General features: G+C 44.3%; 1 protein-coding gene across 5 annotated transcripts; it reads right to left on the bottom strand.

The window, feature by feature from the left end:
• Positions 1–78,353: 78,353 nt before the first annotated feature.
• LOC114874727 (discoidin domain-containing receptor 2-like) lies at positions 78,354–240,168 on the bottom strand. Of its 5 annotated transcripts, none has more exons than XR_003789134.2 (12): positions 239,652–240,168; positions 215,006–215,139; positions 184,350–184,494; positions 111,362–111,494; positions 102,306–102,411; positions 97,761–97,992; positions 89,480–89,935; positions 86,327–86,534; positions 85,685–86,236; positions 85,329–85,426; positions 83,218–84,194; positions 78,354–83,130 (listed from the first exon to the last, which is right to left on the bottom strand). XR_003789134.2 is itself a non-coding variant. In XM_029184311.2 (12 exons), the coding sequence occupies exons 5-12, from the start codon at positions 111,435–111,437 to the stop codon at positions 84,027–84,029; spliced, it is 1,896 nt and encodes a 631-aa protein (XP_029040144.1). In that variant the 5' UTR covers positions 111,438–111,494; positions 122,810–122,874; positions 184,350–184,494; positions 215,006–215,139; positions 239,652–240,168; the 3' UTR covers positions 78,354–84,026. The 5 variants fall into 5 exon arrangements, 4 of the variants coding, with proteins under 4 accessions (XP_029040144.1, XP_029040135.1, XP_029040130.1 ...); XM_029184311.2 differs by adding an exon at positions 122,810–122,874 and having other exon boundaries at positions 78,354–84,194; XM_029184302.2 differs by having other exon boundaries at positions 78,354–84,194; positions 215,006–215,142.
• Positions 240,169–242,223: the final 2,055 nt, after the last annotated feature.

Here is a 242,223-nt window from a genome sequence, read left to right as displayed (position 1 = left end):
CGTTCTAATATCGCGCCTGAAACACTCGTCAAATATACAGGGTGTTAGCGGGGAACGTACGATAATCTCTTTCCTCCATACGTTCCGTCTGTTTACCGTGAAAACGCAAACAGCTCGTTGCCATAACGGCGTGCTTTCTCTTACGGTTAGGGTGACTTATCGGCTCGTAGCGTTTCGAATTGGAGAGCTGGAGAAAATCGAAAATTTTCATCGATACGAAAAATAGCTTTCCAACTTTGATGCTTTAGGTTCTGTCCAGCCAACCCCTCTATCTCTTGAAACGCTGCGCGACCACGGGGACACGGAAAAGGCGAACTTTCAGCTTTGGTCGTATCGCTTTATCATTTAATTAAACGAAAGCTTTGGAAAGCCTTTTGAAGGAGCGGTAACGTCTGTTCTCGGACTTTTGCCCGGGAACGTTTTCCACGGTGCACGGCAGTAAGTAGAATTTGCTCTCAAATAATTTCCACGGATCTCGTGCAAACATTTTCACCCGGCTCAGTCGGATAGCGCGAGGCTTATACCTACCTTTCTTCGAGTAGGCATTGTATTTTTAAATTTAACTTGTGAAAATCGCATCGTTTTATGCCGCCGTCTGCAGTCAGCAACATAACGTAAATATGAAATATTCATCGGCGCCGGAGCGCATACGTAACGCTGCCGGCGAGAAGAAGCGGGAAAAGTTACGATTGTTTTAGCCGGTCTACGGGAAATAAGGTCAAAGTAATGGCGGAGGATTAGAATAGCTTATAAGAAGGCGGTGGAAACTTTCCTATTACTTGTCTATGGAATAAGTAATAACGATATCAGGAATATTACGAGTCGCGAACTACGAGTTTGAATAGTTGATCCCTTTCCCTCCCTGCGATCAGCAGGAACGAAACTTTTTCATAACCTTTCCCGCTAAGTACTTTCGCGTTGTTCTACTTTAATGAATAATAAATCATCTTTTCGCTTGTTGCACCGCGCCGAGCGAAGCAGGGTCGTTCAATTTTCACCGGTGCTAAAGTTCGACGCGAGCATCGTTCGAAACGATTCCTGCCAATTTTTCGACCTATCGCGGTCCATTCTCATAGCAACGGATTTAAAATTCATAGCGGAAACGTTAAGATAACACGAACGTTCCTCTTCGTCGCACACGCCATACCAAACTCCGTGTTTGATGTTCCATAAACGTCGTCACTTCTCGTTTACCGCTCTTTCCAGAGTAAGTCCAGCAGTTCAGAGTACTTTCTGTCAAGTGGACATCTTGCCGGACCCTAAAAGCCGAATTCCCGAGGTTTCTTGCTACTTATCAACTAAATCCTGACGATCCGTTAAGACTGGCCGAAGTACGAAGCTTGACAGTTTTCGGCAAGAAGCAGCTAAGATGAATTACTTCGTTAGACTTCTTCCGAGTTGGTTCCCTTGCCCTTTCACGTGCTTCCCGAGTACCTACGACATCGTCAAGGATTACCGAACGTCGATATCTTGGCTGGCTACTCGTGATATCAGCTTGCAGCTTCGCTCGCTGAATTTATTCGCCGCGATAAGATCGTCGCATAAATGTTGGAGAACGTTGGAAAATCGCCAGATACTCGTGACTTTGTCCTCTGATCTATCCGTTGATTCGGGATGGAGATAATTTTTCACTTGTTTCGGCTGCCAGATTGGGAAAAATTGAAAAATGTATAAACAGATAAGAATCCCTGACTCTTTTTGATTCAAAATTTATTTTTCAATGTTCCCACCGATGCAAGCGTCACCGGTGATACGGGCACGGGTGTTAAATACGAGTAAAGTCGAGTTGCTCGGCAAAGTTCTGTAAAACGTGACGGTCGTTATCGATGCCGATGCGCGACGCGATGTCATACCCGGCTCATATTAAACGGAGCATTGTGGCCGTTCGGAGGAAATCGATCGTCCACGAAGTGGCAATCGCACAGAGTGTGAGACTCGATCACGTGATTTCCCGTGGGTGCCGTCAGCGACAAATGACCCAGCTGCCGCACCGTCGATGCTCCTCCACCTTGGATCACGCTATGCTTACTTGGATGTTTTGCGACCGCGACTCAATTCCCGGGTTACTTTTCCTTCGGTCGAAGGTCATCGGTAATGTCCGCTTTATCGAACAAAAATGATCGAAAGTCGAATGAAACGGAATCGTACGGGAAAATGACGATTCATCCCTAGACGCGCATTTCGCTTACTATGTTGATTAGCAATTCTTTCGATCTAATATCTACGAGTTCGAATAATCATCGACGCCACTTTGCTAAATTCTATTTTTCGTCATCATTTTTTCCACGAGGCTTTTCAACACCCTCGAACCCGTCGAAAGATATTCGACGCCGTTAAAACAAACGAAAGAAACAGCCCCGCGTAACCGGAGGGTTGGAGGGTGTCGCGGATCGGTTTCGTCGAAGACATTGTATCCCTTCGACAGTATCTGATCCATGGCAAATTAAACTTGAAGCGTAAGGATAAAGCGGTGAAATCCTGAACCGTTCGTATCTCCGTGCAGCTTACCATAGAGAGGGGTGGTTTTGAACTGGCGCGTAATAGACACATACCTTGTACAGGGAACACACGAGAGGCTGCACGCAAGCTACACACAAACGCGTCGGGTTTACCTAAGCATCCGAAACGTACAGCCCATCTGGGATATTACGCTCATTCCTTTCGATTCCCCACCCTTCGGCTGCCCACCCTTCTAGCAGACTCGTCGCGGCGGCAACATAGAAAGATATTGCATAATGTCGGTGTATCGACAGGGAACCACCCGGACTTTTACCGAGATTTATTTTTCAATGCACCGCGGAACGATTCTCTACGGGAACATATATACATATACAGGGTGTCTCCATAGTTGGGTCGAGTTGTAGTTCTAAAATAATAACAGATAGAAAATTATTTCATTAGACAACAATTTTATCAACACAGGAAGAAACATTTCAACCATTCTAACGTTAATTAATGAAAATTTATATTACACCCAATTATACAATTAGGTGCAATTTTACCTTAGGTTTTAAAAAACCCGTCACACCCTGTATATATATATATAGATATCTGTATACGAATGCAAGAAGAGAATACGGTTCGGTGGAGTTCGAAGGAAAAGGGAGGAGGGCAGGCTCAGGAGGGTGTCTCCGCGTAGTCGATGGCCGCAACGCGAGAACAAATTTCTCGCTCGATACCCATTACATTTTCCTGGATACCATGAGACAGGATACGGTGTTGCGTGTATACGTCACGTAGAAGTTGCTAGGAGAAAAGGATACTTCAACCATCTTTCATCCGCGGGAAATGTACTGTTTCGCGGCTCTATATAGATGTACCTGTATCCTGGAAGCTCGTTGCGTAACCGAGACTCAGCTGTTTCGATGCAGTCGATTTCGTTCGGCGAAGATTCAAGATCTCGATGTCGCGCTGATACGTTCTTCTTATTTGCTTTTTATGCCGATGGCTTGGCCTGGTTTGCCTGCCTCTTTGACGTTACACCCGGAATGTATTCGATTTTAAGTGATCAAAGACAAACTACGGGTATCAGACGGATGACGGGTCCCGTTTCTCGATGCTCTAAAAAGATTTTCACGAAATGATGTTTCTGATGTTTCTACCTTTCGCAGCAGCTTCTGTCACTTTTTTCCATTAGAAAGATTTCTACGAACGACGCGTAGGATCGTTGCATTTGGTTAGAAACGACTGTTGTTACTTTGTAAATACGAAAGTATTTTTCTAACTTGTCGAGTGAGAGAAAAAATAGTGGTGTTACGAATAGAAGCAGCGTTTCCGGTGTTCTTTCGAACGCGACGACGTCCGCGACGAGTTTCCTTCCCGATCAGACTCTTCCTCCAGCTGCTACTCGTCACGGTTTAAAAAACGCGTTTGCCCTCCGTCGTTTTCTTACCACGAAATTGCGAGATTGTTTGTACAACGTCGTCGCCGATACAAGTCTACCGACAATTTATTTTGACGGATCGCAGCTCTCCCGAGCCCTCGTTCCATTTCGAAAATTGTTTTTAAGAGAAAACGCTTTGCCAAAGATTTCATGGAAACCGGGAAAAGCATCGCGTTCGATACGTACAGTCGTATGCACAGAAGCTTTTTCAGGGCGCAATTAAAGTTTATACACGCGCAAAACGGCCACCGCGGTATCATTTATTACATTCGCGTCACGCGGGACGTTTATAGGACGTACAATAGAAGAACGATGATGAATGACTTCTCCGGTTACGTGGTTCGTGCTTTGTTTAAATTCTAATGATCCACACTATAAATAACAGCACGCGCCATCCGTCGACCATTGTCGAGGAAGACAATGATTCGCGGATGAAGGCATCGCCGAGGTGAGAGGTCAACGCGATCCGTCTCGTCTCGATCACCAAATACTCCAGCTGAAACAGATCTTCGTATCAGATTTAATCCGAGGTCGTACGTTGACTTGACAGTAGGTTCAATCGAAGATTGCTCGATGCATCGCTCGACCCCTGCATATTACACGCGCGTGCGACTCTGATCCGTCAACTTAAGACCGTATGATTGATGATGTCACAATCTATTATCAATCGGTCTTTGATTTCTCTCGTTAAATATTTAATTTTTGTTACTGCTTCGAATTCTTCCAACAGAATAGTACATTTCGAGTTTCTTCCAATTCGAATTGCAATCAGAGACATCATTAATTGAGCGAAATTTTGCATGCCGTGTTTCGCAATAATTCGCGATCGCATCCATTTACGCAAATTATTCGCGAACGTGGAATCTGATAGCGTATGTTGAATTTTTTACATATCGCCTCGTGTTCTACGATATTGGTGAAATTGACGCGGCCGGTGATACAGATATCAGGAGGAAAATGTATTTATATTCAACGCGCGCCATGGATAGGAATACGATCCGAAAATTGCTAATGGACTTTTCGTGTTTTGTGGCGATCAAATTTTCGATTCGATTCGATTCAATTGCGAACACCTATATCTCTTTCCCTGTGACGTATCGAAGGAAAAAAATTGAACGGGTTGGAGAGTGGGTATAATTTCGCAAAGTTTCCCCGTAGAGATAACACGAGCATGGATGTAGAATCGTTCGAATATTATATTGGCATCGCGTCCGATTCTAATTGACCGCGATCTCATAATTTCCCTGTCAAATCGCGAATATACGACAGGCAATATTTTAATCGATACTCGCTCGGTCCTCTCTAATGACTCTCGCGATTCCCCGGTTCGTTTGCCCGCTAATCCCGTTAGTACGATTGAATAATTTCATCGGAGCAAAAAGCGACTTATGAATGTTGCAAATCTTCCCGACGCGTATCAATCATGAAAATGCTTGCCTTTTAAAGATTCAATGGACAGAGGATACCACGGATGGGTAGATATCGGAGATGAACTGATATTTGAAAAATTCTACGTGGCTTTGAATAAAGTTTAATAATTCCAAGTATTTAAACGACAAAATAATGCACGAACGGTGAACGGTAGAATGAAAATGTATCTCGGTTCTCTTTTTGAATATAAAATGAAATATTTCATGATATTTCGTATTTTATGACCGTCACGGAACAAGCCAATGTTGTTTATTTAAAAAATATTCGATTTCATCTACTTTGAAAGAGCGCGTCGATATTAAATATCAGGTAGCCAGCCGCCCAATATGCTCTTGGACGTTGCCCACAGATTTTCGATATTTTTCGATATTTCCTTACGATTCAATTTGAACCGAAGAGCAAATACAGAGCATAAAGGGCGGGAAGGTGTTCTATCGTTTCGTCGTTAGCGAGGCTCGTTCCATCTTTCACGGTGAATTTCTGTCCCTGTTTAATGCCTCGAAGTAATAAACCGACGGAGTAATCCTCTTTAACTGAATTGTTAAAGCAAATGGACGGGCCAGATTTTACAGGCAACTTTCTGCTATTCACTGGACGATTTAATATCGTGCCAGAGAAACAAGTTTTTCCTTTGAATTTAACGCTCGACGAAAAACGCGTATCGGAAAAAGAATTCGCGGCTAGAAGTTCATTGGACGGTGGAGAAATTTTCGTTATTCATCGCGAACCGCCACGTAGTTTTGAGGGTGGCCGGACTACAGGAAATCAGTCCCGTTTACACCGCAACCGGATATATATATCCAACCGAGCCTGTCCGTCAGGCGTCCGCAGCGGACCCCGCAACGCGGTACCGTCCTAAATAATGAGTACGCTTCGGTATTTGTTTATTCAGGGAGCACTCAACGCTACCCCTCTTCCTCTTTCCGCCACCCTTCACCTTCCTCGACCAACTGCACCACCCTTTTCCACTGGTGATGGCGGTGGTGATGGTAGCGGTGGTGGTGGTGGTGGTGAGCTGCAACACGGTGGGTCGTCTCAATTATTTACGACACCACAATTAGCTAACCCGAAAGCATCTATCCTTCACACCTGACTGGCCTTAATAATTCAATTAACTGACGTGCGGCTAAAGCGGCAGGAATCTTCCGCGAACGTGTTGAGTTACGTTTTCACAGGTTAATTGAATAGTCGAGCTAAAAATGCGGGAACGGTTCGAGGATGGCCGACGGGTTGAAATTAAAGAAGATCCTGACAGGTCTGTCTCTTCCACGAGCTGATAGATTCAGATTGACGTTTTATACCGCTTGATTTCACGTGTCGTTAAAAGTATTTTATTTAAAAACTGCTCGAATTCTATCGCAGCGAAAGGTTATTGAAAATTTTGAAATATTGCTAGGAAAGCATTGATGAAACTAAATTTGGAAATACAAAGATTAAAAAGGAAAAATCGCAACTTCGATCAAGCTGCTCCATGAACGCACCGTTTTCGACGCTTCCGAACAGTTGAATACCGTTTCTTTTTCTTGTTCTTTTTTTAATACGTGACACCGAAGACCGATAGCTTTCAATGAAGGAAAATTGGAAAAGAATCCGCAGCGAGGAGTTGGAAAGAATAAGGGGCGTAAAGTCAGCCGAATTCCCGGGCAGGAATTTTCCGGTGCGAGTTTCCCGTTGCGGGAAGTTTCCGTCACGTGACGGCAGAAGTTTCTGCTGCAACTGGTGCACCGCAGAATAATTGGTTCCACTCGGACGGGGTAGGGAATCGACGGTGCGGACAATCGTAGATATAGATCGTCGATGAGCACGACGAATTCTCTCCTTGAACTGGTTTTTGGGTCATGGGGGAGCTGGTTGGAAGTAGCAGCAACGACACGCGTTAGCACTCGACCTCTTCTACAGCCACTTTTTCTTCTCCGCTTAATTAATCGGCCCCACGCCACGGTTGCATCTCGTTCCACTTACAACTTGTAGCACGTAACGAACGCGAGCGCACGTCCCTGAACGCGAATGTTTTCCACCGTGTCGGCCAGTAACTACCGCCATAACCCAGGTCCCCATAAAACTGTAACCCCATCTACCCTCTTGCATCCGTTGCACACTCGCGGAAAATGTCATCGCTGGAAATTGTAAACGTTAAAGCGGAACGCTCGCCACCGGGGGTAAAAGCAGCTCGTTTCATTTCGTTCCGTTGATTGTCGGATTAAAAAATATTACCGTAGACAATGTCGGTGGCGGATAAACGAGCCACGACTATTTCCTGTCCACTTACTCGACAAGGAACGGATCCACGTTCTCCGCAAGATGACTCGTTGCTTCTTTTATCCTTTCTCCTCTGCTTCTTGATTTTACTGGAACGAGTATAAATTGCAATTCTACATTTGGATTTATTAATTGCAGGCAAGATATTCGAGATCAAGCGCGATATTTTAAATCCAGGTGTACCTGTATAAAAATTCTGGAATTAGAATTTACCTCTTTACGCGTCAAGCTTAATTACTTGCGCGTCTTTGAGATGAAAATTTGGTGGAATATATGTAGAGGCATTAAAAAGAATTCTAGTTAAGACCTCTCAGTCGTCACGTACGTCACGAAAGAACCGAAATAGCATTGCCTTTGCGCGTGAAAATATAAAGATCAAAGGAATTGAGACTTTAGAGGATCAAACTGGAATTTATATTTCCAGCGTTGGAATATAGGAGACTCGTAACTTCGGATAACGCGTCGAGGACGATATACATAATTTCTATCTGGATGTTTAAGCACATGCTTTCTTTCGCGAGCGAGCGAGCAATTTACACCTGGCGGTATCGTTGTACTCTCGCTTCTCTCGGCCAGTTATAAATCCTCGTCATAACTTTACATTTGCGGCGATTTCAATCCCCAGACGCGGCTTTAGACCAACACGGTAATTCGTAATTATTATTAACGATCCGAGGGGACCCAGTTGCCCCGACCTTTGCTCCCTGGGTCCCGCTGCTTTTTGATTTTCGTCTTACCACAACCGGCTGGATTCGTTTCCTCGTGGTGCTTTCTGTTCGCCGAGTCACGTCACCGAACGATGAAATATGAAGCTGCGAATGGCAAAAACCGGGAAACGTGGAAAAACGCGACCCACGACACGGCATTATTTCACCGTATCCCGGCCTCGGGTGCAATTGAAATATTTATCAGGGACGTATGGGGTCCGAAACGCGATCGGAAAAGGCCAGGGATACATTCTCGAAGACAAATAGTTTTGTTGCTCGATACCTCTTGCTTCTCACTTGACGTATCTAATATTGATAGATGTTAGTCGAACGATAATGTAACGTAGAAGAACTCCAGAAAAATATTTTTTCCATTTCACTGTTTCAAAGTAGAATTTACAGAATAAATGTTGAATTTCCATACGAAGTGGATGAAAAATTCATGTATTACATCTCTCAGAGCTCTGTTAACCATTCCTATTAAAAACGACTAATTTTAAAACAAGAGATATCCTCCACGAAACGTTATGATAACTTCTGGCGTATAATAGAAAAAATTCGTTTCTCATGAATTTAGAGACATAATAATTTCACCGGGTTCGTTATCCTTTCAAGGTACTTACGTTTCTAACGTCCACTTTTATCGGAGCTTCCCTGGGAATTCATTAGCGACTCGTCTTCCGTGCTTTTCACGTCCAGGGTCCAGGATACTTTTTTGATTACGAGTATCCGTCCGATTTCAATGAGATCGTCGGACAGCGCGGAAAGTGGACACGCGGAAAAGAGTGGTTCAGCTTTCCTGACAACTTAATAATCCTTCTCTTCTCGTGTCATCCGCAGAATCTTTTCTCGTGGTTAAAGTAGATCGACCGTTCGATATCCGGTCGCGTGCTCTCTGAGACAATCGCGTTCGTCAATGAAAAGAAAAAAAAAAAGCAGCCACGAATAGAAACGAAAAGCAGATGGTATCGGAAATCTTCTCTTGTCACGTTAATTGCGTTCAACCGATTTTTCAAACGATCCGAGACGCGTTCGTTTCTGTCATCGATAATCGATCGATGTTGGTAGCTTGTCAGAAGCCGTAAGCGGACGATTTTTCACTCTGGCGGTCAGTCTGGTGGGCGGGCTGTTTCGTTTGGCACGCGCCGGAAGTAGGACGACTCTCGGGGACCCAAGCCGGCGTGTTACACCGGAAAAACTTTGACCTGCTCGTTGCGAGTAGCCAGTGGCTCGCCAAAATGAGATTATCCTCGGACCGATGGACAAAATGAAGCTTACGAGTTTCGGTTCGCTGCGGCAGAGTTATTCGTGCAGGATAGACAAGTGACGCTAAGTATATTAAATCGTTCCATGAACAATGCCATTTTTTTCAACTGAACAAATTTAAGATTTTTCTCCACGTTTCCATAGATAGGCAAAGTATTTGTAACAGGCGTTTCGCGTGAAATTCTTGTCTCTTCAGGTTCGATCGAATGAAATCTATCGAGAAGCTGTTTCAAGGCTGGTTGCACGAGCCGAAAAAGGTTTGTAATCTCTTCACCTTTGATCGAGCGGTGATCTTAACGAAACGGGATTATCTCCGGATCAGTTGTCGGGTCGGTTTAAAAGAGTACTCGATCGCGGTCGAGTTGTTCACGAAAGACGAGCGAGTATGGTCCGTGAAGTGGCGCGTGATTCACGGGAACCGTACTTCTCTTCATTCAGCCACTTTCCCCTATTACTTTGCCTCTCGTTTCCTCCGGTTCTCTCTCTTTCTCCTCCTGGTCGGACAGCACAATACCTCGCGGGGGATATCCCGTGTTTATAAAATAAATCCCTTCATTGTTGCTCGGCAAGGCGAGAGAGAGTTGGCCGGTCGGTACGTAGCTCGATGCATAACGCTTCAGCTGACATCGCAGAGAGAGAGAAAGAGATAGTAGGAAAGTAGGAAAAGAGAAGAAGGGGGTAGAAAGATAAGAGGAAACGGAGGGTAGGAGAAAGGGGGAGAACTTTTGTGAGGCCGTCAGCTGCCATGGCACGGGACGAGACGTGTAACGTTGGAAAAGGGCGAATTAGAATATTTCTGGGACCGAGGCTAAATGTTATCTTCTTCGTCGTAGCGGGGGCGAAACTCGCCCCCATGATCCATCCTGTTCTGGAATCAAGCAAGGAGAACGCCCCAACGGCGTTCACTCGGTTAATCTCGGGTGCTCGCGTTCTTTCGCTCTTTATCGAGAACACGTCGAGGATTCTATCGCGTTTGCGAACCGTGAACCGTCGAGGGGATCTCTCCAGACTACTGTTTCGGAATGCTTCCTCGTTTCTCTGTGTCTTCGCCGAGATTTCAGACACGACGAATATGCGAGAACTAGCTGGAGATTCTCGAAAGCAGACGAGACGAGACACGATGCGATGCGACCAGGTATCTTTATTAACCCTCAGAATGCTTTGGACATATGTATGCGATTACTGGAAACATATTGGCTTCCGCAAGTCATAGAACATTGATTAGCTTCGGATTCTTTTAAATTAATTTTTTTAATCGTAGCCCCATAGAGTGTGCGCAGGTCTAGTTATTCAATGGCGGTAGCACGTCGACGATCCCAGTCCTTCGAGCTGATTTTAATCCCAGATTTAATCAAATCGCATTTTCGAAAGATAATTTCACGGAAGTTTACGAATTCACCGGATCGACCTTTTCCATGCTTTTAGGCGAATGAAGGCAAAGGTCGAAGTCACCGTCAGCTCGTAATACGTGCCGGCGTTCCCTGAGCTCATCAGTAACGATAGCGCTACGCCATAACTGTTCCCATAATGGAATTCGTTAATACGAGATGTCGTTTGAGACACCTCGTTTCCGTAATCTTACCCCGGCCAGGTGCACCGTATTCCAGATACCAGGAGAAAAAGGCTGGCGACATTCGCGAACGGTAAACACCTCGTTGTCGATGCGAACGCAATTTTCATGGAACACCTTGCAACAGGATACTATCGTCACACTCTGTAAACTCCGTCTAAATAGACGAAAATAGAAATTTGTAAATGGAAACGAACGCTTTGAAACAACGTTCTCCCTTTAATCATTTACATTTTTTATTTACAAGGGAATTTATTTACAAAGCATTTTTCATTAATCAACTTTTCTTTCGTGGTACAGGCTGCTCCAAAAGATACTACAATAAACATTTTGAACAAAAACCAGCCATTTTCTATTGGAACTATTCATGGAACATTTATGTAGTCATTTTTGTCAGATTTCAATCTTCAAATTGATATGCCATAAGTGTCATTTTGCCATACTTTTATGTCATGAAATCATATTGGACCTTCTATGTAACCACCTAATGTAATCTGAAAACGTGATAGATCGATCGTTGTACGGTAATTGGTGTAATTGGTATTAATCGAACGATTATAGACAAGTAGACTCGGTCGAATCAATCGAAATGTACGGTCCCTAAATCTTGCGTCAAGATTCACCTTGTCAGGAACAGACTCAGACGACAGTTTACGATTTTCACGTCGGGGATAGGTGCAAACGTCGATGTCCGTTACGTTGCCACGTGTGTACTGTCAATCACGCGGGTTATATCGTACGTGTGTGTCGGTACAGGTACAAGCAAGAACGTTCCACGTACGGACATCGAGCGAAACCAATGCAACGTTTAGGATTGGCTCGGGCATGGCGAGGGCGGTTGGTCAGCCGGAGATTACCGCGGCATAATTACCTCGGCACTGTATACCTGCGACCTCTGTTTAATCTGCAATTAATGTTTCAAATTGCCATAAACCCGCGGAGTAACGGATGCCACTTATCAACGACGATAACCAACTCAGGGTGTGTATTGTTAGCGCGAGCTAAACAATGCATCGCGATGGCTATTGTTGCACCTCCCACCCCTCCCATGTCGTTCACCCCTCTGTCACAGAGGTTTGGATGATTTTATATCCGGCACCGTTTAATTGATTCCGATTTGTTGGCTTCGACGATCGTGCATTCATTTCACCCCTTATTTCATGGATTCCAGTTAATTTCCTCTTCGAGTATTCGGGAAGGTAATTCTGAAAGAGCATATAGATTTTAATGCTTCGTTGGTACAAAGCTAGTAATTGTAACTATTAAAGGCAAAAGGCAGCGATGATTCGATCATCCTATATTCGCTGTAATTAATTATTATCATCCTTTCCTTCTGCAACGGAAGGAAATTTTGAAACAGGGATTAGCAGGTGTAATAATTAATACACTTATAAAGGAGGATTATATTTGTTGCATCCTAGTTGAACGCTTTGTTAATACAAAATCAGCCGGTCGTAATAGTTTAAGGGTAAAAGGCAATGGTGTTTCAATGTTACTTGATCGATTGTAATTAATTGTTAATATAATTTTCTCTTACAATAGAGAATAGTGTTTATTACACGAAATGTGAACGCTTTGTCGCTACAAAGCCATCGAATCGTAACTGTTAAGGGTAAAAGGCAATGGTGTTTCACCCTCTGAAAATCTGTTCGTGGCGATGCATATGGAGGTGACTAGACGCGACGGAAGGAATCCAAATGGTGTACATATTTTCTTGGCTGTAGGAAAAGCATCGAGGGGTCGCGAAAGTAATTCGTGGTTATTATTCGTTTACACCGAACTCGAGGGGTCGAAGACACCCAAAACGATCCCCCTCTTTTATGTACCGACCAGCAGTATGTTATTTCGGTCCACTGTCTACTTAGGTACTTTTATATTCAATACACTGGCGAATAGTAGCTGGTAGGGAGAGGTCTAGTAATCCCTGAGGACACACAGTGCAGACCCATCTCAAGAACGAAGGTACTTTGCCATAACGTTCGGCCTCCATCGAAGGGTTACTACCGCTTCCAAGGGAGCAAATATATATTGGGTCCATTTTTCAGACGTTGAGAGGCACGACGGTGGTCGAACCCATAGGATTCAAAATGCTTTTATACACCCTGTTTTTCTACCCTCTCGAATTCAATCGCGCTCGACTTGCGGCCAATGCAGCACCCATACAGATTACCAGCGAACTATGAATTCTATTCAATTATCAGATTAAACGCGCATCCCTGTATTGTATTAAAAGAATCCTTAAAAAATAGAACTTCGCTTTCTATTTTATGCCATACAATGAGATTAGATGTGAATTATGAATTTCACAGTCTCGCTGTTCGCAATACCGTATCATCCGATTAACAGAATAAATCCTTCAATTGAGAGACAATTTTTTCTTCAATTTTTTGTTCAGAAAGAAAGATGTTTTTGTGATTAACTAAAATTCCTATGAATTCTTAAGGATTTAGGATTCGATCCAAGTCCTAAATCAACACCGACGTAGATAGTTCATAGTTCACTCGGGGTTCTTGAAAAGTTCAAGTAGACCAGGTGGTTGAAATTCTGTAAAATTCCAAGAGACTCGTAGTTTTCAGAGATTCTTCGAGGAAATTATTCCTCCGCGATTTACGTTCGAACGTGCGATGTGTGCCGGACGAAAGCAAGGGAAATATATCGTGGAAAAAACGACGTCCGTCAGAATCGAGAGCGAATTGACGGTGGCACCATTAGTCATCCGGTAATGCCGAAGCACGTCCAGCGTTCGCAAATTTAATTAGCCCGTTCTTGCACGTTTTCAGCCGTCGAACGTCAGTGTCGTATCCGGATAATTTATTCATTCACGGTGCCGATGGTATCTCGGGTCCCACGGCCGGGAATTGCATCTCATTTTCTCATCGGGACGCTTTCTCGTTGCGTTACGCTTATTTATATTTATAAGAAAAATTCCATCCTAATGGACGCGAGAGTTCTCCGCGAGTTCTTTCACGGGGTAACTCGATAGCCGAGAAAATGCACCCTTTCGAATTGTCTTCCTCTACAGGCTAGAAGAAAGCTCGCGTTACTTTCACGGCGCGCTCGCACGTTTTCATATCATTTTTCTTCCCGTCAGACATTTATTAGGGCAGTTATTCAAATTACATTGTTACCCGCGCCTTCTGGTAATGGAAATATCGAACGGGCGAGAAACGATACGGGAAGACTGATGCATCCATAAGCGTTTGGTAACGTTTAATGCTGTCGTTACAACGAGATATTTATTAACTCCTCCTAGGAGACGTTTGTTTCTCAATGATTTGTTTCGAAAGAAATAAAACTGTTTTATTGAATTTTAATGGATAATATTTCTTAAGATTTTAAGTTAAATAAAACTATTAACCTTCAAAGTTGGGGTTGTCGAAGTTATATTAGCCTTGGTACATTTACTTAATCAAAGAAACCGTTATAGTTTCTTTTCGATAAAATGCCACCCTCTTCGGAAGCCGACTGTTCTCCAACAAAGTACAGAAAATATTTTGATAGCTCGTTAACGGGCCAAACAAAACGCGAAAGGTTAACGTGGTAATGCAAGAATCGTGTCGAAATCTCGTTCCACTGCTGCGAAGAGTCACCCCCAGTCTACCCCCAGGGCTCCAGCTTCGCTTGAAACAGCCAGACGTAGATGGTTAGGGTGGTTGCTTTATGAAGGGTTACACGAGGCGTGCATATACGTCGGTTCATTCGCATGGACGCTCGCATTATGCACGCGTATCGTGCCTATTAATGCCTTCCCGTTGCAGCCGGGGCTGGTTTGACCCTGCTGCAGCGGCTCGTCGAAGTCGACGGGGGTGGAAGAGGGCCCGTCGGAGGTGGCATAGATCGACGCCAACCGGTTACACTGCAACGGAGTGCCGGCAAATTAGATTATGCGCGACCTCACCCTCGACGACCCTCTTTTGCCGACACTGACCCTCGGGACTCGAAGAAGAACATCGAACGAAGAAGTATCCCATGGCAGGGTTTACCCTTGCCGGATTTTATTTCGCTGATATTGCCGCGGGATATTCTTCTAGCCTGAAGCTTTTATGAAGAGCCTTAAAATATTAACCATTTTGCGCGGCGGGATATACAGCGGAATGTATAATGCACGGATGAAGAAGCACGTATTGTTTCCAGTGAAATACTACTGTATGCTGGGAATGGTATTGAACGTTCAATAATACACTCGTGACTTTTCGATTCTGTATAATAGTTTTTAGTTAGATTTGTATTTTGTCAGCGGAGGTTTTTATTGTATCTATAATCTAAGGTAATGGAATTTTGATAATCTTTATTTAAAGTTTTCTTTTTTTTTATTAAGCATTTCAAATTTCAAACGAAGTTTGCTTCTGTAAATCATTAAATTAGGAGGATACATGGGTTTATACGAACGTACATTAACATAACTCGAATGAGTAGACGATTGAACCATTACGATCGAGGCTTAAGCAACTAAATATACAATTTTTTAAAAACGAAAGATGCAAAGGCATTATACATCTATTGATAGTGACAATAAACTCTCGTGATAAACATCTTCTCGAGTATCTTTTTGTCAGAGTGATAGAGCTAGAAGTAAGTTTTACCCTTGAAAAGGCCCTGCTCTCGAAGAGTGTTAACACTTAGAGAAAAAGCTTTCGAATTGAACGTTTCATATAAGTTATTCAGAGTTTGTTTCTAATATTATATCCATGTAATATCCACGATAATTATTTCGCGCAATTTCGTCGGCAAAATATCGCGGGATCGAACGACACCCCGGTGAAAACAGGGCGCAATGGCGCAAGGGAGCGTATAATGACAAAATGATACGTTGATGTGAAACGAGCATATCGCAAGAACGGCCCCGTTATTCAGCCGTAATTATCGATGATTACACGATGCAAATACGGCAGGGCAGAGAAGGTTTGTGGCGGGGTTCAAAGGCATCGGAGTCACGTTTACGCGCTCACACCCCGTCGTATATGCGCATCGGTCCCGATATGCCCGTAAACCCTTCTGACGGTGGAAGCCTGTTCGCGTGCGGCACTCAAGATACACGTTCTACCTCCATTGAGTCGTTGGCTAACGAGTGGTTCCATCGCGTAAGTACTAACGTCGAGGGTGGCGTTCTCGTACCTGGCGGCGAAAGTTAGCCTTTAGGCGGAAAAGCTTTTTATTTCGAAAGGGTTGGGCGGCAAGAAACGGCTGGATACTGCGCCAGCCAGCCGATGCATTATGCAGCGACTGTTTGAAGTCCTTTCCTTTCTTTTCTTTCTTTCCTACTCCCCGTCCGCCTTTTCCCTTCGTTTCTGCTTTCTCTCCCACTTTCACGCTCTTTCGACGGGGCAGCGGCTGTAACGCGACGGAATTGTCGGTGAAACGCGCGTAAATTTCAGCGTCGCGACGAGAGAGAAAGGGAGAAGAGACCCCCTCGAGGGGTAGCGATGCCCGTTTGACGACACGAATGGAAACGTTTCATGGTGAAGTGGATTGATTACTTAGTTCAGTAGAGCCGCGAAGCAGGAACGTTTATACGGGCATCGTTGTGTGCCGGCGAATAACGTTGAATTAATAACGGGTTAGTAAATAGAATAATTTCATGGGATTACCGTGAATTGTGCACCGGGTACTGGCTTTGTTATTACGTGCGCCCTCGGGGGGCAACATTGTTTCTTTTAATGGAAGAAAAATCATTTCTCCTATTGTTCTCTCTACCGGGCTGATTACCCGGGCTGATTCTTGTTTTGTCGGGCGAAAGTATCGAATTAAAAGTAAGCACGGAGGAAAGCTTTTTAAACAGTTGAAATTTTATTAGTACGTATTTTCGCGAACGTTCCGGTACTATCTGTCCTTGACTCTCTTAAAATAAATCACCCCTCCTGTTTCGCCCCGGTGTTACGTACAAAATTGTTCCCTTTTCGCGGCAGGAATCGCGCGTCTGATATCCCAAAACGTTGCAACGCTCTTGTCCGAGCGTGGAACCGACGTTAACGTCATTAATCATGGGCCGGAGAAAAGGCACGATGAAAGGTCCTGTACACGCGTGAGATTACGAAACCCGATCCGAAAAGGCCGTGTCTGGAGAAGAATCACACGTACCGAGACACCCACCAACACGTATACAGTCGGAGAGTACCGTGGAGGTACCGTGGAGGTACCGTGGAGGTGACGATAATTTATCCACGCCAGTCCGAAGAAAGAACGTTTTCACGAAGATCCGTGTAATTCAGGGAATATGAAAGTATCGTTGCTAATGAGAGAACTCGGATAAATTCACGATCATCGCTTGGTCGGAGAGGGACCCTTTGTCACCGGTGATTTATGCCGGTTAATAATTTATGCCTTTTTCCTGGCGTAGAAAAAAGCAGGGACTACGTTGAAGAGGATAAAAATTAGCAAAGTCTCGATGTAGTCCTGGGAATTTTCACCTCTGACCGAACGATGCATCAAGATTAATTTTTACACGAGGGAGCGATGATGAGGGGCTGCGAAGATGTTCCGTAGGACGTTGACGAACTCGTATCAGACGGTCGTGTTTTACAGACACGCACGTCGTAATTACGACGATAATTTCGGGGATACAGAAAGCACGGTATCCTCGCGGGAACCGTAATACCCCACCATTATTTTGGGGGTTAAAAGAGGTAATGGCTTTCCCGGTCGCCATTGTACTTGCCTTGGCATGAAATGTTTAGCATATTAACCGGCGAGCCTGGAAATATTCGTCCGTTACTTTTGCGAGGTTAAGGTCGTGATTACGGGCCCGTGAAACGGGCGCCGGCTGAAGGCTCGATTTCCAGCTAAAAATGGCTAGAGAATGCTCGAAAGTCCGCGGCCCGTAATGAGAGCTTCCGTTGAGAGCGAACCCTTACGTAAATGGTTCATAACAGAACGAAATTGAGGGAAACTATGATCATTCGTGGGTGTAAATCACTCTTGTTTCGCGAATGGGATATGGAGTGTTGTTTCATCCGGAATTCATTGAATAGCCTCGCTGAAATTACCTCTTAACGTTTAATGAATAATAAAAGGAAATAGGTAAAAAGTGAATTTCGTGGTTCGATCTATAATTACAATGCACGGTTCGATGAGCAGTTTTCCTTTTCTCAATAATTAATTAACATAAAAATCTAAAAAAACCATACCTTTTAAATAATTTAATTAAACATCTCCAAGTCCCTGCAGACGTAGAACTAATTTAATTCATTAAAATATTCTAGTAGAATGTATCACAAATATGTAATTTTATTCCTATGGAAATTTTTTATTCAGGAGTGGTACGTTGTTTTTTAAACGAAAATATAGACCATTCCCTGTTGGATTTCTATTTTAATTGATAATTGGAGAGAAATGAGAATAAACTCGATACTCTTTGAATATTAATTAAGGAACGAAAAATAATATTTCTGCTAATTTGATAACTAACAGTATTTTATATTCAACGCTGTAAGAAAAATTTCATGATCCAAACTTATAATTATAAACGGAATACTTTTACGTTCAGTAATTAAAAATGACTTATACAATTTTGGGAATTGCTCCCCTACAAATGGGAGCATCTGCTATCAATTGAATTTACGTAATGTTATGGCAAAGTATTATCGATTGTGGAGTCTCGGTACCAATTTAGCACCCTATCGAGTGAAGTAGTCCCACCCCTTCTAACGATACGCGAGCGTGCAAGTGGATCAACCGTGACTCTTTAACGCGACGATCGGGCAATATCGCTTAAGCCACGGTGCATCGGTGATAGGATTAATGGGCACGAACGCAAGGACAATTTCCAAATGGCACTCGACGTCGGTGCACAATTGCAATTGCATCGAGTGCCGTGGCCACGGTCCGTTGCGCTTCTGCCTTCGACCAAAGGGGGAAGATGTCGTTCGCGTACCTCCGACCGGCGTTCAGAGTTAATCGCCTCTATAAAAACATTAAAGAGGCGGAGTTAATCTTTTCGACAGCGAGTTTGCATTACCCACCTCAAATGCTTTGTAAAAGCAAACCGCTACACACTTGGATGGCTGCGAAATCGATTTTATTCCCTTTCACGCTTCCGCCACGTTCTGGGAAAACGAACTCGAAAAGAAAAATGAATGAACTCGCTATGCCGTTCCATCGATGCCTTCGAATTTTATAAAATTAACTGTCGGTTTTTTTCTATAACTACTGTGTCATCCCACGAGTTCGAAAACGGAAATGGAAGATGAATCGAGGGCGAATTAAAACATTGAAATATTACGTTTCTTCGAAGAGAGATATCAGATATCGAATTATAGATTGATTGAAAATTGTGACAATATTATAAGACGAGCAAGGAAATTGAGAAAAATTCTATTTCATCAAGTATATATAATCAAGATTATTATGTTATTTGGTATATAATTGAATGAAAACTAAAAAACGTACACATAATTGTATCACAAGGGTTATACAATTTTATCAGGGTGTATTTTAAAAATCATCCCCTAAGGTTACCATTTTGTCTGCGTGTAAACCGGAACACTATAGACGAAAAAATAAGCAAGGAACAGAAGGGGAGGAAATGGGGTAAGAGAGAAAGTGTCGCGTGTCTCCATTCGATTTGGCTTTGCACGAGTGCCATCCGGCAGCTGGGCTTCGTCCATTTATAATTCCCTGTATGGAGTGCGTGGCGTATGCACGTGGGTATATTGCATTGGACACGGGAGCGCAACACACGTCATTTTGGATTACACGTTGCCAGATGAAAAGCGATCCTACGAAGAGGAATAGGACGACGCTGGCTTTGCAGCCAAGTCATTGCATTATCCTCGGTATTTCTGCTCTTATCATTAGGATACCCATCTTCTATCTTATAATTATTATTTCTTTTACCAAGAATAAAAATCAGCTTCGGGACCTTCTAAAAAATCTTAAAAATTTTGGAATAATTTCCCTCGAGTAAATAGATTCCACAGCACCGTTGTCAGAAAAATGATGAATCAAGCATTTTTGTGTAATTAAGTGCGCGTACATAAAAGAGGGCAGCAATTTTTCAAATTGTACTCTCTCTGCCGACAGAGCATTCATTAATTGACGTCAGGAGTGAATACTGGGTATCTATTCGTAGTCCCTGATCAAGCTCTCTGACGAAGAAGCAACTCGTGTCTCGGTGTTGTCGCATTATTCGCGGGCCAACCCTCGTCCGTAACGGCACGATCCGCTTTGCGAGCAAGCGTCGTTGCGCCGACTGCACAGCGGATTGGTGTAATTTCGTAAATGCGTTCAATGGCCGCCGCTTAAGGTTGACAGCGTTTGCGTGGTACGCGTACGCGAGCAACAGGAACGCGTCCAATATCATCTCCGTTCGTGTAATTCATCCCTAGCTTTCCAGGCATATGCCGCCGATTCTGACGCTTTCAGATTCATGGATGCAACGCGGTCGTACGCGTTCGCTGGAAAAAGGGGACTTTCCAGACTGACGGGACTTTTCCCTGGGAATTGAGTCGGAAGGGGATGGATGCTGTCGCAACACGGCCGAACGGGAGTTCACTTTCTTTGAGGCTCTCCCTTTGAAGAAATTTTTTCAATCAGTTAGATAGCATTATGGTCGAATATTCTACGCTCGATACATTAGGGTAATGGTATCTCCGAGAGTGTGCAAGAGAATCTATCTTTCAGACTTCTTCTTGAAAATTAACGTTGGATAAATGTGGCAAACGTCTGGTATCTTGAGTGCTTCGATTCTCTTTCGATCTTTGACAATTTTTGCTTTTATCTATTGTATCAAGTTAATGGCACGCGAGTGGTCTCGCAAGAATTTCCTGAAAACGAAAATGGATTGAACGAACGATACTTTGGAAGTTGGGCGATTTTTCATATTTATCGCGCTCCTGTTGCGCGCGGATCGATTCCAGCCAGCGTGCGCCAGCCTCCGGGAAAAGAATAATACGAAAGAACGGCCGGAATTAATTACCGGCTCGTCGTTGGGGCGAACCTTCCTACCCGCGAGCTCATAATTCGCAACGTGCATTTGTCTTTTTGAGGGAAACGCTCTTAACGCTTCTGCGAGCGCGATGGAGCAGCGTTTGCAGTGTGCAACAGCGACTACAGGTCAGCTCGCGGCTGCAGGGCCGCAAGAAAGCGCTGTAAGTGCAATGTCTTGTAAAAAGAGAAGCCGGTCTCTGGTTCAATTAACTTAATGCAAATTGCCTGTCGTATCCATTCCCGTATACGGACGCGCGCCGAAAAGAAGAAGGAAAGGTGGGCCAGAAAAAACGCCTCGAATCGCCTCGAAGGTGTTTCGAGCTGCGGTTGATTTTTTCCTTAGACGGTGAACGTGATTTCCAAACAGTCAGCTGTTGGATCTTCTGTATTCCAAGTGAAATTCCCCACTGTCGGAACGTAATTGTTTTCGAACTAACAGCATGATATTTTTGACGGAAGATTTATTCCAATCTTGTGAATAAGAAATTATCGCGAACTAGAGAGAATTCATTTTTTAAAATAATTATGCGGTTATTTTAAAACTAACCGCAAAAAGAGCTGTTTCTCTTTTTGCATCGAATAATAACAGTTAATTATTTTGTACGTTTTTTGAAATATTGTCTTGTTTCTAAATTTAATTGCCGCTCCATTCGATTTTGCAATATTTCTAACAATTTTTAATTGAAACCGTATAGAGAATGAATAAAGATGCAAATATCGATCGTTGCAAAATGAAACATGTGTAATACTATAGGAATGGGAAAGTTGGTGCTATAAAAGTTAGGTTCGTTCAACCGTTCAGCTATGTACATAGTTTGATTTAACGACTTCAGGACTGCACTAAAATATAAACAATTTTTGTTCGATTTTATTGGAAATTTATACATATTCAGAATCGGATACCTTCGCTAAAAATAACATAAAAAATTCAAACTCAGAAATAAACTCGCAGATATATTCGACGATAAATCACTTTTTAAAAATTATTTAGATAAGAAAAATAACATGTTTTCGATATATTTGAACTGATCAGTTCTACGAAGTCTCTTTTGTTATTCTTTCTAGAATTAATCCCGTTGCAGTAGGCAAAAAAACAATATCGACAAAGCGCAATGGCCGATTTATATGCAGGAGAGTATCGTAGAAAGCGCGAGTGGCGTCTCGACTACCCTTTAGTTAAATCGTTATCGTTGATCAAGCGACTCTATAATCTCCGGTGCATCCAGAACGAAAGCGAAAGGGAGAGGAGAGCGATCATCGACGGGCACCGTTAATTCATTTCACGAAGCAATTTAGATAATCCCTCGGAGGTTATGTTTGGCTTAATCAAGGGGCGGGATCTGTTGTCCATGAAATAGCGAAGGGGCTGCATATGCCCGTGCCCGTCTGCGTGGAAATACGCGTGTCAGACTCATGCTCTCTGCCAACCCCAAATCGAAAGCGTTTCCGAACTTTTCCAGCCTACGATGGGGCGTCAACGAGTATCGTGACTGGCCGTTTTGTCATTTCAACCCTTTCCCAATTCGCGTCTTATCTCGTTCGTCCCGCATCCTTGGGAAATCAAGCACACCGCTCTCTGTTAGCGCAATTTGCATAAACACAATTAGTTGTTCTCATTGAATTATTCAAAACGTCTGAAACTATCGTCGAGGATTCTCTTCGATAGGGGCTTCAACCCCTTCGCGCGCCTCCTTTTTCGGACAGCAGTCGTCGACTTTCGTCGAGTGTGAATTGAAAAATAACCAACGATCGACACCACTCCATTGTTATTCACCTGTATATTTAAAGGGAGGGATTTTATCAGAACAAAATATGGAACATATTTTTGTATAGATAGGTTTGATTCTGAAAATAATTTACGTAATGTAAATGAACAATTAGAATTCGTAGAAATATATGTATGGAGTAATGAAGAACATGCGACGAAACACAATATTCAGTCGCAATAAATTTAATTACCCTGGAAATTGTTGAAAATATTTCCCATTTTGTCGAGTAAACAATTCTGCTTTTCGCGTTTTATTTTAGCGAACTTTGAAACAATCTTTTCTTTTCATTGTTTGGTGCTTGCAATTTTATCAGAATACACACAATCGATTTAAGGTAATTAAAGCGTACGCTTAATCTAGTTAAGTGTATATGCATCAGATAAATATTTATAATTTCAACTTACTTTTATTCACATAAAATCATCCCCTTTTCACTCGATATCCAGTATATTGATGAACTTGGGATAATTAAAACAAGCCTTCGAGGTAACGATAAAGTGCCAGTCAATCTTCCATAAAACGTGATACAAGTTTATGCATAAAATACTTCGCAAAGTTAAGTTTATATCGGGTATTCGTTAATCCGTAAAAAGAGATACTACGAATAGAACGACCATTTTACACCTAACAGCGCAGTTAACAGAAAGCTTATATTTTAAGTGCATCTCGCGAAGAAGAACAGGACAGAGAACGGTTTTGATCGCGATGTAACGTGCCATCGAAATCGAACAAAAGTGAACAGAAAGTCCACCGGTATATCGTATTTTCCTCAGAAAATGTCACGGTTCAAAAATTCTTGATCTTCGTGTTTTATCGTCGACAAAAGCGAAACGCGATTTTCTTTTACCAACAAAAGTATCCAGAATCAAGAACACAAGTGAAGTAGCCGAGTGGAATTCAGTAGGATGCTACCGGGTTTACGATTCTTCTTTTTACTCGCCTTTCTTGCTTCAAGTGTTCACCTTTTCGTGCAAAAAGGCTTATTTACTCAGACACTTGTTCCGCTTCTTTTCAAAATTTGACAGCATAAAAAATGTATAACAAAATAAGATACAATGATGTTCGCATAAAATGATTTAAAAAGAACGAAACTAACATTCGTCGTGAAAACACAAAGAAATATTTTTCGAATTAAAAATTTCTCTGCATTGAATGCTGTTAGAACAAAAGAACATCGGTAAATCTTCCTTAAAAAATGACTTGATGAGTTTCTTCGAGCTGGATACAGAATAATCGATGATCCGTCGTAAGCCGAAGATTTAGGAAGGTTTCAGCGTGGCGGACAATAACGCGGCAGCAGGTGGATCCATTCACGAGACATATTCGTGCTCTCGTGAGATTACGTCGGTTTCCACGTGGAAGCCGATGCTGCGTCATGGGGGTAGACCACCCTATGCTCTGTGGCTGTCTACGAGCAGCAGAGCAGAGGCCACCGTCCAGGAAAGCGACGGTTCACACCCTGGCAACCCCTCGAAACATGTTTCTCTTGGCCGCCGCGTGAAATTTAATCGTCCCGACGCGGGAGTCGCCTTCGAATTGCCGAGGGTTAGATGATGTTGCACTACTCTTACCCTCCCGTGTTACGAGCGTGTATCGTGACCGTGAATAATGTTGACGAATGATGATGCGCGCGCTGCACGGCTCGCAACAGCTTCGGGAACTTCAACCCCCTCGATCGATTCAACGAGACTCAACGTCCACGTGAACGAGTAAAAGATTGCTTTTGGCAAAACGAACGCCCTTGACAAATAAAACCACCGATTCCGTCGATCCGTTTCAACGATCGAGCGATTTTTTACACCCTAACTGAGCGACCTGACGAATTGTTAGACGGATAACGTTGCGTGAAAATAACGAAGTTTCAAAGCGAATGCTGCTTTTCTGCAGCAAGAAAGTTCGTCGGTATGTATCGTGAAACTCGATGAAGTTTTACAGAATGTCCAGTTAACCGAACTTACTGTCGAGTTTCTAAACTGTGCAACGAATTAATGAAGTTTTATGCTCGAGTTCGCTTGTTATACTTTGTTTGCTGGAATACAACAGTCTTGTTTTACGCTATTTTGGAAACGAGATCATTGGATGATAAAAGTGTTCTATTTTCGAAGAAAATACTTGGAATAACGCTTCCCGAATTCATCTCTGCCTCTCACGTAACAAAACATACTCTGTATCGATGGGACAATGTTATCGAAGAGTTTGATTTTTCGATTTACCGTGCGAGTTTTCGAAAAAATACTATGGTACAAAAATGTTGAAAGTGCTCGATGGTACAACCGATCTTCAGTCATTCAGAATATCTCGAAGAATGGGAGAAATATAGATAGGATAAAGTGAGAAGATATTTACCCGACTTATCAACCTCTAATGAAATTTCTCGTTCAGAGTACAGGGTGGATGAAGTGACAAGTGGTACTGACAGATGGGAAAGCACACTGACAAGAGGCCACCTTACACGATTCAGGGTAGAAAAAACAGGGGAGGAGCGTACGAGTCAAGGGGGATGAAGCGTCGAAGGAACATCTTGTAGCGGTAACCTTAACCACCCTGCCAAATATTATTCCCCGGCAATCAAGGACACTTTAAAACTTTTTCTTTCGTTTTTAAGTTGTCACCCGTGAACCAGACCGGTGACAGTGACGGATACGTCAGTCGTGAATATTTTCCTAACCTTTACCGAACGCGACGAAATGCACCGCGCTTTGTTTTCACAGAAAATAAGGGTGAAAATTGACCAGCGCCCTCGGAGGAACTGCTACTTTTTCCGGGGTTATTTTTTTAACAATTTATCTGTTCGCGAACGGTGATCGGAAATTGCCATGTATGCACGCCGTTGGTGGGAAAAGATAAATACCGTGGACGGTATTCAAAACCCTTTCGGGGAGAAGTTCAGACGATCGATACATGGAAATCGTCTTCGGAATATCGAGACGCGATCGTTTCAATGAAATTGTTTCCGTTTCATGTGTCTATATTACTTTCCTCTCGGTGTTATGCGGCTGAAATTTATATTCATAAATCATCGCTTTCATTGCTACGGTTTATTGTTCGGGAAGTTCGTAAATAAATGATGTTCCATTGTGAAAACATTCATATAGAGATACGAGTATCGTCACGAATAGATGAAAGAATGAGAAAAATAAAGGGATACGATTTAATTGTTTCGTGGAAATTCAACGAGACATTAACATTCGCTCAGACTAGACGTCGCGACAGGTGAGCAACAAAGAGAATCTAAGGGAGGACAGAAATTTAATATTTCACTTATAATATCTTCGCTCCAATCTGGTCGCGACAGGTCTGCAACTTTGAAATGAAAATGCACGCGGCCTGCCCTCCCCACCCTTTGACGGACAGCCCTTATAAATATTCAGAACGGGACGTGAAGTAACGCGACACGCGAGACTAAAGGCATTTCTTATCGTTCCACGGCCGAACTCACCGACGTTGCTTATGTACACGCGTTATCGCACGCGTTCCTCTCTCGTATTGACCAGCCTCGTGCTTTTTCTAATTACGAGTTTTACTTTCCGCCATCTCGTCTCGTCGCGACTTCACCGAAGTCCTTCTATTTTTCGACGCGAACCATTATCGCGATCGTTCGCGAAGAAAATAAAACGGAACGACAGAGTCTAGTTTCCACGGTACGACTAATAACGTGTCTCGTTGAGTCGAAAATGGATTAATTTTACGAACAGTGGTATCGCGTGAAACGCGAGCGCGTATTTATACCCGTGGATGTTTCGTCGTTCTTCGTCCGGTGTGTTTATTAAAATTCGTACGCTTTTGTGACGTCGCCGGAGCTTTTTCGAGAGCGCGATATTAATTCAATGCGAACGGTTCGGTAGAAACGGTAATAGTATGCCAGAAACAGTGAACCGAACAATTAGAGCGTGGCTCCCGTGGGTTCTATAAACTCGTTTTTTCGTTCTTCGCCACGTTCCACGACCACCCTTATTTTTCCTATCTGCGCCGGCCGCTGTGCGCGACGATAACGAAAATATTCCATTAATTTCTCGTCCATATTCGATTGGATTTTTGACAGGGATTATCGGGAATTCGTAAAAATGACGGGAAAAAAAACAAAAAGAGGACGGAGAGAGGAAGAAGGAAGCAGACGCTACGCGGACGCAATGGTTTCAATGCTATCGGTGTTATTAATAACCAGCGAAACTATTGCTGTGTGATTTGGAAATATTCTGATAAACGAAACCGGCCGAAATCTGTACCGCAGATTTTAAACGTCCTGGATAACAGTTCGTGAAACGTACGTGATTATCAGTGAAATAAAAAGCGATCGAACGAATAGATTAAAAATAACACTGAAATTGCAACTCTATTTATAATATAACTCCATCTATTCGAAATTTTATTCGATATACGGTCCACTGATCTTGCCGTTTATATTTGTTAACAGAATTACTCGTTTGACGTGTAAACTATAGGAAGCAATAGTTCGGATCTATTTGTCCGAACGTAAGCTCCTGTTATTCAAACTAGAAATCTATTACTAAGCTTCTATTATCCGAACGTTCCAGTTACGTAAACGCTTGTGTCCTTCGTCGTATTCAAATAAATAAAGTTTCGTTGTAATTACAGCTGTACGTTGTATTTGACAAAAATATCAGTGGTCAGAATTGAACAATCATGGTCGATGGAGTTTCCGAGCAACGGTGATAAAGCGTCGGTGCCTCTAAAACGGTGGTGGAGCCATTAAAATCAGTACGAAGCTATTTGTACGGGTTAGGGCCTCAGTGAAATTTATTTTCAATCCAGACCCGGGTATCTTTCTCTCGGACGAGGTAACTCGGCTAAACCTGGCATGAATATACTGCTACCGCGGATTACGTGGCCATGGTACGTGCGAACTGCTGCTTCGGACCATGTAACTTCATGACGGCGAAACAAATGTTGCTGTTCCAAGCGTGCAACTATTAAGACAGATCACCGTGGATCCGATGTATCCCCGAAAATTTTCAACGACCATCGTAATCCACTTTCAAAACTTTATAAATACTCAAAAAAGTGTGCCAAGTCCTCTTTTATCCCCTATCGGTTGTCCTAAAATAATTTCAATCTCTCTGTCTCATTTAATTAAAAAATAAATGAGATTGCTATCCATTGTGAGAGTCTTTAGAGAAAATCCTTTGTGACACTTTATGTGACCCACTTTCTGTATAAAAATATCATCAATAACTATAATATTTTGAAGTAATTTTTTTCTTACCGTGTCCCCATTTTTACTCCCCACATCTTTGTAAGGATCTAAAGGTCCTATGCTTCAGCAGATATCTCCGTATTTATTGCATTCGGACGTTTCATTCGAATCGAATTTCGTTTCTGTACGCGAAAGAAGAACAAGTGGCGCGATTCATAGGAAACCGTGCAGCAGCTCTTCCTCGATATTTTATTCTTTATGGAATCGAACGTTTCGAGCATTTTCAGTGATCATCCCGTAAATACAATCGAAGATACCGAGTACGCAGTTTCTTTCGATATTCCTATGCAAACGCGAGTCTCAAAGGGCAACCTGCAGCTCCCGAGGGCACGCATCAATGGACAATAAGTAACTTGAATATCTTCGGCGTTACTCGAGACTGCTTCAGATATTCAGACTCATTTTATTAAAGCTGAAAGTTTTATATCTTGTGGAGAACAAAAAGTCGAAACTTTTCATTCGGTAATTATCTGTGCAAAGAAATTCTAAATTTCAGGATAGTGTACTTTTTAAAACTTTCATTTGCTACCTGAATTAGAATTTTTTTTCATTTGCTTGATTGAATTTGAATTGTGCTGCTGGTCATCGGTGACCCTCGCTATGTGTTCAGAAAATGAAAAATAAAACGCGACAGGAAAGAAGGGGATGACTTGAACTTATAAATCTTGAATCGCCATGTAAACGGATATTAGATATGTGCGATTCGCGTGCAACGTTGGCGTCGAGAGATACCCCCGTAACGATGCATCACACCGATGAACTCCCATGAGTTTATGGGAGCTGCAGGTGCGTCCGTGGGGTTCGTGCTATCGGCGTTGGAATTCGGCCGCACTTTTTCCTTTCGTATCACGCGATCTATGAAACATTGATAGGACGTTGGCCAGGGAAAAAATGTATGGACAGAAAAAGGACAGAGGTACTTTCGAGCGCATGCGGAACGACCATGCGTCATCGTTCACGCTTCATCCCTTGATGTGTATATAGGGTGAACCATCTAAGTTGTTCACTTTCATACGCCCCTTATTTTTCTTTAATAAATTGATAAAAATGATATTATCACGAGTTATACATCTTTCGTTTTTCTATTATTTTTTCTGCAAACCTACATATATTAAATGCAAGTAAATTGTGAGGTTGTATTATATAAAAAAATATCAGCGAAATAATTAAGAAAATTTAAGCTTATAAAAAAGAAATTTATAAAGGAATGATACACTTGCAGGTATCTCTTAAAAATGGTTCGATCGGCCCAGAAATGGAAAGAGTGATAAGGCTGGACAATCATAGTTCACCCAGTATGTACGTATCTATTGCATGCACGTATGTTACATATACGCGTACATGTACGTATATGCATCCGTACGGCAATGTACTGGCGCATAAATCGAACTTTTGCATTTCCGTCGACGACAGTTGTCCCCCTCTCTGTTCCCTCATTGCCCAGTGTCGCGTGTGTTGCATACAGGAAATATTTGCTGACCTAGCCTGTTTTTTTCGTTTCGCTCCTCCGGGTCTGTAGCAGATTTTACGTACGCCACGAATGTTTCTCGCGATATTCGGACACGATACCGAACATGATGTTCACCGATCGAGTGAAATCGCGTGAAACGAAATACGACGAAATAATTAATCAACTACTATAAATTACCGTAACAATAAATATTCAAATGAAATTTTAGTCAGTTTCAATGGTTTGAAAAATTCATGTCCACCAAATTCCATGTTTTTAGTATTTCTCGGCATTCCTCTAACAAACGGTGTGAAAAAAGGAAAAAAAAGGGAGGGTACACACACGGGAAGCTTACGTTTCCCCGATGAAGGAGATTAAACAGTGGAAAGCGTGAAAAGGTCGAGCAAAATGCAACCTTTCATCCACATCTCACTGCCGTTTCTTGCTTCCTATTCTCCGTTTGATCACGCGTTAAGCTTCTACGTTTTTCGAACTGGCAATGGCCGAACGGTCAAATAATTTATGCAAAGACCGTGGATAATTTGATTCTGAATTCAGACGAAAATAATCTGACTGGATCTGGCCGAGCGACCGGATGAGTTTTACCTTTTCGAATCATTTAGGCGGACGGGGAACGAAAGGGGTGCGGAGGGTGTTCGACCGGTGAGAAAGCCGGAGGCATGCGCGATGAGCTTTTCTCCGGCAACGCAGCGAACGAAATTAATATTTAATTTTCTATCCCTCATCCGCCGCGGAAGTTGCCACGGCCCTCTTGGCTTATACGCCACCGCGTTGCTGCTTTTATTGCCACGGTGGTCGAGCGTACATGCTACTCCATTGTTTCGCGGCTGTATTATATTGCCACTCGAAACACGCTACTTTCTTTCTTACCCTCGCCTCTCTAACCCCTTGATTGCGCCAACGAGCCACGTACGAGCGAGTAGAGCAGAACCGCTGCCGACCGGTACGTGCCAACACGGCGAATTAACAGCCGAGAAACCAATAATCCACTCTGCTATCTGGCGTCCTACGCGTGATCTCTGTCACCGCAATCATTACCGTTTAACCCAAACGGTGAATGCTTTAATTGCATCGATTGATTGGATCATGGAAGGCAATTCCATAGAAGCTACTCTGATTTCGACGAGATCGAAGCGCGTCTGAATACCGTGCGTCGCCGACTCTCCGAACGGATCCTTTGTATATCCACAGAGAAGTATTGGTTATGAAATCAATCGATTACCGAACAAAGCCAGGTGCGTGTATCGATAACGATCGATCACCGGTAAATCTGGCGATCGAATTCTCTCTGATTGTTGGTATTTACGAAAACGAGCAGGAAGAAAGAATGATGAAAGAATGAAAGTCTACCGCGTTGAACATCAGGTTGGTCAACGAGATAACGACGGTGAAATTAGATTCTTCCAGGCTCGAATACAAGCCCCAGGGCGTTGCCTTTGCACCTTCCTTCGCTGATCTCAGAAACAAGGATCAAGAAACCTAGCTATTTCTACTCGCAGCCTCTGCTTTACTCCTTCCCTTTGGCCGGGAACCTTGAGGTTAGCCACAACTAATACTGCCACTTCGGCTCTTCTGCGATGTAACCTCTCATTACCTTGCCGTGTCCGTGGCGGCTCTTTCGAGCGTCTTGCCCACCTTGATTTGATTAGCATAATTGCACTTACCCCGGCACAGCCGGTCGGCCGCAAATTTGACAGGGGAAGACTGAAGAAGAAGTGGCCGCGTACGGTGACGGTGTCTCGGTGTCTCGTGCCACCTAAAACCGATAATGATTACCATTATTTTAATAACGGTTGTAATAATGATCGTCTCGTGTAGTAATATAATCGGCCACCATAGTAGCGGAAGCATAACGGTAGCTCGTAGTTAGAAATAATTTATCGAGTCACCGTTGCTGCAGAAAATAATGCTACTTGCTAAATCATCATACTAACCGTACTACGTATACTCCAACAACATCTTAAAGAGTCTTTTGCTCTCGTTGCCAGAGCCGTTAAAACCCGACGTAACTTCCTCGAGCGCTAAATCCCTGTCCCCATTACCTTTACATCCGAGGAACGTTGTAAGATTTCCCGTTTAAAGTTCAATAAACGTTCGGCTAACGAACTGGCTGGTTTATTCCCGTGTAAGCCGGCGATACGTGGCACCATCATGGTGCAGTAGGAGCGTCTCCCATGAAGATCGTAAACCTATAACGTTCTTGCGGATCGATAAATAGAAAGGAGAAACAACGAGGGCGGGGGAATCGAAGAATGGCACAATGCCGAATATCATCTTACGGGAAAATAAAGGGACGTCAACGTTAACATTTTGCCTTTCAGCGAAGCCCATCTTAAAATTCTCTCGAAAGAGGACACCGAATAAATTGAATGTTTACAACGTTTGTTTCGACGAGGGTGAAACTGTCGTCCTTCGACAACGGATCGTCTCGAATGACGATCGAAGGTCTGAAAGACCTTTTCTTTTTTATTCCCCAAACGCAAACTGTCTTTCTTCTATCGTTTTTAATCCGTCATGGGTGCCGCATTGATCGTTGGTATTACTTAGCGTCACTTTTAGCGTGGTTGTTTCGAAACGGACGCGTTAGCCGGCCGATTGATGGCTGAGCACCCATCGATCCACGGCATCCTGTAATAACGAAATATCCTCGTTATACGAGTGTAACGGCTGTTACATAAATCTGACGGACGTCCGTTTTAATCCGCGCTATTCATTAGTGTCGGCAAGAATTTCCTATTGGCCGGGGAGGGTGCTGAAAATGCGATTTGTACGCGCTTCGATGACAATGGAAACATTAAACGCGCGAAAGAAGCGTCAAACGCGGTGCAGCGGTTTGTTTATCGTTTCGAAATAAACGAGCTGGTTAACGGGAGATTATTAATCGTGACAGAAACGAGTTCGGGATCGATCTGTGAATAAAACAGTAGATTTATACCCATTGATACGTGTAAATACTCGTTTACAGTTTGAGCTGATGTATTTCTGTCGTTTTTGTAAAACGCGTTTCAAATTAGCTTCAAATAAAATTCCATTTTGACAGAAATGAAATTTGAATATTTCCAGTTTAATTTTGATACAATTTGTATTTATTTGAACACAATTATTTATTTGTCAGGGTATATCCCCGAACTGAAAACCACTGTGGCGAAACGAGGGCGAGATTGAAGGGTGCTGCCACCCAACGAGCGACCCATAAACCCGTAGGATTCCGGGAATAGGGGTAGTTCGCTCTCATCCAGAGAGTTTTTCGCGAGAGAGCGTAACTTATCCTCTCGGCTGCATCTCTTTTATCACTTACTCGTCTGATATTGAATTTCATCGTCTTGACAATTTCGAGTCGAGCAAACGAATTTATCAACCCCGGTTACCTCCGTTTCCTTACCTCTCTACTTTCTACTCAAGAAAGAAAGGCTAGCTAATTAAGGAATGTCAAAATAATTTTGCAGGCGATTCGTTATCCCGTTCGGTAAAATTTCATTTCGAGGCCGTCGTCTAGCGCCAGTGTCGATACAAATTTTAATAAAACCTTGGCTCGCGGCAAAAATGCATGCGAGTCCCGATTGCGACTGGAGGGCAGCCTCGATTAAAGCTTGCCCCTCTCGTCGTTCTACCTTTTCCTTTTATTTTATTTTTTTCTATTTTTTCTGTCCATGGTGGTGCGCGATCTGGCCGCGTGCGTTTTGCTCGTGTTTCCCCGGGCCTGTGCTCATAATTGAAAATCACTGTAATCCAATATCCTTGCTCGAGGGTGCGATATAAAACCGAGCGGATCCCGCTTAAGGTCGTTCCATCCTAAACGACGCGGTTCGATACCGACCAATAAGGAGGTATCGAGCTAACCTAAGAGGAGGAATCTGAAAGTGTGTGGCTCCCCTTCGACCTTCGGAACAAAACCACACGTACACGTGTCTGTACACACATACAGGTAAGTCAGGTTACGCGTATTGTTTCCCGATGGGAATTCGGCTACCTTCCAGCGAACACATTGTCGACTCCTTACCAAGGATTATTACGACTTACGGGGGGATGTTCTCTGCGGCGAGGTATTTACACCTCGGCCGTTCGCATTGCAGCTCGCCTTTACGGCCTCCATCCGGAGGACACCGGTGACAAAGTGTGTAGGGAAAAATAAGAATTATCGCGGGTTCGAATGGTCCCGTTAAAAGGAGATCGTATTAATCTCTCGGGCATGACTAGGGGTGTATTATCGGTGATCTTAGCAGGTCCTTTCTGGTTAGTAGGTTAAATTTGTCTTTTTTCCTTTCTCAACCTCATTTTATTCTATTCCGTAAATAGGACACCCTTCGAAAATGTACCTCTTAGTGAAGATATAGTAACCTATCGACTGTTTTCCCATCGAAAAGCATTATGCGGCAGCGCATAATTCCCAAACTTTCATACCCTATCTACGATCTTCGAGACTTTCGAGACGTATTTTTCATCATTCCCCGTTTCGAAAATCCCTTCGTCGTTGATAACGTATACGGGCCAGTGTATCATACTTGAATCATGGTCCCGCGAGGTTAACGCGCGAAGAAATAGCTCGAAAGAGTCGGTCGAGCAGTTGGAACAGATGATTTCACGCTCGCACCTTCTCTCCCTTTTGTCTTTAAAGTTTTCAGTATAAATTGTCATTTGTCCCGGGTCGCTTTGTTGTTGCACGGCACTCTTGTTCATGGTCTCGTGTACGGTACCGTGTTGTGTAGATCCGTGGAAAGGACGATCCTTTTTCTTCTGTGACCCGGAGACGGGTTCCTCTTCCTCGAAGGTTCGCCCGTTGAACCGGAGTGGCTCTCCAGGGATGGCCGCATCTATTTTATAAGACTGAGAAATATCGGCGGCATCAATAACGGTTTATCTCGAATACAAATTGCCAAGCCAGAGAGGAGAGCGTTGCCTTAAGAAAACACTCGTAATCCGTGGAGAGTGAAACAGGGGCGTAGGGACAGGTCATCGGTACCCTCCTATCTATCGCCCTAGGGCCCTACCACCATCCAACCCTCGTGTTTATACGCGATCGACGATACTCGAAATTAATTCCACCTCCCTTCGCGGTGTTGCTCGACTTTTTGACGAAAGATCGTTCGTCGACTATTTTTCCGCGTGAAATTTCGCGTGCGTTGTTTACCAGAGGGTAGAAAATTTTATTCAACCCTCGCCTCGCCGCGTAATATATCCTCCTTTTATTTATGCCAGTTTGAAATACATATTTTACAGGACTTGCTCCATAAATCCTCCTTTTTTTATAGAGTAGATATTTTCTCTACCGCCGTTGCAATTTGTTTTATTCCATTTTCTAATGTGCTTATAATGCGATCGTAACGATCTATCAAGTATTGTACTATTGTTAGCCATTTATTTTGAACCCTTTCAGAATGGTACTTTGTAGCATCGAGTATCTTTCGCAAAACTGGTAATGGTCTTTGATTATGATGATTGTATTTCCTGTATCCATCGTTTCTTCTGTCGTTTTCTTGTCGCTCGGATGCCACGACCTCGGTCGACCCCATTGTCAAACCGCCAGACGATCGTTTGGCATGGTTTAATGGCGTGGCCGGTAGTCGCGATGATGAATGACGCGAGCGGAACGGGAGACATTCGGCGCGATCCGACGCTTCAAGAGCTTTTTTGTCAGGATAGCTCGTTACGTGCCGGCGCCAGCCTGGCCAGCAACTATGCGCCAGGAACAATGTTGACTAATCGCTTTCCAAAACTAGAATGAAAAACCGTACACATTAATGGCGGCCCGTTTTTGAGACCCGTCAGCTGTTTGAATTTCTTTCGCACCACGAATATTAATCGGTATCGAGATCTTTAGAAAAAGCTGAAAATCTTGATTCGATTATATGTACTCCTTTGAAACGTTCCTCGATTAAGGGATGAGAATTCTATTTCGTGATGAATTAAAAATGAAAAATTTTGAACGAAACAGAACGGAGAATAGCGTCCCTTTGATTTCTTTTTCCCTCGTTCATCGGTCGAGCGAATTAGTCTGCGGAATAATTCCATCGCAGTGGCAGAAAACAAACCTTATTATTCCAGTGGATGCGACTAATTTGATCGGCGAGAATTTGAAATGATAATGGGACCGAGTTTTTCTTGCCTCGGGTTCGTCGTTAAATTCGTCCACCCCTCTCCTTCCCGCTGTATACATTTTTTCAACGCTGAAGTCGTGAATTATGCACGCGGGAATATTCGCGTGTTAGAAGTTTTTTGAAACCTTTGAAATGATTCGTTCTGTATAATGCACCTTTCGAAAAAAAAAAATAGTAACATAGAGGGATTTTTGAAAGCGTGTTTGCAAGTGGACGCAAAGGGACCATCGGCCAATTGCCGGATGGCTCGTTGAAATTAACATAGACGAGAGTTTCTGTCTGCGATGCAAAGCCTGTAGCATCGTGCTTGTAAACCAAATTACCTGTATTAGTACGGGCGCACGTTTACAAGCATCTTGCACTTAGCCAACGATATTATGGTTGCTCTGAATTACTTGTTTGATTGCTGTACACGGGAAACTGTGCTCTATTGCGGATCGTTATTTGGCACGAGGCTACAATATTAAGGCACCGTTTACTTCCGTGTACCTACTTGCATTCATTGGAAGCATTTCGAATATTTGTATAATTGTTCTTTATAATAATGAAGCAGATGAAAATATATCTAAGCCGTTGTATAAACCTTCATCCTTCCTCCAACTCCTGTAACATGCTGCTAACGATGTAACATAAACATGATCGATACATTATTAACCATATCCATTAAAGGAAAGCACTGTGGTCGGATGAAATATACAAGCTTTCCTGAGGAAGGCTTTCGAAAGCTCACGCCATGCTAAAAAACGGTCGACTGAATACGAGAAAGGAGAAAGAGAGGTTCGACGTGGCCACGGGGGGTTTGAAAGGAATAAGGAAAAGAAAAAGGGAAATGTTACTGCGTAAATTTAGCCCAGGGGTGACGAGACTGCCATGTGCTACCGATCTCACGGTTCCAGGTTGCACTTGTGCGCTAAGGTCAAATGATACTATTGCAAATTCGAGTTTAATTAAATACTGTCCACAGTAGAGATCAATAATTCTTTCCAAAAAAATCAAATTTCACAGAAAATCGATTTGAAATTTTTGACGATAAAATATGATTAATTATTCGAATGTTCAGCAATCAGAACTTATTTAATATCCATTGAATTAATGCAAATTTTCCTGTTCCAACTATTTTAGTTACTTAAACTACGATCTTTGCTCTATAAGAATGAAAAGCACTGGAGAAGTAAGAAAAGAAACTTATTTGGAAAGAAAGAAAAGTATCTTGTGCGTCCCCCCGAGAAAGATTCTGCGAAAGACACGGGGGCGGGAAACGGAGTGGTTCACGGGTTACATCCGGCGGTAGCATTTAGAAAGCGAATTTAATATCAAGGAGAAGTCGTCGGGAAACGCATCGAAACGAACGATCCCGGCCGATGTTGAACAATTTAATATCCAGAGGACCCGCCGTGGGCGATTTCCTTTCGCGAAGGGTGAGAATCGTTGGAAAGTCGTTCGCCTCCGTTCGCTCGAGCAACCTTACTTATACGCCCTTTCTCCCTTAATCCCTGTGATTCCCGAACGATTCGCGAATCTGCCAAAATGGAATCGAAATGTTTACGGTTTCAAAGAACCGAACGACAAGCAACTTATATTGACATCCTCTACCCTTTTGTGTTCATCCAGGAATATACTCTTTATCCTCTGAGGTATTTAAAAAAAAAAAAAAGAAAAAATGAAAGGGAATAATTTTCAATTGTTCGAAACTGATAAACAAGAGTATCCCTTTAAAATCTTCTTGTCTGCACCGTTTGAGAACTTAAATATTCTGCGGTGCTTCTCCGTAAGACCGATTTCGAAGAAGATTTAGTTTCGCGGAAGGGTAAGACGGCTGCGAAAGAAGGGAAGAGCGATGTACGGGAAGGAAGAGTCGAGGTAGACAAAGGCTAAGAAAGAGAGGAAACGAAAAGGAAGCCCGTCCCAGCGTGTCAGCTTAATGGAACGGAATTGAAATCATTTGCCTTGCGACAGGCACGGCACGTCGTCGCCTCCTGAGCTTGGCAGTCCGGTCGTCCCTAGTCTCTCCTTACCCTGTTCCCCTTCTCTTCCATCTTGCCGTACTCCTTCTGTATAATTGAAATTCTCCATGGAAGAGAGGAAAAAACACAAGGCGACGGGTTTACACGGTGCCGAAAAACGAGGGAAACAGAAACAGAACAACCTTTCGAGACGGATAGCGCTACTAATGGACTCCTGGTTAAGCGTTGGTCCGAGGTACAACCTTCATTACATTTATCTCCCTGGGTTTGTGGTCCTCCCCAAATGTCGGCCGGAGGGTCTTCTCCCCCATCGAAACATAAGGCCGTTAAACGATTTAATTCAATTCGTACCGGTACGAGAGAGGGAGCAAAAGAGAAGGGGGTGAGATTCAACGAATTTAACGCCTCCGATAGTTTCGCGCTTCGGAATTCACTGTCGTCGACCTATACTACCTTACCTCAGCGTTTTAACACGTTCTACCCTTCCCTCTCTGCCTCCCAACTTTTCACCCCTTTTCGTTCGTTATCTTTTTACCTTCTTGCCTCCCCCTTGGAGCAGATATATTTGCATCTGGAGACGTGCACGGATTCGTTCGGTGATGCTTTTCATTCTCTTCAAAGAAATTTGTAAATGCTTATAATTTAATATTTGGACTGTCAACAGTAAGAGTGATGAAGTTTATCCCGAAAATTAGCAGCTTTCTATTATTATTCGTTCATTTTGAATCAAATATTTCGAGCTCAGTAAAATGCGCCTCCCTATTTTCCTTGGTTTTGACACAGGATAATGTACAGTTGGCACAATATTTGGAAAGTAGTTGTCAAGTTCTGCTTTACAATTATTGCGTAACCCTAACGCGAAGGATGATGGTCGGATTGGCGACGCAAGAAGCTAAGAGAGTTGGAGAGGTTCAAGGTACTCCCAAAGAGAGGAGAGAACAATGCGAACTTCGAGATAACTTTAGAGGAGCGGGAATCAACATGAAAGGGGAACTTTCCATCTCTAATTGGTATTTAGGAGATCCGAAACAGACCCAACTCGGCGCCGTCCTTACGTAGCCCGCCCACACCTACCTACCACACGCGCAAGCCCTCGAACCTCGTGTCAGATCTACTGTTTCGGGATTTAATCACGGAAAATGAAGTTGACGATCCGACGAGCTTTTCAACAAGAACTTACGATTAATCGAGTGACGTACAATTGTGTTTTGTTCGATTTCTGCGCTCCTTCTGTTCCAAGAAATACAGTAATCTTGGAAGAAAATAACGAGTACGCAGATTTTATTTTTGGAAGAAAATAAAGGCCTCTGCTTCCGTAATTCTGCTTTTTTATTTGTGAATATCTGATTAAATATAACATTTGCAACTGGAGTAATTTTTAATTCCGTTAGAGCAAACGGGGAGCTATTTTTTAAGATACAAATTATTAAAAAATATTAATATTTCGCGCCAAATTTTCTTCCGCGAAGGGGACGCGTGTCGAGGAGGAACACGTAAAATTCGGATCGATTCAGCGAGAGGACGACCACTTCAAAAGACCCCTCTGCTCGTAGACTTACTTTCTTTGTTCGTATCAGTCGTGTAGTTAATACTACAGGCAAAGTAACGTGTATATACGTAGATATATGCGTGCATCTTTGAAATATATAAAGATATATATATATGGAGTGGCTCGACGATGGAAGGGATTTTATTATTCACAAAGCAACGAGCCGCGATGCTCCTCGGACCCCTTCCGTTTCGCCGGAGCGAACGAAAGGAAGTCGAAAAGCCTGCTGATGCAAATATGCAAATTACGTTGTTTAAACGAATCGCTCGCTGGGCTCTATTTCGATCCCGTCTAGGTGAGGATGAGTCGGTGAAGATCGATAGAGGAGAAGGAAATTAAGTTAATGAAATTACCGACGATCTGATCTGCTCGTTAAAATAATTAATCGTTGGGAAACATTCGTGGTTGGCATTCGATAAATTTCGAGGAAGGTTAACGCGAGGGTAAACGAGTTATGACAGATGGCAGCAGCTGGTGAAAGACTCGAGCCACGAAATGGGGTAAATTTCAGGTAAACGACGTGTTTTAAACAACCCTGTTTCGCATCCCGCGAGGGTTGATATTCGTGGTTGAACGAGTTGCCGGGTTTCTTCATAGATGGCGATAAAATACGCTTCTCTCCACTCGTTTCATCCCTTACGATATTTCTTACCCTTAAATTCCGTTAACATCATCAATATCAAAGATATCGATATCCTTTTTCAAATAAAAATTGAATTTAATAAATTATCAGACAGAGGTATATGCACTCCAGATAAATTCTCGTGATTAATAAATAAAATAAAAGAAATAAACACGTTTATTGTCAATATGAAAATTTCATCGGGATACAAAAAATGGATGCAAAGAGAAGAAAAGCGAGGTCCTTCAGAGGAGAGCAGGAGGCCAATGAATAAGGCAGCACTTTCTTTCATCACTGCCCTCTCGAAATAACTCTTGGGCCGTGGCGCGTCTTGTCCAAGCAAAGAAATAAAGCGATGCCAGCCGAGGGTCGATCGAGTCCCATTAATGGGTGAACACTGAAAGGATCCACAGAATGGTTAGTGGCAACCGTAGTCTTTCTATAGGCGTGGCGAGAAAAAAAAGGGGCATGAAAGTAAGATTTCCTTTGAATTCGCCAAGAGGACACATTTCTCTTTTCCGTTGCACACAGATTACGGTCCATAAGAATTATAATTTTCTTTGATAAAATATCAAAAATTCCCAAAATTCAAAATAATGTTATAAGACACCAATTCAAATCCCAAAGAAGTATAACTCTTCGATAAAATGTCAAAAATGTTCAAAATTGAAAATAACGTAGCAAGGTCGATCCAAATCCCAGTGTTGACCCAATGTTCCATAAAAAGAAAATTGTTTCGTAAACTTGCCATTTAATCTAACGCAAATGATCGCCGTAATATTGTTCTCGATCGAGCATCTCATGAAAGTCAAAACGAGAGCAAAACGTAATCTTTCTCCCGATACGTATCGACCCTCGACCGGTTCGTTTCGAACTTATTTCCCGAATCCGTCTCCCTTGTACTCGTTCGATCCTTTTCCCAACGTCTTTTTCTCATTCCGACGCTCTATTAGCAGTTTCTTAGAGCAATCCCAAATGGCATTCCTATTGATGCTCTCTATGGGGTGTACCTTAACGCTCGAGGGAGAAAAGAGCGCCATTCTAAGGCAAGGAGAGAACTTTATGGACTGCGCAATGGCTACTGGATTCTGTTCGAAGCGGACACTAGGGTTCCACCGTTCCCCTTTTATATTCCCTTTACCTCCAACCACCACTCCACCTTCTTCTTCTTTGCTCTTCCTTCTTTCTTTTTGCTTCACGCAATTCCCAACGATTCCTTTATTACGATTTCGACGCGCGTTCTCGCGTCTCATGGCGATTACCGCTAAGCTGACGAGGTTCGACGAAGGATTTTCTCGCCTAGATGAAACGTGAAATTGTTTCCTCGGCTTGTGACAATTTGTTGCCTGTATTTTTTTTATTACTTGTCTACTTTCAACTGAGGGATGTTAGATTTCTTTCTCCAAAAAATTGAAAAGTGTATAATACTGTAGGATGGCGGCGGAAAAATGGCGTTTCCCTGCCCCAGTCGCCTGGAGTCTATATCCTCAGATCTTATGTATATATCGACAAGGCTCGTGATAGAGCACTTGCGAGAAAGGATGGAGTTACATGCGCGACACCTTGCGGACATCACAGAAAAGAGATGCCCAGGCGCCGGGGCGCCATGCCCCGCTCATTACCTCCATAATACTTTCTGTTGAAAGTATATAAAAACATGTGCGTCACTGTTGATTTTCTTCATACAAAGTCGGCCGAAATAAGATAAAATGTTCAGATGGCTGAACGTTTAACTAAATTCCCTGGAATGTTCAGGAGAGTCTGACCATTGAATAAGAGACGATCGAGAAAGACATTTGCACACTCGATATGTTCTCGTATTTTCGAGGGATGGGGATGGCGTTCTCGTTCCCGGAAGCGAACTCCATTGACCGTAAGGATCCAACAATTTTCCACCCACTCGTTCTCCAGAATCGATTCGCTCGCTACATCCATTCGGTCGGTTAAATTTTCGATACTTGCACAACGTGCCGTTGTAATCCGCTGTAATTCGATTTACTTATAGAAGCACGTAAATTGTGCAGTACAGAGGGATGTCGAGTGCAAAGCGTAAAGTGAAAATTTCTTGATAAATACTTAAAAATTTCAGCATCACGAATGAAAGGTGTTTAAAAATTAGGAAAGCTCTGGTAATCCTCTTTCCTCGAAAAGAAAGGTACGAATATTTGGAAATTTAGTTAGAATATACAAACGTAGGAGCGTAGAGAAAGGGTTAAACGATAGAAAATGAATAATTTTACATAAATTTTTTATCGCTTCCTTTTTGTCGCGATCGGGTAACGTTGTAAAAGTACGTGACGCTTTCTCGTCCCCCGTTACTGGAAGGGAGGAAAACAACGTTGTCGATTAATCGCAAAGTCGTCGCACGTCGGCCGATAGCGACGAGCATGGTTCTTCATTTGTTCCTCGCCAAGGAAGAAGGCAAATTGGATTATGCTCGAGCTCGAAGTTGGTTCGAAGGGCGAAGGGAAAAGGGAACTCGGGAGACCGATATGACTGTCGGTGTTGGCTCACCGGAAGCCACTTTTCTTACGGGTACCAACCCTCCCTGTGCTGACAGCCCCATGGACCTTATTTCTTCTTCGTGCTGTTTCGTCACAAACTCACCGTCTGATGGATTGATATTTATAATGCGAAAGACAGTCGATACGGTTCGCGAACGGACCGGTCCCTGTCGAAAGAAAAACCTTCTCTTCGGGCATTATTGTTCCTTGGGGGGCTAGCCAGCTCGTGGAAAAGGGGAGGAGAATCGAGAAACGTTGGTATTATTGCCTAAGATAATGAGTTTTCTTCCGGGAAAACCGAGGGAAGACCGATCGGCTGTTCAAATATTGCGAGCAACATAATAAGCAAAGTGCTCCCGTCTGGCATCTGGGGTTGTAATAGAAATTTGGATGAGTTTAAACGACCCTGCCGTTCTCCAACCTCGTCACACGAATTCGCGTTGCTTTGCACCGAATGATTAATAGCCCGTGGATTCCTGTTTGCTCCGCGATTCCTCGACTTTCAGAGTTTCGACGTCGTGAAGCGGAATCGAGGGAACAGGAACTTTAATGAGACTAACGTTAAATAGTCGAAGAATCAATCTTTTCTTTACCATTATTGTTTGAAATTCCTAAAATTACGAACTCTGAAAATATTTCATCTTTATTTCGTTTCAAAGCGACATAGTTATTGTTGAACGAAGAGAAGTGGCGATAAACCGAGTGCACGACAAACGGTTATCGATGAGCTTTACAAAATTTAAGAACTATCGATATTGGATTTTGATAGTGGTATCGGAGTCCGTTTAACTGCGAGGCCTTGCACGTTGACAGTTCGGCATCAATATCGCTACTGTGTTTCTGTCTGCCGCAGAATTGCACAATTTTTCTACTGGACCGGAAGCATGATACGTGTGTCGATAAAAGAATCGTTCACTATTCGACAACGTATAACGATAATGGTGCCGATCGCATATAACTTTGAATACTGTAGGATGCCGGCGGAAAAATTATGGCGTTTCGTTTTGGGAACCGTCCATTAGAACTCGTCGGTGACGGTGGACGGTCCCTGCACCAGACGCCTGGGTTCTATATTCTCAGATATAAGTACATATGTACAAGGCCCGCGATGGAGCACTTGCGAGAAAGGACGGAGTTACACGTGCGACACCTTGCGGCCATCACAGTAAAGAAAGGCCCAGGCGTCGCGTCGCGTCGAGGCGCCATGCTTCGCTCATAACCCCCACAATACGATAATGATTTAATAAATAAAATAATCTATCTAACTTCAAATTTCTTTAAAATATTCACAAATATTATATTCTAATCCTATTTTTTTTTTCTTAAAATTAAAATCGAAAGCGAGCCTCGATAGCACCTTCCTGATAACGAGATTCGAGGAACACGAATTATCAAAATACAGTTTGTCTGTTCCTCACCCTTTACCCGGGTCGAAACGGCGAATTAGCCATAGTTCCTGGATCGATAGTCGTCGCGACGAGCTCGCACGAACGTCGTAAACCACGGCCTATCGTTAATTCCCCGAGAAAGCAATTCGATGACAACGGCCACCGTACTCTGGCTACTATTATTTCCAGAATTTCCAATGATCCCGTCGCAAGGTACTCGTCGCATTGTAACCGGTTAGGCTGGACAATGGTTAGCAAAGTCCCGTGGCAAGAGAAGGTAGTCGGTAGCCGCAATATCGGCGTTGGCTAGACGCCAAGACGCTTCGAAATTGCTGGATAACAGGAGTATATAGATAAACGAACCGGCCACGTAGCCGTCGTTGCGCCTCGCGACATTGGTCAGATATTTATTCGCATTGTTTCACCCTCTGCGCTCGTTGTTCCTCGACCTCGTGCGATTCGATGCCGAACATTGGAATCAGCCGCCATCATCCCTCGCGTTTTCGATAGCAGAATTTCTGCCGGGTACTATGTTTCATCTTTAGCAAAAATATGTTTCGGTATCGGAGCGCATTTTCGAGAGGGATGGAAAATTTCCCGTTGCTAAGTGCGATTATATTCGTATATATTAATTTAATCGATACGAGTAATGATCACGCACCGATGAAATCATAACAGCCATTAATGGCATAGTGCGTGACTTTTGGTTCTTCAACTTTTCATCCCCTAAAAGCACGATAGTTAATTGAGAATAGAAATAATTAATTCCCCGAAATTAGGACACTAATGTCTATACTCGAAACAATTCACGTATCCCTCAGAGAATTTCAAATTACTAACGGCGGTAGATCTACGAATCCATTGAATGTATTTTCACGGTAAACCCAACCGTCTGGGTCGTGGATCGAAATGGAAAAGAAACAGGGGAATCCGCTTGTACACTTGAAACCCTCGTTGGCAGGGGTGTTTAAACGCGGCGATAATACGGTCCACGGATCGGTAATCATTTCCACTGCGAATCGATAACGGCTACAGCATCCGGTCGCGTTGTAACACAGAGTACCTACGTGTCGGAGAAAGAGAAAGGGTGGAATAAGCTGGACATGGTTGCATCTGTGCGTGACGGCTCGGTGACAGGTCGGACCGCCAAGCCAAAACGGAATCATTAGCGTGGCCCGTTAAGGGGGTTGCGAATTAACGGGCTTTTATCCGGCAGGACGGCGAAATTCGACAATACGCCGGACTAGAGTATTCCATTAGCGATTCCGCGATGCATCGTCGCTTCGACGTCGTCGGGATCGTCGATACCGACGCTTCGCTAATTTAATACGTCGATACGAGCGACGATCGACGTCTGTGCAAAGCTGATTCTTATTAGACGGTCGAGAGAATTCGCGAAATCGTTTGATGGATAATAGTGTAGCAGCCAGGATAAATTCTACCCACCTTCTGTTTTATGTACAGAATGTGTTAGAGGCAAATATTCTAGAATTTTTTACTTTTCTTATAAATATTATCTTTGTTAAAATGCTAAGATTTTGATAAATGAATACATTGTTCGTGAAACATTTCCATTGTTTCAATTCACAAAGGTTCGTTTACTTATCGAGGATCAGTTTTAATAATAGTTCTAAAATTTTCATCGAGTTTCAACCGCTAGCAGCAAAAACGGCAGGGGATGCCTCTAACCGCCTTTGTGTGTTCTAATAGTTTGTAAGCGGCTTACAGGTAGTTAGCTAAACTCATTTCGTTCCGGTGTTGGCGAACGGGAGTTAAATATCCTTCGTTGCCGGAATCTGTTGCGGTAGAATTGCTAGTTTCACTCACGAGGTAACGGTCATTAACGCGTGAAAAGTCGTGAATACCTCAGCTTGTTTGCGCGCCATCATGTATTTTCAATTGAATTTAATTCGCACGTTATTTCGCTCACTGTCCGAGAATATATATTCTCTGTTTCGAACAATACGTGTAACATCGTATCAAATTGAATTATCATTTCATTAAAATTGTTGAGATCAGATTATGTAATTAATATTGTTACAGAACTATCTCGATGAATGCGTTGCAAACACGCCTGAATAATTAAAAGAAAACAATAGAAAAACATTATTATAAATAATATTGCTATGGTACAAATAACGTGAAATGGCAAATAGAAAGCTTGAAATTTGAAAATTAATTATTACTATTCTTAGTAATTAGAGCTTTAATACGTCCCACAAAAAATACCTAATTTCATTGTGACGTTCAATACGATCTTAATAGAATCAATTTAATCCGTACGATTAACCTCGGATTAATCGAAGGCAAATCAATCAGAATAAATGAGTAGAGGAGGCAGGTCGATCAATTACCCTTCAAAATTGATCCCAGTCGTCGTAGATAATATCGCTGGCTCGAACTTTGCCCCTCTCTATCAGTCGCTTCCTTTTTCTTATCTCAATTACACTATCGTGTATCGGTGTATCGTGTTTTGGGGGTTGAGTAGCGGGGTCGCGTAAAGTCTGCTAACGACGGGCCAGAAACGGCGCTTTTGACGGAAGCGGACGAGCACCGGTTTAATAGCATTTCCATTTGCCTAATGATCGTGGCGGTCGTAGTATCGTGGCCCTATCCTTGCCTCTTATCGCATTTCCTCTCCGCTACACACGAGTTACCAGCCTGTACCCCCCTGTCTGCTCGTTTCTCATTGTTGTTGTTGTTGTTGTTCAGAGTGTATTGTCGTGGTTCGGTTACCCTCGCAGCCTCCCTCGATTCCGAGCATTCCACTTCGCGGATGCGTCGCCATTGTGCGGAAGCTACTCGGCAAATAAGATCGTTACCGCGTAAATAACTTTCTTACGCGTGCTAGGCTTATCCACCTAGCCCCTCAGCCTCGCCATTTTCCGCGTCGCTCGATCCGACAACGATCCGTACACTGTACAACGGAGACATTGTTCCCTCGCCTTCGAACCGATGTAACAACGCGTAAGTAAATATGTACGGAAGTGCCTAAACCGATCGTTCGAGTACCGCAGACGATGTTTGCGGTCGAACGGTACGCGAGTACCGAGATGGGTCTGAATAACGCATACTTGGCGCCCAGGTAAGAAAACGGAAATGCCCGGAAGCGTTCCTCGTCGCGATGTTTGCGTTCCCTAGCTGCAGACTGGAAGGGATCGATCGATTCGGTTGATCGGTTGCCAAAGTGTCTGGATGGATGTTTGCGGAGTTATCGAAGAGGGTAGAAAAGTTCGGAGATGATTTTTAATAACATCTATACGATCTTCTCTCTGTTATTCTGAAACTCTGTTTACCTATTTCTACGATAGCTATCGATTTTCCCAATGTAGGTCGGTCGTACGATTTTGCAGCAATTTTCCATTCGAAGCCGAGCGTCGGGGACACAATGGAGCCGTTAAGCGGAATTTCGAGGATGTCTTCGAGTATTCGTCGCGCGTCACAGTTTCCCCAGCACTCGTCGATTCGACGGAAAACTGGCAGCTCGTTGTCTCCGCTTTAATCGCCCTATTGTGCCAGCGGCGCGCACCAGCTATTGCGAACTGGCTGCTTTTCCCCGTGCATGGTTAATATCTCGTCGACGTGGCACGCCAGGCATAATCTCTGACTCATTGAAACTTGGCCGCGTAAAGGCGGCAGCGACCCTAATAAGGGAACGTCTAATCTACGAACGCGAACGACCGGGAACTCGGGCGTTCAGATGGGAACGCGATACCCGGCCGAAACTTCTCCGACCGGTGAACGCCGGAAACTCGGAGATTTTTCATTCTTCAATGACTCCTTTCGAGTTCCCAGCACGAGTTCCAGTAACGCGAACGTGTTATAAACACGGCCGAATCGCGTGATTCACAAGAAGCTTTTGTAAAACGTGGTGGAAATGGAAGGAACAATGACGATCGGAGATATTAAATGGGAGGTGTTTGAAAGTTTGCTGGCTACTGGAAAAAGAATAATCGAGGACAAAGCGATCCGATAAGAATAACCAAGCAGCCAACTGATCGCTAAGATTGCCCGAAATAAATCCGTGTCCCTGATGCAAAAATACTCGACGCGATAAGGAAAGATCCATTTTCATTAATTTATTAACACTTCGACGACCAGCATCGCGTACCTACTCGTGACTTTTTATTACGTTTCACCAGGTGAGCGTGTTAAATAATAAAATTTGACGATTTGTATCAAGAGCTACGTAACGATGGGAACGGATACCGAGAGGATGGTGGTGCAGTGGATGCGGTTAATGCGAAATGCTTTCGTTACGTATGCAGTGTGGCACGTTGCACACCTCCATTGGCCTGTAGGTGGAACCTAAAGATTCTATGCACACGTGTCTTGGTAATGCTTGTACCATGTAGCTCCCACATGACATAAGAGACATCAGCAAAGCTGGCAAGCATCGCGGTATAGACGTTCTATGCCATGCAAATCATATCGCTATCGTCTACTGTGTGTCTCGATTCAACCTGTGGGCGTGATACTGTAACGACACACTTAAGCAAATATGTTTCTATTATGAGACTGATCAAATATACGATTATTAATATCGTTTACACATCTCGGTTTATCGTCTTCTTTCTTGCCTTCCTTTTAGTGATGTGCAGCCCGACTAATGTGTCCGGTCCAGACTGGTCGGGTCGGTTCGGAAAACATCGGGCGTGCTCGGGCTCACTTACCATCTTTCATAAAAATTCGACATTTGTATTTCTATAAATGTAGAATTCAAAAGGTTTCTTCTCTGAGATCAAGACGTTTCTCATAGTTTTGTTACTTTTAATAAAACGAAAACGCGAACGATCGCGTCGTCGAGGGGGCTCCTTCGACTTGGCTGCTTCCATTCTTAAGAATCCACGGCATAAGACAGCTGTAACCGGCAAGTATAATGACCCGTATTAATGGACGTCGAGACGGCGGTCTTTTCGAAAACATTTCTCTCGAGGCATTCGATGCGTCGCCGTTTGCCATCTGAGCTACTCGATGAAGAGACACTTCTTCAGAATTCTTCTTCCTCGAATGTTAAGACGGACGATCCCCTTGTCTGATACCCGTCTGCATCGATATCACCGCTCGACGAGTTCTCCCGCGATGCGAGGGAAAAAGCTGCAGCAAGGAGATTTTTAAGTAATGGCACGTCTACCGGTGCCTCCTTTTATATTTGCGACAATAACCGATCCTTTCTCGAATATGCATGCTGAACTTGAAACGAACTCCGCTATGCTCGATGCGAGAAAAGCTTCGTTTGTGCGTAAAATTGCGGAACGAAACCGTGCAAATTGTTCCCTCTTGTATCTTCTCCATTTTTGCCTTTTACGCGGTGCATTTTTCTGATCTTTACAAGGTGCCAGGGTGTCACATAACAATCTCAATTTTTTCAATTCACACCTTGCATATTCCAAAATAATATTTTTCAAGCATCGGAACGTATATTCGCAATATTCCGCTTAAAAATTTCTCGAAGCTCGTTGTACGCGATTTGTATCAGTACTGTTATGCCTCGAAGAAAAACGCTGGAAAACGAAGCTGAACAGAGGACCGAACAGCTTCGTAATTCCTTGTCTGAAGGAATACTTGTTCCAACCGCGGGAGCAGAGACGTTTGTCATTGAAAGCGGCCGATTCGCCTCGGTAGACGGATAGGAAGCAAAGCGGACCGAGCCGGGTCGGCTGAGCCTGTTCGCGAGTGGGTGTATTTTTAAGTAATTGCGCATCAACTCGGCCGTCTTGCTCACAATGGCAAAGCGAGTGGCAGTCGATGGATTTGCTGGTAGAAAGGTAGAGAAAGAAAGTAGAGAGGCTCGTGGCGGGAAACGGTATGCAGCAACTGTTCGTCTCACCGTAGAGCCGGCCGATTATGTAAATGTTGCTCATGGAGGCGCAACAGATGCCACTCGGCTTTCTCTCCTTCGCCTTCCACCTTCTCCTTCGTCGTGCTCGTAGAGCACGCCTACACCCTAATCCCAATAACGTCTCCAACCGCGATGCTCCGCGGGATATTGTTTAGATTCCCGAACGAAATTCCTTACAAATTCCGAAAAGCAAGGGTACCGGCAGCCCTTTCGCGGCATCGGAGGGTGCGAATTGAAAGGGGAAACGATCGAACTACCCTACTTACCTTTCTCCGTTTCACTCGGCTACATCTTCCAACATCGCCCTCGGCTATCGTCGCGCACCGGCTGAAACTTAACAGAAGTTTCGGCGTGCCGATGGCGCGGGATAGAGCGTGGCACCGAATGCAACGATAACCGTATTACGTGCCGCGCACCGTGTTTCACGAGCGCGTGATTATCGAGCGGAGGGAGAGCTGTATGGGCTTTAATTGGCGAATCCGCGCTGTAATCTCGATTGTATCTCGGCACCGTGGTTGTCCCTGAAAGCGGCCGCATCCTACGGAACGTGGCGCGACCGATGTTCCCGCCTCGACCGCCCGCGAGAATGCATTGTGTCCGACACTTGCAACCAACGCCCCTTACCAGATCATCAACGCGACGATGTTAATGCCGACTGATGTGTTCCTTTCTGACTGATAAGCTTCGTTGTTTCTATCCTTTCTGGGTTAATTAATCAACACCATGCTGAGTTTCTTGATTGCGAGACGCTTAATCGCGACGGGAAGATGACAGGAATCGCGGGGAAGCCTGAATGTACTAATCTAAAATGAAGATTTAGGGTAAGATGGTATAGAAGTACGCACATATGTAAGCTTTAAAATATTGTAAAAAACAAATTAATGCGTTTCGTTAATCATAACTTGTTACATTTGAAAGAATATCGATTTAGATAATCAAACTTTAAGTAACAATAGAATATAGAATTTTAGTTTAGAATTATATAGAATTTTAGTTACTCAAAAAGAGACAAATTATCATTAAAAAAAAAAAAAAAAAATGGGAACCAAGGATTTGAACCGAGGACCTTTAGATTGCGAGTCATGTGTTTAACTACGGAGCGGATTCATGACTCGCAATCTAAAGGTCCTCGGTTCAAATCCTTAGTTCCCAACAATTTTTTTTTTTTTAATGATAATTTTTATGTAATAGTTATTCAAAACGAGACAAATTATCAAAAAAAAAAAGAAAAAAATGTTGGGGACCAAGGATTTGAACCGTGGATCTCTAGATTGCGAGTTGTATGTGTGAGTTTGTCATACTTCAGAATGTAAGTAGTAACTAACTTTAATTATTAATATCTTTTAAACAATTAACCGTCTGCCCCCAAAAGGGGGTATAGGCGTGTTCAGCTCGACGAGCTCTACAAGCTGGCAAAGTTTCATTAATAAGTGAGTGTAACACTTGGGTAGTTCTCCGTATAAGCTTATCGACTGCGTGTTCTTATACCAGCTTATCCTAATTTCAAATTATTAAAATGAAAGGCGGAACTCGTAAATTCTTCTCATAATACGCCATTTCCCTCTTGCCAACAGTCAGGTTAACGACTCTGATTAATATTCACGCAAATCCGTTGGCTAGAATTAATTATCAAGATGGTTTCGCGGAACGGGCAGAGCCCGTTTAAGATAAAATATAACGCGTCTTCTCGCTATCGACGATTTTTCCGCAATTAAGCGTGGATATATATCAGCTGTCCGTATAAACGGTTACCGATAACGGCATGTCCGGCGTCAACCGAGCTCGTCTCGTGTGCCGGACGAAAAATCGAGGCGTGTCAGCCGCAGCTACGAGGACAGAATTACTCGTGTTACCATACTGCATACCGTATATCTCGGCTAATGGATCCGGTCAGGATAAATAGCCCGGCGAGCGGGTCGAAGGGGCCATCGATCTGATCTGCGCATCGCAGGCCAGCGTCGAAGGTGCAACGTGTCGTTAATAACCGCTTCCTCGGCGAGGAATGCCAACTCGGTTTAATCATCGCGGACCGATAGGTGAGAGAACGGGCCGCGATAGGGGGCACGAGTAGTCCGGACCCCGCCAGCACGCTTCGTCGGACAGCGCTGATTTTCGCGATGATAGAACGAAAGGGGGACTCATAAATATTCATGGGCTAGCGTGTTACGATAATGCTGCAAATGCGCTCGCCCGGTTTCAGTTTTTTCCCCTACCCCTTCCGTCGTTCGTCGCCCCTCTGCGTTCCCGTGCCGTGAATTTTCCAGAATGAAACGTGGTTCGATCATCCGGTATCGTAATTCCGAAGTCGTTCAACGATCCTTCCAGCAGGTGTATCTCGCGCTATCTGTCCCGATACGCTTGATAACGCACCTTACGCGTTTTGCGATAGCATTATCATTTGATATGCAACAGTCTAATATGTATTTCGATTGTAAACCTTCAACTGCGTTTAACAAAATGATTTCTATAAGTTATATGACTGATACGTTTAATAATTCACACCTCGTCCCATGAATAACCTGACACTTAAAGTGTTGGATCAAAAAAGAGACTGCTTTCGGATGTGTTGAAAACTCGTTCACATTGATCAATGTGAATTCTTGCCTCTTCGTTTTTTTAATTTCGCGATCGTGCGTCTTAATAATTATATAGTGTCCCGGATAATTTTGTTTATTTTCGCACCCTCGACGCCCCATTAATAAACAACATCCCCGATTCAATGTAATCGCCGCGAGAAGTATCTGTTTTAGAGGTGCGCGTCCTCCTTACCGGTTTGCCGGCGCACGGTAGTTTGCTCGTAATGAAAGAACGCGTCAATATTCATGGTGCCGTGTACCATAATAATATGGTAAACGGGTCTCATCGCTTTTAGGTTTACGAGCCGTGAACTGGCAACACCAACGGCTGACGCGGATCGCGTTTCACGAGCGTCGATGATAGACTGCATTGCTGAAGGATTCTCATCGACCAGGGTATTAATTTCGATGCGAATCGATGCGACCAACCTTTCAGCAATATTATGAACCTCCATCGAGTTATTCGAGGCATTACGACCAGTTCGTTGTAATTTATATAGACGATGAAAAGCAGCTGGTAAAACCATCGTAATTATCATTTCGCCCCTGGCGAACGATTTTCAATGGGAAAAACTTCTCGGCAAAATGGTTGATTGCCATTCACAGTTTACCGTTTCGAGGCTCTCCTTCTTCTGGGAACTTCCTGTTTCTCGGTGGGACGTTTTTGTCCAGAAGGGAAACTTGGCCACGTTCAACTTTCCTCGGAAGTACATTAGACCGTTCGTTTTCGAAGGGTTTCGACGCGAAATGAAGGGTCCTTGCAACGACGTAGATTTAGGTGGATATCGTGGTGCGGTTAAACCAGTGATTATTTATCGCGTTGGGTTGGTTAGCGAGACTCCAGAGAGGGTACCCAGGTTGCTCACGATAATACTCCCAATGTGCTCGATGACTCATTCTGGGAGCCTCAGATGGTATCGTGGTCGTGTTCCGCGATTTGCTGATTATAGTCGACCATTTTACTGGCTTACCGGATCCGATAAAAAGTAAGGGCGAGCGCAATGAACGTCGCTGGAAAAATTCTCTTTATAACATTTCCGGCTGTTATAACTGCTTAATTACCGAAGCTCCTTTTAACGTACGATTAGCCATTAAGCTGATTATTAATTTTTCCCTATAAACGCAGCTTAAGCCGAGATTGAATTTCGTTTCTTCCAAAGCCAAAGAAAATATCCCCCGAGATTATTCAGAATAAATTACACGCGGTAGACTTCCGTTGTTTCTCTAACGGCGTTGAATCCAGTTTTAATACAGAGACAGAATCATAAAGTTCTCGAGTTGATTTTCTGAAAGGAACATCTTCTGTAACCCGGGAAACTTTCTCCGCTCCTTTACGCCGGTAATTAATGAACCGTCGTGTGTCGTAAAAAATCTCGAGCAGCTTGACCTCGACAATAGAATCCCCTGTGTAACGCCGCGAACCTTGGAAACGGGGCCGAGTGATTAATATGCTCCAACCTTTGTCGCGGTGTCTCAAAGACGAAAAAATAAAATGGAAGCGGCATGGATTCCGGTAGGCAAAAGTCCGACGATCATCCGGTCGACCTATAGAACGGGGCTAACTGGAATAAAGTATGAACCTTTGGCCGAGGTTCGTGCTGAGAGGAGAAAAAGGGACTACCTGTCGTGGCCCTGCTGAGAAACAAAAGCCGACGAAGAAATGTCTTTCGACGACGCAACGATTCCTCCACCTTTCTCTTCCTTCTGATCCGATCGTTTTAGTCCTGTTTCTCAACTTCGATGCTTTTAGGACTAAATGCCCTGCTGTTCTGATATTCATTCAATGTATGATGTTGAAAAGAGATGAGAAATGTTCTGTCAAATTAGCATAATTGGTAATTATTCAACGATTTCAATGACTTTGGTACCAAACGAAACGTACCAATTTTCCACTTTTCCTGGAAAAAAGGCAGCCGCACGAAGGCACGCAGGGAAGGAAGCGTGGGAGGAGCCGAATACCGACGGAAGAAGCGAAAGGGAAGGTGCCCCCATCGATATATTCTTTGACAAGACCGGCGATGATGAATTATTCAATGAAGTAATCGCGACCGTGTCGCGATTGCGAATCGTCGCACGGCTGCACCTTTCTTTCTTCGTACACAACTGTGCCCGGCTGGGTTTTAGCCATTTGTTCGGCCATTCGTTTGGTCATTCGTATGATCCACGCGCGCCTAATGATCGTCGTTTAGCGACTACTAATTCGACGTTGACCTTGGATAATTAGAGAACGTCATAACCTTGCGACGTCGCATTCTTCGAGTGCGATAAACATTCCTATTTCCTCGATTTTTCTGCTGTAATCAAACGAGAAACCGATCGATGCCGTAAAATATCACGAGCCGTCTCATTAGCATAGCATCGCTGGGTTGACAGCAATTTTACGAAGTCGTTCTGGTTGTATCGCGCCTTCGAAATGCTATCGCGTTACGTCGTAAATGGTCGATAGTTTCTGCTGGCCGTAAAATGGCCAACTGACACGAGGCAGAAAATATCGTGCGACTTAACGACGCGGGAGGGACCATTCTACTTTGTTCCTGATAAATGAACCGAGATTCTGGGGATGTATCTCAAATCCAATCGGTTCTTCGTACATAAATTTTGATTGACGAAAGTAATTGGGTAATAAAAATTCGCGTGGTGTAATGTAATTATCAGGTGACCAATTAAATTCAGGATTTTTCTACGGATTTTGCTTCCAAGATTCGAATGGCTTTTGTTTCATTAAAAATAAAATGATAAATAGCTGTGTCGCAATTTTTTCAACAACACCCTTATTCGTCCCTGGCCATCCACGAAACGGTACCCCTATTTTTGAAAAGAGCCAGGTGGACGCGTATAAATCGCGGCGAAGACCAACGTCCACCGCCTCGTTAATTACTCTAATTACCCGTGAACAAAGCAGCTCGACAGCAGTTCGGTCTGACTAGACGCGAGGAAAAGGGTGGACGGCCGTTGAAATTCGACGGTGGATGGCGGTCGAGGAGGAGACGTCGTCGGGAACGGTTGTACGTAGCCGAACGACAAACTCCCTCTCGTCGTTATCACGTTTTCTCATTCCGTCCAGTAGCCTCCTTTCCCCGGGGCCATTTCTATTTGTCCTCCTGAGAGCCAAACCATGTCGCAGCTTCCGACGGCACGCGTTCACGGAACACGGCCGGTCAACGGAGGGTGGATAGCCATTGCCAAGAGAAGGGAGAGAAAGAGAATCTTTGGTGGTGTATAACCACCCCGATTCGTTGCCAGCCGACTGTTTTATGGTCCTGCTGATACACGCCACTAACTAACGTTATCTGATAACGTTCGAGGGACGCGAAGGCGAGTGTTCAACGCTTGTTTGTGGCTCAATGAAATTTACATGACAAGAGGATCTTGTTTCGTCAGATGTTCTATGCGACTTTTGCATTCAGATTTGGAATTATTGATTTTACAGAATGTTGAGAGGATAAATGTCAATAGATAACTACATTACATACTGTTTTACAGCGTTGTTAGTCTTTTGTTATATTGTAATAAAGCGTGGTAATCAGCACACATGTGAAACCAGAGTGATCTTAAAATCACAATTAATAACACAGAAATTTCTAAGTTTCTGTTTCTTGCCATTTTGGTGAAATAAGAGTTGGAAATGTTGAATACCAATGCTGGACACGGTATTTCATCTTGTCTGTAAGGAATGATAATTGGCAAGATATGTTCTTCCAGAAGGCATTAGTCACCGACAAATCTTCCTCGGGTTCACCTTTTTAATGCACAGTGGCACAGAGATCGTTCCCGATAAAGTCGGTGACACACTGCGGAAAGCATAATCACTAAAGAGGGTAGAAAATGAAGAGGAGCACGAAGAGATGGAGCGATAACCGGAAGATTGTTATCGAAGCATCACTCCGCAACATGAATAACTCACTAAAATTTCACCACCTCTAACTCTACAATATTTTATCTCAGGGTGTCTCTGCTATTTAACCACCTAACCTTTTACTTAGTAAATTTTCTGAAAATGAATTTAAAAAATGAAGATAGAAATTGAATTCCGAAGAACGTACACAGTAGCGATATACGGTTTTACATATGCAATTCGTGCACCAAGTTGATGTTAATGAACACCCGGCGGAAACAGAGCCTCGCGGCTTTGAACCGGAAACGGATCCAGTCTTCCCCGACTAGCAACATTGCGTTCAACAAATGAACAATTGAAGAGTGGTGATTTGAAAGGGGGTGGCATAGGGTGACGATAAATCACGGGGTGCCTGGAGCGTCCGCTACACCTAGATTAACCGCTCCATAAATTAAGGTAATCAATTTTAAGTGGAACGTAGCGTCTGGACTGCCTGTGGCGAGCCCAATGGAAAGGAGCAGAAAGGGACCACAGGGCCGTATAGGTGCGAAGATCCGTTTCGTGTCCGAGATTCATGGCAAAAAAACCGTCGCGGCCTTAACCCTCGTTAGTCAGTCGGCACCCATGATGCCATATGGCGAATGAAAATCGAAAATATCCTTAAAAACCCCGAGTTTCCCAGGTAATCTTACAAGTGGTTCTCCAGGAGATTCGATAGAACGAAAACAAATATTTCGAACAAAGGTACAGGATCCTCTGTTCAACTGACCACTCGAAGAGATCGTTTAGGAAGGTAACTTTTATTCAGGTGGGTCGCTAATCCTATGAAAACAAGTTTTGAAGGGGGATTGACGTGAGATGAGATCGAAGAATAATGCAACGAAAGATAAACACGGGTACCCAATGGACGACTCCGAATTTGAAAGACTCGAAGAGTGCAGTTTCACGCGGACGATCCGAAGCTCGGTGATTTTTCTCTATCCACGATGGTTCCAAGGAAAAAGCACTCGTGACACTTTAAGTAACCGAGCGTACGTAGGTTCGAGCTTTCAGGCGACAGCTGGTAGTCGCTGAAACTTGGAGAACAGTTGTCCTGGAGGCTGTGTATCACGATGACGATGCAACGCGGAGCTCGGGCAAAGAAGCTTAACGACGTGTGAGTAGGCGCAGCTCGCTCGTCCGTGACGATAATAAATCGTTAAAGGAACGATGACGGGCTTGTTTGTAGAACGCCTTGATCGTGGCTGAATCGAAAATGTGAACGATGAAACTTGGCTACCGTGCATTGATAAAAGATGACTTGTTCCGACCGAAAGGACCGTAATTGCTTCTCCTGACAGGATATTTTATTGTTGCTTGACCTTAATCGAGCAGAAAGCATCTTTGTGAAAAAAAGAGACCGTCTATAATCGCAAATGTACATGTCATTTTAACCAGTTCCTTCGCGCAAATGTCATCGCACGGTTTGAACGTGACACTTTATTCTTTTGATGAATTCTGAAAAATTTTAGCCTGACCGATGTATCATCGGTTTATCGATCTTCTTATCCGATCGTCGACCTCGAAGTTAGACCAGATACGAGTTAACGTGTTCAGCTACTATCCAACGAAGCTTCGTTGAACTGGTATTCACAGTGTGACACAGCATCTTGTTTTACGGTCGCTGTTTACCCGATAAATTACTGTTTTGCCGGCGAGTAGAGCGTTGCTGCGGCTTCCTAAGCATATTAACGTGGCACCGTGCTTAGAAACGACGAGCTTAGACGCGGAAGGGCAGCCAGCCGGCTTGCTCGACACGAAAACACAGTTTGGGGGAGAATTCGTTAATGCGACCATCGAATTGTCTTAATCGTCTGCAATGGTTCGCTTGAAAGCACGATTCTCTAACCGACCGTCGTAAATCAGAGAACGATTCACGAAATTCAAGAATATAATTGAAATTATTTTATTCTAAAAATAAAATTCTAATTCTAAAGTTTAGTCTGTCGTTTCACGATTGTTACCAGCTGATTCATACATTTTTCAAACATCCCTTTAAAGTAACATGGTACATAACCAGCTCTAACTCGAACGTTTCGAATGCTCTGCACGTCTAAAACGTATTTCAAGCTCGCATTCGTAATACCAGCACCTTCTAAACGTTTCGATCGTTTCCGGCGCGTTTCTTCTACCTGGATTAAGCGATATTTTCACAGGTCACCCATTATAAATTCTTTTATAACGCAGAATCCGACGGGACGTGGCCGTATCTTTCATCGGGCGTAATCTAATTTCCCAACGGTGCCGCCGCGAGATGTTTATATCCGAGGATGTGAATTATACGGGCGATTTGGATTTATAATAAAGAGGTCCGTAGAGCAGTGGCGCGGCTCATTCGGAGGCGCAAGGGCGCATAAATTATGATAATCCACGGTGCCGCGCGAGCGTCCGTCGCCGTCGGGCCACCGACAATTTAAATTCAGTTAACGTAACACGTCTGATTTGATGCCGTCAGCCCACCTGCCGCTAAGTGGCCGCCGATTTTAAGAATGAATTTCTTAACGAGGCCCTCTAGGCTCCCGCTTTCTTCGTCCGCGCGGCAAAAACAGCCCCCTCGCTTTCTCGTGACCCTCGAATTAAGTAAAATATACGTTCCTACTCGGCCTTTTAAGCTTTCCGTTTCCGAACAATTTCTTGCTGCCCTAGTAGTGGTATTACGGGACATTAGCGGCCCATGGAAGCGAACGGTGCACGCTTAACGAGACTTATTATTACGAGTCTCTCTTATTAGAAATTTCCATAATCCGTGTCGACGTTTATCGTGCGAGATCGAATTCATTGGCCACGTCTCAATGTACAAAAGTTCGTCTTACGAAAATGATAAAAGGAAAGGAAAAGAAATTATTATATCGTTCATTAAAAAATGTGCGTCATTGCAAAAATTTGTAATACCTCATTAAGATGAGTTAATTTGACGAAGGGATTAAGCGGTCGACGAAAGTTGTCATTATTCTCGCTCTTGTAATTTACAATCATCGTTGCCTTCGATGGAAACGTAACGCAGTTGTAACGCAGTGCATCGGTGGAAAGACTTCCGCCGTGTAATCGAAGCTGAAGTTTAGTGCCACTAACCGGCTGCCGTCGAGCTGTAAGGAGCCAATTAATTTAACGAAGTGCGCCATTACCTTCCTCTCGGTGTCGGATAAGCAAAATCAAAGGCCCGAACTGCTCGAGAACCCGGCTTCTCTTTCTTTCTTCCTTTCGTTTTTTTTTCTCTTTTTTTCTTTTACCTTTTTTAATTTCTCTTACTCTCTGTTTCTCTGCTTCTTTCTCGACACGAGAGCAGCCTGTATCACGCGACAGTCGAACAGTCAGAAGCGGAATCAGCTTGAGTATTTTTCAGATCGACGAGTGCCTAACACACCTTTCCTGCACAATTTTTTCTCCTTCTTCTTCTTCTTTCTCTTACAGTTGATCGAACACGCGAGTCGAATTCTTCCTGTCCGTTTTATCGTCACAAGATGTCTGTGTATCCGGATGCCTAATTAGCCACGATATACAACGCAGAAGCTACTGAATTATATGTCTTTTCAGCCGTTTTTCTGCCCCCGACGTTACGATACAAGAATAATGTCCAGCAATAAAATGGACGTCGTTAGAGGTACGAAACGGGTTTGGATTAACCTTTTATTCGCACGATTTATGCGTGGGCATTTAGTTGGGCTTTGTGTACCATTGTATCGACTGGATGATTCATATTTTAGTACAGCTTTTTTCAATTTTAATGGTCGTATATTTTAAACAGACTGCTTTTATGCACATCCTTTTATGCACCAGTTAATTTTTATTCAGTTAGTACATATTAACCCGTTCAAAACTGTTATACGATTCATACGATGAAAATTAAAATCCTTTGGCAGAGAATATTAAATAAACAACTGCTAATATTTCTTCTGGACTTCAACATAAAATATCAACATACAAAATAAAATTAACAGTTGATTAGAATCATATTAGAAAAACTATTATGTGATTCCATCTATGAAAATTAAAGTCCTTTGTCAGAGAATATTAAATAAATAACTACTACTATTTCTTCTGTGCCTCAGGATAAAATATCAACAGACGAAAGTAAATTCAGAGTTGATTAGAATCACATTAGAAAAATTCAGTTCAACGTCTATAGACACTTTCAAAACATTTCTAATCTATCTCCATCATTTATCAATTCATTCTTTTTTGATATAAAAAGTCAGAATCTCAATAGGAGGATCAATATTGACCGTAAGAAGACATTTCGAACTCGATTAACGAGCTTCTAATCGGTCCAATGCTCAAGACGTACATCTGGGTCGTTTCAATCTAATACAACACTCGAGAGAATTTTATTAGGAGCCAACTCGTTGGAATTGGTTAGAATAACAGGGAGTGCATGGTACAGGCGTAACGACGAGAATAAAAGTAACTCGGCTAATGGCCGGAATGCACCCGGAACGAACGTTAATGGAATAAACATTTTACCGAAAAGCATCGACTTCGTCCCAAGAACGTTGCTACGCTTCTAGAAACAATATTTACGTAACCGGTCCGTTCCACACGCGGGAGAGACTGCTGCTTAAGGAAAGAAAATAACGTTGGAAATATCAGAGCATGGACGAAGCCGTTCGGATTACCCCGAGACACCCACACGGTCCACGTGAATCAAGCGATCGTGAAATCATGACGAGGAAGCGACCCTGTTCTCTCGGACTCCTTAAGGTGAACGTTCACGGTGAGTCGCCAGAGTTGAAAGCTTTAATGTACTTCCTCGTTCCATTGGGAGTGCCATAAACTCAACTGATAGGAAAATTTTTTAATTTTGCAAATTTTCTAATACCCTGATTGCCAAGCCACCTACGCGTAGATGATGCACGAACTTTCGCTGGAATTTTATAATTATAAATATTCAGTGAATTTCTAATAACAATCAACGTGTTTACAAAAGGGAAAAAATAACAGAGAAGTTAGAAAGTTAAAGTTGAAGACAAATCCAGTCCTCGACTCGGTCGTTCAGTTAAGGACTCCTCATCCGAATTCTTCTGAAACGCACTTTTCTTCACGATTCGTCTACCCAGGCAAAAACTAAAGGTACTTCGGAGGCGAACGAGGAGCTCGTTCTTCAGTGGAAAAGCAAAAGCGAACGGAAGAGAAAGGAGAATAAGGGAAGAGAGATCCGTTCGACGTACGAACGCAGATATTTTACTGCCGGCGACGAAACAATAAGGGCAAGTTCTGCGTGTACTTTCGAATGCCACGGCCACCGAACTTCGCGAATAACCATCGGCGTAATGGCAGTTTTATTGGAGATTTATTCGGAGGAGTACCAAGGCGCAATGATGCGCGACCCGTAAACAAGAATCAACCCGCCCCGCTCAGCTGCGTCGACAGGAACTCCTCGAAGAAGCTTTACGTGCTTCCCCGTTTTATATTCCTACCTAATTATCATCCGTTCCGCGAACTTTCTTCGTAGTTTCGCGGCTTGGTCTGCCGTCGAAACGACGCGTCTCGTTTCCTGCCTTGTTTCTTCCAGCTCCCGGGAATCGATCGGGAAGTATCGTGGTTTCGAACTTTCCCTCGAGCATGCTGAAAATCGTGTGCGTCTAAGTAACGATGATTTTTCTTAAGAATCAAATTTACAATTATATTTTGCAACGAAAGAAATGAAACGGTTTTTATTATGAATACTGTTCAGACGGAGACTATGTGAAACATGAAAGACATATTTCTTCAGGAAACATGGACCACCATGGCTTCCTGTGGCAGACGCTTTCAGACGTACCCTTTTATTCATACGACACCCTTTCCAGATCGCGTATCCTGCTCATTCGTCAGCAAGATCGATCGTTCGTGGACCACGAGCAGGACGGCTCGTTTTGTCTCTTTGCAGCAGCGATATCATCTTCCACGAGGTAGAGGATAGAAAGAGGGGGGACGGATATTAATATACCGGAATATGTAATGAACGATAGGGCAAAATGATACCCGATACGCTCTATCTGCGGTGTGTACGTTAAACGAGGCAGCGATACGCGGTGTTAACGAGCAACGTGATCGTAAGAGAGCTCGTTAGAAGCGTATCAATCGGAGATAATTGTTAATGAGCACGCGGGTTCGACTGAGGATTCGTTATCGAGGGTCTACCGTGGACGGCAATTATAAACGCGGGATCACGCGGCGAAGCGGTCGCTCCTTTAATTGCTTATAACTTTTACCAACTCCCGACACTTCGGCCTGCCATGCCGTGCAAATAAATTAGTTTTCGAAAGCGAGCGTCGACGCGAGCCGCGGAACTTTCGCGACGAATCGTCGTCGTTTGGCGAATTCAATTCTCGATTCTCGCCCACCCCCGGTTAGAAGCTACCGGCTAAAAGAATCTTCTCCTCTCGTGAAAAATTAACCCCGCTCAGGTATTCGATTAGCGAACTTGTTTTACTGTCAAACGTAAAAGTCCTTTCACCCTGTCGGAGTTTAATATTTCAACGCGTTCGCTGTCACGTTCGCGCCGTAAACTTTGTTCAACCGTATAATTACAAAACTATAATGGAAAAGGAATTCCGAACGCCGTGAACATTTTGTTAACAACACCAGGTGACAGAAACGTAGACGTAGAATATCTTACTTAAAAATAAAAATCGACTTTGAACGCCTCTTTCGCGATACGCGAGAAAATTTTCTTCGAGCCGGTCGATCGGAAAAACGAAGAGAAGGATGCGAGAGTTGCGGTGGAAAAGTAGCGTACACAGAGACGCGCCGGAATGTGGAATAAATGAGAGGGTGGAGGGCAAGGTAAGAAGGGAGGAGAGGAGGGAATATTCTAGACGAGTCTATCGTTACGCCATCGCGTCCGCAATCAATATTTCAGGAAAGGTGGACGTGGGCAGGGTCGAAAGGCACAGTGGCAAAAGTCCTGAGCCTGGCATTTACAATGAAACGAAGAAAGGACTTTTCCATCCTCTTCCACCTTGTCCTCTTCGTCTTCGCCTCGCTCCCTTCGTCCTTTCCCACCTCCTCGTCTCACCTCCACCTTGTGCCTCATGCTGCTGCTTGACTTGCCCGACGTCGAAGTTCACTTTATACCGACGTTCAACAAAGCCTCCTGGCCCCTTCAGGGCTTTATTAAAAATTGAGGATGCAATTTGCCTCGCGGCCCGCCGCGCCGTCCCAGCCAACGTGCTCTAAATAAGGGAGAGGATAGGCGAAGGTCTTGGCTTCGCCACGCGAGATTCTCCGGCCAAAGTTTCCGCGGCTTGGCATCGCGATAATCCCCGTGTCCTTCTTCGACAACGTGTCCAAGACCGAACCGGATTATTCGTATCGTGTAATAGCCCGCGTTTCTAACAGGCAACGAACGATATCCTGGCGCACGGCATCGGTGCTTAAGCAACAGGTTATGAGATTCGAAGTTTTTGGATTGCTTTAAGGAGAAGGGCTTCCACCGGGTACCTCGAGCATCGAATAATCTGCTAATTTAACGGGGACGTTGAATAACGACCTGCGACCTCCTGTTTCTATAGATTGCTTCGAGAGTTTCTACCGTACCGGGTGTACAAGTCTCCGTCTACTTTATATTTAAGAATTATTGGAAAAATAAGAACGCTCTAAGAGGATGTTATTAGAGAAACATTTGAAATCGGTTTATTCAATGCAATCGAGTCGAATGTTTGAAATAGCTAACTTTTATCGGGACATCTTTATTCTCTGTTTGGCTAAAGTAAAGGATCTGCGAGCCAATTGTGCGGCCGTTATCGCGTGTCATCACGTACGAGTCATCGGTAACCATCTCGAGGAAAGATATCGCTGGAACATCGGCGATAGTCGCGAGACTGGAGTTTACGGTACGTGATCTGGAAACGAAGTAATGCCTCCATGTCGAGATGTGCACGCGTCAGACGGTTAGATACGTTTCTTTCGTCGATCACCTAAGGTGAAGCCAATAATAGACCGTGCATTCATTGGTCTAACTTGGGCGATGCAATTGCTTGGTCGCACGTTGAATAGCGATCGCGACGATTCTTTACAATGTAAGTAGCGATAAATTGATACGACAGACAGAAGTTCAGGTTCGCTTAACCCTCAGCAGGTCGAAAGTCAAGTATATTCCCAACGTGACGTTCATTGTCATTTGTTGATACAATGTATTCTGATTAATTTTATTGCATTTGTATCAAGTCCATCGATTAGCAGTGATTTTTAATCATTCGAGCTGAGTTGCACGAAATCCTTGCCGTTGTAAAATAAATTTTCCCGGATTTGCGATCCAAGTACCGTTAAAGTAAAACCAGACGCGTTCCCCTCGTTTCACCGAAATCCCTTCCACGGTTTCAGCTCGTTAAATACGACCGCGTAATTAAAGGCTTTTCATAACATCTCACGCACAAGCTCGCGAGGCTGAAAAGCGAATCGCCCCGCGCCGTTTCTCTCGCTCGCCACTTCTGCGCCCCTTTTCTAAGTCGACGAACCTCGTCTTCGTCGTCTTGGTCGTCGTGGAATTAACACCGACGAACGTTAATTGTTGCCGCGAACGCGTAAGTCCACGACAAGTCCGCAGGATCGTTTAATTGCCGACGATGCATAAATCTTGGGACCCGATCGTCCTGCGGTGGAACGTCCCAACGCGGCCTCGTCCTTGTTTCAGCTTCGTTGCCTTCACCCTCCATCTGCATAGAAATTCCCCGTGGCGTTTCTAATTTATGACGAGTCTACAACGCGTCGCTTCTCCTCAATTGTTGTCCACCTCGGAACTGTTCGAAATGGATGATGCTTTGGTTATTTGATGACGGTTTACGAGATTCTATTCTTTTATCAAGGGTCGATTTACGGTGGTGCATAATTGTTGAAATTAATGCCGCTGATGTCGGTAGGTAATAGAATAAGGTAGTGACTGATAATTAGGGGTGAAATAATTAATCGCAGGGAAACAGGAGTTGCTAGACGTAATTAATAGTTTGGTTTAAGCATTCTGGAATAGCTGCATTTTTAAAATAATAATGAATATGTCAAAATGGCAGAGTGAAAAGTAAAATCTCTCTATTAACACATAAGTAACAATTTTCTGGAAAAATGCTTTCATTGCTTCGCTGTATATTCAAGGAAAGCTGATTCGAGGTAATTTTACAAAGCAGACGCTGCAAAAGGAACAGAGGGTGTATAAAAGAAGAGGAAAAAAAAGGACTTTTACTTTTTGTGTATCCAGTCTACTGTCGCTCAGGGAGCAAGTTTAACATTATTCTTTTCTTCTACGGTAGTTTCCGCGTCAATTGCGATTCCATTCGAAAGAGGGGAAAAAAAAGAGGTCTCCGTCCCACGGTCCAACCTGTTACATTTTCAACAAAGCTCGCAGGAGAATCGGCCCGGCCGAGTATAAAAGTTGCATTCTGCAATATACTCTTGCATGCAGCGCATTCGGCTTAATGTCCGCGGCTGAAAATGAAACTTCCACGAATGGTAGTTTCATGCCGTTGCTACGACGGCAATCTTTTCTGTTTTTACACGCCCGTCCGAATAACCCGTCTCGGATACATTTTAAAATCCTGATCCTTTAATGAAGACGACCTCGTTGAAATTTCATAATTATTCAATCTTCGCTTCTTATGCGCGCTAAAGAATTAAATTCAAACCTTTTCATTCGCGTGCTTGGAACTTTACAATCTTTGTAGAAATTTTTGTAAATTATTTTCTCTACCTGTTTCTCGACGAAATCATGAAATTTGATATCTATTATCATAGATAGACTAGTTACTAGGGTAACGAAACATCCGACGAATTTTTCCAACGGGCGATATTTTTTCCACAGAGAATGGCCGCGGGGTATAAACGTCGGCCCATCTGTTAGTAATTTGTAAGACAAGTTGGGTAATTAAAAGTTTGATGCGAGCATTAAACTCGTCGGGTTATAAAACGAGGGGATGCTGACCGGGGCCGGCAGTGTTCGCTACACACGTTGTCGGAGAAAAAGCGGGATGAAACGAGCGAGAAAACGGTGGAAGCACGGTGAACGTGGTACGGCAAGGGAGGAGAAAAAGTATAGAAAATAGAAGGAGGAATCTCCTGGCTGATATGCATACATCGTTCATAGGAGGTGCACTGCAACAGCCATAAAATGCTTTAGAGTGCATAATTTTTTAAATATCTTTATTACGACCGACGTACGTACATGCAATGGAGACAAGGTACGAGTTCGCGGCGGTCGAGCCGTGGTAATTGACCGAGCTAAATCTCGTCGTGGAGACACGATAAAGTGTAGAGTTGTAAAACTTTTAATGGTGTACCTATCGAGCCGCGAAAGGGTAACCGCAAAAATCGCACGTTTTCAAAGCCGTCTGCTAGAAATTAAATGTTCCATTTGGAATCAAATCCCTAACCTAAATCAACTATTAGATTGAGTAAAAACTCCGTTCGCTCTTACCAAATAACCAGACTATTAATTCTGAAAAGGAATAATCTTCCATCAAGACAACCCACGACCACACACATCTTTGATGATATAGTACCTCACCCACCATATTCACCGGACTTGGCATCATCTGATTTTTATTTATTTTGAACATTGCAAAATTCCTTTGGTGGAAAATCGTTTAAAAACATAGAAGTAAAAACACATGTATCTAAATTTTTGAATGAAAAAACAACAATTTTATGAAAAAGGAATATTCATGTTACCAAACAAATGGAAAAAGGTCATAGAACAAAATGATATTAAAGTAACAAAACTTTATATTCTTGTAAAGAAACGCGAACGGATTTTTTACTCAACCTAATAATTTGTATATCGCAAGGATATAGTTGACACTTCTCATGGGATATAAGCGAACGATCAAACGATCGTAGCACGAAATTCCTGGCTTTAGAATCTTTCGAACGATCCACGAACGGAAGGGTGCTACTTTAATCCGAGTTTGTGCGATTCAATTTCGTAAAGTTGCCCGATTACCATCGGCCTGCCTGTTTAATTACTCCGGTTTGCTTGTGCAGCCCTTTATCGCTGTAATTTGTCGGTCCGTTTCACGGACGAGACAATCCAGGGCCACGATCGACGGGCTGCCGTTGCGGTTTCCGGATTGCACGCCGAAAATTGACGGTAAGATGTCGGTGAAAATCGAATGAAAGGCGGTTAATTACGGCTCGTACCGGCACTTCCATAGTTCCACGTACTATCCGACTGTCCTCTGCTGTTACCACCTAGCCTCTCATTTCCTCGCCATTCCTTTCTCTCTATTTATCGGTTGTTCGCAGTAGAATGTAAACGCGAAGGGTAATACGCGAGCACGATTGATTTCGCCACTATCGGAGAAACGTCAATCTCGCGAGGCACGCAGCCGAGTGTGATCGCGTGTCGTTTATAAAGTTGCTGCTTAGACACGTGGAAAATAACGTTTACGTTTTCCTAGCTTTTCAGATCGAGGTAAGATAAAAATATGACGGTCTAAGGAAATTGTGCTATCGTTTCTCTTGCACGTTTTCACTAGAATCCCGAATGTCTGACTAATTTTAAGGTACTTCACTGTGTAACGCAAAGATCAAACTACACTTTCCGTCTCCACCTTTCAAATTCTGAAACATACCTACAAAATTTAAGTACCCGAAGGGAAAAATCACACGGCTTAAAAATACCGATCGTATTCCTCTAAATTCAATTTAGAAAGAAAAAAAAATGACCGAAAGTATCGGCTCGAGGATCTTTCATTCCAGCGGTAATGAATATTCATCCTCATCCGAGCTACCTTTATCCTTCTTAATGCTTAGACGCGAGCGTTCTAACGACGTCGTTAAAACGCAGCGACGCGGACGAATGAGAATGATACCGGGTCCATCCCCGTGGCGGGATGGTTTAAAACAATCATTTCCATGTCCCTCGTCGCGGTAGTCGACGGGGCGCTTTGTTTCGTCAACCAGAGCCAATTTGTTCGTTTGTCAGTCGCGGAAGGATCTCGTCGGTTCTCCGTTCGTTGCAGGGACGTCGGGTAAAGCCGACGTGTCGGCGGCGAGGCGATGAGGGAGAACATGGAGAAAGAGACAGAAACGCAGATGGAATATAAAGCATCTTCGAAAGATGAAGAGAGAGAGAGAGAGAGAGAGAGAGAAAGAGAGTGGTGTAGAGAGTCAAAGTCAAAGAGACTAAGAAAGACGCTTAGCAGAGGGATAGAGAAGAAGGATAGAGAGCAGAGAGGGTCTAGAGGCGCTTAGTTGTCGAAGTACAAATTAGATTATGCGCCGTGTCGCTGCGGGGGTGCTTGGTCCCCGTTTGTTCGTAGAAAAGTTACAGCCCTGTCTCGTTTCCTGACGCCGGCTGCTCGTGTGGTTGTCCCTTTCGTCGTGCCACCAGCCACGAGGACCCTCTATCTCCTCCCTTTTCCCTCGGTCCCGCGGGAAAAAAATATTTCAATATTTACTTAAAGGTGTCCAGGAAATGGAATTTTTCCAATCGGATTATGGAAATTCAAGGGGCCTACGATGATTCGTCGCGGTATCCATGTTTACGCGACAGTACGAGGAAAGAATCGAAATACGGATTGATGACGGGATCATGCTTGTTTCGATGCTAGGGAAAAAAAAGAATTTCATCGAGAATCTCTCGTGACTTATCAGAGAAGTTACGCGTTTGTACGATCTTCTCGCCAAGTTTCCAACAAACTTCGCGGCTGAAATTCGATCTCATTAACGGAGTTGGTCCACCGTGCGTTAGTTATAGGAGAGGAGGTTGACTTTAGGATGGATAAAGGAGCAGAGACGGGAAGGATCGATTTAAAGGGTGCTGCTTCCGAGGCACGAAATCCTATTACGTATTAATATCAGTCTTACGATGGTATTTTGTAACGTTTCCGTTCTTCCGGTTTCTAGCCTCTTTCATCTTGAATTATTTAGAAGGCCAGACCTACCGACGCGGCCAACTTTTATTCGAAACGGATGAGCGAAAGTATTTCTCCATCCACGAACGGAAAGTTTTTCCTTTCGCCGAGCGAAGCGGTTGTGGTATAGTTGTTTGTCGTGTCGCGTCTAACACCTACACTGTGCTGCAACCTGCTTAATTGACGGTATAATATTACCGGAGCTTGTCGGGGCATCGAGCCAGCTTATTTTCTATAGTCGACCTTATTAACCCAGAGACATTTAATCCTCCTATAACTTCCAGCGGAAAGTTTGCAAGGGTTGCGAGTGAAACGCATCCAACTTTCCTCGGTGAATATCCTCCCGCTCTGATACCTGCAAAAGAAAGGAGAAACGTCAGAAAAAAGAAATACAAAATATTACATAAATATTCAGAATCAATTAATAACATGAAACAGGAAGGCAAACAAGAATCTCCCTCGTTCATGGACATATTTTTCTTTCCAACCAACAACTGTCCCCTTTCCTCTTCTCTGTTTATGTTTCTCCAAGTAGCAGCGAAGGGGGTGACACCCTCGTTGGCAGTTCAAATAAATGCTAACCGCATTATACGCGTCGTGTAACGTTTTCATGGCGACAGTGGAATTATCCAACGACCCTTGACGATATTACCGCGGTGGCTGCCATTAGTTCGCATCAGCCATAAGCAATTACCAATCGTTCTGATGGATACCGTAATGTATCATTTGTCATTTAAATTGAATTAGAAGCCGAGGGATAGACGCTTGAAAACGATACCCGGTAACGGAGGGCTTTCTCCCGGCGCATCTGCGTGTATAAATTAAGTTTTCGAAATTCGTGCTCGTTCCGTATCGATCATTCGTCACCGAAGGGAGTCCATGAATTTTCCGGCGGGAAATTCTAATTTACAACGGGACGGTTCGCGTTACCATGAATATTAATCCCGGAACGGCCGATTTGCTTGTAGCATGTTCATCAGCCGTATTTATTGACCGCATTCATCAAGCATTGTTTCGTTTCGTAATGCCGATTATTTACGGAACGTTATGGCATCGATTCGAATTGCATGATGTTTTTGATTAACATAGTCAAAGCGGAATCGTGCTGATCAGTCGATTGATTAACAGGTATGATCATTTGGTTGGTAATTAATATTTGATTCTCCTGATTAATCATCAAAGACGTGTCTCGTGTATTTTTATTCATTCGTTGGAGTTTCATTATCTCCAATATTTAATTATTCATTTATTCATTCATATTACTTCTTCTATTCATATGTTATTTTACATACTCAAGTACATTCGTTTAAAGTTTAAAAGCAACGTTTCTATGAATACGAGATATTCGTAAATTGTTTGAATATGATATGGAGAAAAATGGAAATTATGCATAAAGTTAGGAATTGTTGATTTGACGGAAAAATAATGTGACATCCTCAAATGGAAAGCGAAGCCGGTATCGCTTACCTGGTAATTCTACTCTGGATGATACCGAGACGAGCGAGTAAGTAAACGTCAGCTCGAAGAGGTGCCGGGATCGATAATGCTCGCGTCGATTTTACAATTCATGAATTCATAATTCAAGCACCGTCTCCTATGAGAGAGAGTGGCACCCTCGTACAGTAGCTTCCGATCGAAGATGCACACGAGCAATCGAGACGTTGACTGGTTGGCAAAGTTATGTCGCGAGTAAACGGAGATTATAATTTTCTGAAAACTTTCGAACAGGTGCTTCGCAGTCTATCAAAAGAAGACCCCGGCTCAACAAGTATCCGGAAATCGAATGAATCTTAAAGAGATTCCAGGACACGACGAGTACTAATAATTCCGCCTTTTGTTTGCGAATAGAAATCATCGTGCCGGGACAAAATCGCCCGGTTTGTAGAATTTTCATCCACCATTCTCAACATCGGAAGCGTTAAATCCGCCGCATTTACGTATTCCCACGATTCATCCTCGTTTCCCCATAAAATTCGATGGCCCGTGAAACCTGCCGAACCCCTTAAGCACCCTTTGTCTTTACTTTTTTTATATATCTTCAAGCAACCGGAAGAAATGCAAGGGTTGATCTCGTGTATCTTCCGCCAAGATTAAATTAAGTATGCGAATATATCGTATAACTCGTGAAACAAGAGTAACTATGCTAATACGAATTTTTCTAGTTTATTTATAAAAGAAACAAGTCCTTAAAAACGAACCGCCAAAGCGGAACAAGAAAGGTTCACGAGATATTGTTTGAAAACCTTATTTAAACTCGAAGAATCACTGAAACTTTAATAAACTGTCATTTCTCCTTCCCATTCAACCTTCGTCGAACATTGTGTCGAAAGTTTTTCTAGAAGGACGTAAAGGTAACTCGCTCGGATAACAGTGGCGAAAAGATGTTTCTCTTGAAATCGAGAATTCGACTAGGTGAGACGCGTAAGAACGTCAGAATGTCACAGTTTGAGGGAGTCGCGAGTCGAGGTGACAACTTATTTCCTCCGACGAGTTACCCACTGTCCCAGCTCCTCCTTTGTCCGATGAATAATATATGGCGGCAAGCGTCTGCATTGTTTTGCGTGCAATCATACGCGCACGCACGCATGCACGCATGCACCCTTGCAACCGGATGCTGCGCTCGCCCCCTCCGCAGTCTACGCGATTTCCCGCTACGTGTCCGCGTGTTCCAAGACGTATCCGCCGCGAGAAACTTCGCTGAATTAACCAGTCAGAGGTATATCAAAAATGCCGATCAGATTTCCACGAAGATTTAAAGAGATTTGCGACGATGGGTCAACGAAGCCCAGACCTACCCTTAAAATTACACTGAAATTTTATAATTCAAGATTTTTGTACATTGACAAAATAATAAATAATACAAAGGTTCTTTAACTATATTTTAAAAGTAATTAATTTAATTTATCACGACGTACTGTTCAAATATTTCAGTCATAATTTTTCATAATTACACAAATGATAATTATGCCGAGAGAAGAATTCGTTTCTGTTGTAATTCATTAACGTCGTAATATGCAAATCACGGTGCAGTACGTACGATTGCGTTGAAATTCATTTGTGTTTTTTTTAGGCGGTTTCTCGGTAATTTGATTGCCAAGAATGGCGCGAAACGAGGATCGTTTCGCGTGCGATTCGCGTCTTCGTATATCTTTGTTAGTTTACACCGACGCGTACGTGACGCGACTGCTTGAATTAACTGAAACACGGGATTAAATTCGATACCTGGAGCAACGGTGAATTTTACAACGACGAGCCGACATAAACTCGAATAAACTTCGCCCCCATCTCACCTTTCTCTAGCTTTTCTAGATTGCTCCCGCCCTTACCGTTCCCATCGGCATCTAAAGAATTCATAAGATCCGCCGAGGCATCCCTTTCGCGGCGAACAATCGTAAAACCGAGACCCACGTTTCTCTTTATTTTTGGTTAAGCGAATATTTTAGGATTGCAATCTGTTTCCCGACGGTTACCAACAGACAGACCTTTCCGTCTCACGAAATTAAAAATGTTTTCGAAATGTTTCAAGAATACATTTCAGGAAACTCGAGGAACGTAGTGACACGTTCGCCGACAGAAATATGTCACTGTTAAAAAAGATTTCCAACTTTTCCTTCTATTTTTTCACCGATATTAAAGGAAGCAATTCTAAATTCTATCAACATAAATCGTTAAATGTAACGGATCGATAAAGTAGCAATCGTTCGCGGCAAGGAATTAAAAGGCGATGCTATTTTATATCGTTCGAACGCGTAAAGCTGATATTTAATCTGAAATTACTTTCCAGCATAAATACGATCGTTCCAATAACTATTTCCATGGTGGCGCGGCTGTAAACGCCATTGGAAACGATCCACGGGAAAGTCTTAATATCGACGAGTACTTTTAATCGAGTCGAGGGCCCCATTATCGCCGGTGCTGGTACGGGGATGATTACCAGTTAGCCACTGAGAGTATGACCGGTCGGTTTCGATGTTCCCGCAGCTGGCTTCGCAGCGGTTGGTCGGTTTGCGGTTATGGCGCAAAAGACCCGGCAAGAATTAACCGTACAATCAAACGGCAATTCTTTATCTCGTTTCTTTCAACAGCATCGCTGCGTACCCCATTCCTTCCTCTCTTTCCATGTGAAATCTCAATTTCAAGCACGACTGCTGCGTTTGCCATTTCGATTCGGTGCGGGCCCTCGAATTAAATTGACTCGCTGATTGAACGTTTTATGCATCGTTTCGATTAGGAAGTATCATTTGTCACGAGTGGCCGAGGCAAGTGGAGTGTTTACGAAACACGATTTTCATGGCTCCATAAATCATTTTAACTTTCTGCGATGATGATCGTTCGTTTAGTCATTCTTCGCTCGTGTTCACCGCTTACACGCTGTTGACGCGTGAGTAAACTTCGAAAGGAAATTCGCGTTCGAAAGTTTTCTTAACTCCTCTTCGGATTTGCGAATTTATTTGGCCTTTTGCCAAATTTATATTGCAACGTGAATTATCTGAATTTTGATCATTTTAATCGTTAGATGTAACCATTGCTACTTGATCAGCTTGATCAATGACTAACCCGGAAGCCTCGAGTGCTGTCTATCAAGGATCACCCTAATCATTGTTGTTTACAAAGAGGCAATCTGCTAACTGCGCGGTGATTCGCGCAAGAAGCCAAAGCAGGAACCGAGCAATCGAGGGAAAGGCTCGATGCCGACGAGTGGCCTTAATCAAATGAATGCTTATTATCACGACGGGGAGACAATTGATCAATTAGATAATCGTCCATACGGACGCTTACGCAGCGTTCCACCGTGCGCCCAGCAAATGCGAAACTTGGTTGCACATTTAAATGAACAGCCACTTCGTGAACGGTGAACGATGAAACGCGAGATCCCACGAATCATCCTGCTTGATCAGTCGATTAAAAAAGATCGTACCAGCTTGTCGAACATAGTTTGGCTAGCCAATTCGACAGACACCCCCAGCCGCATCATATTCGAGTACTAGTTCGGTGGTAAACTGCTTCGGCACCGAAGTGGCCTCGAGAGGACCAGCAGATCGGATCAATTTCATCGAAGCCACTCCTGCTATTGCTCTACCATCTAGAGTCTAGATGTCACTGACAGGGTATTCGAGAAGCAAACCACTTCGCCGTACACATATTCCCTATGCAAACGCTTCGAAAGGTTCTTCAGCTACCTCAAAGTTCTCCTCTACTTTTGGTAGGAACTACCTCAGGGCTTATTCCGCTGCATCCGATGCACTTGATTGAAAAATGAAGAATGCAGCTATGCAATTCGATTGATTCGATGCATAAATAGTTGGTAAATCGGTGTGTTTTTGATTTTCTTCTCTTCTACTATGCACCACGATGCTGGTAATACGAAATGCAGGTCCGAAAGTAGATATTTTCAGTTCCAAAAATAAAACGTCCCCGATGGCAAGTCGCGTCGCTCCAATTATAAAGGCTGTTACGAATTTGCCGAGCGATTTCGCTCCTTTTGAAAGGACTCTCAGTGTTCGCGATACGCCGTCCCGCTGAGTAGTGGCTTCCTGTTGGCAATTAGAGGAGAGAAAACAGGGGCAAAAATAATGCTGCGAAGCGAGGTTGGACGTTCTAACGAACCGTTGAGAGAGACAACGATGGACCAACGGTATCGTTTCCCGCTGGAGAGAATATTTGTCTTCCAGCAGAGCCATTTGACATCCGATACTCCTCGACGGCGTTGAAGAATCACTGGGACCCTCCTTCAGGATCCTCCTCGCTTCCTCTCGACACAATTCTGCGAAATATGTCACCGGTTCCCGTTTGCTAATTGCGTGAAATATTGGGACACGCTGGTGGTCGAATGGTTCGTTGAATTTTTAACTCTTCTCCTGGACACTTTTTGCGTTAAGCAAAGATGAAATACAGCAGAGGAAGAATAATTTTTATACACGGTTCGAAAATTTAATCTCTATATTATATATTATGAATATTAATGAAACATTAACTATGAAAGGAGAAAATTGTATTAGTCCGTAATTAAGGTTCCTAATGAAGTTTTGTTAAATGGCCATAGACTCGAAGCTGTTGCTTTACACTCACCGTTCGGATGAATGTATCATTAAAATTTCATTGTTGCAGTAAGAATACTCTTGCATTGTTCTTCACGTCTGTTTAGCTGACGTTGAATTTTCGCAGTAACATTGAATGGACGTTTAATTAAGTAACGAGCTCGTGTAGTTATTATTTCGCGAGCACACAGTGCGGCAGCCTCTTTGTGCCAGCCGTGCGAGAGTTCGTTTCTAATGTCGAGCACAGAAACGCCACTTAATGAAAAGGAGATTAAGGGATCGAGCGGTTCAGCCGAAGATTAATCTCTTGAAAGCTCGCGCCTTGTAATCCAACGGGTTCTCATTATTCATATTCTATATGGAAACCAAATACACGCCTTTCTAATCCGTCAAACAATTTTTCCTTCATTTTCAATGATTAAAGCGACGGGGAAGAAATTTTTCCTACATTCAATTTCATTAAATTATTATTACCGCTTCGGTAATGGCAAAATATACCATGATAAATATTTTCCCTCGCTTTTATTTGATCTTTCTCTTGAAAATTCACAATGGCAGACGGCAGGTTTCCTGTAACACAAGCTATTCACGAACTTTGGAGACCAAAATCGTATTCGGCTCGTAGGTCATGCATCGAATCCCGTGATTTCGTGGTTACCACGTATTCGTGCAGCCGCTAGGGCGCAGAATTCTACAGGCACGCGATTGTTAAACCCCATGCTTGGCATCCGGTTCGTAAAGTTCCACCGTGGCCAGCACCAGGCTCGGATTTACTTGTGGCTAATGTAGTTATCTCCTAGCATCGAGCAGTGACTACAGATACTAGAAGACTGGGCATGCTTTTGTTCCCGAGGGGACATCATTTTCGGGGGACCCAGACACCCCCAGGTGAGATTATATTTGCATGTACAGAGCACACTCGGTATGACAATCGTGCTTGTTTCACCAGTTTCTCTTTTACCACACCTTGTATTTACAATTGGAAAGGCTTTCTTTGATTCTATTTCTTTTTTTAATCAATCAAATACAGCTTAAAATGATAATTGTTGGACAAATTTGAATTCACTTCATGCGTTTTAACTGATTTATTATTTAATTTATCCGATTCCCTTTCGGATTTCCTTTCAGAGCTATTTATTTCATTCACTTAATTTCCTTTCCGAGTTATTTAGATAATTTACTTTGATCTTTAATAATTTGTAAAAATCTTAAATTAAATTAAAACACTATAGTCATTGCCTCGGGTTACAGCAAAGCTCGGCTTATCGTGCCAGAAATTACACGAATACCCTGTCATACTTCAAATAACTTGTGACCTCATTTCTGTCTTAACACTGCTTCTTTTTATCAAAAATGTATTGTCACCTTCGAGAGACTTCAGTCTATATAAAAATCACCTGAACGTATTATTTTCTCTCTACCTTTCTTTCGTCATCCCCAACCAACGTGACGTTCGCGAGTAACAATTACCAGAGACACGCCTAGATTTTTCAAGAGAAGAGGATTCACGCGAACGCCTAATCGGGAGACAAATTAGGACGCGCGATAACAGGCCCGTGGCACAAAGGGCGCTCGTCGCCAGCCCTGCTCGGCCCTGCCTAGAATTCGACCGTAATTTCGGATGTGATGCAGCAACATTTTCAGGGTGAGATATATTTGCCGTCGCAGCGTTCGTTCGCTCTCGAACCGCGTGATGGATGGGAAACAATAATGGCACTCGTTAGAGGGTTGCGCAGGAAGCGCATTAACGGGCCCACCTTTTCGTCGTTCTCAGGTGAAGGAGTCGATTGTGTCTGCCAGGCTATTCGTGAAAGCTTTGTGGAAACACCCCATCGGTCTAATTCCAGCGAATTGATCGCGTTAACGTGAACGTTCAAGTTATCGCTAAGCATCATTTCTTATTCTTTTGCAACAATGATTGTAACGATATTGAACGTATAGAAAATTTTGTTCGTAACGCGACGATTGTGTCTTAGAAGAACCAAGGAACAATTTCTAATGCGTCTAGCTAAAGCAGAGAAAAGGAAAGAACGAGCGTTCACAGACGGTATAATTATCTAGGCAGGCTGCTCGCTAAAATTTGTATCCGTCTCGGATAACGAATTAAAGAACGAAAGAAACGGGGTTGAAACAAAGAGGGAGCAAAGCGGCGGTTGCCGTGGTTTAAGGAAAGCAACGAGCACTAATAACCACGGGAATTAATTAACAGCGGGCCAGGGCAAAGGAGCAAGCGTAATTTCGAGAGAATACATCCCGCAGGATGGAAGAACGTGTTTTAAACACGTCTTCCAGCGCGTCTACGATTTAAGACCATCCCGCGTGGCTAGCTAGTTCTAAATGTTTGTTGAAAAGGATTTGTTGAAAAGAAGCTCGGTTCGAAAAAAAGATTTGAAAATAAAAGAATGAAAATAACGGAGTTTCGAAACGGGAAAAGAAGGGTAGCAGCGTTCGACTCGTCTTTGCATCGCAATGAAAGGAAATTGTACTTGAATGAAGAAGAGACGAGAGTAAAAGAGGAGCAAGAAACAGAGGGGAACGGACGATAGAGCGTAAAGCAGCGTGTCGAGGGCAAATTAAAGAGGAACTAGCGGGAAAGAAACGGTAGGAACAGCGAGGACGTGGATCGAGGAAGCGATCTTGTCGAGCAGTCATTAAAAACGTGCTGCCCGTCGTTCTGGCCATTAGAATGACAAATGGCGTGGTTGACAGTGCCAAATTAGCACGATGAAAGGACGACAGCCACCGCGAAAAGCCGTCGTCACGTGAGATGTAAACGGATGCATCAGTCTGCTTGTAAAATCTCCGCCGAACGACGTGTACCTTCTTCACGACTGATTATCACTTCGTTGTAATTATTTGTTACTACACTGTTAGCAACAAAATTTCTTGGCTGACCTAATAATTTCCATGAATTCGAGCACGATTGAGCTCGATTATTTTCTTAGGACAATCGATATCGGAGGTGGTCGCGTGGCAATAATCAAAGGGTTGGTGGTCGCTTTCAACGCGCATCCATTCATTAAGGTTAAGCAGCATTTACGGAAGCTCCATCAATTCCACGCCGAGCCAACTGATAGCCGGATTATCGTAGTATTACCTGGTAATTAGCTTCCAATGAATCTGTGCTCGATCGACGACGTTTCTCGCTCGATTTGTCGTCCATCGAAATCGGTGCACATCCTATAACGAATTTTCCAGCGCAATGAATCATTCTAAAAATATCAGAACACAGATTTACCATTGGGTGATCTTTATTAAAAATTGCGCGAAGGAACACCAATCCCACGTATCGATTCTTCGTACGTGTTTGACGTCAGTTGAAGTTCCAGCGAGGTTGGTAAACAGCAATCCAGAAATATCTTTCGGGATAAAATATTTGCACAAAGAACGTAACTTCGATGGTGTTCTTTTTCTCTTTTCCATTGTCTGTCGTTCCCTCCAGCCATCAGGCTAGTAAAACTGTCGAATTACATCACGATAATGGTGGAACGCAAGGAAAAGGGAGGATCTGGGAATCAGGGATAAAATGAATCGTCACGGGTTCCTTCGGATATTTATAGACTCGATTCCGCTTCGCTAAAAGTTTTATTTCGTCCACCCAGGACATATAGTCTGGTCTTGTGTCTGTGTGTACGCATGGAAAAGTATTCTGTACGCTTGTGTGTATGTATTTTTTCATGTCATCTTGTTGATCGTGTGCACGTTACACCTCGTTACTCGTAGTCTTTCACCTACGTCGCAATTGGTACAATATAATATGTATAGTTTTTATTTATTTTTTTTTTATCTATCTCGTTAGCATACAAAAGGATACAGGCACACAAATATCAAATATGCATCCGTTACTCGTTATGCTATTGATCGATATAATTACACTCACAGTGGTATCATTTATTTACTTATTCTTTTTTTTTTTGCATTTTTTACTTCATTGCTCGTACTTGCACCCAAACATTCCAGTACGTTATTTTCTTTCTTTCACGCTCACCTTTTATACTTTACGCTATATGTTACAGTTATATACAAAGAATGGTCGCTTCCCCGCGCGTCGACGGGCTTATTTATAATACGTTTACACATAATATATGTATAAATTACAATCGCTATATACATTGAGAGATAATGCGGCGCGTTTAATAGCTTCAGGGTGGTGAGAACGTTCTCCTAAGCTGCCATTATCCTTGCTAAACCTATGATATAAACCATTGTCGTTGTTTTCCGTCCTCGTGACTGCTCGTCGCGTTCTCGTTAACTGTTTGCGTGCAGCTGCAGCTGCATGTAATCACCGAGCATCGCTCGTATTCGTACGATCGATATCGGTGCACGAATTGGCCGTGATCAATGAGACGACTTTGCACCCTGCTACACCTACATATTTTACACAGATGCTGTTTGAAGGAATTCAGTGAATTAAAATTCTATCATTTTAATAAAGGAAATTATACTATGAAAGATTATGCTGTTATTTTAAAAAACGAAGTAGTCTATGATGAATGAATTTCCAATTGAATCCTAAATTAAACCCGTCTATTAAATTAAATAAATATAATAAATGAATAAAGGTCTTGCAATACGCATAAGATTGGTATATATGCGTGGATAATGGCCCTGAGGGTTAGTCGATCAAACAGCACCTCCTTTCATCTCTTTTTTTTAAATTCTCCCCTTTACGAGTCTCTCGTACGCACTCGTACGTCGTCGAATAAAAGATGGGCCAGTTTTCCTCGGTGCACCCCGTTCCCCGCCGCGCTATCGGCAAGCTTCTTCCCGCATTTCTCATGTCGGATTGAAAAAGGGTTGCAACGAGTGATTTATACAACATAGCTTCCTCGGTCGCCCCTCTCCGGTGTGTGTCTTCTCTGTGCGTACGTACCGATGCAGAACCGATCGTGTCGTATCTCGCCGATATCGGTCGACCGTGTTCGCGTATCTCCGCATCGACGACGCTCGACGTCGCGGGGGGGAATAAAAAATTACGGGCTCATAAAGGGCGCGCCAGGAAACAGCAGTCGCCGGGGCATGGTAATCGCTGTATTCGAATGCGCTGCGAACGTCCAACGGAACGAAAAACTCTGATATTTCTTGTTCTTTTGGAAGTTTCATGTTTACCCGCGACCCTTTCGTACATTCCTATAGGGGTTGGAAGTTACATTTAGAATGCTCGTTTTTAATCTTTGCAAACGTACCAGGGTGGAAATTCTTTATGCAACTTTAACTTGTAGTTATTTTAACGTTGACACGATCGGTCGTTATTTCTGAAAGAATTGAAAATCCTAGAAGGCCGTTATCGAACCGTGACACGGAACTTGAACGTGCAAAATTTAATAAAACAGCGGAGAATAAGCTCGGCCGTGTTACAGGGACGATTTAGAGCGGTCGTGCGATATCGCTACGATCTCGGTGCACACTCGGCGCCGTTGTCATTGACATGTCGGCAGCATGCAGCTACGCTGCACAAAGGAACCATAAAGTATCCAAAGAAGTACGCCGCGAGCAGACACACCGAAAGTGCTGTCCTTCGTCATCTTTATCTACCTTTCCGTCCAAGAGGATCGACTCCTTAACGATCATCTCTTCTTCTTTTTTTTCTCTTCTTCCTATATATATATATATATATTTTTTTTTTATTATCTAAAGTCCTCGATTCTCTCACACCCGTGCTTGGTTATTGATTTAATTCTTCCTTAACGTATAGTATGCGCGTGAACGTCGTCGTCCCCTTGCCGCTTTCTGCACGCTTAAGATAAATTGACGATTATTGCCAGGAGCGGACTGCTAGGTACTGGAAGTGCAGGAAGTTGAAGGTACTTAATGCTCGGTGCCGGGGTTATTGCAGAAGTTCGGTGAAAAATAGCAGGTCGCGCGATAAGGATCTCTCCTTCGTTCCCTCTGTTCGCGCGCTCGCGTAACATTGTCATACGGAAGCGCGAAACTTGGAACGAACACGACGAGCGTATAGACGCGCGATACGAACGCGTCCAAAAGTCGATCGTCGAGCGGGAAGAAGAACCTTCTTTTATCAGTCCGCTCGCTGAGTTATTAACGATAACGTGAATCCCTTGTACGTGATATTCCTCCCCTACCGTCGTGTCTTGAGAATTTTTTTATTTTTTTAATTTTTTTTCAAGGGGAGCAGAGAAAAGAAAACGACGATCATTATTGCGACAAAGTTATTTGCTCAGTGCCCTCCCCAACTTAAGGCGCTTGAAAGGTGTGTTTGTACGTGTATGTATAATTAGTGCATGTGTGTACGTGTAGTGTCACGAGGTCCCTAACGGTTATATTTACACTCGAAGCACTCGAAGCTGTCACCCTTACGAATTTACTTTAACATTCTACGCTGGCGACGATTTAGACGATTAAACACTAAATATACATAGGTAAGTTCCGATCGTTGTAGACGCTACGTGTGTTTTCCCTCTCTCCCTCACAGCTTTCCGATGAATTTCTTTAACAAATGTTACAAACTATGGATTAGATTGTTGACAAAGCAGTGATATGATTCTGTGAAAATAACATTTGCTTAGAGATAGCAATAATGATATGAAATAAAGTGATTTCTTATCTTCTAAAACCGACGGTTTTGGTTAAATCTAATAGAAAATAAAAAAAGAAATTCAGAGAAAAGCTTGTCGTCAACGCGATCAACCCGCGATTACCAATCTGATTCCTTTCAATTCACGTTCGTTCGATTTTATTAGTATTAGTTTCCTTAATATATCACAATGTGGTCGGTTTTCCTTTCCGTACACGTGCTATTTATTAAACCATACTCTTCGCGTCCTTTTCTTTTTACGTACACATGTATTTAGTTATTGTTGTCTCATCCCTGTATTGTCGATTCCTTACGTCAGTTAATCCCTCGATTTTCCTCGTTGCATGAAGGCGATGTCGGTAGTAATAGAGAAATAAAGTCGGGCTTATACAATATATTTATATTTATATATATCGTTATTATACGTTTAAAAATCGCCGTCGCACAATAATACGCATTACCTTTGTATATATATATATATCTATTTATATATATATGTATTTGTTCTTCCTCCGTATATTGTATATATACATCGCGTACATACGCGCGTGCGCGTGTGTGATTGTGTTTATGTGTGTACGTACATATGTCACAGTAAAAATATTCATTCAGTAAATGTCTTTACAAATAATGAAATACATTTTCATATTTGATATTGAATATTCGTAAATGTATTAAATGAAATTTTTCTATTTTCATTTTTTAAATATACATAAAAAGAGTAAATTTTTAATGTTATGTTTCTATCAATGCGTTGCAACAAATGTGTGCATTGCAGTCGACATTTTGTTAAAATCCTACGTAAATGCAATAAACGTTCCTACGTTCACTGAACTTTACGTTTTTACTGCGACATATAGACAGCGTATATAAATTAAAGATTCGTTTAAAGGTCGCTATAATGCAGCGACAATAAATAATACGACGAATACATGAGAGCACGCGCGCACGCGCCTCCGCACGTAGCGCATCCGAGATACTCAATTATTTATTTGACGTCAGTCTTGTGTGAGGCGGGATCGAAGCTCGCTAACGTTCTCCTTTTTCCCACAAATCTTCCGTCCCCCATGGTTTCTTTCTTTACCCCCGACGCGTTCGATACCATCGCGTCGATCTTCTTACTCGCGCGTTCGTTCCCCTTTTTCTTTTCCGCTCCGAGCCACAACTGACGTTCGCTTAATCACGCGACCGACTCGAGAATCGACCGTCGATTGTACTTGAGCCCGGCAATTAACGACGATTAATTATCAGTCGCGTGTCGATTCGACGCGGTCGCAAAAATATCTTATTTAAAAAGCTGTTACTCAACCACCGCGAATCGATAACGAGCTCGATCCGGTTGCACATGCGCGTCGAACAGACGAAACCATGAAACTCGCGCGACTCCTTCTGGAAATCCGCTCGCCGTTTAAATCGTCGTGCAAAGGTTTCCTCCTTACGAAGGTTGCATTTTTCCGCGCGGAAACGCGACGCCGCGAATTACAATTCCTTTATGAAACTCCGTTTCAACGAAGCTGCGTTCGCGGCTTACACGCGTGGAATAAATGCGGCAGCGAGCGGGAATACGTTCACGGAACGTGAACTCTGTGCGCACGATGTCGACGAAAAATACAACTCTGTGTTTTCAACTTGTAAAACACTTTTGAGACGTGTAATTCATTCAAAGGTTGAACTTTAAGAAACGGGATTAAAATAATTTTCTTACATACAAGAAACTGGAAAGATTTTTTGATGTTACTTAAAAGAAATGTTGTATGAATGTATAACATTTTTACGTTGGTAATGTGCGGCAGTGGCCCATGAAATCCACGTTCCTCGACTAAACTATAAAAATCCCTGGTGGATTATTGCAATTTCTGTTTTCTATACTTATGGAAAATTATTTTTTAAATTATTTCAACCCCTACTTACGTCTCGAAGAATCGTGTTCGACGTGCTTGGTTCGTGGTCATGCACACCCTGTACGAACTCGATAAAGCCGGTGATAAAATAAAAATTGTAGAGGCTCGTGAAGCGAGACGTTCGTTTCGGTAGCACGAGATTCAGCTGGCGAGCGTTTCAAGATCTCCAGAAGAGTCGACAGCAGGCGATAACGCTGTCGCTAAACTGATATGCCAATTGTAGTTACAACTCCGGTTATGCTCACTTCACCCACCAGGAAGCGGGTTGAGTCCTCTTAATCGCGGCACTCGAGGTACGGTTACTCGAAAGTGCGCCAATGGCAGTGTTCGTTGAGAGAGATACCGATGAGATCGATCGTGTCGAAGCTGCGTTCAATCTAATTGGACTTTTGAAATTTAATAGGAAAGAACGACGCCTCGGTACGGCGAAAAATTTCCTGCCTCGTCGCAGTCGATTCGATCTCTCCTGTCATCTTCTCCTCCTCCTCCTCTTCGTCCTCTTCAGCTTCGTTTCGACGCTAACAGCGTTCGAGTTTTCGCCCTGCCTTCAGCATCCATTGTCGAATGATTGCCTCTTTTTTTTTTTTAGTGTAAACCGTGCATTGAAAATGACATTTATGCAGAGAAAAAAAGATCAGACGAGATCATGAAACGTTAGCGTCTGATATAGAATGGAAGGAAAAGCGAGATGATTTATGAGAGACCGATGGATGCTGAAGGGTTTGATCAATCGTTTGATCTCTCTGTGTGAAGCACGAAATTCTGTCGTACCTTCGACCCAGCGGTGTGCCGCGTACATTCTGCAGGACACAGCAATCCTTACGCGTATCTGTGCAAAGAGTGTTCACGACGTTTGCTTCCTCTACGCTCGCGCTCGCAAACGGGTTCCGGGCTCGGTGGGTTCGAATATGTCAGGTTACTGGAGCCACGTGGGGGTGGCGCACTCATTGGGGGCGGAGGTGGGGGGAAAAAACTCTGCAAGCATGCCTGTTGCAACATTAGAAAAAAAAGAAATTATTAATTTGTTAATAATTTAACAATATCCTTTATATTTTAACAAGAGAAATTTTTAAAACACTCTCATGGGGTTTGGAAAATTTTTCAATTAATTATATTAATAAGACAAAGAAAAATATTACTTTAATACTGCATTTTATTGCAAGGCGATAGCTCAATTGGTTCCCAAGATACGAGACTTTAAAGCTTAACATGCATTGCAAATTTACAATGTTACATTTGTAACACTTGTAATAGGACCTATAATAGGTGTGTTAATAAGTAATCCCACCAAACTAATAGAATTTACGTATTTCTTTTAGTAGGAAAACTGTAGTGTTGTAATATTAATTATTAAAAACAATTACAGGGATTGCAAAATTTTATAATTAATTATGTTCAGAAGATAGAGGGGAACGTTATCTTGATAACGGTTTTTGTTGCAAGGCGATAGTTCAATTGGTTCCCGAGATATAGGAGTTTAAAGTTTAGCGCGTAAGATGCAGCGAGATTGATGAATGACAATCGAGATTCCAGGAATTGGCGTGACCTACATTTTTTCCTGGAAGTGCGTACGCACGGTAGTAGGAGTATAGTAATAGTAAAAATCACGTGACTTCATTGACAAGCAAGTGAGAGGTCCAGTGGAGCGAATGAGACACACGTAACGAAACACGGAAAATTACGATTATCTTCAAACGACGATATCTCGGTAACGGAAAATCATATCCATATGAAACAAAAACTGCTATAAAGTGCACGAACCACTGCTTCTAACGACATAATCATAATTTTTGTAAATATTATAATAAAAAAGTTACGTTAGTTTAAAGTTAACCTAATTTTAATCCAATAATTTTTCCCTTAAATGATGTTTTTTCTTAAAAAATAATGAATATTGTTAATGGGAAATAATTAATAATGTAATTTTATGAATATTAATGTTTATAAATAATGATTTTAGCATTATTATTAAAAAGGAAACTTTATTGTCAAAATAGATGCTGAGTTTACAGAGCGATCTCAAATCCGTGATTGAAATTGAATTTAAAGATATTGAAAGAGAAGTATTTTCTTAAATATTTATTATTTTATAACATGAATAAAAAAACAAAATTGACTTACCTTCGCGCTACCCCTTGATGAAGATTTTGAGAAAACGCTATCCTGATCGCTGCTTACACTAGGCACAGGCATTGGTACCGCGTAATCGTAGGTGGCATCTGTAAACAAATTAATAATTTACGTAATTTAACAGTTCAATTACTCATTTTTGATCATAATGTGAATAATTTAAAAAGAGATTGCTACTGTACTTTGTTATGTTAATCAGTATCCTCGTTCCATTAATTGAATCTTTTTCAATAAAATTAAATATCAAGTACTTCTCAGAAGATCAATTCAGAATTGACTAATCTAACAAGCGTGCCAACAAGTGTCTCACAAGTGTCAAGACAACACTGAACATCGATCGTGCTTACCAGACTGCTCAACGTTGTCGTGAAGGTCCTTGTTGTCTATAACAACGGTGCTGTATCCGTAATAAGCGGCATGAGGTGGTTCCCGATACTTGCTCTCGTGGAAGGGTTCCTGGTACTCGTCGAGCCTGACATCGCCCAGAAGACGATCGTTTAGATCGCGAGGCAGCGTCGTCAGCTTGGTACCGGCGTACCTGTCGTCTAGTTCTTCGACTCTGTAGGTCATCAACGACGGATCCTTCTCCGTGGTACCGTACGCGGATTCTGGCGACAGGTGTTGATGATTGCCCGAGGGTATCGCGCTCTTGGTGCTCAGAGGACTGGCGAAATTCTTGCGTTGCCTGTGTCGCGTGACGATCAAAAAGATCGCGACCGCCAGCAAGAGGATCACCGCGGTTAAAACACCGATAATCACGGCCATGTAAGTTGGATCATCTTGCTTGACGACCGGCACCTCGGCTTGAAGAGGATTGTCACGTGCCGAGATTCGATCTCTTTGCCTCGGTGCTTCGGTCGTGGGCGGTGATTCCGGAGTAAAGTTCCCGTGAGCCACGTCTGAAACGATAAAACAACCAAAATATGTAGAATACTATAAAATTGCGTGTCTTTGATCCACGTTACAGGGACTATAGAAATTATGCTCACCGGAGTCGAAGGTTATCTCGCTGATCATGATCCACCGCGAGGCGAAGCTGAATCGCAGCTTGACAAATTTGCCAATACGATGGTGCAGCTTGATGGAGATGTTCCTCGAGTGTTCGAAGATCCTGTCCTCCATGTAGGAATACACGATTGGATCGCCGGTGTAGTAGCGACCACCGACGCTGAACATTATGCTGGCCTCGGAGAACACCTGTTTACAGAGAAAAAAGGTTGTCTTCTGAGTGAGAAGAAAATTAAAATCAGTGATAATTTATTACCCGTTACTCTTCTTTAGAAAAACAGAAGAGCACATAACACAAATTCCTGTGAAATATTAACACAGCCTCTGCATTCTTTATTTTTCTGCAGTATTAATTCGCAGAATAATATCACTCGTGAACTATTAGCAGACTTTCCTAGGAACTAGCGCAAGAGATCGTATTCTAAACGAGGATGTACAGAACGCATGTACCCATAAACCAAGTTACAGGAGAAATATGTAAAACACGTCGCGACAAAGGTTATATCAGACAGTGGAATGAAGCTGCCCATTGTGTACGGCAAACATGATGCAGTGGCTAATATTCAGTATTAATTATTTGTATAAATCAGCGTCTCAAGGGGTTGCTGCATCGTTTCGCCGAGGAACAAGCATGGGATATTAATATATCCCGCAGTTTCTCATCCACAAATACAGACAGCTATTTATTACGGATATAACGAGCATCTTTATAGAGGCAACACTCGGTTGACATCGACGACTTCGATAATTGCGAGCCTCCTGTAGGCGATTGTGCGTTCGCCGGCAGGCGGGAGGCGCGTGGAATGCTAATTCCGCTCCAGGAAAGCGTAAGATAGTTGCGCGAGTAGAATGCCTGCCGGAAACTAAGAGCAGGACGACGCGAGAGAGAGAGATAGAGAGACAAGGAAAGGGTGGAACAGCGCGAGGGACGTGGAAACGGAGATTACAAAGCTGAGATTATCTAACTCTCTTAGCCCTGAAGAGGAACGCAACGGCGATGCGTATGGATTTTCAAGGCAGCTTCGTCGAAGCTTGCCATGGCACGTCGGCGGATAGACGAGATGAAGAGTATGGGGAAGTTGGAGAAGACGAAGACGTGGCCACGAAATCGCTCGCGAGACGACGAGTTTAGGAAGATAATAACTTCTGAATCCGATAGTTTTAATCCATAAGCACCTTAGTAATTTTTGCAATCTACTCAAAAATATATGGTTCTACAGTGGCGCGCAAAAGTATTCGGACACTGTTTAAAACAGAATACCTCATTTAAAAAGACTTGAGGTTTCCAAATTAATTTACTAAGATATGTGTTTCTGTCGTTTTAAAAAATTACAATTTTCCTATCCGATTTAAGCATGCGATGCCATATATTTTAAATAATGTTTGAAAAGTACCAAGGTTTGGGAAGAATATAGAGAGAGGGAAACGCGGAGCGCAAAACTGGCGATGCTTTGAAGTGCTGTCTTTCAGAAGACGTGTCCTATCCGCGCGAGCGGGCGCTTGTTAATAGAAGGGGACGTTTAGGGGCGGTTGCTACCATCTTTTACCCCTTGCACCGTCCTTCTACCTCAACCATAGACTGCCGACTTGCCAGACTGTCGGTATTGTATTTGAATACGTGGCGTATCTGCTCTTCGGCTCGTTGCTCGCTACCATTGTGCGTGCACGAGAGAGAAACACAGTTCCTCTTGCTCCTCCACGTTCCCTTCCTGTCTTCCGAGAACCGTTCCTCCGAGAATGAAGGAACGGTTCCCCTTCGAGAGCCGATACAGCGTCGTTTCTGCTGCCCTTGCCATCGCCACCTCTCGTTTTCCGCCTCTCCATCGGCCCTCGCCATCTTTGCCCGCTCGCGAGCACACAATCCAGCCTCGAGCTGGGTAATGAGGCGCTCCATTCAAATAAATCTTGATACCAGTGTGGAGAGTGTTTCGACGCCCTGTTCCATTGAGATCCGAGCGTGATCAGACGTCCTTCTGGATAACTTATATTTTAACCCTTTACGTTGGAACGGTGGATCATATTTGTGCTTAACGTAGAAATCATGTGCGATAGCAAATTAAGTAAACATATCAGAACGAAAGGAGAATAAAAAAAATCTCCAAAGTTATTTCCTTCTTCTGTCGTTGTTCGCTGTTTCAAGTCCTTTTCTCGTTTACGGAACAGTGGATTGTCCAGGGTAATGAGGGTTTCCATTGAAATAAATCTTGATACCGGGACGAGGATATTATATAGAAATTCGCGGCCGGAAGCACAGGGGACCGGAAAATTTTCGCAGAAACTAGCAACACCCAGCAGCGTTGTTCGCACCCTGTAAAGTCGGGCGCCTCTGACTCGTGGCTCGTTTCCTCTTTCTCTCTTTCCATCCGTTCCATCGCAAAGCCAGGGGCTAACCGTTGTTGCGCCTCGTTACCCATCCTACGTCTGACCTTGACTTCAACGTAGAACCTGGATTTCATAGTGTACACGCTCCTTTCTCCCTCTGGTTTCCTTTCGTTCTCCCATAGGGTGCGGATTAAAGGTTGGCACGAGATCTTCGCGTACATTTCGCCACCACCGTACGTTGCCCATTTCTCCTCCTCCTTCTCTATCCATTCTCTGCTTATCTCTCTTTATTTCGCTTAACGTGTAGTTTCGATTTTTTTCTTCTTTCTCTTTTTTTTTTTGTTTGTTTGCTCTTTCTCTGTATCGCAGTTCTGGCCACGTTGGCGAGTCACCGCCCCGGGCCCTTCCAATTTCCTCCCTGTCATACTCGCGTCTGGTCGGGCTCTTTTTTTCGCGCGTTTTCGCGGATGTTCGGTGAACGATCATAGAGGAAATTTGAAAATAACGTGGCCGGGGTTGCGTTCAAAGAGATTGCTGATAAAGGAGGACCCGCTGGAAATTCCATCGTCGACCGAATATCGATGGCGATACGGATAACGAATCAAAATATTAAAATTTAAAGTGGACGGCTCGAGGTGCGGTTCTTTTTGCCACGGAAATCGAGAACGAGTTTGTGCGGTTGATGGAATAAATTGGAGGTGAACATTATGAAACGGAAATGCTACTCATCTGGTTTATCAAACCGATATAAATTCTCCAGGATATTTCCTAGTTTCTATCGTAATCTTTTTATCGAAAAACAAAACACTCACCTGTACATCCTTGGTGAACTGATTGTTGCAATAAATGTGCACAGCCGAGAATTCCCTGACGTGGTCGAACTCGAACTTGATCTCTAGAGGATGACCGGATCTAGTGTCGTTCCTCCAGCCTACCCATCCCTGACCCCTGTCGTAATCGTAATAGCCCATCTTGAAGTTATCCGGCCCGATCTTGCCGTCTGTCAGTTGTCCCATGCCACGCAGAAGCTGACCGTCCCAGTAACCGTCGTAAGTTGCATCGAAGAGTTCCCAATTGCCGCGTTTGTCACCCTGCGGCATCGAGTACGACACGATACCGTCGTTCCACGGGCAACCGTACAATTCCACGCGCATGCAAACGGTACGACGATGGTAACTGTACGGTAGAAAACGAACTTTACTAGCCCACATCGGCGGCTCCAGCTCGTGCTTCGATTCCAGGTAGGTGTTCGTGTTCCCCTTGATCACCTGCGACACAAGCAATTCCCGACACGTTCCTATGAATCGTTCCATTTCGACACGGGATTGTATCGTGGATAGGTGATAAAAGTGAGGTACAAAGATACAGCGAAATGCAGGTAGAATAAAGATAAGCGAACAGAGTGTTTAGGACATTCGGAATTCTATATAGTTGAGAATATATTCTTTTTACGAAACTTTTTCAGGAAGCTTGTTACGTATCGTTAAAGAATTTCCTGGCTGCTGCGATTTCTCGTTTCACACATTCTCAGATGGAACAACGCGCGGAGTTGTTCCATTCTGTCGGCGGAGCGTGAGCCCGAAGGTCGAAACGGCTGTATCGCGTTCGAGGATCGAGAATTTCTCGGACGGCGTCGTCGAGGGTCGTCCCTTCGAAACAAAGGACCTCTTATTTTCCACTTACCAGCTTGACAGCACCTCTCGACTCCACGAGTACCAGATTCTCACGTATGGCCGCTTACGTGACCGTAGTTCATCGCGGTCGTGATCCCGACAGGTGTATACGCACACCGATCGAATCTTCATTATTATTGATACGATCGACGATAGTTTATGGTGTTTTAACGACAGGTTTCGAACAGTGAATTGTAATTTTTTCAAGCTACGCTAGATTCTACGTTGCTTCTACTTTACTATCAGCGAATGAATTATTCAGAAGATATTCTTAAATTATCCGTGCCAGGTGTTGCTAATGATTCTTCTTGACTATGGAAATATTTTATAAACACGATTAATAAATAACGTGCATGGATCTCGAACGGTTACACCGGATTACATTGTTGTAACAAAACATGTTCAAGCACCAGTTTTTATTATTCATTAAGAGCGTAACGAGCTTCGTTATTTCTGTTATTTGTATAATATTAAGATCGTAGTTATCGAGAAAATTATGCAAGCATAACGGGACAGTATTTAATTACTAAATAACATAAACGGATGGGTTGAAGTACTTTAATAAAAACTGAGCGTGATGAGCAATAACTTGTAGAGGAAATTGACCGTCGTTTGAGCAAACTTAACAAGTCGTAAGTAATGGAAGGCTGGACATCCAACAAGCGACTTCTAGCACTAAGCTGATGTTAATTTATGCAAGGAAGCAGTCTCTATGCACTTTAGAGCTATTTACATTCGAATTTTTATCAGCGTTTTAATCCTCGCGATTTATAACAATATTCTTTGAAGACTATTCTACGGCAACGGGATATTCTTTGTTTATAACATTCTTTTATTTGAAACATTTTCGTAACTTCAGGGTTAATAATTACAATTGTTCTTGCCAATAATATGATAACCTTTTAACCAGCACTTTTTTCACCAGGAGATCCGTCTCTTCTGTTTGCTCTTTTTTCCAAGCATCACGGCTCTGAGATTCGCGAACGGAGCCAAGAAAATACGATTAAAAGATGATGATCGTGGACGGGCAAGCGGATCGGGCACGTTTTGCGGCGGGGCGGTCCGGTAATTGGGACCAGTGGCTGACACCGTTTTATTTGCGCTCGTTATTCTCACCGCGACGCCGTACCTGATGTTTAGCACATCGAAACGAACGCGACACGGAGGGAGTGGCGACGGCGAACGGTGAAATACAATGAGCCGACACGTGTGAAATTTTACTGGCCGCCGTGTCCTGAACATCGTCTCGTTTCAACTTCGTTACAGGAGTTTAATGAGCGTCGACGATCCGTTCGGCGGCGCGAAACGCCTCGTTAAGAGGCCGAAATATGCGCCCGTAAACGGACTACTCTTGAAAGAAGTCGAATGAAACAGCGAAAAAGTCGTGGATGTTAAAATTTTCACGACCCTCACGGTTTCGTTGCACTTTGCTGACGAAACTAGCGGGTTTAGTTGGCAGTAAAAGAACGTACAAATGCATTAAGAGTATAATTGAAAGGAGTTTTATTTTATTTTGATGTCGGTGGAGTTTGAAAATGTTTGGTAAAGTTGCATTAAATTCTTGCAATAAATTATATTATATTATTTGAAACAACGTTCTCTATGATGGACGAACGTGTTAATTAAGAGTTTAAATAACCTGGTAATCAATTTCTTCTACTTCGCTTGTTCGAAATAATTGGAATAAAAATCACAGAAAAAATCGCTGATACTAGCAATAAATAGTTAAATTCTGCTTTCATTTTCAATTTAAAATAAGTCTCACCTAATTTTTTTATCCTACTATCAAAAATATCAAAGTAAAGTGCAAGACGGTTCAGAATGCAGAAAACGAATTAACACCCAACATAAATTACCATCTTCGCAGACAATTGAAGGCAATATCGAAGATCCCCGACGGCAGTCAGCTATTAATCGGGTCTGGACGAGCAGCGAAAAGGTTCCACAAATTTTCAGCTTATTCCAAGAAAATCCGAGGCGGTCGTCCCGTGTGATCGTCGCGCGAGGACGAGCCGAGCGGGTTGAAAATACGACGGCATTTACGAGCCGTCGACTCGTCCACCAAGAAAAATAAGTAATCTCGATATTTATCCGCTCGCCCACGCGTTTCGCTGCTCGCCCAGTCAAAGACTTTTCTCTGCCAACCGAACGATCCTCTCTTTTGAGGCGAAGGAAAAAAGCGAGTTTTTGGCGGTTGCGTTCGTCGCGCTTTTCGTCGCGGACAAATTCCAACCGCGGTTGAAAGAAGCAGCAAGGCGTGGCGGTGCCACCAACGCCCATTTTATGTTAATGTTTCCGCGCCTCTTGGTGCCGAATCGTACGTCGTCGGCCACCGAACAGAAGCCGCGTTGATGGCTTCGTGTCGTCGAGGAAGATCGTGACGGATAAGCTGTCCGACGGTTTAATTAGACGAATATACGCGACGGGTGGTCCGAGGTGGTAGTCCTACGAATTTCTCTTTGTGCGTCATGTGCTCGCGAGTCCAACGACCTTTCAAATCTTTAAGAGACGCTCGTCTGTCCTTGATTTCGAGGAAATGGAATTGCACGAAGGAAAATTAGAACGAAAATGTATGCTTAGACGTGGCGTGAATTCAACGCCCTGCAAATTACTGTTATTGTTGCACTGAAAGAAATCTTATCTATTAACGCTCTTCTTTATGTTGCCGAGTTCCACTCCTGTCACGGATTAATTATGGCTCTCTACAATTGTGTGATAATTAAATTGAAATTTAGATATTTTGAGAAACTTGAAGTCTGGTCTTTTTTCACTTTCATTTTATTAAACTGCAAATTGTCCTCTGGATATGATTTTTTTGTCCATTTTCAGGAAGTCGTGTCACAACTCCAAGTTAATCGATAATGTCTATTAACAAGCAGAAACCATCCTATTTATTTCTGTCAATAGACGTACTGTATTGGAAAATATTGACAAGCTGCGCGTAACGATATTCCAGGCAGCTAACAATCGACTGCCGCTACAAAAGCGTATTTTTTCAAGTGATATGGAGGCGATTAGCCTTTTTCAATATTTTCAGTAAAAATATCATCGCGTTTTTGTTTACCAGAGAAACACTGGTTAAAGCCTCGGCTTTCGACAAGAGTTTTCAGTGTTTTCGACGATTGCATCATTTAACAAGAAAAACACACTTTTTCAACGAGGACATTCCCAGAATTAGATCAGTATTTCTTCCTAACAATTCCAAATGTCATTCTATCTTAACTTCCTGGAATACTATAAACCCGCATTGATACTCTACCGATCTAAGGATCTCCAAAATTTTAATTCTCTTTAATCCTATTATTCTCTTAAACAGAGAACACGTTTCTCGCTTCGTTGAGAGGCAGAAATTAAACAATGACTCATCCAGAAAGACCATTTCCTTTCCCAGAGCTCCTCTTTATCTCTATTCTTCAAGAACCTAATCTTTCTTTTCTTCCCCATTGTCCATTAGACAAATTATAAAATTTTCATTAAAATATCATGCGTCACGGTTTACCCTGTTCCACCCAATAAGAGTTAGCGGTTTCGTTCTTGCATCGAGCTGGTCCCGAGAAATCTGCAAGATAATTTACGTCCCCTCGCGTATCTCTGTCATGCCAAATACGGTCGTCGAAAGATATTAGATGCTTCCTGGTGCTTATTTTTCTCTTCTTTCACGCGGTTTCGTTCGAGTGGACTGTAAACGTAGCCCGTTGACAAGCGCACGCCATAGCCCGTACCACCGACGTTGCTGCCCAGTCCTGGAACGAGCTGTTGCCGGAGATTATTCGTCGGATAAGCGGAGTGTCGTTGTGTAATTAAGCGGGGAACAGGCTGGCCCTCGCAGCGGGTGGAAAGAGACACGAATTTCTGCGGATTTATCCCCGTGGATGGAGGCGCGGACGAGGTTTTGTGGGTGGGCCGTTTCGTTCGAACTGGTACCTGTTTCCACGGGACAAAACTCTCGAAACGAATGTCGACCGAGTGAACGACATATATTTTTTTTTTTTCTCCACGAACCAGCACGGAACGATAGCCGCCATCGATTCATGGGAATCTCGATTTCCTTTCACTTTTTTCGACCGGTTTCTACATTTGCTCCGAGCCGCGTTTCGTGTACTTAATTAGTTTGCTTTACGGCCGAGATTAAACGAATCGACGCGACGGGAGGCTACGGCCACTCGGTGATGGTAATTTATAACTAATCCTGAGAGATTTAAATTATACTCGAGACACGATTAAAAGAACCCGGAGAAACGTAGAAACGGAGTGGGCGAGGACTCGTGTTCCCGTCAGTTTCCGTTCGAATCGAATCGATCGATATGTCAAAATATATTAATGCGGATCGTTTACGGATGTACATTCGGCTGGAATACAAATGTGAATTTAACATATTGAATTTGAAACACACTCATCATTCATAAACTCTTCTATACGCGGAATGATTTCAAAAGAAAAGAGTCTTGGAATTTTTAGGCTTGTCGAGACACCGTACCCAATACCAAATACAAAGAATTCAAGAAATTTTAAACAGCATTAATACTACATTAATTTTATAAATTTTCTACGTTTCTATCTTATTTTTAATGGCAACTTTCTCTGCAAACTCTTTTCAAAACTCTTCTACACGTTTGATATTATTCGCCCCAACGCTGTTAGTCTGGTACACGCTCACCCTTCCCACGAACAGGAAAGCTAGTATTCAGGAGAAAGTGCGTGCCAGAAAATTCTTTTCTCGAAGAAATATTCGCGGGTCGAAGGTTATTTCGTGGCGGCATGTAAATGGATCGCGAAGCCGGAATAGAAGGGGGTGGTTAAATTTCGTCAGGTTCGACCTTCGCGAAATGCGCGGGTTGGGTTTGCAACGACCTCGGCTATTCAGCCCCAGGTACGCCTATGTAGGTGAGTCGAAATCGTCTGACCCGCGAGCAGCACGCGACGACTTTCCCTTCCCTCGTTTTATTGATCCACCCGCCTATACAAATAAGCTCGAAGCACCCTCTCTACGTACTAACTTCCAAGGAAATCCACCTCGTCGACTGGACGTTCACCTCCTTCTTTCTCAATCTTTTTCCTCGTGTTTTCTCTTCTCGAGAATCAACGTTCGTTCTTTAGCGAAGACGGGAAAGAAAGGAAAAAAAAAATAGAATAAAGAACGTGCTACTCGAAAATAATGTTATTGTCCACGGAACGAAATGACTTATATTGGTTCCCGCGTCGTTCCTTTCCAACAAATATCGCGAAACAGCGGAAGTTCTTTGAGAGTCTACTTCCGTTGTTCTCTTTTCCTATTTATCCGTTCGCTCGCGAAGATAAGTGAACTGAAAACAACGTCGGTGAGACATTTTCCGTGAATTGTTCCAATATTCCTCTCTTTCTGCTAAGAATCTTCGGGACGAAACAACAGTTTGCTTAAAGTTTCAGGATATTTGATTTTGTTCAAAGACAAATTGAGTTATGGGACTTGAACCCAACAGCGTATTATTGTCGTAAATATATTTCTTGAGATTCATGGCGCGATAAAGTTCGAAACGGCCAAACTGCTATCCGACACGAAACTTTTCCCAAGACATACACGTGTTAAGAACACCTTCTGAATACAAATGTCCTTTTGGTTCATCAAGTTTGCTTTATCTAAATTTCATTTGAATATTTCAATCACGACCGAATATCGTAAAGTTGCAGAAAAATTGATTCGGCAAAGGGGACTGAGAGTATCTCATAAACGTGAACATATATTTCTCGGTATTCTTAGCGCGATAAAGTTTGTAACGACCAAACTGCTACCTGACACGAAACTTTTGAAGATATACACGTGTCAGGATACCTGGTGAATATAACCGTTGTCCCTTAGTTTAGCAAGTTAAACTTCGTAATAGAAAGCGAGATGACGAATGATACTCGAGAGAATCACCACTAGAGAGAAGTATTGACCCAGGGCCAGAGGGACGATACACGAGGGCAAGTTTTACTTGCTCAAACTTCGAACAATATGCAAAGTAATGTGTACCTTAGGAGCGCGGGTCACCAATTCTGATGCGCTTTTAACAGGTTCGCTGCAGAATGGTAGTCGTAAATATTTCCTGAAGGAATGAAATGAAATTATTTTAATTCTAAGTGGAAAAGATTGTATAATAAAATTGTTAATTGAGCTACGAACTGGTTACTCGTCTAAGAGACACTTGGCGAACGAGTACTCGCGCGAGTAGCAAGCGGAGAAGGGACAGTTCATTCATCGACGTCAGGGCTTGGTGGTTCTCTGTTATTCTGCCAACGAATTCGCGGCATTCTCGAGCGGGTAACACGGGTAGGAGGACATATATTTCCCGTGGAAATAAATGAACGGGTTGGCCCTATTGTTGCTAATTAAAGCGGTAGGTTCACGGTTACCGATCTATTCTAGTAAATTGCATCGAGCAGAGAGCCCCGTGCACCACTTTTGAGGCGAGCATATTGCGGTCGAGATTTACGTCTTGTTAACGTCACGGTTTAGTTAGCAGGCCCTAGCTCTGTCCGCGGACCCGTGGACACCGCTACAAATCATTCTCGATAATCCGTGTGCTCGCTCGTTTTACGCGTATCGCACGTGCGACTAAATTTAACCGCGCGATTCCGCTTACGCGCCCGCCTCGCCGCGCCGCTTCTCTTTGCTGAATCGTTCTGACCGGTTAATTGAATTGAATTATGCGCATCCGTGCTTCCGGTCTGGATTAGGTACCGACACTGCCGTACGAATGATAAATACCGGTATCGAACGTCCATTGATCTCTCGCTGCTTTTTCAATCCTTTCAATGCTACCGCCGCTTATAGACACTCTAGAAATTCCCCTCATTAACGATCAATTAATTTTCAATTTTAATATTTTCTCATCCCCCTCATTCCAATTTTCTACCCGTTAAGCTTTATATAAATTCGAAGTTATCAGCTAGGAATTTTGTTATTATTAATACAAAATTTTCGAAGAAGAAAAACATTGTCACTGCCGCATCATCGAACCCTACTTTCCTCGAATTCAGCGCAATTTTGCTCTCAATAAGGTCCCGTGTTTTCAGAAACAGCAAATACATCTCGGGACAGTTTCTCCTCGAACGATCTATTACTTCCTGCCTGTACTTCATCTCTTCTCTTTCCTTTCAGCCAATAAACGTTTCACCGCAAAGTTCGCCTAACTTAACGTCAATTCGCAAGATCGATCGGGCAGGTTACCTAGAAAGGATACCGAGCGCATAATTCTCGACTTCCTGCAACGAACGATAGTTTATCACAATTCACCTAAGAGGTGTATTTTATTATTTCTTTTGCTCGTTAACAAGTTGACAGCCAGTAGAGTACCATATATTTCGATTGATCGATTAAAAATGAAAAGGAAGAAAAGTTTTGAATTATTTATACCGAAGGAGATTAATTAACATCGAAAGGGTTATAATATGAAATTACCTCTTCGCCTCGAACGTCCCTGTAACGAACCCACTTGCCGAGCTTCGGTCTCCAATACTCCAGCATGTAAGCTTCGGAGTATTCGACACCTTGGCCGTTGCCAAAGCGACCTTGAGTGCCGGTGGCGGTGATCATGTGGACCGTGTGAAGATCGATTTCCAGCCACTCGCGTGGTTCCGTCGTGATCTGCTGCTTCGGGCACCAGGCACCTCCGTGGCTCTCTTGCCTCAGCCTGCAACAAGGGTAAATATTTACTCTGAGATTACCGACCCTTAGTTTTTTTTCTTTTCTTTCCTCTGCTGTTTCTATCTTCTTCCCCCCTCGAGAAAGCTGAGAAAGCTTTTTTTAACGCGTCGTCCGGGAAAACGAGAAGCCCGAATCATTTCTAGGGAACAGCGAACAGGGAAGGGTGATTGCTACGTTAACCCTCGCTTATTATATCTTAACGATTCTTCTTTTTTATGGTAAAAGAGATCCTAAGTTTTCTTTCTAAGAAAATTTTAGCATACCAGGTCTTTAAGTTACAATATTTATAATTTTTGTTGAAATATTAAGATCTTTAGTATGATAAATAGTGGAGTTATTTCGATTGTTCGTTTTATTTTTCGCACGAAATGGCAGGAAAGAGCCTTGAATCGTGTGTCAAGAAAATGCATTGAGCAGATGGTTTATCCTACACTTGACGATTGTATGCAGACGCTGCAATTGACGTGCCGATAAGAATCAGCCGATAAGAGGAAAGCAAAGAGGATGACGGTATAATCGGAAATGTTACGTCGTCGCAGAAAGGAAATCGTACAAATACGTGATCCTGCTGGTGGCTGACGGATAACCGTCACCTCGGTCGGGCCGATACGGGGTGAAATTATAATTTATCGATCGAGTCGAGCCACCGGATGGCATGAATTAAAGATGAGCTGGCGCCGCCACGAGAACGACGAACAGGGAAGCCACTTCGAGCCGGCTAATAATTGTATTCGCACATACCTTTCGCGGGCTCGTCTACCGCATTAAAAAGCTCCCCCCTCGGCCGTGATTACCCGCGGAAAAAAGCGTCTTGCAGAAGGAATGCTGGTGCGGATTCCACGAACACCGAAGGAAACCGACGATCATCTTCAATTCAATCGCTTCGACATTTTACTCCTCGCGTTTACTACCATTAACGTCTTACTCGAGAAAGTATACCAATTTGAAAACGATTTTTAGAATTGAAAATTAATAGACCAAAGAAGTTGGAATTCAAAAAGATGTAGCGAAATTTGTATGGAATAATTTTAGCTAATATAAAATATAATTGCATGAAAATGTCAATGTGTTTTCTTTGGTAATTCATATAACAATAAAACACATAGAATTCATCGAAATTAATTTGCAAAATAAAATATTGTCCAAATTAAACTATTATCAATTCAACTTTATATAAACGAACATAATACACTATGTTTTCAGTCTTCTTTTCCAATATAAAGCAAAGCCCGTAGTTCCACTCTATTCTCGTACGTCATTTATACACCTCACTATTCCCGGCGAAAATTAAAGTTTCCCCGGTTCCTTCAGAAATCCCTCTTAACGCAGCCACTTCGAAACTCAATTTCAACTATTAAAAAAAATAAAACAGAAAGGTATCAACGCGACTTTCTGCGGTTCTTTGCTCGAGATTACTTCTCGAACAGCCGAGCCCCGAAGGGGGTGCAAAGAAACGAAAGCTTTTGGCGAGCGAGCGTAAAGGGAAAACCTAAGAAAGGCAAGGAGGCTGAGTCGAACGAATTTCGTTCAAATTCAACTTATAAAAGTTCAACAACTTATCATCTAGAACGCTTGATTTCAAAATGAACTTCTCTTGGATGTGTCCATTTAAAGGTCCACGCTGCACGAACGAAAGCAAAAGTGTAACTTTTGCAATAAAGAAATACCCCTGTAAAAGTGTCATGATTTGAACCGTTCCTTTGACTCGACCGTCGGTTCAAGTGGCTTTCGAACGAAGAATGAAAAGAACGAAACGAGACAAAGTAAGAAGAAAGTCTGAATGGGGGTCGGTAAGTAAGGTGAACAGGAATACGTTGGGTAAACGCGACAGAGAAGGAGGTACAGCGAAAGACCATAACTCATAGCCCATTAAGAGAGCTGGAACTGGCTCACTTGGCTGCCACTTTGATACAGTCCAGGGCATCAAAGACATTCCGGGAGCACGATAAATCTCCGAGCGTACGATCGCACCGCGGGACTTGAGCTGCCACGTCGGCGAAATCGCCGAAAGCGCGAGCCCCGCGAGACGAACCGGCCGATTATCGGGAGGAATGGTTTGTCGAACGCGACTCAGCTCAGACTTACAGTCCGGGCGGAGATGATTTGTTGCCTCCGGCGAACGAGGAAACGGCTCTTTGTGACCCGTTCTGCACTCTTCAGTTCGTTTGATGAAAATGTTCTCTTCCGTGAACTAGAGAGTTTGCAGACAGAACGTCGACGATGAAGTTGAACGCGGACTTTTTGCTTCAGCCTGGATGCAGAATTTATTCTTATAACGACTTGAAATGTACTACTTAAGAAGCTGAGAATATATAAATAAATAAATGGAGAAAATGAAACGAATAGAATCCTTTCCTTTGAATTTCATTATTTTTCTCGATGCATAAATTCACACTTTGAAGCGGCGAAGTGTTTATTCGCGAAACGGATTGCAAATTCAATGGTAACATCGGTAATTGTTTCTAGGTAGCAGACAAAACACGGGAAAGTTCAAAGGGTAAATCGACTCGATGAATATGCAAATCAAATCGATCCCAAGAGTACAGTCTTTGGGTAACATATTCAAATACGATTGATTGAACATGGATAGAGAAGTTTAGCGATGGAATAAGGACAAATGGTGTCTAATAAAATATCATGAGATGTTTGTGTTTCGATGGAAAACGAACGGAACATAAGAAGTACACGTAATGCGAGTTAGATTCGCGTATTTTAGGGTAAACGGTAGTCGCATGGGGTAAATAGGGTATTCACCGGGAAGCCCGTAGTATCAGGAAGCCGTGGAAATGCCGTTGAAGAAGGTCTAGACGGGTAAGGGTAGTGTGTGAGCAGGCGACGATATCGGTATTGCATCGAAAAGGCTTTCCTTGCTTTATATCGCGGCCAAAAGGACAAGCCTCGACGTAGCTTCTTACACGTTCAACTACCAATTATCGCGGCGACATTGATGCAGCTTTTCGATGGAATTCCATAGACCATAAACATGTTCGCGCCTTCCTAAGACCCACGCTTGGGTACACGGATTACATTCAAAGCCTCCAGGACCACCCATCGCTATCAACGGAGTTCGTAAATGTCATCCGTGTTAATAAAATGATTTTTAAAATACGAGATACAAGAGACGAGTGTATCAACGAAAGAATAGCAAATTTGCATGCCGGTTTCAATGAATATTCATTCGCTCGTTCTATCTTGAACATCGTCTTTAACAATTTTATGATCGTAAAATTCTTCAAAAATTTCCATTCTATCCTTGGATGATTCTACAATCTTAATACTTAATGAGTGTCTATAAATTGTAACCAATAAACATCGTTGAGAAGAGATATTTTTTCGCGTTAAACGATTCGCGAGCGACGATTCATTAACGCCACGGGTGGTCCCTGTTTCGGTCCTCAATGTTTTGAAATTAACCCTTTCTATATTTATCAGTTCATCGTTTCTCTCTCTTTTGGAATAGTTAATTAGCTGGCACGTACTATGATCAAAGCAATACGCGTTAACGATGTCTAAGAGGTTCGAAATGTTCGATACAAATGGCTCCGTATGCGGGATAATATCTCACGTCATTAATCCTCATTGCGGCTTGAAGGCCGAATTAGACGTGCAGTTTAGTAGTCGGTGATTAATACGGTGACCTGGGACGAGTCCTGATCGTGAGCTATCTCGACCGCAGACAGAATGACGGACAGGAAGAGGATCGTCCGTTCGAGCCGTAGAAATCGTTCGTAGTCAGAAATGTTATCGTGCTGCACACCGACGAGTCCTCTCTTTTTTTTTTTTTTCTGTCGTCGAACTTTACCGTACAATCGGCCTGGCATCAATCTGCATCGCGTTTTAAACCGACCATCGTCTGTCTGACAAATCTCTCTTGTCCAGAAAAGAACCTGACATTATTTATCCGGTTGACGAATTCACGCGAACTTTTCGAGGCGATTTTTCTTCCGGAATAATTATAAAAAGATTAGAAATTGTTTTATTCGAAGGAAATTGGGAAAATAAATTTTAATATAATCTTCTGGCGAGTTTGAAAATTTGATCCGTCAGCGAACAATTGTATAAAATAATTGAAAAGTTCTTTCGTAAAGCATAACAAGAGTCTTTCCCCCTAGGAGATCGCTTCAATTTAGCCAACGAATAGGTCGCTTAACGAAGCGCACTGATTTCGGGAAATTGCATCGCTGTTCCCCGGGCGGTGCAACAAAGGGGTTAATTTTATCATATTTCCGAATGTGTATTGCATCGCATCTGCATAATGCGTTCTATAAACGAGACGGTAATACACGGTAATTCACTCACCGTCCGTGATGTGGCCCGACATTTCCGCTATCGAAACTCGAGCTCGCTGTGATGTCTGCATCGGGAATCACACCAGATTCCATCCCCAGGGGTGCGATGCATTGTGCTGCAAACAAAGGAAATTGCTTTCATTATACACGCGTTCGTACTCGTCTACTTTTCGCCGGCAGCAGAGCGATCGCTCTTCGAAAGTTCTAATTATTCGGAACAATTCTAATCTTAATCAGTACCATTACCGTCGCATCAATTATTATACCATTCGATACATCAAAAATGGAAATTCATTAAACGCGTAACATTAATAAGTCGAGGTGCTAACGTCCGTTTTCATCTTACGATCACATAACACCGAATTCCAGTAATCAACGTTATAATTAACCCTGGAACAATTAAATCGTTCGTACGGCGACGTTTCGGAGCGTGTTTACGGGTGCAGAGGTAGTTTGTGGACTTAAAGTCCGTCGAAGCAGCAAACGAGCCCGATAATCGCCGACGCTTTTGGAGCAGCTTCAGGAAGCAGCTGTCGTTGGTAGACATTTTCGGTGAGCAGGCAAATTCTCTGTGGATTTTATCGAGCTTTCGCCACGGCACCGTGGACAAGCTCGTTCGGCTCACGGTTTCTCGTTAAGCGATCGTATATTATCCCTCGCAATTCCCAAGAAGTCCACGATTCCACGCGTTCGAATAAACAGATACTCTCTTTGATGATATTTTCTCGAGGTATGGGGACGGTCGTTTTTATTCCATGCCGGTGCAGACGTTGCGTGTTCCGGCGTGGTAGCGAAACGACTTCAGACGTGTAATTTCGTACCGTTGAAAACGTTTCTCGCGCCTCGGATACGCGATTGAAAAGTGTTTCTCGGTATCGTTACCGAATTGCAATTATCGTATTTTCGATTGCGTTCGCAAGCAAATTGGCGTAGTTAAAAATGATGTTCGACAATCTGATCGAGACGATAGAGGCGCGTACCAGCGAGCCTCGCATTTTTACCGTCCGTGCTTTTTTCGCGAGATTAAAGCCCTAATCCGTGCGGTGAACTTTGCTCGTAAATAAATTTTTAACGAGATACACGTACGGTCGCGGGGCGCGGGTCGCGGCCTCGTACAAGTTTCACGGCTCGACGGCCGCTTATTTCTGGTAATTAACTTCTCTATACGGAGCCACTTGTTCCCGGGAGTTGAACCGACGCGAGTACAACACCGTTTTTGCCGTATGAAATTTCTTCGACGCCGCTTTTTTCCCTTCTTCCATGCGAAAACTCGTCGGCGGACTGCTAACACCCTGATTTTACAACGAAATCCTTTCACCGTAATTGCTCTTGTTTTACGAGCGAGCTGCTCGAACCGATAAATTCGATGAATTCACGGCTCGAAAGGAAGAATACTTGCAATATTCTACCATGAAGAATTGAAATATTGTCAGTGATGGACTAAATGAATAATTGTTTTCGAAATCTGAACCATTTGAAATGGATAATGGATAGAGTAGCCATTACGCAAATGGAGTAAGCGACAGGTTGAATGTCGTACGATGAGTTTAAGATTGATTGTTTAGAGAGTGACAGGGAAAACAGAAGGGGGAATACGTGGTAGCGAAGAAAGTATTTAAGAGAGCGATTAGAGGAAAGCCCTGTTGTGAAGGAGTGACAGGAGAAAGGAAAACACAGGCTCGAGATTACAAGACGCATTCGAACAAACACGCCAGCCTTCGTAATTCAAGTGTAGTTAGTAAAAATAAAGTATGAGATTGGACGGGCCACTTGTGTTTCGTGACTCAACCGAAAACCATAACACACTCTGCTTCTTTTCCACGAGACAAGAAGAACTACTCTTAAACACGAAAGTGATTTCGACTGAAAAATATGAAACTTTTCTTGAATCAAATAATAAAAGTTCCTCTAATAAATGAAACCAAATGTCCAGGACTTAAGGGGTTAGGCCATTCTAGAGCAAGAAAAAATAGGCATATTTTGGAATATGCCTTTATTTTACAACTAATAAAGTTTAAAAATTAATTTTTGTATAGTAACTCAAGTCAAAATATGGGCTCTTTTTTGTAGGGCTAAACGGCCGGACCAGCAGCTCCTGCAGGCCGGCAGTCTGCAGGAGCAGATATTAAAAATATCATTTTTAAGACATTAAGGCACCTTTTAAGCAAAAAAAATTTCGATCTTTTCAAAATTCTAGAATGGCCTAACCCCTTAACACAAACTCATTGGACAGCAAAAATTCTCCCTAAACCCCTCGTTGAAACGTAAGTGGTACGATCGAGCTTTCCGAACGATTACGATCATTTACACACCACTACTAGTTCCCATTTTCATCCGATCGACGGAAGGATCCCGCAGGAACAACGAAGGGACTCGTGTCGGCCGGTGACGCGGCAGGCAGGTTCGATCCCCGTATTTATAGACATCCTGGAAAAGAGCAGAGAAACGGGAGAAGAAGAAGAAGAAGAAGAAGTAAGTTATGCGACGTTTGGCCCGCCCCAGCCACTCATTCGGCGACCATAACTCTCGCAGAGTGACAGCTCCGAACGGAAGGGTGTGTGCCGCCCTCCATCCGCGAGAAGAGGGAAATTGAATGCCTTCGCAACCCCTCCTCGCGACTTCTTCTTCTCTCCTTTCTCCGCCATCTGGTCCTCGTGCATCCTCGCTTAACCGCGTCACTGTCAACTTGATAACCGCTTCTTTCTGTCGGGGATGTCTTCTGTAGGAAGCGTCTGTTGCCGGAAGTCGAGGAACGCTCGTCGAGTATAAAAAAAAAAATTATCATAACCGTGCCACCACTTGATTTCGACGATTTAAATAATTCATACGAAAATGGGGGAACGAGAGCGAGAAATTTGTTCCGGAGCTGTCATCAGGGGGTTGAAATGATTCAGAAAATAAATGTTCGAATAAAAATTTTGACACTGTACTAATCATCGACGCTCCCAATTTTAATAAGGATTTATAAAGATCATATATTTTGCTAGTTGGGAATAAAAATTCTTCAAGAATTAAAATTGATATCGTAACTGTTTTCATCCCTTATTTCTCAGGAAGGAAGCTAATGCTGACTCGTTACGGAGTTGTTATTTTTGCTTGATGGTATTAAGCGAATTAAGCCGGGGGTAGGTTTTCGTTGATTGGCGAAAGAAATAGAAAGGCAGGACCAACAACGAGATTCTCTATCTCGACGAATTTAATAATTCCACCTCGACCCGCCTTTGTTAACTCTACAATTATTATTAATGACGATGTACGAGGGTCGAGGTCTGGCCTGGCCGTTGTTGATCTCTTCTCTTTCTCTCTCTATTCTGGCTCGTTTCCCTCCTACGGCACGGGCGTGAATGTAAATTAATTACCCACCGGGTCTTTCGCGAAAAACATATTAAGCGCCCCACCTTATTACAGCACGATATTACGGCATAAATCATGACTCACTTACGGATTACTGTTTTTCGTAGGGACAGCCAGCCTGGCCCCTCGGCTAATCGAAATCCCGAAATCTCTAACCAAATCCGCCATCAAATAACCTTTAATGGATCTTGGAATGAAGAAACATTCGCCTTCTTCCCAAGCGTATCATTCACGATATTCTTTATCTAAATATTATCCTTTGTATCCTGTAATAACACTGCTTCGATTTTTCGTTTCCAAATTTTCCAATCTCTCCACTTAGATGAAATTCTTAAAAATTTCCAAGCTTAGTTTATAACTCAACTAAATTAACGTTTGAATATGAGAGGAAAAGGATAAAGGTGTGGCGTGATATCCAATAATTCGTAGGGAGGAAAGCGACCTGAGTACTCGACACCTCTGACCCCGGCCGTGTCGCGCGTAACGCGGCCAGGTTACAAAATAACGAAGTAAAATTAAAAGCAGAGGCGAAATAGCATGGAGAATGTGAAACAAGACGGAAAGAGGAACGGACAGCGCAGCGTCTCTGCTTAATTGCCGTATTATGACAACGCCCGGTGCGTTTTATTTACTCAACGGAATTAGCAGGTGGACACCTGACGCGGTTGTTTTTCCTGCTAATACCGAAACCCTTTTCCCTCACGAAATTAGAATAAATGTTTGTAAGAGCCGCGCGACCCCGATGAAGACGTTCGTGCACCCTTTCGAAAGAGCCAGCGAAACATGGTTTTTCCGTGGTATTGTTGGAACCACGGAGCCATTTTCGTCTCTTTCAGGGAAAACAAACAGTCGTTGTAGGCGGAAGATAACGGTGGTCTCGTTCGGCATAGCGCATGCCCGTCGTTCTGGCGCCGGGACGGCTGGAGAAACGGAAGTACTACTTTTACACGACCCTTTCATTCCCTTGGCCTGACTCTTCGCCCTCTTCGCCCCGCGGCCTTTTTGCACCCTTTCTCCGCCTTATAACCGACCCCTACGTTAAACCACCCCTTGGCCGCGACCCATCCCCGCTTGTCTTGAAATCACCGTCTCGAGTTGCGTGCACTGCTTACCGCTGCTCCGGCTCGAAACTGCAACCCCTTTTATAATACCGTACGTGCCTCGTGGCTAGCCTGTGTTACGCTCGCCTTCGTGGCCTGGATTTATCAAAAGGCAAGACTCCGTTGCCTCGGGCCCGAGACTCGTGTTTCTGACCCCGACTGCTTCGAATACGACAGCGATCTCTGGAAGCTCGTTAATCGTGCCAAGCTCTATGACTTTGATGTCGAACTTTATTTCTGATATAGTTTCGGACAGTTTCGTCAACTTACTTGTATATGCATTGACTGTACAAAACTTTGAATACATTTTCATACACTCCTCTTGAATCTAGTTTTCGTTATATCAGGTCATTTCATAGTTAATTATCTGTTTGTACTACTGCGAAAATATTTTTAATATTCAAGTAACAAAATAAAATGATTCTTGTATTTGAAATAATGCTTTCAATGATCCAGCATAAAACAAACTTATGAAAATTACCTCCATATTCAAATGGGAACGCAGCGATGCCATGGAAGAAAGGATTCTCTCAAGCGTCGCGTACCTTTACAATCACGATCGAGAGATAGAATCTCAAGAAGGGTTTCAACCCTTCGAAACTGGCACTCGACTCCTCTCGGGATATAGTGTTTGCTCTCGCGGCCTAGACTTATGAAAATACAGAACCGCGCGGCGGATTGACGGCCGCCCTTCGAGGCCGAAAGTCGAGGATTATTACACTCGACGTCGACGTCGACGTCGACGTCTGACAGTTGACGTCCTTTCACCGCGTCAGCCACGGCGCGTCTCTCTTGGAATCTGTTCGATTCATCCTCGTCTCTCGATACACCGAAACCTCGTCGAGCCATCCCTTAAGTCGATTGCTAATCACTCGAAATACGATTTCCTTTCAATTATTAACCCTTTTGTTATGATCAATATATACATACAAGCCAGTGACAAAAAAAAATTTATCAACCATGACGTTAAATCAATGTCAACGCAAAAGGAAAAATTTCTCAATCTCGCATACTCGTATATTATTTCTTCAAATTTTAACGAAAGGATTAAATGAGCTTTGGTGGATTCGCAGTTTCGTATAAACTCGCTCGCTTCTGGCACGTGATCAAACTCGCAAACGAGATCGGCTGCGAACGGGGTAAGAAACAGATGTCGGGACACTCGCTTGGGAATGTTTACGCGACGAGGGATTTTATATCCGAAAGACATACGACGCACACGTGCACCACGCGGCCCCTTTGTCGTGTCAACGATTCGACGTTTAAACAAACTCTGCGAAAGTAGAGTTGTACCGGAGTGTTAATGACACCGCTGCTCCGTACAAAGCCGTGACAAATTGCAACGATCGCCGTGCCCGTGTGTTGTGACGAACGTGTCGGAGCTGTCTCGAGGAGAGATCCGCGAATACTGGGGTCGTTTGAACTGTTGCTGGCTTGAGATCGATTTCGCTGCTCGGGAGTATTAACCTTCTTTGTTTAATCTCATTTTCGTGTCAATGACTCTGAGATCATTCTAACCTAGCGCCGGGAGAACCATAAAACCTAGGAATCTTCTACCGTTCCGTTTCCTTTATCACAGGATAGAGAGCATAAAAGAAAATATCAGAGTCCTGGACACTTAAAAACACCCTTTCGTTGTACATAGACACGCGTTGGAACGCGTTGAAGTAGCCATAAATTCAGAACATTTCAAGGTTCACGTGTGACGCGTTCAACGCCGTTGACTCATTGCAATTTAAAAATTGCTCCAAATTCCCGGGATTCCTAAGATGCTGTCCCCTGCATGGAATTCCAGCGAGCCAGCCGGAGAAATCGGCAAGGTATGCAGCCGGGTAGACCTCGTGGCGTGCTATAACGCTTTAATTGTCGCTCGGTTATGTTAATACGTCGACAATTTCATCAGTGGCATGCGAGGACCTAATGGATTTGCGGATAATTGGAAGGGAGTAAGGGTTGCGGAGGTTTGAGGGAGGGCAGCGGACCGATGACAATGCCATAACGCAAGAGGGCTCCTGCGTAACGATTCTACCAGCCTGGACACGCTCCGACTGCTTCCACTGTCGTCGACAATATGCGCGTACACATTGTTAACAGCATATTATTGTTAACAGCGGTCGATTCGGTTCGCGTGTCAATGTTTGCCCGACGCAAGGAATTGGAATCGATTTAATCGCGGGCAAATTTAATTTTGATAATTAATCCGAGTAAATAGTTTACCGATGGCCATGCCGGATCGAGGGACCGCGAGGGAAGAGCGAGTTTTTTCTTCCCTCGTTCCCACGAATGTGGCGCGTGATTCATGTTACAGGAACGAACTAAGTTCCTCTCTTGAGGAAGAGAAAAAATGATAGAAAAGAAGCTGATGTTGCTTAATGGCACACTTATTTATGAGTTGAAATTGCATCTTTTTTAAACTTCCTTCTTAGCGTCTTTCATTAAGCTTTTTATCGAAACGGTAAGAGGGTTGTATAAGAAGCACGTATGCTCTCTGTTGAAATAAGTTTGTTTAAAACAGCCTATCATTGAATCGTACCTCTACCTGTTTCGCATTATAAAAAAGCGCGCCACCGCAATAAGAAATAAAAATAATTGCAATCTTCTCGTACCCAGAAGCCGAACCTTGATCAATGTTCATACCGCGCTTATCACTCTTTGCTCCTTTTCGTCGGTCACGCACACGCGAGGTCGCGTGGCGAGTCCACCACCATGCTCGCAGGACCATGCACACGCGTGGTCCGCAATCGTCGAATCAAATACGCGAAAGCAAAGCAGATCGGCCTTCCCTGTACCCGACGAGTGCGTGCACGCGGACGTGTGCAAGCCGATGCTACGCGTGCAACACTAGGCAGAGAGCGAGCAGACCGCAATCGAACCGACGTACAACATGTTTATGTATCGCAGGCAACATTAACATTGCAATTTATGCGCGCTTTAACTGGCCCGCAACCCTTGCAGCCGGCCCTCGTCCTCTCCGCGAACGGCTGGCCCGCTTAACACGACCGCGAATTTACCAACGCGGTTCCACGTACAAGTTCACTCACCGCAGGAGGGCCTATATCTCCCTCGTCGCCTGCCACCGCTTCCTCCTCGTCTGCCAGCTTTCGTCGGTTATATTTATACTTACGTCGATCGTTACTTATTGTTCCCGGTGGTTGACTTACGATCCAGCCGCTTATTAAATTTCCAACCGATCGACCGGAGTGGTTGTCGCTTGAAAAGTGAACCACGCTTTTAGCGGCGCCATGCGAACATGCCCGATGAACGCGTTTCGTATGCAACCAACGATCCTCGTCGGCTTGGGTTTATGGGTACACGGATTTCGGGCTGACGGACAGACACGGGGATGGGATACTGTGGTCGAGATTTCAGGCTTCTACCGTGTGATGGAATTCAATGCCTTCGAACCCTTCTGAATTCGACCTAATCAGAACGATGTCCGTATTTGCTACACAGGTCACGATATTATATTCGGTTGTCGGAGATGAGGTTTATCGGAAGTTATAATGAGAAAATACGCGGACATTGGAAGGTTCGTGTTGTCTCTACGGATTCATAGAGAAACATCTACTATGTAGAAATGAAAATTTCCTTGCGATTCTCGAATACAATCAAAGGCAAAATTTTTAGTTACTATATTTTTAATTACCCTCTTACGGTATTAACTTTCCATACCCTTCATATTCCCATCGTTAGCCGGAACGTTGCGATAAATTTCAATCTCTAGCTTCGGCTCGCAAGAACGGCTCGCACCTTCCTTTCCCTCGGGATCGGAACAAAAACGCTTCCACGCGGTCCGCCCACTCCATTAAACATTCGGGCGTAGATTTATTTCTTTCTAAAACTGTTATATGTATCGCGGCTACGTAGAGAGGCCCGAAACGTGTAACCAGACCGAAACACCGACGACCCCATCCATCTTTGCGCTGGCCTCGGCTCGCGAGGGTGCGAAATACGTTTCGCAGACGCGTCGAGTCTCGAGCTCGATTTCACGAACGACTACCTAAAAGCCTCTCACGCTAGAACTCTTGCCGGATACTTTGCAAGTTTCTCGGCCTGTTTACCTGACTCAACGAGGGGTGACTTTGCTAGCCGAAAAAGTCAATGGGATGGAAAGCGAGCGGAGCGGAGAAACCGAGACGGTGCGTAAACGCTGCTACAACCGGGCCAACGCGATTTCACCGAGGTTCTGTGTTTTTATCGGACATACCGAACGTACAGGGCTAGAGAATTATGGTCTCGGATGTAAACACGCGTTGTTCACCACCTCTGAACGAGAAACGGGAAGCGAGCATTGATTTTCTGTCATCCAGACTTCCGCGCGAACTTTCAACCTCTGAATTTTATATTTGTCTTGAAATTTTCATTGATATTTCTTTCTTTGGAATATTAAAACCTGTCATATTTATAGCGATGGTCATCAGTGAACCTCGTTATAATAAACATATCAATTCTGACAAAGACAATTAACTGTGCCTCGTTAATTTTTACCGAACTGGTGTCTGTTCGTCGATTAAACTTAATTAAGAACCGTGAACGAGTAGTACAACTTCTGACTGCTTCAACATCTTGACGAATATTAATATCGAAGGGAGATACTTCAAAGTGTACTCACATATGTCTATAGATCGTCCTCCGGAGAGGCAGAGGATCAATAGGTAGAAGATGAGGCACGTCTGCAGGTAGTCCATGGTGGCGTCGATGGATGGTCTCGCTATCCAGTGGTCATCGAACTCTCATAACCGTATCTGCAAGAACACCAACAGGCAAATGAAAAACCCGTCCCATAACGAAATAAAAAAAAGGAAAAATCGCGTCAGGTCGTTGTTGTAGCTGGAAGAAAACGATTAAACGTAAGTTCCTGAGAAAGAGATCCGAGTCTGGGGTACATGGAACGAAGAGCCCTTGGCTACGGCGAAGCGCAGAAAAACAGGCTGGAAATGGCGGTCTCGGCCTCCCCGTGCTTTTCGCCGGGGTGAAATGGCGCGGTTCTCCTACCGGACAGATATACGACCGGTACAGCAGCCACGGACAAAGAGCTACATTCACGCCAGCAGCCATTACGCGTCATTATCGAGATTAGGATCGGGAGTTCGAACGATAGAAAGGGACGGGAAGAAGGCGTACAGAGGGAACGATAACCGGAGCAAAAGAGAACGGCGAACGCCGTGGGGCCCTTTGGCTGGTTGTTCTTCGGTTCAACGAGGGGGCGAACTCGTGTGCACCGGATGGCGATGGGGCTAGGAGGGTGAGCCACGCGGGAACAGGGCCGAGGAGGACTGTACTTTATTCACGTCGGTGCCGTCGTGGCGCGTACGGGAGGAAGATGAAAAAAAAAGAGGCAGATCCTGCCGGTGGAAAGATAGAAAGAATAAAGAGAGACGGCATAGGCGAACCCTTCACTTTTTGGCTAATTAACGGCAGTTTCTTCCACTACCGACTACTTCGCGATGCTTATCTCGCAAGTTTAGGGAGCCCTGGTTCCTGCGTAGCTCGTTATTCAACGGTTCCATGGAAAAAAGAGAAAGAATCTCGACCCGATGACGCGTTTCTTCTCGAATCTCCGCCTCGTATATCTGACCAGCCATCGCGAATAACGTCGCACGGATCAGGCTGAAGGTACGACACGAATTCCAGAAGCGATGTTGCGCGTCGATTCCTTTTGATATCCCCGGTAGGGAAGCTGGATTTTAACGAAGCTGTCGGAGATCGAGGGAACAGGGATCGTCAGCGGTTAATCGGTCCCCAGAATGCCAGCTCCTTCTGTGTTTCAGGCATTCTACTTAAACGGTGAATGGGGAATTCCATCGTGATTCGGGTGAACACGGCTGCGACAGCTTCATAGAGCCGCATAATCGATTAAGTGGCTGAATCGGATTATCCGACCGGCAATTAAGATACCATTCAGCATGAAGCGGTTACGTCGGTACCGGTGTCGGGGATAGCACGATCACAATGCGGACGGATCGATTGGTCGACACAGTAATTAAGGTCACAGGGTGCATCCAGGCTGGAGTTACTGGAGTTCGTGCAACGGAGCGTGCAAAGGAAACGTAGGTAACAGTCGTTCGTCGACTGTTTGAATTCACCGTAACTGCGTGATTAATCATTAGTCACAGCCACGGGATCTATCAACCTTAGAGAGAGACTCGAGCCGGCACGTGAAAGACTAAAGGGCAGACTCTGCGAGACCCCTAATATGGCTGTGCAATCTTTGATCGAAGTAACAATGAATGATTTTTTAGAAATTTTCTGAATAAGAAAAATAAATTATTTTCTAACTGGTGAACTCTCAACCCTTCTTACTCTCTATAGGATTAAGAAAGTCTTCTACTTAAAGTACCTATTGGATTCCTTCGCTAATCGATCTTGTCCGATTTTCGTGTTACCAACGAGCGCCGGGGGATCCAGAATCATTACGAGAGAATTGTTCAATTGGAGAGGAAAGTTTTCAATTTAGAAGCCACAATTTCGGGGGAAAATATCGCGGCTCTGGGAATTCTTGGCGATCCAACCTGGTCCGTATAAATTTCGATCCTGGTGGATCTAGTATATATCTATGGTGCGATCGGGTCCATCTAGGGGGGTGAGTTTATAGTTGCTAGCCGAAATGGCCCACGGTTCGCGCTATTTCCAGCATTGGCGCCGACGTAACGTCTCCTGTAAATCAAGAACGCGGTACGGCCTGGGAACGAAGAAATCACGTGGATTTAGTGGCCCGTTTGTTCTAGCTTCCTACGATACGCACACAGCCATCTTTCATACGCTGAAACGGCACCTTCGACCGGCGACTTTTACCGCGGGCTCCTACATAAAGTGGCCTTGTACGTACACTGGACGCTCGATTTCCATGGTATGCGCCTTTTCCCTCCCTTTGAATAACTCATCCTTCCTCACTTCGCTTCTTCTTTCTAACATATTCGACGTTCTTCCATAGGGCGTGGTGTAATTTACGATGCGAACCAGCAGACGTTGATTTTCTTCAACGATGATAGATTCTTTTTATGCTGCCTTCTTTTCTGATAGAAAATCTGGCTTCTCTTCTGTACTTGAAAATCTGTTGCATATACTCTGACCATACTGACTTTTGTACTCTTTCGTATATAAATAAATAACTAAAAATCTGATTTTTAAAACCTTCATTTTCCATATTCGAAGTCCGATCGCAACAAATTTTAACATAAATATGCTTCACATATCTGCGTTGGCAAATTCCAACGTAATTAAAACGAAACTGATTCTCGGGAACGTTTGCAGCTCGTTTTACAGAATTTCTGGGATTTTCTTGAAAAGACACGCTTCCGTAATGGCGGCAAAGGGAAAAAGAAAAAGTAGCAGAACTCGCGTACAGGCATATAAACGAGCTTACAGTTGCATCCCCCGGCGCCCAACCACGTTTCTGGATCGTTAAACAGGGCTCGTCGAGAAACTCTCGAGGCTCGGTGAAAAATTTGTATCCAAACTAGTTTTCTGCCACCCTCCAGCGCGAGTAGTTTCACCGGTGAAAAATATAACGCCCTCGTTGGCGTCGATAAATCCTGCGGAACGTTGGACGTTCAGTTGAAAAACTGAATTTTTAAAATTATTCCTAACCGCAGTATCAAAAGTCAGAAATTTTAGCGAAGGATAGAATTTTACTTCTGATAATACCCGGTGGTTGTAGGCTCGTTTTATTGGGGTGAAACTACCCTGTTCGAAGTTCGCGAAACTTTTACTTTTCTCGATGTGTCTCATTAACTACGGTGAATAGAGAAGGGCACACGGAACACGAACAAGGTAAATTTAACTCTGAATGGGAAAACTGGGCTTGGTATAAGTTGCATAGTTTCTGGTTGAAAGTTTACTTAAAATTCTACTTTCAGCGTGGCATTGAACGGTGACATATTAACCCTTTATACCATAATAACTTGAACTTTGGTATTAACCTGTTCGTGATCAAACTTGTCAAGTTCTCTTTGAATACATATTGTATACAATTATTTTATTTTCTATAATAATTATTCTATTTTCTATTATAATTATTCTTGTGCATAATTATTCTATTTTCTATTATAATTATTCTTGTGCATAATTATTCTAATTTTTCAATTAATAAACAAAATTGAAGGAACCGATAACTAGTAACCATCAAGGCAATTAAAGGACTTGTTACATTCCGCCCATATAACTTAAAAATCTCTAGAAAATGCAGCATTTACTAATTGAAAAGCATTCGTTGAACAAGGTAACAGAGGAAGAAATACCTTGAAACGTGCACGCTAGAATTAGCGTATTATTCTCGCCGGTTCTCCGGCGACTAATGGCTGACGGATCGTTAAGTGGTGGCTGAGCGAAACGAGATCCTCGAGTTCGGTCGAGAAAACTCGGGTCGAGCGGCGGGAAAACGTATGCTTTCCAGCCCAGAAGGGATTTACGACGCCTCTGGAAGGAAGTAGTCGCGTTTGGCGCTCTTTGAGCAACCGTTTCCATCGTGAGACCGCATAAATTTCCGCGCGAGAATTCGCGGAAACACGAGATTCGCGAGTCGCCTAGCACGCGCCTGCGTCCTCCTCAGAGTGGCCGGGTACAAATTAAAAAGTCGACCATGCCGTTCTCGCGTAATTGCCGGGGCGCGCCGCGACTTATTTTCGTACACCCTCTCGTGGCGACGCCGACACCGACGACGAGAACGAGAAAGAGAGAGAATCGCGACGCGGGTGGGTCTGGGCGACATCGTTTTAATAGGAAACGCCGAGGAAGGTGGAAACACGTGTGCAACCGAGATCTCTGCTCTTTTCTCTCGCTATTCTAACAAGGGGAACTATCCAAGTGTTACACTCACTTATTAATGAAACTTTGCTAGCTTGTAGAGCTCGTCGAGCTGAACACGCCTATACACCCTTTTGTGGGCAGACGGCTAATTGTTTAAAAGATATTAACAATTACAGTTAGTACTCCTTACATTCTGAAGTATGGCAAACTCACACACACAACTCGCAATCTAGAGATCCACGGTTCAAATCCTTGGTTCCCAACATTTTTCTTTTTTTTTAAATGATAATTTGTTCCTTTTTGAATAACTATTACATAAAAATTATCATAAAAAGAAAACAAAATTTTTGGAAACCAAGGATTTGAACCGAGGACTTTCAGATTGCGAGTCATGGATCCGCTCCGTGGTTAAACACATGACTCGCAATCTAAAGGTCCTCGGTTCAAATCCTTGGTTCACATTTTTTTTTTAAAATGGTAATTTGTCTCTTTTTGAATAACTAAAATTCTATATAATTCTATCATTATATTAATACAAATGTTTTAAAAAATTTTATAATTTTTTAACTTCAATAAATAAATTTATTCTCCATCTGAATTTTATTGTGATTTATAATCTAATGTTTCGAAAGTCCTGAACTTTCCACTCGGTTTCATTAGCGATTCGTTGCTCGAACCCACGAGCCCGACATCATTAACCAAACATTCAATTGCTTAATTCCATTATGGGATAGTGTAGCGGTGCTTCGAATGCATCCCTCTTAGAGACGGTCCGGTCTCTTTGAAGGCATCGTCAAAATTCAGATTGAACGAGCGTAGTACGAGGTAGGGAGGACAAAGTGGACTTGGATTTCCCTCGAACGCAAATAGCATTTCCACGGAGTGGAAGCGGCGGTCAACCGAGTCACTTACGCTTTGCAGTATCTTGCCGGAAACGCGACGTGCACAATCCGGTGTGTATCTGCACTACGGAGACGTACAAACAGGTTTTACGGCCAACCTTTCCGCGAAATCAGAAGTAACATCGTGCGTCCCGGACGTATGCCGTTTGAAGGAAACGGCAGGATCCATAAAATTTACAGAGGACCTACAATTCGACCTTCGGCTATCCGGCGATCTTCGTGCAATAGATAACTGGGAAAATCGTCGAACCGACGCGACAAAAGTCTGCAACTTCCTCGATACGGTTAGTCATAAACTATTTTACAATACAGAAATTGGAAAACGTCTCCTTCATCAGAAAATTTATTTCTTCTCAACAGCTGAAGCCTAGAGAAGCCTTATTGAAGAGAAAATCAAGTAGTTCGCCGCGAGAGCACGCGGCGTGTTGCTTTGATCGGTTCACGGACAGTTCACAAATGGCCGCGATCGAGCATTCTCGTGCTGGCATCGGCGTTTTCAACGCGCGAAAAAGAGAAGCTGCTCGGAGCATGGCTAATTACGAGGGCCCTGTTTGACTACCGTGCGCCGTTCCAGCGCTGGATGCTGCCGGCGCTGATGTTTATCTTCGAACGCGAGCGATGGGAGCCCAAGATGGCAGAGCATCTCCCATTTATTCAGTACGAGAACCGGTACGCTGCTGCGAGTTGCCAGCCGAGCCAGTGGCGAACTTGTAGCCGGTTTCGTATTAATTTTCACCAGGCAGATTTTGTCTTCCATCACCGGTAGAGGTTGAACAACTCGCACCCTGAGCGCGAGTTCGCCAACGGCGATGATAAGTCCACGGTGTAGAAGTTTAACGACGACGTCTTGCTGGAATCTAAATCAGACCCGTACGATGTTCTCTACTTGTTTATTTAACATCAACAGTCTTCTGACTTTGTCTCTTTTGTACCCTTTGGCGTTAAAATTGTTCGTCCTGAGAGGCGAACTTCGACGAAGGACATCGAGACGGGATGTAAAATGATCGAGTGAACGAAGTGAAGCAATTTATCCTGTCCCCAGGTGGATCGATGTTTAAAATATAAATTCGTGTGAAATAGGTGGTTAACCCTTGACGATGAATAATCTAAATTGAAGTTTAAAGTTTTTTCCGCTTTAGATATCATTTCTATTGTATAATATTTCGTAGGTCTGACTTATGATCGATTTGACTCCTTCGTGAGTTAAACAATTTCAGTGCGCCTTTTAGAATTCTTTTCTCAGGCACAAAGAAACATCCCTATCTAGATTGCAAAAAGCTGAAATACCTTTCCGGTGTTTCCAATACTTCAACCGCTCCAAACTTCCCCAATGGTACCGTTTTACCCATTTCAAATCCGAAAAGAATCCTTAAACAACGTTGTCTCGGAACTGACGCGATTCTACATCCTTACAAGATCCATCCTGCGGTTCCCTTCGCTCGAAACGCGCCTCACCCCTTCGGGCTGACAGGCTGAAATACAATCCGAAGGAGTACAATGCCGAATAAAAAGTGACACGGTCGCGTTACAATGGGCCACGTAGAGGAATCTCCTCTTTCCTAGAGCGGAATCGTTTCCCGAGGCCCGTGGACTCGTAAAAATCCATTACCCGGGCGTTCGAATCTTGTTCGCTGTCAGGGGAGGCATTCCAGCGAGGATCGAGAGCGGTCAAAGCGCCCGTGGCGTTCCTCTCGTTAGGTCGCCGCCACCTCGACGGGGGGTGCCGTTCATAACTCAGCCGAAATATTCGCCTACATTCTGCGCGTCCCCGTCGCGGCTTTAGATGCATGCACGTAGAAACGCTTTCGGCAAACTTTATCCCGTGCATACCGTCGCACACTGTTTCGTGAGATACGATAAGTTATGGAAGGTGATGCGTTTCTTTTTAAACCATTTCGCGTCGCTTAAAGACACGGTAAATTTTATATAAAATATAAAAATAAAAGTGTCCAGGATACGTACACACGAGGGGAGGTCCGCACGCGTCGACGTACAATAACGCGACCAAGCGAGTTGACCCTGGAAAGCCAGGTGGAGGATGAGGACTAGGGACAGAAGGTGGCGGTGCTGGTAGGGAACAGAAGGAAGGGGTTGGCTGGCGTCGGCCCTCTGGAAGAGGGTCCCCGATGGGGAGGCGGTCGGTGTAGCAGGGCCATGAATTATGCAGTTCGCCGGGGGCTAGGGCCTTGCACGGTAGAAAAGGAGAATGGCACGAGGTGGAAGACGATGAAACGGCGTTATTCGAGGTGGTAACGAGCGGGAGAAAGAGAGAAAGACTTCGAGGTGGGCGCACACCTATGCGCGGTACACAGCCACTTTACCCTTCCCGCACTTTGCCCTCCGCCATCTACCCCCTTGACTCCACATCAGCTTTACCTGAATTCTCTACGTCGCAACCCTCTTCCACCTCATAGTCGCTACACTTCAGCTCGACCGATTGAAATTTTCATACCGACACGTCTGCCGCTCCAGTTTATGTTCCGAACAAGCGAAACGCCGCGGCACGATGCCTTTCGTCTTTGCCACCCTTTCCTGCTCCCTATTTTCCATCGTTCTACCCCTGCTTCCGAGGTAGCCTGTAAGGTTTTCTCCTTTTTTTTCGTCGCTTTTATGCGTCGATCGACGATTTTGTGCTTCCTTTCTTACGCGTTTTTGATGTTTCAACAGAGGGGTAGTTCGTAACTATTTCATACTAAGAGAGTTCTTTGTTGCGACTTACGATAGAAAAGCGAGAATTAATTCAAATTTAAAATACGCGTGATCTTCGTCGAAATTTTACACTTCTGATCCTTTGCATCTCATTAAAAACTCATCAAGCTTAAAAGGCATTCGATTTCCAGCGGATCAAAGTTGACCAAGATCGCACGATCAATTCAAAGTACTTTTCTCGTATTCAGCCTCTCGATTCCCATCTGATTATACTTCTCGCGCATAAAATATGAGCGACGGACATGCCCGAAAGCAGGATTCCCATCTGCCGCCTTCGAATGCAGATTTCCTCGGCCAGAGACGAGGATGAAGCATTAACGGGTAGCCCGATTGGCCGAGGAGTCTGCAGCCGAGTAACGAGTGGCACAGACGAAATGGAGGGCCTCAGGAATTGGATGGAGATCCATTGGGAAATGGATATCGAGAACAATGCGTATTGCTGACAAGGCGGCGACGTCCAAGTGACGTTTCAAGGTAGAACGTCGGCCCGTTTTATTTCCCAGTTCCCTCGAGAAACGGCGGGAAAGCGAACGATGGCACATTAGCTTCTGACGCAAATTAATTATCGATTAACAGCTTGGCCGCTCCTCTTCGCTCAATTAATCAACGACTCGAGTGGCTCGATCGCTCTTTCAGAGGCTAATTAAATCTGCCGAGCAATTAACCTCGACGTTCCTTCGATTACGCGGACACGTGCGTGTATCTTCCTTCTAAAAACGAATAAAAACGTTCGCCGTTCATCTTGTCTCTTAACTTACACCGTAATAAAAGATTTCCTAGCCTTTGTTTCAACTCCCCGAAGATTTACGAACACTCGTTTGTGATAATTAGATCAGAAGAGACGGAGGGCATCGAAGTTTCAACGAAGGCGATAAACACCGAGGCGTCGCGACGACGTCTACGACCAGGCTGTTCGCGCTGTCACGTTTCTTGATGCGACTTTTTAATAGAGTTCGCCGGCACCGAAGACGGTGAAAAAAGTATGGACAAGAGACGGGACGAGTGCCGCAGGGGAAAAGGGAAATATTCTTTCGCGCTGCTCGTTTTAAACGGCCTCCTCTCCGCGCGAGGAACTCAGAATAGTCGCAGAAATACGCAGCTGACGCTCGCAAATTAGCTCACCGTGAATCGTCTGGCTAAGCAAACTTTCGGAACTCGCGAAACGATACTACCGAGAGAAATCTTCGATCGATCCGTGATAAAGGCGTCGCGGGAACGAATTATTCCCTCGTTATCCGCTCTAACATCGATAACACCTTGCTCCTGTTCGGAAACTACAGTTCCGCTGGAAGATGAACGAACTCGGATATCTTGATGGAATGGGGCGTATCGAGGAATTATTCGCATGAACTTCGCAACTTTCCCCTTCGTCGATGCGATTAAAAGAATTTTTAACGACACCCTGAATGCTCGTATTTCAACCCCTTCGTACTAAGATCGCCTATAATTCTCTAGTATGTCTTTTGATATTAATATCAGAAAATTGATTAATAATATTCAGAATCTCATCTTGAACTTGTCGCACAGGATAAAGGCGCAGTTATGATATTTTACGAGTAATCAAATCACGAAACATCAAAAGGATTTGATAAGCAGAATAACTCGATTGGTAATTTGCATTCTCGTGGTAAACGCATCCAGTCGATCGACGAGTACCCCCGTCGATCGTTCAAGAATTATTATTACTTGTGATGACAAAGAAGATAGGCTCCTCGAAAACGATTAATTATCGAGAAAGGACGCGAGCCTGGATCGCGTGCACGTAATCCCGATGGAGGAAGAGGATCGAAAAGAACTCGATGCTATCTGGTCGACCTCCTTTTATTTGGATGCCTCTTCGTCTCCGCCCCTCCGAAAACCCCCCCAGCCGTTTCGTCCTCATAAATCGTTTATTCATGTTTAATGCAATCCGCTATTCCGACCACCGCCAAAAGTTTTCCAAGTTCTCAGACGGAAATCGCGGATTCCGACGGGGGAACGGAGACGCGGGAACTTCGAACAAGGGAATGCTTTTGCATCGACGCGAGGCCTGTAACCGGCTGAAAAAAAAGTCCTCTGAAACCGAGGAGTCGAATCCTGGTATCGAGAGGAGTCTTTTCAACAAATCCCTTTTTTGCTTCCCGAAGCAAACGTCGGGTGGAAGCTGAGGCAGGGACATGATAATTTCTCATGAAGAAATTAATGAGATCATTAGGTACATTTTTCTTTAGACGAGAGATGAAATCATACGGAATGATCAATTTCTTTTGGAATTCTGTGCTTGCAAAATGCTAGAATGATGATTTATTATTTTTATATTTCATCATTTTAAATTGTAATTGGTAATTTAATTTAATTTTTATTTTAATAGACGGGACAAGTTCCAAATAAATTAGAATTCTCTCAAACTTGACTAACTTCGATTCTTATATTTTACCATTTAAAATACTCAGAATCGAACCACGCAAGTCTAACAAAATTCGCAGTCCGCTCAATAAATTGCTTCCTCCAAAATGTACGATTACGCGCAATTACGTGCAATTAGGTTCTTTCCCTATCTCAATCGATGAGAGTGTTTCGTGCTTTTCGCTATCACGAACTCGACGATCACTCTCGAAATTCCCTGCTCGGAAGTAGTCAACCGGCGATTACGTATTTGCTGGAAATACATTTGCTTTCGTGATCGAGCCTATCAACGACGCGTTACGATAATTAGTTTGACCCCCGAGGAAACGGGGTTGGCTAGAGACGGCTTTCGTGAAAGAGGACAAGGCCTGACGATTGAATAGGTCGCACGTGAAAAGGCGATATACACGACAAGAGAACGCTCCTTGTATAAATGATAGTAAAATTCTTGGAACATTAATATTCCAAGGTTCTCGGTCGTTTTATCTGTCGGTTTTAATGAAACGAAATAAACAGTCGGCTGCTAATGGGAACATTTACCTAACGCGAAGGAAAATTTCCGATTCTTACGAGCGATTTACCGCGTTCGATCGTTTCCCGATGCACCGTATCGGGCGGAGGCCGCGATTCAAAGAACGATCGCTCCCTTAGTGCAAATACTGCGCGCACGTGAGTCGTAGAAGCGGAAATTTGAGGCAAAAAGAGATCCACGACGAGAAGAGGAGCGAGCGGAAAGCCGACGGACAAAGAAAGAGGGAAAAAGAGAGGCTCGCACGAGTGGCTCTAATCCGTCCTTCAGCGAGCTTAAGCCCATCTTCGTGTACCGTGCCCGTGGAATACCGTTTAAGTGTCGTCCGTCTGGGGGTCCTTTGCTCGAGTAAATATTTAGGAATTTTTCAAGAGTCCCGAGTGCCTAAGAAAACAGTTTACTTCGTAGGAAAAAGAGGGATCCCTCCCGGGAGAGTCGGACTCACAGTCGAGAACCTGGAACAGTTTTCTAGAAAACCCCTGAAACTCTCCGTCGCGATCAAACACACCGTATACCGTATACGTATGCTCCGTAACAGAGACAGAGAGAAAAACGAAACGGTGGAAGAAGTTTTTGAAGCACAGGACACTAGCTTCATTTCGAAATTACCGGCCTGCGTTTGTTCCTTGGCTAAATGCTTTAAAGCTGCGACCGCTTTATTTGATTCTGGTCTCCGCGTGCCCTCCGTTACCAAGCTCGTATTATTTCCCGAATTGTACAGAAAAGCGGCTAGAAACAGTCCGGCAACTCGTGCTAACTGGGTTTAATAACCGCTAGACGGACTTACCGTTTCGACTATCGCGTTACGCTTCCCTCTGTACCCATCTGAATCCACGAAACTGATCCACTCACCTGTAATGGAAAAGGAAATGATATGGTTAGTATCGTAGATTCAAAATTTTCATTCAAAATGTTTCTAATTACTGAATATTCGGTTTTAAGCACTGGGTTGGTTAAAAATATTAATGCTGAAATGAACATAAACGATCGATACCAAAAATTCAATGTAAATTCAGTAATTAAAATTATAGAAAATTTTTGGCATTAATATAGAAATATAAAAAGTTGAAAATTCTTGGTCGTTACAGCGTTTTTGTGCAGTTTCGAGATAAAGTACAATTTATATGTAATGAAATTTCACAGACACGGATACTTAAATTATTCAATCAGTCCCTTTAGATTGCCTCGTGAAGATTCATCGACGTTGATCGACGCGACGATTATTACTAATACAATTTTCATTCTGGATGCGTTTCATGCGCTCCGTCGAGCTGCAACGTGGAACGATCCTCGCAACGATAATGACAATAATGCGACGTACAATAAGACGTCCTCTGGCGTTTTAATGAGAAAAGGAGCACGGAGGCCCGGAGCTCATTACAACGGTGCCAAGCAACCCCTTAAGAAACTACCAGGGGGAGGTGAAGAATGATGGGACGAGCACGATCGTTAAGCCAACGAAACGCTCGGCAGATTCGTGCGTAACTTTATTTCTAGGCCGCAACGACGTTTCGCGTTAACGCGACCCAATTGCACCTCGATGGACCCGGTCCTTAATGACGGAAATAAAAAAAAGATGATTGAAACGCTCGGTCGTAATCTTCTTTACGGTTCTCCATGATTGAAAGAATGAAACGAAACGTGTTATACGCGAACAGATTTGATTTAAGCGTTTCACCCTCTCATTTGGCTAATATTCAATCAAGACACGTATTAACTTTATCGCATCACGTTTTATTTGATTTTTTATCGTATGAGAAGTTAAATGAATTTACAGACCACCTATTTGCTCGTCAATGAAATATTAATATAACACAAGCTTCGCGTTTGCACTTGATTATTGAAATTAATTATTTAAAAACCTAATTAAACGTCATAACTTAAATTTTGCTCCGAATCTCGTTACACATTTGACGGGTTTTAATGTCAGCTGCAAGCAGAGAAAAACAAAAGGGGGTGAGAACCGGTCAAACGTTCGTCCCTCGAATTGGCTAATGAACGTTTAGATTGGACACGTGAAACGTATCGCGGACGCAAGAATAATTAAAATAGCGATAGCCAACGTCGCCTCGAAATAACGTTGACAATTAGTCTGGCTTTAATTTGGTAAAATTGCGATTCAAACTTTCATTAGGGGTCGAACCGACGTTGTCGGAGCATCGGTGAGCGGTGGAGGAGGAGGAGGAGGAGGAAGAGGTTGAGCGCATCAGCGAGCCAGAATCGCGTCGGATGCTCGGCGCGAGTAGCGACGGCAATAAACGCTTAATTACATGCAATAAGTAATTAAAGTGATTAAAGTTTATAATGTGATACGTGCAATTAGTAACGCCGCTCGTGCCGTCGGGGATTCAACCCTGTACGAGTGTATCTCGGAACGTTATCAAAACGCGTTTATAAAATTTATAATAATACTTAACAACTTCCTAGCGGGTGGCATATTTCATAAATTAATAAATCAACGAAAAATTTCGATGCTTCCAGAGATAAAGAATCTGTTGGCTGACCAATCTATCGACTTTTCTACTGACAAATACAACCAAGCGATAGTCATTCATAATTTCACTTTCTCTTCGTATAATTAATGATAATTGTGCATTTAAAACGCCCAAAATATGTAGAATATCGTACAAAACACGGTCCCACTGCTTTTTATCTGAAGTCCAAGAAAACGTAAGAGTAATATCGACGTGTGTTAGGTAGAAGGGAGAGAAAAGAATAAAGAAAGGGAAGAAAGAAGGGACAATTCTCGAAGCTCATTGCGATGCAGATATTCGAACCGTTTCGAGGGAGCTGGGCTCCCTGAGCGTAGAACCGGCTGTACAAGGCGAGACGTTTTTATCGCGGATTTCGAGCGACTGCAGGACGCGACAAGACGCGTCGCGTCGTTTCTGCTCGTCCTCGTCTTCGTTGTCGTCGCAGGTAGTCGGCTACGTGCGTGCATCTTCAATGAGAGACGTGCGCCCGTTGAATAATGCCGAGAATTCGGGGAAGAAGAAAATAAAGGTTAGACGACGACGTAGACGACGACGACGACGACGGCGAGTACGACGGTGGTAACGGCGAACGCGACGAGAGAACGTCCAGTAGAACGGAGTAAAGAGACGAATAATAAAAGGAACGAAGGAAACGAAGGCGAGCGACAAAACCGGGTGGACGAGCGGTTAGAGAAGATAAGTCACATGGTTACCAAACCACCGCAGCGTCTCAATGAACCCCCTCGAGCAACTTCGTTAAAGCGGATCCCTACGACACACAGCGACGTGGCTAAAACCGACTCCGTGGTCTCTGTTCTACGTCGCGGTGCATCGCGTAACCGCGGATACGGGCGACGCGGTGTCCTGTGACGGAAAGTTCGTCGTTTCGGTAACTGCGACGGGGTGGGTCGTTGCTCCGTGACGAATATCCAAATTCCATATCATTCTAATTATTTCTCTGCATCTATTAGGTGATTTTGTATAAAACGTCCGATTACCTAAAGTACCAACTTCGACGTTTGATATCTCTATCGAAATTTTTCTGGAACCTCTATAATGTTATAGGGCAACGCCATTTTATAACCAATATCCTGCACAGTCGTAAAAACAGCAGCTGTTCGAGAATCGCATGGACTCTTCGAAAAACCGTGCCACCAGCCACGTTACGAATGCCGGCACGAATGTTGCGGCTTTCATTCTCTCTCCTTTCCCTTCCAGCCTTTCTACAGCCTCTTCTCTTCGGCTTCGCGATCCTCCCACCGGTTATATTTACCGACATAATAAATTTGAAGCCAGATTCGAGACGGTAGCGAGGGAGCTAACCGCGAATCGCGTTGCTCCTCGTATCGAGGACCAGTAAACAAGTTAAACCAGATTAGAAGCTCTCGCCGGTGCCCGTAAACCGCTGCGCTTCTTGCGAGTTCCTGTCACGATGCACGCGCCCCGTCTTTCCCGTCTCGCCAAGTGAAAAGAAAGAGAAAAAAAGGCTGGCGCAAGGTTTGCGAACGGTGACAGAGTAGAAAAGGAGTAAACGACTCTTCATCTTGCCGAGTAGTGCACTCGGTTTCTTTCCTCTTCCTCGAATTTCCACCGGATTTGGAGCTTCTTGTAAACAAGCTCGCGAAGGAAAATGTTATCGCCTAGAATGGTCGACGCCGGATTCCCTTTTTCCTTCGTTCACCAGCGAAACGAAGTCTAGACACGTTTAATTGCGATTCCGAAGAACGGGCTGTTAGGACTCGAATTTCATCGCGACGATACGACGAACGATTTCGTAAATAACGTTTCCAGGTAATCGAACGTACGCGCGTTGCGATTAGGAAGACAATTTGCGGAGGGCCCCTGTAAAATTGGAAGATATCGGCGGGAACGCTCATTGCCATAACAATGAGCCAACGGCACGCAACGATTCCCGTCACGGGGGATCAGCGCGAGGAATCGTCGCGTCGCGTCGCGTCGGCGCGTTTCCACGTACCCGAACGATCCTTCCTTCATGCCCCGTCTAACGACCGTACAAATTGAACGGACGTAGCCGCGTACACGGCTCGGCTTAGCCAACTTCCGGAGCGCGCTGAAAACGGCCGCCTGTGAAATGAATCGATTTTCTCGGCCACCCTCGCAACAACCTTACTGCTGACCGTGTGTCACGAAAGAAAGGAAAACCTGTGCGATCGATATTCTCGTAGGGCTCGAAGCAGCCAACTTTCCCTTCGTCCGCTTCTTGGAATTTGAAAAAAAAAAAGAAAAATAATAGAAAAATCACTATCTCCGTCGGTCGCATACGAACGTAGCCAAATTTTCGGATTGGTGATATCAAAAGCGATAGGCGAATCGGGGGATGTCTATATGCGCCGTTACACACCTGCCTTGTACGTACCATTAAGGTACACGTACTCGCGTATGTACTCGCATACAGAATGCACACATGTCTGGCCGAACAATGGCTCGATCCAGAAGCATATAACAGCCGTCGATACGGTGCCTTACAGCGCGCTATATGCGCCATTGAATGACGAGCATTCGAGCGAATGGGACCAATCAGGCTGATTGGCCGACCGGTATTTACATTTCTGCGGGCAAGTCTGCCTCCAGCATCGCCGCCGGCAGCTTCGTCGAGAGAATACGAGGCTGGTTAGACTACTCTCCCCGGAATCGTGGAAACCGACTCGAAAGTCGTCGTCGCAAACGTACGATACGTTTCATCCTACAAAGGGAATCGATTCGCTGTTAAACGGGCCAACTTTCACGGAAATCTTTCGCCCGACGATTTCATTCTACCAGCATAGTACAGATTTCGCGGTTTATGATCGTCCAAAGAAGCTGTTGGTTTTGGTTAGCCGGCAAAGTTGGACAGCGAAACTTTGTCCGCGGCAAGTTTCCAGGCGACGAGAAAAGTTTCTCGCTACCTCCTCGTATAACGCTAAGCAGAAACGTCCGTCGGTCGTGTACCGGTATCGGATACCCGCAGAAATTCACGACACAAAGTGGTATCGTTGTTAAGGATCGTGTTTGTCGGAAAGCGTTCGATGTTCCGATAGAATTTAACGAATCCTCTCTAAACGAACGAAGCAAGCGGAAGCTGTTTAACGGTACGATCAGCGAGTCTCGTCTGTCGCTATTCGCAAACGCGGCGAACAATCACAACGGGGCTGCAAACAGATTCCAAAAAGCTGGATCACGCGAGAGTGGTCCCTTTGACAGTAGCGAGCCGTGAGCTAATAACAATCAGCCTGGAGCAAGCGTCTCGACGCGTTTTATCCAGAGGGCAGACGAACGCGAGCGGAAAGAACACGCGAGCGACGAGCGTTTAACTACACCCCTACCGCTGTGGAACGTTCCTCGAGATCCAGAGTTAATTGCGTTCTCGCCACCCTCCGACACCTTCTCACCCTGAAGCACTTCTTCCTGCTTCCTAAAATCCTACGTCTTTATCGAAATGTTCGTTGCAAGCGTGCGTGGATATCGCGTTTCAGGGACACGTTGTCGCGTCTGATCGCGCGACGCGCAGCTAATTAATAACCGCGGGTAACAAGGAGCAGATGGAACGACAGAAAGTTGGATAGCATAGCCCTTCTGGCCACGCTCGGTCGACCGGCTGGTTATGCAGACACACACACACACCCACCCACGCCACTCTAGACCATTATTACACGCGCACGTGTGGTCCGGATGGTCGCGTGCATGCTATTAGCGAAAAGGAGTGTCCCGAACAGCACACCGGTCCACACGGTGAAACAACTGTCCCCTTCTTTCGACCATCCTCCCCGACTAACCGTGAAAGGCGAGAATACCCTCGGCCCGGCACCGGTTTCCGGTCCTGACGCGCTACCTACTCCTCGAATGGGCCCGGTTTTATTTCGACCGGTCGTTCATTAGGCCGCTAATTAACGCTTAGCTGCGACGCGTTTGCATTTACGTACCACTACGGTCTTGGTCTCTTTTCATACGTTGAATCGACGATGAGCGCGTCCTGTTATGGAGATTTCAGTGAAAGGATGTGTTTTTAAACCATATTTACATTTTTTCTATATGTTACTTAACCGTGAAATTACCGTTTCAAATCATTAATAAAGATAGCGTTACACCAAACTCTTTCCTGATTATCAAACCAGCGTTACCACTCTTCACAATGGGTTAAAAAAAAAAAGAACGACGCGTGGATCTCCGCGATCCGAGAACCGCGATGTCGAGTAGCGAGTAAATTACTGAAATCTGAAAACAGAAGGTAGAACACGCGTTTCGGCCTGTTAACGGCCGTAATATCCCCGCGTCCGGTTTTAATAGCGACGTACAGAACACTGGCCGTTTCGCGAACTCGCTGAATATATTCAGGGACAATGTTATTCCAACCGGCCGCGTGGCCATATATCAGCAACGATTCTATGCGCGGTCGCGTGCGGAGTAATTACTTTTCGGTGCGCGCAGGCATCGCTCAAAAGGCAACATTTGCACGCGACGTGCAACGCAACGCACGCACCGCACGTATACGCACACGCAAGCGTTCCCGTTGGAAAGTATAAAAAGAAAAAAAAAAAACGAACTGAGAGAGAGCAAAGAGAGAGGAGAAAAAAAAAAGCAAACGGCTGCCACGTTTCGAGGATCGAGGGCGACAATGGCTTCCTGTTTCATCCCTGCGGGGCGTCCAGCTGTCTGTCTGGACTATGGTTGCGCGAATGAATCGTTCTCCGACTCCATTGTACTCGTTTTCCAGTTTTGCGTCACAATTGTTACCAACCATGACATCTTCACCGGCCGATCCTTCGTCATTTTAGCCGACTGTTTTCCCTGGCTTCGTTCATCCCCCTCGATTTTTTCTAGGAGTATCGTTTCTATTCGGCGTCATATTTTGCGCCTGATCGTTCGCTGGATCTATATTTTTGAGAAACTTTGGACTCTTGTACTGTCGAGAGATGGTAAGTACATTAGCGGGATGACACAGAGGTAAAGGGAGTACTTCGCACGCTCCACCCTGTCCCCACGTTTGATTCTCGCGTTCAAACTTCGTCGCAACGCTGACTTCGTACCATCATCGACAGTACTCTTAGCGTGAGACATTGGTAATAAACGAAAATCGAATTCTATAATCAGGACATTGTCAATTTGGGAGCCTTGTGGGGTTAAGAATCCACTTTGCCGTACCTGAGCTTTCGCTTATACCGGTGGCGTTAAAGGGCGCAATTGCGCTAGAAAAAATATCCATTCCCCAGCAGTCACCACCCTCCAAGTGGCGCCGGGTATGGATAAAGAAGTAAAGAATTTTGTTTTTAGGCTGCGCAAACTGATATAGGCAGTCAAAAATATCGCTAATTGTCTCAATTTCTCACCTATAAAATCCAGCCGATAAATCAACGCATTAAACGACCGCCCCCTCGTTTTCGGTCCCGCAAAGTTTCTTAAACAGATCACGTATCGTCCTGCGTTTTTACGACTACCCTCCGACTGGGTCGATAGTACCAGGACGATCCGGATAATCGAACGCGTACAGTCAGCGATATATACCGACGCGGCGCGCGTCTCGAAGTCATCTTTCAAAGGAGAGAACCCGCGACTCGATCGGGGGGGTCGGATCGTCCTCGTGTACGGGATGAGCTACGGCAAACGAGGTATTTTCGAAAGGTTGGCACGGGAAGAGGCGTAGGCCGTGTCGGTTCGCGGATACACCTATACGTAACGACCTTACGTGGCGCTTTTTTACGATGCTTATCAAATGCAAATCCTTCTTTATTGCGATTGGCATTCTTATTAGGTACCTCCTTTCTTCCCGGCGCCATCCAGCCGCTCCGTCGCAGTTTCTCCCTTTTTCTTTCTCTTCGTCTCGTCGTAACTAGACTTTTTTCCTGCCGTTTCTCGAATAAGAGGATTTCGAGTTCGCGTAGCACGCAACGGACCACCTTTTAACTTCCCATTTGGATTACGCGGTTTGTATTATTTTTTCGCGCTATTCCCAGCTCCTCCGGTAGAAAACAGCTCGCAAAGGAAGTAGAATGATCCCCAAGAGACGCTGAGAAAGGAACAGGAATGCGAGCAGCCAACACTACCTCTTCTTCTGCCACGAAATAAATATTACGTTGTCTGTGGTTCGCTCTACGCTCCAGAGAATACCTACTTCTTCGTGGAGTCTTCATTAAAAGAGACCGCGACCGCGGAACACGAAAGCCGTCTCTACCTGCCGTTATTACGTTCATCGTTCTCGTCTGCCAGCTATACAGTTACGTCTCGTTAATTCTGACCTCTCGTTCCGTCGAATGGAGAATGAAAAACGTCGACGAGAAGTCACACTTAACCCTGTTACACTTAACGCTGTACTTAACCCCTTCGCGTCTACGAGCGAGGTATTTCGCGACGTAACGTCATTCATGAGTCGCTTTGAAATTACTACGGAAAATAAAAGATTATTTGTTAGAGAGGAGAGAAAAAGGCGTTTCGTCTCGGGATCGTCTATCAGACTGGTCAATGGAGCTGAACTACAGACGATCCTTGCCCCAGACACCTATCGTACCGCAATTCGATCTGCCTGCCGGGCGACTGCCAGCGAGAACGTTCACTGGAATCATCTCGTCGCCACCTAGCGGTCCCCGGTCCGAAACCCTCTCCTACTCCTCTAAACGCCTACACATTATTGTTCGAGATCGTTTTCGCGATACCATCCACGCCGATTGATCCACGTCCAGCCGTGATAAGCAAGCTGAGGGTGGAGGGTGGAGGTGGTCAGATAGGTGTACACAGTCGAGTATTTCGCGGAGACAGACGCTTTTTGGGGGGGTTCGTATCCGGCTGGAATTTCAGCCGCGCCTCCTTCCACCGAGGGACAGGAGGGGTTGTTTTCGCGCAAAGGCATGGGGTATCTGCGGCGTGCGGGTTGGTCGGCATCAAGCTCCGCGTGCCTCGAATTCTCCCAGTAATTGCATCGCGTGGCGCCACGCCAACGATTGCATTTTTCCTTCGCATCGCCGCGTAAATAGGAAAACTCGTGTTTCCCGGCCGATTCCAACGTTCTCCGTGTCCTGCCCGTCTCCTTTATCTCTTTGAGCTTTCAACCCCCCGGCGCCGGGGAACACGGTGGGAACCACCGGCACCGGTACCAGCTTCCGCGGCGTTTCGTTTTCAACGTGTTAACGAGAACGCAGAACCGCGCGTTCGGATGTTCCGGCCGGAGACAAAGGCGAAGCCTGTTCCCCATTGTGCCGTGATTATACGGGTCGTGCAAAGTCGAAGCGTTAATTGAGGTTAAAAGGCCGATCCGACGGGAGAGGCTGGTTAGGAACGAGGTGCGAGTTCGAGCAGCAGCAGGAAACTTTCTTTCCAGCCCGATAGAACGCGGTTAACGCTCGGCTAATTGCGATTCACCCTTTCAACGTGTCTTTAGTTCTCGATAGATACGTCTGGTGGATATCGAATACCTTGCACTGCAGAGTAATTAATTATTGTAATACTGCAAGATCGTATTTATTGTAAAATCAATTGAATTTTACATTCTATACAGTCGATTTCATTTGGATCGTCGGTTACTCGAGTATCCCTTTGGGGGTGAAAATTCATCTCGTGTTAAGATCCGTTTGTTCAGTAGAATGGGAATGCGACAGGCGCGACGAGAACGCGAAACAACAATTCGATCGCACGTTCTCCGAGTACGTTCTCGGACGTGTACAGACACGTGTTCATTCGAAACGGAACGCAACATGAGATCCAACTGGATCGAGGGTAGAATGATGTGTCTCGAATTACTGGGGAAACAGACTCGATCGTCGCCAGGGTGATGACTCGAGGTGTCAATACGTTACCGCGATTTCGGGGAACAATAGCATCGAGTAGAGTGGGAAATTCAACGCCCCAACAGCGTGGCATAAAAGGAGCCAAAGTACTAATACGTCGAAAACCCATTCTTTTTTTTATTAGATCGTTCGGCTTGATCGCCCTTAAAACTGTTAGGGGTGGAACACATTGTACGGGTATCAAAATCAGGATGCTTTTCATGAAAATTCCGTTTCATTTCTGTAATGCTATTGTCACTTGTTTGGCCTCGAACGATGATAAACATTAAAGGGAGAAAAGAATCTGGAAATTTGTTCGAACGATCGAGGGTGCTTTTTAATTTCTCAGGCTGAAGGATATTTGCCGTACGAAAAATCCGGGAACCGAACGCGACGCGAGACGCCGTTGTTTAAGTAAAGCTAATCTTCTTGAAGAGGATCGATCCACGGTACGAGCGTTCTCTATTGAGGAAAGCCGGTAAAAGAAAGAAAGGAGTTTCGATCCCGAAGAATCGTCGAACCGATACTCGACTCTTCCTCCGACCCGAGTATCAGACTTGGAAACTGACGTCTTAAAAGTCCTTCGTTAGTTTCCCAGCCCACGAGACGAGAATAATCCGATCCGTTGCTCCTCGTCTTCTTCTTCTTTCTCTTTCCCATTCTTACTACTCTCGCTGCATTTCAGACAGAACGTTCTGATTGCTCGAGGGAAGAGCTCCACGCAAATGGAACTTGTCGAATGGGAAAAATCAATCGTGCATGAATGTTAACGTTAACGGAAACATTCCGACAGAAACGGTCGACGAAAACTGAAATCGATTTCCTTTCTTCGTCGTTTATCCAAAATTGTTTTAAAATATTCCTCTAGGACTATATAAAAAAACTGGCTCAATTATTGCTATCGCAATATAAAGAGAATGAAGTTTCAACGAAAAACTACCCCCAATTCTCACGACACCCTCAAAAGTTCCAAAAGGTTCCTCCTCTCTCGTTCCCAACGCGACTTCTCATTATCACGACAAAAGAGGAAGCACATTCTCCTGAAAAGAAAAAAAAATAAATCCCTCGAATCTCGATTGCGTGAACGCTTGATCGAGCGTGGAAACGAAGGGACGTACAGAGAACAAGGTAACCGATGGATATTTGCGAGGCTGTTTGGTCCGGTGTTACGCACGCGGAGGTCCGAAAGGGTGGAGGAGGCAATAAAAATGCCGCGGCCAGAGAAAAAGGGAGGCACAATGGAAACACAATAAGCAAGAGTGGATGACGGCCGAGGATATGGGGGAATGAGAGGAGAGGGTTGCAGATGGGGGTTGCCTCGCTCCAGCGCCGTTACAATTGGCGGCGGCGATGGTGGTGTACCAACCGCGGCGAGGCGCGCCGGTGCAATCTCATTCGCGCTCTCTCGCATGAGCGAGCAGAGAGCGTACTCCAACCGCCTGAATCCCTTGTGCTTTCTGCACCTATTCCCTTCCTCTCTCTCTCTCTCTCTCTCTCTCTCACCCTCTATCTCATCTATCCCTACGAACCCTGACTGCATCGAATTCTTCCGCTTCCAGCACTGTCTAATCCCGCTGTCTGCTTCTTCCCGACCTTCTAATCTAGCCTCTCGTTAATCATCCTGCCGCGCTGGTTCGTCGCCGAGTCACGGTATTCAATCGTGGATGCATTTCGTGCGAAGAAAATTTGGTATTTTTCTATTTCGTGAAATCGGGTGAAAACTTTTTGTAACGATAGGTGCAGTCACGAAAGTATAATTATTTAATAAAAATGATCTTTCTTAGATCGATCGACCAGTTCCCTCGATTTCCTGTTTCTTACCAGTCTAACTTTTTCTCTCCTTTCGGGGTCAGAGTGACTCAACGAAGCTGATCCTTCGCCACCCATTCGCGATTATCTCGGTGAGCGAAACTTTCTCGAGGTCAGAAACATCGCTGTACTTCCACGAATACAGCGTTGTACTCAGATACCGCACGGGGATCAAGCGTGAACATAAAACCGAGTTTCTCGTTCCAGATACCCAGAGAGCTCGGTAATTCCGTACAATTCCCTGGTTTCGCTTATCATTCCACGTAGAGTACAGGAGAGATCCTTACATCGTTTTCCATCCGACATCAGCCGGCACCCAACTTCTTTCCATTCTCCGTTGAAAGCGAGATAACGTCGGTACGTGTAACATGCATCTCCTCCAACGCCACCTCCTCGTTTATTCTCGATCAAAAAAACGTTCGCGAACAGGTGGGTGTCGGTCGAAGGAGATAAGAGGCAAACAAGTCAAAATGCCGATAAACCGTCATCGTTTCCACAGGCTGAACAACGCGTCGCGTTTCTATCTAGCGATCAGCTCGTAGGACGTCGTCGCCTTGCGACACGGCACCCGAACAGGTGGGCGTGGTACGAAGGCAAAAAAGAAGAGAAACGGAGACAAGGAGCGTACGGTAAGGTGCAGCTTACAAGGGAACGATTTTGATGAAACTTTGCATAAATATTTATTAGACCTATTTACGAAGATAGCTGTAATTCGTTCGTGCCCGTTTTTCACTTGTAGCGAGATCCGAACCGCCTTTTCTATATATGTGCTGTCAAAAAATGGTTAAAATAAAAGTTATACCGTTTCTTGAGTTCTATAAAGCTGCGTGTAAATTAAAAAAATTGAAAAAGTTTTTTGATCTGTCTGTATTGACTGCTAACTCGTCCTATACTTGCAACGTTGATATAAAATCGCAATTTTTTTTCTAGGCCAAGAACCATGGATATTTCCAAATAACCCAAATACTTAAATAACAAATGGTAACAGGTTCCTTCTTCTATTTTCTTTTTTATAACAGTCAAAGAAAGCGTACATTATTCGTGAGAGTACATACGGGACACGCGGGACTAGCGTTAGCTAAATCAGCCCGTGTGTCCTCTTGTTGTTGCAACCAGAAGAGAATGACACACGCGAGACGATGAGCAGCTCGTGAATGGCGTGCAGAACAGAGAGAAATCGGAGCATAGATAAGCTGCCGTCACCTCCAGCTCGTTCATGCCACTTGTGGCCAACAGTCTGGCCGTGAATGTTACGGTATGTAGAAGGGCTGCTGTGTCGTTTACACGGCCGGCAGTAAATTTAGATCACCGACACTCGACGTTACCCTCAAAGCACGACCGTAGGATTCATCCGTTCCGACGAATTTTTCCAAGGTAATTTTAGAACGACTCGAGGGAACCGCTATCCGCCACCGGTTTCGTTAATCGTTTCAGGCAAATGGTTCTTTCGTGCTTCGACGTACGGTACCGGTTAGCGGAAAAGCAGAACCAGAAGAAGAAAAGAAACGGGGTAAGGGTTGTAATTGGCAAACGGAGAACGAGAAGTCTCGCAAGCGGCGAAACGATATTCCTTAATCCGACAGCGGACAATTATCTGGCCCGTCAGAGCAGCACTCACGTACCAACAGACAAGCGTGTACACTTGAGAAACGACCGACGGGACGGCTTAAATTTAGTAACTCCCTTTACTGACCAGGCCCACCACCAGCAGACTCTGTAAACGCGGCTTCATCGCAACGTAACTCTTCCTCTCTATCTGGTCCGCGCAGGGGAACACTTTGTTACCGTACAAGATCACCGATGATTTTAGTTTATTTTATTCTTGAACAAGAAGAAATAATTTATAGCGTTTCGATTGAATATTGTAATTTTGTACCGACAAATTTTTTAATAAAATTCAACCAGCAATAATTGAAGTATATTTATCATAATCACCATCCTCGTCCAGAAATTGTTTCCTACCTAGCAATCATAATACCATCGTTTAACGAAAATTGAATCTGCGAACTAATGCCCGACCTCTTTGGCAACGTTTCGCAAGTGATAATTAAGAAAATTCTCCTCTAACTTCGCCGGCGATATCAACGCGAAGGGGAACAACATCGTTTAAAGGCGAACGCGTTGGAGACGAGAGCAAAGTTGGCGAAAACAGTGTCAGCGGCAGACTAATGTTCGCCTTTTGCAACAGCGTCTCGTACGCGTTGACATTCGAGAGCGTGGTGGCGGTCTAAGAGAAACTCGAACGTGGAGAGGCTTCTCGAGAAAGTTTTACGATTAAGGAATTAATTACAGCACGGAACCGACGGTTTCATTAATGGCCGATTAGAGAGATATCCTCGAGTGTTTGGAATAAAGGAGCGGTCCTCTTGGTAAAGCCGGTGCCGTTGAATTCCTTGATTTTCGACCGAACCAAGTCCCGTAATTTCGACCTCGTCGGGAACTTTCGCAGCCTAAAACTTTCTTTCCCCCCTTTATCTTCATTTTTTTTTTTCTCTCGCTCGTTGCCCGCCCCGACAGTTTACAATCTGAAACGATGCTGGTAGCAAAACGAGAAATTCCACGGGACCAGGCCGAGATGGTACGTCAATTGAATGTCTTCATGGTAACTAGTCCTTAATGAAGCAAACTTTTATTTTACTTTCCAGCCTTCTTATTCCCCGGCTTGCCAGCACAGTTTGCTATCTCATAGAGGAGAACTCTGTACCACGGAAATGCACGCTCTGCGAAAACTTTACTCTCAGACTTTTCATATACATACATTTTCTTCTATTTAATCCTTTTCCCTTTTTTTTCTCGGTTCAAATGCTCGAAGTTTAATTTATTCCTGTCTGCTTGCATGACAAGCGACGCACATCGTATTCTTCTTTTAATTTTATCAATTATATCGGTGAAGTTCCTGAAGGAAAGATAAACGGTATATTTTTATCGTTAATATCAACTGTCGAGAAGAAATTTTCGTTGAAATTCATGCAAGCAGCTAGCCGGTTCATTTCGTACTTCATTCCTGGTTTATATTCATTCGCGATTCCGTTCGTTTGTATTTGATTACCGCTGTTGCCTCGCGGCTCTAATAGGCTCCGAGAAGCCTGCATAATTAGAACCGAAACACATACATACAACGCACATTATGCCGGATTTTGGCAGGCACTGCCATAAACTTCTACCCTAGCGCAACCGTGTCTGTATGCGTTTCTCTCTCTGTACGAGTAACAGTCGCGATCGATTCTAGAATATACCTTCCACCGTTCCGCGAATTTACGACTGCTTGCTGGAAAAGGAATTTTCCACCGAGCAATCGGCTACCAGTGTGTTCTAATTAAATTTCAATTCCTTCTATAAACTCCCAATCTCAACGTCCAAATATTTGTTTCGAACCAACGCCATAAACTCACGGGCATCCGAACGATTTTCTAAAATAAGAATAAGACGATCGGTCCGGACCCAGTCAAATTACAAACCTAACAATCGTTACCCAGAGCTTCTCTATCTACGCTTGTCAAACATCCTGTCCCTCATTTTTTTTCCGTTCCGAACAGAGAGGATTAATCGACGCTGAACCGCAGCGTAACGTAAAAGACAAAACATCGGTCGCGATGTTATCGCGACCCGATTGATCCCCGTTTAAATAAGCCAACTTACAATATGTCAGTTCACTGACCTCCCGTCGATCGTCTGACGGATAACGTTCGTTCAGATGATCGGTGGTTAGACGTACGATTAATTAGTCTCTAGAGATGTTCGATAACCTCCATCGACGAGGATGCATCGAGTTCGGGGCACCGGTATCCTCCTCCTCCGTTGACCAACGAGACCCGGTTAAATCGTCCGGCGATGCTTTAGCGAAACAGACAAGATCGCACTCTCGAATCGATATATCACTCGCTACGTGCAGTTACACGAAGAAAGAAAGTTAGCCTTTTAGTAAGACGTCAGCCGTCACAGCTGGAACGATAACAGATACCGATGTGGCAGCTCGACTCCGCTTCTTCCTCTAACTCGACCGATCACTCTTCCCCGAGCAGTTGCCTCTACCGCTTAATTAATCCTTGTCGTGAATTAACCTGTCGCGTCCACTATTTTATTAAACGCCCTTTTTCGCGCCCATTAATTGACACGAGTTCTACACGATGCTGAACGATGTCGTTCGTGTTCGAAGCGTCTCGGGCGAACCGTTCGAGCATGTGTATTCAACGCGGACACCTAGCTTCCTTGATCCTCGTTCCCTGTTTCATGGACGTTTACGACGTCTTCATCAACCACGTGGAAGACTCTACTGTCGCCTTGTTAGTAAAGCAAATAACCGGGCCGAGACGCTTCGAGCTGTTTAGTGCATCTGCTTCTCGGGACAAAAGTGACACGTCAGCCGGGTACAACGCGGTACCCCCGGGGGGGTTAGGGCGAAAGATCCGGCCAATCGAACGTCAGGTTGCACCGGCCAGACAATTAGGCGACGATCTAAGCCCCGTGACCGTTTCCGATCCTAAACAAATAGGCTTACGATGATCCGTAATGGGATGACGGCGTGTCACGCGGTATCCTATAAATCCTTTTACGATGCGTGCTTCTATTTACAGCGGGGGGTGAAAGGGGTGACGGACAGCTTGAGTCAGACAGGGTTCTCCTACCGCTGGTCCCCTCTTGATCAATCCATGAATACAACTGCTATCGCAAATAAACCGATGATAAATAGAAAAATTCTGTTCAACGTGTCCCCGTGGAAAGTGGTATTACGCGGAGAGACACTGAATTCGTTGGGGAGCAAATCAATTTCGTTAGATTCAACCCCCGCGCGTTTAGCCTGGGGTGGATTGATCGAGGAGATTTTAATGTGCGACCTGGAAGCCGCGTTCAAATCGTCAGTTGGTTTTAATGGAGTATCTGGAACGGAATTGCGGTGAAGATAATTCTCGGAATTGCAAGTTCTAAAAGTTCTATTTTTAATTCTAACTTTGAAAGCTATTTTCATCTGTCCCTTACGGACGTGGCAAAACTACTAAAATTGCTAAAATTGCATCAAAGCTGGTATGTGTCAATTAAAAGATGTCCCCTATTGCGTTTCTCGAAATGAAGTAAAAAGACAGGATTCATCGTGACAACTGTCTGTTTCGTTTAGGAAAGTGACTTCAATTCCGGACGCCTGTCTCCCCCTTCGGCGTGCCCCTTTATTTAGGGTGTATAGCCGCGTCAGTTGGCTTATGTCACTCGGGATTAGCGCTGTTTGGACAGAGGAAATTAACTACTACAACCGGCCCGCGCCATCTGCGTGGGCGTGCTTGACATTGTGTCGCGGGCATCCCCCTTAAGATTTTCGGCCCGATGTAATTCGCTGTTCCTGAAACCGATCCTAAGGGGTCGTCCGGCGCGACTGACATCGCCATTTCCGTGATTAGAAACGACCCCGGGGTCAGTCCGTTTGACTCTGATCCGGGGACTAGGTTTCTTCCGTACCAACATTGGTCTGCAATGGGAAATCGATGCCGTTAACGCCCCCATTAATATCGACCATTCGATAGAAGTTCTGTAATCTCGCGTTCCCTGGAATGTCTATAATCCAGATACAATCCTAATCATCCAACTTGAAAAATAATGAATTCTATTTTGCCAATTATCAAATAAGAGTTCGGGTTACGCTATGATGTATAAAAAATGCATAAGCTCGCAATTACCTAAAGACTGCACCTGCAGCGGATCTCGAACTGATCATAAATAAAGATCGCGTCCGGTCGCGCTGATCGATTGTGTAAATAAAGATCGCCAGCTGGATCCTGTACGCGCGAGCAGCGGCGGTCCTGCTGCTTCGATTATCATCGTGCACGCAGGTAGGCGAGCAAAGAACCTCAACGAAGCAGGAGGAGGAGGAGGCGAAAGCTTGGTCAAGGTGACGCAGAAGAGGACGAAAATAAGGCAAGGGTCGGTGGTGCAGGTAAGATTTTCGCACCCGGCGGTAAGCTCGTTAGCGAGAGATTGCGATCAATGACCGAAGATGAACGCGTTCGCACGGTGAGGACGCGAAGTAACGCGTGTTGCGCGACAAAGATGACCAAACAGGGCTGTAAAAACACGGACGAGAGACGAAGAAGAAGATCAAGTGGAGAGAGCGAGAGGATATCGAGGTTGGTTTGCAAGCGTTACCTGGTGGTACCAAGGTATGCTCGTTAGTGCCGGTCCCTCGCATCGATGTCTCTCTTTCCTCTCGGCTCCTCTTCCAGCCCTCTTCTCTCAATACGCGTTATTCGATACCACCGTAGGTGGTTACGGTGGTAATTGCGTTCACACTCAACCACCTTGGTATACCTGGCGGATAAAGATTGGCTAAAGTTGCACCGGAACGAGTTACTTTCTTTTTTACCAGGACCACGAAACGCCGGTGTAAATATACTCGTAAAGACGACGGGAGGTGCAGCGTGTTGCCAATCTTGAATACAATCACGAGACGCTCACCGCAACTTCTTCGTCGATGTTAAACCTCGTCAGCTCAAGCGGAGCGTAATGAAGTCGCAAAAGTGCTTCGAAAGTGACCGCTAACGGACCCGCTGGAAAATGTCCGGGTATTCTACGTCTCATCGAGTGCTCGTCAATGTCGGCGGTTCGTTTGATAAAACCGGTGGAACATATCCGAGGAGATAATACGCTCCAATCAGGATCATCGATCTTTCTTTCCTGAATGTACAGTCCCTGACCATCGAATTAGAACCACTACAAATTTTCAGCATTTTTCACGTTTTATAAAATTAAAAGGCCTGTTAAAAACATCTTCTCGAAACAATAAATAAAATATAGGGATCGAAGTTGGTATAGGGCTGAAAAGCGTGAGGTCATTTCGGTGGTGGCTAGTATCCCGAATTCTATCGGCGACGCAGAGGGAACCATTGGGGTCCCTGAAGATCCATGCAAATAGAACGAGCAGGCCAGGAAAAATAAGTAAGAGTTTGCTGATCCGTTGCTACCAGCCGAACGCAAATATTTTTTGAAGTGGCCGCGGCTGCAGGGCACAAAGTTTCCGGGCTGGCGTGCGAGAGCGAATATAAACGAGAGGCCAAACGGTTCGAAATTAAAGACCGGCGATATTGATGCTTGAAACGGGGCAATTTGCGTTCCCAGCAATTTGCGAGCCGCCGAATCCGAACGGGACAGTGCTTCGTTTGTACGCTCTGTTCTCTTGTTTGCTCGCGGGCCACGTGTATTCTTTGCCTGTGCAAACGCTTTGACAGAGTGTATCGCGAGGGAATAAAAACATCTTCGTAGATCTCGTTTTACGCAACAAAATATCGCTTCATAGAATCCTTCAATCTATGAAGATGGTTATTGATATTAAATCCTCTGTAAAAGCGTTGAGAAGATTATCAAAGAAGACACGTATCATTTAGATGGTATTAACTTTCTTTTCATTATATTACCGTCGCAAAAATTCTCCGACTATTCTCTTGAATTCGTCCTTTTATTACAAAGTTTCTTTTACGCGTACCATAAAAGCCTTCAAGCTTCATGAACTTCAGTCCAAATGACCGGTACTTCTGAAAAGCTATTAAAGCCAGCAACAAACGTCCGAGTCATTGCAGAACGTAGGAGCATCTCGCGATCGCGAATGGCTCTATTCAATTTACTTTGTCGTACGATGATTGCGTTCAATCCTTCAACTTCTGACCATTGTGAAAAAAAGAAAAAGAATGAAAACAGAGAAGTCGGGGAGAATTCGATGTTGAAGAACGGGCAGAACGTAATCGAGTGCACGGAACACGTAGCAAGCATCACAGAAGAGGAAGCTTTCGTCGAATCAATAAAATTTAACTATCCCTGCTCGTATTTTATCCGCCCGAACGAGCATTTGGCTTCAAGCGTTTCATGCAGTCTGACTTCATTCAAGTCGACCGATTCTTTTCGGCTTCCGTTCTGTATACAGCTTATACCGAGGTCTACCCTTCGCGATTCCCTTCAAGTATCTACATAATCCAATGTATGCTGATGCCGAGGTTCGATCGGGGGTCGAAGGTCCGTGCGAATCGTTTGTTAGCTAGATCCGACCGTACGAACCCCTATTTTTATTATGTCTACCGGGAAATCTAACATCTCCATGGTTTTCGTCTACGAGCAACCATCTGTCGGGTGACGTCTGCATCGCAGGTAATCCGGTAAACATCGGTGGTTCAGCTCCAATTAGCGTCTGTTTGCTCTCCCTATTCCTTCCGCCCTTTTGACCATCGCTCGTTTCTTCCTACCTTCCCCTCCATTTTAATTAAAACTCGCGAGTCGCGTTCTTTTTCTCTCAACGACCGTGATGAGGTTCGATGCCGGTTCCTTTTGTGGCTCGGACTCGGTAACGAACGGGGGAACAGAGTTTTAAGGAGAGAACGAGATGTGTAGGCGTTTAGCGAAGGGGGAGAATGATTCGTCTCCCCGGACGCTTTTGGTTCCGGCCGGGACCGCTAGGTGGCGACGAGATGAACAGTGTTCTCGCTGGCGGTCGCTCGGCATGCAATCCAAATATAAAGAATTCCGAATTGCGGTATGATAGGTGTCTGGAGTAGGGATCGTCTGTTGTCAGCCCCACTGACGAGTCTGACAGAACGATCCCGAGTCGAGAAACGCCTTATTCTTCGCTTTTCTACAAATGTTCGAGTCACGAGGTGAGGGTTTTAAGTACAGACTAGGATCGGTATCGCGAATGATTTGAATTCGCGTTAAATTTAATAATCCGCACGATAGCTGACGCGGCACGGAAGAAAGATATTGAAATTGTTGCAAGAACTAAAGTAGCAAAGCACGGAAAGCTGAAGAATTCCAAGGATAGACGAATCAGTGGGAAACGTTCGGTCCCGTTTGCCTTGGACGCGTTCGTCGGAAGATGCTGGCGAACGATAATATTCTTCGTTGCATTCCGTCGTACGGAAGCACAGGGAATAATTGCGCTCACGAAGGGAACGGAATGCAGAACGAAAACCGGTAGAGATAGTGAACGAACGAACGAACGAACGACGTTTCTGTATTTCGAGTATGGCACGATTATTTCGGAATTCTCTGTGGCACGCTTCGTATTTACTCCAGTTCGCTTACGTTTCTTCCTTCCTTCCTTCCTTCCTTTCTATTTCCGTAACGACGTACGAGGATCAATTGTTCGGTAACGTTTGCAACGCTGCTGTGTCGCATGTGTTTCAGGTAACACAGGAATTTGAATGTAAATGCTTTGGTCGCCTCGGTTGCATGTTTTCCTAGAGTAAACTGATGGAACATGCAACGTCGAATGCAAATGATGCCGGCGGTCATTGCAGATTGCCACGGAAACATATAGGAAAGGGCTGTACTTCGCTGTACGCGAGCCCAGCAAGAAAGAAAAGTTTCACCGGGCCAGAGGGGGTGAAGGAAAAAAGGCGGAAGGAACGAAGAAAACGTAACGTAACGACTGCGACGGCTGTACGTAACGTTGAAGCTCATGCACGATTATAATAAATTGCTCTGATCCGCGGTACGGATAACCGAGCAGGGGGAGAACGATCGTCAGAATTGTAACCTTTAAGCCTCGACTCTTTCCGCGGAACCTTTCTCGCACGAAGACAATGCTCGATCGTTGACTGAAAAATCACGAACAAAAGGGAGCTCGAGTCGAAATATAAATTCTAGTTTGACGCTTTGAAGTCTCAATTCCTTTGATCTTAATATTTTACCCTGTCAAAGTAACGCTGTTCGGGTTCTTTCACGATATACCTCAAGATTAAGCACTTGCTGTTGAAATTCTATTTCAACGCTTTCAATTGTAAGACGAAACATATTCAATTTCTAGGCAAAGCATGGTTTTAAGAATTCATTTTAGATCCCAAATGTTTTATCAACAATAGGATATGAATTTCAAAGAGGGATCGTCTGATGACAATATCTATCGTGACCGATGCATATCCATCGCGGATAATTCGTTTTCGAGACGATAGAAACTTGAACGGTAATAATAAAAATGCAGACATCGTTGTTCTCTTAATTTCAAGCGAATCATCCTGCTTCTTCATCGTTCGTCACGCAAAGTGTCTCCCAGTTCGGTCGATGCGTGCGTCGAAATGATTATCGAAGCCTCAACGAGACGGTTTTCCCTCTCGTGATCGAATAATTCGAAGAACGAAAGCTCGAAGCAATTCCGCGTCATCAGAAAGTCCGGTCGATGTTTCAAGGCAATTCCGTGGCTGGTAAGGGCTTATCACCGGGTGGCACGGCATCCAACAGCCTCGACACGGGAGCCAGTCTCCTCCCATTGAAGTTCCACGAGGGTTGTTCGTTCCTCGCCTCGTCCCCGACCACCCTCTGTTACTCCACCTTCTTCTCTCCCACCTTCTCCTGACCCCCCAGCTTCGAGTCTACCCCGCTCCGTTCAGACTCGTTGCTTCAATTCCTCCGGCAAAGAAGGATCGATAATGGATCCAGCCGGCTTTCCAGTCTATTCTATACGCATCATTTGACACCCGGTAGACGCGGCAAGAAGAACCGCGAACGCTCGGAGCGGGCTAGCAAGGCGAGAAAGCGAGATACGAGGAATTCAATGGATAGAAAATCACTGGCATTGTCGGGAAGGTTATATGACGCTAGGAAATCGTGGAAAATGAGACGATCTCGAATCGCGAGAAAGAAAAATTATATCGACGCTGGAATCCCTTAAGATCCGTCCTTCTTTCTTCCATCCTTTTTTCTCTTTATCCCACCACTTCTTGCCTTTCCATGTGTGTTCCACGAGGGGTCAAACACTCCCCCGCGCGAGTAACGCTGTCCAAGATGCGTTCTGACAGCGTCGAAATCCTCGCGAAAATACCTTCGTTCATACTCATTTCCTCGTGTTTCCCGTTCGCCAACGTCCTTCGTAATCCTATCTATACGAAACCGGGGACGACTCGGCAGGATTCTCCCGGAGGACACTTCCATCATCCCCCGCATTGTCGAGCCTTTCTTCGGCTCCCCGTGGCTCCTTCGTCACCTTTCAACGTCCCAAAACGCTCCATTTATAAGGCTCCTCGCCCCTCGATCGTGACCACGATTTTTTTTTTTTTTTTCTTTTCTTCACAAAGGACGGATTTCTTGCCGCCTTCGTGTTCCCTCTTACGGTCACTTTGCTGATTGCACGGCTGATAGAAGGGCGATGCTCTCCTTTCGCTTGATTGCCGAGCAAACTGTTTTGTTTGGTGAATGGGAACATTTTTCGGACGATGAGCGTTTTGTGCTAGTCTTATTAACTCTTTGACTCCGAAGGATTTATACAGTCACTCTCATCAAATTATACGTCCATCAAAAATACCGAGGTTTCGATACTTTTAAACGTAATTGCAAATGCAATTTTAATTCAGCTGAAGCGAAAAGGTTCAAATGGTATTTGTTATCGGTCGAGGAAAATCAAATCAACCACGAGTGAAAATCAGAATTGAATTAATAAACCCGTGTGTTCCGTTCGGCGTTACGTTAACCACCGAGCGGGGAGTCTAAATGAATCGCTATTCAAGGGATGAAACCGCCAATTAGAGCGTCTTGGCCCGGAGTCAATAGCCCGACGGGAGTAAGAACTTTCTTTCGGCCGCAAAAAAGATTGTATGCAAATGCCGTGTACCGTGTTCCCGTAAAAATGGCTTAACCAAGCCGTCACTTGCCCTCAGCCGGCGCCAAGATTGTTTTTGCCTCAATAAGACACAGCGTAGCCCGTCTGGTTAACGGAAGCAATTCCTTCTTTCTCTCTGTTCTCCTCTGTTCCTTTTTTTTTCTCTTTCTCTCTCCCGCGAAGAACACCGAGAACGGGTCCAGAAACGGATGCCGAGCGAGGAAAGAGGAGCCGGTAGCCCGGGCCCGTGAACCACGAGTTTTCGAGACGGCCGAGGCGAGATTATAATTATGCAAATGCCTTGTTGCGGGGAAGAAGAGAGCGAGCAACAGATGTCTGGAACGGCATCTTCAAGAAAGAGCTGCTGCTTTGCGGTGCGAGCCACTGCCTTCAGCCCTGATGATAGAATATAAAGGTACGGCTGGAAATGAAGCGTCCTTAGTCGAAATTTAAATTCTTCTTTCGATCTATCAATCGCAGAGAAGATACAGAAGATCAAAAGTCGAATTTCAGAACGAAGATCCAGGTAGAAATGAATAGGTTCTTCAGAAGCATTCAGAAATTCCCTTATCATAAATCACTTTTTAAAAAATAAAGTAACGTGTCTTCAGATCAGTCGTATACGTACTCTAGCAGCAGAAGATATATAAATTCAAAGGAATTGAAATTTTAAAGAACCAGATCGAAATTTATGTCTCTGCACAAAATGGTCCAAGATGTCTCTTCGTATTCCCTGAGCCGTGCCTTTCGGTTTTCGTGCACAAGAGCTCAGGACACGCGGCGGAATTCTTTCGCTCGAGCGCAACTCGCGCCGACAGGTGCCGCAGATTGCGTCCCGCCACGGCCCTGAACACCTGTGTTTCTTTTTATGAAACCTGCCACAGCGTGGCTCTCGGGAATTGCCACTCGTAAAGCTCCGTCGATCGGTTCTCTTCCTTTTTATTTGTTACGTTCGAGAAACTAAACTGATCTCGTTGCGGACGGAATATGAAGAGATCGCGATAAAACGGATAGTTTTCAAATGATATGATCCTAACTTAAATAGAATTTTCATAGAATAAAGAGCACATTCATTTCGAATCGAAACGTTCTAGGCGGGTAAAATTGCGCGTGTCCCAGCGTGGGAGCGCGTTTAATCTTTGGTAGAAGCACGCGAGTTGCCGAACACGCTTCAAACCTCGGAGTCTAATTGAAAGTTACGAGCACCACGACGAGCCAGCGTGAAACCACTCACGGCATTTCCAGTTGTCCCGTTTATAAATCATCCCGGCCCTCGCGAGCCCTCGCGTAATATGGAAGACAATTCTTCGTCGATCGTGTCGATCCACCCTTCTGTCGCTGGCTCTAGCGTCTCTATTTTATCTCTGATAGCTGGCGAGCGTTTTTCTTCGAAAGCAGCTCGCTAAAAGAAGCCGGCAGCCCTTTTATTGTGAGCCACCGACTGACTGTTCGAGAAGAATTCTTATTACAGCTCGGCCGGCTGCGCGCTCGTGCCCGAAGAAATCTCATTACCTCGCGCGGGGATAGAATTGCGTTGACGAAAAGTTCGAAAGGAGGTGTTAACGGTCTCGTTCGCAAAGGGAGAATCGAAGGAGAAGGAGACAAAGTCCATCTGGTCGGATCTTCTCATCCTACTGTTCACCTTGTTGTCTTGCTCCTTTTCGTCTGCCCTGCCATGCTACTCCACCTCCTGTTCCTTCGTATTCGTCCGAGGGAACAGGAGAAAAGGGAAACTCAATTTTCCACGGATAATAAAAAACAGAGTATTACTTAGGGACGCGGAATGAACGGAAATGAAGTTTGCGTTCCGGGGAACGGGTCGCCGCCGCCTCGTTAGCCGCATTCTTTCGGGCAGCAATTATTCGCCACTGAATTCGGCCTTTTAACTCGAGATACGATTCTGTCGGCCATCGAATCCTTCGACATTCTGTCGCGATCGAGTTGCTTTTTAAGTAGCGATTGGCTATTCTAAATGTATTATCCACGCTATTCTGATAGCGTAAAATTATATCATAATATCCTAGTCCAGTGTTTCCCAATGTGGGGCAATTTGATTGTTAAGGGGAGCAATTCGAAAATGGACCCGTCCAGAGTTTAATTTAACCGTATAGCTATTGTAACCGCACTGTACACTAAAGGGATGTTCTTTCCCGTATAAAAAGTAATTTATTTATTTTTAATTTGAAAGTAGCTAGGTAAAAATATAGAAGCGTTTGGTGTTCCCTTGAAAGGCGTTTACGTATCACAAGGAATTGTGACACACGGGTGTATTAAAAGGGAAATCGATGCCCGGCAGGATGGTAAACGTTGTTCGGATACACAATGCTCAGAAGATGATTAATGACAGTGGTGCGGTATCATTGCGCTGGAATGCATCCTACTATTCATTCATCATCTCGTTCTTGAGTCGCCTTCATTCTGTCGTTGACTTATTATTTATTACGACGAATCTCGCGTCTTCCGCTTTACGAAAGTCGTCGTCCCACGCAAGAAACCTTTTCCACGGCTCGAGGTGCAACCAGATTCCCCATAAATAATCGTCGGCCAACAAAACGCTCTCGTCATGATTCTATCCAAACTTAAATATCGTTCAGTTTAGATAATTGATTGTTGAACGTACAATGAAATCGGGAGATGACACGATACCATGGGAGCTCGAAAAGTCAACGTGTGGGATACAATAAGAAGGAGCGAAGGGTGAAACGCGGGGTGCCGGAAAACGGATCAAGCGTAATTACGGTGAGCAAAGGCGTACCGTATATGCAGCCAACGAAACGATCCATTAAACTATCAACCGACCATTGATTTACGTTTCCTTGTTGGCTCCTTGCGCCTCCTTATTATAACAGCTAAATCGTGCCGTAAATCAAGCAGCATCGCACGAAAACTTCGCTGTACCAATCTATATTAAAGTACGATAGTTTCCTTCTGTTCCGTACATGGGAGCCCATCCTGGTTATTTATGGTAGTCGGTGAAAAAGAATTCGCAGTGAAAATCATAACGGAAACACGTCTTGTTTCTAAAAATTAATAATCGGTTCATGAAAAATTGAAATAAGAAATAAGAAAATCTTGAGTTCAAAAATCTTGAAACAAGATAAATTGAAACCAATCATTTCGACTGGTTCGGTAGTTCTAGTGTTAAAACAAAATTGCTTTGCGTAAAGAGCAACGTGACACGTGTCACGCTCCACATTAATTATTATAAAAATACTTTCACGCTCCTCCGCATATCGCCCACATTTCCATACAGACAATTCGCTCGGAAACGTTCAAACTATACCGAAGCCAACATCCACCCACGGGTCTCGTTCTCGGCGAGGCGCGACGATTCAAACCGCAGAGAGCCTCACGAAATTCCCGTCGTCGACGCGACTCGACGTGTCGACTTTGCGAGGGCAACGTCTTCGGCTGATTAATCCTCCGCGTCTCGTGCCCTCGGCATCCGTCTTGGTGCAAACTCGCGGCAGATAATACTCGCGCACGGGGGGCATTATCTGCACCTCGAGAGAAGACGGTGCATCGGTTGCATCTGGCTGAGAGACAGTACCGAGAGGCCGAGATGAGACGCGAACAGAGAGAGAGAGTGAAGAGAGTGAAATAGCAAGCGGAACGATTTAACGAGAACGAGAAAGACGAACTGTACAGAGAAGGAGGGTTAAAGAGAGAGGCCAGTACCGAAACTTGGATGTAATTACTGCCGTCTAGCCGTGTAAACTCTCGTCTATGTCATAGCTATACCGTCGGAGACTGGCGGGTTCAGCTGCGCCGTCCGGACTCGAAATTACTCTCGCTTCCTTCTGCCGACTAATCAGCCGTGGCTCGTTCTGATAAAGTAAGAATCCTGTTAGACCAACCCTTCTTGGATGTCGCCTGGCCGACCAGTATCATTCTCTAACGCGTGTTCATCGTTGCACGTTTGTTTGAACAAGTGCCACGAGGAGCGATCGTTGTTTCGCGTCTGTCTCACGTTCGAGAAAAAGCGATTCCAAGGAACATTGTGTGTCGCCGGTTCTTTCCTCGACGACGTTCTGTCGCTTGCGTAGGTGATCACGGTACCAGACCGGACACTCGTTGATCGCCGATTCTAAATAAACCGTGGAATTTATGCCGGTGTCGAGTTGCGCTCTTGAGCAACCGTACACGCATTGTAAGAAAGTGAAAGAATACTTCTCTCGGACCGGTAATCGTCGGATTCGTGCGTTACGACTTACGACCGCCGAGCGTATGTTAAATATACCGGACGAACAATAAATATCTCGTTTTATTCTACAGTATTTTCGTTCGCGAAAAGGCGCGCGTCTAGCGAACTGGCTTAACTAGAAATTAGAAGTGGAAACGGGTCGGTTTCGTTTCGGTGACAGAAATATGGAATACACGCGGCGAGAGGGTAATTTAAAAATAATTCTTTAGATTATTTTTCATTTTCTACTTGTTCAATCCGGAGGGAAGGCGAGAAAGCGGCGCTTACAAACGTCGAGCGGAGAGGAAACGATGGCGTACGCGTCTGGCGTGCAGATTGGATTGCATCGGTGTGCATTTCGCGACCGATCGACAACGGACCGTTTATACCTTTATATCATCAATCAAGCGGGCCAGGTAGCGCAGGTGTATAAACGCGCGGCATCATTCCGGATTGATCGATGAGCCCGGCGAGACGTAAAACGAAAGAGTATAGGTTGGAGTGGCAACGAGAGGAACGGTAGCCAGGACAGAAGCGAGACAGGGACAGAGAAAATGAGAGAAGAGGCTTCGCTGGGAACACAGTCGAAGCTTCGTCTATATTTTAACCAGGGAAGCTCGACAGAGCGTTAAAACGAGCCGTCAACGTATACCCTGGCGCGAGAGTATTAATTACGAAGCGATGGACGTGCAACGTGGTTCCTCTGATCCAGCAATACGCTTGGATCGACGACCGGGTAGTATATTACGTCGGTGAGATACACCGGTCGGAATTGTTGGGAAAAAAAAGGAATTCCTATCCGCCATTAGCGACGACTTGCCAGCTCGTCGAATTAGTTCGCTGCAACGGGCATCGATCGATCCTCTACGCGAGCTTGCTTTAACGCACCTTGATAAAGCTATTTAGTTCCACTCCGTTCTGTACACTAGTTAACCAGCTCGCCTTCGAGTCCATGGTTCATTATATCGACGTACCGCGTGAAATCCGACTCGTTCTTCACCGATTGCCTCGGTTCGATCGGAATCGCCTTCGCAGATGAGCTCGACTTAACGCGTACGACAAAAGCTACCATTCTCCGCTAAGTGGATATCATTACAGAAGTCTATCTCGATGTACCTACCGACGTAATTCTACCCAACTCCGCAAACATTCTGAAACCGTACTCCAATTATTCACTTTGAAAGTAGCCTTAGAAATTCACTCGAAGCATTGAAACTCTGCCAATTTCTCCAACTTGGCCCAATTTCTGAATTCGATTCGGATCTCACAGTTATTTCCCAGCTTCCGAGAGAGACAGAGAGACGAAAGTGTGCCCGTGACGATTGAAATCTCGAGGATTCTAGTCAGTCTGGTACGGGTATACGTCCAAGACTGGTGTGCGCACGGTATCGATCGACTGTTGGCGAGGTTTCATTTACCAGGACCACGGGTAAACAATTAAAAGGAACGAATATACAGTGAAACGAAGGAAGGAGAGTCCGGCGAATGGTTCTTCGAGTACCACCGGGGGTGGAAGTAATAACATCGGGAACCGATAAACGCGAGTTACGACGTCTGGTTAACATTCCGCGGCCAACTTACCTCTCTCGGAAGAACATTCTTCCTCGTCGATCTATTCTAGTACCAGATCAAGATCCTACATTAGGTAGCACGCGAACTACCTACGTGCCTAATGTTCCCGTTCAGTTAGTCGCGACAAGAAGGCTGCACCGCAGACCCCGGCTAATGATACCCACGATCCCCGGTTAGCTTGGAAACAGTTTACTCCTGCCCGAGCTCACGGGCGGTAATTTAACACGATGAAATTCGTGTCGGCGAATTTATAAGGGTTGTTAAACGGCTGACACGAAATGACTTTTGCATTGTACAAAACGTCTCGGCACTCTAATAAGACTCTTCGAATTCGTTGTTCAACATTTACGATCGACTTCTCAGCGCTTTTGAAACGTTAATAGTATTCCGAGTTTATTATCCTTTTATTATCCTGTAATCGTGTCTTTTAAATATCGGATTACCGATCTGAACCGAACATCCTCCATACGTCCACATCATGTTCACTTTTTTACGATGGAACGTTCACTTCGATGAGTGTATTACGAATCAGATTTACGACATTGTAACGAGATTCGAGGACGGTTCCTTCGACAAGGTTATCTGTTTTAGATTTCGGAGGTTCATCCATCGTATTGCTCGCTGGAAGTTGTTGGGTTACTAAGGAGGGTCCGAATGGATATCGGGAGCCACGTTCCTTGGTGACGAAATTACCGGCGGACTTGAGCACCGGTGTCGTTTATTTCCCCAGGGCGAGGAACAACTATATACATATACAGGGTGCTCCGGAGATATTTTCGAAACTTTATCAATTACGAGTTTGTAACAAATTCAGTTCTATTATATTGGGTTGATTTGTAATTAATGCGGCTTTTTTTTGCAACGTCGAGCGGTCGCTGTGCCCCCGAATTTAGATTGTTCGTTTTTGGAATATTTTGTAGAATATTAAAGCTGCATTAATTATGAATCAACCCAATATAATTACAGAGAAAAATACGATGTTGTTCGTAAAGGACTCTTTTTGGAACACCTTGTATATCCTACCTCTTAACGAGATTATTGTCGCGAAGGTGCTAGTCGATACGTATCGATGTACCCAATCATAGTGTCCCAAGTACGAATGCGTGCAAGCGTTTCTCGTTTTTCTCGACGCGCCTTAACGAGATACACTTTCTCGATCGCCGTCAACGGCACAATACAAACTCGAAAAATCCCGTTACGCGGCACAGAACCGCTTCTTATCCGTCGTAGATCAAAAATATTTTTCGTTATAAATGATCGCCGGCCGGCGAGCGACGCGAACGGACCTGGAAGTTTCACGTTTAATTAACGCCCGAGTTATGATTCGAAACCGGCGCTCGTTTCGTCTGGCTCTGATATCCACTGGCTCTGATAGCTGGTAGTAATAATTAACAACTTGCCTGGTTATGGACTGGTTCACCCCCTCTGTACAAGAGGGGTTCGTGTTTCGTGAACGACCGATGAGAATTTCTTCGACCAACAATTACTACAGTCTACAGTGAGAATTTCATTGTAAATTCAATAATATAATTTTAATTTTCTTTCCTAAAATCTATCATTCCCAAAATCGAAGCAAAAGTGATCAACCCATGGTACCACACGCAAACTCCCCAAGAAATATTCAATTACCCCGTAACGTTCCCTGATCTTCATCCAGATGAACGAAATTCCACCTTAACGCAGAGTTGAGTTAGGATAATTACGTGTATCGCTTAGAAGAGGAAGCAAAGTGCCGTGCAACTACCAGGCACCGTCGTATCCTCGCAATTCCACGCTGGTATAGAATCTCGCGATAGGACGAGCATCAGGCCGATAACGACAAGGAGAAACGAGCGTCGTGACGTCGAGAGATCGGGCATCGTTTCTATACCAGGAAGAACGGCGCCTCTTGCTCGTGTTCGCCACCGTGGTTGGACGTCCGAGCAACGCACACGGCACCGCTGGAGATGGCCTCGTCACATACAGACGCGACAATAAAGCTAATTGTGGCCCTAACGTGAGAAAGGCTGGCCGTGCGTTCGTATATACGAGAGATTTCAATTACGCCTCGTTATGCCGGCAGATGGGCATAATAGTCGTTCTAGCCGACACTTTAGGCGTTACGGAGAGCCGAGTGAAACGCCTACGAGAGGCAAGACAAGCGAGCCTTCGTCCAAGCTGCTGGTAATAACGGGGAAACACGGCTGACGGATAAAAATGGAATTTATCCGGGAAATCGGATTTACCCGGCTCGACTTTTCTTCCCTTCGCGCGATTCTATTAGACGATTCCTTCTAGCCACAGATCTGTTACGACTCAGTTACACGTCTGTATCCGAGTATTCGAATACCAGTTAAATTTGGATAAATTCGAATGAATAAAATTGAAAGGGTGAATCGCAGATGGTAGCGAATAAGCTTGACACGTCCCCCTGAAGTGGAGCGAGTGACGTCTCAGCGAGTGTACCGTGGGCAGACTAGTTGTGCCGCGTTAATAAAACAAGCAATTCAGCAATTCAGCTTCCATGCGTGTCGTATATGTAGGTTATCATTCGTAAAGACCGTGTATTGTCACCTGAGCCGGGGTACCGTTTCATAAGATAAATCTGAAACTTCTTATCAAAAACTACTTTCAATGGGAACTACAAATTTCAACACGAAATATCGGCCGATTAATTTTCTAATTTCACAGGTAATTAGGTAGGACGTAACACTTGTAACGAGCAAGCTGAGAAATAACCTTTCATTACCATAGTTATCCGCAATTTTTCTGCTCAATTACACAGGTATTTTTTCCTCTCTTAACAGGCCATCAACCTCCGCTAATTACAGCCACCGCGTGACGAATTATCGCTTATATATTTTCTCGAGCGGACGATTTTCGGTGCCTCGCGTACCACGTTAAAGGAGACAGTTAATTATGCAACGATACCGAGTAGGCGTACCGGACGGTAGTTAAAGTTAGCCGTGTTACACTAATCGCTCGTGTACCACTTACCACATGTACGATCGTTAAAACGATCAAGTTTGCGCGCTACCAATACCCGAAACGACTCGATTTCGATAGTCGAAGTGAATTTCATTTCCCAACGAAACACCGAAGGAGAAATTGATACGTTGTACCGGCGATATAATCAACGTATTTACTCGGCCAGAGAAAAACAAGTAGCATGCAACGAGCGTATTTATGCGCAACAGCGAAAGGTTTAATGAGCTGCCTCCGGCAATCGCGTACGCACGTAAAATCGTATGATTCAGGACACTCACGGTGGTACCGACTACCTCTCCGCTTGGATGAAATTAATTTTTCTCCGTTGCAGGCTCTCGATATGCCTGACTGCTTATTATGTGAGCTCGTGGAAAATGTGTGTCTAACTTGTATCGCGGAAGACCAGCGAAATAAGCACCTAACCGAAGTTATTACTTGAAAACTACCCGCGGGACGATCATCGTTGACATCGATTCACGATGATGCAATGTACTCGCGTGATTAACGATAATTCCTCTTCCTTATCGAAGAAACTCATTATAACGAACTTCGATAGAATAATAAAAATTTTCTCAAATCCTTATTTTATTTGTCCATATCTTAAACGCGTTGCATCGATATTTTCTCAAATAGACGAGTTTAGAATACTGTTGTATCTTCAAAGGATTGAAAACCCAATTCCAACTATTTCCAAGAAACAGTCTTCTCCTCGGAGCATCTGCTCACCGAAGGCAGTTTGAAGCCGCACGATCGAGCTTTCTCAGCGCGACACGATCTCGTTGCTCGCGGCTAGAAATACGGCCAGTTGTCGGCGAATAAATCGTCGAAGGAAAACGCTCCCCTATTCGAATCCCTCGGCGTGCCTCAAGAGATCGCCCGTGTCCCCGTTTTTCGCGGACACGTTAAATCTGTCGCGAAAGGGTTAACGGAGGATCGAGCGTTTCTTAACGGCGGTACAATGCGTCACGATTTCGGCGACAGTCACGTATCACGCCTTGATCGTTATTAATGGCCTCGGTCATTGTGCCACAGGGACTCGGATCCTCTTTGTCATTCCACCGGATGTACATAGCCGATCCTTCTCTTTCTCGCTGTTTCCAATCCGTTTTCGGCTGATTACGCACGCGAATGCGGCATGAGGTATTTATCGCGGCCACTCGTTAGCCGACGATTCTCTTCTCGTTCGTTCCGAACGTCGAAACTCGGAGGGAAAGCGCCTCGTAGTTTATGCCGCGTGCACAATTCAATTTTTGGAAGATATTTTTATGTCCTCGTGGAAGATAAACGGAGTCCAAAGCCTACATATAACGGTACAGCAGGAGATGTAAATCGTGAAGGAAGAATCGGAGCTACAGGTTGAAGAAATCACCGGAAACGAGGCAAAAATGAGAATATACTTCAGCGTGTCTCTGCATTATCGCTAGAACCCCTTTCGTTCTCAGCCTTTTTCCTTTCGACCAAGCTCCTTTTTATCGAACATCCCGCGGAGCACGTACCGAAAAACGTAGGTACGTTCAGCTCCATCCTTGGTTCCGACGCGGGTAGTTTCATACGAACCAACCCATTTTTATACACGCCTTCGAAACGACTTCGCCGTCTGCGAAACGTTACATCGGAATACGTATCCCGAACGCCTTTCACACGTGACACTGGAGTCGCAGTGAAAAGAAGGGAAGAGAAACGTATTCCCCCGACTGTGCTCGGTAAGTGGACTCGTTGGGCGTCGCGACGCGAACGTGCATTGAACGTTTTCGGGTTCTCCGCTCGTTTTCGGCGAACGCCTGAGAATTTTCCAAAGAGACACGCTCTTCATAAGCTTTTTCTATGCAAGAAGTTTACATCTTTTTAATGAAAATTTTATACTAGACCGCCATCCGCTTCGTGGCTGAGATACTGGAGCGAAGCGATTGATTTGCAGTAAAAGTAACTTTAACAGAGTTCGGGCACAATATAGTAATTAAAAGTAGTGTTTAAAGAACAACCCGAGTTTTAATTTACGATTTCTCTCTTTCTATGACCATTCCTCAAAGACACAACCGATCTCTGATTTTATTCTATATAAACACTTATAGTGACCACTGTGATGGGCTTGGAAAGAATGGTCAAAATTGATAATCTAGTTTTTGAGTTAAAAAGTCACAAAAAAATCCCTATCAGTCGTTTAATAAAGGAGCTTCGCTCCAATAATACTTTGGATTGAATATGCTATCATATCGGTTGACGTAAATGATAATATTTTCAGAGAAATAGCTTGATAATTTATAGAATTGCGAAGAAAGATTCCGAAATCCATCATCTTGACGGGTTCGGTTGTTTCAATGCTAAAACACTTCCACCGTTTCGAACGTCTGAAATACTTTAAAGTATCGATCTCCCAAGGATCGCCACTAATTTTGAGACGTCAGGTGAGTAACAAAGTTTCCTTCTATTTCCTGATCTCTCCTCCAGAGAGAAGGAACTCTGTTCTCCATTTTATCGGCCGAACGACTGCTCGATTTTCGAGGGTACGAATCGACAAATCGAATTCCGGCTGTTTGTTCGCCCAAGTCTCTCCCCGTTCCTTTCTACTTTCCCAACGTTCTTTGCACAGACCTGTTCTCCTGCTGCACGTATTTTTCGTGTACGTGCACGCCACCATGAACTGACGCGATTCAATTTGAAAAAAAACGGAACAACCAAGGAAATCGCCGTCAACCCCCTCGGCCCAGGGAAACAATATTTCAACCAGCTGGGAGAACAGTTACGAGGGAGCCCTTTGTAGGGTGGGCCGAGAGTTAAAAATAACAAATGAAATATTTTACAACTTGTAGTAATTAAAACTTGCATCTGTTTGTAAAAATGTCCGTCCGTTTGTCTATCTTTAATTAACACAGCCGATTCGCGTTAAGCAGTCACTCGACACAAAGCTTTCCCGTCATTTTCGATTGTTGAAGGGAGCAACGGGCTAACGAGCGAGTTGCTCATCGCGGATAGAGGCCAGCGACCCTTTTCGCTATTGATTTTCGAGATTTCGAACCGCGAAGGGCCACTCGCCTCCCGCGTGGGTAAATATTGGCTCGTTCAGTCTGACGTTGATTGCGTGGAAGGGAACAAATGTAATTTTAATCGCTGCTCGAGAGGGACAGGGCCTACAACGGAACTTTCAACGACTACCTACGGTGTCCTCGATACACCGGCCGGAAGTGGATGAAAGTATCGATTAGCCGGACGATCGAAGACAGCGGAGACAGGGTGGTTTAGTTTATTCAGTTCGTCTGCTGTATCGAGGTCAGTGGACACATCGCCGAGCTATGGAACAGAGATATCCTCGTAAAAATCAATGCAACCGGTTCCATTGTTGCGGTAACCTTCAAGAAAATACTCCGAGTCGCTTCCGTCTGATTTTTCGCCCGATCAGACCTGAAACGGTGGTCGTTTCTCAATTTTTCAATCACGATCGAATGCGTTCGCATTTTTAGTAGACGGTTTTACGCGATCGTTGCACATTTATATCGTTCGTTTCAGGTCGAGCGCGGGTGTACGGGTCCTCGTTTTTCGTCTGCTACTCGCGGAAGTTCTCGCGGAGTTGTTCACCGCGCTCGTAGTTTCCTGTTTCATTGTCCGAGCCGTGTGCAACGCGTTGTTAAGTATCGAACAAGACGTGTAGAACGTGCGCGATGAGCGGTATACAGGGAGACCGTGAAATTAGAGATTCAGAGAAAAGTAGGTCAAATTATCACAATTTAATAGACTCCTAACTTTATACTACTTGATTCATCTCTATAGAAAAATCCTTTTATTATTTCTACGTTTCGTGATTTTACTAATTGCAATTATTTCTACAATTCGTGATTTTACTAATTGCAATTATTTCTACATTTCGTGATTTTACTAATCGCAAGTTTTTCATTTTGATAATTTTTCAACTTTAACTCAGATATCTCTTAGGGTGTTTAAACTTGAGAAGCCTGGTATTTTCTTCGGGACGAAGACATAGAACGGTAACAAATAAGGGTGCGTAGGAGACGAAGGCGAAAGGAAAGCTCGAGAGACGAGAGAAGAGAAGCGTGGATCATTCGATATCGGTTCATCGTCATCGACGATGGATACAATAACCGAGCGATACTTGGCGAAAAGATTTAACGATCGCCGCCGTTGGTCGGCCGCGATGGGTGCAGTAACCTGCAGGGGCGTGACCGGGGCTTCTGGGCGCGACACGATATCGATTCTACTTAACGATAAGAGGGACGCGGTGGAACGTGTGTCATACGGAAAGGAAACGAACGGCAGGCCGATACTTTTGTTCGGCGAGGAACGGTCTCGCGATCTCCGTTGGCGAATTTTACGACGGCGTTTGGTGATAGGAGTTCTCTCTCCCGAACGAGAACTGCCCTCTCCTGCTAAGATACGACCATGGAAACGGCGCATAAATAGCGTGCTCACGCGTTTCCATGGCTGGTAATTGAAAAATGAAACTTTTCCACCGTGCTATCTCGACCGGGTAAGAGCTTCCTGCTCTCCAACATGGACGCTGCAAGTTCCGCGTACGAGCGGATCGGACGGTTTCCTTTATCGTCGAGTACCTTTCTTCCGTGTAGGGTAGATAGAACTCGAAAAAATCCCTGGACCATTTTTTCTAAATCGTTCTTAGGACGGTAATGAACCTTTGAAAATAACGGAGACAGCCAGGGGGTAGAAAGCAGTCTAAGCAATTAACAGATCACCATGCTGCCAGCTTATCGTCGCCTGTCACTTTTTTCCACGTACCCGTCGTCGCGTTCGCGCTTCTATTTTAAACGAACACCATCCCCATTTCTCAAGCGTAAGATGCACGGGCTTCACTAAAATTCTTTCCTTGTTATCCTCCCGGGACGCGGGTTCTTCGAAAACGGATCCAACAAAAGGTTCGTGGAGGATTTCGTTTAAACACCGATGACTCGACGTCCACGCGCGAAAGGAGGTGACGGTAGGAAAGAAGACAAGGCAATCGGGGACGAAGCAACGAAAGCGAAACCGGCAGTCACTCTAATTAATATTCGATGACGCGTCACGCTAAGGTGCGAGCTTCAGCCGAACCTGGTGACCGGATGTTACCTACGAACATACGGGACACGAGTTTACGAGTTACACGCGAACTCTTCCTGCCACGCATCCGATCCCTTTACCCTTCCACCCTATCCGTGCTCTTCTTCGTCAGCCCCTTTTCCCCTTCCTTTTCTTCGTTCGTGTCACGAAGAGTCAAACCACCTACCACGGCTTTCATCAACACCCGTACGCACGTACCGGCACGTGACGCGCATTTATCCGTCCGCTTTTTTGTCCGAGCCACGGCCAATTTTCCAAAGTCCACCGGGCATTAATCATTGCAGAGACAGGGCTAATAACCCGCTGGATCCCTGTGTACCGGCGCGCTCGTGAAAAACAGAGCCGGACCAAGGAAAACGTCGGCTATTGTCAGCGGGGCGAGGATACACCTCCAAGGAATTGCTGGGCGTGGAGATCGTGACGTCCGCGAGTCTCGTGTTAATCAAAAAGTCTCATAAAGGAGCGGGACCAGAGGTAACGAGCTTCGTTGCTGAAACGATGATCTATGGGGAGGGAGGGAATTCGCTCGATGAACTTTCTTTTTATTTATTCAAGGACCGTCGATGAATTATTACCGAATATAAAAATGACGATATATATACTAGGTCGCCATTCGCTTCGTGGCCGACATACTGGAGCGAAGCGATTGATATGCAGTAAAAGAGCCGAATTCAAAGCTCGTGCGACTCCCAGACTTAACTCAAGAACACCACCGATCTCTGATTTTATTCTATATAAACACTCACAGTGACCACTGCGATCGGCTTACAAAGAATGGTAAAAATTGATAATCTAGTTTTTGAGTTAAAAAGTCAGAAAAAAATCCTTATCAGTCGCTTAAAGGGTTAAGAAATGTTTACAAGGTATAAACAATCACGAACACCCATTGTGTTTTCTGTTCCCGGTTACATCTCATAGCCGCGTTTTTCAACCGGTTTCTCGCGGCTTCGGTACAAGTAGTCCGGTAGTCGAACACGAGCGACGGTATTATACGTCGTCCTTTGTTTTCCGGCCGGCACCCCGATACCAGATAACGATAAAACGCTTATCTGGCCGTTAATGAAATTTACGATCGCGGGATACGGCGATTTCGCGGTTGGCTCGTACAATATTTTTCTCGGCCGTAGAATTATGCGTTTGACTAACTAACGGGGCAGATTTACGAGCCCTCGAGATCCAGGACAGAATCGAACGGTTGCCGCTCGTCGAGGATAGACACACCAGAATCTCGTGTCACCGGGTGAATTTTTAAGATTCTCCCGCCAACGACCATTCGCGTTCAACGAGAATCAATCCGACTGTAAATAACGGCCACTCGTAAAATTCAGCTCGAACGGCGGGACGTAAAATCTTGCCGATCTCTTCGTGTATACGCTTTTGGCTTGATAAACCTCGCTCGACGTAAATAACAAAGGTAGAAAGAGAAGAGAGAGAGAAAAATACAATTAACGATAAATATTCGCAGACGTCGCGGTTAGGTATCTCGGCTGTAACGTCGGTCGCGATTCTGTCCGATCCGTGCCAGCCAGAGTTGCAATTATGACGCGGAAAGTTTTAATTAAACCGCCTTTCCTCCCCACCCTCCTGCAGCGAAGTCGACGCGGCCGAAAAACGAGCAGGAAGTCGTTGGGATCGAGGAACCACTTTGTTCGAGCTGGTCGAATCGTCTGCACGAGTCTCTCTTTCTACGTGTGTTCTTTCTACCCCGTGACTCTTCCCTCTGGTATTCTTCTTCCTCCAACCTACTCCGGTTGCAAGCAAGCTCGTCGATGGTGTTCGGTTTCTGATTATCGGAAATCGATCCCTGGCGGCCCGTTAAGGACACGCTTGACTAAGCGATAGGTGTGCCTCCGCTTCTCCGCTTTCACCAACAAAACGTACATACAATTGCCGGACCCTCGATGATGCTCTTTCGTTGTTTCCACCCGTGTATACGGTACGTTTGCTTATCGCCACCCCTCTACTTTTTACCAGCATATATTAACCCGCGACCAGATATCGAGCTGGGACCGCGAATTATTTGGCTATGCTCATTCAATCCTTTCATTGCTACTGGCGCTTATGGATCGAGAAATTTGTTTCTTTTTTCATAGTGTAAGATACTAGCGGAAAAATTATGAACTCGTCAGTGGGGTTGACGTGGACGCCTGGGTTCCATATTCTCAGATCTTATATATACATGTATCGACAAGGCCCGGAATGGAGCACTTGCGAGAAAGGATGGAGTTACACGCGCGACACCTTGCGGCCATCACTGGAAAGAGAGGCCCAAGCGCCGCGCCAGGGCGCCAACTACCACAATAGCCACCTTTGGACATCTTGTCTTTTATAGATCTCGAGTTTTAGACAGAAATCAATTTTCAATTTCATTGCGGTTGATTTTGGCTGGGGTTTCAGTAATCGTTAAGGCTCGCTCGATTTGACCGACACCAAAAGGAGGAGTTACAACATCGAGAATCGAACGTTTGCCAAATACAGAGCGCAACCGGTGCTCGCCAGACCGTAGATGCTTCTTTTCCCTCCTGCTTCTTTATCTTTCCTCGACGAGACGGTGGCGAGCTTCGATTCCTGATTATTGGAAATCGATCACCGGCCCCCTGTTAAGGACACGGTCTGGGAAATCGTTCGATACCAGCGTTCACATTTAAATACCAGCTCGCGCGTCGCGACGCTGTCTTACACGCGATCTGGGTGAACTTTCGAAATTCGTCGGCTACCGAAAAATTGACGGCGATTGACATTTCGCTAGGGGTTGCGTCGATTCGACGACGCGCGAAGAATGTATCTTAAAATTGCCCACCAATCTTTGCTATGGAATTTTCAATAAAATATTGCAACTCGTGTAACTTAAAATTCAAGATTTACCGGCTAACAAGAATGCGTTACGTGTTCATTTTCTCGAAGAAACGTCTTCTTTTTTTTTATCTCAGCGTATCACTCGATAAACTTGCTGGCACGCGGACAATCTGCAATGAGTCCGCTCGAATTCCTTTCCATCGCGCGAACTAGATTTCCCCGTTGGAAGAAGGCGCAGCAAGAAAAGCGGTCTCTGTAATTCGACGATTCGTATGCTCGCCCATGAACGCGTGCGAAGCAGAGAAAACACGAAATTAGGTTCCTTATGAGCCTCGGCTTTCTTCGGACAGAGAAATATAGACGGTACGAGGCTGGAAACGATGCAGGCCGTTCTCGGGAACGTGAAACGAGGGGAAGGGATGAAAATTGAGCGGCGAGGGAGGTCGTTGTAAATTAAATTTGGTTGCAGAGGAAGTCGTAACGACCGGCACGTGTCCCATACTAGATGCACTATGCACATGCCTCTGTGTCATGGAATTATGGAAAAATCTTTCACTCGTTGCTTTCTTTTATTTTATTTCTTTTTTCTTTGTTTCTTCCTTTGGTCAGGAAGCGTGGCCGCTACGTGATCCGAATGTGTCAAGTTTGTGCGGAGAGCACGGAGCGGAAGAGGATCTCTAATTATAAGCTGATTATAAACCGCGCACGGATTTATTTCCCATGTCCATTCATTCTACCTGACTTCCCTGGCGGGGGTGACTGTTCTTTCCTTGAAACGATTCGTCGTTAAAGCGAAGAAAATATCATTTCATACCGTGATAAATTAACGAAGGACGCAGCGATACAGCCGGATAGTATACTATACGGAATTCATTTTGTAAAGTATCTTACAATGAAGCGATTCTTCGTTTAAAATAAAAGCACCGAAAGCGGGGAAAAGAGGTGGTCCAATAAAGCCGCGATATTTCGTACACGAGCCACAAGGAGAAACACCATGAATCACGCGTGAAAGAGGGCCGCTGGCCAACGAAACCGTGGCAATATTTCAAAACCAGCCAACAAACATATCGCAAGGAAAGTAATTATTATAAAACGGTCAACGGATACACGATTTTTCATTCGGTTAAATTAAAAGTGATCCCTCCCGGTCATGGAGTGCATCATTTTTTGCCAGTCCCGTCCACTCGAAAAGCCCTGGCCCCGATACAGAACTTTAATTACTCGTATCGTTAATTAAATCCGTCTGCGTTCAACGTCCATTCGGTTGACCATTAGGAGGACGTTCTCCCCCTTACGCTCATATTTCACGAAAGCTCATAATACTCGAGTAAATAATAAGGGACAAGGGGAATATCCAATTGCCTCCTACGACGATAGAGTTTACACAATTTTCATCGTCGAAAGCGTGCAAACGTAGCGTAGGGTTCGATGGACGGGCAGAAACAGTTGGATGGTTTTTTCCTTCGTTTCCGTCCCCCCCTCCCCCCTGCAGGACTCCTGGAACCCTTTCGATTTCGATGCGTTTTCAACGAGGTTTACCCGGGATTGATGAATCGGAAAATGGTAGTAGTTTAAAGCGGCGGGAAAAACTCGGACGATTAACGCTTCGTAGCTGTGCTGACCCGCCTCTGACCGAGGGGTCGAACACGCTCGTCCGACCACCCCCCTGTTTGTAATCGACTGCAGCTGAGCAAACGAAACCTCGAAATTAACGGGCTATTACGAATTTAAACGCCGTAATAACCGTACGAGCTGCCAGCAGAGAACTATTCACCAATTTCTGTCCCTCGCCATCTTTCCCAACCATTGTAACGTTCAATTGAAATAAAATTGGTGGATCGTTCCACGCCATCGACCATAAATCTTGTCAATGGTATTTCTGTTTCTTTTTTTTTCTTTTTTTTTCTTCTCAACTGGTTGTGCGAACACGCACGAGTAATTTCGCATAAATAACCGAAGAGAAACACAGATAAATCTTGACACGGGGTTAGGTTTACGTGTTCCGTAGGTGGACCGGTCGTTGCTCGACGGAAACAGGTGGTTAAGATAAAATTATCAACGGTTGAACGCGATTTTTCCACGGGTATTTTAATCGTCCCGAACTGGCCCTAATCGCGCTTGTCGTGGATTAAGCTGAAGTTTAATTAGAAATCTTTCGTGTTATCCTTCTCTATCGTTGTTCGATTAACAGACGATTCCGAGGGAAACGAGGTGTAGCTATGGTACGAGTAAACGCGCCAGGAAAGTTGATCTTTTAATAAGAAATCGTCCTTGATATCCGGGTTGGTAGTTACTAAGATTTTAATAACGATAAGATTCTCTGTATTATGTACGTGTAGTTGAATTTCTTATCTTTCGATGGTTTTTCTAATCGGCTCGTTTAAGTGACCGCCAAGGAAATTACAATCACCTACGTGACCAGGAACGCGCTAATTCTCAGCTTACATTGCTACTAACATTTTTCTCTTGTCTTTTTCTTGGCTAGAAATAGAGGAAATTTTACACGATCTTTGATTTACTGTAATATTGCTCATAAATTATACGCTACGTTACTATTAAGACTGTAATAAACGAAAGGTATTTTAAATGATTCGGAAAGAACGAGAGAGAAATTGCTATTGACTGTTCTCTAAAAAAATAACAAAATGAAATTCCTTCTTTTAATTAATAATTTCACCATAAGACGTGCAAACCGAGATGCCACAAGATTTGAATTTTCAATGAAACTAATTTCCATTTACATCCTCTGCCGAACGGGAATGGTTTTTAATTAAGTACCTTAATGAATCATCAATGACTCCATAGTGTGCCGACAACAAACACAGTCTCCTTTATTTTCAGACCTACTCTATTCTATCCAGAATCGAGTCAATGTCCTCCGTTAACCACTTAACCCTTCCCCTTGAGAGAAGCCTCCCAGACACACGACTGCTCGCGACCTTTTTCGAGGAACCACCTCCCTCGAGTGGCCTCGCCGATCCTCCGCGCTCCATGGGATACCGATCTCCTTCCCCGTACATGGAAGAGGTCCACGAAAAAAGGGACTCTTTATTCGTCGGCCAGCTTTTATCGCCGTTATCGGGCGTACACTTGACCGCGAAGAGGAAGAGAACGGTGTCTCGATCATCGGAGTGGCGCCAGCATGCAAACGAGCCGAGACTGGAGCGGCGAAACGAGCGAAGGGTAACCGCAAAAGTCGATGCCCACGAAAGAAGACTCAGCGATTTTCTTTTTCCTCGATCAACAAAAATGTTTGTAAGTAAATTTCACGGCAGACGAGTCCGTAGTTTTGTTGATATCAGTGAAAACTTGGTTGTGAATTGAAAAAGTTTGATCGTGGTGCTACGAGGGTGGTCAGAAACTTCCATAAAGAAGCTCGTTCTTTTTCTTAAAAATAGTGTAGTGTTTCATTTTGAAACACGCTCCCTCCTTTGTGATTAAATGATCAAATTATCATTAAACAACGTCAGTTTACAGGGCCGTGCATCGTTTCCGGTGGCCAGCCACCACGTGGCGGTCGATATTTTTAGAATGTTAGCCCGATACGCAAGCTCAACGACACGACAGGTGGATCGTTAACCAGGAACGCCGTTGTTCCGCCACTTCTTCCCTCCCTAACCATTTTTTTCACGCTGCTTTCCTGCTTCACGGACGGTGACGAATGTCCTGGCACGCTGTCACCAACGTGGTATGCATTTTCAAGGAGCGACTTCTCCCTTTACTTTCGAACGGGCCGCGCAAAGTTTCCGCTTATTTACGAGCATGATCGTCTGGCCCGTCGTAACCGTGAAATCGCGCGAACTTGGCTATTTTGTGGCTCGTAAAGAACGAGTTTATGAAGCGAGGGGTCCGCGAGGCCCTTTCATCCATCGGAATCACGCGGAAGGGGAAGAAATCCTAGTGATCCTGGATCGACGAGGGTGAATTCGATGCCGAAAGCTGATCCGAAGACGAAGTATCGACGATACGGTCTCGCCCCGTGGCAGGATTGTTAATAATAGGAGAGGCATAAATCAAAGTCCCATTCGCGTCTTTATTGCTCTATTAAATGGGACAGCTGGTGCCTGGCGTCGGTTCTCGCTTCGACACGGAGGATGAAGCGGAAAGAAAGGGAGAGACAAGCTGGAAATCGGCCGGATGGCTTCCGCGAGGACACATTTGTCTCTGACTTCCGTAAAATACACACCGTTGTTCATAATCTCATCTTCCGAGGAATTTCATTCTATCTCGCGGATAAGAGCCTGAGATACTTTTATTATTTCTTAATTTAATAACGATATTTATTAAATAAAATTTTCTAGGATTTTGTGCCATTATAAAAAAGGAAAATACCATGTGTCTAAATACATATGAACAGTAGTGTAGAAATACATCCCACTGTTCATAATCTTATCTTCCGAGGAATTTCACTTTATTTCGTGGATAAGAGTCTCAGATAGTTTTATTATTTCTTAATTTAATAGCGATATTTATTAAACAAAATTTTCTGGGATTTTGGGTGATTGTAAGAAGGGAAAAGACCATGTGTTTGAATACATATGAATAACAGTGTAGGTTAATGTGGGAACGTGCGGTTTAGAAAGTTATGTCGATCCGCATTCGGCCCGCTGCTAGACGCATCGAGTTGATACCATTAATTTCCGTCAATGATTTCGCTGGTACGGTGTCCGCTCGCGTTTCGTTTCCATTATACGAGCTTCGCGGACCGATCGAAGCTTGTTTACATACAAATGCGTCCAGTTATACCGTGTCCCCCACCCGCTAACGCGATTTCAAAACTAATTCGCCGATGGTAATTTTCTATTCCAGCCGAATACCAAGTCAATTGCTTCGACGGAATTACCTTCCATGATTTGGGAATCTAAAGACGACCGAATCGCGAAGAATTCCTGTATCTCTATCATTACAGAAACGAACATCCATTATTCTTTGTCTGAAGTGAATTGATGAAGGTAAAACGACATCCGTCTGTCGATTTTATTACGAGCTTGGAAATACATTTAAAACAGAATTCGTGATTTGTATCTCTAAGATAAATTATGTTGGGAATTTATCTCTCGATGATAAATTATATAACTTTTCAAAGTTGCAACAGTTTCTTCAACGTTCGTGTTTTACCGGTGCAAGAAAATTTTATCTCTAATATTCAAGATTTTTCATACCGATAATTAGCGCAATGTAAGATTACGTACATACAAAAATCCTTATCGCGAGCATTATGGATAAAGTTCGTCACGAATTTGCCCGTCAAGTTTTACCGAAATTGCGACAGGGGTGAGCGTTGTTGCGCGAAAATTAACTTGGTGTCTAGTGCGGTGGGATTGCGACACGCAGCTGGTCTTTTACGGGGGCAAATTTGTATGTAAACAGGTTTCGATCGGTCGGTATCGGCAACTGGGGCCCGAGAATTGGAGTTCGAGAGACCGTTGACGGGAATTAATGTTATTAACCCGATACGACAGCACGGAGAAACACTAGCTAACTTCGCGGCTGCCACGTGTTACCAGCCCTCTGCTGGTTATGAATTCCAAACTGGGAATGCTGGCAAATCTTTCCTCCCCAGAGCTATACAAAATGTCGATTTACGATATGTCAGGGAAACACTGTGCAGCGTGTGCCGGCTGTCGATTCGAACTTGTCAGCACAGAGTCCACTGTGAGAGACATTAAAGTCCTGGCAAAGTTTAATATACGATATCTTGATCACTTGCTGTTACAACTTAACCCTTTCCCTCAGGGTACAATAGAGAAAACGGTGGAAATTAAAATTGCAATTGGTACCCAGAACTTAGAGATTGCGAAACGGAAATCCAGGTATCGCGTGCGAAAGCATGCGACAGGTGACGGAAGAAAATGTAAGAGGCACATTTATTAGAAATATCGCGTGGAATATCGCAATAGTGGAGCGTTCAGGACAACGTTGCCGATGGAATCGGCCACGATATATCGTGGAATGCTGTGCCACGTTGAAATTCCGAGCATCTGGAATCGGGCCAACGATTTTTATTGCTACGAGCCTGTGCGTTCGACGTTTCGCTCGGACCGAGTGTACGCTTAGCTAGCCGCGAGTCATGAATATCCCTGTTCTCGCCAATAAAACGCTTCGAATTCTTTCAGACTGACGATACGCTCGGGTCGGGTAAGGTCGCCGTCTAGAGGGACCTCCAACCGTGAATTACGTTCGCGTACGCCTTCTTCTCGACGATTTCTATGCGAGCAAGGATCAACGAAACGAGACAGGATCGCGACTTCCGTGCGTAACTGGAACGCAGCCTGTTCGTTTTTTTCTTCGATTGTAAGAGCGATTTGACCACATAAGGGAAAGGGAGAGATGAAATTCTATGAAGGGCAGATGTAGTCAGGACTATACTAGACTGGCAAGCACAGCCACGTGCACAAAGCTCCAAAATCCCCCACGGACCCGTCGATTTAGCGGGCCAGAGTCGACGTTAGACACGCTTCAGGAAGCATTAGCTGCCTGGAGAAACCGTCGAACGAGCATTTCGAAGCTGGCAGCCTCTCCTCGGGCAAACTTCCTATCCGCTTCTGCCCCCGTTACGCTCTAACGTTAATAATCTTCCTCGTGTTTCGCGTAACTGCGCGTCTCTCGCCACGATAACTTGCCAAGGTAACGCGCAAACCTTTGATCCACCGTCTCAAACGATACTCGAATCTTAGCTCGATGAAACTGAACGATCTTGATAAAAAGACGTTTGATATAGAAGAAAAAAGAGGATATAGCTCAGTGGCCGAGAAAGACGAATTTCCACGGACGATCCGCGCGGATTCAGGCAAGAAAGCGGAAGCGTGATGCCCCGTGGTGAACAGCGGAGCACATTTCACGAGAGCAGAGAATCCGGTGGATCGAATCAGCGCGAAATCCGCTCGATCACGAGCTTCTTCCATCTCCTCGTGATTCGCTCGATCTCGCATAAATCGAGTCACGGATCTGTATCGAGCTGGGCCCAGGATCGACTCGACGCGACTTCCATCGCGTCATGCTAGTCGGATAATCGAACCAGGACAAAGGGACCACGCTGCGAATTAATAAGCTGGCTTCTCTTAAACACGCCGGCGCGGAGAAATCCCCTTTTAGGAACCGTGTCGAACGAACGGGCAGCCGTTCGTAATGCGATGCAGCTGAAACCATCGAAGGGACGTCTATTGTCCGGAATAGGGACCTAGTTCCCTGCCGTCGAAGGGAGACGTTGACTTTTTCGGCCCTTTTGGGCCTCTTCAACAGAAAATAAAAAGAAGGAGCAGAGATCGGTCTCATTCCGCTCGGTCGATGCGAGCTCACGCTTGACTTGTTCAAGGCTGATTCAGACAGGTACGTATCGGATCAGCAACGTGTATTAATAAAAAATAACAAAATCGCTAAAATACTCTTATGAAAAAAAAAGAAATAAAAAATATATAGACAGGGTTATATACGATTATAAATTCGGCTGTTTCCAAATGCCTCCCCCCCAAATTGAAAGCTCAGGTTCGGTATATAACATAAATTGATTACGAGAAACCGATTAAAGTTGGTATCAGAGCTGGATGTCTTACCATTTTTGAGATATCGTGGTAAGGTTAGGTTAGGTTCCATGTATGCACAGAAGCGAATAACGCATACGTAGTCCCAAAATTGTACAAAAATTTCTTACCACGGTTTCTAAAAAACGGTAAGACATCCAGCTCTGAAAGCAACTTTAATCGATTTCTTGTAGTCAATTTAGATTATATATATCAATCCATAAATTCTTTATATAAAGCGGCAAATTCTCTTTTTCTTTGCTGTCGGTACAAATACGAATCGAATACGGTACGTACACGTTACGTATACTGTACGATGCCTAAATCAGTCTTTATTCGAAGAGACTGCGATTTGCGTCCGCCTCGTGTGTTCCTCTCCACGGGACGTCCTATTATCCATCTCCTTTCTATCCACCCTCGAGTTCACGTCTTTTTTCCTCCTCTTTTGCGACTCCCCGTCCCGGCTAAGTGGATTATCAGAGATATCCGTTTGATCTCCCGACCGGGAGGGGTGCTGCCGGATAAACTTCCGAACGTCTTCAGTGAGTTCGCGCAGGTGCATCCGGATAAGTCCTTTCGCGAGCGTGACACTCGAAACACGACGGGTCGGTATTGAATTTTTCATCGATGCTTCAAGGCTGTATCGCGAGACTCGAATTTCCAGAGCACCGACGCGACGGGAGATTGTGTTCGGAACTTATCGAGAAAATTCGAAGCACGCGAGTCTCATTACCGCGAAACAATCTCTTCCCATCCGTGAAATTTACCGCGAAGAATAGTCTGCGCTTATTTCTTCCCCCTCGACACAATTGTTCTCTCTAATTACTCGGCTCTCCGTGTTTCTCCCGACCCATGATGTTCACTGGATATCGATTTCACTCACCGCCCCTCTTTTTCCCTCCCTCTCGTGTCTCTTCCAGCTTTCCACTAGTGCAGAATCATTTTGATAAAGGTAGACATCAGTCGCGTTAAGTCGAAAAATGATAATATTCGGAATGGAATGATTCCATCTGCTGTGGTAAAATCTCAGTGTCAAAGGGTTGAAGCGACAATGCTTTGAACGGGCTCGTTTGGGTTCTCGAATATCATGTTCCTATCGTAATACCCATCTCTATCGTAGGGCAACTACCACACACGTCAACGACTTACGTAGTCGAGCGGGAAAAAAGAAGCTGGTAGGTCGTCGTTGGAACGATGACTTCCTTCGCGAGGGTTTCGATTCAATGGGGTCGCGATGATCCGACAATGGAGCCGAGTTTGGACGAGGGAAAAGTACTTCCATAAGGGGTTTTCTGGAGGGATCTCTCCAGCGAAATAACGAGTCACGCTCGCCCGGTGGCACGATCCACCGGTGGCAAACCTGGAAGGGTGAAAAACCCGCACATACACACGAGAACAGAGGTAAAAAGAAGCAAACGCGTTCGAGTAGAAAAGAGAGAAAGACGTAGAAGAGAGAAAAAAAAAAGGAAAAAGATGAGACGTGTGACAATCTTATTGTCGTTCGTAGATTCGCAGAAAGGTCGTTTCTCTACTGGCGCGTTCAACAATAAGAGATCTATCTCTTCCTCTATCGTATCCTTTCCTTCTTCGCCACCACTTTCGCTTCTTCTATTTTTCTATACCCTCTGTTCGACTCACCGTCCCGTCCGTCAGAGTCCCTCGACGCGCAAAAAGCAGTTAAAGCGATTAAAGTCTCCGAAAGCTCGGCGAGAGGCGAGGCGCGATAGAAAGCCTTGCGAGTTCTTTCCTGCCTTCTCCCTTTTTCAACCCTCTTCTGCCCTCTGCCACCATCTTCAACAACGAACGAAAAGGAGCGCGGTGGGAGAGGGGTCGGGATATTGCGACTCGTGCTGGAATTGCCCCGGGCAATTGCACCGGAATCTAACTTCCATTCGGACTTATTATTTGAACAGGGGTAGCGGACCGGCACTCCGATGGCTTAACGCTCCTCCGCTTCCGACCACCCTCTCCCTCCTTTCACCATTTTCGCTTTCTTCCGATCGAAGTCGCACGATCGATAGACCATAAAACGTCTTAACGATTCGAAATCCGTGCAAGAACGGATGGAAATGAAGTTAAAAGAGGTAGAATATGGTAATCAGGGTGGACTGTTGATTTTTTGGTTCTACGCCAATTGAAAATACAAATGGTACGCAGAGGAAACAGAGTAACGTTTAATTGGAAATACCGTATGTCCGTCCAAGTGCTCTCGAAACTCTTAAGCTCGACTACAAGATTAAAGCTGTTCCACGTTTCACAATGGGGTGGCAAGGATTTTAGTCCGAGGCTCTTCAGTCTACGCGGTAGGTCCTAGAACAGGATCCTCTTTTATTTATGCGCTTTCGAGGACCACGTAAACTCAAGTACCAATTGCTGAGGGTCTGTACAGTAGCACAAGCATGAACCAAAATCAAATTTCACAGAAAACGTTAAATTTTTCCAAACGCGACACGTGTCAGAAACTAAACACCAAACTGTATTTAAGGCGCCAGTGGCAATTAATCCCTTAACGATCACTGCTACAGTGTGCCGCACTAAATACAGCAATTACTACTGTGTCGGTCAACGAGTCGAGATACTCGAATTAGATAGAACACCTCGTAACAACTTAATTACCAACGCTACGGCAGAACTTTCCGAGCGATCAAGTATCAAGGTTCTCATAAAGAAATCATCAAGTGTAAAGGGTTAAAGCACCGAACGCGTCAAACGAAATAGCAGAGATTAAATCATTTCAGCGTATAATCGTTTAATCACCTCTCACCAAGCCGTTATCGCATGTCCATCCAGCACTTTATCAAAGTGTATCAGAGACCGCTCTATGAAATCTGAATGAACGTGCGGCAACGGAGCATGATCAAGGTCGTACAGCAACGATCCGCCAGCACCCTGATCGTTTAGTGGGTGAAAGGCAAGTACCGCGGGGAGGTAAGGGTCAAGGATTAAATCTCCGTGTCGCGGCTCACAGCGAGATCTCCGAACCGGAAGAGCAATTACTACTGATTGACCTGCTCGCAACGTGCTCGCCAGCCGAACCGTGTAACGGGATTAATAAAGGTCTCGAAACGTTTATAATCGAGTCGCAAGAGGGTGGCTCTTCTAAGGGTGAGGGGTAAATGGAGCGCGCGTGTTTCTCGAAACTCGCGCCTCGTTTCTTTTTTTTCTCTTTCTTTCTTTGAACGGTGCTAATTGCTCGTGCAACCGCGGTGCGGTAAATTAAGAAGCGCGAGTAATCGGGAATGCTTTCGTCGACTAATGCTCTCGACTTAGCGTTGGCTAATTGGCTGCGAAACAATGCCTCCGCCACGCTACGCCGGCGAAAAAACGAGCAGACCTTTTAACGAACCAACAGCAGCCGATTAATCGAGCGACGATCGAAGGGTAGCGACGAAACGCAAACCGTGCCCGCGGAATACGGGCGAGAGAGCGATTGTTAACACACCTGTGTCTAGGAATTTAATTTACAAAATAACATTAGGAGGATTTTTCTTTTCAACCATTCATTTATAATGAAATCAATGGGAAGAGTTATCAGAACACACAATTTAAGATATCAAGTTGGAACTACGATGAAGAGATTGATTTTCTGACTGTCGATAATTTAATCATCTATCTATTAATCTTCAAGAAAGGATCTTTCCTTCAGGATCGAGACATCGATCTATAATCATCGGACGCGAGAATACCTTTTTTATTCCCTTTCGTAACGACCCATTTTAATCGCTGTCGCGGCTCGCTCGCAGAACGACTGCCGGTAATTGGACTGGATCGTAGTCACAAAGTCGATAACCCGGCCGTAATTGAATCCGTAAGCAGACTGTCGATCAACCGAGTGCTCGAGAAAAGCCAGAAAAGCAGAGTCCCAGTTTACGCGATGACCGGAGAAAAGGGGTGCTGTTCGGTTTTTGCAGCTGGCAGCAAAGGAAAGATGGAAAAGTCGAGCATGGTGGCGGTGCAGCGGAAACCGAATCGTCGTTCACGGTGATTTTTTCGTTTAATCGCCTCCTCGCTACCGTTGCCCGGAAAATTTTCTACCATATGACGTGTATAAAATGTAGGGGGTTAAACACGGAAGGGGATCGAGCCGCGTGATCTCGCTGCGAGATAAAATTGTACGCTGCACAAAGGGAGCCAGCCTTTATGCGGCCACGCTTACAAACATCGAAAAAGATACGTCTTCGTTTTCCGGAACGAACGCGGACAGCCTTTGCTCGTTCTATCGAAACTCAGCCACGCTTTTTTGTCATTTTTATCGCCGAGCTTTCATCCCCCATGTTTCCCTGGAATTTCACGCGAACGCTCGTTGAAACCCTTTATCGTTGCTCATTCGACTTCTGTTACATCGGGTAGAAAAGCTAAAAATGAAGAAATTTGATATCTAATGTAACTAAAAAATTTGAAAAAAAAAATGGAAATACAGGGTGTCCCAGTTTCAGTGGTCCCAATTTTTTGATGGTTAAAAAGTTATTTCAATTTTACTGATTTGTGCATTAAGATTACCAAAATTTTACACGATTGAGTCTACGAATCAAGATAATTTTTCTAATAGAAAACACGCTTTTTGTGAAGACATTTTCTTTCATAATGATACTTTTAAAGTTAGACTAAATACCAAAATCAGTAATTATTCAAAATAAAGAGATATTTCCTAAACTTTTCTAGCAAACAGAAAACAATTTGTTTTTGTGTTTAATAGCCACATTAATCAAGTACATGTTAGCTGAATTTGAACCATCAAAAATCGAATATATTATTATAGGACCTTTTTTATCGGAAATGATGTCCTCTATCACCCACTTGCTTTTGGATCACTGAAACTGGGACACCCTGTATCCTCTTCGTTCAATTCGAAACTTCTCTAAACCGTTCGCCCATAAATTCTGAAATATTTAATAAACCAGAAATAAATTCAAATGCATTCAAAACCGTCCTATTTCCTGGATCAAAAAATCATTCTATCCAGACAAAACCCTCCGTAACGGATTCGTCCGCCCCTCGATTCGTATAATCCGTGCCGTGTCAGGCCGGAAATTTCTCTCCATATGACGCATAATGTGGGACACGGTTGGAAGAGGGATCGTGGTACAGGCTTTGTGGTCCCACAGCGAGATAAAACTGTCTCGCGATACAACGATTCCAACGTGACCTACCAGCCGTAGGAGAAGAGAATCCTCCCGGTCTCTCGGTGTAAAGGGGTTCCCTCTGAACAGAGAAAGCTATCTCTATTTCCCTTTCCCTTTCACGATTCTTCAGGCCGTTCTCCCTCGTCGTCGGTGAGCACACCGGCGGAGACGAATGAAAACGTTCGCCCGAACAGAATAATTCATTGTCCTGCTGAAACCGGGGCTGCTTCACGCTTGTTTGGGGACCGGATTCATCCTGGTTCGAGCGGTGATCCTCGACGGAGGCGGACCGAAGCGTCCGGATAATCCAACCGTGGCTACGTCTACGGTTTGCTTTTGAATTCTTAAAAACACTGCACCACGGCAGCCTTCATTGTTTCAGCCTAAATCGTCCCCGATTGCGGCCTGCCCGTTTCCCGGCGAAACTACTTGAAACTTATCCCGAGTTTACGCGAATAATGGAAAATCTGAACGGTGATTTTGCGAGAGAACGTGGGAATGGAAGGTACGCGTTTGCTACCGCGATCTCTCCGAAACTGTATCATCGAGCTGTTCATTTTCTCTTCGGAAAGAATCCATCAAACTCCAGCGATTGACGCGCGAAAGAGAGGCAAGCACGAAACGGGAGGCCACTGGTGTACGTACACGTCCACGGGAAAAGTAGACAATGAACGAGTAGCAGGGTAAAAAGGGAATATGAGAGTGAAATGGAATACGAAATGAGGGGAGGCTTCTTCTGTCCGTGTCCTACTATCCGTCAAGGTGGTGGTTACCACCTCGTTCCCGCTCTACAGCCTACCTCAGCTCGTGTATACCTTCCTTTTCGTTTCATCCACATCACACGCGCGCGGTACACCCTTGTCCTCTCCCTTCGACACCCTCCCGGCCGTTCACGGCACGCGTTGTACGCTGTATGTCCGGTCCGGTCCCTTTACTTTCGCGTTTTTGTATGCGGGGTGAGCAGCCCTGCCGCACAGTGGCCACTGCTTGAAACGGATAGACGAGGGGGGCTGCGAGGGAGACGAGGGAACCGAGAAATCCTCAAAAGGCACAAAGGACGCCCGCATGCATTAAAGGGTAACAATTCCTTCGCGACAGAGGCCGATTCTACCGTGGTCTGACGTTTGGAAATTCGTCTGCCTGCTAGCCACGCGACCCGTCGACGTTTTTTTTTTTTTTTCTTTTTGTTTCTCGACTTTCTCCCTCGAATGGATAATGTTTTATCCGACCCAAGCGCGTTTAGGCGTACACGAGCGCGTACCTGCATCCTAATTTCACGCTAGACCTCTTCGTTCCTTCCTTTCTTCGGGATGACGAATCGTGGTGTGCGAGGGAACGTAAAAATAGAGGATGTATCTCGTTAACGCATTCGGGGTCACCGGTAACCGACCTTTGAAATTTTGTATAATTAATAAAAAGGATGAAAAGATTTCTTCTTTCCTGTTTAACGAATCTGATGATAGCTTTTTTCTTTTCGTTTCTTTTAGATACATCGATTACAGCGTTTGCCAGGAGTCCAGGTAAAATAAGATCTTCGTGGAAGTTGGTAGTAAGTAAAACCGTGAGAGGAGAGAAGTTGAACGCGGAAAAAAGAGGCGAGCTGTAGCAGTAAATCGAGTCGAAGCTTCCCTTGACGATAAAACCGACTCAAAGCCCCGCAAAATCACCACGGGACGCTAATTGACGGTACGATGCTACGTGAGATACGTTCTTGAAGAACACTCCGAGACGATTAAATGCTCGTCCCGATCGGAAATTCGATTATAAAGGGCGAGGTTGTAATTTCTTCCACTGTATACGAGAGAATGATTTTTCCTAACATAATGAGCCAGGAGCTTGAAGTACTGTATCTTTCCAGAGATTGTTATTATAAAAAAGAATACATATCTTCAAATTAATAAATTGCAATATTTCCTAACTGAATTGTAATTCATTTTACTCCCTACACTTTTTAAATCCTATTTAGAGAAATTTAATACTCATTACCATAAAATTTGATAAATTGAAAACTCACTGACCGATCGTACAATAGAATTGATCACAGCTTACAGGTAATGTCCAGAGATTGCATCCGCGTCGAGTCGACCGGCTCTATAAAGTCGCCAGGCCGGAAATTATAACTCGGATACTGCGGCGGGCCACGTAAAACGTCCCCCCTTTTACAAAATAATTTACCAACCCGACTCGTTAGCGAGGCATTCAGAGTGAGACGCAAAGGAAGAGACTTGTTAGCCACGCGTACTCGTTCCGCCGTCTCCTCTCTTTCCCTCTCCTTTCATCCAACGAACGATCCACGATTTTTCGGCGAAACAGGAACTATTCCCTTTTACACCGTCTAATTGATGCATCGCGATTTGCATAAAATCTTAACAGGGCCCAGCAAGCCGTTGACACCTCGGAGAAATTTTAACGCGAGCCTCGATGTATCCCGTTGATAAAGTGTGCGATATCTTTGCAATTTTACTCGAGGCTAATAAACGGGTTGGTTTGTTCCTCGACTTTGGAACCCTCCGGCGAGCAAACACAGCGTGTCTCGGTCGACAGGAATACGGATCCTTTTTACGAATTTTTGTTTCTTTATTTACTACTATACCGTAGACAGAATCAATTAATTTCTTTACTTTCATTTTTCATTCACGAAAGGATTTATAGAAGTACCAGTGCTGACCAGAGAAAGAGGAAAACTATTTGAAAATATATAAAGAGATTAGACGATTCTCTGAATCGTCCGAGAAGCGAAGAGTTTATTCCGTGATCGTTCAAATTTTACGACGAGCAAAAGGTGGCAGCCGTTCTAAGCCCGGTCGAACACGAGCGGCCACTCTAACTTCGAAGTGGCAGCTTGGCTAAAAGCTTTCCGCAATTTTCGAAACGATTATGATTTCGCGAATGGTAATGAGGTCAGGACCGAACGCATTACGTTGGCCAAGCCCTGGCAATTTCCCGCTTCGAAGTCACGACAGTTTAATTAATTTATTGACCGGACTTTTCTCGTTACGGCGAGCCAGTCCCCGCGCTTGCCCCCGACTGTTTAGCAAACACGAAAGCGCACGTTCTCAAGTAATTACCCTGCACCGGTTGATTTACGATTATGCGCGCACCACGTTCGCGTTTCACCGAACGTCTTGCTCTTGAACGCGCGAAATGGACACCCGACACCCAACGCTTCCTCGATTCCTTCCCGACAGAATGGAACGTTTCCATTCTGATAGATGACCGGCCGAGATCGAGGCTCAGCCTGACTCCTCGACTCGCCAATGGTTTCTAATAATCTTATCGAGCACGGAATTGTCTATCGCGAGGAACGAACGGTGATTCAGCAGGGTCGTAAAGTCGACACAAAAGAAATGATCGACTAGAAGATCCTCTCGACTTTTACGTCCAGCCTGAATGTAAAGCGACAAAAATGCTGGGGATGGAAAAGAGAATTCTTAGAAAAGAATTTAAGTATGTCGTTCACTTGATTTAATCGCTTATAACACCTGCTCTTAATCCACTCATAAATATTTCACTCTCTGACACATTTCTGAAACCCGTTCCTTGGGTTCGTCAGATAAAATAAATTGAAATTAATTAAAGGGAAAATATATTGATTAAGTTGCTTTCGACGCAAATAGGATCAATTATCACAAAAGCCCAATTTCCTTCATTAATATTCATGAACTCGTAATAAAGTCAATTGACTTCTGAAATGTTATCCTTCTAAATTTAAATAAATATCACGACGGGAGCTCTCGAGAGAACGTATCGAAGACACTTCGGTAATTTCTGCACATTCGTTGCATCGTCGACGAGTACGTTTCTCGCGGGTCATTCGAGCCGAAGGATTTCAATTTCGTTCTCGCTTCGAGCGGTCGTAACATCGGGGTAAGGGATTCAATGAAAGAGCGAGAGAAACTCGGAGATAGGAGAAGCGATTCGAGAGCGACGAACGAACGAAGTGGAAAGAGGAGGTGTCGCGGATAAACGATCTAGATAGAGAACTTTATGGTTCCGCGGGATTACGGGCCAGTTGCATAAATTCTACCAACGGATATAATGTAAAGCTAATACGCCGGTTACTCGAGGTTCCAGTGGTGCCAGGGTGGTTGGAAATCGTGTAGGGTTGGCGATGGTTGGGGACAGCTCGGGTCCGCGCCATGAGAAAAGAACGAAATGGAAGCGCGAATGTTAGAGACGGCAGACGCCGAGAGGAGAAACGAGTGTGTACTGGATGGTGAACGCTTGGGAATAGTAAATTTTCGTTGCCACGCGGCTTCGTTATTAGCATACAAGTATTTAGAATGAGTTATTGGCCGGTCCGCTTATCCCTTGGGTGGATATATTCGGTACAGCCGCCACGGCGACTTTGCTACGTCAGGTGTATCCCTCAGGAGGCAGCATTATGTCCTGCATATTTTATCCCCCCCTATGTTGCCTACTCTTGCTGCGCGTTTTCCTTCAAGGATACACCACGAAAAGAAGAAAAGAAAGGAGACTGGGACAGATGGATCAAACGTGCTATCGCTTGAAATTGAAGCGAGATACACGATGGGGTGCAACCAAGCTTGCCATCTCTCGAAAACACCTTTCCGGTGGATACTATAAGAATTCAAACGTTGCAAAGAAACGTTCTGAAGAAGAAAGAATAAAATAAAAATTGTTGAAAAATGTAAATCTTGTCGATTCTTCTTCTTTCTATCTACCGGTTGTACTTTATGATACTTCAGGTTTTATATTATAATAAGGTGGCAACCTTGGGTGCAACACGAATCGCGAGCTTGTTGAATGCGACGTCTTTTTCATCCTATTCATATTATCTCTGTATTCTCATCCTTTTCCCGTATCCTTGCCAGTTACGTTAACTTTAAGCCATTCGAATTTACGATCGGTTTAACTCGGAACGGTGAATCGATATCGTGGCACGCGTAAAGAATCGTCTGCGAACGTTCCGGCGCAGAAACGATTAAAACCGCTTGAAATCAGTCGGTGACAAATGACCGGGTCGCAGAAATCGCCGCTAATTGTTGCTCTCGCAAACGGCCCAACCCTTTTCCCGTGATATTTCGACGATTAGACCGCTTTTGCGGTCGCCCCCACGAACCGGCATTCTTACTTTATTAAGCGAGAGTTATGCTTTGGGGCTCGTTCGTGATCTCGCTGGCGGGGGATGAGCAATAACGTTCAAGAGAGGTCGAATTTAACAAGGGGGACAAAAAGTCAAACATTCCGTTCGTTTGACAAAGAGATTGCGAATTCACGAGTCTCTGTGTGGATTGATAGAGAGATCTATTGAAATTTTAGTAGACTTTTATGATTATCGAGGACGTCGAGAAGGAAGGATAGAAAGATAATCGAAGCGTTTAATGACTAGCCAATTGTCGAGGGCACGGATGATACGGACGCGATTTCACCCATCAATTTCCGATCTCCCCGTTGCGGACACGCGTCGGGACGCTTTCTATTCGCCCTCTCTTGTTTCGTTTCGCGAAATCAGCCCGGTCGCGGCGCGCAATTAGAAAGTCATTACAATCCGCTTGGTGTCCGTTGTACATACGTGCAGCGAAGCAGAGCACCGAGGGGCTTCGAAATCCCGCGGAGTTTCTACACCTTCTGTCGAGAGGAGGGGGGATGCTAGATGGATGTCCTGCAATCAGGTGCAGGGACCCCCAACTGCCTTTGAATTCGTCCGTGCCGGCAGCTGGCTGATATATTCTCGTTGACGCGGGCCCATCATCGTGCCCACAGGCCGCCCGCTGTTTCGTTTTCGTGTTTTCGACGACGGCGACGGTGACGCTTGAGAAAGAAGCCACTCGAACCACGCGTCCCGTGGATCTTTTCGGAAATTGACCGTGAACGATTTACGCCTGACGTCGCAAGTGACGCGTGCGATACGACCACCCCCTTGGGAAACCACCGTTAGAGCGGAATTTCTATCCTTGGGAAAACTTGCACACGCTCGGTGAAAAGAACGACAGTGCTTCTAGAGTGGTTGCATTTGTTATCTTCAACGTAGGGGTGAATATGTCAGGGGCTGCTTCTTGTGATCGAGGATAGATAGGCAGAAATTTGTCGAGAGATTGAGTAGAGCAGTTAAATTATTGGATAAATGTAATTTGCATTCTGATTTAGATGATTTTATAAAATTATTTTTATTTCAATGTAATCCTTAATTACTAACGACAGTAGTATTTCTTAAAAGAAATTTAAAAATACATGAAAGTACCGTCATAAGTCAAAACAGAATCAATCGTCCTGAGCAAAACTACCCTTACAAGAATCAAATTAACCATACTATTACTTAAAGTTATCGGATAAATCGAACAGATGACACGAGTATCTTTCACGAGGCGTGTAACGAATTGCGAGCGTGTAACTGCAGAAATAGATACGCTTCCAAGCGAAACGAGGAAGATTTACGCGGCCAATTGTTGGCCCGCTTGTCATATCGAGCGTGCGTCGAGGAAGGAAATGTAGCCGAAAGAAGTAATGGCGTCCAGACGTCTCGGGGGTTGCTCTAGCTCGCGTCGGCTAGAAACGCGAGATTTTTTTTCGGAAATTGACCGTAAACGAGCGGGTCAATTTACGCTAACCGGCGAAAGTGAAGGCTCGATTCTCGCCGATCGATTCCCGGGGACGTAGGTCGCCCTTAAAGGTTGCCAGAAAAATGGGAATTTAAACGACCTCTGCCACGCGAACCTCTCTAGAATCTTAATTGGAACCGAAGACAAAGGAGAGACGGACACAAAGAGAGAGAATTACACTCGACCGACGTTCAGAAAAATATATTCTTCCCTTTTGCGCAACGATCGCGTTCAATTTCCGTGTCGATTTTTATCGACGGTGTCGGAACGCCATTCCATTCCCGTCAATTTACATTAGGTATCGTTCAAAAGTATTTCATCATTTATAAAACATATACAGTGGGAGGCAAAAATATGTATTTTGATCGGTTTAAAAAATTACAATTGTTGAAATCGTGAAAAAAAATAGTGAATTATTTTAGTGAATTAATTTTTATAGCTTCTCAAAAAACCTCAAGTTATTTAGTCCAAATTTAACCGAGGTATCCTATTTTGAACAGTATCTACTTATTTTTGCCTCTCACTGTACGTTTATGTATTCGGACAATTTATGAATTTCAATGTCAAATTAAGCGAATAACCTTTTGAAACATTACTATATAAAATCAATCAGAGTGTTTCGACGACGCACGAAAACCAAATTTATCATATTTTATCAAATAGAAAATTCGTTTCACCCAACGTTTGACGAAATGTAATTTTGTTCGGTAGTGTACAGCCTTTCGGTAATCGTTGAAAATTCATAAGCATCGGATGCGTGCAATTCGGCGAAGCTCGTTGAATTTCGCGTTCATTTCCAAGGAGTTAATATTCAAAATGAACGTCAACATAGGGTGGGCCAGGGCTACCGTTAATCTTCGATGGCATGTGGGACCACTCACGGCATGCCGCCGGTTCGCGTTAATTATGCAAATGAATAATTAACATTTCGATTATTTCAACTACGACACTCGCAACGAGCCCAGTGAAACTCATCGATTCGAATATCCACGCTTTCCGACCACTGTCGTCACGGTTATTAATAACGTACCAGACGATAAATTACGACGCGTGCCGTTTTCGACCGACAAACCACAGAAGAGAAGAAGAGATCTCGTAAAAACTTCGTACGATGTTCGTCTCTGCTCTAATGAAGACGCCTTGCCGGTCCCGAGCGAAAGGTCGAACGTGCGCGACGTGAAACAAACAGCATGGAAGAGACATCAACGCGGACGAAATCATCAAGGTTCCAGAGAATCAAACGAGTTACGATGTTCTAAAGGCACGCTTGATTTTGTTGAAGGAACTTTGACGAGGTACACGGGTAACAGGTACCCAAGAATATTAATCGTTACAATTTTAGCGGAGGAGAGGAAACCTTCCACGTACTTGCCGACGATTGATCAATGGGAAACGAATCGACTCGACTGCAGAAATAAACTGTTAGCCTTATGAATATATTCATACCTAGTTCATCAATATTCAAAACCTACTTTCCTGGCTGCGTTTAAATCCACTGAAATCGGATGTGACCGGCCCCGACGGATACCGACTATTCGCATCGTTTTACGAACTCGAAACTTCGCGATCAAATATTAGATCGTTACATATAAAGTGTCGGATTTCTAACAGTATTCAAAATTGAAGCCTATGTCCGTAAGAAATATTTTGATGAAATTATCAATAATTTTCGATTTATAAAAATTATCTCACCAATCTAATAAAATGGTAAATTTAAAATGTCTAATACTATTTTTTTTTTAAATGAAATTGGACTCAATTTTAATAACTAGTGAACTAGCGTATCACGTCCGAACGTGGCTAGAAACAGAGATCTCTTGATTTCCAAGATTTCCGCGTCGCGAAAGGAAACGTTCGAGGATTTTCGCGAATTCGACTTGCCGTTGGACCATTTCCAATTCCGTTCGTGGACCTTTCTCTTTCGTCTATCATTGCCTGTTGCGTCATTTCGCCAGCTAACCGAGGAACGTGAGAAGCGTATCCCAAGGGCCGTCGAAAGAACCGTTCGGGAAGCAGTTCACGTCTCGATTCGGGAGATTTACCGAGGCAGCAGCAAATAGATCACTCCGCTAATGGATGGTCTCTCCTTCTCGATATTACCGTTTCCCCTCGCTGAACGAGCCGGTCCAGGAAATTAGCAAGTCTTAAGAGATCCCTCCTCCCTCTGTTAATCGTCGGGCTGATTTCTGCGGCGCATCGCTTTCGGACAATTTGCCACGACGAAAATTTCATTTGTCCCCTCGTTTCTATTCGCGTGCCAACCGGGACCCCTTCGAGGGTCTCTTCTCGCTAATCCACCTTATTCTCTCTTCCCGTCCTCCGTCGTTCCTTCGACTCGAAAGTGGAGCTCAGGAAGGATTAATCGATGTTATCCCGATCGTGCGACCGAAAACCGTGAAAATGTCACTCGACGCCGACTCGAGCGACGCTGAACGATGAACGAAATCTGATTTCAGCCGGCGGCCGACGGCTTTCTAACAATAAGTCGGATTAAGGGTGGCTCGGCACCAACTGATCAATGATACACTCCACGATCGAGATTATATCCTCTTTCCAGCCTTTTCCACTTCCCGTTTACCGGAGTTAAGAAGATTTTAAAGAAGTTACAGAAACACGTCGGAGAATCCAGTTGAATCGATCGATTGATTTATCCTTTATAGATGCGATAAGAAACGGAGTAAGCGGATAAAGATGCACGCTATTAAAATTTTTTCTTCTTTCCTTTTTTTTTAACTCGAAGGACTCAGAATTTTCACCAAACTTCACCCAGTATTATCACGATCAGATATATCGGTATTACTCCGCACAATGATACCCATGGTAGCCCATTGATTCGCGGATCGAGCGTTCCGGCGCTCCGTTTCACGTGGCGTCGCTTAAATGCCCGCGGTGTCACGCGTTTCTCTCCCACGGTCGTAGATAAAAAGACGATGAAATTGTCCTACCTTAACTATCGAACCGCGTACAACAGCACCGGCGTCGATCAGGCATAGAACTCGCGCACTCCGAACAGCACGTAAGAAATCATGGATCACAGCCAGCCTTCTCTTCCCGCCTTTTCTCCGGTCTCCGTGGAGGCGCGCGTTCGAACTGCAAAATCAATGCACACCTTCGTTCGAACACCTTTTATTTATCTGGCACGTTGCACGATTAAAAAACGCACTGTATATATATATATACGTTGGTCTACTAAAAAACTAATTGCTGTACAAGGAAACGATCACACGCGTTCTCCAGTCACTCGAAATAAATAAAACTTAATCACTGATATTAATCCTCGCGTTAGCCTCGATCGCTACGATGGGTTGGAATAACAAGGTCCCCATTGAATACGAAACACGTTTCGCGAGCTGTACGATCGAACGTAAACAACATACCAAGCAACAACCATACCGTCACGGCGCCACGGCACAAACTGACAGGCTGACGAGAACCTCGACTTGCTCGAAGGAGAGAAGCGGCTCGGCTTAGAGGGAGGAAAAGAGAGAGGGGGGGGACCAGTTACGTGTTGCCTTCTCGCTCACTCCAAACGAAACGTTCAATCTCGCCGCGTCTCCCTTCCTCGTGTTATATTGCCACCTAGTGGCGGTCTTGCAAACTCGTTCTCGGCTACGGGCCTTCACCTCCCTCTGTCCAACACCGGAGGGGGTGAAACGAGCACGTGGGGCTGCTAAAGAGGGAGGTTCGCCGCGCGCGAGCGCATAGCCTTCCCACAGATACGGACTTGCTCGACTAAACCTTGTTCCTATGTTTTTCGCCCTCGAAATCACATTCGAATGAATATATTTTTTTTTTAGTTGCTCGATATTTATTGGAAATGAAAGGGAGGTATTTTTAAATCGTTTTGCATCATTTGAAAATGTGGGAAATGATGGGAAATAGATAGGTTTCAGGAGGGTTGTTTTTACCTCTTCTATATGAACGATGGCAGAGAAAAAATATGTGTCAAATAGTATGGTTGTTATTTGCATGATTCCTTCTTTGGCAAGGAATGTTCTTTATCCTGAAAATTTCATTTCTTTTTCATCTTTATGGATTTATAAGAACTCTATAACTTGTAATTGTTATTGCCACATTAGTGAAATTAATTGAAAATTTGGGTTCTGTCCAGTTATCGTACACTGTTCGAAAGGTCGGGGGACGGTGGGGGCGAGAGGCAAGGCCAGGTTGGGGTGAGGTTGCAAAATATGTTGTAGAAATGGGGTGGCCGATGAATGCGGTCGCCCGTAGACTAGGGATTTTATTGATCTTTTTTCCACCCCACGCTGTAGCAGGCGGGGGTGGGCTGGCAGCCGCGTACACGCGCGCACGCTTAATTAAGCGGCCGGACTTACGTCGCGTATACCTCCGTGTACGCTTCATCGAGCCGGTCACTACCTCTGTTTTCGACGATCGACCGAAATCCCGGTCGACGAGCCGCGATCGATTTGCGGCCAATTTTGCAACCATTGAAATTAAACGGACCACGCCGGACCGAGTCGACTAGAATCGTCCAGGAACGTTTTCTCGATTGAATTTTGCATTGTCGCACCTTTAGCGATACACCTGTCGGCTTTGCCTTATTCCTAGGTGCTGTTGCTTTACCTTTCACGTCTTTCACCGTGACTATGAATCGATTTACGATGCTTGTGCGAAAGGATTTAGGAGAACGAATACCCCGTATCGAAATTAAAAGAATCTCTAACGAGATATTAAAAGATTTTAATCTACTTAGGGTTGGAAAAGTTTAATGAAAGCAAAAGCATCCCTTGTTTTTCACTTAACTGCTGATTGTAAGCTTGTCAATTCTCAAAAACCTTCTTCGTTTAACCCTCGTATCGAAGGGTGGCGAAGCCATAAGGGGTCGCCAAGATTCTAACAGCTAATCTGGACGATTGAATGTAAATCATGAATAATACAGGCGAGTGAAAAGCAAAGAGGCTGACATTAGTCAGCCGATTCGAAGCGGGATTCTTAATCCAGGGACTGATCGATTCTCGAGGCGTCATCGTGCACGAGAATTTATCGTTATCGTGGTCCCGAAGGCCCATAAAATTGCGAGAATCGTGAGATATTGTGTCTTGTCACTTTCGAGCTTCGACTCGCTCGATCGCGGCTGCCTGGGCCACCGCGAACCATCCAGATTCGGATTAATGTTTATGGCGCCCTAGAGTACACCATGGAGCCCTTTCTCCTCGCGGAAGAGTATAACAAGCCGACAAGTATTAAGAATTGATAGCACCGCGATGATTCAACCTTATTACTTATCAGAGTTCTTTCGTTCTGCTCGTTACAACCGAGATAGTTGATCGTTGGTCTTTGTGAAATATTTTAAAATTAAAATTTTCCTTCTAAAAGAGTTCTGCTAAAGAGTTAACACCGATTAGAAAGGAATTTACGGTAAACCAAGCTGGTTGTTCGTTGAAACTTTGCTCGAGGAAAGTTCCAATTTGCGCGACGCGACGAGTCTTAAAGCAGATTTACTCGATCCGAATGCATTACCGGCTATGGGGGTCGAGAAGCATCCCCCCTAGCAAAGAGTTCCTCGCCGAGGACTAATTAGCGATTCGATCACGAGTCATCCGATGCTGGGAGACAACGTCGCGCCGCGGCGTTCGCCGGATTCCCTTTGATCGCCCTTCATCTCCGTTTCCTTCTCTTTGGTTATCCTTTCGCGAGGACTCGTTCGACGAGGTGCAAGCTATGTACGCGTGGCGCGTTCGTAACAAAGCTTCAAAGCAGAAATTAGCCACAGAATAAGCGGGAAGGTCTTTTGAAGCTGGTAATTTCCCTACTGCAAACGTCGTCGACATAGGGATACGAGTGAAAAGGGGCAAGGAAAGCCTCGCCGTTCCTCTTCTTCGCCCTTTCACGACAAACACGCTCGATGGAAAAAAAGTCCGAAGATACAAATTAAACCTTTCGTGTATGAATTCATTTTTTTTAAATAAACAAACACTTGATACTTCTATCAGAATGGAAGAATCTATCCTTTCTCCTCAGACAAAAATCCTAATTATGTCGATGTGTAGTGGCCTTTTATCGCACCATCCACGAAGAAGATCAGATATTCTCTCAGAGAGTCCTTTCGTCTACCTCTTCCAAGGGTTTGTCTGTCGCGAACCAATCGTGGCTGCGCCTGCAAAAGGGGAAGGACATACGCCCGCAGACAAGAGATCTAATATACCCGACGGTTACATTAGCCGGATTTAATTTAAGCCTCGACCCAGCATTGCCTAGCTAGAACCTTGCGTTCGACCTACGAGAACACGGTGATTCGAGAGAAAGGAAGAGCGGAAGGTGGTACGTCGACAGACGGTGGTTGGCCTGCTGGTAGCAAGACCCTGCCGGTTTATTGTAATTGCGGTGTTGTACAAGCGAAAGAGAGAAGCTCGCTACCGTGGCTAACCGAGCGTGCTCGCTAATGCCTCGTCGTTTACCACAGGGTCGGGGGACAGCTTCATTAACAGGGGGGAAAAAAAAAATCATCGCGGAGAACGTTCACCGTTTCTTCCACGCTCTGCATCTCACCTGGTTCGCATTTCGGTAAATGGAGTAGTCGGGTCGTTCGAGAATGTCCTGTGTTTATGCTGAGAACCGTGGTGATGTTGATGCTGGTAATAATAAGAGAAAATTGGTAGAGAGATACCGGTGATGGTTTTTAAGTATTTGAAGAGGATAGGAATTGTGGGCGTGTGATAGGGGGTAAATTGAAAATTAATTCGCGGAACATGATGGCTTTTGCATATTTAAAAACGTAGGACATGTATTAGAAATTAATATTGTGTATTGAAATATGTTTAAGTATTTGGAGAAGATGCAAGAAACAGGTGTATGATAATGGGGTTAATTGAAAATTAGTTTGTGTAAGAAGATGGTTTAATTAGGGCTAATTAGAAATTATTGTTCCTCGGTATTCAGAATATGATTTTTCTATTCCCATTCTAACTGAACTGTTGAACAGACAAAGCATTCGCATATCAGTAGGAAAAACAGGAAATTCGTTAAGTGCCATGCCCGACGGGTTTATTTGCTTAACCTCGGTGATTAGATAAAAACCGGTGCTATTTGCGTAATCGAATGGTCACCGAGACACAGAAATTCTAAATGGGTTCGATAATTGAAAATATCAACGTTAAGTATTATCCTGAATTAATCATTTCCCTTGTACCTACCATGACAATGAATGATTAACCTTTTTTCTTCTTTCGAAAGGAAGTCGTGTTCAATTCATGGCTGACTTTGTCAACGTTCTTCCTTTTTAATAAATTGCGAACATCTCGGAATATTTGGTATTGCGAGAGGAAACGTTGGGTAAAGAAAAAGAGGAATACCGAGTGTGCTCAGTTTGGGATGTTTATGTTGGAATGATAAGAAGACGTATGTACGTAACGAAACGGATTCTTTGGCAAGCATTCAACGTATCTTAGCAAGCCAGAAAATCGTAGTTGAAATTTTATAAAAATATATTGCATTACAAATGTTTCAAATAAATATTTCGCACCCTCGAAACTTACAAAAAAAAAAGAATATCAAGAACGTCTCTGACGACAACCCTCCCATCCATCCCATTTATCCAGCAACCTAAGCTCCCTCTTATTTATGAAAAAGAATTGTTACACGTGCAAGTAACGAAAAACAAAAGGCAGGGACACGAAACAACCCCGGACCCCTGAAACCGCGCGTTTCATTGTTACTTTAGCATATTTCCCTGCTACGAATACAGCGACGAACGTATGGCGGGAATAAAACCGCCCCGTCGACCGAACTTACCCCGCGCTAACCGTTTTCACAGCTTTATGACGTCCGTAAATCTTCGCTACCGCGTTCAACATTGGCTATCGCCGCCAGGGACCAAGTCCTGCCTCCAACATTGACAAGGTCAGTGTGTCGATGGGACGAATCGGTACGATGGTTCATTTGAAACGCGATTAGAACTCTGGCGACAATGGAAAGTTCCAAATGGAGGAGGAGCAATTTTTTCTTACCATGTTTCTGAACGTTGGAACCGTGAAATTTCAGGGCAATAAAGCAATAAATGGAACTATGCCGACTTTAGGGTTGCTTCAGTGAAGAAAAAGAAAATTCTTCGCTCTCTTTATTCAGGATACTATGAATTTTTCATCAGTAGACTGCAGGAAGAAATATTAGTTACAATTTTGTGGTTTTCCTTAAAAAATCTTCTCATCCCTCGCGTTATTCTCTCAAAACTTTCTCTATGGACAGATCTCGTTTGATAATCCAGCCGATTTTTTTTTACAACTCCCTTTTTTGCAGGATCTTCTTCAGTGTCTGATCTGATTACACTGGTTGCTACTTGGAAAAAATCAGCCCTTATTGAGACTTCCTCCCTCGTTAGATGCTCAACGTGTACTTGGGGTAATTTATGGTCGCTGTAAATCTCGGCTACCGTGGAGGAACGTTTACAATCGACGAAGAAGCGACTCGAGCCGCAGCGGGTCACTGTGTCAATGGTAGAAACTTTTGTCCTTCGAAGAAACATTTTTCTTTTGACTTCGTGCTGGCGATGGGAAGAGAAAACCCGGTCAAAAGGACAGCTTCCTAGATAGGACAACGTGTTTCCCTGTTTTACAACGTCCTTAAATCTCCAGCTCGCTGTGAGAAGGTGTTCGAATCCTTTTTCGACCATTTTCCTGTCCCATTCAGGGAAACCTAGCCAGAGGTCACGTTCCGATAATAAATAACAAGATGAACGAGAAATGGATTGGAATACGCTTATACAGGGGTTTCTGCCTGCCCAACCACCAGAAGATTTTCAAGTTTCCATATACCAAGGCATAAATTTTCTCACGAATATTTATATTAAATTATAAGGTTCATCGATGCAGCATCCTCGAAAATTCGCTCGACTGCACCGAAACTCAATTCAAACAAACGTCCACGTAATTTTGTTGTCCCTTCATTGAACGATGCCTGGTTAATTAAATAACGTTTTACCCAATATTTTGCATTCAATATTTGTACATCCTGTATATTTAACGCTGTATAATATTCGCGTTTATCTCCGGCTATCTGTGTAGCCGTGTATCGATCTGTCGGTATCGTAGGTGTACAACCGTCCGGTAAACACGTTAAGAAAATAGCAAGCGGGCAAGATGTGCATCGGCTCAGCCAGGTGCAAAATAAACTCGCCTATTTATCGTGTATGTACGCCGGTTTTAAGCGTGGTCGATAGGAAAGTATTACCGCTCGCCTCTGCAATGTTTTCCCCGCGAGTTTGATGTTGTTTGCGCACGAGGGAGAGGAAGCTGGAGAGGTCGACGGGCATAAAGCCGGCGTACGAACGGAGATTTTATTGGAAAACGGAAATCCGTTCTCGCGTGGGTGACTTCGAGCGGGGATTCGAATAAATTGCGCGCCTTACGGACGCCTCGATCGTTCAAGTGTACTTCTACGTGAAAATTTTTACGAAGTCACGCGGGAAGCAAAGCGCGGGCGACACTCGAGGCGGACGCCTCGGCGCGCGACGAACAGCGTGTTTACGGTTTAAACCTCGGCATTACCTGTTAAACGCCCTCCGCACGGTGTCTCCTCGACGTGTTTCGTTTCATCTCGTATGCAAATCGAGCACCCGGCTCGAGGCGCGCTTAAGGGCTTGACTTGCCAACCCGTTCGCCTCACTTTTTTCTATCCTCTTTCATCGCGCGATCGAAACGCGCCGGAACGGACCGGAGGAAATTCGACGGAATCGAGGCAGGCTCGTTTTAATTATGAAAATTGACCGGTACGCTGGAGGAATTTTGAAAAACTCGCTCGCCACCAATCGCGCGGTTAACGTTGTTTACATTATTCATTAAATACTTTCACCATTTACATAAATACCCTGTCCAATCGGGAAAAAAACAACGCGAACGAACACTCTGTATGCAAAGTACGAATTATTTGCGAGCCGGACATGGCCACAGCGTCGATGAAATTCACGGTTTATGGGGGGTATTCGGGTTTATCGATTTGGAAAAATCGAAATTCCTCTTTTGTACTGTTTTGCTGCATGAAGTGTAAAAAAATTTTTTAAATTACCTGAGTTATGAATAAAACCGTGTACAGGTATAAAATACCGATCAATTGCCATCGACTCCTACGAAATCGTCCGCATGATCGAGAAGACCTTTACCAAAGGAGTATAGAATTAATGCTCTTCTAACGAGAACATCACTTCGAACCTTTGCAATCAAGGATCGTCGATAAATCTACGTAAAAGCTGAGCTGTTTAATAATTTACACGGGTCGATCGTGGCTCGCGATTCAAAAAATGAGGTTACCTTCGTACGTACACGCTGGTCAAATAATAACAGCCACCCCGAGGCTGAAATACCTTCGTATCCTCTCCTCCAGGTGTATCTAACGCCACTGGTTCACCTTGATTTGTATAACTCATCTTTACCTTCTCTTTCTCTTTCATTCGCTCCACCGACAATCGGTCTTCGTAACCAGTATTCAGCTGGCCATAATTTTCGCGAACCCTGGCCGAAATCACGACAACCCATCATCGGGTCGATCGCGGTCGACTAGCGTTTACTACGTACACCCTGATGTTTCGATCTTTCTCTCTGTCTCTCATTTTTTCCTCTTCCTTTCTCTTTGACTCGTGCCTCTTCACGGGCATCTCGAATTTCCGTGCTCGGTTCAGGAACAATTTGCCGGAACCAATAAACAGGACGTGTAACGAATGTCGAGAGAAGTATTTACGAAGCTCGGTTGCACCCACGTCAGAAACAGCGGTCCACTCGGAGTTTCGCGGCGCACCGGGACTCTCTCTCTCACTTGCACCCTCTCTCGTTCACCCTCGACGAGAGAACGAAACGAATCGAGATTCAGACAATACGTTGCACTTTCGACGTGGCCAGCCGTACAAGTACACGCACGCACACGCACGTACGTGCCAATCCATTATCCGAATTGGCTTATTGAAATTTCGCCGCGCTGACGGCCAACGGATGGAGATTCGCCCGTTCTGCTCCGCCACTTAAACAGCTCGCTCGTTCCAATTCACCAAGGTGAAGGGTGTACCGCCACGGACACACCCTCTTCGTACGTTCGCCTAGGGTGTTTCCGATGCAGGGTTAAGAAGGGAGAACCGTTCGTTATTTAATCTCCTGACTTACGCTGCACGTTTAATTATTGCCCGCTGTCGAACGGCCAGCGAATAGCAGAACGGTCTTTGTCTAAGAGAAACGACTGTCGGCTGGAGTTAACGCTGATTCGATTAGGGTTGTCGCCAGTGTCATTCGTAGAGATTTGATATGATTTAATATGTTCATTTCCAGTTCGTTCCAGATTCGGTTAATTAATATTATTTTTATCTCTGTAAATTGCTTTCATTAAGTTTTAACCCCTTTGCCTATGATTTATTCGATAGTCGCGTCAGTCAGAACTAACTATTCATTGCTTTAATTTTAAGACGAATAAAAATTAATGAAACACGACACAATTAATGAAAGTATGACACGATGTTGTAGGAAAAAGGGTTAATTTCTATGAATTTGCAATGTATTACTTAACTCTGCTCGAAAAAGGTAAGTGCACATTAACCCCTTGCCCTACAACATCGTGTCATACTTGTGACGCAATTTACATTTCAAATGTGTTAAATTTGGTTGATATTTTTAGTATAATTGAATTTTGAATTTAATTATTATTATAATTTGCTCAGTCAAGGATCGTTGATGCATGATATTTTATTTTTCTTTATTTGTTTTAAAATTGCAGCAATAAATAGTTAGCTGTGTCTGACTAAACTATCGAAAAAATCATAGGCGAAGGGGTTAAAACTCAAGTACCCTTCAAGGAGAAAATCGACATCCTTTCCTTCCTGTCTGTTCCTACATCACGTGTGGGTTACGAAACGCTATTTATCCAGAAAGTTTTCGGTAGCACGAATCCTTCTGGAAAGTGTCCTGTCCGTCTTCCTGTGTTTCACGGTACTTAAAGGATGCCCCTCGATTCGTCTTTCCACGAAGCAACGTGCTTCGAGCGTAAACCTCGAGTTAACAGGACACGAGCCTCGATGCACGTCTGGACGTGTGCTGCGTTCTCTCCTTAACATCGACCAAACAAATAGTCGAATATTTATGCGAGTTTTCAAGCAGAAGAACCGGGCGGATGCCAACGGTGGCCGGGTAAACTGACGTCAGTCAGAAAATTAAATGGCGAGCTTGTGGCTCGTCGAACCAACCCGTCTCTTCTCTTCGAACGACGTGAAAAAACACCGGCTTCACGAGCCTCGCGATCGAAACAAATGACCCAGCGTTTAGAGTTTAAACTCTATCGTTGCAGTCGTTGCTGGTTAACCGGTTCTACGTAGATTGTGAACAAATACGCGGGGAAAAATAATAGTGGACATATTTCACGATTGCATTTTTGTTTGCCGCCGTCATATCAGCTGTGCTTGTAAATCGTTCTCGCGCTTTTGAAAGCCTGGCACAATAAAACTTTCAATAGGATTAACCCAATCGATAAATCGACCTGTCTATTATACTTTTTCAGAGGATCTCTATTAAAAGCAGCTAGTGTCATCTCTAAATTCAAATTCCGCACGGAATTTCCGAAGAAATCGTTTCGAATCAGCACGGTCGAGGGACGAGCGAGAAGGGAGCCGGGACACGTGTTGTTTTTTACGAAGAAGAAGAAGGAGAATTCAAGGCACCCCGTGTATCCAGCGCTCGTAAATAATACCAGTCTGTATATTTGAATACCCCTGACGGATCCCGCATGCCACTTGGGAAAGCTCCGCGGCCGTTTTATTCCGCCGCGTACACTAGCACACGGCTCCTTACCCTGCTTACGCTCGTTTATTTGTCCGTCCAACACGCGTACACGGTACACACAGTGTTCGCACGCACGGAAGACACCAAGGGCCTGGGGGACATCCACGGATTCTTCCCTTTTGTTTATACGATGCAACGTCAGATTTAATGGAACGAATTCTCCGCGCAACGAGAAAAACGCCCGGTTTGGAGAATTTGAAAATCCTGCTGCAAGGACCAACGTCCACGATAATAATTCACGCGATGTCCCGTCGCGAAGCTTAGCCATACGTTCGCTGACAGGTCCGCGCGAGTGTTTCGCCACCGGTGTAAGAGGTTGCTTTTGTAAAGCGCGTAATCTCGTTATTAATGAGAATCACGCTTGGCTGAATATTTGTCGCGCGTGAAGAAATGATACGAGGTAAAATTGTACCCCGTATGATCTATTTATGAATAAAAATAAAATTTCATTATACTCGGCTTAGTAGAATATTGCGTGAGAAGAAAGCTCGACATTTCCATAATCATGCAAACAAAATACGTTTTCCCCATAGGCTAACATGTTTCCAAGACGAAAAATATAAGAGTCGCGTGTTTCTCGTGCGGTGCACCGAAAGCAAGCGTCTCGCCGCTTGTTTCCTTTTTTCTTAGCCACCAGAGTGCAATAATGCCGGATATTACTTTCCATCGGTTCCTCGTAAGACAACCTGTTACATATTCCATCGATAAAACGTTATTCCCCGCATTACGAGAAACATTTGCCGACCTCCCCGAAGACGTAGACATACACTAAGGGTTGAAGGAGATGATTCCGCGAAAGAAGGCTGCCTCTAGAACCCCCTCGAAGCCAACTGAAATCATATTTCACGTTGGTCGATGCGAGATTAATAACGGCCAGACACGTTTCGATTTCCCAGAAGTACCTGTCGGCCCAACCCACACGGCATTATATCGTTTGACGAGGTCGAAGAAAAGCGCAAAGCTCGCTCTCCGTCCCGGATGCTGTGGCCAGTCGAGCGGAGAAACGATCCTGACGATGGTTAATTACCAGAGCTACGAAACGGAGGTTGTACGATGGAGAACGAAGCTGATTTTTCCACCACCTAAACGAATCTGCCATAAACACAGTGCTTGGACTGAAAGCGGGCTGAAAGGAATGCCCTCATTGTTTTCACCCATTGTCTACTCCCCGCGATTAGATCTCTTCTGCTTTGAGGCGACGTTTCCTCGCGGGCCAATTATACTTGTGTCGTTAATTAAAAACGATCTATGCATGGGATCTCTTGTCGAGAAATGGAGAGACCCTCTTGTAAGATGATTTGATTTTATTTCCTCTGCGTTTGATAAAATCAAGTTGTTACTTCGAGATTGTAATCTTGTAACAATCAACGAACTCTTTGATTAAGAAACAATAACCGGTATTATTTTATCATTTTCAATGTACCTTCGCAATGATAATCGCATAATAAATAGCAGAAAAGCGAGGAAAAAGTAACCTCCTGACTGTTAGGAAAAAGGGAATGGCTAGCAGCCCGTGGGCAGTAAATCAAGTTTTCCTTCGGCAGAAGGAAAAGACCGGTGGAAGTGTCCAGCAGTGTTTGGCTAAAGCGCAACGGGGCGCCTGGCAGGGTGAAAAGCGGTGCGAACAGGGGGTAAGAAGAGGGCGGGTCTCGTTAGCCGTTGACAGGAAGGCGAGTATAGCTCATCGCGTCGAATGGTCTTCCGGTGCTGTGAAAACCACCGGCGCAAACACGTTCTGAATGTGGTCGGTCGGTGGGCGTTTGGCGTTCGACTAACGAAATGGATGAAACGTCGACCAATTGCTCCTTCGACCGACCAACAGCCACGTGGCATCGTCCCTTGAGATTTCGGGAAAAAAGAGACATCTTCTTCCGCTATGTAACACTCGAGTTCCGAATTATGCGTTCATGATCTCTGTATCGATTCTTCAGAAAAATAAAGAAATATGTATTCCTATTCTCTGATTCTTTTTTTATATAACTACCTTTGCAACTACGATCCGATAGACTCTGAACCACAATTTATCCCTGCGGACTATCTAAACAGCACTCGAAATATCATGTTCCGAGCGTATGGAGCGTTTCAATCGCAAGACATAAAAATGCTCGCAAGCAGATCGAACGATCGAGTTTCTGGCCGAAACGATAGAGAAACGAGCGCATAATGTCAATCGAGGGTAGTGATTTTCAATCCGAGAACGAATATCGAAGATATCATCGATACAATAGGGCTTGGCCGCCTTTACGGGAGGTATCCTCAAAGAAAATGGAAAAGGAAGACGAAACGAGAAGCTGATATCGCAGGACTTTGGTCTCTGGTACTCTGCCAGGCCCTATTTCCCGACGATCCAGCGAGAGTGGCGGAAGTCCAGTCTGGTAAGCCGGACCGTAGCACAGCCTGCGAGGCTGGAAAATCTATTCTACGAACGTTTGTCATGCCTGTTATTTTACCGGTGCTGCTGCCCTCCTTTTTCATCCCCTGGATATAGGATAGCTTCTGGTTACGGGATTTTACCTAACCTGACTACATACTGTGAATTCAACTAAATAAACATTGATTCGAATCGAATCATCTGCAATAATCGAATAAGATCAATCGTGTTATCACGGCTATTATATTATTGACAGCATCGGTATAATGGGAGAAAAAGGGTAAAAAGTCACCCTCTTCGATGGACATCTGATTCTGTAACGAAGGAGTGGAGAAAAAGAAATCCAACAAGAAAAGTAAATCTAAAACGAGGATTTTCGTTCCATTGAACAGGCTGTTGAAGTTGCGGCTCTTTTTAATGAACGTCACTTCAATTATGACGTTTAATTATCAAATCGAACCATGAAAATAAGGAAAGAAAGCTGGTGGCATCGTACCGCGAGGAAGGAAGAAACTTCTTTCTTTCTTCCATCTGATTCCTTCGAGAATTTCCATGGTAATCAAATACCTCCTTCATGAATCTCTGATAATCTGCGCGTTGCTTGAATTAAAATAATTCCGTTTAAACGGAGCGAGTATTTCGCCCTCGCAGGAGGCGAGAATTCCGTTTCCCGAAAATCGGTATAGGAAGAAAGATCGACGGTCGAGCGAGAAGGAGGAAGCATGGTCGATTTCTCGTCTTCGTTTTCCGGCACGATGACCGGAAAGGGGCAGGTCGTGCTAGCACGCCGCACAAACGAAGCGCAATTCTTCACGCTCACAAAACGTGCGGTGAATTAGCGCTTTCGAGCTCCTCTCTCTTGTAAATACATCTTTTGAGGGTCTACCCGCTAATAAATATATCTCCTCTAGAAATAACCGTGGGGGACTTAAAAATATCAAATACAGAGCTTTCTAATAAAACGAATATGTATTATTTAAGATTCATCTAAATTAAACCAAAAATAAATTCATTACAGCCTCGCAGCCGTCAATTTACCCTCTACAATTATTTTAAATTAAATTAATGTAACCTAATTAAAATATTCTGATAATAACCGGGCAAGATAATTTCTTGAAAAAATATCGTTTACAATCTACCTATGGTGAGGATTTTCCTAGTAAAAGGTGACACGCGTTCATGCCTTGGAACAGAGGGGTTGTAAGCGGTGTAAACGAGGACCAGCGGTCTTTCGAGGCGATCCTCGCTCCACGCTTGTCCCAAATTAGTTGCAGACGTTTCATTTATAATACCGGCGTCATTATGCCGGTCGGACACAATGGCATTGTGCGTGGAGCTCTCTCGCCCTCGAAAAGCTCGCTCGCACCGGCAGGAACGATCCTGCATGCCGGTCCTGCATGCCAGATCCCTCGTTCCACAACGGGTGTGACTCGTTTCTACGGGGCTACATTTGTGTCCGTACCACCGCCGCCACTCTATGTAACAACGAATATTGGCCGTGAAAATTTCAACGTTTCGACCGCTTTTAATCCGGACGGCCGCTGCGGTGGTCCCATACCCATTAATCGCCATGAGAAGCGATTTCGACGAATGATTCATCCGCCTCGAATGGTGACGGCTGACTTTCCGACCGACGGATTTTTCGGGATACCCGTGAAACGGATATTAGCCCGATTAGGGGATGAAAATCCTCTTGGGCATACCATCGTTTTTCGTGTATAATTTTTCAATATCATTCATTCCACGATCACGTGATATTTTTAATAGAGACAAAGAAATTCTTCCAATCCTTCATTAAGTCCTCACGAAAAATAAAACTAACTGATAAATATTTCTCGCGTACAATTTTTTAATATTATTCGTTCCACGAATTAGAAAATTCTAATTCTTCCAATTCATGTTTCGTCAAATTCTTCATGAAATCGTCGCGAGAAATAAAGATAACCGATAAATAATTGTTATCGTCGGCATACAGGGTCGCCGAATTCGCGTGGCCCCCCCTTCAAAAATTACGAGCAAACGCTCGCGTCGCGCGATACTCGTCGCTAATAAAACGAAACTGAGACACGGTGATTTAAATTCTGCACGTGTCCGGACTTCGTCGAAAAAAGCTCCGCGTTACTCGCTCGTTTCGCTGCTATTTTTCCCCGGGGTCGCGCGTAAACTCGAGATACTCTCGCGACACTGTTTTATCAGGGTCGGCTGGTGGTCAACGCGGCCCGTATCGGTGCAACCGTTCAGGAATTCCTGGACACGCCCCGCCGTTTAAGGACGGGCCAAACTTCCGGATGCCTCGACGACACCGTTCCTCCTTTTAGCCTTTTTCATCGCGTCTTCCGACCGTAAATCACGCGGCCGGTTCGCGTCTCGGGAAATCTCTTCCGAAACACCCTCAACCAATTAAAATGCTCTGCTTGCCGAAAAACCTCGAGACTTCAGCCGCGTCTCCTCGCTCCGTCGACCAGTGATGCGCGAACTTTGCAACAGCGTTGATAAATCTCATCCGGCCCGTGACAGATCTGCGCAAAAAAATTCGGCAACACGTGTGCGCTCGCGTTCGCGTTCGCGCCGCCACCCTAACCACGGATGACGCTGATTCTGAGAATCATTAACGTTGCCGGAGATGCCGGATCGTTGAATCTAATTAATCGAACGCTAAGCAGCAGAACGCTTCGAGGATGTACCATGGGTTTATTTAAGAAAAATGGCGACACAGGGGAAGGAAGTTTCAACCCTTACTATAAAATTCAAAGATTTATCGAAACTATTCAAACTAAATAATTCTAGTTGAAAAATTACTAGAAAAAATATTGTTCCCCTGTATCTAGAATATAGATTACTCGTGACAAGTTGTATCGCAGCATGTTGTAACACGTTTTAACAAAAATACCTCAATAGTTATTGCGAATCGAGCACACGAGGGTATCATGTTTTTTCCTGAAAATTTCCTGTTCAATCTACCGATATTGGTATTGACATTTCCAGGTCCACCCCGTATGCGTAACACGTTAACATTTGATCGACGAGAGAGTGGCTATAATCGAGAGCGTGGACGGAATCCTCGTGTACCGCGTCCACTCCGGTACATTTACAATCTCGTGGATTTTTAATTTCGACTCTGCCTGCATTTTGGAAATAACGACCACCGCACCATTCTGTGACGATAATGTAACATAAAATCTCGTTTGCTTTTATTTGCCCGGCGGCGACGCGTCGCGGTTTTTTCTTCTATATTTTTCCTTTTGTTTTTTGTTTCTATGTTTTTTAAACTGCGTCGCAACGTTTGGTGAAGTATCGCGGTTACGGTAAGGGAAAAAGTGGACAGGTGATTTTTGGCGAATCGACGTTTAAAAGTTTCAGCTTGCAAAACCTGCGAGCTATTTGTGTTTTTTTTTTTCAACCTTCAAAATGAAATTCATATTTTACTGTACTATAAAAAATGACTGCAATGAAGAATATTCGGCAGTTACTTCTTTTTAATTTGTTTAGTTTCTGATTCATGGTATGTACATCGATATTTCATATTTTTTTTTTTTAACTGTATGATGATATATTGTAATTCTCTTGTACACGCCAGAATACGTTCGACGAGAATATTGAAATTGATTTCAATCGAGGAGAGAGCAATTAAATGCCACTTCCGTCGAATTCATTTTCGCAACAATTACGCAGAAGCAATCAATTGAACAGCAGTCTGTACGCGTGTTTTTACAGACTGAAATTGAATATAACAAACACCTCGTAAGTGACGCTTCTTACTCGCGCGAAATAATTGATTTATCCGTATCCCTCCTTTCAAAACGAATTTTCGATTCATCCGCCTTTCGTTTTACAAGCAGCACGCTTTCAAATCCGACTGGTTCATGAACAGCGCGCAATCGACACAATAAATTCCTTCGACGAAAAACGCGTCGAATTAACAACTTGACGCGACTAACAAATCACGGAAACGCGTCAATGGGCGTGCTCGTTAATTTTCCGCGAAAACAGGTATACGGGGGTCGACGAATTTCATCAGGGTGTACTTCACATTTAATTCATCGCCGAATGCGCGATATAACGATGCGAATCCGGCGACCAATATTAGCGACAACGATGATGGTCATCTTTTTTTTCGGCCTCTTACATAGACGTTGCTGTAAAATGATTCATTTGTATTTTTCCGAAAGCTCCTTACTCAATTTTATCATTATTGCAAGTAGAAACTTTCCCATGGCGATAGGAATAAAGTTTCACATGATTTCTTCAACTCTGTGCGAAATTAGCACCTTTACGCAACGCTTTATTAGACTTTAATGCTAGACGAGATTTTGTTGCACCTCGAACTGATCAAAGTTTCGTGTGTTAACTATGATACTCCTTTGGCAAACATTACGAGTAGGTATCATAAACTCGTTTCCTTTTAACAGTGGAGATATAATACTCCACAGAAACTAATTGCAGTAATAAACTTCCCGCGAACGTGAAATGTGTTAACACCTTCAGAAACCCCACTTCTTTTGTAGGAAACAACTTTATCGTTGATGTAATGTACTCTAATAAGATTTATCAATACTGGTTTCCATGATTCAATAAAACTTTGTTGAAAATAGTTATGTTTTAACCGTTTGCATTAAACACGTTCCTACTTCAAAATGAACCTTTCATTCTTCGGATAGCGGACCATGGAAAGAGACCCAATTATAATTTAATTTTGTATTCTAATTTTTACACTGTGTCTTAGAAATTATTTCTTCAACATACGAAACTCTTTCGTCAATATTCTTGCACATGTTTTATAAGTTTGGATCTCAATTGACTCAGGCTCCGCAGTTCGAGGATTAATTCTATCCGAAAAACCCATTGAAAGCCTTTAACTACCACCAGACATCAATATTCATAACAATCTTCGAAGCACGTTCTCCCTATCCGTTTTAGATCCGTTTATCTCCCGTCCACGTTGAAATTTTCATAGCAGAGGGCTGCTCGCGTTAATAATAAAAACGCCAATTCGCCGTTCACCGCAAAATTGTTTTCCTACCCTGCACCACCGCGTGGGTAGGAAATGAACCCTAACGAAGCCACGGTTCGTCCTCGTCAGCGAACTCTCCATTCGAGGAGGGGTGTTGCGATTAAAACGGCCACGACGGATGATCGGCGTCGAAAAGAGAAGGGGGATGAACGAAGAGGGAAAACGACGTGACTCGAGGAGCCAGAAAATAGATCCCAAAAGAGCTAGGTGAACTAGGTGGTTGAAGAAATAAGACGATACCGTGGAGTTCAGACACGCGATTCTTGCTTACCGAAGGATTTGCAAAGTCAGCCAGAAAACGCGGCTCTGCCTCGATAGGTGGATCACTTTGAAAAAAGACACAGAACTGGATGCAGGCGGTAAGTTAAGGGGGTTGAAGAGGAGAACGCGGCGAGGCGCAAGCTGAAACGCGAAAAGAAGGAAAACGCAGGAGAACGAAAGGAAGAAGTTCGACCCAAGGGAAAAAGAAATGTTCCGTTGGAATGCGGTAATCGCGGCGCTGTTGAAACGGAAAGAAGAACGCGAGTAACACCTGCTTGAAGGGAAGGGTACGAGCTAGCTTTGAGAAAAAATGAAAAAATAAAAAAATATATACCGATCAAATTGAGTAACATTCTTCTTGTTCGAAGTCTCTAGCTATTTTCTATATAAAAATATGCATTTGCATACACCTTCGCAATCCACTAGTATCATTTACTTTCGTGCCACCGAGTATTGCGATTCACTGTCACGCGAAAACGTACCTCGCCTACAAAGAACTGATCGGCGAAGAAAACAGAAGGGTAAGAATAAAAAAGGACGAGGAGTAAGTTTTCCGCGCGGGAAAGAGGCGCGGCGCCGAGACGAGAATTACGAGGCTCAGGTGCGCGCGGGTACATTATTAAAAAACCGGAAACCTCATCATTTTTACCGGCTCTCGTAAAGATATTAAACGGAGACTTTATGTTGCCGGCGTTGCTCGCGTGTGCCTTCGTTGTTGTTCGCGTCTTCACGCTTACGCGAGCGTTCGTACACGGGACACGCGTGTGTGCGCACGCGCGATTCGTCGGTGCATGGTACGCGTAGATCTTACCGCGATTTCCGTTTCGTGTTTCACGCGACACACGCGCGAACGGGCGAAACGCACACGTTGAAGCGTGCGTAATCGCGATAAGTGACGCACGCGCCGCGTGTTGAGCTGGACGAGCGTAGAGTTGCATATAGAAGCAGTCGGAGGAAGTGCATACATCGATTCCCGCACTTCCGTCCTTTGTTCGCGCGACTGCAAGCCCGCGGCGGTTTCTGCTTTATGCAACGCCACCGTCGCTCGATTATCCGAGTCAATCTACACGACGCCCCTATACAGCCTATACCGCCTATAGTACACGCGTACACGTCCACCTTCAGTTTCCATTGCTTGCCCTGCTATCTGCCGTAATATTTCAAGATCGCGAACAGCGGCTGAGCGCGGCCACACATGCTTCCCCGAGAACACTTAAATCGTCGATAGGATGCGAAGAGTGTCGGTACAAAGAAGGTGCGCAATCCTTAACCTCCGAGCTCGGATCATTTATCGATTCCAGTCATTTGCTTTACGTCCTACCACACCGCGCGACTATAGCACCTCTCATGTCTCTACCCAAGTGCTACACTCACTTATTAATGAAACTTTGCCAGCTTATAGAGCTCGTCGAGCTGAACACGCCTATACCTCTTTTTGGGGGCAGACGGCTAATTGTTTAAAAGATATTAACAATTACAGTTAGTTACTCTTTACATTCTGAAGTATAACAAACTCACACATACAACTCGCGATCTAGAGATCCAAGGGTCAAATCCTTGGTTCCCAACATTTCTTTTTTTTTTTATGATAATTTGTCTCTTTTTGAATAACTGTTACATAAAAATTATCATTAAAAAAAAAAAAAAAAATTCTTGGGAACCAAGGATTTGAACCGAGGACCTTCAGATTGCGAGTCATGGATCCGTTCCGAAGTTAAACACACGACTCCCAATCTAAAGGTCCTCGGTTCAAATCCTTGGTTCCCATTTTTTTTTTTTTTTTTTAATGATAATTTGTCTCTTTTTGAATAACTAAAATTCTATAAAAATTGCAGTGTATGTAATTAATTATTAATAAATGCAATGATTATAGCACAGCTGTAATAGTTATTCAAAAAGAGACAAATTATAATTAAAAAAAGAAACTTGTAATATTACATATATGCTATATATGCTGCGACATTTATGTCTACATCTTCCCTGACGCGTTTTTTAGCCCCTGAATGGGCGCCACGATAATCTTGCCTGGGGCGCCAATATTGCTAAAACCCGGCCCTGAATCTACTATTTGTCTCACAATTCATCAGCAAAGTCATTAAAATCCTCTCCTTTTGACGATGAATTGTACAAACATCCTTCGCAAATATCCAGCCGGTACATAAAAATTCCGCTCAACCCGTCCAGATAAGGAGAGCAGGAAGAAGTGGCTCTTCCAAGCGTACCAGACGTCAAGATCTCTGCTACGAAAAATCTCCAAAAACATTCTGACAGTAATGTATGCGGTCATACCGAAACAACACGGTATCCTTACACGGTCGCGCGATCTTTCGACCGGACCTGACACAGGTACGTAGCCGGAGTGCACGCGACCTGAAAAGCGTGTAACATTAAAGGGACAGCACCGGTGGCTGGTCCCTTGCGAGAGGAATAAGATCAGGGTCGGTTTACCCGGAGATTTCTCTATTTCCTAGGGATTCCGAACAATAAAAGGAAGGTCTGGCAGGTCGGACACAGGAGTCACGTTATCCGTGGAAACGGTGCGAGCGACGACAATAGGAGAGGAAAAAGTGGCCTAACCTCGTGGCACCTGCGACACCTGTTCGTTAACGGCGAGTTTCCGCGAGTAAAGCTGAACTCGCCTCTTCGTGGGGTCTCCGCCTCCCACGTGGCGTTCGTCGTATGTGTGTACGCGTACACTGTTGCGAATGCATACGTATGCACGACATCAGGTGGGAACACGACACGCTGACGAGGTGCAGGATCGAACCGGCTGCATGTGCCCCACGAGAAACCTGTATTTAATCGAGCCGCGTTCTCGAAAGCGATAGTTTACGCGCGATACGTGTCGAAGAAGAGCGAGAAGCTTGCTATTACTCCGTGTTTTTGCTGGCAATTTTTGACGGAATAATGCGAAGCGGATTTCGTTGAACGCCGAGCGAGATGAAACTGGGAGGGTCCTTTCCTTCGGGTCAATAAAAAGAATCATGGCGCGGTAATAAGGGAGAAACCGATGGAATGTATTTAAGAGTGAACGAACACGTAGTTTATTTCTTTGCGATAGAAGATGATAAGCTGGTTATAGTAAAATATTTTACAGGTTTTTAGGTGAGCGATAGGAGTGTTTAAGAAATGTCCTTTTAGTGATATACCTTGGCTACCTGTCGACACGCTGCCTCTCACAGATCCTCGAGAAACTTTCGCTGCGTTTCGTTTGCTTTCGCGACAGCGAAGGGACCAAACGATACGCCTTTCGGCTTTCTTTGCTGGCATCCAAGTGGAGCGTAGTGAAAAAGAATGTCTACGAGGAAAGGTACGAACGGCTAGACTGTTGATTTAAGCACGGCGAAACGTCGCGAGAGAGATTGGTACGTTTGCATGGGCGCGAACGTATTTTCGTTCCACGGTGAAAGAACCTTCGTGACTATTTATACCGTGCACGTGAATCGTACACGGTTTTATCGCGTTCACGGCTTTACAGAACGTTTATCGCAGGACAATAAAGAGCCACTTTCAGGCATAATGCAGAAACGGTTAAGGGGGTTGGTATTAGGGTGTCTGGTACGCCCAAAGTGAGCATTCTTGTAAATCTTTTATAGAGACCATTAACATTACGGTGTCGCGAATTGACGCATAAAACGTAAGATTAGCGGCAAAGTGTCAAATTGAAGTCCTTAGAGGGTTTTAGGTACGCGAATTGTAATTTATAGAACCACATTAGGAGAATAAAAAATGAAAATTTTGAAAATTATTAGAGAATGTAATACTATGGAAGGATGAAAATTGATTTTGAAATTGAAAATTTAAGAATAATTAAGAAGAACATTTAAGAATGGAACAGTGGATGTTGGTTGAAAAGGAATACCAAAGTCGAGCTTTGAAGTTTAATAATGCCCACTAAATGCCGACTGTCCAGCTGCTCTCGTTCATTCTCAAGTTATGAACAACCCCTTTCGACAATGAAATGCGTGACCAACCCGTGATTTTCTTGCACATCTGGCGATCATTGCTCGCCGAATGTTATTCTCTTTCACCGGGTATACTAGGAATAGCAAAGATAGTCTCGTATAGTTCGCAATAGAAATACATTTGCAAATAATCGAGCAGGCTATGAACATAAATCTTACAATGATTTTAGAATATCTATAATTTCTAAAACGAAGTAGTGTCAGTAAAACATTTTTGCCTCTAAGTATAGGATACAAATAAAAATATGATCTCAAATTGAAATGTATAAAATATGAAAAATAAAACGATACTTTTGTCTACCAGTCACATTCAATTTAATTGGACGATTGTACCAACCCCTGCGTAACAAGCATCACAGTTCATTTCTGAAGAAAGGGAGCCTTCGAAGTATCAATCTTCTCCAACGACCCAACTTAATAACGAAGAACCATATTCTTTCCAACTACGATCGATTCCATAGACATCGAGCAAACGAATGAAACGTTTCGCTTAAGCACATGGTTCGCAATGTCCGAAGGTTCCCCCTTTCCGAGCATTGCATATGCTCTTCCCCATCCTCGTGGCCTCTTCTACGAGAACAGAAAACTTCGAACGAGCCTGGTTTATTGTACCTCTCAATTTCCTCTGTGGAAATCTGAAGCTATAATCAAAGTCGCTAGCCAGCCGGAGCTACGACCTTTGGCCCTGCAGACGGTTGACTTCGGAAACTCGCTTAGTCTAGGACAGATAATGCGGGCATACGTATCCTACAGGGTCTAAGCTATATTCTAGGGTGGTTCGATCGTGTCTTTGCTCGTTCCTCCTCGAGGAATGCGAAGGAACACGCAAACCTGCTGGTCGAATCACACCGTCCCTCTTCTTCCTGCACTTTTCCACTTTTCCCTCTCGTTCTCGCTTTGAAGCGTGAACGTTTGCGCGAGGATAATCTTCGTGTCGTCACCTTTGCTTTCGAAACAAACTGCTTCGCTAAGTATTTCCAGTTAAATTTCAAGTACAGATACGTGAAACGAAGCGTATTTTGATTTATTCGAAGCACAACGATCAAGTATATTTCATATTATGGGGATTTGAGTGATGAATGAAGAATAAAAATTGAAGTAGCAGAGATGGAAATCAAAAATAATACAACACGATGTTCGATTCAGTTAATGACGGAGCTTGAAATTCCGATTCTCTCTGTATCTGCTTGAAATAAAACAACGTTCAATCGGACTCAGAATGAAAAACGACAGATTGCCGATGAATCGGTTATAAAAAATAAATGGGGATAAAAATAATTCAGAAGGGACGATCGAACGATAACAGCGGACAGGAGAGGACAGAGATTCCCGTAGAAATCGATTACGCGGAGAGCGACGAGAAATTAACACACGGCAAATCAAATTTTGAAAATTTGATTTCCTGCCGGTGTTGCGGAGGCGTACATTGTATTTTATAATTCATTTTATCGGATAGGTTTTACCGATCACCCATGGCATTCTTCAATTCCCGTAAACAGACGTCGAAATGAAAATTGCCAGCATCCGACGACCAGATTAACGAAACGTATTAACTTTGATCATCGTATTCTCGTTTCGATTGAAGGCACGAAATGAAATTACCATCGCTAATACCTTTTCTCGATAGAGATCGTTGGCCTTCCGTTACAGACAGAAAGAGTTTCTTCTTTTTTCACGAAAAGAGCTTTTCCCCTTTTCTTAATAAAATTAAATCCACACTTCCTCTAATGAAAATAAAAATTACAAAATAGTTTTAACCATGATAGATAATTAACTAATTTTCGATCACAGCCATAGGGAATGTAATTTTAGGAAGAACGGAAATGACTGGTGCTTGCGGGATCGCGAACAAATGTGCAGCCACTAATTACGTTGCATTAATGGTGCACATCATATCCACCGCGGTTTCACTAGCACCACATGGAAATATATTCATTCTACGACAGTCGTCTAAGCTGCTTTTTGAAGGGTTGTTTGCATAATTACGCTGGAATAGCGAAAACCGCATTCAATGAATCTACAGTATAGTATCCTCGCTGCAATTAAGCGTAGTTCTATGCTTCTATAAAATCGAGTACCGTAAAGACGAATATAAAAACGACAGGTTCATTCATGATTTAGAGGTGTGTACACGTGCGTGAGGGGGCGTGATACCGTGAGACACTGTAGGGTGTTTTCAGAAATGGGGTGCATGTATTAAGAGTAACTGTACTCGCAATAAATTAACAAAAAATGATTCGATAAAAGAAAAATAAAAATTTTCAAATACTTGAAAAATAAGAAATATCTTCGTGCCTTTGCGCACGACGTTTCTGTGCAAACGCGCGTACGTTTTCCTAAAAATTGTCAGCTCGGGGAATTGGCTTGCGGACTCGCAAGTCGTCGAGTTTCGTAGAAATCGATCCCGAAACGGCTTCGGAACGTGGACGACGAGTTCGTGGAATATCGAGCACAGTACCTTCTATTTTTTCCCCCGAGTTCCGTTCCGACCGCTCTAAATGCAGGTCAAAAGAGTTTTCAGCCCTATCCGGCTCGCCGATGGAATTTCGAGTCCGCCCCAACACGCGGGTTGAAAGAGACAGACGTTCGAGGCGATATCTTTCCGGGGTCGTGAGTCATGCAGCGCACGTCGACGAACGTTTCCCAATATATTTCAGGTATGCATGGCGCTTTCCACGATAAGATATTTCAATATTGACACCCTGTCAGTATTTACCGGGCGGCGCGAGAGATTAGGCGAGCAGTCGGTACATATTTGTACGAGTTTCACTTTGGGTGATTGTACTCTCCTCTCTCGTTCGCTGAACGCTGGAAACGAGCCGAGGAGAGACGCACTTTGACGGGCACGATTCGATTTTGATAACGTTCGATACGAGTGCAGCTTAAAGTCCATTGTCGTTTTCAATCGTTACGAAAATGCTGATAAATGAAAATCTTGTCGCTTTTTCTTTCGAAACAATTTACGTAATGTGCATTTCATTTTCATGTATCGAATATCAGCGATGAACGTATTTTTTCCAAATTTATTTAAATGAAAAATAATATTATTAAACATTCCTCCCAATGTTGAGAATATGAGACAATTTACAGAATGTGCATTTCATTTCCATGTATCGAATATCATCGATGAACGTATTTGTTCTAAATTTATTCAAATGAAAATGAAGTAATATTGTTAAATATTCCTTCGAATGTTGCGAATATGAGAGATATTATTGCGAGGCCGAGATTTGCCAAAAGCCTTCTCCAGTACGAAAGATGGCCGAGCTGTTCGGTGAGAGGAGCTTAGATAGGTAAGCTCGCGGGCTTTGCTCGCCGCTCAGAGATCGACGCTCCTGTATTTCCTGTATCCAGGACGTTCCTCCTGGGGTATAGCTTAGATCCTGGCTATCCCTCGTTAAATCCCAAGGGAACCGCGGCCAGGATATGCGGATGCCTGTCAGCCACGATGTTTTCAAACGTCACCATCTGCGACCTATCCCCATTGAACTAGCTGGATTTGCCCGAAAACTTCAACTGACTAAGCGAATTTATACTGTTTTTTATTAAAAATAAACACTGATGTTTGAGAATTAATTTTTAATACGAGAATAAATTCTTGCTTTATTTTATCTGAGAAAAAGAATCATCGTAGAAGCGATCGATGACACAAGAAATAGCGTTATCAGTTCAAACACAAGAGATTCGTGATTTCCTGGAAACAAACATCGGAACAATTCTGTTTAAAACGATGATACGACACAAAGTAAGTAGATAAGGTCCATAATGATTAAGACAATGTCAACACGAATCGTTGTTTCAAGAAAACGATATAAAAAAGAAGAACTAGGCCAATGTACGATTAAGGGAGCGCTTCAAAATAAAAAAGATATGCCCGGATGATTGTTGTTTTTATCTTATCCAAAGCAATCCCTCGAACATTGTATTTTCGACACAAAGGCGACGCAATAAGGTCATCGAACGAATCTATCCACGATTCGGCGTATTTGTACCCGATAAGAGGCTTCGTGCGCTCTTCAGGATCTTCGATCGCGTTGCCGAACAATGAACAACACGTGCTACACGAAATTGAAACGAGTTTTTTTTTCCAACGAAATTCCCTTTAGTATAGTTTCCCTGCGAAACAACCTTCCATTTGTTTTAAAACAATACCCGTTTTCGTAGACAAAAGGTCGGTAACACAAAACGAAAAATGATTAACCAAAGTTGGTGGAACATTTACAATCCCGTTGGAGTTTTCCGGTCGGTGAATAAATAATTATTCCAGAAATAAGAGGAATTGTTTTGCGATATGTTGCAAAAATATAACAAGCTATGGAGTTCAACTGACATTCCATTTCATCTCACGAATAAATTTATAAATAAATTTATACTGCAAAAATAAAATGATCAGCTTATTCTGTACAACTGACAAGTTGTCAGAAGCTGTCCAAGCTTCGTTCAATAGACAAACGAAAAGATTAGAAAAATTTTGGAGGAAAGGATTGAAAACGAAGCCTATTCGTTACGGCAAAGGCTTTGAAACGCGTAGGAGAATAACTTTCGAACGGAAAAGGTAAATAAAACGGTCGAAGGAAAATCAGCTGCGCGTATGACCAAAGCGATCTACGGGGGTTAAATAGCCGGCTTAGATTCTGATCGGCATTAAGCTGTCAAGGGTTGCTTTTTCGAATTCCTCGCGTCGCCGTTAATCCCGTTTCAGAATGGAGCCGTCTTCAGTCCCCTGTCAGACGCCACCAGGATCCACATCCTGACCCACCGCAGGAACGTGTGTTTACGTCCTGTACCCTGTGACTTCGTTAATCCTCCAGAAGGGATTGCAAAGGGGTTGGAGCCGCCTTTCATGCGCTTCGTGTTTAGCATACTTTCCGCTACCTCGTGGACAGCCGCGTTTTTGCACCGCGATATTAGCTCCTTTCATATCAGCTAATTTAAAAATATGACGAGAATTCACATCAAATACTGGAACGTTGGTTTTTTAATAAAGTACAGAATTTTTTAATCATATCAAATAGGAATTCTTTATTTGAATAATTTGAACACGCGAAATTCTGTAACAACCCTACCCTCGGATTATAATCATAGAAATATCGTATTGTCAATTAATTTTAATATTCTATTTAAAAATCATTGATATATTTTATTTAAAATTATTACTTTCCTTTCTAAATTACTTTCTGAATCATTCATTGCAATGTTCGACAATTTCGTTCTGGCACTCGACTAGCTAGAAGACGTCTGCTAAATACACTATTCAACATCCAGTTCCACTCGTCGCTGCTGTAATTATTAAAGTCAATGATTAACGAGCCCCGTGTCACGTATCCCAATTGAATTTCAACTTGGTCCAAGCATCGTGGCTTTCTTAATTATTCAGCGAACCACGTCTGGCGGTGGTTCTAATAATAGTTTTTGGTTACATCGAGACGACCCGATATTCCGGGCATCGTGAACGAGGCTTTGGGACAAGGAAACGGAGAGAAAAGAATGAAAGGGTGGAAAATAAATCGACGACAGATCACGTTACTAACTGCTCGACGGAAATCGAGATGAGGCTGCTCAAGTCGGTGGAGCACTACCCTTTCGACTTCACAAGGGTGTACGGAAACACTCGATGAACGCTCGAGCACTTCGAGGGTGGTGTCGGGTCGAAGGTGCTCGAGGTACTCGGGTCAGAAAATTGCTGATCGGAGAGCAATATTCCTGCTTGCTCGAGAATATGTAGACACTTTTCATCCTGTACACGGCCAATCGATAAATTGCACTAATTAAACGAGCACGTAGCTTATATAAAGCTTTGAATTCTCTGTCTCGTTCTCGCCTGCCTCTTCAACCGCCTGGTATTAAGGCTGACGAGATAATAAAGAAATGAAACAAAATTGTTATTGTAAAAACAAAAATTACAGGATTGAATTGAAATTAAACTTCTTCGAATTAATAGACGAATTTACCCTCGCTCAAAAACAATTTCCGCGAAGTAGAATCATCGCGTGCCATTGTTTAGAAGTTCAGTAGCACATCTGTGTTCTCCATCGATCGCATTTAAAACACCCCATCGTTGGCCGGCTTCGAAGAAAAAGAAACGACCCCGGTAAATATTTTGATGAGCTTACAGGCTTACAGGTTGTCGTTTTTATTTTTATTCTCCCCAAATAGGGGGGACCGTATCTGGCTGAAAAAAATGTCCTTTCGAGATCCTCTCTAAATTGAATACAAAATCCCTTTAATAAAGTTACATTCCGCGTGGCAGCTACCGAAAATGAAAAAAAAATAAAATGTAATTCCAACGGGTAATTCGTTAGACCAGGTATTCTCGCGATGATATTATTCCAGCGAACTTAAGACTTTTGAAATGAACGCACGAGAAAGTTCACAGTTTATTCGCCATTTCCACTCGACAGGGGGTGGAGGTATTATTCACCCCGTAAAGGAAATTCGAGTTGAAAAACAGCCTTGAATAGGGGGTGGGCGGGTGCTCCTCATTTTCGTCTTTCCGAAAGCCTACGTGACATACATTAATCATATCTCGTTCGTTCTTAAGCGAAAATTTGATTTTATTCACCCTCCCGCGGCGTCTATCGCGAAACGAGGGAGCATCGTCTGTCCGCGACATTAATATATATTTTTACATTTTCAATAAGCCACTTCGTTTATCCTGCACGCGTTCCAAATTTGATAAAATCAGGATAAATAAAATCGGAAGTGGAATTAAAAACGAGAAGGCTGGCATTCCTCAAAATGAAAAGGATTACCTATGGCATTCGAAGTAGGAAGAAAGTTTGAAAGAAACGAAAGGTTTTCCATCGATCAGTTTGGCGGCGAGCGGAAGAGAATGCGAGAGCGAACGGGGTGGCGGGTGTACCGGTAATAAGGGCCGGTCGCACCCTAAGTGACCGGAATGGCGCAATAATTCGTGGCTCTCGTGACGTTAAGAGGTCTGCTCTTTGCGATCGTAGGGCCAACGAAGAAGGTGGCCGTTTCGCCTCCCATACAGTTTCGCAGGCATCGTCCTAAATATAGATCCCTCTTACAACCTGACGTCCAATTATAGCACTTTGATGGCTCGCGAACGTTTCTCTATCGTCTTCTCATCTCGCTTCTGCTCGCGTCACTCTCTTATAACCATTCCTCTCGTGGCAAGCCGTCCGACTCCGTCTTTCTCTTCGGTTTCGGCACGATAATTTTATCGCGGTTACCGTCCATCCGCCGCCGGCAAATCGCGAGACCGCTCAGTGAATCGGGACCAGCCTTTGAAAACGCGAAATTGTCGGTTCTTCCATCGCCCACCCCCGCGGATGACTAACGATCTTCCGCAACAGCCGCCAATCGTTGCTCCGTTTATATACCTCTCCTTCAAAGGATCCGTGATTTCTTTTCCTTCTCAAGGATAACTCGGTGCTTATATTCTTCTGAGCCTCCTCGAAAGAGCAGCTCGCGTAAATGGCCGTTTTTCAGTGTCGCTTTTCAGTCGCGATGTTGCTGCAGCTAAGCTTTTCCAAGTAAACGGCAGGGAAGTCTCTTTTACTTTCGCCAATCTCCTTGCTTTCTTTTTTATTTTTTTATTTTTTTTATTTAAAGAATATATGCGATCCTTTCTTGATACAAGACTGTCGCAGCAGAGCAGAAGGCAAATATTTACCAACGTTTATCGACGACGTTCGAACTGCAGACGTTCGCTCGGCACGATCGCACCCTTCTCGCTTCGTTTGTTCGCGTGTTTCATCATTTTTTTCTTCTTTGTGTTTTGGAAAACTATCACGAGGCCGATGGTGAATCGCAATCAGCTGCATGACGTATCAGGGTGCATAGACCAGGACCGCACGAATGATAGTCGACGACGATTGCAAGCGTTTTTTGACGATGCACAATACTGCATGTTTATAGAAGTGTAACATGGATATGATACACGCGCGAGGTACTCTCATCCTGATGAAACGTCCAGGAAAATTTTTAAATATTCCCTGTGATAATGTCGCCACTAACGGTACATCCTACCCTCCCCCGTTCTACCCCGTCGAATCCATTCCGAGCATTATTCGAAAACGGCACTGTTCGTTATTTTAACAAAATTGTTTGAAAATTGTTATTTCTATAATAAATTCTACATTTTTTTACATCGCGTATAATTTGGAGTTGAAATTACATTTTAAATTCCTCTCCATTTTTATTTTCCAAATTTTATACTTCATTTTTCTAATTATGAAACATTATGAAATCTTATTTTTAATTTTTTATGTGGAATAATAAACGTCTATTTAGAGTACTTTATTTTCGCTTTCCCCAGTGTCGTGCACAACGAGTGGCACCCGCTTAAAGAGTCCCGTCTGTGGGAATTAGCATGCTCGGAAAACTAGGGGGCTCAGGTGCGTCTACGTCGAGCCAGCCTACGGATCCAACCCCCTCGGTGACTGGTCACCATCCCTCCGGAGGCTCACCCTGCTCTCCGTCCCCCGTCTCGTTGCATCGTAGCCCACGTGGCGAGATTCGCATACGGGGTAGCTCGTTTTTAAACAACACCACCGGCATCCCAGTGCGTTAATCCTCCTCCATATCGAAAGGGAGCTCAGGGTAAATGTAATGCACGAACGTGAAACTGATTTTTCGAGAATTTTACGCGCTGAAAAGCGTACCGGTAGCCGAGCTTTAATTCGCAATTTACCGATTTCGCTGATGCGTGTATCATTTCGAAAGCATTAAACACCGATGACGTAGTCTGTGAATCGATTTCTATCGATGTTTGAGGGTGGACGTTGGTGTTGAAAATTTGAAAGTATATTGGATCACCTGTGAGGGGATGTTTTGGGAGTATCGAATGCTTTGTGTTTACCAAGGGAATAGTTAAACTTGCCAGAATGACGGTGTAAAAAGGAAAGGTCGTTCTTAATGATATTCGTCTTTGAATTTAGAAAGAGGGCGAAGCGTGAAACGTTCATGCTCGAAGGCAGGTAGGAGGTCGAGCGTATACGCGAGGTATCAGTTGATCAATGAATTATCGCGCGTAGTTTTTGCTTATCAACGCGAATTAGAAGTAGCTATCGTGGTCGCCCCGTGAAACGGTCACAAAAGCCAGGGGATAGGTTAGTAAACGTTGGTGCACAAGCAACGGGGAACACCCTCGTACGCGAGAACGAAGCTGTGTGCTTAATGCGTGAGCGTTACCGGCCTGCCAGCACGCACTCGTCCGTTATAAGATCAATATAACGCGTGCACGCATATCCTCACGTACCTGACTTCACCCTCCTGCTGCTATCCGCCTCGTCTCCCTGCCCTCTCCTATCTATCCACCAAAAAAATGTGCAAAAGGGGCGGCGTTCGTGCGTGCACATGTACAGGGTGGTCGACTCGTACTCTGTTTTCATTCTGCTGAAACAAAAAAAAAAAAAGAATCATGAATTAGAATGATTTCATTTACATATGAAACTTATGGAAAAAGAAACCATACTGTCTGCTTCAAAGAATTTTACAGAAGCTGAGTTTCTCTTTTGAAAAATTCATAGAATGATTTGAAAGCTTCATTTTCTGTCATATGTGAAATTCAGAACACCACTTCACTGTGGATAGTTAAGCGGGGAAAAGCAAAGCCATCAGTTTAATGAATATTTGAAGAACGGTTCTATTTTTTATAGGTACAACCGGGGTATGTCGCAAAAAAAAAAAGAAAAACCAGTACCAAAAAATGCAGTCTCATATAAATGGTGTATGCGGAATAAAATAATTTATGTAATATCCGTAATATCATACATTTTAATTATCCGTCGGTACCACAAAGTACAAGCGCTCCCCCAAGAAATCACCACGATTGTAATAATAATAATTAACAAGCACCGATGTGTATCCTTTATGCGCACCCTTTCTCCTCTTTGTTTCCAACTCTCAACTGTGCCGCTTATCGCAGGCAGAAAATTAACATTCAAGCCTGTGTCTAAACGACACCAGCGACCTGGCTACATTACGGACACCCGGTGAACGCGTGTTTGAGAAACGCCTGACGTTCCTGACGTGTGTGTACGTGGCCGGCTAGCATGCACAGACGTCGATCGCATGCCAACACACATTACACGGCCACCCCCGCCGCGACTAAGCCGAGTTAATAATGCACTCATTATTTTATCAATACCTGGAATATCAGCTACGACACGTAGAGGGGTGGTAAGGTGTTCGCAAACCACCCCCAGACCGTGTCTGCTACCCGCTACCACCACCACCTTCCCTTTTCACGACTATTCCCTAGGTACTGGAAAGGGTATTCGAGCAGAGGAGAGTTGGAACAAATTTACGACCGAGGAGTATAACTCGCGAGCTTCATGGCCAGCTCGTTTCGAAATTGCTCGACAATGTAACAACTGCGAGTATTAATATTTGATTGGACAATGTTCTATTCGCAGAAACCGATCTTCCTCAAAATTTCAATCTGTTATCTTGAAACACTTTAAACAAAAAATTGGTGAAAGATCATTCGAAAATTTTTGGTATTGCGAGTAAATTGATAATGATGAGTCATAAACTGAAGTAATTAGCGAACTTTTCAAATGCATTTGAGAGATTCGAATAATTGCCTCGTGTTTCTTCGTTCCTTTTTGTGAATCGCGTTCGCACGGTGATATGTTAATTGACCAGCCGTGTCGATTGATTTTATTAAGCAATTTCGCGGATCGTCGAGCGAGAAACATAAAAGCAGCGTGGCGAAAGGGAATCGATGTTGTCACGCGGAAGGTAATGCATCGTTTATCACGAACGTTCGTACGGATTCCATTATCGTTCGCTTATCGTTACGCGTCGTTAATAAGCAGCGCGCGTATGTCGAAATGATCGTCGTCCGTCGTGAATCTCGCGAACGTACCTCAACGCTTCTCGACGCGTTTAATTGCGAAATAGCTCGTCGATGACACGGTATATGGAGGAAGGCTTTTACCATCCCGAAACTATACGAACACGCTGCATTATTTAACCATCGCAAGCCGATTGAGATGCGAGGATAGCGGGTGTCGTGAAACTGCGACCCGATAAGTGCACTGAGAACACTTATTATTGGACGTTATTTAGCGATCCATTTGGGCCGCGTTGCACCGAACGGATCAAATATTCAGAGGATGTGCAGGTGTGCCTAACTATCGACTGCAACTTTCCACGATTATTTGTTACTTGCTCGTGTCTCTCTGACAAGAAACCTCGATAAAACTAGAAGTTACACAGAGATAAGTTACGCAAATTCTGCTAATGCTTCCTGTAATTATGGGTTAAACTAAATCGCAAGATTCTTATGACTTTACGATTATGCTTAGATCCAAAAGAGAAATGAAATCTAATACTCGGTTCTTAATGCGAGGTAAAGAGGAAAAACACTATACTGGTACGTAATAACTAAAAGATTAGCGATCGGTATCTCGCGTTCGAGAAACCTTCTCAGAGTTCCATTAACGCTTTTCACGCACGATTGTACGTCAACTCGCAGTAACAGTTACTTGTAGGTGTTTCTGTAATTGCAACGAAGAAATAGCCGCGTGATCGCGCGACATTAGGCAGCGTCGATAAACTAACTGGTTTAATAACATCGAAACGATTAGCAGCGGTTTCGTGGCGAGTTTCAACGTGAAAACTTATTGGCACAATCGAGGGGTCGCGAGACTTTCTCACACGCGATACTTATACCTGCTTTCGTTGATAAGCGAGAGGAAAATGATTACGAGAGAAGGAGAGAACGAAGGTGGCAGGGGTAAAATAGATCAGACCGGCGTATATAATCGGCCGTCTGGTGAAAGCAATGAACAGGCATCGGGTAGGAGAACGGCAGGATGAAAATTACAAAGTGACCAGAATCGATGGCGTGCATAATCGAGCCCCGTACGGTGTCTTTTACAGCCTAGATCACTTATCGACGTTCGCGTAATTATAGCGATACGCAATTGCCCCGTGTTTGCCATTTTACCGTGAAACCGAGCTAAAGACTCGTACCGAACGTTTCGCTAGAATGAGCAGAATGGAAAAAGCGAAGAAGGGAAAAGATAGAAGTTTATCGATGCCTTTTTCTATAAATATTCGCCGCGTTGTGCAAGAATATTATACGGTGCTCCTTTTTATAGATATCCATCTCTATGTGAGGGGGTGTGAACCATGACAGTAATACCAGCCAAATAATAACATTTACGAGACAAGAGTATCGCGACGAGAAGGGAACGATTCAATTGTCTCCTGAAATCGTCGCTGAAATTCACAGAAAAAGTGGCAAAGTGTCGGAGTCCGACGTTTCTTGCCATCGCGATTGAGCCAGGAAGGGTCGCGTTACGGAACACAAAGTGTCCCGTTCGGGCAAGAAGCATCGATCGATCGACGTGATACAATACACGGACCAACGTCCGTCCAGAAGCCGATGGTGGATCCTTATAATCGTTCCCCGGTTTGACGGTAAAAAGCAGTACCCGGGTGGGTTCGCTTTGACGGGAGAACGGTAATCCTCTTTCGTCGACAAGAAGCGCATGATCGAACGTCGACAAAGTGAATAACTGTCTGGCTGGTATCTGGACGGGCCCATCTTGGCCGTGGAACGTTCCTTACATAAGTATGGGGCGCGTGGGACGATTTTAAGGCCGGCCTTTAAGGATAAACCGAGTGTAGCAGGTAGCAGGTGTCACGTCGCCAGCGATCGCAGGATCGAGATACGAATTCGAAGCAGGTATCGAACGTCGTTTAGCGGCGGCTACATAGCAGACGAGTTTCACTGAGATTAGCCATAATCGATTCGTAGTCGACCATTCTGCCCGTAGAAGGAAAACGCCAACGAGAAGCGGCTTTCTTACCTTCCACTATCTGCTCCTTAGATCGACTACGATTGCTTTCACACAAAGAAGATCACCTTCCGAGATGTCCGGCCAATTCCTTTGAATCTCTTACGCGTTCGAATCGTAGCTCGTAGCTTTGACAGTATCATCGTTCTTCTATTGATCCAACAAAGTAGACTCTTTTGTAGGTAGATACAGTGGAACTCCGTTTGTCTGGAGGAGTGTATTACAAATTTTTGGGATACTTTGTAGAATTCCAGTGGTGATTTCGACGATTTAATTGTAATACGAAAACACCATTCAACACGAATCATGGTCATATAGCGAATCTCACATCGAACGTTTGTATCCGATTACAAACGCGAATCTCTCGATGCAATTAATTCCACGCTAAAATGTTTATATCCGCTAGCAATCCGGCACGATTGCAACGTATTCAGCGTTAAAATGTTTACACCAGATCGCGACGGGAATCGAAGCCATTGCAACGAATTTCTAAATCATATCTGCGGTGATAAATGAACGCACCGGATCAATTAATAGGAAGCATTAAATGTTGCCGACCGAATATCAGTGAAATGTAACACCGTACGCGATTGATAGGTATTCGTGATAATACGAGGAAACTGGACAATTTTCCGGCAGAGAAAAAATAGCAATTAAAACGAAGGAACCGTTCAACGGTCGATTTTTGTTGCAAAGTCTCGGATGAACGAAGATAAATGAAACGCATCAAAGAAGCGTTCCGCTGTTGCTGTTATTATTTGCATAACGAAGCAGCCGCTTCTTCTGCCTACTTTTAAAGGCAAACTTCGAGAAATTCCCGAGGAACTTTTCATCGAGTTAAATAAGAAGCCGCAATTAATCACTTACTGTTTTTCAGCCCGTCTTCGTGTATCCGTATACTTAACACTGCTTTTTATACCGTGAACTTTCGGTAGACTTTTAACAGGACGGAATCTTGTTACGCTGCTGGAACTTTCGAGGTACGGGGGTAAGTTTACGAAGGAGGATATTTCTTTGATAGAATATTCGGATATCAAACCCCCGATTCGGTCGCCATCGCGTTAACAAAGCGCATCGAACGGTAATAGAGTCAAAATTTTCGTAAAGAGAAGCCTAACTGCAATCACTGGGGATAAGGAATTTATTTATCCACACTCGAACAAAAATAAAAAAGAGATTCTCTTTTTTCATTTTCTCGAACAATAGAAAATCAAGCTAGAAATATTCGGAATTTTGCTCGGATCGTATCGAAGGGAAAGCCGAGGTGCCGGAAAGAAAATTAGACGTTTCACGCAAGGCGAATCCCGAGCTCGATCCCCGGCCGGTCGACATTCCCGACCTCTCGAAAATCCCGTACGCACGGTGTTTTAATAATGAGGCGAAAGACCTGACGCCCTTGCGACTCGTCGTCAGATTCATTAATTTCCCAGCCGGAGTTTCTAATTGGCTGCCTAATATTTTATTTATGAACCACACCGATTCCTCGCAGATGGGGGTGAGAAGCGGTTCGACTTAACAACATTAGTTAAATTTCCCCCTGAACCTCGGCGTAAAATCTATATTTCGAATGAAAAGCTCAAGTGTGTCTTTCTTGAAACTTTTTCTAACAAATTGGAATTAATTTTCGTTGATAATAAAAATATGTATTTGCATGAACTCTGATTATAACCCCCGGTAACTTCTCAAACTTTTCATCTACCTCCGCAATGTTCCAAATTCTTCAACGATCCATCGTTCAAGGGTGAAGAGGAGAAACAGAGAAAGAAGAGCCTTAAATTCATCATCGAACCGGGCTCGCCGCTTAAAGGCACGGCTCGTTAAGCCCGAAGCTTATGATTCACGATCGGCTTTGTATCCGCGTGGCTGCGCGTAAAAGAAAAGAAACGAAAGGCCGGGACGCGGTTAAAAGGAGAAGGAGACGCAGGCCAAGGAGCATCCTCGCTACGATTCCTCGCCGGCTAGGATAATTGAGGGTTCCGTAAATCAATATCGGTACGGGCACCGGTTCAAGGGGGGAAGTCAAGGCGCTGCTTCTACAAGGGGTTGCTCGCGGAGGGTGTTTCGAGGTATATAATACCCGGTATCCGAAATATAATTAAGGAGGCGACTTTTCAATTTAAGTCCGATATTTTAAAAGATATAATTAAGGAGCTGGTTGGCTCTCAGCGACCAGGCCACTAATTGCGCCGAGAGGAGAATCCCTCGGGGATTTACCGTTGCCCCATGAACGCTATGGTAGTTTCCATGCTTGTTCTACCTGTGTACAGGGTGGAAGAGAATTATATCATGGCTTTTACAGGTGATTCTACGTCTTCGGTATCGTGTAGTACTCATCGGGTGGATAAACAATTTTAATGATGTCATATTTTGCACCTCGGTGACTCTCATAGAAAATACTACTCTTCATACTTCATACCGTATCAGGTATTTTGTATTTTTCTTTTTTAATTCATATAAGTGTCTGGTGACTTATGGAACACGTACGTGCGTGTACCTAGCAACACCTACGGCACACAGTGATCTAGCCGGTACCACGATGCACCGCAGCACGACAGGAAACACACCATGGACACGTCCTGCGGCACGCCATGGAACACGGTTACCACGAACGTCCCACGGGAACGATCCATCCACATCTATCTCTCGTTTTCTCTCCAAGTTTCTCCTTGTCCGTCGTTCGCCGCAGCCTTGACACCCCTGTCTTCTTCTGCAACCCTCGGCTCAGTTTCTTTATCCCGTTCCGTTTCTCGCTGTTTTTTTTTTCTTCCGGTGTTATCGAGTTCAAGGTCGACCGATCGAAGGCAATTTTCCCGGGGCTGATCGCTTCCGTTCGTCCCTCGAGCACGATCCGCCCTGTGTCTTTTTTTCTCATTCGGAACTCTGTCGTTCGTTCGTACAGTTGTTGCGTTTTATAAATTCACGATGAAAAAGGGGTATAGAAAGACGATGGAAATTGATTGCAGACGAGTTCGAAAACCGGCCAGGAATTGAAATTTTTCGAGGTTTGTTTGGATTAAACAGGGCATCCTACGGTCCTGGGGGAAATACTCCCGGCGAAAGGGGTTACACTTTCAGCTTTTCTTTTTCCCTCTCTCTAGGCTAGATTTACGATCTTCTGCTCGGACGTGGTTGTTGAAAATTGACCGGCACCGAACTAGATTAAATTTGGAAAAAGAGAACATCGAGCGCAGAGTAATTTCCCGAGTAAATAATCCTTCCCTTTTCCCTCGCCCCGTCTTTTCCATCTGTACGGACGTTTTTACGTTTTGTAAGGAAAATAATTAAATCTTCTCGTAGAAAAAAAAGAGAACCTTCCAAAGATTTTTAAAAATTCATTTCTCTATATTTTTGTTACAACACCGTTCAGCGCAACGAATACCACGGAAATTGTTTGAAACGAAAGAGATAAGCGATTTACACCCCGCAGAATGAAAGGGACACGCGTTTCAAGCGCGATCCTTTTTCCAGAAGCGAGCCCTGTTCACGAACACGGAACAATCGTCGGTTCTTTTGTACGATTTTATTGTACACAGGATCGCGGACGTCTCTGTTCTCTGGCGAAGAACGCGAGAGGGAATGCCAGCACTCGGTGAAATCGAATAGGCCGTGTGAAATTGTCGAAATTTCCAATCGGTAGACTGCCGGTCGCGCGGAGACCGCGGCCTTTGATCGATTTACCCGCTCGGAAACGAGCGGGCTCTCGCAATTTTGCTCGACGTAATTGCGTGAAAGAGAGGCTGTCGCTTTTTTTTACACCCCTCGTAGCCTCGTGAGAAAGGTCCGCTGCCACGGCGCGAATTTCGAGATCTATATCGGAGAGCGAGCGGACAGGTGATCTACCTGGCGGCGTAATGTCGATATTTCGTGATTGAACCCCGACATCAAGATCCGAGAGCGATGAAAAATTTGACGCGACGAATCTGTCTTTATTTTCGCTGTTTAAAATTTCTATTTGACGTTTGATTTTGATTTAAAGCCTTCTGCGGGTGGCTCTTGATTTACGAAAGGGACTCGTTTTTAAAATACTTCATTTGAGGACGATCAAATTTCTGACAAAAGAAACTAGCGTTTCTCCGAAATAGTTTCGTACACGTTCGCTGGAAACCTTTTAGCCTTCCTACACCCACATGCATCGTAATGAATTGTTGCTAAAGCGCGAATGTTTGCGAAACGTCTGGCGGAGAAGCGAAGCGGCACGGAGCGGAATTAAAAGCAGCTGCGGAACAAAAGCCGGAACAATCTCGACAAATTGTCATTTATATTACGCAGCGCGTGACGACGATGCTGTCGGTGTCGAAGGATTTGCCAGTGGCTGTTGTGAATGCGGCTTAAGCCGGCGAAGTCACGCCGCGTCTGGGACTCTGGTTCGCACAATGTCGTAATCAAAGCCCACCACTGTCTTCCCCAGCCGAGGCACAATAGCGTCGTTCGAGGGGATGGATCGTTCCCGTCCTCGTCGTCGTCGTCGTCGACGTCGTCGTAGTCGTCCTCGGCACTCAAAACTAAAACGACACTAATCATCGAGTACAGGCTGCGAAGTAACGGGTTTCTTCACCAAAGTATCTCGCAAAATGCCGTCACGAATTGTAAACGCCTCCGCGAAACGAGTCCCCTCGGAATCGAGAGCCATGAATCAAGGGATGTTAACGTCCTCTTATTTTCCATAGATTTAATCTTCCCCCTCTTCCTTTTCTTTATTTCGATTTTTATTTAGCGTAATAATAGCGATATCCAAAAATTGTATTTTCTTTTAACAGTAGAATAAGTCAACTGATGAGAGAAAGATAATTATGAACGAAACAAGAGGGAAGCATCCGGAGAATCTAATTTCACTCGAATTTATTCGAGTACCCTTTATGCTCGAATTCATTTCGGTATTACAATTGGACTGAACGAGCCTTTTTGCATTGAAGTAGAGCAATTTAATTAGTTCATAAAGGGAAATGCAATATTACAGTTCATTCAGGAATTTTCATTATAGAAGAGGCAAGGAGTTTCCCTGTAGGCGTCCCGGATGTCTTTGACACAGATATGAGAGGCACAATTGTTTGACCCAATTAAATGGCTTGTTTATGTTTAATTCAAAGGTTGACGGATATATAAAGGCCGCGAATGCTCGTTTAATTACCATTTTTGCCGGTGGTTCTCGAGAGGAAGGACCTCTTACCTAATGACCCATTAACTTATGCGGCTTTTGTGCCTCTGTTGTCCCCTTTGCCTCTTCCAACCTTTGTTATTCGCAATTGCATGTTTTATTGCATACAATCCATTTACATTTGCCTTCTGACCTGATTTCTGCAGGCTAATTATTTTCGAGAAGCTAAACTTTGATTTATTTTGTTAACGTGATTTATCGTATAACATTTAGAAAAATAATATTCAAAAGAATAATGCAAAATTTCGAAAATGAAAATGAATCTTTGTAAAATGAGATCTTTATTCATTTTCTAAGGCTGTCTTAATTAAGAAGGTACACGAATAAAGGATTCAATGTGCTTTCATAATGCTGACAATACACTCGTAAAACTAACAATTTAATCATTCAAGCCCTGAATTGCAACAATACCATTGCTCCATTATCTCAGACGAGCCACCCTTCCGTTTGCTTCGAGTAATAATGCCTAAACATGCTGGCGCCATTAAGCAATTATATGCGTGAAATCCATTCCGATTGGACCACCCAGACGGCTCTTCACGTAATTGCCTGTACACGATACTGGCCACTCGAAATATCTCGAGTTCACAGAACGAAGTTTTCGTTCTTGAATCATTGAATACATTTGTAAAGGAAACCAACACGCAGCATTTCAATGGAGAATCGGATTCCTATTAATAAGGAATATCGATCGGGCTGAAATTTTGCATAATTATAGGAAATTCCACAACTAATAATTGTACAAAATCACAACGTACATTTCTTCGAAATGTAAGAGAGCAATTCGCGTTCGAAGTTCACTTGAACGAGTTGAAGTTCAACCGGTAGATGTGGGTGTTAAGAAAACAAAGCGGACAGGTGAACATTGTCACAGAGGATGCAGCTAGGTTTTCCACGCGATTACACGATGAGGAGGGTACAACTTCCTGAACAGGGGCTTAAATCGCGCGGTACAGACCAAGTCCCCCTCCGGGAAGGGTTCACGACGACGGGTGCATCGATTTCTCCAAGTCATCGCGACGGTTGCCACGACCGCAAGGTTAGCCAGCCCCCATTCGAGGCGAAGTCTCGACGAGGATTGACCTTTCGAAGATCAAAGGAAGCCTCGGATCGATCGGGTTGCCTCGATTCAATTTATCCTTAGCGATTTTATCGTTGCTGGCCCGAGACCCTCTTATCCTAGGAATAGGCGCACCTTTTATTCATTATCGAGGGCGCACGACGAGGGTCAGCGATTTCGACCAGTTCCGCGCCGATTCGAAAGGGATGCGTTCCCTTTACGAATGCTCAAGAGGAGGGTCGATCGTCATTAACGAGACAAAATTGATTCGATCTGGCAGGTAAAGCTCAGGTGACTTCGCTGTTCCTTTTTTCTGACCACCTGGATTGAAATGATTCAAAATTCAGATAAAAATACTAACACCCCTAATTTATTACGTGACATCCGCAATAAAACAAAAATCATGAATATTTATTTAAAAAGCCAGAAATTGTTAAGGTAGAAAATTCCTAAAAATTCTCTGTTCTTTCGAGAAAGTCAGCGAAGATCGTCACCCTCTAAAGTATTTCACCTCAGACGCGAACTACCCCGAGAGCTTAGCCCTCGAAAACAGTAGCCCGCGGCGGTGAAAACTCGCGGCGAAGAAACGCGAGCTAGGCGGCCGGAAAACCAACTTTTCCCCTATTGAACGGGCGCAAATGAAAATTTGCCTGAATACGAACCGCAAGGCCGATTAACGAGCGCGGCCAACCAACGAAGCGTGCCATTGTCTGTGGAAAACTTGGTGCCGGATCGACGGAACTTTTCACGGATTCAGAAAGGGCGTTCCCATCGACGGAACGTCTGTCGGCAGTTAGGAAAGTATGGCAACGCTCGGGTAGGAGGATCCGATATGATTTCACGCAATTTCAGGGACAGAGGAACATTGTGAGACCTTGGTGGAACGAGTGACGAGGGACGAGCGACGAAAAGGGGGGTGGTTCACGGAGGGAAAGAGGATATAGAGGGTGGGCGGGGGACAAAGGGGCTCTGAGTAGAACGATTAGCACGGCCCATTTCCCGATGCTAGTAGCACACAACAGCGACCCTGTTCAACTTGGATCGCTTCCAAACGTCCAGGACTATCCTTTATACGGGATGCCTCGTCCTGCCCACGATGACACTCGGTTACAAACTATTTTACAAACTTATCCGACACGTACACACGAATTTCGAATTTACTTTATCTCCAATGATGGATAAGAATGTAACTGATGGCAATAAAAGAATTTACGAATTTTAAGAATCGATGCTTGTTAATTTCCTAAATTATCAAATTCCTGATCATTCAAAAATAAAGTCTTTCATTTCGTCTCGATAAAAATACCTTAACTCCTGAGCCTTTTTCCGAACATCTTCCGCAGCAAGTTATCGCAAAGAAAGAAACAGACTCTCACGTCTCGAGAGATCGTACAGTTGGTTCGAAGTAAGGAATAAATATCCCACTTGTTCGTGAGAGAAACGTTTCCCGAAAGAACGTTGGAACGCAATCGAGCTACGATCGAAAGTTGAAAATACTTGTTGAACTTTTATTTCGGATCGACGTGGAGGGAAGGAGGGTTCAGGAGAAAGAGGAAGGTCGGCGAAGGAGGAGGCCGCCTGTGGCAAGAATTTTTCATCGCTCCGCGTCGCTGGACTAGCTTCGAATAAGGGATGGAAGGAGGAGGGAGGAAGGAATATCGAAGTGGAAAAGTAGGGGCGTCGGAGACGAGGTGCACTTAGCGAGCGAACGTCGCAGAAGGGTAGAGGGTTGCTCGACGCCGCTAAGAGGAAGGTAAAGAAAGAGGCTGGATGGTGGCGCGAAGGGGATGATGACACGGGGCTGGGCCAAACGGGGGGGTTGGGCTTTTTGGTAAAATACAGGGGTCGGCAGCCTCGACGAAAGTGGAAAACTCGGTGAAATGCGCGAGCCTCTTTCCGCGGCACGTCCGCTTCAAGGTGGCTGAACTTTCCTTCCGATCCGATCCGATCCGATCCGATCGACGAATTAATATCGACTGGCCTTCACTGGCTAAAGCATACCGCGCTCGATTACCCAACGGCTCGCGACAGTGATTTATGATCGGGATGTGATATCGCTGTTCCTCGTGTGCTGGTAATCGATTTGCGCCACTTTCCAGCGTGGATTTTTCTACGCGAGCCAAGCTCCCCAAGTCGAGAATCTGCCCGTTTTTCACGCCGTTTTTCACGCGAACGACGTCGATGTACTTTACAAACAGACTACAGTTTAGGAAATTTGCGTGTCGCGCTTTCTACGTGCGTCAAATTTATATCTATTCTTTTGAGAATAAATTCCAACAAACTGGTTTCTCTAAAAGTCCGAGGATTTTTGAAAAATTTACTCTAAAAACGACTGCCTTTTTATTTTAATTATTCTCGCAACAAGATACTCGATTTCCGGGATATTTTTCATCAAAGCCTTCCCCGCAAACGACAGAACGCGAATAATGATATCGTATGATCAAAGCACGCCTCTGTCGTCGGCAAAATCATCAATTTTGGATACGGCGAGGTAAATCAGAGGGGCGCGGAGGATGTCGCGACGCGGGTGCATAAGTTTCAAACGGGTAATCAGCGTCGGCAACAAATCGTGTCATCGGCAATCGGCGTGACGATTCGCAATCCCGTAATTGGTGTGCCGGTCGACGGGTCAGTGGAACTTTGAAATTAATTAAGGGCAGAGAAGCGCGCGATACAATCTGCTAATGGCGCGAGCAGTCGGCTCGATCGATGCGTATTCAAATCGACGACCCTTCGCGCTCGTACCTCTTCCCGTTGTACTTACAGCCGGGTGAATCGTCTCTTTCAGGAGACGCTTCCTCTCGCCGGCGTCGTTTGCCGTCTTCAAAAGCAGCAGGAAAACGTCTCTGAGACGATCGTTGTTTCACGGCCACGTAGTCGCGCATTGAAAGTGCTTACCGTTTTCACGGTCGAATCGATTTTTAAGCGGTCTTTTGGGAGCACCCTAGGTCTGCTTAAATTAAAAAGCATCCGTCTACTGATCTTTCTTGCTTGTTCTACCATAGAATCAACGAAATACATTTGAGGTATCTTTGTTGAAGTACGATTCGACTACAGTAATAAGAGAAATTACAGTGGGTGATCAAATTATTAGAGTCACGGTATGAGAAATAGGTTTTGAGAAATAGCAATAATTCTTCACTAATAATATACAGAAAATACTTATAAAAATAAACAAGTACATTTAAAAGATTATATCTGCGTACGTATGTTAAAACTCTGTTTAACTGGGCTTTCATTTAAGAATTAATAATTTCTATGTAAAGTCGTCAATTTATGCAAGTGGCTCTAATAATTTGATCACTCACTGTAATTAATCAAAGGTAAATGATTCAACAAATTCATAAATGACAAAGCAACGATATGAATTAGGCTAATTAACGAATGTCGTTTCAGCGTTAACTGTCCATTTCGCTAGTTTCATAGACTACGCGTTCGTTCCTCTGTCAATGACAATAATGCACTGGAATGATTGCACAGTCGATCGGAAGAGCAACCACGAAATTGAACGGCGCCGACTAAACAGGCAAATATAATGAAGTTCAATATCCGTTTAAAAGCGAGAGTAGATAATCGATCGATCGTTTGACTGTGCATACTCGGCCACCTATCGGGCCGACTGTTATTACCTTTGATGTACCATACATTACACAGCCTCGGTATCGATCCGCTTGACCCCAGAGCCGATGTAATTCCCGGCGAGCCGAACGTCTCGTTACACGAAACGCGGAACGTGACGAGTTCGCGTCTCATTAGAATTTTCCTATGACTCCCGTCTACAAAAGTTTTAACGATGCCCGAAGCGTCGCTCGAGTGTCATCGAAACTTCATTTTCGAAAATAAACAATTACGTTAATGGAAAAAATCAAAACGACGACGAGCAGCCAGCGACGAGATTTTAACGCGACACTTCCTCCTGTTATCTCATAAAATAGTTGGTCGTGTTCGAGTGCGCGTTGAATTAAATGCACCTCTTGTTTCATTTTATATTTCTCTTCGGACGATAATGCACACTTGTAAGTGTAAGCGTTTAATAAATTTAATTCCAACACCATTACGTTCTATTTCCCATCGGCATCGATATTCACCCCCTCAGACATTCTTCGCTTCGAGTCGCTCTTTTCACACGAGACGACGATACAAGGGTATCAGAAGAGTGGATGATAGATTGGCCCGCTATCGAAAACAAGGTAGTCATTCTTTCCTCACCCTGAACCTCTAACCCTCGATCCTCGGCAAATATACATGCTTGGCCGCTCCGAAATCCAGCCTATCGTACTCAGCATCCCCATTACCGCAGTGCCGACGGTGAAACGTAATTTCCGGCATGTCAACTAGATTCCAGATCGGTCGTCATCGTCAGTCTGCCTCCATTCGAGCGAGCCACGGTAATCGTCCTTCGTCCGCGATCTACACGCGATACGACGTACCGTTCCTCTGTTCTCATCAATTTTTTTAACTACAATAATATTTAACTAATAACCGCAGATTTATTGCGACTGCTATTTGGACATTATTGCAAGAGCAAATGAAATAGGCTAAAATTTTATTTTTAATTTTCGACCACTGGCTATTACTATAATCATAGACTTTTGTTTTTATTCGAGATTGAGCCTCGTTTTCCCTTTCGATTCTGGCTAATTTTCCTCGGGGATGACGCAGGCCAGGAAGACACCGTGTTATCGGAACCGACGAGAGGCTCCCATTAATCACTGCTTGTTTGTTAAGCAGCGTACACACCTGCTTCCGTAATATCCCAGACGCATATCCCTCTGACGTTCCCTTTCGAGGGTGTGCACGCCCGTTTGTCGCGGGCACACATCAGCTCGGAAACTTTCGATAAGGTCGTGCCACTCGAAACTCTGCTGAGCTGGTGACACTACGCGGCTGACTCCACGAACGGTATCGATCATCTTGTCGACGGAATGATGCCGTTGTTTCGAACCGTATCCCCCCAGGATACACCTTCCAATTAATTAATGAAGAGGTCCACTTTGTAACGGGAATCCCTGAATCGTGTGCGAAAGGGTTGCACGATGTATTCGAGGGGATGGAAGAAAGTAAAGCTTGCTTCCTGCTTTGATTATAAGCCACCGGTGTAACTAGAATTTTTATTTCGGCTGCTATATCAATAAAACTCCGAAATAACCCCAGACTCTAGGATTAGTTGCAATAAAGCAAACGGTGCAGAAAACGCGAGCCTTTAAATTTAGATTGGACAGTGGAATCGGCATGCAAGATTCAACGTTATACACGAATGTACCGAGTATATTTACAGAGATAGTCGGAGCTCGGTATTCCAGTGGCCCTTCGGGAAATTTCATGTTTTCTCCACGGTTCAATTCGCCCTTCGAAGGTACCGGGGGACTCCGCTCCTCGGTTAGTTCACGCCTTGTTTCGAACGGGGTACATATTTTATTTCTCTATCGGAATTGTTTGTTCATTCGTAATGAATCAAGCTACACCTGGGACGAATGCGGACGATGCTTATTGTCCGGGACGTTTATATAAACAGGGTACAGGTGAGAGTCGCGCGATAAGGATTCTATTATTGTGCTAATAACGCGGTTAGACCAGATCTTTCTTTCGTGTGCCAGGTGTGTGTATGATAATTTAACAGCCCCCTCTTCGGGCTGCTTATCTTTCGACGAAAGTACACGTGGTCATAAGGGGCCGTATCTTAATAAACAATGGTACATTATAAACTCGTCGGTGGGTACTCGTGTAGAGTACTCGCAGCCAGAAGAAATGGCTGTCGCGTAAATGGGGGAACAACAGGTACTGCGGAAATTGGACTCGAGTGTAGTATCGCGAGAACGATGGGACGTTCTTGTTGAATGAGGAAAGAAATTTGCCGAGGATGCTTTCTATTCACTCGCTTATCAGAGCTTCACGCAAGACCGGCCTCATCAACGTCCAAATGACTCAGAGACTCAGTCCCTCCTCGAGTGTTTAACGTTTGCTTCGCGTCACACTGACGTGACAGTTCTATTTGAATTTAATACGAGTAGATTTTCCTTAAATATACATGGTAATCAATCCACGTACAAATTATTCCACGTTTCATTAATTTCGAATGAACTCCGTGATATCTAATTAAGAGTTTCTTGCCCCTCGAAACTTTGACCACGCCTCATCTCAAAGGCATGACGTGTTCGAAAAATATCTCGCAAGACGCAAACTATTTCTTCGCGGAACAGGGCGGCGTACAAGAGGACGATTCACTCGAAACGAGGGGCTATCTTTCCACGGCTCATTATCTCATCGTTCTTGCGGTTCGTTTATCGAACGATGCCTCACTTTCTGTATCAGCCCGTGTCTCGTTCGATTCGTAGAAATCTGGACGCGTGTAGGTACGCGAATTTTATGTATGAGTGCGGTACGTTTGCGGACGCGGACGGTCTGCTGGAAAGACGTCGAATGTTCGCGCGGTGACTGATAAATCGCGCGGTAAGTGCGCGCAATTACGGAACGCAGCCTGCTCGTCGGTCGAGAAATCGTGAAATATTGTTGCTACGTGCTGGCTCGCATCGAGCCGCCGGCCCGATAAGTATTAAAAGCTCCTAATTGGATTTCACCGGGCTTTATCAGTCACTTAACGCCTGCACGTCGAGAGACCTTGCCCACGGACTACGGGCCAGGAGGATGAGTTCGAGACGCGTCGACGAACAACTTCTAAGCTATTTTTTTTTTAACTCGACGCACAGACCAATTCTGCCAGCAGCCTTTTTTTCGGCTATTAAAACTATCCAGACGAGGGGGTGATTAATTTTCAGTAATTATCTTGTCGCTTTGAAGCGACTCCCTCCCGGATGGATCGTTTCTTTGACGTAATACGTAGAAAAACCTGTAATTGCGTGCGATAGGAGACGGAGAAGCTATTATTAAATAGTTCAATTTTAAATGTAACATTTTTATAAATAAATTTCCTTCATATCTAAAAGATGAAATTTATTATCATAATGATCCTTTATAAAAAAGAGGAGATGGAAGTAAGTAAATGAACGAAATAATACGCGAAAGTGAGAAGAAGGGAACACTCTCTGCAGTGAGTTTTCATTGATAAAAAGGAAGACTGTCGTAATGAAATTTTCCCCTCTCAGACTTCGCCTGGCGAGATTGTGCGGCTGGCATCGTTCTCTTAAAATTAAGACAATCGAAACCTTTCGACGTCCACCACGGTCTTAAGGCTTTTTTCAACGGAAACCAGTCGAACCGAAGATAACCTATCAACCGGCAATCTTCGTGTCGCCTTTGAATCAGAGACAATGCACGTCAGAGGTTGAGAAGCCGAAGAAAAGGAAAGAATCGCGTACTTTACCCGGTAGTTGCTCGAATCGAACGATTTACTCGCATGGAAGTAACGTTGTCAGTGCCGTGTCTAGACATTTTGATATCGAGCCTGTCGTCCATCGGGTATTACTCGCAAAAATTTCGTTCTCTTAGCTGATATTGGACTAAGACGATCGACAGATAAATATCGGAGAACGTTTCATAGAAAGAGAAAACGAGAAGATGAGATACGAATAATTACAAATAATATTTTCGCGAATGAATCTAGTCGAATTTCATTCGAGAGTTTCGAGAGAATTTCCGTGGCAAGAGCTGTCGTCGTTCAAAAGACAGGGAGGGGGATGAAAACGTCGGGTGGCAATATGCGTTAACCCCGTTTCACCGTGTCCGCCGCAAAAAGGTCAACACTCCTTGCATTCATTTCCTGACGAGATCAAAGAGGACGATCCTTTTCACCCGAGATTTCCTTCGTTTGAAGACGCGCGAGCTTTTCTTTTTGCTATCAACGTTAGCTAGGGAACAGCTCGATGCTCGAGGGGGCCCGAGTGCTCGAGGCTTCTATAACCGAGATTATCTCGTTCCCAGGAAAGCCTCGTCCTCTATTCAGGCCCAGTAAGCATGGAGTGGCCTAGGTACGCGTATCGAGAGGTCCCAGGACCGGGTCACATTCAGCCTCGATTCCTTCTCTGAATGCCGCTTTGTTCGCGCCTTTGTAAGCTCGCGATTCCGAATGTCCTCCGTTTTACTCTGATTCATCAAGTGCTCGAGGTGCACACACAGTACAAGGGGTTGCGTATGCCAAGATCCAAGGGTCACCGGGCTATACGAATGTACGCGTACGTTTTGTCAACGGTCTGAAGAAAAGGAAAATGAGATTACCCGCGGCGGCTACCAGACTCTACGCTGTGTCTTTGTTCCCGTTGTTTGGCTGTCGAATTTTTTTTTTTTTTTCTTCCTCGCCTTCCTTTTTCTAACCACCCCTTCTTCTCGCGAAGACTTCGAGACGGTTGAACGATTCGTCGACCGGAGCAAGTTCACGGTCGATTGTTTTTACTCCCTTTCTTCCGTCCCTCGGCATCGCGACGGTGTCTCGGTGGAACAGCATTCGCGAGAATTAATCGACCAGCTCGATTCGACGCGACGTTCCACCGCACGGAACAATCCAATCCTTTCGACGAGGGCTCGATATCGGTTCAAAGACTATTTAACAAAAAGCCAACCAAGCATCCCCCTTACCATAGGGGAGAGTAACGCAGTTCTTTAACGACCACGCGTGTCTCTTGAGACGGAACCAAGAGAATCGAACGATATCGAAGAACCCGCAGGCGATACGCTCGTTATATCACCACACAATCAACGTCAGCTACCTAAACACCAATTGGAAGGTTAAACGGTCCGCCTCGTTCAGCCTCCACCGCAATGTACACGCTTTCCTCTGCATCGACTCTATGTTCCTACATCCCCCATAAATGAGTACACATTCCTCTGACCCTTCTACAGGATGTCCCATTGAATTAGGATATTTTAATTTCAAGAAAGAAAACGAGCCTACATCGAAGATGTCTACGATTGAATATAAATGAACCTTATTCGACACCATTAAATGCTATCGCAAGTTCTTCGCATCTAATTATTTATAAGAGACAGCTTGTTCCAATTGAGTGGTACACCCTGTATACACGTACACAAGCACGACACGTACTCTCACGTAGGATCTCGCCGGTGGTACATGCGAGCATACTTAGCTACCTCGAGAGAGGTGCCGAAGGGGTTGCAGCAGCAGCAGCATCGATGTTGCTGCTGTTTGCAAAGCGGTGTATTATACTGTCAGCCATGCTGGGGATTAGCAAACGCAATACATCGGGCTTCGCGATCGTGCTGTGCATCTGTTCGCCAATCCAGACCCCTTCCTATACCTCCTTTCAACTGTCCCTCTCTGTTCGATACCTTGCCTCGACCCTTGTCGCTACTCTCGAGCAGGTACCTCTCTGTCGGTCGCGTTATGCTCGCTATGCACCGCCTCGTGGCTCTCTCCTACAAGAGCTGCATCGCAATTGATCCACGTTGCACGCTGCGGGCGTGCACGATCTGCAAATAACACGAAAACCATCCTTGCCGATGGCGACGTCCTCCGGTGCTATTGCAATAAGCGCTGTCTACGATGCTCCTAGTTCGCGGCCACTGCTATCATTGTTGTTACATAACGCGTTATTACACGATCCTACGGGATGTCGAGAATTTCGGTAAGCGTGTTAACGCGACCATCGCCACGCGATTACCATTTCTACGATTGGATATTCCTGTTCGATGAATCGAATGCATTCGTCGAATCACCGTACCGGTTGTACTTTACAAGGTATCGTTGCTGTTCATTGCTCGCCGACTCGAAGTGTTAATTTTGTAAAAATTTATAGCAACCCGAGAGCAAAACTTTAGAAACAATGAAATCGTTCCGCTAGCGCAGATTGTACAACGGCAATTAGTTGTCGCTAAATGATATCGCAAACGTGTTGTATTTGCGGAAGTATTATTGAACCGGAAAACACGGTTCGTAGCTAATTTAAATTCCAGAAAACATCGATGGTAGCCGCGGGTGGGCGTATCGAAAAACAAGCGGAAAGAAATATATTTTCGCGCGATAGCACCGATTGGCCGCGGGGACGGGCGGGTGTTTCCAAATGAATGGCGCGAGTTAATTCGTAGGCCGTACGCGTATTGCCGGTGCAACGAGCAACGGTCCGTTTATTTAACGGGAATTCTAAATAATGCAAAAGTTCGTGACACTTTTACCGGGCTGTGGACGACGCACGCGACCAGTACTCCCCTTCCACGGCGAAACTTGCCAACTTACCGGGCGAATATCGTCGATTAACCCCTTCCCGCTGGTGTACTTAGCAGTCTGCCAGCTTTGAATGGAGTCGTAAGGTAGGCCGGCATGCTCGAGAGGACCACGGCAAATGGCGACCCCCCGCCAATATCGCGAAACGGGGCTTTATCCGAGTTTCGAGGGCACAGCTGGATACACGTTTCATAATTACCCTCCTTTTTATTTCCCATGCTTGAACACCCCGTTCCACGAGTCACCCTCGAACGCGTGCACCCCGTCGCGAATACGTCGAATCGTACGTTTACCTCGCGGCAATTTTTTCCGATTACTTTCATTCCGTACAGGGAACACTTTGTATAAACGAATGGTATTGAGAATTATTGAGAATTATTGAGAATATTGGGCATTAAGGTTTGCGGAGGTTCTTTCTTCGAGAAGTTAAACGAGATTTGTTTCTTTTTTTATTTTTAATTGTGCTTTTGGTTGGAACTAATTGGTCTGTGGCATTTGGAAGTTTTTTAAGTAGGCAGTAAAAAGGGATATTTTAAAGAACAGCGAAGAAATAATACTATTTTAACTTCACAGTGTGGTCTCAGAACGGTGTTTTGTTTTGATTTCTTAATTACTTCACTGAATGAAATTAAGTATGAGATCATCGACGACCAAGTGGCGATGAACGTGTCAAGAATCTTAATTAAAATGTCCCGTACCACACACGGCGATTTTCACTATGGCAAACAACGTGTCAATAATTCTTATTATATCATGCCATACCGTACACGACCGCTTTATTATGTCACGTACTAACACCTTAACTCGATAATTAAATTTAGTTTCATACATGACTTTAATCGAACAATATCGCAAAATGTATGCAATGTAATTATACACGCAAGCTCCCAGCCCAAAAATTTCATACACATTGTTCGTCACCAAGAATCACGACAAAGCTACTCCACAATGGGTTGGAGAAACGTACAGGGAAGGGACGAAGTATATTTGCATCGGCAGAGCCTCTGAATTATTAAACGATCACGTTGTGAGCCCATGAATTCCATCCGTCCACCCAGACCCGCGAATTAGAGGATCGAATCCCACCATTTTACCCCCGTCTCTTTTCCACCTTTTTCTTTTTTTCAAGTCGTCGCTGGTAAAACAATAACGCGTCGGAATGACAGCGAAAACGAGCCGTCGTGGCCCGACTCAAGCGTAGTCTGCACCACCATTATCACGAATGACGATGCAGACGCGCGTCATTTTATTTCTCGACACATCCGGTCGATCTCTGTGTGTACCAGCAGACCGGACTAAACAAAAAGGAAGGGTATTCCTGGTCGCTTCTACATGCAGGTCGGCGCCGCGAACCCGTTCACGAGTTTATTTAGCCGTCCACTGACAAGAAAATCTCGTCCAAGCTTTTATTACCGGCTCGTTGCCAAAGGGAGGGAGAGAAAAAAAAATACCGATCCGAGCTTAACTATACGAAGCGAAAGTCTCGCGCGAACCGTGCAGCGTCAAGCTAATTGATTTATTTCGTGTCGTTGCTAGCTAATCTCCAACGTGATCTTCATCTTCCGTGATCCATTGGCGGAACTCACCCCCTACTGAATCCCAAGACGGATGTTAAGGGCGTGCGAGTGTCCAGTAGAAATTTGTTGTAATTGATAGGGTATATTCGCGAGGTTGATGCTGAAGGGATGACACCAGGGTTGCTATCGCGTTTCATTATATTAAATTTTTCTTGGCTAATTCTTCTTGAATGATAAAGCTAGGGTAATATAAAGTTCCTTAGATTACAGTGATCCTTCATTCGTATGGAAATGGAAAAAATTCTATTTCTCAATTTATCAACATTTTCGAAATTAATTAAGATACTTTTTATTTTAAGACACAGGCGATAAAGAACGAAATTGTCCCTGCACTTTTTCAATTATCCATCCCGGAATTCAGCGACAGGTCTATCGATCAGAACATTTCGTGGCTAGCTCGAAATATCTGCCCTCCACCTCTCCGTGTCTATGTACACCGAAGCTAGGTATTTATCGGCGTTCGATCAACATTCCAAGCGGTGCGTGTACGCGCGTGCGGCGGCGCGCTACGCAATCCGAATCAGCCGCGCTTTATCGGTCGTCAACCGGAAGCACGCGTTTACACGAACCGCCTAAAGGTGAACCGTTGCCCGTGAAGCCATGCAAAGCCTATCTCGACGAGGATCGATAAAATTTCGCGCCCGATTTGCCCGTTAATCACGTATTTCCAGTACTCGGATCGTTCTCGATAAACCCTACCGATTAGCTACATAATTACAGACGAAACTTGTTTTCAACGCGTCCTAATTTCTTCGATGTTTTTTGCTTGACCTAGAACCGTCACGAGTTACTCGTTTCGCGTAGATACGTGGCTTACGTGTTCCTCAAGGTTTTCGCCCGGACATCCGGATTCCGTGCGTCCCAGCTTGCCGAAATCTGCTCAAGTTTCCGGCTATTTTCGCTAGAACGGTCCTGCGAACTCTCGTTCACCGAGCAACCCAGTTTTCGAACGAGTCGCGCGTACTTGCTGCTCGCGTCACGACGAGAACTGCTTCCTCTCCACTTTCGAGGCTCTTCACGAGTTGCACGGAAGTTTAGCAATGGTCTCGCACGATGACGACTACCGCGGTAACGTTGCAAACGCTCGAGCAATGGAAACTGTTCTAGCGAAACATCCAGTATACCTATACGCAAAGTTGCCTATTCTTTGAACCTTTATGCTGCAACTTCTCTCCTAACTACGTTTGTAATTGTACGAGAGTTTGAAACAGGATGGGCTTTGTAATAGAAATTTTATCACTTGTACATGAAATGAACGCGTTGACGACTCGAAGGTGTTTAAAGAAAGAGTCGTCAGGATTTTTCGTGCAAATCAAGCGCGATTCACGAGACGGTGCAGAGGAACGGCCGAAGGGAACGGATAGTCTGGAAAAGCTCCGGCATGGAGATAAGTAGGATTCCATATTGATTGCGACTGACTCGGCCGCGGTTGTCGGGAGTTCGAAAGTGAGGAAACCGGCCGTTGCCGGAAAGACGAGAAAGAGAGCGAACCGGACGGTGGAACGTGGAAGGATAAGGATGGAAAATGTAGAAATGCATTCATGGAAAAGAGAGGTGAGGGCGAAACGAGCGAGCTCGAAAATCGAGGAAACTCCAGAGGAGAGAGGCACAGAGAGCCGTGAGAATTACCGGATCGATATTAAGTTGTGATAGTTCCCGTTTCGACTACACGGCGCTCGCGTTTGCGCCCTTATACCACCCACCCTCGCCCTCCTGCTTCTGTTCACCTGCACCTGCACCTGGCGACGACCTGACCCGGCGATCCGTGACCTCTACACCGTGCCCGTTCAAATTATACCCAGAGATCCGGCTCAACTCCTCTTACTAATTAATGCCGTGACCTCCGGGAATGCTATTTTAGCTGGATCGTTCGATTCGCGAACGACGTTAAAAAAATAGTGTACACAGAATAATTTTAGAAAAGGAAAATGATAAATGGCTAAAATTAAATTTCAATTATTACTGCTTCATAATCCGGGGGTTGATCTTTGAACTCCTACCCTTTCAGGCGTAGATTATACAAGCTAGATGAATAGGTTCGCAGTAAGTAATGGTATTATTCGAAAACACGTCAACACATCGTGCAATTTACAGAAGGTTCCTGTTATAATCTTACCAATCGATCGTCGTTCGGTCGATACCTAACGCGCCGGAAGAAAAACGTTATCGCAATAAACGTATTACGAATCAGAAGCAAAAGGCTTATAAGTAATATTGCAGTGGCAGGAGTTTACCCTCTTCAGCTCGTGACAGCAATATAATGGGCTCTCTGATTGCCTCTATCACACCCGGTTGCGCCACTTCCAGGCTTATCCACCCACGTTTCCTTTCGCGGAAAATATTGTATCGACGCGAGCCCTAGACGATACGCTGTCGAGAAATATTCGTCAGCTTTCATTGGAATTTCCTTTTCGTCAAACGTACCCGATGTCCGGTGTTTACAATTTTCCACGTTGAAAAGTTCCTCTATTCAAAACGGTTACCAATCTGGTGATCGAAAACCATTATAGCGAATAAAAAAAAAAATAATATATCTCCGATATTGATGTTTAATGTATTTTCGTTTCAACGTACGGTTTAAATGTTTGTCGATTCCTTCGAAAGTTTGTGTTTTTCGAAGGCAAACATGGAAATGCAATTTTCGATGTTGTATCGCGTTTGCAAGAATGTAAAATAATATCGATAAAATCATTTCGAAAAATACGGTTTATTGGAAAGCCCGAGGGAAAACGCGGTGGCGATCGTGTTCGCCGCGTGACAATTATTTGTCGAATTGCATGGTTTGAAATTCGATGAAAGTAATGAAAAAAATACCTGTCGCTGGTAATTGAAACGACGAATTAAATATCGGGGAAAAAGCTATTTCGATTTTCTCTCGTAATTATTTATAATGAAGCGAACAAACTTTCTATGGTGCTCGAATTTAAAATACCCCAGACTCGAAATGATTGTGAACGAAACATGTAAATTAACTAATGTGCGTGCTGCAAGAGGAAAAATTGTGCAATTGTTTCGTATTTGCAATTACGTTTGTTCCCATGAAATTTTATACCGAATGAGCAATACGAGTGTTTGAAGGAAAATAAATATTTGATAAAGGGGTGCGTTGGTGCTTATATTAATTAGGTCATGCAAATTAAAAGAAATAATCACTTGATTGACTTACCGAGCAGTACCTCGAATCAAGGTCTCCAATCCATCCCGATGATCCATGAACCTCCTCCAAATCGGGTGCCTTCTGCAACACAAATCCCAGCCACGAAAGGTCAGTCGACTGACACGGATACACTGTGCACTCGCAATTCAAATACGATATCACTATACTTGTTCGCATCGAATGGCATTCTCGCGGCACGTTGCATATGGAAAAATCGTGGCTCGATGCAGAGGGAGAAACAATGATTGTTCGTGAGAACCGTCCGATAACGAAACTATGATGACAGACAGCTATGTGTGTTCAGGTATAACTGCGTGGGAAGTGGAGGGTCGTAGGTCAGGTTGCAATATCGCGCGACCCCTGACCCCGAAACGCGAGAGTCAGCCCGTGTGTGCAGCTGCAGATTTTCAACGGGTGTAATAGAGATTTAATGGACGATGGGTAGCAGATTGTAACGGAGGCTCGTGCAACACGAGGTACCATCGCGTATATACGTTGTAACGGACCGTGGCTTGTATCTGTTGCGTGATTGCCATCCGCCAGCGCGACGTGTACTGTTCGAATGAAAATTCCACGAACTCGGGCAACCTCGTGTCTTTGATACTCGATTTCGCTCGTATTTCATCGGTCGAAGGCGTTGGCATGCGAACATCACGAAGGACGATATCTGACTGCCGTTTACATCGCGAGAATACAGCTATTCGATTTGCCTCGATGTAAACAGTGACGCATACCATAAGCACTTCTCTCGCGAATGTTTTTCAATTTCCAAACATAGCGTTACTTTGATTAACACAGAGCCGAGGATTGAAAATTTCAAATGACCAGATAATTATGAAATTTCTTGCTTAATGATTTTCTCTAATGAGGGCCTTTTGCTCTTCATCGAATAAATAATCATTCCCGAAACAAAATCGTTCTCCATTAACGGTGCGAAACGAGGCGGACAAACATCGGATGGATGCGAGTATCCCAGTCGAGGGATAACAAACAAACGAGCGGACGAGCACTGCGTTTTGAGCAACAACGCGTGTTAACACACGCGTAACTTACGCCAACTGTTGCTCGCCGACGTTCAACCTGACACGACGGTAAACGCCATTAGAATCCAAAACACGATATCGAGTGACACAGCGGCGCGCCAAGTCTCACGGTCCGCTCGATGTCATCTTTCAACACCCGCGTCAGCCACAATTAGGCGACGACCGGTGTACTCCAGTCGAATAGCTTCGCACAGTGCTATGCTATTTTTCTCATATTTTTTCGACATCCTTCTCGCGGAAGGGGAGCGTTCGAATAAATTCGTACCAGAAGACAGCAGTCTTGATAAACCCTTTCCAGGATAAATCATTCCTGAGATATATTTAACCGAAGACTGTTTTCTTCCTCAGATGCGAACGATCAAAAGTTTGAATCGTCTTAAAAGATCTACGAAGAGGATACCTCGTGCAGAAAAGAGCGAACCGGCGATCGTGAGAGGTCACCGCTTCCTGGAGGGTTGCTTCCACCGCCGTGGTCGCTTCCTGTGTTTACACTGTACCGCCTTGACGTCTTGGTGGCCCTCGAACGTGGACGCTGTGCTGACAAGTTGTCAGTGCGCCTCTTCGGAATGTTTTCCGATGGGGGACATATGGTGACCGTGCATCGTCGTAGACTAAACTTGTACTCGAACGAGCCACGCCACTTCTTTCCTCTTCGAATCCCGTCCCATCTGTTGGTCGTTCCTGTGCTTCTTTTCAAGAGCCACGACACTCTTTCTGGTCCGCGGTATTCGCAGAAACGGATACACCCTCGCGGAAGCTGGAGGCTTGAGGCGAGGAGAGATAGTTGCCGGGACGGTAGCGGAGTGGCTTGTTTTCCTGCTTGTTTATACAACGCTCGACACACTTTCTGTCGAATTAAAACAAGCTCTCGAGAAACTCGACTCTGGATTATACGTATCTTTACGAGCCGACTTCGATTTCGTGGGAGTCGTTTTTTTATTTTTAACTTTGCTTACGTCGTACGAGGAAGAAACTTTTTAACGAATGTAAACCAGTTAGTGTAACGAACATCGTTACGAAGATTAAAGTATACGACTGGTATTTAATTTCTTTTTTTTTCGCCGACTCCCGAAAGGAAATCGAACCTCTGGAAACTTAAAAACGGAAGTTATGTTATTAGTAGAGGTCGCCGGGTCGCTTTGCCATCCGGCTGAATTTTAATCCTGTTAGAATTAATTGCTCCCCCTGGCGCTTGTATTTTCTTATTTCATTAAGAGCGTCGACGAATCCCGGAGCAGCGACGAATAACGATTTTTCAGCAACTTCTCGCGTACGAAAGAATGCGCGAGTTATTCCATCGGTCGAGCCAAGGGAACCGACATAAACTTATGTTAAATTCGTTAAAAATTTACACTGCTATCGGGAGGGGCGCTACGCGAATACTATTTACCACCCCCCCGTAACCCACCCTGAGTCTACGTACGAAACTCCTGCGAGGAACGAACAAAATTTTAATCGAGAAACTTTTTCCGAACGAGAAGTTGAACATCGTTATCCGACCAGCAGATAGAACGAAGACCTAACTAACGACCAATAGA

This window comes from Osmia bicornis, chromosome 5 (genome assembly GCF_907164935.1).
Source record: "Osmia bicornis bicornis chromosome 5, iOsmBic2.1, whole genome shotgun sequence".
Taxonomy (NCBI): Eukaryota; Metazoa; Arthropoda; class Insecta; order Hymenoptera; family Megachilidae; genus Osmia; species Osmia bicornis.
This window is presented reverse-complemented; position numbering and strand designations above follow the sequence as displayed.

What these genes read in the sequence shown, in the direction of transcription:
- LOC114874727 (XM_029184302.2), bottom strand. Translation starts at nt 111,437, where the DNA reads ATGGACTACCTGCAGACGTGCCTCATCTTCTACCTATTGATCCTCTGC. An exon ending in AGGACGATCTATAGACATAT is followed by an intron (nt 102,412 to 111,361) that starts GTGAGTACACTT and finishes CTTTGTTTGCAG; the next exon opens with CACAATGCATCGCACCCCTG. An exon ending in CGAGATAACCTTCGACTCCG is followed by an intron (nt 86,237 to 86,326) that starts GTGAGCATAATT and finishes TTATCGTTTCAG; the next exon opens with ACGTGGCTCACGGGAACTTT.